The sequence below is a fragment of the Centroberyx gerrardi genome, chromosome 22 (assembly GCF_048128805.1).
Source record: "Centroberyx gerrardi isolate f3 chromosome 22, fCenGer3.hap1.cur.20231027, whole genome shotgun sequence".
Classification (NCBI taxonomy): Eukaryota; Metazoa; Chordata; class Actinopteri; order Beryciformes; family Berycidae; genus Centroberyx; species Centroberyx gerrardi.
The window spans coordinates 12,281,993-12,543,170 of NC_136018.1; the positions used below are offsets into that span (position 1 = coordinate 12,281,993).

The following is a 261,178-nucleotide window of genomic DNA, read 5'->3' on the forward strand; positions in this document are numbered from 1 at the left end:
AGGATTTACAGCCGCATCAAAGTTTGCTATGGCTTCAGTGCGTTGGGAATGCACATCAAAGCTTGTGTGTTTTACATCTGACAGGCGCCCAACCCTGGACCTCCTGCCCTTATTATGCACTTGTCAAAGACAATCAGCCTTCCCATAGTAATACACCCTCCTTAGAATTTTGTTTGGTGTGTGTGTGTGTGTGAGAGAGAGAGAGAGAGAGAGAGAGAGAGAGAGGGAGGAAGGGAGATTAAGCCTACAATGAAGAGATCACATCTCATAATGTGAAGACAGTGAACAGTAACTATGTATGTTTATGGTTTTCATACTCTGTCACTGACTGCCATGTCAGAGCCTGGGTTGCGCATGACATTTACACACACACACACACACACACACACACAAATACAAGGGCAGAAATAGAGAGGGGGAGAGAGATTGGTTGGACTGGGTTAAGAATGACAGCGTGCATGCCACCACCTCTTGCGCTGGGCGTCAAGGAGACAGCAGGGTGAATCCCAGCTCCATCTCGCCTACATGGGGAATCCAAACTGTAGCTATAGTCCCCATGGTAACGACTGACCTGGGTTGCTATAGATACAAATCCTTTGTTCACACATGCAAGAATTCACCTCTGGGGTCTCGACACGTGTTGTCAAGGTAAGGCGATGATGTCACCTCTGACCAGTATCAGACCCCCCTCTCTCTCTTTCTCTCTCTCTCTTTCTTTCTCTGTCTCTCTCAATCTTTGATTCTTCCAAAGTAATTTAAAATGTTGTGACTACATGGTATAGGTGGCTTGGTCTGCTTATCCACAGAACAACCTGTAATTTAAAGTGTTTTCAGATCCATTTCCACACAGCCAACAATTACATCCCTCTTTAGCCAGGAACTGAAGAAAAAACAACCTGTCACTTGTCTTCGCTTAGAGACTGATGTTCAAAAGCATAAATCCAAAAAGTAACATGAATCCAAAAATAACATGACCTTAACAAATATTTAACCTTAAAAAACTATTTAATCAAATAGTTAGACCTAATTAGACCAACCCTGTTCCCCCTCTGATGGGTACAGTGGTGTGTCTGTCCCATGAATGGAAGCCTTTGTCCGCTGCTATCTTCTGAATTTACTGCTCTGCTGTCGCCTACTTCCTCCCTCCATGTGTGCATCTGTACATTTAGTGTGTGTGTGTGTGTGTGTGTGTGTGTGTGTGTGTGTGTGAGAGGGGGGGGTGTACAGTATGTGTGTCTGTGTGTGATGGTCTACATCTGAGTTTATGTCCATATAGGCGTGGATTTGTCCATGCGCTGGCACTTGAGAATGTGAGTCTTTTATCTTATTCCTTGTAAACGTTGTGTGTCCGGAAATGACACACAGGTAGGTGCATGACTCAATGTGTGGAGATTTGAAGAGTGATGTCAACTGGATGTTTGCCTTGTCTTGTGTAAATGGCTATCAGACCACAAAATGGACCAAGTTATAGCAGCTGGTAAGTTTTTCAGGGAAATGCACTGTTTGGCTGAATCCAGGTGAAAGCTACGGCCCCTTACTGATTTCAGCTACTAAATCCACTTTTAAATCCTTCTCCACAGGTTAAAGAAGGATTTCGTAAAGGCATAGATGTGGTGCAACTCAGTATTAGGCAGGTGGTCTTAATTTAGATACAGTGTACTTCATCAGTAGTGGGAGTGAAAGCAGAGAGATTAAAGGGCCTGAAAGAGAGAGATAGCAAGGAGAGGGCAAAGAAGTGAAGGATGAAGGAAAATTAAGTAAAACACAAAATCAAATAAGAATCGGAGAGAGTGTTCAAAGATACATATAGGAGCACACTGCTCTTTTTTGTCAAACACCCCATCTAAGTAACATTAAGGAATACAGAGAAAAGTCTGAGTTTGAGAACATAGTGCATACTTATGTAGACATGTATGTAGACAGTGTCCACCCTCCACCTGACGATTATAACGTACACCATGACCCTCAGGAGAGATCGTGAGCCCCTCGCTCTTCACAGCCACGCTTTGAGCAACGCCCTGACAGCATGTATTATGATGACTCATCTAGTTGTACATCCCACTAATGATGCCCCATTCTTTACAGGACATTACTGTCTAGCGTATTATGGATGATAACACGCTCACCTGGACAAGGACGCTTCTCCATGAGCAAGGGGGGGAGAGAGAGCTGATGTTGGCAGCAGCTCTGCACGCTGGCTGCCTTGGCACTGCGTCAAGGTAATGATGACGGAGATAGGGATATTGACGGATGTTTTTCCTCTGCCCGAACTTGACATCATCTCTGGTCATTGTCACCTCATCAGTCAGCAATCTTGGCATATAGTTCAATATGTATGTAAATCAATGTGCACATTAGAAGTAATGGCAGGCGGATGAGGCAAGATGTGTGGGCGGGGAGAGGGACTGACCCCGGCCTCTCAGAAAGATGAAACTTCCCGGTGTAATGATAATTACTAGGAGATGGGCTACATCTATCACCGTATATTTCATAAATCATATTGCGAAATGGCAGAGAGCACTGGAAAAGGTTAAGCCCCTCAACTTGTGTGTGTGTGTGTGTGTGTGTGTGTGTGTGTGTTGCTCTGCCAAGGGTACAGGATAAAAATGTCACTGAGTCGTAAGTTGCAAAGGTACAGAAAATGCGAAAGCTACAGATGGCAGAGGAACACTGGCAATGAAAATCATCATTTTACAAAATGTCTCTGTCATGCTTTGACTTGTATATCGTTGGCACACATCATATCAAATCTCACTCATACCTGGCAATAACAGATAATTATGAGGTGAGCCAACTGTGATTTTTTTTCTCAGAAATTATGTTAGGAAAAACAAGAAACCTTCTCACATGACAGCTGTAAAAAGCTGTGTGCAAACATTTTTTAACGCTAAAAAAATTATCTTGATGGTTCATTGTCTTGAAGGTTTAGATAGAGAGCACAAGCAAAGAAACCAGTGAATATTTGTGGCACAATAAGCCCTGTTGCCATAGATTTGACACAGCTTTGGGCCCGGCTGTGTTTATATGATGGCGAGGACAAAGATTTGACCTCTGGGTGCCCTGCTTGAATACACAGACACACACACACTACTATTGGACCAGCAGTTCCTATTGACACATGTCGCTTATTTGCTCTATCATTTGTTTTGATCACTATGTAACTATCTCATTGGGCCGTTTAACAAGCTTCTTTAGAGGAGTGCAAGCTAGTTTCACAAGACAGAATGGATCAGTCGGGGGGTTATGGCCCTTATCGAGAAAGAATTTTTACTGGCTGGCAGGTGGTCTTTTTATGTTAATTCATCCCAGTGGCATCACAAAGAGTGGACATGATGCTGTGGGTTCATTGTGTACGATCATTCACCTAATGGACTTACACTGCAACAAGTATGACAGTCGTACACCATTTGATCAGTGAGTATCAAATGAATTAAGACATATTGTGACACTCCATCCTCCTGATACTCTCAACCCATTTCTTAAATTTCCCTTTTCTGCTTCACATGGCTATAAATGAATAGTGAATGATGAATGAACTAGTAGATCCATTGGGACTTAGAGCACTGGCACATTGGACACTATGTCCATTAGTTATGAAGGTAAAGGACATTGATCTTTGTCCCCAGACCCAAACTGGTTCTTTTCCCCTCAAACTGACCCAGAGATATTTATTCCCAGTAGGGCCTTTTTGATTTGGGGTGTTGGCAAAGTTATAATTTGGCAGACAGACTACATTCTTTGATCCCTGCTGATAGAGTCGACTGGCACAACATCAAGTCAGGTGAAACAGTAACACAGCTTGGCTATTCTTCACTGGCACTGGTTGGGCTGGGAACCTACACCCTGCTCTCCCCTGCTGCTTCTGATAGAAAATCCTACAGTAATAATACAAAGAGACTGATAAGCACTTTGTTGGGCCAACTATAAGCAATTGTTCATTCTACTAGCATTATACTCAGATGGCAAGCTATTCATTTGAAACAACGAAAAGAACAAAATAAAAAATAAGTTTACATTTCCTCACCATCTGCTCAACAATACTGTGTAGATAATTTGATCTGGCTGATATAAAATGCTTTGGAGAAGAAAATTTAGAGACTATACTATATTTTTCATCATTTAATTCATGAGGAAATGTCACATTGTGAATCCATAATGAGTCACAAAATTAAATGAGTTACTGTACTTTCTGTCTAGCACTGTCCCGGTTGTGAAGAGTTGCGTGGCACTGTGGCTGAAATGATAAACCACTTGTGGGCAGGCCCCAGTACAGCTCTTATTAAAGACCTCATTGTTGACTGTTTGTTCCAGGTCATTTTGTTTCACTACACTTGAAAGGGACGGTAAGCCCTGCAAGAAGAGGGAGACCCGGCCTCCGCTTCAGCGTGAATACAGCCCCTTCACTTAGCATGAATAAGGGGATGGCTCTCTGTTTCTAGGTCACTGTGTGTCCCTGAAATGCACACCTCACCATACAGGGGGAGGGAGGGACACAAACAGAGCGCAGCTTTCTGACCATATCAAATTTGAATTTTGCAGGTCTCACACCACCTTTTAATTCTTCATTATTTGTCTTTCCTAGGGGGCTTAAAGTACCAAAACAGGCATCATGGCTGATCCTGATCAAGACCAGAGAGACAGTTAAAACCCTTGATCTCCCCCTCTCTCTCCAATCTTTTCTGTCTCCACTCTATTCTGTCTAATCAAGTAGAAATGTCATAGAAATAATGAAACAAAAACCTTGATCTTTCCCTTGAAAGCCTTTCAGACAACCAGAAGCCTTGATCTGTCACTTTCAGGGCCGTCAGCCTCCGTACAAAATTATCTCAGTGACAGACCGCTGGACAGTATCATCCTTCGAATTACAGTAATGCGGCCGCCTTGGCTCTGCTTCACCATGCCATTCTGACAAGTACTGCGGGTGGCTTTAGTGGAGGCTTGATGCACATCGGAGATAACCGGAGCTGGAGAAACAGCATCATCCTTAAGATCTACTGTAATTCTTTGATACTTGTTGATGGCATGCCAAGTGAAATGTGAGTTTGTGAAAATATTGGATCCATTTTTTTGTCAGTAAGGGCCACCACATCACGCTTTCCTTTTCTTGGTGTCTTTGTATGCCAGTGTGTAGACTCTAATTCATCATCCACTGCCCCAGGCCATGTCTGTGGCTGCACTCACCGCAGCTGTGGCATCTGGCTTCATACCCTGTGCCAATTATCCCCTGCAATACACACTCACATGGCAGGAGGTGAACCTTGCTCTTTTGAGGTTTGTTTCATATTCTTAATCACTCCCATGAATGATGATTTAATTTGTATCATAACATAATCATGACTCTTCGCCTGTTTGCTCACATATTTGCACTGTGATGACAGGGATACAGCTGCCTACTGTGCACCATAGACTGCATTCTTTGAGCCTTGAGGAAACTTTATACCACATTATCAAGTTGTCTTGCGAAAGAAACAAAGTTAAGGTTAATCGCTACGCAAATTGAACCAATTAATACAAATGAAATGAGTATAGATTATAACTCAGACTGCTATAGCTTCAAATCATGAGGGTCAGATCTCATTTCCCTCAAAACAAAAAGACAATTGGCTATGAGTGCCTTCTTTGTCAAATACAATGAACAAGACTATTCAGTGACATGAACTGTCCTCTATATTGCAACAAAACAATGTACTATGTGGGAAAGTGGCACATTCTGAGATCTGGGGGCATAGTTTTGTATCTGTGTTGCAGATATGGAATGCAGATTACGTTTCATTGCAATCATTCGGGCACGCCGTCTGAAATATATACGTTCCAAACAGAGGCTGAAGCTTCCCTTGTCCGTCTCTGTCGCTCTAGAAGCTTCAAGGACAGAAATGTTCATAGAAGTAAAGAAAACAACGGTACACAGGCTAAGCCAAAAATATATTTATTTCATTTCAGGAAGACTTTAAACAAGGCACAATAATGGTTTTGCTAAATTATTTAATTTTAGTCAAACACTGTTATTTAGGTTCACTCAGCGAACAAAATCTTAATTAGTAGCAATATTCTCAACACTTTCCTGCTGTAACGAGATGGAAGCCACACAAGTGCTGCAGTGAGCCTATTGACAGCAGCTGCAACATGTTGATGATACAGCAAGAAACATGGTGGTATTACATAACGGCAATTACAAGCCATGAGAAAAATATAAAAATGACCTTTTCAGGCAGATGTTAAGTGGGACAATACTGACAGCTGAGAGATTAAGCATAAAAAATATTATTTAACAATGCTCATCATCAGCATTTATTACTTTTGTGACAAGGACGACACTTTGCCACAGTAAACACTTTGGTAATGTCAAATTGATAATACTCTACACATAACAGGTAATTTAAAGAATACATGGTGTGGGACAGGTCAGGATTCCCAAAATGTGAAGACCAGCCATGCTGAGCAGCAAACTAATATCACCGAGGACAAACAAGCGGTTAGAACAAGACACTGAAACGAACATGTTTTATTTTGTTCAGGTGACCTTGGCACTGTGTGTAAGGTTGTGATCCTTGACCCCTGTGATTCACAAAACTGTTGCTGTCAGGAAGGATGTTTTCTTGTTTTTCTCATCTTCTTGAGTTTCTCCTGTCTCACCGTTTCGCCCTCCAAAGAGGACAGCTCGGATATCCTGTGGATAAAAGAGCGAGAGGCTCCAACCATAGGATCTGGATAGGACTGGCCTGTATGGCAGCAGCAAGCGAGAGAGGGGAACGGAGAGAACAAGAGACACGGAAGAGGAGAGCGAGAGAGATATTAGGACGCGATCTGTAATACAATACCCTGAAATATACACTGATTGTACAAAATATTAGGGACATCTTCCTGATATTGAGTTGCAGCCTCTTTTTGCACAATCCACATCTCAAATGTCTCAAAGCTTAAAAATGCTTCTCTAACTTGCCTCTCTATCTCCATCTCCTCCTTTGTGATTGGTGTAGATTTAATACGGGAAATCAATACGAGATAATGGCTTTTACCTGGATTCACCTCATCAGTGCACTTCATGAAAAGAATAAGTGTATTTTGTACATTCAGTGTATAATAAAATTGTATAATAAAATACTCACAGTAAATCTGAGTAGAAATGCAGCACAACTGAGGTGATTCAAACAAACAAGAAGTAACTACTTGCAAATACTAAATGCGAGGTCTGCCGCACACTTCCCAGAAACAAACACTTAACACACCAAGTTTCAGCTGAGCTATGAAGCGAGGAAGCCTATAGCTTTGGAAGCATAGGCATTGACCGAGGCCATGGATCAGAATAAGTTCAAAACTGGAGAAAACAGTTTAAACAGAGATTATGACAAGGTGTGAGGAGAATCCCTCACTCCACTTGACAACTCTGAACACTCCTTTTGTCCGTAAGGCCCCTTGTCCCACTTTGTTATAGACCACAAAACATCAAGGGGCTGAGGAACTGACAATAATGAGGCGTGGGACCTATGATGCTTGTTTGAAGAAGGAGCATCCATAAAAATTAACATGTTTGCCAGCCATAAATCAATGTCATAAACACCTGGACAGGTTGAAGGTTGGATGCTCCTTGTCACTCGGTACAGAGACAGAGTGCTCCGACCTGACATGTTAAGACCACAGCAAATACCAGAGGATGGAGGGGCCGTGTACTTAAGTCTCATGAAAGCAGTGGGTTCAGAGTCATAACATTAAATCTACTTACTCTTCTGATGGTCTCTAATTGTGAATAGGTGGCAGGTTGGATAATTCACCTTAGGCCTGCAGAACAGAGAGACAACAGAAGAGGCATAGTTATTGAGCAGTAATTGAAGGAACCATTGATTGTTTTGGTTTGGTTTAGTTTGTATGGCCAAAAAATACCTGTTGAACTTGCAGTTATCAACTGAGAGGGTGTTTCTCCCATTGAGGACTAAAGCAGAAGGAAAGAGAATGGCTGGACTCGTATTCAGGTCAAATCTGTCAGGGGAGCTGGAAGGCAAAGTTGAGGAGATTATGAACATTGCAAAACATAACTTGGCCAGAATAGCAAAACACTAAATACAGACAAAGTACTTTGAACTCCCCTAATTATGTCAGATAATTGTGTGATGAAATATGAATTGTGTCTGGCTGCTGTTTTCTCTTTCTTGCTCTCTAATCGTCATCTATTAGACACTGAGACAATCTAATCTGCAACAGTGCTGCTGCCCCCAGAAATGTGCTGTGGACAGTGCAGCTAGAACCACTGGACTGAAAACAGTGGTATTATGAATTGGCTGCTTACCCCAGGGTGAAGGGCTGAACTGCATGGCTGTGGGAAAGCTCCTTGTGGAGGCTGAAGTGATGCAGGTTGCCAGGTCTGTGCACATGATAGTCTCTTGGCAGTGGAGGAATCACAGTTCTGGTCCTCTCCAACCTCTCACCTGGAACCAATGACAATTAACCATTAAAAAGATAATGAAACAGAACAGTGCATATCCAGTGCTTTCGTGGTCATATCAGTTTTATATTTGCGACTTTTGAATGTCATTTAGTCTAAAGTTAGTTTCTGGTCTTCTGCTCCAGTACTGCATTTGAATTTCCATTGCAAAATCATCGGGCCTGGAAGTTGTTCTCATGTTACACTGTAGCAAAATCATTAGACCTACAACTTTCACAGAAATAATGGGACCACAATGTTCATTATAAATGATGCTGACTCCACCTACTGGCTGTTATACTTGGTTGCAATCCCAGTACACATCCATTATATGTGTGCCTCCACTTTCAAAAATACAATCTAAGAAAACATTTTGGGTATATTTTTTGGGTGCATTATGTTCTTGAAGAGTTTGACCAGTTGATGAAAAATTAGCTTTTGAAAACCTTTCTAGCCCATTATAACTCAAAAATACATGTCTGTTTTATTCCAGCGTTTACTAAAAATATAAACATAACTTGCAGCTTTAAAATATTTGTGAAACCTACATTTAGCAGCCACACACTGCTGGCCCTTGTATCAAATGCAAACAATGAATTTCAGAGAGAAAACATATCCCATAAATCAGCCCAGCTGGTAGGGTGCCATTGATTCAACATGGGGGTGGGCCTACCTGTAGATTGGGCCGTTAAAGAGTAATGATGGAAAGGTAATGATAAATGCCTCTGACTTCAAATTCTGTCACTCTTACATTTTTTATCAAATAGAAAGTGCCTCCCGCAGATGTCTCTCCCCGGGTCGTTGTTCTCTGCCTCCAGTCTGTCATCTTTGGCTAAATTAGGGGACCTAAGCAAGCATGGATTGGAGAGAACAGCTTTTCAGACATCAGTTCAACAGCGGTTGGGTTTCATAAAAAGGTATACCACTCAGAATAACAATTTAGGTATGATTTGTACGGTGTAGTAGGCTACTGTCCATCTAGTTATGAACTGGGACTCAAACACGTGACGTCATGAACATGTAAAATTTGGATCAGAACCATAAGGCCAAAATCAAACAGATTTTCACTGACTTTTACACATATTTTCCGGGCCGACGGAATACTAAAGGGAAATAAGGTTTATTCTATGGGAGTGTTATCAGATTTGACCTAGAAAATTAAACCGTATGCCCAGAAAACCCACCTGTGTGCTTTCATCTTCCCCAGTGTTTTCCCTGATGCAGCTCCAGGCTACATATGTTGATGACGCCACAAGTTTATCTCTCTTTATTCTAGTTTCTGGGTAAAGAAGACCTGATCACCTTTAGTACTGGAATAACATTCATTAAATCACATCATTAATTATTAAAACGCGCGGTGTATTCCTTTAAGTGTATATTAAAATGTTGCCGTCTTACCCTAAAATGCTGTCCAGCAAGGATTTTCCATTCCTCGACTCTACAACAGACACAAATGCTGTTCAGAGTCGACTGTAGATTAGCTGTATCTGAATGAATATGACCAACACACGATTTAAATTATATCCGTCCACGTCTACTCACTGCTCAACGGGTGAATCGTCGGGAATTTCCTCCTCAGGTGGTGAATATTTTGTTTGACAGCTGCTTGTCTTCCTCCATCCGCTCTCATACTGTAGTCCCTGTGTATGGGACAACCGACCGCATCAGGGCCGCGCTGGACGCAACTTGAGCCTCCCTCGGATATTAAAGCCTTTGCTGTAGGCAGCGATACTTTAACCTGGAAGGTCATCATGTTGGGGCTGCCGTACGAATACATCACCATCCAATACTGACGATAACACCTTAGACATTACCTAGTTACCAATATATAACTGGCCATTATCCCCGAGCAGCAATGCTAGGCTTCCCGGCAGCTCAAGGTGGGAAATGGTAGTGAGCTACCGCGTTACCATGGCTACAGACGGCACACTATTTTCCAACAGCTAGTGTTGGGGTCGTTACTCAACATAATACACCCCTTAGCATTCATTTCAAAAGTAGTAGTACTTATTACTCTGGGAGCAGTAATTCGTTACTTTTCTGTTGACCATTGCATCCTCTACTTCAACTGTCAAAAATCTGCATAATTCAACTACCTCTCCTCCATTGATGTCCAATGTTCTTGTCATTCTTTTGCCTGGAAGCCGTACCAACTCAAGGTAAAAGAGATGGATTTTATAATTTGTTTAGCATCCTGTATATATATATTAGTACTTAGCCATTTAGCTTAGTTACTATTGCTACATAAGATGCATTTTGGAACTACATAAATTACACTTACACACTACACTATTATACTATGGTAGGAGTTTATGAGGAGTACTTGAAGGCAGCATGTGTGAAGAATACTGTAGAACAGGGCTGGGCAGTCACACGCCATGGAGGGTCTAGTCTGCAGTTTATTTCTTCGATTAGCACACCATCAAGCAGAGACAGATGCAACTAATTAGTGAAATCAGTTGGTGTAATGATTGGTTGGAAGGAAAATTAGCATATTCTTGCCACTCCATTACTGGACATCACTGTTGCATACCAAGTCAAAAGATATGATGCACACCGACATGACACTTTTCTCCGCTAGATGGCACAATCACACATTCAGTGACAACACAAACACCAACAAAGTTCTTTTTATGTTTTTATTGTACATTTTGGAGCCCGTGAAAACCTGAAACGGAAAAAAAAATATATTGTTAGATATGGAGAAACTAAACATGGTTTCATGTTGATATTACACCCAAGATGGGCATCACTGTGTCAAATCTGCCCTTCAAATTGTTGCTTTAGTGAAGTTAAATCTGGGTTATCCAACACTAATTAGTTGAGACTAAATGGCTAAGATGTGGTTTCAGACATAATTGGCTTATTTTTCAGTTTGTTTTCACCATAGTCGATAAGATGGGGAAAAAAGATTCAGCATCATTAACCACATCTAATCAGCCACCATTGGACCTAGTGTTGCTCGTCTGATCAAGGAAAACTGCTCACACAATTGCACATGCATGTCTGTAACTGCACATATAAATGTATTCTCATATTTTCAATTAATTTGTCTTAGCATGTTTTACTGCTGTCATTTTGCATACCCTTCTTATGGAGGTACATTGATATTTTCCATAGTTTTTAATTCATAGTTTCCTAATGTTAAAATTGGCTGTTATTTTTTCTTTGATTCATTTAAATTATCTGCTGCTGCTAAATTTTCCTGAAGCACTCATTAAAGTTTCATCTAAATAATCCTGAATTGAAGCTACTACTTCGATCGCTGAAAATGCATAACTTGAATCCTACAACTCACCAGTCTTTTTAGTTCATCCTCCTGATCAGTCTGTTGATCTGATCCTCCCTGTTGCCAGCGTCTCCTCCCTCCACAAAGTGCGTGGTCTTCTTGTTCATGCCACCGCGGGGGGACGACAGCTTGAAGGGCCACAGGAAGTTGTTGGCAGGCTTGAAGTTCTTTCCAACTGTGTAAATCTCATGGATGAGGTCCTCAACACAGATGATGCCATATTTGCCTGCGGGAGGAAAGGCAACATGAGTGTAATGAGTTAAATTGCAGAAAGGAACAGCTTGTACACCCAAATTAAAACTGAACAGACAGCAGAAGATATGAGAGCAAGAGCTTTGACAGACATTACATAAAATGCAATTACCAATTAATAAATATTGGATTTTTTTTTTGGACATCTTTGGCTTCACTGATTAGCAAACCAAGGTTCAACTATATTTGCAAATGATTCTTAGCATTTGTTTCAACCTACGTTAAACACCAGATGGGTTAAAGTTATCCCATCAGGACAATTCAGACCGACTGGCAAGTTCTCAATCACACAAGAGTACTGAATTGACTTGAAACTGCAATATGCAACTTTTTGTCTTGAGACACAAAGTGTATTGTAGTCCAGCCCTCCTCAGTTGGCCAAGCTCCCATCCCAACACTTGTCAGTCATCTTGATGAGCCATCTACCTCAAAATAGCATCTAGGCCATGGTAACGGGCATCCATAAGCCCACAACAGGTGTTGATGGAGACAATCACCAATTTAAAACAAGCCAAAAAACAAAAAACAAGGCTATGCCGATATTCACGTGTTTAACAGGCTTTGTCTGCCGCACCTTTAGCATTGCTGTTTGCTTTGTGACTGCTTTTTGCCATTGTTGTTGATGCTATGACTTCCTTGCACTTGATAGCCACAGCTAAGCTCATTGCTGGCCACGCCCACAGTAAACGGTATACACCCCAAAATGTCCCGAACGTTCATTCAAAAGCTAATTTCAGGTAAACGGAGGATTTTCGCATTTACATACAGGGTCATAGACAGACTGACAGGGTATGATATATCCCATTTATGTCAAAAAGTTGCATAATGTAGCTTTAAATACTTTCAATTGTCTAGACCAGGGATAGGCAACCATGTGCCATGGAGGGCCAACAATAGGCAGGTTCCCATTCCAAGGACTACACCAGGTGATGTCGCTAAAAAGCACACCTTCAAGCAGAGAGGAGGAACCCATCCGTGCAACAACCTGGTGTCATGTTTGGTTGGAATGAAAACAGGCATATTCTTGGCAATCCATGGCACAGAGTTGCCCATCCCTGGTCTAGACTTATTGGCACTCATTGCACAATTGTTCTGTCAAACCTGGTGACGTCTGGTGCTCCATGCAGGTTGAAAAAAATGCTTTGAAACATTTGCATCAGTGGGGCCACAAGTCTGCTTATTGGTAAATAAAGCACTCCTGATGTGAAAAAGTCTCAAATTGCTTGACTGGCATGTGGTTTCAGACACAATTGGCTTATTTTTCTGTTTTTTTTCACCAAAGTCGATAAGACGGGGAAAAAAGATGTGCATCATTAACCACATATAGCAGTCATTCCCTGAAGGTATTTCATATCCATGATTGTCTTTGTCTAACATTAGACTATCCAGTTTTGATTCTGCTGATACAGTCGATTTTGCTTTCCAGCAAAAATTGGAAGCTCAATTCTGCCTGAGACTTAAACTGGTCAAAATGTTGCGCCTCACTAATAGACCCCAATAGCCCCTTGGGGAATAATAGTTATAGCATATAAAAGTTAATGTTAACTCTTAATAAATTACAAGTGAGCAACCATTTTGAAACATTCTTTCACATGTTAAATGCGTTAACCTGATGCCAGGCACTTATGCACTAATGTTTTCAACTACATCCAAAGGGAGGCCACCAAAGTAAAATGTCTATTCTAAAAAATAATGTGAACATCTTTGTGCATTTTGTAATCCTGTAGAATTCATTTGTTTTGAAAAAGAAATGGTGTAATATGTCCATACCAAGGGCCTTCTCCACCAGAGCGTTGTCTGTGAGGGCAATGCGCTGCTTCCTCATCCTGCCGTGGCCACGTTTGTAGATAAGCTCACGCACAGACTTCAGGTTGGGGTATCTGAGGGAAACACCATGTTTAAAAAGGTTATAAAATCAGCTGTAATCAAAACAGCTCAGAGCAATGCAGTTAACATTAAGACAGGAAGCTCTGCTGATGGGGGTGCAATATTAATTCAAACTCAAAAAGCTTTTCACAAACTATCCTTGTGACATTAATGGACACATTATGGTGTATAAGCAGTTAGTTGTCTATATGAAATCACAACTCATTTCAATGTTGTTGCATCCAAATGCAGACTAACACCCTCTCCAGATCAAGTAACTTCATACAATGCTAAATATCAAGTACTGCACATTGCATAGTACTTCTTACCCAAGTGGAATGTGGTTTCAGACAAAATTGGCTTATTTTCAGACAGTATTCACCATGGTCGATAAGATGGGGAAAAAAGTTGAGCATCATTAACCACATTCCAGCATGAGGCATGACATGTTTGCCAGCAGTCCTACCAGGAGCCAATATGATTGATTCCCATAACCACAGTGCAACACCATGCACAACGTTCCTCCTCCTGATTGTCAACTCAAATCATCAGCGAGGATAACAATGGAAACGTACTTGGACTATCATCACACTTTTGATGAAATATCTCCAGTACACGGACACATTAATTTCTACTCAACTAAAAAGTTACATGTCGAGTGACAGCAGCCTTACCCCCAGGCGATGTAGGGCTCAGCAATCCTCAGCATGTTGATTGAAGCCTTGTTCAACTTGACGAACACACCATTGAAGATCTGGCGCAGACGGAGCAGCTGCAGAACTTTGCGGACCTTTGGGCTGACACCGTTGATACTGGGAGACAAACGGGATTATGATTAGCATATGATTTTGCATCATGATATACAGCTTTTTTAGTGTCAATTGTTGGTTGTGGTTTCAGAAAAAATTGGCTTATTTTTGCACATTTTTTCACCATAGTCGATAAGTCGGGGAAAGATTGTTCATCATTAAACCACACGTTCGGCAGACAAGCAACCCAATCTATTCAGAGTTAAAACACTGACAAGGTTGTTTCTGACAAAGTGTCAATTCCATTGTCAGACAAGTGGACACCACTCACCCTCTGATTCTGACGACAAAGGCCAGTTTTGGCTCGGCTGGCACATAGTAGTTTCCCACTTTGCGAGCAGTACGGGCCAGGCGGATCTCACGCCTGTACATCTGCCTGTACTCCTTGTGGTACTTCTCAGCTCTCTTGTAGATCAGTTTCCTGGTCACTTTGCGAGTCTGATAATGCAACAGAAATAAGTGCTTAGATGAGTACAAGAGTATGTGAATCTGGTGACATCTAGTAACCAAGAACTAACCGTAACACATACTTTCAGCCCTACACTACTACCAACAGCCACATATTTGAGTCAAAAGTCGGTGCCTGATCGTTACAACTGATACACACACATCAGTAGGAGCACGCTTGTCACTTGCCTTTTTCTCAGCCAGCATCTTCTTGACGCGCATGGCCTTCATGGTGGCGAAGGCCTTTCGCCTTTTCAAAAGGCTCTCAGGGACCGCCGGAACCTTTTTTCTGAGAGAGAAACATAATATACCATTGATTTGTTAGAAACACAAAGGTACTGCTATCAACATCTGCAGTGACTCCGGGCTCTCACAACTCGCCACGTTGAACACCGGCAACATAGTTGCTGGTAGCGGCTATCTCGCTAGCCCATCACTAGCAGACTCCGGTCAGGTAGCCTTCTGTAGCCAAAGTAACTAGGATGCGTTCGTAGCAAACTGAAAACACGGCGGGCTTTTAATTCTAAATTACGAATCTGAAGTTTATTCTCATCGTAGCTACCGAGGTGAGCTAGTTTTCGTGTGCATGGGGACTAGGAAGACAGACATGTTCTAGTCGGCTACTTGGTTACAAGTAGTCATCAGTAAGTGACCATATTAACAACGCTAAAAATCAAAATCCTCAACAATACTAATAGTTTTGAGGTGTATGTGAACTAAACAAACGATCCAGGATGAAAAATCAACATCGATGGTTGTTTTAATACGAGATGGACTTAGATTTTAGCAGGGCAGTAAACACTCACTCTGCGTCCGCCATTGTGTCCACCGAGAAAGAGGAAAATTTCTCTGCGCATGTGCGTGTTAAAACATTTAGGACCCCGCGGGCTGCCTTTCGAGCTGCCTGAATTGCCAGTTCTTCGCAAGCCAAAACAACCAAGAAAATCTCCACCGGACTGTGAATGTCATTCTGTTGGTGATAAAAGAAGGCATTTGAAGGTGATAGCTGAGTGCAAAGTGTGTGTTTGTGAGTGAGAAACTACTAATCTCTTTCTTGTTAGATTGGCGATTGAGTGGACATTGGATTCAGAGGGTGGTACTTTGGTCAAACTTGATTTTGGTCAAGCTAGTTAATTGCATTCAACTCGCATCAAAGGTGTAAATCAGTCCCTGATTAGATGGTTAGAATGAAAACCAGCAGGGCTTTGATCTCCTGAGGACCGGGATTGAGAACTACTGAATGAATCCGCTCACCATTGTCATGCAACAGGTAGTTATGCACGAGCTGACCGGCAGAGGGAGCACGCGCTTCATTTTACAGATCAGGATATCCCTTTCCACTCCATAGCATCAGTGGAAAAAGACAACCCACCTGGCCCACTTCAGGTTGTAAAACACGGCCATCCTGATTCAGATCAGGATTTTAAAAACAATAGAGCAATATCATAATGTGGAGTAAATTAAAGTAATTGAAAAGAGACCAAAAATAGATCTGTTCAATATGCGTCTTATCCTACCGAATATTAATTTTACATTTTACCATAATTATCATGATGAACGTAATGTGACTATGAATTGTAGGCCTGTATATCACTTTAAAACTGATTCAAAAATGAACACACTGGTCATGTTTATTCTGATAGGCCTAATTCAGTCCATGTTTCACTCATTTCGGGGCCCTTTAAGACCCCCTAACGAAAAATCACTCAAATATTCCTATAACATTCCTATAGGGATTTATATGTCTCCGGTACTCAATAGTATGTTTATATTGACCTTGTAGGCTACTTTATGGTGGTTTTATCTCATATGATATCAGTGAAGGCTAATGTTCGTCTAGGGTCTTAAAGTGTGGGTGTGGTAGTCTACTCTGAGTTTATACTGACTTTACTGTGTGTGGTAGACTATTATCTCCTATAGGCGGGATTATCTGTGGTGGGCCTATAGTGTTTTTTAAGGCTAGTAACTGCATGCCATTAAAAGTTTGTTGTGATATTAGTACAGTAGCCTATTTGTGTAGTGTGTGTACTCTAAAATGTATGATAGAATTACTGGCCCAGTGTTTTTTGTCTGTCTGGAAGAGACACACTTTCAGTTTCCACAAAACCACAATCAACACATCTCAACAGATCACCGCCCACAAACAGCTATGACATGTTTTACACTAGTTAGGATTTAAGTTCAATATTAGCCTGCATTTCTACTCAAAATAATTCAGATGGGTTAGGAGATAAAACATAATAAACCTTCACTCCCTTTGTGAAGAATGATGGATACGGTTTCATATGGCTCAGTCCTGTGTATGGACAGACGTTGACTTGGATCTTCATTGTGGCCGTTTGATATCTGCATTTCATGTAGAAAAACCCTCATCGGTAACCTATCAGTTAACTATACTCATCTAGCCTGTTTTCATTTAGATGTTTTAATACTTAAAACATAGGATTGGGTCATCAAAACTATTTTTTCCACAAATAGCCTATCTGACATTCTAGTGTGCTTCTAAATTGACGGCCATACTTATATAGGCTATATATATATATATATATAAAAAAATAAATAAAAGAAAGCTAATTAACTAAATGAGTAGCAACTTCGCAAATCTTTATCACAAATACAAGCCCAAACAGAAAAAAGAGAATATGCAATATGTGATCTGCCTTTTGCCCTTTCTTTTGGGATGTTGAATTCTGGTGTTAAGTAAAACATTCTTAGGTTACATCACCTCTGAGTGTAGTCTATGGACATGCCGCTTCATTCTGACAGGCGCTCAAGCCTCAGTCCTATTGGGTCCAGCGTTGATGGCTGGACTGAATAAATAGCGGGTGAAATGCGGTGGAGGCTGACATGAGTGGAGGAGCAGCAGAGGAAGTGGGAGGCACAGCTCGTAGTAGCAGGAGCTGCTCATAACTCACCGCAACTGTGCGCACTAGTGACAACTGGACTGTTGACTGAGCAGCATCTTCAACTATCTCGAATTGTTAACATTTTGACCTTGGTCCACTCAGGCTGTGATCTTGCTTGCGCTTTTTCGTTACTTTAGTGTATGAGCTGCTCCAGATTTATACCGTTTCATGGCAGCCATTGCGTTGTCAGCATTTAGATAGATTTACTGCATACTGTGCACTTAAGTTTTTCGGTGTAGCCCTCCACTGTAGCTGCAAACAGGTTGCAAGAGGGAAACACGCCGTGCGCTTTTTCCGCAGTTTATTTGAATTGACCCATTGCCCTGTTCTCGCTTTAAGATCTTGGTCAAGATGATGATAATCATTGCGGAGTTCTTCGTGGTCATTCTGAAGGTGCTCTGGGCTTTTGTAACTGCCGGGGCGAAATGGGTTGTGCGGCCGAAGGAGAAGAGCGTGGCGGGACAGGTGTGTGTGATCACCGGGGCTGGAAGTGGCCTCGGGCGGCTCTTCGCCAAGGAGTTCGCTCGGAGACGAGCGGTACTGGTGCTATGGGACATTAACAGCCAAAGCAATGAGGAAACCGCAGAGATGGTGCGGCAGATATACCGTGAACTGGACAGCCCCATGCCCAAAGACGGTAAGTCGGCTTTCTCTGAAGCAATTAGGCTATCAGAATTTTTTACGCACGCTCAGCAAAACAACGCGTCCAATGCCTGCATTCTGTGATCTATCTGCAGTGGCAAATTATGTCCCAAAGGCTATAACTTACCATATTATCATATGCAGAGTGTTATGTTTCACTTGACAAGATACCTTGGCCATGGTTACAAAGTCCAGCGACACAATCACATAAGGGTTTCCCTTCTCAAGTCCAGAACGACTCTGAGTCCTGACTACTTGTTCAGGACTTTTCCAGGAATTTCCAAGGGAGTGTAAATGGTTGACTGAAAGGTGCATGGGCTTCTTAATGCACAATTATAGTGCCAGTCTTTAATATTTTTTGTGTCATTGTTCTATATTCAATTCACTTTACATTTCTGTCTATAGACACTTTTTTTTTTCTGATTTAGGCATGACTAACAAACAATATTACCAGGATTTATTTAGTATCCCTCTAATCTGATTGTGTGATCCAGAATTACTGCAAATTATTTTTATAATGTAACCAGTCTGATGACCAAACTTGTCAATTGATCCCTTGTATCATTTTGCTTCCATCTCTCTACTAGGACCTGTTGGAGGGGTAGAGGAGGTCCCTCCTTTCCAGCCCCAGGTCTACACCTATGTGTGTGATGTGGGCAAACGCGAGAGTGTGTATTCCACAGCCGAGAAGGTGCGTCGTGAGGTGGGGGAGGTTGACATACTGATCAACAACGCCGGCGTTGTCTCCGGCCATCACCTTCTGGAGTGCCCCGATGAGCTGATTGAGCGCACCATGGTGGTCAACTGCCACGCACACTTCTGGGTGAGTTGCAGCCCGGGCCTTTAGGCATGCAATTTAGTGGAACAGAATAGAGCAGAGCCTTGATCTCTAATCTTGAGTTGTATGTGGATATTGTTGGGACTGCCAGTATGATGGTATCAGTCCCACTAGACATCTGCCTCAGTTTCCATGAGCACAATGTTATCAAATGTGTTTACTGTGATGCCAGGTTCACAGGAATGTTTCCACTCTGACTTGCATGCCTATTCATAATCCTATCCCTCTGTGTGCCAAACTCAAGAGTTAGGGGTGTGTTTGTGTGTGTGTGTGTGCCCGCCCGCCTGTCTGTCTTTGTGTCAGGAGCGGGAAAGTATGACCATAAATAGTTGCCTTGCATCTTCAGATTTCAGCTCCACTTAGTTTTGTTCTGCCAGAGGAGAGTCATGGGTTTGGTTTGATGTCTGACTTTGCTGCTATTTGGCAGTCTGTATTAGTGATGATCCCCATGGTATGTCAGCCCTCCTCCTCTCCTCTGCTGCACAAATCTGACTTGCGTGATGGAAGCGGGGGGTTCTGTACATGGGTTGGATCTGCCTAGGATCGGATCGCCACATTTCCGTTGGCAGGCAGCGTTATGTTTTCTATTAGATTTTTGCTCTGGCTCCGTCCTTCTGGCCTTCCAGTGTGAATATTTATCTGAGACAAGGTGTAGTTGATGGAGTGAATATGTAGCGCTTTAGATAAGCACAAGGTGTAGCGTTGAACAGGCCAGGTGCTATCAAAGCTTGCTGTGTGTGCGTGTGGGAAGATCGAGATGGTAGCCAGTGAGGGCAATTGGAAATCCATTGAGAAGTGAAGCCTGGTTGATGGGAGTGGGGGTGGATGTTTGTATTGGAGCCCTTTCTCCCACCTCTCCAATCATTAGTAAATCAGTATTGAGAGGTGATTGCACTGCTTGGCTAGGACCAACCCCCGCAGGACAAGTGTGGCGATTGTGCACAAATTGGTTTAGAGACATGCTGTGGAGTCGCTCACAAGGCTCGGGAATGTGTCCTTAGCCTGGAGGCATGGCTTTGAATTGACCATTTCATCTTTGATTGTATTTGTCATAATATATTAAGCAATGCATTTGGTGAAGCGGATGATGTTCATTTGGGTCTTTGGCCGCAGGGTCTTCTTTTTAAGTAGAACTTCATTCTCAGTGATACCATGAAACCACAGTGATTCGAAGCTCCTTAATTGAGCATGAAAATCTCTTGTGTTGTCAGTCAGACAGGTTGTGTACTTCCTCCTTAATGGATGCTCCATTCAACTATTCATGCGCTTCTCTGCTGGCTATCTCCCCATTCTTTTAGATCCAAGATTTGGAGTCAGGATCCAGTGGTTGGGTGGCAGAGTTGGGATTCTCATTAGGGGTCTGTGCTTGTGTTCTCCCTTATTCTGTGGAGAGCGTGGTTTCTTTAAGGGGGGGCCAGATGAAAGAAGGGCCTAATGAATGGCGACAGCCAGAATGGAGGATGTGGTTCATTAAAGACACAAGCTGGATGAATAGAGCTTAGACTAACAGGGACCTGTCCGCTTTCCTCTCTTACACAAACACATGCAACCATAGTACAGTTGCTCACTACATGCAGGTGGTACATTGCACAAAGCTTTGATATTTTTTTTTTTTTCCCTGTGTTTTTTGTTGTTGTCGAACAACAGGTTTTTAAATGGCCTGTTTGTGGCTTATGACTCAACAAATGCCCTCAGATTAGATGGCGCCTAGTCATACTAAGTTTGAAAGTGGATTTTAAACCCTGTTTATAGAGGAAGATGCTTTTAAAGCTTTGTTATAGCATGCTGACACTACAGGGATATTACAGAAGAGGAGTTATTTCCTGAGGACTGTTTGCCAAAATAGGGGATTAAATCGGAGAGCGGTACGGTTCTTGTGTCATTTTTAATTTACAGCGGCATGGAGGTTTGCTTGCTCCGTCATTCCTCTCTCTGCTTGTCATTTCTCTGTTCCTTTCATACTTCAACAGTGGATGTAAACAGCCTGGGGTGCATTCTCCTTGAGGTGTGTTCACCTTATTCAGCTTGTCTAACATCACCTATTTGGCAAAATATCCTGTGGTCCCACAATAACATGGGCCACTCAGGGACACATTTGCAGCTGATGATGAGATAAGCAATGTCGGCCCCCAAGTCTCTCGGCCTCCCCGCACTAATCCCAGCCTTGTATTGCAATTTCCCCTAAGACCCACCCCCCAACCCACTATGAGGCCAGCACACCCCAGTTTCTACAGAGCAACATGACAGCAGGTTCACTGCTCTCCCTCCATCTAAAATACACTGCTGAGAATGGAAACTGAGCAGGACAAGGGGAAGGCCACAGTCCAGATGGTGAAGGAAAAGATTTTTTTTTTTTTTCTCTTTTCTTCATGAGTAAGTTTTCATTTTGTTGGATAGTACGGTGGGAATGGGGCAGGACTGGAGACATGAGCAGGAAGCGGGTGGTTATCGTAGTGCGTGTGTGTGTGGGTGTCTGCCAGCCCAGCCCAGCTCAGACCCCACACTCTTCCTAGCCTCCTTCCACGGGCCCCTCTGACTCCCCCCAGCCTGATTTGGAGGCAGTGGGTGCAGCTGCATGGGAGTCACGGAGGCCAGCTCTGTTCATCCGGCTCTGCCACACACACACACACACACACACACACAGTACTGATTCAATCCCTCATTCCCTTTAGGTTTTTATGAGGCAGGGGGTCATCACATTTAATTTGCTTGATGATGCTTTGATAAGTCCAGCTGGAGAGTGGTGATGCTTGAGGAGCCTCTCAGCCTTTAGTCATGCCGGGACAGGGAGTTGTGCTGGGAATGTTTAGTCATTTCAGTCAGTGTCACCAGTGTCTGTGGTTTAAGGTTGGTTTGTATAGTGGAATGACATGAAAGGAAATAATCCTCAGCATCTTGAACCGGTTACTCAACAGGTGTTTATGAACAATGGGCAGTAATTCCCCTTCTCGCGGACTTCCTACCTTTCTTGTGCGTTGACATGAAGGCACACAGCACTCCAGAGAGTGACATGGCGGGAAAAGAGGAGAGGAAAGAAAAGAGGAAGGAAGGCAGTGCTGTCCCATCCACAGGCGAGGCGAGAGGGTAATGGCGAGCTGCTGCTGACCCACTTTATCTGACAATTGGTTTCTTGTCTGTGGATCAGCTTGACAAGATGCCAGGCGACAGGAGCCAAGTTCTGCGGGCCGCATTCCTGCTGTAGCCAGAGAAAGGAGGCAGCCAGGCAGAAGGGTCCTACTTGACTGGTTTTATATGGGCCCCTCCCCGGGCCCGGTGCACCTGTACCCCTCACTGGAGCCAGTCAGGGCTACTCCCATGTTAGGCTTCTCCCTGAGCATCTACCTGTTTCTGTCAGGGGTGGAGGTGGACTGGGCTCTGGGAAAAGCTCTGCAGAAAGCCATCTCCCTGCATGGGTGTCATGTGGGTTTGGCACTGTGGGTAAGGTATGAGCACTCGCCATACCTTTTGTCTAAATGAGCCCAAATTTGGTTCTCCTGTTCATCAGTATACTGGAGAGCTACAATCAAGCAAAAATCGATAGAAATCTATATGGAAGCCATGCATTTAATTTAAAAAAAAAATGGGACTAACGTTTTATCACACTGAACCACCACTTCTATTACTAATAGTTACTATTTATATAGCACTTTTCAAACTGCAGTTACAAAGGGGTAAAAAAAAACAAAAATATATAAAAAAAAAATAGCGAAAGCAAAGTACAATGTATAAAAGAAAGGCAAGACACCTCAGTGTAAACCATAAAAGGGAGGTAAACACAATCAATAAAAGGTCATTACATGAAAGCAAGTCTATAAAATTGAGTCTTAATAAGTGATGTAAAAGATGGTACAGATTTTAGCCAGCATAAGCTCCTCAGGTAAGTTGTTCCTAATGGCAGAGGCCCAATCGCCCGAGAACCTCAGGCTGCGTGACTTAAATGTGATCAGTAAAATCTTAAAATCACTTCTGAAAACGGGTAACCAGTGTAATTGATCTAAAACCGGCTTTGGAAGTTTTGGTGGCAAATGATACTGGATGCAGGGACTTTGCCATAGCTTAGGATTCACAGTGAATCGATGTCCCTGCCTCCCTGGCCTGTTGATGTGGTTGCTATCCAGGTAAATTGGACTCCAGCTGCACAACCAGCGGGGGGGTTGGGGGATCGAGTCGACTGTAGCAGAGGCTTCTTGTGAGCATGACCACGACAACATGACCAATCAACGATTTACACCCATCATCCCTGAGGGCCACTTCAGGGTTGATGTGCTGCTTGGCCTGTTTCCATGGCAACCACTAAACCCAGCCCACTCAAATTCCATGATCAATAGTGGGATCAGACAAATGCTGTTCATGGGGACTTAAGCACAGACGTTCTCCTCTCTCTCTCTCTCTCTCTCTCTCGTCCGGGGAGAGGTCAGCCCAATTAAATGGCCATCTGGTCCTACGCAAAGGCCAATATTTTGTTCATATTCCTGTTGGTCAGGCGCTAGCACTAATGCAGCCTGACACCCCAGCTGCAAGAAGCTTTGTGTGGCTCAAATGCTCCTGGGGGCACGCACCAATTAGGGGGCGCAGCGGGCAGGGCACCCCCACATGGGCCAAGGAGGCCCGGCTGTGTCGGCGGGTAATTTAGCGGAACAGAGCGTTGAGACCCAATTACGGCGGCTCTGATGTAAGACATGAGCCCCTGTTTGCTTTCACACATTTCGTGTCTGAGAGGTCAGCGGGGGTCACACCCACATGCCAGAGCTGCCATGAGAAGCAGGACATCATGGGAGGGTGGGAGAGAGACGGGACAGTCGGTCGTGTTTAGCCCTGTCCTCCAGCTGAGGGAACCAGCCTCTCTCCATCAGCTCCCGTTACTTTCAAACCAGTCAGCAAAACTGTCCAGTTGTCTCGGAGTGCTGTTCTTAGTCATAAGAGTGTTGTGCCAGGTCAAGTCATTGCTGTGGGAGTGGGTTGGGAAGCCTTGGCTCAAGTCAGGTACGGGCATATCTTAAGTTAATGCCTCATTTGCACGCAACGCCCTCCCTCACCCACTGCCGTTCTGGCTCACACAGGCCTTTCTCAGCTATTGCCCAGGCCTCATGTTCTCTCTCCCCCTCTCCTAGGGCCCCCATCACTCGATGAGTTGAATATTGCAGCAATTTGAGATTTAATGTCCTGGAAAAGTGCAGATGTTTGGAGCTGAGACAGATCAGTTGTACCTGGCTATAGAATAAACTCTAAACAGCGAAGCCCTTTCCACATGCCAGTTCCTTAAATCAGCTTTTCCTGGCCTGGAATTGATTTAGTGCTTCCAGTGGTATTTGCCTGGCATAACGAGGAGAAAGGGATGTTCAAACTGTGCTGGTTGTCAAATACAGATGTAAACCCACACATACAGATTACACTAGAAGGCAATGGGTCTGATGGAGTTGTGCTAATCTCTGGGTGCAGTTTCAATGAGGCTTTCCTCCTCTGCCAGTGGTTGCGTGGCTGTACCACCTGGTACCATGCTCTCTCTGGCTCTGTGCTCCCCTCCAGAAAATGTTTACAAAGGAGGTTAAATCATCATCGTTTTCGGCCTTCTCTGGCCATGCTTACATACCAACCAATAGAAACTGTTGCCGTTCATTTGTATCATCATAGACTGAATAGAAACTTTACATCATTGCGATATAAAAGAGCCCCTCAGAGTTTTCATTTGTTTGCTTAATGTAATCCGACACCCCCTAAAGACATTCAAAAAGAAACCGGGGGTAGGCTGGATGCAGTGTTCTTCACTAGCGCACATCTGACTTGAATAGCTCTCGCACCGCTACCAACAAAAGGCCTGCTGGTTGTTTGTAGACCTCCTAGGGGGAGAGTGATTGGTCAGTTCCTATCATTGCCGTCACATGTCACACCTGCTGATTGGCCCATGCTGTGTTCAGGGCAGCTCCGAAGTCAGCAGACGGGCAGAATGAGAAATGGATCCACAAGTTAATCAACTGTAACCACTCACCCTCTTCTCTCAATCTCCTCCCCGGTGTTGCTCTTCTCACCACCTCACTAACTCTCATTGGATCAGCCAGTGGAACCACTTACGCTCTCACGTGGCACTCGGCGAAAGCGCTTTCATCTCGCGGCTCTCCTCTGTGTGCGGATTGTTCTATTGACTGCCGCTCGGGCAGGGCACAAGGCTGTGTGGGTAGACGAGAGGCTGAATTGCATTGTGGGAAGTGTTGAGTGAACGGAGGCCCATGATTGGTGCTGTCAGCAACTCTTTAGACCCCGGGCCCAACGCCGGGTACCAGATCTGTGTGGGAAAAGAACAGAGTTGTACAGTAGAACGAACACACACACACACACACATACACACACACACACACACACACACACACACACACACACACACACACACACTTCAATGAATAACTGCCTGAAGAGGGGTTATCCTTAGTCTTTCTCATCCCTCAGCACCCAATTCACACCTGCCACAAAGAAAAACTTTCATCATTGCTTCCAGAAACGACAGCATTATTTTTTTCCACATTCACACACTGCACTTCCAGTGGTCAGTCTGATTTTTTTTGTGCCTGTTATGAATTCTCATTCAAAGGGCCTCTCTCTGCATCACCATGGAGAAGAGAGAGAAACGGATAGAGAGAGGGAAGGAGAGAGAGAGAGAGAGAGAGAGAGAGAGAGGATCAAAGGGCTTTGGCACAGACAAACTGCACAAGTGAACTAACCTTCCTCTTTTTTTTCCCCCCCCCTGCCCCTCTGTCTCTTCTGTCCTTCCTCCAGACCACCAAGGCGTTTCTCCCCAAGATGCTGGAGCTGAATCATGGTCACATTGTGACGGTTGCCAGCTCCCTGGGTTTATTCAGCACAGCTGGAGTGGAGGTTAGTATCATACACAACCACGCATACACATCCATCGTTCCCACCATCCCAACCAGTGCTTTTCTCAAAAGGCCTCAGTGTGCCAGCTAGCACACTGAGCCGGGGGAGGTTAGGCCCCCTCTCTCTCTAGTTGTCCCTCCACCCGTTAAATTAAGGGACACAGATGAGCGTTGGGGAGCCTCTTATAGATTCCTCTATCTGCAGCAGTGGGGGTGTGGGGCCCCTATTGGGCTCTGGTCCTGGGGCCAGAACGAGCTGACAGCTCCCCAAGGGACGGAGACATCTTCATCACCGCTTTGTGAGCAACTTGGGGCTCACTCAGTATTCAGGTCACAGCAGCTTCCAATGGACTAGGTTTTGGTTTCCCTCCCTATAGTTTTTTTTTTTTTTTTATTCTCCTCCTCCCCAGTGCAGATTCTTTTTGTGTTATTTTAATGCATGTTAAAACATTTAGTATGGTCATTTATCTCCATAACCATAGAGGGAGTAAATGGGTAGCCCGCCTAGAAGGCTTTATTTTGATATTTTAGAGTACACAGTTCTTCTCATTTATCCCCCTTGGCTGAGAATGGTGTCGTTTTCAGATGGTCTGTAGGGATTGCTAGTCCATTTGCCTTTGTTTTTATAGCTGCACGTTTGCTTTTGTTGTACAAGCATTCATCCATAACGAGTAAGTCTCCCTTCAAAGGGACTGGAGTGTAGTCAATTTTTGTTGACCTATTATGCTTCCTGGAAATGCCTTGAATGTGATTTCAGGGCTGCACATTAATTTCAGGGAACTGAAGCTGGCAGCAGGGCCTGGCCTGTCATGTGGGCACAGTCAGATCTCTTTATCCGCCCCGTGTTTATCGACGTGCATCTGTGTTTGCCCAAGCTTTTTTTTTTTTTTCAAGATTATTTCCACGGCGAACCACATCAAAACCTTCCCGCCAAGCCGAGCGCTCTCCTGATGCACGGGAGAAGAATGCTAATGAAACCGTAGAACGGAGGACGGGCTTGCTAGGGTTTTGTGGCTGTATCATTAACAGGAAGGAGAAACCTCTGTGCCCGTGGGGCGTGTTTGATAATGCTCACTCTGGTCGCTGGGTGTTTTTACAGGGCTAACCTGTTCTCTCATTATTCCTCCCAGGATTACTGCGCCAGCAAGTTCGGTGCCATCGGGTTCCACGAGTCGCTGAGCCACGAGCTGAAGGCCTCGGAGAAGGACGGCATCAACATGACTCTGGTGTGCCCCTACCTGGTCGACACGGGGATGTTCAAAGGCTGCAGGATAAGGTTAGCGACAATACACACTGCCCAGGATAATTGTGTTTTCAGTTCTTTTAAAGCCCTTCTTGCACCTGGGATGAGTTTGCTATCAGCTCTAATTTTCACCATATAAAATCGCCTCACAAACACCATTTGAACTTCAAAGCAGCAGTTCAGTTGATGATTGTGTTGTGTCACAGAGATATTACAAAGTCCCCTGTACGCCATGGTCAGTATTTTGCCTAAACAAAGAGGGCGACTTTCCCAGGGGAAAATCTCCAGACAGGTGCACCTGGGCTCCCACCCCCCACCCCCACCCCCCCACTCCTGCCACCCCCCCACTCCTGCCACTGTAATAGTCCTCACTCTGTTTGATGGTTACAGTCAGCAGCTGGCATGTCCTTTGCTTTTTCCAGCTCCAGTGACTTTGGAACAATCTCCCTGACTATGTCCAGGAGTCACAGTTCACAGCTTTACTGCCATCATTACACTTTTTCCTTCCTATAACCCCACTCCTCTTGATTTGTGTATCAACTGTACATTTTCTATTGTAATTCTTGCTCTGTAAAGTGTATTCGGAAATCTTAAAAGTTAAATGCCCGTTAAATAATGTCACAAAAACTGCCAAAAAGCCCTTTCCACTGTAGGTCAGAATTGTTTAGATCAAACTTTGGCCTCTCTAGCAAACAGGAAAATCGACCAGCTTCAATAAATACATGTCTATCTTTAGGTCCTCTGTAAATGACTGACCTGTGATAATTTCTCTCCGCTCAGGAAAGAGATCGAGCCCTTTCTGCCTCCTCTGAAGCCAGAGTTCTGCGTGAAACAGGCCATGAGGGCCATCCTCACCGACCAGCCCATGATCTGTACGCCACGCATCGTCTACATGGTCAACTTCATGAAAAGGTGAGCCGCCTCCTACATATTAATATCCCCATTTTTCTTTTCTGTGCTCCTCTAAATTTCTGACCCTCTTTCTCCCATTTCTCACACTTTCTTTTCCCTTCCCTTCCCTCCCATCCCATATTCGCTTGCTCTCTAGGCTTTTATCAGGCTGTACAGGAGTATCTTGTGTCACTAATCTCATCTCATCTCTGTCCTGTCTTCGCAGCATCCTGCCCTTCGAGGCCATTGTGTGCATGTACCGGTTCCTGGGCGCTGATAAGTGTATGTACCCCTTCCTGGCTCAGAGGAAGGAGGCCATGAACAACAATGAGGCCAAGAATGGGATCTAGGGGGCGCTGTTTGCAACACGAACGGGGGGCACATACACCTGGAAGCATGAGGATACGACCACTGAGGATGAATTGGGAAAGACGGAAGGAAGAAAAGACTGAATCTAGACTGGTGCACTTGCATTGAGCAAATGCAAAGGTTTACCATATTGTTCCTCTGGAACAAAGAAAGCTGTGTACTACACAAAGGATTTATTTGACTTTGTTTTGTCTTGGTTTTTTTTGTTTTTTTTCTAAGGTTTGTTTAAAGAAACCAACATCTATATACTGTGTCACTAGTTTTGAAATCATACGAAAAAGGTATTCAATAATTAACTATTTACGTAATGTAGTCACCAGCCTTATCTAGTGTCTTTGTGGAAATATACAGTATGTTACTGTACGAACAGTAAAATTCTTTGTCACTTTTTGTTTTTTTTATTTGTAGACATGCACTGTAATTACTGACTCTCTCTACACTGCCAGCCCTCTCTGTGTAGAAATGGTTCAACACAGCATTTCACACGACCCAGCGTCTCCCACCCAGAGGCTCTTTTTCAATCCGTCTGGACCTCGGTTTGCAAATTAAACTTAACTTCAACTGCTCTGATTGTAGCTTGTGCCGTTGATTGCAAAGGTCATAAAACGCTATAAACATTTCACAATTTTGAGTTTACCACATTCCGTTATTTTTAGTTATTTTCCTGTTCCAGACATGTAGCATAGATGTTGATAATGAAGTCAAGGCATTCCAATCGGGACATTTAATAGCCTATCTTGGGCTGACTGAATCTTCACTGGACTTTCCAGATGTAATGAGATGCAACAGTGTCCCTTAATGGTCCTCTTATTATTTTTGTGGTCTGTACTGGCTAACCTCTCAAAATGAAAGTGAAAGAGGGGGGTCAATGTCCTGAGCTCAACTATCATGTGTGAAGCATTTAGGATGTATTGATTCGAGAGAAATTGAGAGGAAATAAAATCTTTTTTCTCTCATTTGTCTTTCTTTTCAAGATCTGTGGTGTTTATATTGTAAATTCATCAGTTACCACCGACATTATTTGTTGAAAATAACCAGGTATAGGCTGTAACTCCAGGCAAACCGATGACCCAACACTGATGTATGGTTGAGGGAAATGTATTAAGACACTAGTTTACCATATTTTCTTCCAAAGTGACACTTTCACTTTGCTGTCCATTGTCCACCGTGTCCAGTTACAGTGAAATGTAAATGTTTAAATGTAACTGTTGTGAATATCCCAGTATCCCAAAATGACTGTCTCCACAATATTTGATGTATGAATATTTTATATACTTTCGGGAAGACAAGAGTTTTTGAATTTCAACTACATTCCAATAGGCGTCATTCCTTCAGTCACAGTGATGAGCCTAAATTCTCTACCTCTTAATTTTTGCCATTTGTTGACAGTATGACATAAGCCTCTTTTTGTAATTTTCTGAAGACTGCTCCATAGCGGAGCAAATGTGGTTCCAATGTTTAGTGTCTCTACCTAACTTAAATTAATAAAGTGATTTAGATTATTAAGTGGTGTGTCTTTACTGGCCTAAACCTGAAATCTCAAAGAAAAAATACCTTGAAAATGGCAGGAAAACGCTTTCTCTGCCTGGCTCATATTTTATACCTAGCACTTCTATTATATGTGAATATTATAGAGAGACAGACAATTGTTCTTCTACTGGAGAACTGTGGTTTTGACCCTTACACTCCTTACTACTGGTTCCTTGTAATGCTGGTGATCCAAGGGTTTAAGTTTCAGTTCTACTCTTGTACTCCTGTCACTCTGGATAAGAGCGTCGGCTAAATGCCTAAATGTGTAAGCAGACAAATTGAAACTAAACGCATCAGTTACACAACAGTAAGCATCTGTTTGTCAAATGACAACATCCTGAATGTTTATTTCTGTATCAGTTATTCTGAATTCTGTGATTCATTGTCGCCACTGACAGGAAAGAGGATCTTCTGCAATGTTGATGAACAGTGGACTTCTCACTCACTCAGTTTCCATTCAGAGTTCAGATGACACCCACCCAACCCTCTCTCCTCTTTAGGACTACTTGTGACTAGTATCAGTATTATCTTCCCATATTGTGCCACACTGTGAGTCAGGCAACCTTTAGTTATGGGTGTTGGCTAAAGAGGGCAGGAGCAATTTGCCTTTGTAAGTCAATATTATAGGCGCTGCACAACCCAAACATGTGACTTTGTAAAGGAAAGTCTTGCCCTAGAGTGAGCAAGATGTGAGGTCACAGAGTCATACAGCAGCCAGTGTCCCACTATAAACCACTAAGCAGTTAGATACAATCATGGGACAGATTATGAATGCTGCATAAAAGGAAGTGGATGGAAAAGTTAATGTTGTGAACTACACAGAAGCCGCCACTGGGTCAGATCAGCTGTAAATCACACAATATATTATATAATCTTTATTATTACTTTCTTTCAACAGTATACAGTATAGAAAACAGAATGAGGGGTTGTTAAGCAACATACATACTACCTGGGTTCAAACCCCCTGTCAGCAAGCATCCGCCCTGCTGAAGTGTCTTTGAGCAAGACACTGACACTGTTATGTAGCTGACCCTGACCTCGCACTTCCCCAAAGAGGGCGAGTAAAAAGAAAATGTCCTAATGGCGATCAACAAAGTATCACATTGATTGTCATGAGCTAGATCTGGACTCACATGGCCAAACTGCTGAGTTGTTTTGCACTGTGTGCTCCACATTAAGTAATTTGGAAATCTGGGTCAGAGGAAGAGCCGTGTCTTTCAGGCTTCAATCCCCGTTGCAGGCCTTTCCTCATCATTGACTTTCCTTCACAGTCGGTTGCCAACAGATCAATTCTAGATGGGCGGCTGAAAAATTGACCCAGTGAGCCTAAACACCGATGGCACGCAGAGCACACACCTTCAATGCTGTTCAAGCCGAGCCGCGTGTGAGATGCAGGCAGAGACTAAATACTCCCTGCTCAGGGTGTCTTGTTCCACCTGAACCAGGCTTACTGGAAGGGGCAGGTATGCTTTGGTAGAGCTGCTGAAGCTCAAGACCACAGAAAATCTTTGAGACAATCTTTGATCAAAGATGTCCAGAAGTTAACAGCATTATGCTTTAGATAACTGGTTATGACAAAAAATGAGGCTTCTTCATCTAACTTGAATGATCCTCAGTTCTTAACCTAACTACTGGGTAAGTGAGCAATGAGAATTACATAGACCATTCTGAAGTCAATAACGGACTAATCTCTGACAAAATATGACATGGAACAATCTCTCTCTGGGTTCCCAAATGACTAACAGACTAGTCCAGGAGGTAGAATGTCCTTCCACACATCTATCAGCTTGATAGCAGACACTCATCTCTTCACAGAACTAATTGATTTCTCGGCCGGAGATTGAGAATACACACCATCCATCTAGACACTCGGATCGCTCGCTGCTCGCTCGCTCCCGAGTCTCCTCAGCGCATTACAGAGGAGCGTGGAGATGTCAGTGCTCCAGCCTGCAGCACGCAGCGCTCCTCTGCCGTGACTAATCGGGGGTGGATAAAGTTGCTCAGTGGCAGATTAGTTCTAATATGAGGGAGAGTTGTACTGACAGTTTCGATCCCTCGGTGTACAGAAGCAATCAGCACCGCCGCAGCCACTTCCAGCTACTGTTATTGGCTCTGGCACTCAGCACGATCCAAAAAGGCCCCACTGTGTGCAGAGAAAGGCCTGTATCTGGTCTGGCCAAGTACACACTGACTACAAAAAACCTACACTTTTGATTCAGCTGAAAAAGAAAACTATTAGGATGTTGGCTTGAATCTTTGCTCGGCCGTTCATCAACGTCTATAGGATTCCCCTCACTCTCTTATCCTCCTGTTAATACAGCTCTAATTTAGAGGACTTTAAGGGGGTCGATAGCACATAATTCAGATGGAAAAATCAATGGCTCTTGCATTTGCTTTTGCACGGCACGGACAGGCTCCACTGCCCCATTGATTTTGTTCTATTTTGGGCAGTAAGGTTCACTTCCCATATTGGCTGGTAATTCATCTCGGGCTTAACGCGGCCTCAAGCTGGTCTGTCACTACCTGAACAAGCTCCTGGAATGGAGATCTGCCGCTAATGTGTGTGAACAGCCTTGGCGCTTCCCAATGGCTAGCAGATGTAGCTGCCAGCTGAGTCCATTAGTCAGTGAAGTTGAATTAGACAGCTCCTGTCCGACTCTCTCATTCGTCTTGCTAATGGGAGAGCAGAGCGGGTTTGATGATGCAGGGGCTGTCTGGCTGCAGGACGGCCCAGGTGGACGGACTGCAGGTAGGAGGCAAGTAAAGGTGATGTAATGATGTGACAGAAGAAGCTGATAGATAAGCTGCACACAATCCAGCCCTGTGATTCCAACCCTGCTTGGAGTAATAATTGACGTCCCGCCTGTCTGTAAGATTTGTCATTACTTTTATCCAAAAACTAGACTGAGTTAAACATTAAGTGGTTCCCATTTACAAAATAGACACATTAGTTTTCTTTCACTTGGCCATGACTAGCATAAGATTTGTCTCCAGTATCAATTAACAGAATGTAATAAGTCTGACATAGTTATTCATTGACATGAGGCTGTTCAGAGGCTGCTGGTGCAGATCTTCAAAGAGCAGGAGTGAAGCACATCGCTGAAACAGCTTTCCTGATCGGTCCGAGGACGTGATTTGTTATGGTGAGTTGCATAGCTACGCATTAAACAGGGAAACAGTGTTATCAAACCAGCAGGCTAATCCTGAAAATGCTGGAGATCAACTATGTCATCTGTGGAAAATCTGGAGAGATACTGTATATGAAAGCATTCAGTGTCAGCTGGTTTCCCACATGCATCTTGTGATTTGAGATATTCACCAGATGACGTTTCAGAAAACCACATCCTAGGGCCAGTTGTAAATTCAGTTGCCTTTTCTGTTGTTTTGCTTACCTATTCTCACATCACTCATAAAACTCTAGTCTCGGTCATTACAGACATACAAAAATAGACCATTACGCATTCATGTGCAAGAGAGTTAGTCACTCTACTTTAGGTGGGAAGTTTTAGGGAACCATGGATAAGGGCTGTGTCAGTCTCTACACTTTTCATCAGCCTGTGTCATCATGAAGGTGACACCCAACAGTTTTAACCTGAAGGTGTTAAAACACTGCATGGTATCACAGAAATATAAGTTTTAGTCATCATTAGTGATTAATGGTGATATATAATTCTGTTGATCAGTAGGTGTTATATACAATACTCAGACATCCTGATTAAATAACTCTGTACACAACCCATGCAAGCGTCATCAAAACGGTAAGACCCAAAAGTATATTTAAAAAGTAGCTAAATATTCAAAAACTAATCATGCACTGAGTTAGTAAGTCATTAAAACCTTGTGTAAAGCCCATGAACTAGTAAATGGTTGAAATGTGTCATGCATATCCAACAAAAATTCTTCCTACAAATTGTCGTCATCGAAGCAGTTTGCTATTATGATCATTAACTGAAGTACCATATACTACAGCATTAGTTGTAGATGTATGATACTGTATTATGGAGACAGATGGAACAATAACTTAAAACAACAATTGTTACTGTACTGTTTTAGCAATGCTACCTATTTTTGTTGTGAATGCTTATGCAACTCCCACTAATAACAATAAATGTTATTAGTCATAATAAATAATGAGCATGATGGCATCAGTCATTTGGAGTTTAACAGGTAATTCTGCCTATTACCTGCAACTGATGCCAACTTAAATTATTCAAAAGTAGTTTCCACACCAGAGGTCAAAAAGGACTAATCAAATTTTTTGAGGGCCATGTGAAAGTGGGTAAATTCATTTCAGTTTTGAGATGTATGAAATAATCATTTGTGATTGAAAATAATGAAGTATTTGAGAACTACTTCTAGCTCCTCCCATCTTTTTGCAGTTTCCTGCAAAAAGTAGTCTGACTTGAATAACATTTCTCTTAAGTGCTGATTATTGAGAATAATTAAAAGCTGAAGAAGGGCTTTGTGTCAGGTGCAGAAAACTTTTCCCAAACTCCCTTTGGAGTGTTTAGCAGATGGCGGAGGGAACACCCTGTCAGCATTCGACCTCTCCAGCATATGCTCCAGTTAATGTCATCTCGCCATTTCTTATTTTTTTCTCATTTTCACTTGCTTGAATGCAATTAACTGTTCAGCTGATGCCCTTACAAAATGTGTGTTAAAGTCACTTTAATACTGATGGTAGAGATACAACGGTGCTAATTGCAGTTGGTGCAATTTTGTGAGATGTTGTTGCTACACTTGTTCCAGCGCAGAAATAGAAGAAAAAAAGAGACAAAGAGAAACAGTGTTTTTCCACATGAACTGAGGTGATTTTAATGCATTTCAGAAACAGAAACTGCATCATTATTACACATTGCACTCACAGCGAAGAAGACACATCCTCCATGTCAGTGAACAAGTGATTCAAGTAGCCTTTGGGGGAAGGGGTCTGCTAATCGATGGCAGGCTCTCTCCGCTCAAAGATGCACTCCAGAATGCAGGCATTAAAAGCACCCAGTTGATGCCTTGGCGGGTCAATACAACACACACAATGGGTGTAGATGTGATCGACAAAACTGTGGGGGGGAAAGGGGGACAATCCACTGACATAGAATCACTGGACTGGTGAGAACTTTTTGTTCGCTGGACGACATGCAGTCGGTTTGGTGCCCATATTAAACCTCTGTCGGGTGTTACTCTAAACTGGCCTGGCATGAGAGATGTGCGCAAAAAACTAGCCACTGTCAAATGCAAGTGGCCTCTTTTTCGAGATAAAAAGTACTATTGTACTGGCCCTTGCCTCCGCTGCTGGGCTGTTGGTCAGGTGATGCTCCAGTGATGCTATGCCAGCGGCGGGGTCATGTTAAAACGGGACACGTAGACCCTCAGGACTAAAAGGTTGGCCCAACCTTCACTCCTGGCTGGTCACACTTCTACTGATTACTGCTAACACCAGTTTTGTCCTTTTTGTCCACATGAAAAAAACTTTTCTTCGTGTTATTTTTCGGAATATGATATTCTTGCAAGTCATACACATCCATATAGATAGATGAACTCTTTTTTTTTAATGTCAGCATACAAGGTAAGCTGGGTGACTATATATGAAGACAACAACTACAACTTTCACAGCACTGGCATCGGTTAATTTTAAATACAGTACTCAAGCATTGTTAGATTAATAAAACAAAAAAAGAAAAAAACAGAAACATAATACCCCCGAAAAAATAAGCTACTGTACGCAAGTTGGTTTCTCCCCTAAAATGTTTCTTTTGTATTTCAATGGCATGATGTACATATTTGTTTTTAACCATACCAACAGACATCTATCCAAAGGGAAAATTCTCTATGCAGTGTATTCACTTTGGGTTTCCCTTGATTTGATACAGTACCATGCATTTGTCTCATTAGCTGAACTGACTTGATATTTGTTGCTTGTATTTCATTGATTTTTTGTCCTCTAAATTTGACTGAAATCATCAATAAATGTAACGTGTTAGGATAGTGTTGTCTTCACATAGACTCAGGTAATGGTGTTTTAGTCGGTCATTTCTCGGTGCACATCCACCCTATTGCATGTTGACAGGTTTCGCAGGATACAGCGGCAATCGTGGGGTGGGGGTTGAGGGTTGGGGGGGGTGGGGGTGGGGGTGGGGGTGGGAGTGGGGGGACATGGGTAGTGGGGGTACTGTGGGTCGTAGGTCATGGAGGGTTTGGTCGGGTTGGTGTATGCTGAGGAGGGGTTCGGGGTTGTCAGCTCCTAGACGACAGCCTTTGAATCCTTGCAGACCTGAGTGGTGGTGCCTGAGTTAGTCTGTTTAGTGTCCGTCCTCCCTCCCACACGCTTCGCTGCTCTGCAAAGACAAATGAGACGGTGTTAGGGCCGAGTCTGTCCAGGGATTCGAGCAATGTTGCTAATATTCAGCCCTGTTCTAGTAGCCCTTCGTTAATGATTCATTCTCAGTTATTTCATTCAAGGTGGGATAGGTTTAACAAAAAAAATGCAATTTTTGAAACCGAATCTCCTGCAACCGTGACTCCTGACTCTGAACAAGTCCGCTAACCTCAAACTGTTTCACATTAACTGCGATCAGCTGTGGCTCCTGTTCCACGGTTTCTTTCAGACAGGATTTTGAGCACACCGACAGACAGAGGTTCATGTCCTGGGGGGCAGTGAAGGGCGGATGACAGGTTTATACACAAACACCACCTCTGGGTCACAGGCCAATGAAAAAGGAGTTGGTTGGGAGGCAAAGAAATATTTACATTCTGATAACGGCAAACATCAGACCCGCATGGGGAACAATTGGGCCAAAAACCCGCTGATGAGGAATGCTCATGCTCAACAGCTTGATGAGTTAATGTAAGTAAGAGTTAATGAGTTTTAGAGAGAGAGGCATCCAGAGAGGAGGAAAGACAGAGTGAGAGTGAGGGAAGGGAAGGAAAATGACTGTTGAGTGATTAACCGCTCAGGTCAAAGTATACGGGCCAAGTGCTGCCATATTTGCCCCTCATCTCTGACGGTGACGTAAATGAAGCCGTTACAACGCCGGGGTTGTTTTTCCTCTCTTTGTTCCTTTCCTCTTTAGCTCTGAAGGAGACAAGGGTCTGCAAGAAAACAGCCCTCCCTAACCTTTTCCCAGGGCACACCTACTATGAAAATACTCCAGAAATGCTTGACAGTGATTTCCTCCCTGCCTCCAAAACCCAACGGCGTTCCCACTTTCCTATTTCACTCTCCGCTGTTGTCCTTCCTCCCTCCCTCGTCATGGAGATAGGGAGAGGAGGAGGAGGAGGAGGAGGGGGCGGGGGGGTTCCAGCAGCTCTGCAGGACGCGTGGAGAAGGCCCTCTTTTCTGCAGCAGCTATGATCGAGCCCTTCTGTCTGATAGCCATCATGCAAAGTATCGGGGCACTGACAGGATTGAGTGCTGGACTACATGTAAATGTCTACGCCTACCGTTGCTTTCCATTGGAGGAAAAATGTCTGGCGGAAATGTTGGACGTGTGTGTGGGTGGGGAGGGAGCTGATGATGGGCCAGCCCGCAGCACGGAGGATTTTGCAATAAGCCAGACTCATGCGATGCACGTGCACACACACACACACACACCTAGCTCTTTATACGACAAGCATCTGTCCGCTCTGGCGTATTGATAAAACATCCTGCATTGAGCTGAGCGCTGAGGGCCTGTCTGTGAGTTTGCCGTGATCCGTGTCCTAACCTACCTTGATGGGGCCATCCACCGGGTCCAGTCCCTGCTCCGACAGCTGTTTCAAGGCACTTAGAGCAGCCTGAGAAGAGAGAGAACAACAGATGGTCGAGTGAGCGAGGGAGGCGGGAGGGAGGGAGGGGAGGGGAGGTGGGGGGAGAGAAGGAGATTGGGTGGGAGGGGAGTGAGTGTCACCCTTCAGCTGCTTTTCAAATAACACTTACTCTGGGAAACCTGATGCCAACAGGACACTTTCCCTTCTCTCTCTGTTGTCTTTGGCTCCTCTTCTCTGACTGTTTATCTAGCGTTATTGGGTTAACATTTCCACTTTATGTTTTGGCTGCTCTGCATTTTCCTAAGTCAATCAGAATGACATCTGTATTCCCGATGACTACGGCTAAGCAAATAGCTGCAGGTCTGAAATACCTATAAATCATAAAGGCTTAGAAACACACATAATAAAACTTTGTCTGGGGGGATGTTTGTGCCATAGTGTCAATGCCCTAAAGACACCCAAGACATGTATATAAATACACCGTATAATTTTAAATGACAACATAAAGACGTAAATCATGAAGCGTAAATTTCACACTGACAAAAACACAATGACCGCGCAACGATTCTACTGCTTATTATATAATGACTTAATTATGCTCAATTTTGTGGCTGAGAAAGTGAGCTTTCAGTGCTGTAACAGTGACATCTCTCAACCCCACACTGCCAAGAGAATACTTCGCTTTGAATCTACTGTCAAGGCACTGTCTACGCCACATTTAGTTCATAATCACAACCAGCCGCGCCGAGTATAATGCCTTGTCGTTAAAAAAGCAATATCCCGGCGGCATCTCCATGAATCCACAATATGCAGTTTAGGTGATTCAGCAATGCCATGATGTCACTTCCTTCCCGCGCATCCCCCTGCCCGTCTGTGCCAGCTAGACGGGCTGCTGGTGATGTGAGGAGGGTCCGGCCTGCACAAAGCCTCTGGCAAACCAGTGTCACCCTCGGTTTCATTTCACTATCAGACACTGGAGCCAGGCATTGACAAGCTGGTGTGATGTATGCAACGTGTGTGGGAGATGAGGGCTTTATGAAAAGGCGGTGTAGTGTAGATAAACACACATACGCCATCTGAAGTGGGACTAAAAGGTTAATGAAAAAAAACAAGAACACAAATGAGACATGAAACAAGTGTCCAAGGTGTTCCAGTTAAATTCTCTTGACTTTTGCATCGTGACACCAATGGATTATAACTTCAAAGCACTGATCCACTCCTGTAGTGACACTGGGCTGTTAGACAAACACTCAGCTAAGCCGAACACTGCCCATCGCAATGGATGTCAGAAACAGAAACCACTTGTGGGCCTGTGCATGTCTGACAGGTTTTAAGTGCCAAGCTGAACTGGGCTGGGCCGATCTGATCTTAACCAGGTTGCTGGTCCAATCCTGACACGGATCCTTCCTCCATCCTAAAGATTGGCTCCAGATGTGCACTCGCTCTCTTTCTCCCTCTCTCTCTCTCTCGCTCTCAGTGTGGGCTGAGTAGGAGAGGAGGGGGTAGCTGGGGTATATATCTCCCAGCTGAGCTGACACCGCTGGGTCTGGCTGTGCATATTGGAACACATCTAACATCGCCAGTTCTTCCCCTCCTCCATCCATACCAACCATCTCTGGGAGGGACGGAGAGGGGGAAAGAGAGAGAGTGCGATATATATACAGGAACATGTATAAAACAGAAAAAGGCCATCAGATCCTGTTACCACAATACAGGCTGTGGGTGTGTGTGTGTGTGCGCGTGTGTGTGAGTAATCAAGGACCACCAGCGAGGTGTGCCATAATTTGTGCCATCAATCTGTTTGTAAAAGTAGGAGAAACTTTTTTTCAAATTAATAATTTCAGTGAATAAGTAATTTTGGAATAAAACATTCGCAGGTAATCCATACTGCGGTTGGATAACTCAGCGTTTGAAACACATTGAATACAAATTGTAATTCAGAGCTTAACCCTGATAGCAAAGAGCATCGATTCTGTGTGCTTGAATCCGTGGACAGATTCCACCGTAACACCGCCTCATTTGTCTTTCCAGAGCAGTGAAGCATGTGGAAGGGTGGATGAACATCCAGCAAAGCGCTTCTTGAGTATTTATCTATGTGCATAAAAATTGTTTGTTCACACTCTACTGCATGCACGTTGTCCCATGTGCATAAAGAGTGTAGCAAACCTCAGGGAGACAGAACTCAGATCTTTTGAATTAGTCAGTGGTTAGTCTGTATAGTAGTTTTTCATTTGAAACTGCAATCCATCTTTATTACAGTCATTTCAGTTTTTCTAGGGACCCCATTTTTATATAATTTAAGCCCACATAGGTTCCTGATACTGAATGTTAAACCCTGCTATAATATTTACAGTATTTCTTAAATGTACAGACTGTATGTACTGCAACTAAAACAAATAATACTATAAATTACTATTGTTATTATTACTATTATTATTACTATTACTATTAAAAAAGCAAAGAAAGCTTTGCAGCTCCAGTTCATCATTTTACACACATCTTGTGCTGGAGCGATCACAACTAGCCTGCATCCTATATACTCCATCACTGGTTCATTAGAGTCAAGATAAGGCATTAGTGGGTCTGCTCAGTAGATGAGTGAGACGTGACGACTGGCTGAGCTCTCCTTGTTTTGAAGCCTTTCCGGCATCACTCTGTAATTCATAATATTCTTATTAGTCACATAAGCTACATGGCGCTGACAAATTAACCACTCTCCTCATCAGTACGTTCAACTGGGAGCCATCTAACAGTTAGTGGGAGATACAGTCAGCGACGTCTCTGCGTGAATAACGGTCTGCATTCAAGTTCATGTGCTCCGAGAGGAAACGCGTTTATCAGGCTTAAATCCTGGGAAAATATGAATCCCGCCGCATCACGTATCAGTGTGTCTCTATGGAATGCCTTACACAGGGGAGGATGTTACAAACTAATGTCAGTGCGCTTACGTCCAAAATTATTTTCAAAGAGAGTTTAACTTCAGATTATGAGAAATGTAAACCAGGAATCATAATTTATGACAGACAGGTGCAGAGGTCAAAATCTGGTTTGTATCCATCAAATGGGGGAAAAAAAAAACAATCTCTGATACAGCGTACAGGTACTGAAGATTCTGCAGTGATATAGTAGGACTGCTTTGTAAAATTTATACTGTTGGCCATTACTTACAGCATTTCTCCAGAGTCTCAGGAATCAGCTGAAGCCCTTGTAAGTCTGTAACAGACAATTTATGGTGCAATGTTTTTTCTTTGCAGATTTGACAGCCAGCGAGATTTAGAGCTTGAATATACTTGCAGGGAGGATTTAGAGATTTAAGGCGACATCCCTGCAGGACATGACAGCTGAAGGAAAGTTTCCGCAAGTACTCTGTTCATAAACATACATCACATTAAGGGACATTTAATGTAACAATTACACGCTTTAGATAGTATGTAGTACAATCATGTCATCTCACAATGACCAGGACCATCCACACATACTGAAGCGGAAAGAGTAATTAAGATAAGAAAAAACCTAAAACAGACCGATGATCCTAGGACACTTGATCAACGTGACACCTGATAAACGACAGCGACATATTAATCAATCTCCCTTTCTCTCTAGTGACCAATAAATTGTAATCACAACCAACTCCCCCATAATCACGGCTTGGCTGTTGTATTTATTCAATCGGTTGGGGATTTTTCTCTCCCTGAGTAAATAGCCAGAGCCCATCTGTTGGTGCGGGCTAACTGGGGATAAACAGCCATAAATCAGGGGCTTGACGGTGGTGGTGCTGCTGATATACGACAGGCAGACATAGGGCTCAGACAGCCAATCCTAGGGGCCTTCAGCTCCACGAAGGACACAGGCCCTAAGACAAATACTGGGCCTATCTGTGGGAACGGCAGCCAGTGAATTCATTATTTTTCTAATGAGATAAGGCGGCCATCGCTGGAGGCAGCCGCTGCACTGACGCATCAACACCAGAAGAGTATGTTTAGTCTGAGGCCGTGACACACAACGTGGAAGTGGTCCATCTCTGTCATAAAGGGGGAGAGAGAGAGAGAGAGAGAGAGAGAGAGAGAGAGGGAGAGAGAGAGAGAGAATGTGGAGAGCGGGGACATGGCGCATGGAGTCATGGGAAGTGGGAGAGGAATGGAGAGGCGTGAGTTGCAGAGTTGGAAACTGAAAGAGAAACTGGCCAATTAACCACAATACCCTTGACCATATCTGTGGGGACACTCTCTGAAGTCCACCTCATCACTCCCTCTTCACCTCTCCTCTTCCCTCACCCCCATCATCAGATAACAAACCAGCACTCACCACCAGTCGGAGAGTGGGAGCCAGCCTGGAGCGCCCCTCGGCCATACACCAGCCAAAGCTGCTTCTTCACACATCGGCTCATTCATCTATCTATCCAGCTCTCCCTAGTTCAAAGGCTTGGACAAACAGCGGTGGAATGTGACGGGGTCTGAGGAGGATCTGCGACCGTGGCCGAGCTCCTGACATGGAGTGACAAGGGCGGCTCATTTTTCTGGGCCTGCTGAGCTCTTAATGGCTTCCCTGACCGTCTTCGCTTCCTTCGGCGGCTTAGCCAAACAGAGGGCCGGTCCCTCGGGAGTCCCCGGCATCGGCCTGATGGATCGCTGGATCACATCGACCCTGACAAATCAGACCCCGGTGTCAGCCCCCACTGATGGACCACTGGGATCTAGTGAAACAATAAAGCCATTTCGGGAGGGGGCCTGGCGGAGGAGAAAGGTGAAAAAAAGAAGTAGGGGGAGAGAGAGGAGAGGCAAAGCTAGAAAAGGAGCAGAGAGGAGGGGTTTGGCGGGAAGGTGAACACAGAGGAGAGAGGAGAGGAGTCTTCAGTCGTTCCATCTCCATCACTCAGCCCTCTGGCCCTCAGTGGCCATCAAAGACACCAGGGAGGTCCTAATGAGGTGGAGACCACCAGCATGTCTCTCAGTCTCACATACTTGCATGCACTCACACACACACACAGCTTTAATCCTAGAAGATCCGGTGTAGAAAGAAGAAAGGGAGACGTTAGCCTAGGTTGCCTGCTCCCTGGGCTTTATCAGATCTCAGGTCCAGCCTCTGCTCTGCTGGGGGCCAGATGAAAGGACAGACAAGTTTTAACCCAGTGACCCAATCTCTGAGTACAGTGTGGCGTTTTCCCCTTTACCAGGCAGATCCGGATTCCCAGGCCTTCTCTGGCTCAGTGCAGTCCAGCTGGGCTAACCCAATCCTCTCCTAATCTTCAGGCCTGGCCAAGAGCATCAGCAGCAGGCTCCCATCTCTGCTTTGATCCCACGTCATTGTCTTCGTCATGTGTTTGGACATCCAGCTCATCCTGGGGAGCAAGAGGCAGGAGAGAGGGAATGCTTGGTTTCCTCCTCCATTACAACTAGAACATGGGGAGATTCCTCTTGTGGTCTTTGGCAGGACTAGAAACCAGTCCTGAACAGGGAGGGCTGTCCACCACTCTGCAGGTGCACTCAAATGCATGTACGTGCGCATGCGTCCACACACACACACACATTTATACACACACAAACCACCGCATTGTTTCACAACTACTCGCTGAATGGTTTCTTCTCAGAACCCGAGACGACACCGGGGCGGATGGACCGTAACCCAAACTGCTCGCCTTTGTTTGCTCAATTGTACAATCACCATTCATGTTCTTACTCTGCAATAACACGCTCACTGTCAGGGCTTAACAACACTAGAAAGAGTCCGATTATAGTCGGGTGGACGGCTCCGATGCCAAGGAACTGCCGTGGAGCGGGAGGAGAGGGAACATGAAGGGGATGCAGGATGGCCGCTGATGAGGATGATCTAAGGGACGTCTGCTAGACTAAACAATGAACTGAGTGGGTTTCAAACAGTGTGTTTTACAGGCAGCAGGCAGGACCTGGGAAGTTGGAGAAAAGAGGGCCCTGTTGTTAGAGAAGGTCTGAGGCTGGATGTATTGTTTTGCAGTGGGCTTGTTCTGTTTTCAAAAGGCCACATAAAACCCTGACGGTGCTCCCTCTCCTGCACTCACTCCCCACAGCACAAAGTAATATGAGATGCCAAGGGAGAGAAAATCCCAGTGACTGTGCTCTCTTCACCCTTCTTTCTGTAATGTCCTGTGTTAATTCCCTTGCCACTCCCGTGCCATCAGCTCCCATCTTTCTTTGATGTTCATTTAGTTCTTTTAGCCTTTATCTTTTGCTGATTTTACTCTTCTCTTCTCCATCCCTCCTCCTGTCATATAGTCTCTAGCTTCTTCTCATCCCTTGGCCTTCTTTTCCTCCACATTCTTCTCTTTTCCTCCTGCCCACATCAAAGCCCTGGAGAGGGATCACTGGCACATTCCCGGATAACTCATGGAGAAGACCTGTGTGTGCATGCGTGTTTGCAGTGTATGTGTCTATTTGCTAATGCGGTGTGATGTGTACATGGATTCTTGAGTAACTGCAGAGAAAATGTATTCAGATCCTCTCACCAAATCTCCTCCTCACTCTCACTCCATATTTCACATCCTCTTCCACATCAGAGGCATTGATAAAAGAGGCAGTGTGTGCCTGGCAGAGGCCTAGCTGTAGCCTAACATGACGTTAATTCCCCCGAAGTAACACCTCATATGTGCCACAACAGTTCTTGTGCAACAGTGTAGCAACCGTCGCTATTACACAGCTAAATAAACTTATGTATGTGGGTATGTCTATATGCACATTCAGTTTGTGTATGTCCTCCTCTATCATCTTTTTGATATCTCCATATATCTCAGTATAGTGTGCATGCAGCCCCAATGTGGTGATCAGAATTCCTGAGGCGGGAGGTGTGTGTGTTTCTGTGTGTGTGTGTGTGTGTGTTGTTCAGGGCTGAGATGAGCGCTGAAGACTGGCTGAGCTAAGCTAGCGGGTAACGGCCGCGGGGCTCCCCAGGGGAGCAAGCCTTCGCTGACATGGGAAGCCATAAATAAGGGCCCGGGGCGCAGCGCCATGTCATGCGTCATTTGGGCCGGAGAGGCCTGCTTTATCCCCTCCCATCACCGAGCCGCTGAGCATGGCACCTCCTAGGGCGTAATACAAAACATATGGGCAGAGGGCGAGGGGCAGGAGCACCTCAGCATACCATACTCCTGCCTTGTCAGCAAAGCATCTCAGAGCAAAAGCAGATATAGCCAAAGAGAGATTCTGTGCTAACTGAGCTATAGTGATAGTGGGCCAACCTATCAAAGTTTGTTAAGAAATAGTAATTTAATCACTGGGCTTTGTTATTCTTGATCTGATGACAACAAAACACACAAATAGGAGCACAGAAATGAAACCTGGAACAAGGTTGATGGTGTTTTTCTCAAAGATTGATGCCGGTTGTACTTTGTTTTCACTCAATAGAGCAATCTAGGCCAACAGCCACTGAGCATTGAAAAGATGACACTTTGTTTCACCCAGAAAAGAAAGTCTGCCACTTTCTCTTTCACCAAGAAAGGAAACAATGACACTTTCATTGTGAAAGAAACCCGCCACCCACAGGAAAATCTATGTTTGTCTGCGCTCTTTGCAAACTTATTCCAAGGTTTCCGATGACTCAGAGGCTGAATATTGCATATGAAATGAGATATAACGCATGAAGAATGCATTTGTGATGAGACTGCTGCCTGTGAAGATATTGGGTAAGAGGAGATAGCCAGGCTCAAGGCTAGTGACTCACTGACATCATCAGTGACTGAGCTGAAAAGCTCCCCAAGAAACAAGGCCCTTGACTTTTCATGCTGAATGGTATGCCACTGACACACATCATCTGACAACTGAGGTGATGAGACACAGTCTGTGGTGGACTATGCTTTTGTGACTCACACAACAAACCAGAATTATTTCATTTGCTATTTATGCTTGGCTTGTATGGATGACACAGAAAGAAAATATTCTTGCTTTACTAGAATTATCATAGCTATCATCATCCAATAGAGACCAGATGCTTCTCACTGAATTTGGGGAGATCGAGGGGGACCGTCAAATATCTCACAGGCATATCGATGATTCATTTCCTAGGCTGGTTAATAGTAAAGTCATGGTGGGAGATTGGGGAAACACCCCTCTGATTGGGCTCAACGATTACCTCAGTCTCCACCAGGTTTCCCCAGTGACTCCAATGCGGTGTTACATCACCTCGTCTCCACCTGCAGGGATCCACCTTTCCATACCAGAGGGAGAAGCTTCCATAATCTCAAACAATTCCACTCAGATTGCCTTGGGGGAGGCATGGAAAGCCGTGGGCGGACGAGCCAGCCTTCAGGCACTCGCTGTCTTATCAGCAATGAGATAGCGATCACTCCCAAGGGACGCCGCACTTCTCCCTTGCTCTTCTCTCTCTTCCTAATCCCTCTTTCCTTTCCATCTTTCTCTTTGTCTCAGTGGTCTACCATAGGTTTCCCCCCCCCAACTACTTTCCCATGCCTCTTTTCCTGCATTTTTTATGCCAATCTCACCATTCCTCTGACCTCCAAAGCAAACTAATCGCTAAATGGTGAAGTGTACGGCCTGGAAAGGTGGGCAGTGGCACAAGCAGCGGTTGGGTGGGGATGCAAATGCGATGGCTGCGGTTATCGCCTGGCTGTTGTCATGCTGCTGTGCAGTCAGAGGAAAAGACCTTTCTATCTTTAGCGTGGAAGTATGGGCAGCCCACACCAGAGCCAGGATCCAAGGTCTTAATCACTTCCTCCCATTTGCATCGATAATAAACTGAATGAAGAGATTGCAGTGGGCTATATCAATCACTAGCGAGGATATCAGTCTGGATGTCAATGGGCACTGCTGGCCGTTATCAGGCCCGGCTATTAAATTTAGAAACCAATTATCTCTTCGTTGTTGGGTGAGCCAAAATTCCATGCATTAAAATGGCCTGACCAAATGAAGAGATGGATCTAGCAGGTCATCAGAGTGGCGATTTCACTTTACAGAGAAGCTATTACAATCTCCTATTCCATCATGATGACAACAGCTGTTGGTTCTCCCAAGCTAAGGACTTCAGTGTGAGTTAGACCAAAGAAAACAGGGCGACCGGACACAGGAGATTAAAGGAGGAGAATAGTAGGCGTGGAAAGGCAAAAAGAAGAGGAGCTTGGGAATGAAGTATGCAGAGAGGTTAAGATAGGGGGCGGGGCGGGGGAGAGAGGGGGTAAGTGTCTTATTGTGACACCAGCCAGCTGCATACAATAATCCCCAACTCTCCATCACAGGCCCACTATATTTTCCTGTCAGAGACGGCAGTAAGTGTGTATGAGAGAGTGGATGTCTGGTGGACAAGGACATCCGGTAACAGGAGAGGACGCGCAGTCAGACGGCATTTTACACCTTCTTCCTCTCGTCTCTTCCTCCTTGTAGCCCCCTCGGCTCCCTTCTGCATTCACTTTTAACCACCTCGTACACACAAGGGACAGGCCTGTAAAACCCGCTGTGGTGTTCTATAATTTGCTATGGATCCCCACAAGGCCTGTGACTGTTTCTCATTACCCAGCATGCTCACTGAGCCCATTAGATGTGGTTGGATGTTCCATCTCGTACCTAGCTTTCTAGAAAAACTGAGTAGGCCTTCGACTTGCTGTGCGACAGGGGTCGATTGAGACCCATCACGCTTTAGGGAGCCCCCGAAGTGTTATGAAAACCCTACTGTGTTCCTATGGCAACTGGCAGTGTGTAATGCAGAGATGGATCATGTATGAGGCATGTTTACTGAAAACAATAAATTCCAGCATGCTTATATCAGGAGACAGGCCTTGCTGGGTAGAGCTCCTCCAGCCAGGCTGGTCCTCTGATGAACAGGTCCAGGGGCCACGCTAACTAGCCAAAGATGGGCTGCAATGCGGGAAAATGCAATGCAGTGCACACTGAAAACATATGTCTTTTTAGAATGTTAGCATAATGTTATTATCGTGTTAGTTTAAAGGCGGCGTGCCTGTCACAAAGTGTTCATAAACAATCTCAACAGGAACAAAGCCATGTTATGGATTCAGTCTACAAACACTGACGTGAGCCAGGGCCAGACTCGATGAGCAAACATAGATTGACTTGGGGGTGGTGGGCCTCACATGCTGCATGAGAGCAGCAGGACATGATCTTCAAAGCTGGCAATCAAAGGAATATGAATAAAGCGCTGTAATGCCACAAATTCGACTAGATGAGATAAGTTTTAATGTCAGATTTCTCTGAAATGTCATGCATTAGGTCAAAAAATAACATTTAATCGGATTCAAAGGAAATTTTTCAGGGAATAAATTAGCTTTCCTTGGAGTTCTTAAAAGGTTTAAGAGATATGCAGCAGTGTATGCCTTCCTTTCAACGCTCAAACAAAAAAAAAATAGTAAAACTGATTTATAGTTTGTCTGCAGTAGCTCTACAGAACAGGCAATAACCCATTATTTGTCAGTGATGCTGTGATTTTATCCACAAAAGGGGAGTGAGTGCTTAATCCTCTGTGGTCAAGTTTTTACGAGCCACCTCACACATTTTTTACAGCATGGCAAACAGACAGTAAACACCAGGCAGGCGCTGTGTTTTAACACATGATTAGGACACAGCTAATTAGATTGCGGACAGTAAAACTGTGAGGAGAATCGTAAAAGAGGGAGCAGGGGCAGGCCTGAGTGAGGGATCAGGTATAAGCAGCAGACATTTAAGACACCGCAGGCCACTGACAAATGACTGAGCTAGGGTTTCTCATTTCTGTTGCCTTCTCTGTGGTGAAAATGTAAATAGCAGACTTTCTGTGGTAAAAAAGAAAGAACCCCCCCCCCCCCACACGAACACACAATACCCCCTCCATGTCCACCATCCATCCATCCCTCCATTCTTCTCCTCCCTCTCCTCCTATGCAGTGGTTGGTCCCATGAAACAGGGGTCAGGGTACTAATGGAGGACCTTGTGGCCTTGTGTGCCTCTGGAAACATCCCCCCCTCTCGCTGCTCTCTTATAAATCAAGCAGGCTTCATTGAGAGTGGCCAGAGTCCTCTGTGATGTCCCAGCCATGTCTCATTTCAAAGTCCTCCTGAAGGCTCACACGGTTCCACGTTTACTCACTGGGCACAAGGGAGATGTGTGTGGGGGTGAGTGTGAGAGAGAGAGAGAGGGAGAGAGAAAGAAAGAAAGAAAGGAAGACAGAGGAACAGAGAGAGCGAAAGAGAGAGAATAAGAGAGTAAGAGAGAAGTAGAGAATGAAAAAGGTTGCAGAGGGAAATCAGGAATAGAGAACACGTCCCAGAGGGAAACAGGGCCTCTACAACAAATGTTTATTTAATAACTATGCTGCATAAGACCGCTCACGTGAAAGCATTTACAATAAATCACGCCATTTGGAGAAAACAATCTTCCTAAAAGTCATTACAGCATCACTCTAAAACAATGTGTGTATGTGTATTTGTGTGCACGCTTGCATATGTGCCTCTAGTAAGGATAAAAATGCTTCCCTCTCAAGCACATGTACATATTACTATGCATCTATGGAACTGCAATCAAAACATAATTTCCCTTCCTTCATGGTAAATTGAAGCGTGCGTTCTATAGAAGGATAAGTGATTGTTGAGATAATCACATTCTGTGGTTTCGTTTTGTCTGCGCATTCATAACAAAGCCAGATGAGTTACATATGGATTTAACATAAGGACTGTTTTCCTGACTACAGGTTTTGTTGTTACACATAAAGCCCTCCCACACCATCATCATCTGAATGACGCCGAGAACACCTAATCAAAACCAGTGGCGGATAGAGACCGTCTTGAGGCATACAAGGGGAAAGAAACAAGCACAGACTTTCTAAGTAATCAATACAATTTATATTAGTATAGTGAGAATATCAGGGAACCTTGAATGGAACCTTGAGAGACACCCAAATCATTTGCTATTATGTTGAGAGGATCTAATTAGTATGATTTATAATTCACATTAAAATACATCAACTAACACTGCACACCTGAGAGCGCAATGTGGCGTAGTGTTTTTGTATCACTGGATCCAATTCAGAGTTAGCTGTCATATAAAACAGGACTGAGTAGGACTGCCTGTTGCTCAGCCAGCCAAGACAAGCAAAAGGGAAGTTAATCTGCCTTTGAAAAAAACACTGCCATGTATCTCCCGTTTCACTCGCCACTCTGATTTCGTCCTCTCACATTTAGATAGTGACAGTGTGGTTTGCTTAATCTTTGCTTATCTCCTTGAAATGCAAAAGGTGGGACTGGATTTGCATGCAAAACAGAAAGCGAGGTGCCACTTGTGACTTTATTTACGGAGGAGATTTGGAAGATCATGAAGAGACTGCTTTGAGGCAGGCACGCATACACACACACACACACACACACACACACACACACACACAGTGTTTACTTAAACCACGGGAGTGTGTGACACCTAAGTCGTAACTGGTGTTAACCCCCGATGTGGCCGTTGTCGTGGGTGTTTCACGATGTCTGGTGTTTGAGGCCTGAGAATGCGTTAACATCCAGATGAGAGGAAGGTGAGGGGGGGCAGGCAGGGGGGCTCAGACAGACAGAAAAACATTCCCCAGTCGCTACGCTCATCTCCATAACTCAGTACTCAGCAATAGAGCACTGTTCCTAACGTGGGACATTAACGACCCCCTCCCCCCGGAAGCGTCTTTACCTGGCGCTAAACAGTGTAAGCCTAGAGCAGGCCATTTGGGGTTTGATTCATGACTGGGGGCAGAGAAGTTTCCTCATCTTGTTGCCCCAGTGATGTAGTTGATGGTAAACATTAGGTATAGTAATGCGTATCGAGGGGCAGAGTTTCGGGCAGGAGGAGCCTCGTCTTGTATGGTTGTGGACCTGTCAGAGAGATGTGAGTGATAGCCTGTAATTTCGGAAAGACATCCTCTAATCATATTGTGTATGAGGGAAATCAAAAACAACTTTTACAAATGAATAAATCTAAGCATTTGGGAGATCCGATTTCATTAACTCTGGAAAGCAACAAGAGAGGATAATTACAACAAACAATACCATTCATTGTGCAGAGTGTGTTGTTTGTCTATGTACGTGTGTGTGCGTGTGCCTGTATCTGCGAGGGAAAAGTGTATGTCTGCAATTACTGTCAGTGTGTGATTTGCTGTTGGAGCACTCCACGATGATTAATACTTAGAAGCTCTTAACCACGAGACGTGTGTCACATATCAAGTTAAAGGGCCATTTAAAATCCAGAGCTTTCCCTTGGAGAGTTGAATTGCAATGCGTGCACAATAGACATACAGTGCATTGTGCACCTCCCCCTGAGTGGGACAAGACTGACAATGTGAGTGTTGGTTTGTGGTTCTCTGCTTTATCTGTGCAGTGTCCTAAGATGGTGGCCTGGGGAGCAGTGGAATAGGAGACTGGGCAGCTTTACACACTCTGCCCCAACAACTGTGTGTAAAATCAAGTATTTCCTAAGGGCTCACAAAGTGGAATATTCATTACCGCTCACTCTCGTATCTTTGAAGCAAAGGCTTGAACACGTCACTATTTTCCCTTTGCATTCATGCACTGTAGAATGTATATTAGGACAATGAAATAGATGTAGGAGGTGGTAAAAATGTTTGCACAATGCCGATTACTAAACAAAGGAGAGATGTTGATATTTGCAGAGTAAAAACCTAATTATGTTGGTGTTATAAAAGATGTTGTCTCCACAGGTGACAAACCTCACACATTGTCAAAGGGGGGATGGCAAAGCACAAGGGAAGATAAAATACCTGGCCTTATCTCAGGGACCTTTTCAGCGAGGCGGACTATCACTCAGTATCAAATGACATTAAGTTAATGAGCCAAAGACGCTACAAAGAGCCCTAGGTAGCGAATTAGCTGCCTGGCCAGCTTATGCCTCCCATGGGGGTGATGAGTGAACAGAGGTGTGACTGGTTAAGAGATCTTAATCAGCGCCAAACTCGGCACCCAGGCTAACCTGTGGGAAATCACACACAGGGCCCAACAGCATCGAAGGCTGCATGGCCACTGCCAAAACATCTCGCTCCTCTTAGCATGGAGGTGATAATGAATCTAACACCTTCACTTGCCTTAAAGCAATCACAGTGGGCTAGCAGGTATCAAACCAAGAGGGAGAGAGAGAAAAAAGAATGAATTTGCATATACACGTAAATACATTTTGTCCTCACTCCTATGCCCTGTCTCTCTTCCCATATAACAAATCTTAATGGCACTGAGAAAATGCAGAATTTACTTACAGCAGGACTCTTTTTTTATTGAAAAACAGGCAATGCTGTAAAATCACTGCAATTTTACATTCTGGATATATTCTTTATGCAGATATGGAAAACAGAAACACATGCCAACACTAATTATTTACTATACATAGAATGCCAAATAATAACATTGACACGGCTTCCATGCTCAGCCCACTAAATGTCACATTTAAAAATTCAGACTGTGGAGTCAAATCAAACTGGCAAGTAAGGTAATGCTGTCCATGAGTGGGACTGCACTCATGTTCACCATATATCTGACTGTTGGACAATTTTACACATCTCTGACAACTAAAAGGTGTCAAGTTACCGTCTAGCACACACCGTTACAAACACATGCCAGCAGTTGGAGCATAGAAACCTGTGTTTTCATAACGGACCAGATGGATAGGAGTCAGTTATCATACGGACAGGCAGCAGTTGTGGGAAAATACTGTTTCTTGGAAGAGGATTTAATAAAAAAAAAAAAAAAAAACAGCTTTGAGGTAAATAAAATCAGGTTGGTGTTTGATTGGCTAGAACGGAGCAGAAAACAGGAGAGATGTTGACCTGCTCGCTCTAAAGAAATGATTCACATAAACCACAAATTTAATTTCGTGGTTGCACGATCATGCATTTGTGACCAAAATGGTCACACTTTAAAGCCCTGTAAAGGAATACTATTTGAGAGCCAACTCCTAAATATCCAGACCACAATGAAATGAAACAAAGAACTTAATATGGGCCTGCATTTTATCTTTGGTTTTAAGTGTCACTGGCGAGGCTACAAAGTGTGTGTAGACTGCACAGCGTGGCACTCACAGCAGTGGAAAGCAGTACAGTTGTTGCAGGCGTGAAGAGTAACACAGAGTGACACGTTCCCCTGTTCATTCAAGTCTGAGATACTGTACAAATCCTCTATCCCAAAACATGACATGAGCCACATGTAATACAGGACAAGTGAGATCACCTTGAAACGGTGGGTTGCTTCCAGGTTTTAGAGTACAGGAGGTCTACGTCAATGGTAATCCATACTACTCATGAAATATGACACGAAGCCAGGCGCTTTGTCACACCATGTTAAGGCAAGACTGACAGATGATGGGGCATTACGCAACAACACACCATAATGCTTGCAACACCGAAGGACATTATTATGGAGTTTTCACCATTTTCTATCTCGGATTACATACATTGTGAAACTTTGGTCTTGCAAGTTTAAACCCTCCGTCTAAAAATATGGCAGGATAGTCTGCTGCTTCTCTGTCCTAGTAAGTTTTAAGGTAGAATGGGCTCAGCTAGCTGAAGTGTGTGTGTGTGTGAGTGTGTGTGTGTTCAGTTCCACACCATGTCAGCCCTTAATAGACAGGCTAATGTTCCAAGAGGCCACTTGGGGCTATCAACAAGTCCCCTAATGGGCAAGTTCATGTTTATTCTCTCCCCACTGGTCATTGCTTACTCTGTGTGCAAAAAAAAGGACAGTCACTTCTATCTCTCTCTCTCTCTCTCATTCCCTGTCTTCATCAATCTCTCTCATATCCTCACTCAATCATTTTCCCTGCAGTGCCTCTTCTCTATGCCCCTAACAGTCTCTTACCCTTGTCAGTGCCCTCTTCCTCTCTCGCTCTCTCTCCTGCCATATCGTTTGCCTGCTCTCTCCCTCCTCCTCCATCATTCTTTCACTGCCCCTCTACTCTCCCGTCACACTCTAATCTCCTGGTCTGAAAGGTGTTTCCTGAGGAGGGCACGGGGGGAGACAGGCGGGAGTGATGGATCGCTCTGCGAATGCTTCACTTTGTCTTCTCTCCAGGGCGGGAACAGGGTGGGGTGGGGGGAGGCCTAACAGTGGGAGTGGTGGGGGAGGTGGTGGTGGGGAGAGGAGCAGGGTATTTGCTTCTATGGGGCGGGGGGGGCTTCCCTCTAATGGGAGCTAACTACAGTGAAGGCCAGTTGAAAAATGGGTGCCTGTGCAATCATGTGCCTCCCGCTGCAAACTGTAATCATACCGTCTTCTTATAAAAACACCAGGACCATATAAGAAGCAACAGATAAGTGGTTACATAAGGCGAAGGAAAACACCCCGTGAACAAGATAAATGCTGAGGCAACTCTTCCATTAATGTATTTTTAGATAATATGAAAAGGTCACTACACTGTAATCGCTGATCACCTTCAACAGATTATTCTCTGTTTTCACCAGAAGGACGAGGCCTGACATCAAGCTAAGTATTTTCATACATTAGTGTGCGTACACACACACACATATACATATAACTAGGCCATGACAACACAGATTAGTGCCTATCCCCCTGTTTTCTCCACATACAATGATTTAGGATGTCTCCAGGTGCTGTGTTTGGTTACACAACACTGGCACATAAAGGGGAGACAGACAGGACAGATAAGCAGGGAAAAGAGGCTGTCCGACAGCTGCCTGCCTGGTTGGGTAACACTCCAGCGGGACCCCCTGAGAGGAGCGCTGCCCGGGGAAACGTCTGTGCTCCAGTCGGGAAGGAGACTTCAAACACTAGCCCCTTTCCAGCTCCTTCTCCTCCTGCTCTCCGGCGCTCCACAGGGGATCTCTGAAGACCGTCCCAGCAGTCGCCACGCCATGAATCCGTCCCATCTATCCTCTCACTGCCACCGCACTCTCCCAACAGGTGTCTCTCTCTCCCTTTCCCCCACCTCCACCCATCTTCAATACATTTCTAACCCGCCAAGCCAGCCACTATGGAAGGGCCCTGAACCTGACAAGGAATGTGCACGACATGTAAATGGGTGCCCACCCGCCCCGGCCCTCCATCATCGCCACCCCCATAGCCCCGTCCCTTCATCCTCCATTCCCTCATCGCAACTCTGCTGGCAGCAAATGAGCGCACACCAGGGGCAAGGTCAGACGCCCAATTAATTTTAGCAGATCCAACCAATGTTTTGTTTCTGTAGGGAGGCTTGTGTAATTTGATGGCATGGCTTTGGGTGTGTGTTTGTCTGTGTGTGTGTGTGTGTGGATCAGTTTGGCAGTATCTGTGTGTGTGTTGTAGCGATCAGGAGAGTAAGCATGTGAACCAAATGGTGTTTGGTGGTGTAGGGATGCCTCTGTAAGGTAATCATGTGGGCCTTGTGAAAGGCTTTTTCACATGGGGGGCTTATCTCAGCAGATAGTCAGTTCATAAACAGACTATGGAAAAATGACGCTTTGCTTCACAGTTACAGACAGACAGTATAGGAGGAAAAACATTTTCAGGGAAATCGTGGGGCTTTTTGGGCTGGGGCGCATGCCACATGAAATAAATACCGAAAAAATCATCTAATAAGTAGGCCTCATTACCTGAATGTTGAAAACACATCTAAAACACATTTTAATCCTGATACACTATGTTCAACATGTCATATCAGATCAGCTAAAATGTGCTGTTGCTGCAGGAGACCCAAGCAGCCACAGCTGACAATCTGGGAGACAGGGCCCCTGGGACTGGCGTGGCTCAGCTGAGGACATCACTGCACGCAAAGTAGCCACACACACATGCTCACACACACACACACACACACACACACACACACACAAACCGTGTGCACGCGCACACGGTCACACAGTCTGGTGGCAGACAACAGTCGCCCTGTCATCTTCGATTGCGGGCCGTTCATGTTGGGCCAACGACACCTCACACACAGCTCAGTGGGCCCCGGCCCCCCTGGTGTCCCGCTGCCGCCACGAAGGGTCTGCCAAAGCAGTTACTTCAGCTCTGCAGAACAAACACAGAAATCAGCCCTGTCTAAAAAAGCATGTAGTCCCGTCATATATAAAAATGTCTAAATATATCCCTGTGCCGTGGCCTTTCATTTGGCCTTATAACCGGCCGTAACTGAGCAGAACTGATACGACCTCGAGAGCAATTCAGCAGGCGATATGGCCGGAAGTTCGCATCCATGGTCACACACAGTGCCTCACAGATGTAAGCTAGGCCATGTTTCCGATGAGAGGTCACCTAAAAATAAGCCTGAAGATGGGAACTGAGAACATGAAACAGGCTTATATGTGAAAAATACAGGTAGACTGTATTGTTTTCACAGTTCTTCTGTGCATTCAAAAAGCTTTTAGCTGTAGTTTTTCATTTTAAAATCAGATTTTCTTAGTCAATTTAGTATATATTAGGAATTTTATTAGGAATTTTTCTAGGGTCCCCATTTTCATACCAGGTAACTCCACATGGGAAAGCCTGTAGGAAGACTCAAGCATGCCTCTCACTAACAGCCCATACTCTACCAAGGTAACCCTAAATAGACAAGACTGAATAAAAACTTAATGAATAAAAACATAACCTAAGGCTGAAACCACCAAACCAAAATGGAGGACATGTTGACAAACTATAAACATCTTTGGCTCTAGGCGACGCTAAGCTGGGCTAGCTGCCTCAGGGCTCACATGTGTTGGGCAGATGGCACCAAGTAGATGGCACATGAGGTCAGAAAGAGCACCCAGCTGTATATCTCTCACACACACAGGCCCTCCAGGAATGTCTGCACAAGGCCAAGGATCATGGCAGGTAAGACCACTGGCACGCGTGCTTGTGTGTGTGTGTGTGTGTGTGTGTGTACACTTGTTGATGAAGAGCAGACCACTCTTAAGATTGTGCTGACAACACCTCTGCTCTCTACATGCAGGGTCCTTTCACCAATCGCCAGTGTTTACTGTCTAACAACCAACAATTTGCTTTTTATTGTCACAAAACCAACTATGTTCCTTTTACTTGTAATTAATTCCATGTCACTATTCACACCTCATCCAATACATTTGAAGCATTATTTGTAGTAAATGAATGTCCCATTGTTGGGATCATGAGGTAATACACCCCACTACTACTACTACTGTTGTAGTAAGTAGTAGTGGGACAGTTGGCCTTTTTTTGTTTGTGTTATTGTTTTATACTCATTTAACATAGAGGCCAATTAAGATAATTAAGATAATAGCTGACTGTTATTTTGGCTCATCTTTTGGTTAGACCTCTGTCTTACACTGTACATGTGTCAACACCAAAAAAGACTAATACTTATGATTCTGATTTGTATACCTCTGTAGCCCTTATCCCTTCTTCTCCAAAACCTATCCTCTTTCATTTTTGGTAAAGACTTGTTCATGTTCCCAAATCAAGACTGAACTGCCCAAAATCCCAGGAATACACAAACGTAACTGAATATTTTGAAACACATTTTGGAGACACTAGTCATCACTGGAGGCATACGTTACACTAATTTCTGTTCTTGTGATTGCAATGGAGTGCAAACCAGTGACAGTTACAAATTGCTAACAGAACACTGAGAATTCCTCCAAGTTTTGCTTACATTTCACCAAGTGCTGTGTCAAGTTTTGCTGCACATAGCAGAAGTGAATTCTGCTTTAGGGTGGATTTTCGCTTCAAGAACCCAACTCTAAATCCTCAGCCTTTCATCCATAACTCCAGGCCATATCCTACACATCTTTCCTTCATACATCACGGGCAGAAGTGTGGAGAGGACCTCCCTTTGGCTGCTGATCTTTATCAATTGTTCTGGTCTATCTGGCAGAAACCTCCATGAGAGCGCAGATAACACAGCAGGAAATTCCCAGACAGATGTATAATGAACTTGACTGGAGTCACCGCACAGCATTGTGTGTGCTGTGTGTGGCAGAGACAAGCTCCAGGAAACGGTTATCATTTCATAGGTAAGAGATCCCCTGTTCCATCTCATCAGATTTACAATGCTTAATTACACAGATAAGGTGTATGTGTGTGTGTATATGTGGGTGAGAGTGTGCTGAGGCTAACAGGTGGCATAGGAAACATGTGGGACTCCACTGGAAGTATCCATCCACAATTAAGAGATATGACGATTTGAATGTTGTGTATGTGGAACGTGATGTTTGGGATTCACCAACACTTGGGGGAACCTATTCTAATGACTTACAGGTAACTCTGATGTGTGTGTCAACAGTTACACGCCTTCTTTGAAAGCGCTCCAGCCCCATCCTGTTGTCACACCAGCCCGCATCACCGCCGGTGTGCACACACTGTCATGGCAAACCCATCCAAATTTGTGACGCCTGCGGGCCTACTTTGTTCGCCAAGTGTTGCCGGGGGGTGGGGGCTGATGAGGGTGACCCCTCATTGTTAGGTGCTCCCTTTGTGGTCGTGCTCCTCACTGTACTGAGGAGAGAAAAAGAAAGGCCTTCTCTAACAGTCGGTCATGCCCCAGTGCTCCTGGCAACAACAGGTCCCGAGGACGCAGACCTGCCTGGCCTATATTGGCTTGGCTCTCAGCTAGCGGTGGCGGCACTAGCCCCCCGTCAGCCGTCCCGTCCAGGGCCGGGCCAGCCCGTTATTAAAGCTTTGAAGACCACTGAACAAAGGGGCGTCCTATGTTTAGATGATAGAATGTAAGCAACCGGTTTTCTGCTTGGGCGACGCAAGACAAAGAGCCTCCTTCTGAATACTGGGAGTGAGTGAGAGAGGCTGAATGGGAAAACGAGAGGGAGAAAGAGAGAGAGATGCGAAAAAGTTGTGGTGATCCCCTCCAGATTTCAGGATAGTGATTACTTTGATGGAGGCTTGTCAGAGAGAAGTGCATGAGACTGATTGTTATCACGGGTTGAGACAGACTGGTTTTAATGTCCTAAGAGGATTTAAAATAGTGATTAATAATAACGCCATGGAGCCAACTCCACTCTGCTAATGAGAGGCTGAGACCTCAGCCAACTATCTCCACATAATATGCCTTATACTATATTCAGCAGAACCTCTAGTTACAGAGTAAGCAGAACCTACAGAGATACTCAAGGTTTGTTTTTCCCTACTTACTAAGGATCTCTACTTAACTACCTGAGGCAAGATTTTGGGCAAAGTAGATGGACAGAATTCCCATAAATAAAAACAAAAGCTGAGATACAGGGTAAAAATCTACTGAAACATCTCCTGGCAATAAGATATTTGTATATGACTCAATCTATACTACCAAGGTCAGTCTTTGGGTGCTGTTACCCCAAAAGTTGCTCTGTGTATCAGAGCCTTAAGACTCCAGTGATGGAGTAATAATGCATGTGATGTTGTGATGTATCGTTCTAGTGTAACTACAGCATATTTTGATGTACTGTCTTCTCTAAGCCAAAGGTGTGACACCCATCCACCCTTCACACACACACACACACACATACCTGGTCATGGCTGGCTTGGAGGGTGCTCCCGGTGCCATGGAAAGTCATTTGCACAGGGGAGAGGGTCAGATAGGTCACAAACTCCTTACCACTCTGCCCATCACTGTACTGCACCTGGAGGAGAGGGCAAAGGGAGACAAAGTGAGCTATCCCAAAATGACACATGATAGGAACAAAAGCCGCAAGGGTTGAACTCATGAGCATCTCACATTTTCAACGGGATACAGTCTGGCGTTTTTTTGGAAGTGGCAGGCTAGAGAGTAAATCTTGCGTGTCTAATTGCCACCAAAAAGCATTTGTGGCCAATTTCCCCGCACCTCCGAGAGATGGCAACGGAGGAGAATGAGCGTGTGTGTGTATATGTGTGGCTGGGTGTGTGGGTGGGTGGGGGGTCCGAGGGGGCAGTGGTGACATCATCGGCGACCCCTCATCATTGAGAGGTTAACTCTGCAGGCATTCCTAAATGCTGTGCAATCAGGACTGTTATGACATGATGCTCCTTAGGGACAATCTGCTCCTCAGATCCAAGGGCTTGGGTAATACTGCCTGCCTGTCTGCCCTACTTCTCACTCGCTCTCACTGTGCGAGTATGTGTTTGTGCGCGCGCGTGTGTGTGTGTGTGTATGTGTGCATGGTGTTTGCCTGGCCTACTTCTGCTCAGGACAGCTGCAGGCACCTTAATAAATGGCACAAATGACTATGTAGAATGCCTGAAAGAAAGGAAATAGCCAACTGATGCAGAGGGACAGAGGGAGAGCAGAGTGTAACTGACTCAAAGTGGCTAAGTACTTAAATGAGCAAATGAGTAAAATGATGAGCAAGCAAACCAGTACAAAAGACTGTACATCTTTGTATCTCAGAGTTCCTACCTACTAACGTACAAATGGACTCCACTACAATCTCCTCAAAAGTCAAGCAATAATAAAGCAAGCCATTTCCCAATTTCCTAGCCATGATGAGGGGCATTTGTCAAAGTTGCCAACACCTACCATCTGCTTTAGAAATCTATAATGAGAAAATGCAGAATTACTACATTCACTGTAATGCATAAATGCATTATTCATATTTTGTACAGCAATGTGTCACTCACAATAAATGGGATATGAGAACGAGCTACGGGAAATGCATGCTGATGTCAGTATATGTACAGTTTGCATACAGTGTGTGTGTGTGTAGGCTTGTCGTACATTGACATATGCTGGCTATGGGTTTTAAAGTGATGTACTTTGTTTGAATAAACGATAAATGTGTCCAAGTTGTGTGTGCATGTGCGTGTGTATTTTCCTCCGTGTACATTCAGTTTCCTTTCAGGATCAATAAAGTGTCATCTTATCTTGCCTAGTTTTTTGGCTATGTCATTTTTGGAACACAGAATGCTGAATGTGTGTGTGTGCGTGTGTGTGTGGGTGGGTGTGTTCGCGCATAAAGACGGCTGTATATGATCTGTGACTGAAAGCTTCCAGAGCGAGTGGTGTGTGTGTCTCTCTGGGTGAGTTATGATCATATGTGGAAAAGCGGGGGGGCTCCAGCCTGCCAGACACATGGATGCCTGCCCATAAAGACGCAGACGCATCAAAACATACACACACACGCACACGCACATGTGCACACACAGATATGCACATGTGAAAACATACAGATATATGCAGGCATGCGCACGCACACACACACACACACCTGTTGATGAGGAGATGGGCCCACAGTGATAAAGTGTGGAATGCTATCTGTTATGTGTATGAATGATGAACGCAGTAAAGTGAGCCGTGGAAAAAGCCTTCCCTGACAAGTTAATCTCTAATAAATTCTCCAGGCTTCAACCATAGAGAGAGAGAGAGAGAGAGAGAGAGAGAGAGAGAGAGAGAGAGAGAGAGAGAGAGAGAGAGAGAGAGAGAGAGAGAGAAAGAGAAAGAGGGGGCACTTTGCTTGACCAAATATAGCAGATGTTTTGCCTGGCATTTAGGGATAAGAATATAGCACAATTGTTTAGTATCCATAACAAAGTGGGAGCAAAGAAGCCTATCTCATAAAGTTGGGTTGAAAATACAGTTTCTCCCTTAAATCCTGAGACAGCACTGTGTGTGTGATGCTTGTGTGCTTGAGGGTGTGTGCGCAGAGATATGGATCTTTGTGTGTGTGTGTGTGTGTGTGTGTGTGTAATTGTCCAGTATGCTGGTTCATTTAGGCAGGATAAAGGGCTGTGGTTGGGGGCCTGTGATGTATGGTGTAATCATGCTGTCTGATCAGCGGGCCTCCGCTTGCTTCATCCATCGCAAGCTGTCAGGACCCCAACCGAGGGTGAGGCCCCTCGCCAGTGCTGGAGTAAACAGACGCTCACACACTCTCTCTCTCTCTCTCTCACACACACACACACACACACACACACGCACACACGCACGCACGCACGCACGCACACGCGCGTGTTCTATTGATGGAAACTAATAATTGTTGAGTATCTTTGGCCATCAGGGGCCAAAGGTCAGGAGGTCTCTTACACAAGGTAAACTGCTGGTGATGGGGTGCTTGTGTAACACAATGGAACCTACAATACAGGTTTTCCTTTGGTAGACATGAAGTCTTTATTGAGCCATTCATTGACCAACCATTACCAAATACAGATCTCTAAGCGCTTCAGATTATTAAATGTTGTTTTTTACTTGAAGCATTCAGTGTGGGAAATTAGCATCAGCCAAATGTGGGTAAAAACAGCCACTTTGGCAGGTTACCAACAATCACCTGGAGTTCTCACTTTCTAGCTGGCTGGCTGGTAAAACAGTGAAAGTGGCTGGTTCATTTGGGGATTCACTCTCACCTGCAGACAAAAAAAGATTGTTGCCTGACTTGGTAGCGTCAAAGAAAATTGCAGCATCACATCATTTTCTAAATAAGTGATCCGTCGGAAACTGAAATAACAGGTATCTTAGAAACAAACGGTCCATTCTGGCTCTCATGATTCTAGCATTTCCCATCCACCCCGTCTGTTTGAGTGCATGTTTGTATGCATCTGTGAGTGCCATGCATTCTAAATAGGCCTAACTAATCATCCCAGGTCTCAACTGAGAAAGCAGCCTCTAATCCACTTCCTCTGGAGACAAAGGAGAGGGAGAGTTACGCAAGGCCTGCGATTGATCGGCGGCACTAATGTGGAACGACCTCTGACTTCTGGCTTCTAAAGCTGGATGGCTCTTCTTCAAATGCCCCTCTTCATTCGAACAAACACAAACATGCACAAACTGAAAAGCAGTCACAGTCATAGCACTCAGACACGCTCGCATTTATGTACGTGCACAAACATGCACATGCACACCCACACGTAGAAATAGAGGTATACAGACATGAAGAGGGGCATGCACAAACATGTAGGCAAAATACATGCACCCATGCCCCAAAACAGAAAATACTTACTCAAAATTACTACACTTTACTACACTCAAAATGTCCATATCATTGGGACTGTATTGCACAGCTGATCTCTGCTATTAAAATAACTGCAAAGAAAATGGTAACTAGGTGTGTTCAAACTGATCTAGACATGTTACTGCAGTTGATACCACAGGATACCAGCAATGGGGACTAAGAGCTTGACTCCCAACTGAGCCAAGTATAGGGTGTGGAGAGTCAGATAGCACGGAAATAACTTCAACTTTACTATAAATAAACAAGTCCACTCAGCCGAAGAACGCTGTCATTGTTGGTGAGAAGCAATTAGAGGTCCATGCGGAGCCACTTCAGTGGGGACCCCAGGGGTCAAGAGTGTTTTAAGCACATTGTTAATATACCTTTCACTTGTCCTAATGGCAGGGGGTTGAAGGCAAACAGCCCCAAAAAGTTGTGCTCCTCTGAAAAGTTGAAGGAGTACACTGTGCCAGAATAACAGAGAAATGACTCTAGACAATGAGCCAAAGGAAGCGCCCAATTCAATGGAACCAAGACACAAAAGTACTCACAGTTAATTATCGAGAACCTGATTTCACAGAATAGATTTCTACACATTCCAATGTAAAACAAATCCTCCACAGACTGTCAACAGAGACAGCTATTGTCTCTAGAGACAGTTATGGGACCTAATTATCGTATTGGGTCCAATATGATAATTGGGGAGGCATTATAAACAATATCTGCCGATAATGACTTGTTTTCATGGCAGGGCTGTTACACAACACAATTCATCATCATAACCTCTCTCTTACCCAAATTTAGACTTCTAAGAAACATATGGTGAGATTTAGTTTAGAGCTATCATTGTTTTTCAATGATCTAGTGTACTTTAAATGTGAAAAGCATAAAAATAACTCCACATTATCATGCTGAAATCTCTTTTTTTGTGCTGATCTAATCATCGTATTAGTGATGTAACAAAAGCCTGTACTAATAAACCTCTGGAAGGCCAAGGCGGGCCGATAATATCTGCCCACAAATATATTGGCCAGGCCCTATACTGGACCTGCTTCATCATTCAGGACTTTTTCAGGTCTTTTTAGTGCAACAAATTCTACCTATAAGAAAATAAAGCATTTGAGGTGAGTTTGTATGTATCCCGACACTTTTTAGCCTAAACTCCATATCCAGAGAAAGTTGGCCATAGAAAATTGCACAAACAAGGTCTATTTTATTATGTTGTTATCCATCATTAAATTGTCATCGAATCACTTGGGACTGTGTGTGCATTTGCTGTTTGTGAAAGAGCTCACTCAGCCTGGAGAAGGAGTCCAAATTGGTTGTAGAACCCAAGCCAGCGTGTTTCTGAGAACATCCTCCGCTGTGCAGATAATGAAGAGAACTGTTTGGATTCCAAACAAAGTGCCAGGTTAACACACCCTCCATCTCCCCATGCTGGGACTGGGCTGGCACAACACGCTATCATTGCCTAGTGCTGAGCATTAGATGAAATATGATCAATACTATCAAAATACACAGAACAAAGGCAACAGTCAAAGTGGGTTGTGTTAAAAAAAGATTTTGCTGCATATTCATATTTGCAATATGCTGCGCTGGCACTTGATGGGTTTTGATTTAAAGGTTTGCGAATGGGCTTGATTGTGGTGTAAAAACATCATCACTCTGTTTTGCCAAACACACACGTACGCAGGCATACACACACACACACGCAGAGGGCCACCATGTAAGCAGGGAGACTGTGCGCCGAGCCAGCGCAGCATTAACGGTCTGATTTATACCACCGACAAAACTTGTTTTCAAAGATCGCTCTTCACACAAATATGCCGCACGGCGCAGCTGGAAGCCATCACCCTGCCGCAAAAATCAAACGTGGTGGGATTAGCCATCCCAAAATGTATTTTCTAACGCAAATCCCAGAGTAAACAGAGGGTAGAGGAATGGGACGATGGCAAGGAGGTTGGAAACAAACCGTTAGAGTCTTTGAACGTTTGGACCAGATCAGGCGTTTGATGTTGATACAGTGATGAGAGAGACAGCAGAGGGAGATCAGGAAGAGAGGGAAAAGCGAAAAGGGGAAAAAAAAAAAAAAAAGAGGGGGAAGAAATTGCCAGGCAGAGTACAAGGTGTAGCCGGCCCCATTTGAAGTGGTTTTCCTTCACAGCCAAAGAGGAGAGAAGGGGGGGGAGAGAAGAAGAACAAATGTCGCGAAAGCGCAAGAAATCCTGGGAACCGTTCTGAACGGATATCAACACCAGCCACTCGGCAAGGATAGTATTTTCATTAACATGGGATTTCCAACATAGAAGTGTAAGGTCTGATTCCAATACACCAGAGAGAGAACTGCCATCCCCTTTCTCCCCCAAGCTAAGCCTGTTGCGGCTAGATAACATAACTCCACTGATGACTATCTCTGTTGTGTTATTGCCTATGGATTTAGCAGGTGGACAGAACTGATGGACTGATACCATATAACCTTTTTGCACACAGAACCAGGCCTACGCTGATCTGAGTCTATCACATGTAAGAGGAAATTCACACTGAGCCTCAAACATGGGAATGTCCCGTGTCACTACCAGTCACATCAGACCCAGAACTGACACGCATATGCAAGTGTACTTGCTTAATTGTTACTTCTGCATGGGTTATCACCTTAAAACGTCATCAAAACCAGACTAGTTTATATTCTGTGTTCAACATATCAGATGATAAGACACTCCAGACTTTGTTCTGTGAACTTGCAAAGTTGATTTGATTTATGTTATGTATCGCTAAGGTTTCTGTTGTCGCCGCTGCAATGTCTCAACTTTGTTAATCGTGTCAGATAAACAAGACACGACATTTTTAAACACCGAACTTTCAAACCGAGTGGAGCGGAGTTTGAGCGGGTCTGTTTTGAGGGTTGACTCACCTGGGTCGACCCTTTCACACTCAAGGCAAGCTTCCACAGACAAAGAGAATGTTCTGGAAGGATTTGATCCTACGCCGGCGGAGGTAGCCATGGTTCGAGAGACAACACTGTCTCGGCACACTTTACATGTCTTCTTGATACCTGGCATAGTGTCTCTGACTATCTCTCCCTCTCACACACACACACACACACACACACACTAATCTATTGGGTTATGATGTGCACAGTTGTTTCCCCCATCAGAACTCTACACGCTGATTTTAATCTCCACATTACAAAAAAGTGGTTCTGTCATATTTTCCATTGCACTGCAAAACCAGAGCAAAACCCCAAGGGGCCATTTCCACTATTTAATAAGCAATTATATTATCGCAATTTTCATACTGAAAAGGTGCTACATTCACAGTGCCTGCCAGTTGTTTAGGAAGAAGGCTTACTGTATAATGCGCAATAAATGCAATGAGATGCTTACTGTATATAATTTTTAAGCAAAACAATAGGGTGATGGCACGCGACTTACAGTTCAAACCAGTATAGCGTATGCAGGACATTTCTTGAAATGTGTAACCATTAGGTTCTTCCTAGCAGACATGATTTAAAATTTGCGTTTCTATTTTGTGTTGTCTATTCCAAGTTGGACTTATTATAGCTATGTCGCTTTGGATGAGAGCATAAGGTAAATGCCTAAAATGTAGGATGTAAATAAATGAAGTTCAGTGATAGAAAGATAATGATGCACACAGGTTAGGCTGAAAATCTTTTTGGGATAAAAGATAAACCCAGATAAATCTCTTCATCGTTTAATAAAGCAGCTGAATTAATCTTCCCTGCCCACTGATGTAGCTACAGGCAGAATACACATACTTCCCCTCCATGTGGCTCTGATGCCTCTGATGCCTGATGGATCATTCTCAGTATCGGCCCACCAAACAATGCAGTTTCTGCTATGACTCACACACTCGCAAGCTGATTCCATGTGAAACTGGCCTTTCATCCACACTTCCTTCCTCTCTCTACCCCTCTCACTCCTCTCTTCGTCAGTAAACCCCTCAGCCACTGAATCACTCCTGCTCTATCAGTCCACGTTCAGACCAGGACAGACCAAGGTGCAAGACAGACAGCGAGAGTCGCTCTGTTAAACACTCCCTCTCCATCAATCTTGTTTATTTCCAATAACCAAGCAGGTGACCATCGTCAATCAATGCCTGGAAAACGGTTTGACTTGCATATATGTGTGTGTGGGGTGAAGGAATGAGAGTCAGAGAATAAATCAGCACTGAAAACACAGCAGTAGATTAGTCTTCGTACAGGTGTGGACCGCGGCTCTATACGCGTGTGATGACTTGGCCCAAGAAAAAAACAACAAAGAATTCTTCATTCATTTCATATCATTATATTTCCATCAATCATTGATCTTCTATATAAAAATCTCCTGCTCATTTTAGAATGAGGCAACAGTTATTAATCTAAAGTGGTGGCAGTCAATGCTGTGATGACTCTATTAAGGAATGTGATGGCAGAGTGGTGGGCATGGTAAATGGGCAGCTGGTGACTGCAATGCAGGGGTCGAAACCTTCAAGCTTCTCCAAATTACACAGATAGAAACTAGAGTGTTAGCAAATCTGTGGAAGTAAGGGAGAGCGAGCGGCAGGGGGGCGATAAGGACGGAGGAAGAGGCAGTGATGGAGGGGCAGCGAAAGACAGAACACCAGAATAACAAACCAGTGCAGAGAGGGCGCACATGTGTGTGTGTGTGTGAAAGAGAGAGACAGAGAGAGAGAGAAAGAGAGACAGGGGGACAGAGAGAGAGAGAGAGAGAGAGAGAGAATCTGCTCCGTGGCTCAGTCAGTACTTCATCCATGGTCCATGTGTTGTCTATTACCTCCTGCTCCTTTGTTTCTGCCCTACTTCCAGCTCACATACCCGCCGTGCCAACAACACGCCAGCCAAATTAATAGGAAATACACACACATACAAACACACTCGCGTAGGTGCCAGCATCCTTGCTCCAAGCTGGCGTGAGTACAGCACACTGTTGCTTATTCAGTCAGAGCTTCCACCACAGGCTATTTTCCAATCAAATCAAAAGAAGGGCTTAGCAGGTAGGCCCAGGCCTTTGTCTGCGGAGCTGGATGGATGAAACAGACACTATGAGAATGTCCTCAGTACTTGCTCTGTTGCTTTTATCCAGTGTTGGGCGGTCACTGTAATCCGTTCACTTGGATAACATAATTAGATTACAAAAACAAAGTAACTAATCAGACCAGGAGATTATTATCAAATTACCAAAAAAAGCTTACAGTGGATCTGAAAGCTTGTTGTTGTTCAGTGTGGTCTAGAGAAAGCCAAGCCGGCACAAAGCGGCACATTACGTGTCCTGGTCTAGTGGAAAAGCAGACAAGTGCATATTTTGGCGAAAACATTTGAAATCTGTGGCGGTTTAGCCCACAAAAACGCATAAGAATACATAAGCCTTAAAAATCTGCCTAACATGGCTGTGTAGGCAACCAGAGGTTCTCATTACAAACCCACATGATATGAAACATCCCCTCAATGGAACACATATTGTCTGCATGTCTCAATTACAGCCTGGATTCCTCCCTTAACACACACACACACACACACACACACACACGCATGCACACACGCACACACACATCAGTGCTTGTGTGCACATTCACTCACATATACATGAACGCGTGCGAGACAAAGACAGACACACACATACAAGCGCAGACACACTCACACACACACCGCAAACTAATGCAGTGGGTTACAGTGTGTACAACATGAGAACGACAAGGGCTTAAATGAGGCCCAATTCACACACACACATTTACAAGGCTGAGCCCAACTCTCCCATCCGCTCTAAACAGAACCTGCTGTGTGTGTGTGTGTGTGTGTGTGTGTGTGTGTGTGTGAGTGCGAAACTGTGTGCACGAGTGTGTTTGGGCTTGGCCAGGCTGCAGCGCTCTCTCAGGTTACACACACACAGGAAGGCTCAGAGCAATAACAAAGGCCTTTCAAAGGAACCCTCAGCAGGTTAAGATAAAATGTTTTCGCTCCAACTGATAAAAAGCATCTGCAGCTTAAATGAACAGGCGCTGGTATTAGCGGCGTGGTATGCGCCGCAGATTGGCCAGCGCTGATTAAAACAGACACTGGGTCTCTCTCTCTCACACACACACACACAGAGCACTGAGAACACTGCCTATGTGTGTGTCTGTTGGGTGTATGTATGTGTGTGTCCGGTCCGGTAATGACAGAAGCACCTGTGTGATTGAGTTCCAGCTCTACATCCACAGCTTGCCAATAGTGTCCGCGGTGAGAAACAGAAAACGGATAGTGTGTTACCAAGCTGTTCTATAGACTCTTCCCATAAGTGCACTTGTCCTATAGGAATACCTGTCTCATGGTTTATAGCCCCCTCCTCTCTTCTTTTCCTGGCAATGCTTCTCTAAGCAGTGTGTGAGCGTGCACAGCTTCCCTCTCAACCCACCTGTTAGTGTGTGTGTGTGTATGTTTGTGCATACGTGGGTTTGTGTGCATGTATGTAACGTACACATGCTTTTATAATGGAAGCCCTTCTGTCTCTTATCTGAAGACACTTTAAGCGGTATGTATGTATGTATGTATGTATGTATGTGTGTGTGTTTACACTTTATATAACCAGGCAGGTTGACTAACAACACATTGTTATTTACAGCAACGACCCAGAGGGGGTCGATTCAGGGGGGAGAGGGGAGGCGTGTTTATGCACCAGCATGCTCGCATCTGTGCTGTCACTTTAGCATGTGTGCATACTGTGTGATTGTACCACAGGGTGTCTGCAAGTTTCATCAAGTTAAATTTAAGACTGTTAAAGACCTTTTTAATGCCAGTTAAAATGAAATTTAAGACTGAATTCCACAACTGAAATTGACGTGAAATTGAAAACAAATGTAGGCATATAGGCCTGCGTGACTGGGCTGATTTCTCCCTGACACAAACACTGCACCAAGAAGCTGCAACATTTTTCAGACGTCCAAAACTGAATTAATTTAAGACCTAAAATACTATTTAACTATATTCAAGACCATTTAAAGGCCTTGAGTTTAGATGATACAATTGAACACAGTTTTAGACCTGCTCCAGGACCTGCAGACACCCTGGTCCCGGTGTGTCCACCTCCCCGCGCCTCACCTGGAAGCCCTGGATGCGAGCCAGGTAGTCCAGCTGCTGTGCGGGCTGCACCGAGACGCCGCAGGCCAGGGCCGGGCTCTTCCCCTTCAGGGCCAGGGAGGCGTCGGCCGTGGGCGACTGGCCGTTCAGCAGCAGCTCCCTGGCCATGGTGGCGGTCGGGCTGGGTGAGGAGGCCGAGCCCCCGTAATAAGGGGGGTGTCCCGGGGGCAGCGGGGCAGAGCAAGGCCCCATGTCTTTGGAGGTCAGGTAGCTGACGGGGCTGCTACCGCCGGGGCCCGGGGCACCGCCCCCCTGCTTCCTGCTGGCCTCCATCTCCTGGTAGACGTCCGGGCTGAGGTGGAGCAGACCCTTCTGGGCTGGAGGGGACAGAGAGAGGGGAGGGAGGGATAGATGGATGGATGGAGGAAGAGAGAGATTGAAGGAGTGGGATGGCGAGTGGGCAGAGGATGGTGAAAAAGGGAGAGAGATGGGAAGGGATGGAGGGACGGGGACAGAAGGTGGAAGAGTGAAACGGAGGAGGAGGAATGAGAAGGATGGATGAAAGTGAGGAGGGAGAGAGAAAGAGGGAAGAGAGAAGGAGGTATGGAGAGGTGGGTAGAAGGAGAGGGACAGGGAGGGGAGAAAGAGAAGAGGAGAAAAAAGAAAGGATGGAAGAGGGGGCAAATATGTAAAGAGGAAGGATAGAAAAGAAAGGGAGTGTAGCAATAGTGATGAAGTATTGACGAGGTCATGTGGTTGATAAAAAGGGGGCAGAGAGGGTAGGAGATGAGGAGGGGGGGAAAGAAGAGAGGAAGAAGGTCATTAAGGCTCACATCATTAGCTGTCAAAATGATTTGCACACACATTCCACTGTCAGTCAGTACCAGACAAAGCCAAGGTGTGTGCGTATATGTGCGTGCGAAATGTGTCCATTTGCATGTGTGTTTCAGTGTGTGTGTGTGTTTCTGCGTGTGTGTTTCTGTGCGTGTTGGCTCCCAAACTGGCATTCCATCACCGAACGTAGATGACAGTTTCATGTGGTTTGGCAGTTCCGAGCACTATCAAAGTGTCTGCTGGGAAAAAGAAAGAGAGAGAAAGAAAGAGACTGTGTGTGTACACAGTCTCTTTCTTTCTCACCCTGAAACACAAACACACACACGCAGACACGAACCGAGCATCTACCAATATCAACAAAACAGCTATGACCTCATCCTTCTTGGATGATGGGAAACAGCACTGTCAGCTAATTGGCATCGCCGCTACACCTATAATGTCTCTTTAAACGCAGCGACTCAGAACTCGGCAGCGGGCTCGGCCTCGAACTATGGTTCTCGTCAGAATATTTCAGTGGCTCTAGGAAACGTCCAGCAGGATTGGGATCTGAGAAGCCGAGAAATCTTTGTTGTCTGACCGGCTTTTCTTAAACAGGACACAGCTCTACTCAGACATGCGGAGGCTCTAGCCAGCTGGGCGGAACAGCGCTCCAAGACCGCGTTCCCATCCAGACCCGTTGGATAAATCTAATTCGTTTACGTTGGCTTGCCGCACTCTGAGACCGCCGTCCTGAAACGGTCGTGACAGGTGGAAGGAGGAAGCACTGTGGTTGAGGTTTGGTTCTTTCATCGCCCTGCGGATGGGGTGGAGGTGAGAGGAGAGGAAAGAAAAGGAGACACGAAACACACAATTTGAGGAGAGGAGAGGAGAAGAGGAGAGAGGAGGGAGGGGGAGTTGAGGAAAGAAGAGACGGAGGAGAAGAAAGAGAAGAAGTGAGCAGAGGATAAAAGAGGAGAGGAGAGGAGAAAGGAGAGGAGAGGAGAGGGGAGGGTTGGGAGCCAGTTCTGATAGAGGAGGAGGTGGGGATGAGTGGATGTGAAAACCATGCGGAACCTCCGAAGCCCAGCCAAGGTCACCAGAGACAGGAAGACCAGCTGTGTGTGTGTCTGGGTGTATGTCTGTGAGCATGTTTGTGTGTGTGTGCGTGCGCGCGCGTGTGTGTGGACCAACAGCTGGGAGAAAGCGCTGGAGTGAGCGCATGACTGACAGCCCACTTCCTGTTTGAGTTAACATGACCACCACACATACACACGCACGCACGCACACAAACACACAGAGGAAGAGAGAACAAACACAAGTTAAGCACACTCCAACTCCAAGCTTGTAGTAAACCGAAGTGGGAGGATGTTGCTTTACTCCTAGTCTAAGGTTTCTGGGAATCTGCAGACAGTGTTTCCCATTATGAACAATGAAGTTTACACTCCGATCCAGAGGAGGAGAAACGCTGAAGGAAACAGCAATCAAATCCAGGAGATTACTCATACTACAACAAACTACCCCAAGCCAGCAATGACACAACTGTTCGAATCCCCCCCCCACCCCACCCCCCCAATCACGATGACAACTTTAATTTGAATTTACACAAGTAAAGCTTGCAGGCCTGTGCATTCTGAATGTAGCATCGTAAAAAATGAAAGGTGTTAGCCAACATGACATCAGCCGTGGACGGAGAGCATTAGGGGGGCTGAAAAGGGGCAATGAATGTAATCCATGTGAGTGTGTGTGTGTGCCTGTATGCCTAAGTGTGTGTGGGTGTGTATGTGAGAATGTTTGCATGTTTGCATGTGATTGAGCACATGAGGTTGGAGTGAGTTGGATGGAGGGCAAGAGCGAGAGAGAAGATGTAGGAGAGAGTGAAAGAAAGAGGGAAAGAGTAAGAGACAGAGACAAACAGGGAGTGAATAAATAAAAGTGAGTGTGTGTGTGTGTGTGTGTGTGTGTGTGCATGTTTGCAAGTGATTGTGAGACTATGTGCATGAAGTTTGAGTGAGGTAGACAGGCAAGAGCGAGTGAGAGAGAGAGAGAGATAGAGGGAGAGAGAGCGCGAGAGGGAAAGAGAGTGAGACTGACAATTGGGGAGAGAGAGAGAAAGGAGAGAGCGAATGAAAAGAGTGAGAGTGAGGGAGAGAGTGTGTCCGTGGTGCTGGTTCCAGGCAGTTTGGAGGGGTCCCACCCAGACTCGGCGTCCGGTGGGCCAGGGGAGCGCTGGAGGGAAGCCAGAGCCAAGCATGAGACTGATCGAAAACAGATAGGGCCGGAGCCCGGCGCTATAAATCACCACGGTGGAGCAAGACCTTCACATAGTTCACACATGCACACAACACACACACTCGCATACAAACGCGTGCGCACACACACACACATCCACACACACAGAGACATGCACAGCAGGAAATGAAATGTGGCAACTCAAGTGAAAAGCCCTGCTGCAATACCCATGGGAATAGAGGGGAGAAAAATCACTCTCTTCTTATTTCTTTTTTCTTCTTCTTTCTCTCTACACTCTCTTCCTGTCTCTCGGCCACTCCATTTGTTGTAGCACTGCCTTTCTCCCACAGCTCAGACGAGGCAGAGGACATTACCACACACTCAAATGTGACACACACACACACTGATTATTCACACTAGTTGCACACACGCACATTACTTTGTGTGCCTGTGATGTGTGTGTGTGTGTGTGTGTGTGTGATGTGGGAGAGCAAGGACAGGAGAGAGGGATGAATGAATGGCCTGTGACACACTTGCCTACTTTCTCCCATGTTGCCTTACATAACGCAGCAATGTTCTTTATGTGGAGTATAGCTAGCCAGTGGCCGCTCTTCCGGCATGTTAGTTGATCTGTATGCTCAGTTTTGGCTGGTGATGGTACTATCAGCCACTACAGTACTACTAAACCATTTTCTAGACATCAACACTCAGCTCAGTAATTTTTAATCCTCGTAAAATGTAAGTTTATAGTAGAATGAACTTAACCGTGAAAGCAACTTCTGTAATTTAAACCCTTGTAAAGTATATCAAGAGCTTGTTGTGAGAAAGTGTAATTAACTCCAACCTTTGATCACACCTAATCACTCGAGACGTCATTCTCTGCTATTTATGCTTTGCTAGCCAAAGAGCTTTGTCTAAGTGACACCCGTTAGCACAGGCTACAATAGTCATTGTTTATCATAGGAAAAACAATGTTATGATCATGATGTCAGAGTTTATTTTTGTTGCGTGCAATGCAATATTTCAAACTGATTTCCAGTTATTCCCACTCCTATCCAACATGCTTCATAGTCAATCAAAACAATAGGCAAACCAAAAACATCTTCCATTCATCAATACTGAAGCACACACACATACCAAAACACACTAGTACACACACACACACGCACACACACACAGAACTGAGACCAGCTGTATCTGCTTGAATGAGTTGTAAATGGTGTTTATGCAATAAACATTATTTGGACATTAGCAGCATGTGAGTGTTGTGCGGTTTGGGGAGGTTTAAAGAGCTAATTAGCAGATAGTTAAGCCTCACGCTGAGTGTGAGATAAACTATGACTGGGAATGGCACTGGTCCAGAGGCGCGCTCCTAGCCAACAATGGGAATAATCACCAAATAAGGAAGACTTCGTTTCCCAGGGGGCTCTGCTCTGGAGGCATGGGGCAATGCCTGGAGCCTGAGCTACCATAGCAACCACAAGCGCTACAACAGTTTATCCAAATGAACAATAATATATCCATAAACATAATTTAGATGATATATCTCTCAGAAAACCGGACTAAATTACAGATGTGAGTGCTATACAAGTTGAGTGGCTGTGGCAGGAGCTCGGTTTTCATCTGGATACATCAGAGTCAAGAACCAGCAGTGAGCGAACAAAACAATTCCCAGTGATTAGTCTCACCAATCTGCTTTGTACTTTTCAACATGGGAAAGTAGAAACATCACATTCACTCCCCTTTCCAGACTGTAGTTGGATACCCTGTGTCGGAGCTACGCAGCGCTGCCAAGAGCCTCCATTAGATCGGAGTGACGACAGCACATTCGAATCTAATAAGGCTATCTGTTTGTTTTCCACTCTGCTGCTCCACATTTCACAGACTATTCATTTGTCCCCCAAACTGCTCTTTCTCAAGCTGCTGGCATTTACTTTGTCGGCGTTAAGAGCGAAAGAGAGAGAGAGCGGGAGAGAGCGAGAGAAATCACTTGCAGTGTGTTCTTTTATCAAGCTGGGACATTACCACAAATTGGGCTCCGATATTGCAATGAACATAACTCTGCTTAAGGATCACCCTCATTTTGGATTTTGGATTTCTACATAATTCATTACACCTGTAATAAACATATAATTAACTCCCCGACCATGAGGACTAAATGGAAAAAGTTGGTGTTGCCAGATTCCCAAGACATGGGAAACGACTGAAAATAGAATGTCTTGAAATAGTGTTTTGAGTTCAGTGAGGCTATTTCATTGTTTTTATATTGATTAGGGACAAGACTTGCTAACTGCTAACAGTTGCAGTTGACAGAGACCAGCTGTTTCCTACCCCCCAACTCCCCCCCCCCCCCCCCCCCCTCTCTCTCACACACACACACACTTTTACTTTAGGCGACGACTGATGAGGCCATTTTTTCTTCTTCTATCTCTTAATCTCCTTCTCCCTTTATCTGACTTTATCTGATCAGCACAACACATTACATAATGAATGCTCGCCTACTCCAATTGCCGTATACTCTCTAACTAGGGCTGCAGGATTTTGGCTAAAATTATTATCCCCATTATTTTTCTAGACATTGTGAACATGATTTTGAATCGCAATTATTAGTTTTGGTATGAAGATATGAAGAACAAAATCATTTTACTGCACTTTTCGCATCTTATATCAACAGCTTTACTATTTTCAACTGCAGCAGCGGACATTCTAAATGAACTGAAATGCATCAATATTGCCAATATGCCAATATTGTACAAATAGTAATTGTGGAAACCAAAACTTTAATACACGATTATGCACGATCGGTTATGCAGCCCCAGCCTTGACTCATCTCCCACAACAAGGAGATTCTTTCACACCCGCGAAGGAGGTGATATATATCATCCAGAAACATCTATTGTAAACATCACTTATCATCATACTCTATTTCATTCCCCCTTTATAAGGTGATTTTTTACACATATACACACTCCATATATATAAAAATCTGTTGATATATTCTGCCTCATTAACACATCAACACTGTTAACAATCACACAATCAAAAACCCTCACGCAATCATCTCACATATCCAGACTCACCATCATGTGTGTGTAGGATTGTGTGTGTGTGTGTGTGTGTGCTTGTGTGTTAATCCTGAGTGAAAGGCTACGTCTTTGCAGTGGGGGGACTCCCTGGAGGGCCTCAGTGTGCAGGCCCTGTAAGCCGCTGTGAATGAGCCTGAATTCGCAGGCTCCCCACGAGGACGCGCGGCCGATTGAGCTGACAGTCAGCCGCCCATTGACCAGTCACTGAGATTAAACGCCGGGCCATCTCCGCCGCTTAAACCACCTGCGGGACGGAGGGGAGCGATGGAGAGAGGGAGAGAGGGAGCGAGGGAGAGAGATAGGGAGACGTGCGGATACTCACTGTTACTTGTCGCTTCGGTAAAAGCCGCCTTTTGTCCGTTCCAGCCTTTGTTGTCCATCTGCAGTGATGTGGAGAGGAGGGAAGAAGGGGGAGGTAAGAGAGACGTAGAGACTTGAACAGACAGCTTCTTCACGCATGTCAGACAAGTTCCTTCCTACTGTTTGGAGCACAAAGAGACGAGCGCTCACAGGAGGGGATGCTTAAGGAGCCTAGTGTCTGTCTAGGCCAGCTACTTAATTAGGGGGGTTGTCAATGTTTAGTACTTAAAAAAGCCCCCTATTCACTCTGTCACTTTCACTGTGGTATGTGGCCTGCCTGCCTATACACACACACACACACACACACACACACACACACACATACACACACACACAAACACACGTGAGCATGTGTGAGATAGGAAAACAAATCATCTCTGATGTGTGTGACAGCTGAGGAGATGACATGGCTGTAAACAAATGCACCCCCCCCCCCCCCCCCCCAACTCTGTTCACATCTCTGGCCTAGATCTCCCACAATCCCATGGTGGGAATGCAATGAGACGGAGCTCCCAAAGTGCCAGAACAGACAGGAGGGGAGGGAGGGAGAGAGAGAGAGGGAGAAAGAGAGAGAGGGAAAGAGAGAGACAGAGAGAGAGAGAGAGAGGGAAAGATCTAACGAGAGACAACCTATCTTAAGAAACAGGAGCTTGGCTAATGCCATTTGATCATTCCATAGAGCCTGGGGTTGTCTGAGGATCTTGGCTAGAGAGAAGTGGGCTGTCCGACTAGCTCTTATAGAGACGTCCCCATAGCTGTCAAGCCAATGCCCGACCATACATCAGCCACTGACACCATTCTGTCCAATTGTTCTGCCTTGAGGCATTCTGAATGAAGAGAGGTGTCACCTATTGGCAGTAACGTGTGGGTATCAGCGTTTACAGCGATACCGACTAGTGTTGCTTATTGCTAGTACAGCAGAACCTCATGTATCTGAAACCTCAGACTTAAAAAAAAAAAAAAAACACTTTACGGGTCAGGTATAACAAATAAATCAAGCAATGATGCACACTGAAATTGAATGCAACTGTTGGATTTTCCTTTTTGACACACACAGCTCGAGGCTTTCTCTGCTGCAATTTAGACTGTGCAGGGGCTTCCAGAATATATAGTTTCTTGCACAGACTGCTCTGAAGCATAAGAAAACTGTCAGAGATAAGACATCTCCATAAGAGAAAATGCAGCTAATGTCAGAGCTTGACTGTTCAGAAATGAAGGAGGGAGGCGTGCTAAAGAGTAAAAATATTCTACTAATGTGAAATATTGCTTTCATGGCATGGAGTGCAAAATGGGGTGCGGTTTCTTTGGAGTATAGCCCCATATGAGTCTATCTTCACACAGTCATTCTGATTAGAGCAATGCATCATCTTTTAGCTATATAGTATGGCTGTCTGAATACGATATATGTAGCAGTGCATATCTAACTAATGAGCTGTCTGGGGAGAGATGAATATTCTACAGAGAGCCCGGTTATGTAACATCATCTCTATCTGAATCTGCTCCCTTGAGCTTAAAGACCAACGAGGTGAATAAAGATGATGGTGATCAATGGTTGCTTGCAGAACACATTCAGTTCAAATGAGCTGAATAGGTTACATAATAGGCCGACCATGTCAGCAGCACTGGGGCTCATGATAATTCTGAGAATCGCTATCTTTTGAATTCGTTTCTGTATAGCGCTGTATAGAGGAGACATTGTATGGACAAAATAAAGGCAGCTAACAGCTGGGTTTCTTTATGATTGCACTCCAGCAGCAATCAGTGACAAGAGGCTGTATAGGTGAGACTAAAATGATAGTCACAGTCATTATAATATATATTATTATGATAAAAATGTTCAGGACGGCATCTTGAACCTACATGTTTCAGAGCAAGCTCCTTTGTTGTCTTCAGCAATCCTTTATTTTTTTTTTTTTTTTTTTTGTAAGTGCCAGTATCTATACTACAAGCAATATTAATCATGATTACTGATCACAATGATTTGGGGAACTAAATTATTTTAATGACAACATTTGACTATTTCTTATCAGTGGGCATTCTACAGGGAATTAAATTAAATGTTTTCTCACTGCCAAATTCTGCCATTATTAATTGTGAAAACTAAAATTGTGATATACTATTGTGCAGCACTAATTGGAGGGAAGGACAACGAACAGTGGCGAGTTAAATTCCCCTCCTCTGCTCTGTAACAAAACAGATTTTGCAGAACCAAATGTACAATTATATTTTAGGAATTTCATAAATTTCAACGAGTAAAATAAAGTATTCCTTTTTCTTTTACATACAAACTGTTTAAAACATGCGTACACGTGCTCGGGCACTAAAACAAATTGGCTCAATAGTTCCAGACCCTAATAGAGTGGGAGACATGTATATAAACTGGCTGTAAAATATACAGCTTGGTTTACACTACAGCGGTGAAACGGCTCCGTACCTCGACGGGGCTCTGAGGGACGGTGGAGGCCTTGTATCCCAGCTGCAGCAGCATGGCCTCGGCCGCGTTCCGCTTGGCCACCTTCTTATTGGGCCCTGTTCCCGTGGCAACCTCGCCATTCACCTTCACCTGCACACACACACACACACACAGAGGAAACAAACAGATGCGTAATGACTGACAACAATATTTTCAGACACGTTTGAAGATATCCGGCACCTTTTACAGCGTGACGTTGGATCACTTGATGTCTTACTGAAACCAACGTCAAATGTACTTTTCTCATGACGCTTCTCTGCCTTTAAAACGTTCAGCTGAGAACACTTTGCTTCTGGGCCGAGCGAGCCGCGCGATTTACATCACACGAAAAGGATCCAACTGAAGTGTTTGTTTTGCAGTGATCCCAAAACATTAAATCTGTCTACACAGAATGTAAGCAGATATTTGCAAGTGAATATCAGACGTCGTTATGTTATGCAAACAGACAATTACACTGTACAAATAACATTCTGGGAGCCAAGGCCTGTGAATAGCGGGGCCTCAGTGCATTTACTCAAGTGGTCTGACATGGTCACTAAGTGCTCCTCTGAAAGCCTCAAGAAGGCCACAAGATCGATTGTGGAGGAAAGTAAATTACTAAAATAAACACAATCAGCCTTTTATTAAATAAAAAAGTCATCAGCCCCTTTTAGCCATTCGACACAAGGTAGAGAGCTTGATGTAACTACTGCTGGCGGTATAACACAAAAGACGCGAAAACAGAGACTCATTTGAGCCCCGCTGCCTACCAAAGGAAACAATGTGGAAATTTTAGAAGTGAGTGGACCGCACAAAAGGAACACACACACAAGCAGGGCCTAATGCCTGCATGAAAGAGGCATGGAGAATAGGTTTGAGGCTGAATTACTGCCTGATGCTAAGAGAAGCTCTGTTCCTCCTCTGAAAGAGGGGGGGATTACGGAGAGAGAGACAAAGAGAAAGAGCTTGACTGAGAGAGACAGAGAGATAGAGAGACGGACAGGAAGAAAAGGACAAAGACAAACAGAAGAATTCTAATGAGACTGTTATGTACAAATGAAACTGGACTGAGTATGTGTACAGTTGGATATCCAGGCTCATATAGGCAATGCGGCTAGGGAACATAGGCTGTTACACACTGACCGGCGCTGCTAATAAAAACAACAACAACAAAAAAAGCAAAAAACACACTAACAGGGTATTTTGTCCTCCACTCATTGATTCACATCCAAATGAAATCATTTAGAGGCCAGTGAACCAAATCGAAACATCTATTTTGCATTTTTGCTCATCTGTCATGATTGCAGCCGTGCCAGCTTTTCATTATTTGGCTGTCTCTGCAACAGACTGTAAAATAGTAAGAATTATTAACTTTGTAATCCGAACACACAGAAAGACTGGGAGCATTGGTAACAAGGTAGCTGTACCCTGCAAGTGTGTATCTATGATTAAAGCAGATAATCTAGAGGTAAATAATGCCAGCTCCTTCAAATAGTTCACAGCAAAAACTAGGCAGGTCTACTGTAAGGCTGAGCAAAGTTTTAAGACTACTGTAACAGTGCAAGTCTAAATCATAATGAACTAATTGACAGGATATAATAACTTGGGATTGCAGAGATAGCAGCTACAGCAGTCTATTTCCATGTTACCTTGCAATGGTGTGGCTTGTTTTGTTTTTATGCATGACCCAAGTGTGCCTGAAATAGGTCAAGAAACACTGAATAAGATTATTGTGGTGAGTGTCCTTCTCCATCCATTGATTGGATTAGTGATAAAAAGGTAATCACCCATAACTGAGTTAAGGGTGAAAGGTCGCTACTACAGCAAGATCATGAAATTGAATTATCTTAATGAAACCGCAGCCTCCTTACTACAGCCCAGGTTCTACTGTCTTCCTGTAGTACAGAAGGCAGGCAGTGCTTTCTTTACTAGCAATAAAAGCTTGAAATGGCAATTTAATTAATGGCATAAAACAGTTGGCTGCTCCACTGGGGAAAACAGGGCTGTAAATATGGATGGCCATCTATTCTGAGCTTTAACTGCATGCTATAAACATAATGAATATTAAACAGAACTTTTCGAATACTTAAAAGGAGGGGAGGGGGTGGGAGTAGGGAGAGATCAGAGGGTGAGAGAGGAGGCAGGAAGTGAGGAGAGAGAGAGGGAGTACAGGGAGGGCTCCCAACAAGATCCCAACTGTGCACAGAAGAAAATTTCCAGTTAAACTATCAATCATCTGCTGCAATGTATTGCAAAAGTCAAGCTTTCGTAAGTAGTAAAAAGCAAGACACAAGCTTTTTACTACTTATGAATACACTTATACCCGAGTAACCTTACTGGAACATATCAGTATAGGTGACTCAGTGTTCTTAAGGACATATTGTGTATGATGAATCAGATGTTACTCACAGTCTCTCACATCACCTCTTTTCCCATCAATATTGTCACTGTCCACTACAGTATATAATACAGCAGAAATGACAAAAATAATATCCACAAAAAAGGGATTGCATACGGATTGCATATTGAACTAGAGTAACTCGTTAGTCACCTCTGATTGAGAAATTATGTTCTGATCATCATCACATATCGCCAATCCCTGATGTATGTGTCCACTCGCCCAAACCAAATTAAGTCATATGTTGAAAAACAGTGTGTACCTGCATGATGAACTCTCGGCGCCGGGGCATGCCCCTCTCAGACAGCAGCAGGTACTCAGGCTCCTTCTCCTTCTTGGCCTGCTGGATCTGGGCCAGACGGCTGATGGGGTTCATGCCCTGGCCGTAGTCTGGTCCCGTCTGGGAGGGGAAGAGGAGAGAGACACGATCAATTCCAATTATCACACCCATTTATCATATTATCACAATCGCACACTGTCTACGGAGCCTAACTGTGATCAGAGTGATGTGTGCGTTCCTTGGTATTAAACAGCAGTGCATGCGTGAACATCGCTGAGATTAAATTCATCTGCAACAGATACACACAGAGAACCAGAGGAAAAAACACAGGAAATTAATAGGAAATACTCTCATAGTATTTCATCCAAAATATGTGTTTTTAGACTGCCGGTGAAACAAATCCAAACATATATTTTGTATTGTCGCTATCCTGCCGTGATGCTACCCGTGTTGACTTTTACATATTTGTTTAGCTTAGTTTATTTGCACATATTAAAAAAGACAAACAAAAAAACGAATTTAAAGAATTACCAAAGAAAGAAAGGGAAAGAAATGTGCATGTGCAGGTGAGGTAAAAAGCCCAAGATGAGCTTATATCAAAACTTCACCGAGGTTATACTAATTAAGTTACAATCATTGAAAATTCTTTTTAAGTAGTTACAATAATGAAAATACAATCACTGAAATGTAGTTACATAATAGTAATTAGTAAACTGGTACCACAAATATGAATAAATCATATAAATCTCCAGGATAATAGGTAAGCGATCAAAGGTATAACTGAGAGCATTAGCAGCTGTCAGAAATCAAAACTGTCTCCACTGTCAAATGACTAAAATGGTGAGAATTAATAATCTTATCATGCTAAAAAGCAGCATCACTACTGAGCTGGCTGTACCTTGCAGGAACCAAGATGGCTGCAGTGCATCTATACAATGTTCTGCATTATGTGAGCATTCCATTGTAGGGAAGTAAACCACGGCACGTTTGAAGGCCCAGAGCCCGGCCTGGCCCTGCCCTGCCCTGCCCTGGCCCTGCCCTGCCCTGCCCCGCCCAGCCTGGCCCAGCTCTGTCGGACAGTATACCTTGAGGATGGTCTTGGGGCGTTTCTTGTAGTGCGTCTTGGGTTTCTCCACAGCGGGGATGAAGGGCAGCTTCTTCAGGTCCTGCAGGATGGAGAGAGCGGCACGCTTCTTGGACAGCTTCTTACTGTTGCCCTCGCCCTCGGCAGAAAACTCGCCCACGGAGACGCGGGTCAGGAAGCTCTTCATGTGGGGGGGGCCGCTCTCCTTCAACACCTGGGGGGGGGGGGGGGGGGAGTGGGCAAGTTGGAAATGAGGGATTAAAAAAAAAAAGATAACTGCAGTGGGTGAAAGGTGTGTGATAGGGTATGGATTGGTGTGTGAACATGTGTGTGCGTGTGTTTAAGGATCGGTTTATAACAGGTTTGTCACAAGGTGTTTTACAGAAAACAGACACAAAAACAGATAAAAACAAGGATTATGAAAACAAGAGAGAACAAACTCCAAGAAACAGGGCCAGAGCATGTGTGTGTGTGTGTGTGTGTGTGTGTGTACTGAGTGCCTCTGCGCACCCACATGCATATGTGCGAGTGGACTGTTTGTGTCTTGTTGCGCAAAATGTGTGTGAGGGAGTGTGTGCGGCAAGCAGCAGCACCAGGTGGTCCACAACATCTGCTCTCGATGGTCGCAGTGCTACCCACCCACATGCGTGTGTGTAATTCATATACAAACACACACACGCACGCACAGCCGTACACACACACACATGAAGAGGAACATGTTCCTAGATGACAGTCTCTGGTGATGAGGGCTCAGTTTCCTTTCTGTAGCCTCTGGTCACCTGGGAGACCTAAAACAAACACCGGCTGGCGTTAGGTCATGCTTCTGCAATCACATCCACTTCCTGTGAAGTACGAGAACACTGTGTGTGTGTGTGTTTGTGTAGCAGGTGGGGTCCTCCCCAACCTTATTCGGGGAGACACACTAGAGGAAGAATTAGGTTTCACACACTTACCGAGTCCAGCGCTGCATGTTCAGCTGATGCGTAGGCCTATTCACTTCACATCTCTCTGTCTCTCTCCCTCGCTCTCCCTCTAGCTGTGGCTGCTGTGTATGTGAGCGAGTGTGTCAGACATTCTCAGAATCTCACTCTCTCTCTCCTTTATTTCAACTCAATTTGCAGTGCAGACAGCACAAATTGTAGCAATCAGTTACAATCTAGAAACAGCCCATCTGAACCCAGTGACCGATAAAACAGATTAAACTGATAAGCGTAACCTTGAGCATTCCTCAAATACTTCACACAACATCGCAGCCTAATACGAGACCTCGGGCAGAACAAAGGAGAATGTGCGCGTACATCCACACACACACAGAAAAATGTATGCACGCAATTACACACATCCTTCGTTTTTTCCTTTTTTCGCACAAGCATGAGCCCACGCTGCTGTGAACACAATCTGACACACAAAATGTTACTTAAAAATGAACTTAGTGCAAATTCTTTTCACCAAACACCACTGCTCTTCAATTAACAAGCTAAAATGAAAATGCATTCACTAATCTGGTGCATAGAAACTAAACAAAGGAAACTAAACATGACCATAAATAGATAAAACTGCAATAAACCTTGATTTGCGCTTTCTCTTTATCCTGTCACTGTTAGTTAAAGAACTATGAATGTAACTCCTGGCACAGGGTGGAAATTCTGCAATAGTGTGTAATGTAGGTTGAGTAGATGAAATAAGGTATTTATAGTAAAATTGAATTTCAACTGAATTTCAACAAAATTTGGGGTTATGATTAGGTTTCACACCCTTTCTGAGTGTGTTCATCTGTATCAAACTGCTATGTAACTGCATGACAGTCTTGCTGACATGGCTGACACTGGGACCCTGCTTGTTATCAATGTACCTGTTAGCTAGTCAGCAGTTCTGTGCCATGAATTCAAGAACCTGTGAGGATTTGTCAGAAGAGACTTGGAGCACTAGCCATGCAAGCCAACAGCCAAGCTCCCTGCCCTCCCAGGGGATCCCCTCTGGTCTCGCTCATCACTAGCAGGAGGAAATGCAACATGGCAGCTCCTTGTACATTACAACATTCCATGGGACTGGATGCATCCCCCTTCTGAACCGTTTCACTCTGTGGCTTCGTGATGATATTGTACATCACTGGCCACTGGTCAGCTGAGATTATGTTGCTTGGAGAAAGAGTAAATAGGAGCTATTAACAGATCACTAGGCTGCATGTAGTGGTCGGCGTTTGGTTATGACCAGCAGCCTGTGGTCTCTGACGGTGTTGCAGGGAATAATGGGAGGTGCAGGAGAGGGCGAGGCCTCTTCAGCTCTACAGCTGTCCTCAATTCTGCAGCTGCTTCTCTTTCTCCTTCTCAGTCAGTCACTTAATCACACACTCACTCACACACACTCTTTCTCTCTCTCCTTGTCCATCACATGCTGTCTTAACATGTGTGACTGAGATGGCTTAGCTAAAGTGCTGGAGGTAGATCATAACGTAACCAAGCAATAAACACTATTTCACCAGAGAATGGATTTGCATAAGGGCTCATTTCCACACACAAATACTAGGCTTGGGCCGACATTCAATAATATCGATTAATGCAATATTTTGTGAATATCGCGATGGTATCGAATATCGCTATTATTATTATTATTAGTTTATGCAATTTAGAGGAAATAAAGTAAAATACCAATATACCAACAAAAAAAAAACATTAAACCTGTTAGTGTCTGTGCTCTTTGGCTATCAGGATTAGTGTTGAATTTCCAGCACTTGCAACAACTTGCTGGTGAAACAGCAAACAATCTACTTGCAAATGCAAGTACAAAGCAAAACAGTCTACCCCATGGCTAAACACTATTCACAAAGAAATCATTATAACCCAGTCACTTAATAATTGGGATTGAAGAATTAATTTGAGGGGGAGACAAGTGAACAAATCTCCTGCAGAGAGACGCATATTGACTAGACACATTGCAACTAGATTTGCGGTTACCCTTGCTTATTTATAAAAGACACAATGGAGATTTGCAAATCAGTTTTTTTGCATGTATTTATTATTGAAACAACAGTGGCCTCACACCTCAGCCTGCTGCAGGTGACGGGACATGTGGCCTAGTGACGCAAACATCCCTGGCCCTTGTGAGGTGACAGATTGGGAACTTGTAAGGACACCATGCCTTTAAAAGTCTTGTCCGTACTCGGTCTCCCCTCCCCTGTCCTTCTGAAAGTACTTAGAGCATTGCAGTCTGTGGAGTTGAGTGATGAGGTGAGCTGTGGACAGCCTGTGCAGGCTCATACAGAGCTGTCTGAATTGATAGTGAGTCCGCCATAAAAGATACCACAGTAACTGATGATAGACAAGTGTTGCACACGCACTGATAGGATTCACTTGTGCTGTGCAATCTAAAGTGAACACATGCAGTTACAGATACAAGAAATCAAATGCACAGGTATGGCACATCTCATATTTTACAACAGAGATTGTGAGAGAAAGTGTGTGCTTGTGCACACATGTCACACACTCTTGGCCCAGGATGGCGGCAGACGAGCTGCAGTCAGTCTCCTGGCAGACGACACGAGATCTGCACCACACCGATGGGATTTCAGCACCTCCTTTCATTTACACGCACACGTACGCACGCACATACACACACACACAAACAAACACACAAACACGCCCGTCTCCCGCCTGACGACAAGGATCAGGTTGTACACAGGAAACACTTGGTAATTCAATGTTGATTTTTTCAATCCCCTTCTCTTCTTGTCTCTTCATCTCTTCTTCTTTTTTCTAATCCCCCTCTCGCCTGTGAGGCCTTCTCTTCGGCTTCTCAGGGAGACATTAATACCCTGAACGGTCCGAGGATCCGTGCATGCGAGACCTCAGGTACTCTGGAAGCGGAGGCTATGGGAGCAGGGTGGGACAATGGCGGGGACTGGTAGAGGGAAGAAAGGCTCTTTTGTGATGAGTGGTGGATGGACAAGCCCTGAGGGAAGCTGCTTCTTGTAAAAGATGGGTGGTTCTTGGCCCGGACCCTCTTCTCTTGTGTCCTCTGTGGAAAGGGAGCCTCCGATCCAACACACAAGCTGTGATTTATAGATTGGTTCCTCTTTGATGCTGACATCTGTTTGATATTGCCTGACGGGGGGATTAAATCAGCCAACTGGCTCTCGGGGTGGCGGCGACCCTCCTCGTTGCAGAGGGAAGGGAAAGCGGACACTCGCTACAGTGACTCATGGGTAATTTCATGCCCCGGTGAGGGCAGGGCTGAGATGATGTGAAAAAACGCCTGCTGTGAAAGGCGTTCGCATGAGAGATGGCCGTTTATGTTTTGCGTAGTATGCGTGTTCGTAAGTGTGAGTTTAAGAATGTGGTTTGAGTTTGACGTTTATTGGGGAGGAAAGTGTGTTATTTCCTCTCAGCGCATCAGAGGAGGACACAATAGAAGGGATGTGACACGGCATGGCAGGGGATAAGGCCAAACTTTTGCTGATGAGTTGTAATGGCCCAGATGGGCAAGGGTAGACCCAGAGAGACATGTTGTGTAATTCACACTTTGGCTCTGGCCACAGCGTAGTGGCAGTGAGAGCATATTGCATGCAACGCAGTGATTGAGGATTTAAGTGAGTCTGCAAGGGGGCCATCAGTGGTAAGAGGGGGAGAGAGAAGTGTGCTATGCCAGGAGAAGGAGAGGAGATGACTGGATGACTGCCTCGGTGCAGCCTGGCCTTTAGACTGTTTTGTTGGACATGGCATGGGAAAATAAATGTGGTGTGACAGACATGTGGAGGTGGAGGACAACGCTGAAGCATCAATATCCTCACGCACGTCTTCTGAGTATAAAGTAAGTGGAAAGAGAGGAGTCAGGAAAATAAAATCTGACCTGCTTCCACAGTCCATCTCTACTTCGAATCATGGAATCTACATACAGCACAGGAAAGGGCCATACAAACCAAGTTAAACACTGCTATCATCAAAGGTACACAATGCATATAGTGTTAAATATACAAAGAATATTAGGTGTGGAAAGAGATAGATATAGATAGACAGATAAATGACAAGAAAGAGAGTGAGTGAGAGAGAGAAAGCGCATGAAGAGAGAGAGAAGTTACTGGTTTACTTTACTCATCAGCCAGCAATAATGAACAGTGTCCAGATTGACAGGAGACAGAAGAGAGTTACAGGAATGCAGCTGCGGTCTGCTTTTAAAACCACCGCTCTCAGCTTCCAATTTGGATGGAGTGAAAAATGAAAGCCACATAATTGCTGAGAGTGACAAAGACATGACAGATAATGAATCACATCAATACAGATTTAGCTGGCTGAAATCATTAGTTGTGGTTCCAGGAAGGATAGCCATGTCATGCTCTGATGAGCAAATCTGTATTAAACAGAGAAAGGGGGGGAATGTAAAAGGGAGGGTTGGACAGCTTTCCAGATAATTTTTCCAATGTTGTGTAAACTCTTATTAGCAAGCAAAGTCAACAGAGTGGGAATAGTCTCCCTCCCTTCCTTCCCGTCTTCCCTCTATTTCCTTTCACCCCCACCCCCCACCCCCCCATCTCCCTGGCCCAAACACGCCACCACCCTCTCTGTGATTTTTGGGAGTGATGGAAGGAGAGATGGAAGGGAGGGATTGTATGGAGGAAGGGAGGGGGCACACAGAGTAAACTGAGCCTCCCCTTGTTTTTGGCACCTTGCAGAGTGGAGGAGAAGAAGAAGAAGGGGGCGATCAGGGAGAGAACGCTGGATGAGTCAGCTGAGATATGGTGAAAGCCAAGGAGAGCGGAACCAGCGGGTCATGTAAGGATACGCTGCACTGCTTCATCCATTTAGAAAAGATGGAGGCAGCAGCAGCCTAACGGTTAGAGAAGCGGTGGGGCGACTCCCTGGACTGTTTGGGAAAACTAAAGACGAGGTTCCCTTGAGCAATGCAGTTAACCTCTCACTAATCCAGTGGAGCTTATCAGTGGCCAACAGTGGAAGACTGCGGTCGCTCCCGGTTACCAACCCTCCACTGCCCAACAACTTCTCACTAAGACAGTTGTTGTAAATAAGAATATGTTCTTACTCAACTTGCCTATAAATAAGGGTTAATATTGTTGTTTACATTCTATTTTATTGCTTTATCGTTTTATAGTCTTTTACTGTTTCCTACTGCTTATTTGTTTTATTGCTTAATTATATAATGCTTATACTCGTCTTTTTCTCTATTGATTTATTACTTTTGCTGCTGCAATGATTTATTACTTTTGCTGCTGCAATGACCCAATGTCCCAAAAATGATTAATAAAGTGTCATCATTTCTTAAAAACAGAGGAGGCCAATTGATGAACATAATTCAGAGGAATTCTGCTTCACAGTGCTGCCTATTAGGGTTGACTACTAAGGTTTCTTCCAATGACGTTGCTTTGTGGTCCAGTTTCAACCGTACTGTATTGGGCGAGCCAAATGGACGAATGCCTTATTAACTGAGTCACCTGCATCAGTTCTCCTGCATAAGTCCAGAAACACTCCAAAATGTCCAAAAGGTAGTGATGATGACCGGACCGAAACTTCCCAACCGCAAATTTTTTTATTTCTCATTGACGCAAGTGATGTCACAGATGGGAAAATGAAGTAAAACTGGGTAAAAGCATGTGACCTTATGCAGTTCACAAGCGTATCATTGGGGGATTGAGTAGTATCAGTGTGACTAGTCCGTGTACTCATTACCTTTAAACCAGGCTTTCAGACACTTACCACATCGAGACATTTCACAATCCCTGAAAAAAAAACCATCATGACTACTCTATTTTTCCCGATACACGACCTTATCTTTGGTTTTAAGTGATGTCGCAAATAGACTGCACCGATCCACACTGGCCCACACCGGACCGCACTGCACTGGCCCAAAGCCCTCACGTTGGCTCTGGGTATTTGTGCACTGAGTTTTGTGCTGTGTGTGTGCTGCGACATACATTATCTGCCTGTCACGCTGTATACGTATGTACGTACGTATGTATGTACACTACCAATCAAAAGTTTGGACACACCTGATTGAATGTACTATGTTTTTCATTATCTCAAAGCCATTTTGATATAAAGGCTTATGCTTAAATGCTGGAAATTTGTTTTTTAGTCAAATGAAGTTGATGCCTATGTATGAATTTCTTTCCAAAGCCTTTGCCTTTCCATCAAGACAAAGGGTGGCTACTATAAAGAGTCTAAAATATACGATAGTTTTGATTTTGATTTGCGGCTATAATAAATTGTTTGCATTGGGGCTACGAGTGTGCGACCTCTCCATCCACTCCTGTACTGTCTGCTACACGACCTTATCTTTGCTTAGGTGATGTCACAAATAGAACAAGGCCAAATGAAACATCATGACACTTGATATTTCCCAAAAGCGAAAGCAGGATGGTTCATAGTAAAAACAATAATCATGGCATCAGCATCATATTTTCATAGGTGGCTTCGGGCAAAATGTCACAACTCTGTCACGTCTTCCTCACCTCAAAGTTGACAGACAAGTTCCTCTTGAGGGCGATCTCGTAGACCAGGCTGATCTCTGATTTGCTGGCATCAATGCCTTCCTCTTGCTCCTCCTTCTCCTCTGGGTTCTGGAAGAGAAGAAGGGGAAGACATCAGGAGCGACACAATGTCAATGCCTCCGATTACCCAAACCAACATCAAGAGCATGAAATGAGGGAAGACAAGAGGAGGTATTGATTGACCCCACTCAAAGTAGTGCTACTTTTAGGTTATACAGTATGTTTCCAAATAGTCTATTGTTCGATGTTATGCTAGCTAAAATCATGACAATAGTGAGATTCAAAAACATCACCATTTTCCAAGCTTCAACAGGATTTATAAGGCCTGTGTGAAAGTGTCAGGATATGAGGAGCCAACAGTAGGAGCAGTGAATTACTATAACAGCAGTGCTGCTTGTTACCACTCCACATCATCCAACAACTGGTAGAGTATTTTTCATGGCCACACTTCCCCTCAAAACGCAATTTCAAACTTTCCGTCTTTCTCTCACTCCGACCTGCATGCAAACATGCAGGCGCACACACACACACACACGCACACACACACACACACAGGGAGGGTGGAACTCGGCCAAGCTGCTGCAACGAGGAGCCTGTCTGTTTTCTGGCATCGGTCCTTATCTGATATGGGATTGAGAACTCAGTATTCCAGGACATGACTGGTGGTCCTCTGTGTATACAGAGAGCTCACACACACACACACGCACGCACACACACACACACACACGGACACACGCACACTTAAGGGGAACACCATTAAATTTAAGAATTCCTATATGCCAAAGCACTTTGTAACCTTGTTTTGAAAAGCGCTATTCAAATAAATAAAAGTTTATTATTTCTCTGATCTGGGATAGTCCAATCATGATTTGTGAAAGATCAACAACTCTCTCTCCAGAAACTAGAGAACTAGGACTCAAATGTGTGTTGTCATCAGGCATTAAGTGTGGAGCTGTTCCACGGAGAATGAATTGGGAAAAGATGGTAAAGGTCAGTGGAAGAGGACAGGCGGATTTTACGGGGATAACCAGATCTGACAACACTACTATAAAACAACGCTTGAAAAAACCTCAAACATTCTCTGGGTCCACAAAATCAACCTGCCATTAATTGTCTATGGAGCAGCTCTGGACTTAATACCTGATCACCCAAGTCTTCAGTCATGTGGTTTCTGATTTGCACAGGACAGTCTTCATAAATATGGAGTGGACTGTCTGAGACCATAGGAATAACTTTTAGGATTTCTTAAACTGGGTGTTCCTAGTTCCTAGTTCCCAAGACAGTCCTGTAGTATCAACAGCCGTACAACTTATGGCTTTTTGATACCATTAGTCTATGGGAATGCAGAATGTTGTCTTGATCTTTATCTTCCCATGTCCAGCTCTTTGTCTGACTGAGTATGGATGGCTGCGGTCTTCCCCTCTAGGCTCCTTCCCTTCTACCTCCTCATTGTGTGATCCGATACGACGCGTGATTCATGCTGTGAGATCTCTTGTGTTTCACAGGAGACAGTCACGTGGTCGGACTCTGCCCCGCCGCACCGGCCCAAAGCCCTCACGTTGGCTTGGTGTGTTTGTGTGCTGGGTTTTGTGCTGTGTGTGCGCTGCGGCATACATTATCTGCCTGTCACGTTGTATGTGTGTGTGTGTGTATGTATGTATGTATGCATGTACACTACCAGTCAAAAGTTTGGACACACCTGATTGAATGTACTATGTTTTTCATTATCTTAAAGCCATTTTGATCTAAATGCTTGAAATGCTTGAAATTTGTTTTTTTAGACAAATATAAATAGTAAAGTTGACGCCTATGTATGAATTTCTTTCCAAAGCCTTTTCCTTCCCATCAAGGCAAAGGGCGGCTACTTTAAAGAATCTAAAATATAAGATAGTTTTGATTTGTTTAACAGTTTTTTGGTCACTGCATAATTCCATTTGTGTTATTTCATAGTTTTGATGTCTTTACTATTATTGTAAAATGTGGAAAAATAGTAAAAATAAAGAAAAATGCGTGTCCAAACTTGACTGGTAGTGTGTGTGTGTGTGTGTGTGTGTGTGTGTGTGTGTGTGTGTATGAGAGAGGCATGAGTGCGAGAGAGAGAGAGCCAGGAAGGGCAAGGTCTTTTCTTCATCATGGATTATTTTCATAACATTTTTAATATGTTTTCATGGTTATGTCTTCTTCTGCCATTGTTTTATGTGTTGTTGATGTGTGAGTAATAGTGCAAATCCCCTCTCTGGGTTACATTAATAAGCCGCAGTGTGTGTGTGCTTGTGTGTGTGTGTGTGCGTGTTTATGCACAAACTGTGTGCATAAGCAGAGTGACAAAGCAGATATGTGACCTTCCTGTGACAATGACATATATAGGGCTAAATTTGGCTTCAGTGCTGCTTCTACTCCTGAACAGATCTATTGAACTGGGAGTCCTGGGGGAAATACCGACCAGTGTTAATAACAATAGCATTACAGAATAGATTTGGGCTTGTGGGTGTGTTTGTGTGTGTGCGTTTGCCTGTATGTGTGTGCATATGCAGACTTGTTCTTATGTTAACCACAGACAGTTATTTGTACCAATGTGATACCATCATAAACTTAAAAATGTTGCCATCCACATTTCAGCCTTTTCAATGGCAACCTTAATGTTATTTCTCCAGTCCACTCGTATACCAAATGCATTGTTTCATGCAGATTCATACAGCTTTGATGGCCTACATCTTGAATACTGAAGTCTCAAAACACCTGTACTCTACTTTTAATCTTTTAATTAAATGCCAAGACAAGACTCCCTATAACGCTCTGAGACACTAATTCCCTCTCTAAAGGAGCCGTATGGATGACTAACTTCACATGCAACTCTATGCTCATGGGCCATTGACTCAGTAATGTGAAAAAAATATATGGGATGAAGGGAATTTCTACTGGATGGGACAACATAATTATTAAAACAAGACTAGCATTCCTTATGACAAAAGAGGCTAAGATAAAAGTCTTTTCTCACTGCCCCTGCATTGCATTCCTCATAATTTCCCCCACCTACATATGTTATCTTCCTTCTTACAGGACACCAACGATGCCATGAGCGCTGGACCAATTGCTCCTAGAATCTGGTGATTCAGATTTCCCCCCCTTGTCAACATAAAGTCCATCCATTGTGCGTGAGGGGAACAACATGCTCCGAACAAGATAGGAAGTGCACTTGTTGCACATCATATTGTCAAATTATTAGGGGTATCACCAGTTTCTAAACCCTTTGGCAGGGCTTTATGAATTAGTCAGCGGTTTCATCATTCAATCTTTAGTGCCTGAAGCGGTGTAAAGGAGGAGGTGCTTCTTCTTTGCTTCTCCTGGGGTTACATATTGTTGCTCTGCTTGTGTGTACACATTCTCATTAGAGAGACAGTGATATTTACCTGTAGCCTGCCACAAAACAAAGGGGTGACATGCAAGCCCATGGTGAAAGGAACACTTTTAGCCCGAGGGCGCTCACACATATACACGTGCACGCGCACACACACTGACACAGAGACAGAAAGACAGACAGACATATACTGTAGACACAATGTGCCTCAATTTGTAAAGCAAGACTCGGAAGCAGCAGCTAACAAAGAGCTCATTTGTGGAGGCCGACGCCACAAGACAGAGAGTGAGGCGAGCGAGAGGAGCCAAAGCGTTTTGAATAACCGATGGTGATGCCAGGCTCTGAGGATATGGGGTAATTTGATTTCCGGTGGGAGATGATAACAACAGTTAACAGCAATGCCTGGGGGGAAACTCTGGAAGGGTACAGTGACATTGGGAGTAGACAAAAAAAATAGAAAGGGGGGGGAAGAGAAAATAAACCCCTGCCAGGTGCAGGTTAAAACTAAGGAGATTGTGGGGGAGAGATACTGGCTTGAATTATACATTAGAGTAATTGGGGCTGAGGTGGATTTGGATTCAATCTGATGAAAGCTGGTAAAGCAGTCAGACAACTTAGTGACCGCAAAAAAAAAAAAAATGAAAAACAGTATAACACTATTTAATAGAGCCTTTCCAGGAAGAGCACCAGCGGATCAGCACTTCAAATCCCTTGACTTTTCATCAAGTGGGAAAGTGTTTTGAAGGAGGCGGTGACAGGGGAAGGGGGCGAGCGGGGAGACAGTCATCTGAGGTGAAAACAGTCGGAGGGTGGGAACAGCGCTGGATGGATGAGGTGTAAATGATTGGAGGATGATTGGAGTAGAGGGTGACCTTCTAAAAGCTGAATGAATGAGCGACCAACAGGTTGGGATGGAAACAGGTCTATGGAGTGGGGTTAGAGGTTTCATAAGGCTGAAACATGTCATGTGTCTGTGTGTATGAGGGTGGCACAAATAATCATGTATGGTTGTATATTGCGATTTTAGTTTCCTCATTAACAATTGCAGAATATCAGCAATATTAAAACATTTCATTAGCATGTTCTCTCTAGCTGAAAATAGACAAGATGTTGATATAAGCTGCAAAAAGTGGAGTCAATTAAAGACCTAGTGTGTGCATTTCTGTGTGTGTGTTTACGTGTGTGTGTGTGTGTGTGTGTTTACCTGTGGTGGTCGTTCGGGGATGGGTTCATTGCGGAGGGCCTGCAGGGCCTTCATGGCAGCATTGTGTCTGGCTGCTTGGCGGGTGCGTCCCTCGCCAATAAACTCATTACTCCCCACAGACAGCTGCACATAGAAGATCTTAGGAACAGGGTAATGGTACCTGGGTTGGACAAGAGCCGAAACGGAGGGGGGGAGGAGGGAGGGGGGAAGAAGTGGGAGTGAGAGAGAGAGAAGGAGAAAGACATAATGGGAGACAAGGGACAGGAGAAGTGAGAGAAAGAAAATTAAGGCTTTAGTTTGTGGGAGGATTATCAAAGCAAACCCAAGACAGTTTGATAGCTGTTCTCGAATTCCAGAGTTAAAGCCGCAGGTCAGCACTCCTCTGATGGAATATGTGAGAACGCTGTCAAAATAGCTGCATGTTCCTAAAAAAAACAAAACCTCAACATTATTCTGACATTACCTGCTAACCCACAACACCTGCACAGGAGTCAAAAAAACATATCAGTAGTTGATTAAGTAGTTGTTTCTGCTCTTGGTTCATTCCGAGCTGCTTCAGCCCTGTAAGCAAAGATTTATCCCTGCCTTATAAAGAGACAAAAAGAAAGGGAAGGGAGAGGCTTGAACATTATGAGCCCAGTTATTAATGTTCACACGGGTCCCAAATTAAAGGCCCACCACTTCATCAGGGTCAATTACATCACAATAGCCTGTTGGCCAGCCACTTGACTGATGTCTTGCTATTGGATCTCGTCGCGGGGACGCCAAACAAAGCGCGGGGACATATATATCCTCTCTTCTTTCTTCTGGCCCTGGACATAGATTTTCCTCTCTTTCTCTGGGCCCTGACAGAGCGGGACTGAGCTGTCACCGGGCAGATTTAGGGGTCTGCGAGTCCGTGTGTGCGATACCCCCTCCTGGGTCAGGGGCAGAATGGCTGAGAATGTCTGCACAGTCGAGGAGGAGGAAAGAGAAATAGTGGGAAAGCCAACGAGAGAAGAATCCAAACTTTTTTAATATCTGCCTCCCTTTCCTCTTTCTTCACTGCCAATATACACGCACATTCACAAGCACATACAGCGACCATATGTGGCAGACGGAAATGCATAACGTGGAATGGTGACTTGACCAGAGTCTGATGCCAGAATGTATTCTGAGACAGCTGATGTTTTCGTGTTTGGTCAAGGCATTTGCCTTTTATGAGAGAATGAAAATCAATAGTCAGTGCATGTGGTGGAGGTTTATTTCACTACATGCCGGAGAAAATTAAAGCAAGCTTCACAGAACCGCAGCTATCTCTTCCCTCACTGTATACACATCTATTCATTTGCAGCTATTCCAGAACATCCTATCTGGCATTGCAGCAGCAGCAGTGGAGACATGGGATTTAATACCAGATTGAGTGCATGTGGGGATTTGGGGTACAAGGACAAGCTCAAAAATGTGAGGCAGAAAAAAAGATAACTTACTCCTCAATACGATTACATCACAAAAATTCCTCCGTGACTGCAGAAAAAGTGTGGTGGAGAATGGAAGATAAATCATATCCACAGAAATGCTAAATATGTACCAGTGTGTGCTCCAAAACAGTGGCATGTTTACTGAAGCTCTCAACTGCATTAGTTGATCAAGGTGTCTTTTCATAACGCAACCTTCAGCTGACCCAAATATCTCAATATCTCATAGACAGATGGGAATGAGTTCAGTATTCTATCATGAAGTCCCAATCAACTTTTGCTTCCCAGACCAACAGATACTGACTGAGCTGAGAAACCTAGATACATAGTAGATAAGTAATACAGAGAAGTTCTATATAAAGAGTGCAGATGGAGCTGCAGCTAGCATTGTTCCAACCATGTTAGGATGGATGCACACTATATTACTGTTTAACTAGGCTCAATTAGGGTGGCTCACACCTATACAGTAATCAAATTCAAGGACTTTTAATGACTTGTAAGGTCTTGTCTAATCCAAGGACTCAAAACTGGCTAGATACTAACAGATATCAGTGGCAACAGGAAACTTTGATTTTTGACTTGACTTGTTGAGTCAACATAATATTGTCAAACTATCCATTCTAGACATACACCTCCCTTACACCTGGCATTAACATGCCTCCTGGGTGATCAGATTGTATTAGGACAGAGCGAAACCCCATAAAATCCAAGTGTAAATGCACTCAAGACGCATTTAAAATCCTATCACCCAAACCACCTCCGGAAATGGGGCGAGAAAAGGGACAAGAGTTGAAAATTAGCAATAGCTATAAACTGTCTGTGCAGCACATCAGTTTCATGCTCTGTATTAGAACTATGTTAAATTGCATCGTCCCTATCAAATAAAATTCAAATAAAAAACAAATAAAAAAAATGGCCTCAGACACAATGCACATTAACAACAAAGTGTAAATGCAATGCGTCTCCAAACCACATATAGCAACTATGTAAATGGAAATAAACCTTTGCGTGCAGATCCAACCAGGAAGCGCATGCAAATCAAACAGATGGCCAGCAGTTCGCATAGTAGGATGTAAATATAATGTATGATATAAAAAGGGGAAGTGACATGCGTGTCAATCTGCGATTTGCGAGGGAAAGATAAATGCGATTGATATGCCAGAGATGCATTTCAATGTCAAGTGTAAATGTAATCCAGGTAAATCATATCTGGACAACATAGTTAAGGGTTTTAATCTGCTGTATAAATACATTACAAATGACAAATTGCTACAGAGGGCCTGCTCTGGGAGCTGAAACATTTTTATATCAGAAAAACCTCTACAAGCCTTAATGCAGTGGTGTCCAATCATGTGCCATGGAGGGCCAAGAGTATTGCAGTTTTCACTCCAACATCTAATTTCACTGATTAGCACACCTTCAACCAGAGAAGTGGTGAAGTGTTTGGTTGGAAGGAAAACCTGCATAGTCTTGGCCCTCCATGGCACATGATTGGAGACCATGGCCTTAATGATTGAGTGCCATGTACCTTGTTATAAGTATATCCATGATCTACCTTCAAAGACTATATTTTTCTCAAATTTTCAAGGGTTTTCATGGCCTGTAGGAGGCCTGTTAAAAGACTGTCTAGAAGCTATCTTGAAAATATGGTTGGGACTAAACTAATTAATTCAATAAATCTTGTATGTCTGCTTCAATGTGGCTAGGAGATAAGATTTGGAGTTTTTTTTTTTTTCCCAAAATAGTCTGCTGGCTACAGTGGACAGACAAAGCTACACTGTGAGTACTGCCGCCTCTCTACTTTGAGTCCCAAATGGCCCGGCTTAAGGTGAACTTATAAACGAGAGAACTCTTTTCAACACATCTGTAACTGCCATTTCTCTTCACAAGCCCACTCCCTTCCTTCACTCTCCTCATGTCTTCCCCCAGTCTCCTGCCCGGCTGGCCTAAGAATGAGTCAGCATTTCACTCCCAGAATTCCAGCAGGTCCTCCGCCGGCCCACAGCCCTCCTCTCATCCGTCTCCTCTCAGCTCCTCCTGGCCACGGGGGCCTTCCCAGGGCGGGGCCTGCCTGGCCCTCGCACGTCAAGTGTGGCCCCAGGGTCTCAGAGGACATGCCAAGTGCAACATGGGCTCCGGCCAACAGGGCTGAGCCGGGCTGGGAGCAGCTGGGGCTGGAGCGCTGGGTACAGGTGCAGAGAGGGAGAGAGAGGGAGAGGGAAGAAAGAGAGAGAGACGGAGAGAAAGAGAGAGAGGGAGCGACAGAGATTAAGAGAGAGAGACAGAGAGAGGGAGAGAAAGAGAGCGGGAGATGGAAGGAGGCCTGTGGGAGACCCTACTCTACAACGTGGGAAAGTAGTGGCTTACACACAAGCAAGTGAGCCAAGAACACAAGCAAGCACACACACTCGCTCACACACGTCAAAATCATGCAGACAAAAAAGGCAGGAAAAGCACGTCGGTGCACCGTGGCCAATACAAAATCATCACACGCTGGCTGGCTCTGCCTGTTCTGTGTTATCAATTATTATTATTATTACAAAGAGGGTTCTAGACCAGGACACCTGGTGGGAGGGTGTGGAGACTGGCGAAAGGGAAAGAAAGAACCACCACAGTGTGTGTGTGCATGTGTGTGTGTGTGTGTGTGTGGTGTGACTAAGGGATGAGTGACTGAGCGAGAGAGAGAAAAACTGACTGATGCCGTAACTCAATCAAATGATAACTCATCAGCATTCAGCAGTGAGTAATGAATTTGACTTTGAAGGCAGCAGCTTCCCTGCAGCTCTCTTTAATGTGGGCCACATTGGTTAAGGCTACCATTTCATCTTAATCATTCAAAGACACACATGCGCGAACACACACAGACACAGACAGACGCACACATTCAAAGATTCTGGAGTCATCCAGCCCACACACAGTCAAACTAGGAAATGGGAGATACAGCGTTGCAATTAACGCTATGACACAACAGGCTGACATTTCGGCTAGCAACCATTTTCTCCTGTGGCATGGAAAACTATTTCCTTTCCATTTTTTAAGTGCTTGTGCTTGCATGGGGAAAAAAGAGCTAATCCCCTCCCATTAGATATGGTACATTTGTTCTTATACTGAACAGCCTACCTCTCATCCTCTACCTTGAAGTTTTAATTATTTAGTGGCTCATTTGACTTTCAATGAAGACCATTCACAAGAAAATACTGCACCAGATATAGCTACTAATTTCCCCATGGCCGATAAGCCCAGAGCAGCAGGAAAGTGTCTGCAAAAGACATTCCAGGCAGCAAATGTCATGTAGATCATATCGATATACAGTTCATATGAGAGAATATTATAGAAAAAATATCACACTTAAATAGCCTAGTATCATATGATATAAAGTACATCTTATTAAAATGTATCATGCCTTTTAATGTTCTCATGGGTGGACTCCCCTCAGCTGCTTCTTTAAGGCTAGGTTTGAAGTCCTGCTCTGTTTCTGTAGTTATAGTGTTACACAGTTGAGACACTCTGAATCATTTGGTGAGCTGTCCCCTCTTCTTGGACCTCCTGTTGTCCTGGTATTGTCTTGGAAAAATGCGTGCACAACCGGTCCAGATTCTTGTGAACTCCACATACGCATTTGTGGATGCCTTTTTCCAAAGCATCTTAAAATTTAATGAGAGGATACATTTTTAGGATGAGTGACCCCAGGGGGAATTCCTCCCCTAACCCTCCCTGTTCCTCCGTTTGTGCCATGCTCTATTGAGCTGTGCAGGACCACTGACTCTATTCTGTATATTCAATATTATTCAGTGTTTATCAACTGCTGTCAGTCTGCCATGTATTACAGTGTCATTATAAGTATTTATATTGAATTCAGTGGATGTAGTTTTGTTTGTAGGCCATTCAGCTTGCATTCACAATTGTGAAACACAGGAATTGCTTTCATTTCTTTCTAAAGTCCAACTAAAAGTTTGAAGAGAGAATGTTTAAATGAAGACAAATCAACTTCCAGATTTGACAGCTGATTATGATCTCTCCATCAAATAATCAACTTTTCAGACATATCCCTGGTGTTGTCCTGGCAAGATGAAGCGAACTTCTTGGGCAGCGGTGGAGAAAGGCCGTAAGCGATCCTAAACATTAGTCTGGAATCAACAGTTATTGATATTGTATATTTACAGTAATACTGTAATCTTACACCACAGTCTACCAGTTTAACCACATTTTTATTTTGTCCATTGCAGTAGTGAGGTTACAGCAGCCTGGTTCTTTGTCTGAGCACAGACATAGATGAATGTGTCATTTGCATACGTATGCTTTATGATTTCTAGATGTAGAGAAAGTAAGCACTTTATATCAGACAATGAATAAAAAGCAGGCGCAGGCTTCACTGTTGGAACAGTCATTAAATGTTGAGAGTTCATCATTAGATGTGGCGCATTGCTTATGTTTGGCCAAATCTGAATCCATCCTTTTGATGGCGTTCACTGATGGACAGTGGGTTGGCAGTTATGATAACTATACATTACAGCTCTTTCTTTATATAAAAAAATAAAAACAGCTCCCGCAACTTAGCCATTGTCAAGACTTGATGTATTTTCCTCAACAAAAGGGCATGCTCAGATGACCCAGATGAGGAGCCAGAGGCCCAGAGAGCAGAGAGCAGAGATGGATGCTGCTGTGGGAGACTGAGACCTGCAGGGCCGATCCCTCACTGGGACAGTCCCCTTTCAGACTGGGGCCAAGTAGGGCGCTACTCAACCGCAGGACTACAACAACATTATACACAACCTCAGTCTCACTCACTCGGTCTCACACACACGAGGCACACATGCACGCATACACAGTCAACAAAGCGCAAAGACCAAAACACAAAAAAAGTGGATCACTCAGACACAAATACCAAGCAAATTTGGTTGATATGGCAATTCATTATCAAATCGTCAACAGGATTCTTTCAAGTAAGCTCATTTGCGTGCTTCTCATATATACAGGATGTACACAGATGCATTCTACTGCAGCAGAGAGCAGCAGGCAGGAGAAAAAAAAACAGGCCGACCACACAGACAAATAACAGGACAGGATTGGAGGGAGTGTACTGCCTCACTTTGTCTTCCAGCAGCACTGAGCTTGACCACCTACTGTAGACATCTACTGGCCACACACACGCACAACGCAAACACAAACACTTGCATGTACTAAACCACAAACACACATACACAAACACACACTGCTGGCTCGGTGCCTTGTGAAGGGGACGGGGCTGCGCTGGGAGCAAAGGGTGACAGAGCTCTGGGGGAAAAAAAAAAAGAAAGAAGCGGCGAAACTTGGACAGGCTCACTCTTCCACCAGCTGCACTTACTTCCTATCTCCTGCCAGACCTTTACATGTTTTCTCGCCCTCCTTCCCTCCCTCCCTCCATCCTTCGTTCCCTGCCTCCATCATTCGTTGTTTTCCTTCCCTTCTGCCTCTTGCAAATGCTAATGCAGAGAATACATACTGGTGTGAGAAAGGAGCCCATGCAATCTAGTAAACATACAGCTCAAAACACCAGTTGTCATAAGGGCAGCGGGGCAGATGGAGAAGAGACACAGAAGGAACAGGGGGAGGGGGGGGGGGGGGGGGGGGGGCACCCCTGGGAGATGGCTGGGGTGAGGGAGTGTGTAGTGGCTTCTTATCCTGTAAGTACCTTTGCCACAGTGGGAAATGGCTGGCAATGTTCCTAACATATGATAATAAGTCAGTGTCCAAGGTTGTTTCAGTGCAAAAATGAGTCCACTTCTCATCCTTGTACAGTCTTGATTTAAATTATCCAACATAGGGTGTTTTGAATAAATGAAAAATAAGGCAAGTAAATGGGAATCAAACAGAACAAAACAACATGTTTGGCATGATGGTCATGATCAAAACACTGTGTGTCTGCCAGCCACCTCTTGCTGGCCTTGGACACACTTGCCTGCAGGTGGTGCAAGAGAACTGACAGCCATTAGTGCACACACAAACATAAAGTGTTTTCTCAACAGTCTCTGATTGTATGGATATGCATCAATACAATTATTCAACACAAAAAAAATGAGCCAACATGTGACTTATTAGTGTGAAATAATCCATAAACTAACCAAGGCTATCAAGTTAAAGGCTTCTAGAAGTGGGTGTAGCTTGGTAAGTAGGCCTTTCAAGAGTGTGGGTCTTAAATCATCAATGGTTTCCAACAAACACCTATATCATTAAATAAGAGAAAATGTTGACTATATTTAGATTTATCTTTACAGTGAGAAAGTGTGTGTGTGTGTGCGTCTGTGTGTGTGCGTGTAGTGGTCCCAGAGAGAGGCCACCAGCAGCGTTATTCAGTCAAACCTCCACTAAAGCGGCTATGGATTGAATGTTTCCTCGCAAGAACAGCACTCTAAAACAAACTGTCAGAATCAGGATGAGATACTACATGCATTTACAGTAATGGTGAAGAATTCCACCTTTCTTATTATAAATGGTGCATAGTCATATGTCAAACCATCGGTGGTGGACCACACAAAATACGAATCTGAGAATCTTATGGTGGAGTTGTGGTAAGAAAGCTTTGAGTATTCAAATGGATATCACCACACATCAGATAGGTCAAGGTGCCAACTGGCTCACATGTATCCTAAGCCTTCAATCAGTCACCATGCCCCAGTCATTCCCTTGTCCTCCTATCACATCTCATTTCGCACTTAAAGACTAACATTCTGTTGGTTTTCAAAAAAGTCTTTAATGGGATCCATCTACTTACTACCTCATATTCCTCTACTGCCCAGTCTCCATGTGCTCCACACAGCTGGTGCGGTGTCTCATCTGGACAACTCATATCATTGCCTTTACCGACAATAGCTATTTATCAGGCACGGCTAGCTGAGACAGTGCACAAAACCCCCCCAAAGGTTTCATAACGTATTTTAATTAAATTTCCCAAATTGACAGTGTTCATTCCTTTTACCATTTGTTATGGTTTCAATTTTGAACATGAGATTAAAGCTGTCTTTGTCCAAGCACTGTAATCAGTGCGCTGTCTCTGAGCCCGCCTTCCCTGCCTGGCTCACGAGAAGGCATGGGCTACGTGTGAGCCTTCCCCAAACCCTCCCTTCGCACTTTATTGCTGAGTCATAATGGCACATGAAGCTGCACAAAGCACTGTTTCCAAAATCTGGAGCCGTTAACTGGATTTACAGCACTGTAACTGACAGGCAGCACGCCACAGGACAAAAAAATAAACCCTCTTAAGAACAAGCTACATGTATCGCTAAATGTGCCAACTAGGTGGTTTGACCTTGGTTAGTAGTAAAAACAGCCATTGGTGTTTGGTTTATCCTTTGATCTTTTGACTGAAAATGTGCATTGCACGAAGGATGAGACTGACACCTTAAGCATGGAATAATATCAGCGGGTAATACAAGCTGGTCCAAGTGTGCATACCAATTACACCATGTGTGCATCGATGTGACATTCATAGCACAAAAACCCTTCTTAACCCTTGTGCCCTTCTAGTGCCAACTGTTAGACTTGGCACCGGCTGAGGGGAAGGGCTGGCTGGGGATCAGCCTAAATCAGACCCTGCTGTCCTCATTAAGAATATTACATTACGACCTGCTGTTTTACCGAACATCGTCATTAAGAAGGGAGCAAATAACTGCTTTGTTTTAAAAAAAAACCCACTCCAACCACTCCCGTGGCATTTGTTGAAAATAAATATTATAAATTCGTTTGGGCTAAATAGGTTTGACTTGGTTTGAGTTTTATGCTAACAGATTGTTAAAGAGCTCTCTCTCTGCCTTACTGATGACACAGCCTTTCTGACCGCAAATGATTTTCCTTTGTCTTTATATATAGACATCTCTAGGGCTATCGGTAACTTAGTCAACAATTAGTCACATGATTTTGTTGACTGATGAAATAGTCTGAATTAATTGACTCCTTAATTAAATCAGTTGCTTGTAATTTGTCCCCCTGAAACTTAAAGGGTAACTTCGGTATTTTTCAACCTGGACCCTATTTTCCCATCTTTTTGTGTCTAAGTGACTAAAGGGGACACGAAACGGGCTGCAATGTAATCCGATGGGGCAAATCGCACCGTCAATGTACGTGACAAGTCTCGCGAGAGTTGAGTTGTTGCAGGAAGTTACACACAGACCGGACTTCCTGCAACAACTCAACTCTCGCGAGACTTGAGCGAGACTTGGTTGCACACAGACCGGATCAAGCGAAAGGTAAAGAAAAACGTTTCATTTCTCTGTAGGGTCCTTTCCATAATGTTGTCAGACACTTATAATAACAATCTGAGCCTGTCAGTGGCAAAAACAAGCACTTTTAGTGGACGTACATTGACGGTGCGATTTGCCCCGTCGGATTACATTGCAGTCCGTTTCGTGTCCCCTTTAGTCACTTAGACACAAAAAGATGGGAAAATAGGGTCCAGGTTGAAAAATACCGAAGTTACCCTTTAAGGCAGCTACGTAATTTCATATTGGGTGTGCATCAAAGATCAATTCACATTTGAATACCTTTGAGGTGCCAGAGATGCACATAAATTTTCCAAGCATTTTCCAAATAACTAGCAAAAAAATAAAAATAATCGACTTAAAGATTCTTAGTCTACATATTAGTTAATTCATTGGTTAATTAATAAACTAAGAGAGAGCATCCCTAGAAAACTCAGGGCAGACAGAAACATCAGTCCCTTTCTCTTGTCAGGCATTTACTGCTCAGCCTGCGAAGCTGCCCAGGGGGTGAGGAAGATCCCTCTGAGTAAGACGGCAAGAAAATAAGGGCTGATTTCCTGGAAAAAAACTCATGCTAAGCCATCAAAAAAAGTCATTTCTCAGTAACTTCCAGTGACAACAATATTCACTCTGACTAACTGGAAACAGATAAAGGAAAAGGGAGTCTTGTGGGCTACATAGCAGAATCCTAGTTTTAATAAAAGGATGGTGGTGGAGAGCGAGAAGCCGGGTAGTGTGTATCAAAGACTGGAAGCTGTCCACAACAGCTGTCCCCTCTCCATTCTAACTTCAGACACAACTGAGTGGTGTGTGTGTGTGTGTGTGTGTGTGTGTGTGTGTGTGTGTGTGTGTGTGTGTGTGTGTGTGTGTGTGTTCTATTCACCGGAGACGCCCACTCATCTCTGACTGACACTGACATACATAAGGCAGAATAAAGGAAGGTGCTTTTACCAATGTAACCTCTGTGTCATCAGGTCCACCTTGCAGTCAACACATCACGCAAATACAAGAAACACACACACACACACACACACACACAGAGAGAAGAGGAGATGAGAGGAGAGGCCAGACTGCGGTGTCATCGAGGACCTCTCGCTCTCTGTCAAGCACAAACCGTCCAAAACATTTGTTTATGCTGGACTTGTGCTCCATTCCTCCACCCCCCCTCAATAAAACACTGCTTTATGAGTTTACACCCATTTGTGCTATTTGGAAAGATTCGCCTATGTTCTGGCATGCCGCCCATGGTAATTTATGCACTATCTGACTGCATGCATCTGATTCACTGATCTAACCAGATGGTTTATTACTATGATGATGGTATGAAAAAAAAAAAAGGCAATGCAATAAAACGTTCTTCCTCTGAAGTTTCTATTAAATTGTGGGCTTTGGCAGCCCCCTTTTGTTTTGGGCAGCGGTGAAGATGGAATGGATGTAGATATCATATCCGTGGAATGCTTAAGTGGACAGAAGAGCACACAGTGTCCCGATTAGGCTATATGAGATTCTCAAGCCCTACAGGCCAGTGGGCTATAAAAAAAATAAACTTGAGAGTGGGAGAAAGACAGCGAGAAAGAAGGAGATGGGGAGAGGGGGAGAGCGAGAGAGTGAGAGCGAGAGAGAGAGAGAGAGAGAGAGAGAGAGAGAGAGTGACTGTGAGTGTGAAGAGGACCTCAGAGGGTATCGGATACCTCTACATAGGTAGAGATGAGAGGAAATGTTGAATATAGAAATGCGCTCATGGGCAGATTTGTCTTTTCAGCAAGCTAGGTTGGCCTAATTGGAGATGTAGATGACAAAGTGCACCTGTGTGTGTGTGTGTGTGTGTGTGTGTCTGTTGGTGTGTGCGCTCTTTGTATCTGCACTGCAATTTCACTGTCTGCTGTTATTCTGATGTCCTCCGGGCGTAAGGAGGGTATGCTTTTTCCAAGGATTAGTATCTTTCCATCTCTACTGTCTCTTTATCTTTCTTTCTTACATGCACACACACACACACACACACCTTCACTACGGCACATGTAAGGTTTGTCATTGATTCCCCAAGGATGCTTCCACACAGCTATTGGTCAAGCATAGAACACAGCCCAAATGCATTTTAACCCTTTACACACCACAACCAATAGTCAAGGTGGCTCAGGCTCAGCAAACACACAGGTATTTGACATTGCTGATATTAACACGCATAAGTTATCAACCATTTAGCCCATCCCCAGTGTGCATTAAAGACACAGGGAAATTTACACTGTGACAATAACAGACAAAAATGCTAAGCAAATGGTAAGCTTACGAAAGACATGATGCAGAAGAGATTGTTGTTCTAGCAATTTGATTCTTTTCAGATCGCATGCTTGTAAAACTGATGAAAGAGAAATGGGATGAGACAAGAGCCATCTTCAGATTCTGAGCTTAAAATAAGCATTCTTCCCCAAAAAAAGTGTCGAAATGCCCCAGACTTCAGTGTCATGAGACAAAACATGAAGCTACTTTTCGTTTTCCTTTGAAGAAGGAAAACATGTTTTCGTGATAAATGAGATAAGCAGGAGAATGCACTGTGCTGAAATACAGTCATCTGAGCATAAAGTAAATATGGCCACAACACTCAATCATACATCCAATAGCATAAGAGTTTATTTGATTTGCCTGTGTATCTGTAATTTGTCTAAAAGCAACACTGGAATATTAAATTAACATTCAACGACAAACGATAAAACAGAAATATTCGGAAAGGGGAACCAAATGACTAGCCAACATCTGCATCCACCTTCCCTCTGCTCTTTGTTAAAAAGTAAATAGAGATACACTAGCAGCATAGTGGTGATGCAAGTTTCCAGACCGGCCAATCTGGCACACTTTAGGGATTGATGCCGTGCCGCAGGGGCGACCCAGCATTCCTCTATGTTTTATAGCGGGACAGGAGGACTACCAATGGCCCGCTCAGTATCGGACCATCATCACAGGAGGAAATGTCACACAGCAAAGTACCCCCAGTCATTCAGCCTGCTGTTCCTCCAGCTGACATAATGTTACTGTCATAACCAAATGAGGGCTGGGAGGAGGTGGGTGGCCGCAGACTGCTCTGCTCCGCTCTAACAGGGAAAGGCCTATCCAAATTCCAACTCTGACAGAATGCAGGATGCGGGCGCGCCCCCCCCGGGACAAGAGCAGCAGGGGGAAACTGGGAGCGCCATGGACGGGATGGAGGAGCCCAGAATGAGTCATCGGAATCAGGTGTTCCAATGATAACACAGGAGTCGGGGACTGACCGCGCAGTGGGGGTTGATGTAACCAGATTTCTACATCTTGATAATATGAGTGTTTTCCTTACTCGGTGATCATTCTGTGAAGCATGTGGACTAAATCTCCATATAATGTTTCATAGCAGCTCAGTAACTTTCCCAGCAACAATTGAGTCAGTTTAAAAACACTTGTAACATTTTGAGAATCAAAGCCAATTCAGTATCTGAGGAAGAACAATGATGTGATTAAGTAATAATAATAAGATGAATCGCTGATTTAAAGGTGGACTTGGATGGTAAGAAATTAAGCGCAGACCCTTCACCATAAATAAGATTCATTAAGACGCTGATAAATGCACATTTCATATTATCACCATATTTTCTCATCAGGGCGCTTTCTGAATGAATCAATACTGGTCTAGGTGGTGATTAGAGCGCTGATGAATCAGAGCCAGGCTGCCCTTTTAATGGTAACATTTTCCATCAACATGACTCCGGATCACTCTTATTCATCATAATAGATAAGGACATGGGCATATGGAAACCTTCGTTTCCCTCCAGCATCATTAAGGTGACGGATTGTGGATATGGCCCGTCACTCTGCCACATAGTCAGTCATCAGAGGAAGAGAATACAGATTCAGCAGGTCTCCCTTTCATTTATCCAGGGCTCGTTGACAGTGAAGGAGAGAGACCTCATGAAAACGCAAGTGACCTTGGGATGATATAAGCTACTATTCTATGCCTCTTCTGTGTTTCTGGCAGATCTCTCTCTCCCTCTCTCCCTCTCTCTCTCTCTCTCTCTCTCTCCCTGTAGTCCCAAGGTGATAAGCCTCTGCATCAAAGTGACGTAAGAAAACAAAACAGACCATGAGGGATACTACTGCATCTCTGCTGTCTTAGACACTCATCACTGTGACAGATGACATTGACAGACAGATGCTGGAAAACAGATTTTCTTTGTCCTCAAAGACATTTGTCTTTCACCCCCTGTTTGTTCTTGCATGGATCAAATACTAGAAGATGTAAGCCAGATGCCAGACTGTCTGCAGGCTAGGCTGAGTTACCCAACTGTGGAGCAAAGACACAATCGTATCACAAACTTATTCTGGCCATACATGCATATTTTAATAAATAAAATAAATTTGGTATCAGAATATATCGTTATCAGTTAATGAGCCACACTTTATGTACACAGTAACAGTAAAATGCAGGCTTTTCTGATTATGCTTTTTTCATGTGTTTAGTATTGTCTAATTATTAAAAGCCTTACAACTGTGCAAATCCTACAGACTACTTTGCAGAGAGATCCATAAGCATGAGCACCTGTATATAAAATCACCACTTTCATAACTTGCTTGTTACAAAATGGGTGCTCAAACACCTTATAAGAGCACTGCTGTGGGCTATTATAAATGAGGAAACAGTGCCATCTGGAGGGGATTAAAGTCTCTCCTGAAAATGATTCGGTGGATATACTATATAAAACTAACCTGGACGAATAATTTAATACATTTTGTCCTGTGCCCAAGAAATGCTGTGGCCCCTGGAGCCACATAGCTCAACTTCTGTCAGGTTAAACTCAACCCATTTCAACACCTTGTCTCCCTCCCTACATGCTATCATAATATTTATAATAGCAATAAAACCATAAAATACTATGCTATAATAATATTTATATTAAGGTGACATCTCAGTAAAATTGTTAACAGGAAAAGTCTACTTTAGATCCAGGACAGAAAAAACAACATTTAAGCCTAGCCTATTAAGCAAATGGTACTGTTATCTCCTTTGAATAGCACTTTCATACCTCTTTTTCTATCCATCATTGCATCTACTGATGAATCTCTACTCGCCTCTCAAAATGGCACCGTTCCCTTTCTTAACTGAGAGGGCCACAGTGTACCTGGATTTTGTGGGGGGCAAGGCAGCATATCGACAGGCTTAAATAACGTGAAGGCACCGTCCTCCCGCCGCATTCCTTCACCGGGGGAGAGGGGATCATTAATCGAACCTCTGTGGCGTTTTTATGGAGTTTTGGAAATGGCTGGATGGCTCCGGTGAAGCAAAAAAAAAAAAAAAAAAAGAAAGCTGACAGAGACTGAGAGCGATGAGACCCCATGAGGGCACCACATTCATCTGTTTAGAAAACATATGGAGCGGAGGGGCATCTGACACACATCTGGGTCAGTGGGATCAAAGAAACAATGCTGTTTGAGGCCATCAAAAGACATCAAGACTGGAAAGATAAATGCGAGTACAGAAAAGGGACTAAGGGAGTCAGCTCCATGAAAAATATCACAAACACACAGGAGTGACTTCAGAAGTAACATCAAAGTCTCAAAGCGCAGAGGATGTACAGTTATCCAGAGTTATCTAGAGTTGTTTTGTGTTAATGAAAGAGATAATTCAAAGCACAGTACTTTGGGGCGTCCTGGTGGCTCAGTGGTCTAAGGCCCATAATATGTAAATGTGACGTTGAATCTGGCCCAGGACCTTTGTCACATGTCATACCCCTCTCTCAACTTTGATAATCTAATAAAGGCAAAAATGCCAAATAAAACAATCATTTAAAAAAAAACAACACAATACTTTGAGCATTTCAGATACATTTAGGGCTCAAAGACAAGTTGAAACTATTTTATTGGCAACTGTAACCACCCCAAGAAAAGGAGAGGCTGGCCATTTGTGGTAGAGAGTTTTTCCTTGTTTTCACTGTGGGTCTAAGGTTGGGGGTTTTGGTTTTCATTTATTGTTTCATAATAAGCGTTGTGTAGCCCTTTGAGACTTTAACTGTTACGGGCATTACGGGCTATGCAAATAAACCTGACTGGAGTTAATTTCACCTCAGGCTAGCCATTCATATTCACAATGATCATCATACATAACTCTTTCCAACTGTGGAAGCAATAAGCCACTGTCGGAGTACCGCTTTGGGGTTCAGATGGTTAACAGTAGAGCTCACCTTTGGTTGAACATCCCTCTGAAGTTGTAGTTGGCTCTGTAGTTGGGCATGGGCTTGGGGTCCAAGGGCCGGTAGATAGCTGGCTCTCCTCTCTTCATGGCCAGACCATTCAGCTCCACCGTGGGGGTTATACTGCCTGTGTGTGTGTGTGTGTGTGTGTGTGTGTGTGTGTGTGTGTGTGTGTGTGTGTGTGTGTGTAGGAGGGAGGTGATATGTGGAAAGAAGGAATATGAAAGATTAAAACCAAGATAATGAAAGCGTTGCAATGAAGATCAAGTGCCGAGAGTCGTAACCATTAATATTGAAAATCTTGCTATTCCATGTTTCATCAAAACTGTCTTTTGAAGGACCACCACCTAAACAGAACTACATCTGTTAAGTATCTGCTACAACAGAATGAAATGGAGAACCTAATGTGTAGGCACAACCAATAAAGGGGTTTTAGGTCAGATGAGAATGTCTTTAAATGGGATGGAAAATTAATTATATCTGACATCAGCTAATAAAGATTTTCTTCCCTCCCTCCAATTTTGCTTTTTCAGAAATGTATTATTACTAACTCGTCAGCCTATCGTTCTTTAGAACACAGCAATTTTTCGAGTGTTAAAAGCATTGATTGGACTCACATAAATGCTGGCAATTTTGATTGTAACACTTTCAGAGATAAATTAACACTGATAATTGTACTGTGAACAAAAAAAACATAAATGGTGAATCTGCTTGGCATAGATGTGTGTGACTGTTAAAAAACACAAATACTGAGAATCTATCTTGGAAACCAATGGGAATATAAATCATCTATCATCTAACTCTTGACAGAATTGACAGAAAAGCCATTTGCACCAGGAAGATGACAACATATGAAGAACAAATTTTGGCAACACCCATACTATTAATGGAATTTTTACAATATCAGTGCACCAGTTGATTTCTCCAGCTGTACTGTACACCATACCAACAGTTGACATGTTACATAAGAGGATGTCTATATTCTACTTGAAAACTGCTCAAGTTTCCTAGCTGTTTGATTGTGTCTGATGGCCTGCACTGCTTACCCCACAGCTCCCTTTGATGTTGCATAACCTATCACAGGGCTTTCTTAATCCCATTAAAAGCTGGCTACTAGGCCCTTCACTACTACAATGCCACAGAGGGCAGGGGAGGTGAGGCAAGGCTGGTGGTATTAACTTGGTCAGAGATAAAACACAAGCCTGCACTTCTGCTTTAATGAGAGAGTCCGCATTGGCTTTGTTCTGAACTTGGGATATTAAAACTGATGCAGCGGCTACAGAGCTATGCCTGGAAGCCAAACTCCTGCAGCAGGAGATCCGAGCAAATGTTGAAACTTTCCATTAACAGTGGAGAGAGCAAGGCACCGCAGGTACCATCATGACACTTAGTGTTAATGGTGACTGCTGTGCTGAAATGCGGAAAATCTTGAAATAAATTAAGACACTGACAAACATCTAAATGTAACTTCAAGTTGTGAATTTAGATACACATACAGATACAGATGTACTTTATCAAGCTGATCAAAGTAATCCTCCAGACAAAATAATAAAAAAATGTAATTGATACTGAATACTTATACTCTATACTTTTTAAATATTCACTTTGGAATAGGATTTGAGAAAACAACACTTCAAATCTCTGGCATCTAGAGGGTTAAAAGGAAAAACGAACAAATGAATGAAGAGATGAGCGAACAGACTAAGGTCAAAACAACCTTCAAAATGGGAACAGGTTCTGACGCAGAAGATGAACATATCGAGAGAAAAATTAGCTTGGTCCGAGAGCATTTCACTCATTAGAAATATGCGTCTCACTGCAAATACTGCGAACAGTATAAATACAGTACAGCTACTAGCAGCTGCAATCAGCAGTCTTGCTCTGGCAAATTAAACACAGTCGACAGCCTCGCAGAGAAGCTAAACGGGTCCACGTTTTTTATTCTGACAGGTCATTATCCCACCTCACTTTGTCTGGCTCCTGCAGCCAGAGCAGCAAACAGCATACATCTGCTGCAGCAGCTAAGACACAGCCTAAGAACCAAGCTCAAATCTTTTTTTCCCTCAACCACTGGGATAAATTAATTATAAATTAGACATAAGTTAGGCTATTCAGTAGAGGTCCTCTCTCGATTTACTTGAAATTATTTGAGCAAGTCTCACCTGAAAAAAACAAAACAAAAAACCTTCCTACATGGAGAGTGATGCTGATGCCAAACAAGTTTTAACTTGCTTTGTGTCTTTCTCCAATTCCATCAGCCTCAGGTGAAACAGCCTTTTTGTAACTGTACAAAATCAGCTGCTATACCAAGCCTACCACATTAGTAACAAGCGAGATGAAAGGAACTAATTAGTAACAAGCGAGATGAAAGGAACTAATTAGTAACAAGCGAGATGAAAGGAAATCCTTAAAAAAAAAAAGAATACACATTCCTAGTAACTAGTACAATGAGGTGTTGTTATGGTTGCAGTACCTGGGTTGCTGTTGATGTCCACTTTGGGGGAGCGGGGCGCTGGCCGGGGAAGGATACTTTCGGCCAGCGCTTTGGAGGCCGTGGAGTGCTGGGCCTTTTTAATGCTGGTGCCCTCCGCCTCCCACACCTGCTCCCCAAGAGACAGCTGCACTGTGAAGATCTAGAACAGTGACACCCAGAGGGAGAGACATTACCCCACAGCTACTACATTTTTACCAACATCCCTCTGGGTCCTACATGTTAAGAGTCACATGTATTCTGCATATATCATGACCAACATTCATTTATACATTTATGAAAAGCTCAGAAATATGAAACATATACTTTTAAGTCAACTACACAGATAAATAACAGGGAGAATGGTGCTCTCCACTTGTGTATTTAGCCAGAATTAGCATGTATTACCTACAGCATTCAATAGAGCAGCTAAGATTGAAGGGTTTCATTCAAAAATGTTATTCAATTATGTAAAAAAAAAATGTTCACCTATGTTTAATTATTATTATTTCAAAAATACAACTGAACATACTCTCTAAGACCTTTTTAGATACGTTCTTAGTAGCTTAAATTTTAGTCAATAGGGAAATCTATGAAGCTGCAAATGTTTTGTAAGAGTACGTGTCACATATTTCAAATGGTGGACATCTTATTTTGGAATGAATCTCTTCAAATGTATCCAAGCCTATGTTCCTCCATTCCTCCATTTCCTCTTTTTGTGTTTCATTGGTTGCGTTTGCCTCAACATTTATTTACGGCATGGGCCTATTGGTCAAGTGCGCTGTCAGCAAAAAGTTTGGCACTAAAAACCAAACACTAACCCCTGTCACTGCTGGAGGGTAATAACAAACAAAACCCAATGTATGCATCCCAAAGGTTAATTAACCCTTATTTTCCATGCACCATGTTTCTGTGCAATTTTAGACTGCAGTGCCGTGTCCCGACTCCACACCTTAGCATGTGCAGGGCCTCTCTCGTTGAGGAGCTTGTACTGTGGTTGGATCCTATTGAAACGGGCTAACTCATTCACCAAACACATGGGAGTTTTCTCTTTAGGGTTTGCCATGTTCTCCTGGGGCGGGCCTGAAAACAGAACACAGCAGAACACATGGTCAGCTCTATGGCTATGGTATGAGAAACAGAGAACCAGATGAATGGATCAGTATCATGTACTGGGGAATGATGTTGTTTCATTGATTGGCTGATTGCCTGACTGATTACAACTGGCACGGGATATCCTATGAATGCTATCATAACTACATCTCAGTCCATTGACCACAAGAACAATTTAGATTGATTGATGATCCTAGATTGATGGCTGTTTTGTTAGTCATAACTGTCTAGTCATAATGCACCTTTTTGTGGATTGGATGTATATCAGTCTTATCTTGTCATACTGAATACTACTTGATATATGATTAGTTAGTAACAGTATCATACTGGCATATCTACAATACAAAAAACATCATTTCACTTACAATTCCCGCTGTACTTGAAAATAGTCAAGATGCTGATAAGATGCAAAACATGCAATAAAATAATGGTGACAAAGATTGCCCCTACACTTCAATGAGCACCTCTCTACTCCACAACTGACTGAAGCCACACAGCATTCCTGCCCTCTGTCTATATTTAAGGAGTGCAATAAAATAATTTTGTTCCTACAATCACACAATAACTTGCAAAAATAATCAGGAATATCATTTTAGCTAGGATCGCGCCTAGGATCGCGCCTAATGACAACTTAAATTCCCCCCAGGGAAAAAATAAACTATTCTATCTATGATGTTGGCGGTCTACCTGGCGATGTGGCAGACACAGGGGCGTCCCCATATCCGACTGAAGGAGCAGGGCAGCCGGGTGTGGGGGCCGGGCCTGTGCCGTTGACGGAGGGCTGCAGACCCAGGGATCCTGGGCTGGCCATGGCCGTGGGGGGAACTCCAGGGGAGAGGCCAGGACCAGCCAGGGGTGCTGAGGTCTGCACTTTCACTTGAGCCATGCTCTATTCCTGCAAATAGACACAACAATCAACAACTTGTAAGAAACACATTGGTCCGATGGGCCATGGGCTGAATCTAATATCACTCTTAAGACTGGTAATGAATAGAAACTGAGTGGTTTCTTGGAAGAGGACAAAATGCAAAAAAAAAAAGTCAGGTGGGTAATGAAACATACAGTACACATGATTAGCCCTTAATAATGCATGTGTCCGCACACACGCACGGAAGAATGCACAAACCCACACTCAGTGCTTTAAGACAAAATGGCCACTTTCGCCAGGAAACTTTCAACAGCTCGCAACATGGTTTTTGCGAAATTAAAACTGTTCAGTCTCGTTTGGCAGGTTGTCCTGCGGGCAAAGTCAGGACAACAGAATTCAAACTGAGTAGCCCTCGCCCTATCTCACATTCTGATCCACTGGCAGTTAATTCACCCAGACAATGAACCTTTATTTGAAGGAGCTTTGCTCATGTTACTGCTGCAAAGCTGCCCGGAAAAAGGAGGGAATCCTGTGTGAGCAGCGAGCGACACAATGGACATTCGATGAGGTGACCAAAGAGAGGTAGGCCTGCATGAGGTACACAGCAGAGAGGGCCCAAGACTCCAGCATAACAAGAGTTAACCAGATCGAGGGAAACACGCAACATTACATGAACTTCTTTTCACGCATGCATGTGATATTTTGGTTAATGCAATTACATATGCACACAGCTCATGGCCTATGGCTGTGCGATATGAGTAAGGCCATTTGTTAAACACATTAAGGCAAATAGAATGGTGTGTATATGTGTGTACGTGTTGCAAAGCAATGCAATACATAACTCATTATTCAATCAAGACTGAAAATGTGACTTTGGTCGGCAGACATGGGATCAGTGGCACCCGGGTTACTTTAGCCAAAGCAATCCACAATAGGCTACCACCTGGTTATTTGTTATCACCGGAACATTGAGTGGAGAGTAAAAAAATAAATGTGCAAACTCAGAGGTCCAATCTGGATGGAATTGCAGCATCATATCGTCTCACCAAGACAGCTCCACTATGGCTTTTATTTATTCCATTGGTTTGCAGACACTTTTACAAATGACTGACAGCTAAACATTTTGTAGGTATAGGCTGTTTAAATTGTAATTTTTTGTACAAATGTGTTATTTATAAACACTGAAATACATCTGACTTGGCATTTTAGTCTTGCAAATGGTTTAATAATAATACTAATAATGTATTAATGCTTCTTCATTGATTCCCATATGGAAATTTTCTTTGCCCTTTCCCCTCCCCAGAGAGCAGAGGGCAGGGTCAGCTACAGAACAAAACCCTGGAGCTGACAGCAGCTCAGTGTCTTGCCCAGTGTCACTTCAGCAGGGTGGGAGCTGGCTGACACACAGGCTCTGATCCCGGGTCCTACAGATCAAGATAACTCCTCCAGTCTCTCTAACCACTATGCCAGCATGCAATAATCTGTAAAATCAATAAATTGTGTAAGCTACTCCAAAAAATTGAGATATTTTATTCCTTATCGAATAGGACAAATGGAAAGAGGATTCAGTTTTTCAGAGGTTAAGTGAACAAGTGTTGTCAGAGGCTTCTCCCTGAATCGTGGGTCCAGGTGTGACCCATGTCCGCTGTTTACAGTTGAGGGCCCTTGAGGTTCCCATGGCTCTCGGACTGGAGTAAACAACAGAGCAGTGGCTTGTCCAGAAAACAACTGATATCGACTATAGACAGAATGCTAATTTTATTCCAATGCATAATCGTTATGTCTTGTATCTCATCGGTACCTTGCACTTTGATGTTTCTATAGATCTAGCAATTTTTTCGGTGCATTCTTCGGTGCATCTTCCGTGCACCTGAGGTTCTCGGGGTCATAACGGTAGTTGCAAATCTTCTACACTAACGGCATCATTCATGTATAGTGTTAGACAGCAGGCTAGATGCATGCGTGCCTGACTACTGAGCTTGCACAGCAACTTAAATATGGAGGTGATATATAAGGCTGCTTCGTAGGGCTCCAGTAGTCTCCAACCCCTGAACCCACATTACAGCTTCGGGTGTTCAGCTTAGCAGGCAGCTAACGTTACCATCTAGCAAACGGTATTTTCTGCAAATGTCAGCTCCTAAAAACAAACCAACCAAAGGCTCAAGCATGCGTGCTGTCATAAATGTGCATTTTTATTTTCTCCTATTAATGAATACACCCTGGCTAGCCACATATAGCTAAGCTAGTTTAGCCGGTTGGAACTCATCATGGCTGATCGGCCGTGCAGCACCCCTCTGGCTAGCATCTCCATACCGCCCTCATCCACCACGAAAGTCTGGGGGATTTCAATCCACCGCAACATCATACAAGGACAGACGACAGTGTGAAGAATAACCTAGAGACTACCCGACAATAAAGGGACATATATTTTAAGGTATATTTTTACCTTTGTCCAGGGCCAGACCCCAGTTACACCTCCAACATTGGCAAACACTAAAGAGAACTGGATGGAAGTAGGAACGGACCACGTTATATTTCTGGGTAAAAAGAAAAATGCAAATGCGACCCATTAAATGCAAATGACTGATATTTTTCACCACCCCGTTGATAAAAGCGTGTGTTTTGTTTCTCTGTGCAATGCAAAACATTGTATATCCCTTATTTGCATCATAATCAGTGTGGGGAAAATCTTGAATGACACCCCCCCCGCGGTGACAAGAATGGTTCAGTCCCTCTTTGCTTCCTGAGAATCGCAACAGTGTAACTTTGACACAGAACCTAAGCTGAACCCTCACAAACTTACTTTCTGCTCATTGTAGCAATATTGCGGATACCTAACCAGCAGTCGCAGTTTGGTTGAATAATCTAATTTATATGGATACATATATGGATACATATTTTCACATGTAAATTGAAATGGCGCTTGGTTTATATAACTTGAGAAAATCCACTCACTAGGCCTGTTTCTTCAGGGAAGCTTCTTGATTGAGTGAGTTAAAGTTTTACAAAGAATACATCTGTTGTCTGAGAGAGGAGGCGAAGGGGGTCAGCTCAAGAACAGCAGGATTTCATGTTTTGCTCAAGGACACTTCAGCAGGGCGAGGGTTTCAATCTGAGTCCTGCGGTTGAGGGACAGTCTCTGTGACCACTAGACCACTCGGGCTGTGAAGTGGATTCAAACCCCTGTATCCGTCCTGCTTAAGTGTTCTGCAACAGACCATATCCAAACCTACCAGCTCCAGGGAGGCCGTTCAGCTGACCCTGACCTCTGACCTCCCCGTTGGAGGGGGGCAATTAATATAGCATCATTATCGTTATTATGAAACGAATTGCAGTAAGTAAAAAAAAATAAAAATAAATAAGAAATAAGGTTACTGTCTGTCCTCAGAAATTGATTTTGCAAAGATTAGTCTACCTAGTGTGACCAATAGATGGTGCCATTAAACCAACTTCTGTCATGTTATCAAGGAGGCTTAAAGTCACAGGAGGACAATCTTTACACAGCTTTGTCAAGAAATGCATGCTCTCCTCTAAGGCCAATAAGGTACCGATATATAGCACATGGTATGTTAAATTAAGCAAAACAAATCATATTTGATTTGGTATACATGTACCCTGAACCCCTGCACTGAATAAAATCTTAATACCAAAGAAGCATTCAAGGATCCATCAATGGTCTTTCGTATATTAAACACACTGTGTACCCCACTAGCACATATGAGACTAAATACTTGTGAAATAAATGTTTCCTTGTTTGGCTTACTGAAATGTAACCAAATTAGTGGCATTAAATACTTTTCTTGTTTATACTACTGGTGTGATGGATGCAATTTCATGCAGCTGCTGATGTGCATCACATAATTGAGATGAGAATAGTCTTTATATTTTGCCATGCAAAGATTGTTTGATAGCTTTGGCTGACCATTACACAGTGTCACGAAACATTTAGCCTTGTTAACAGTAATTTAATTCAGCTCTCCCTGTGGCACTGTAAAAGCTGATTTCTTGACATACTACCCCTTACATGGGTTCCAACATATTTTTGGATACTTTTGGCAAACACAGATTCAAGAGCAACTATTAGTGCAGGGACAACATGAGTGGAACATAATGTTTCCAGCCTTATCTAAATGTCCTGAGACAATTCAAAGTCCTTCACTATGAAGACAATGACCACTATACAGGATCTGATGTATCACTTAAAGTGGAAAAACTCAGCTGAGATGTTAGAGGGATGGGTGAGAACGCCTCTGTTTGAGGTTTCTAAGTGGCCACCTCCAATCACAGATATTTCATTGAATTAGGCACTGATTATCCCTATACCCACCTACAATCCCCTTACATTGCACTCACACTTTGGGTTGGCCACAAGCAACAATAGGCTAATGGGAAACAGCCAATCAACAGCTCAGAAAACCAATTGTATCAGCAAACACCAGACTTAGCATTATGTGCTTTGTAATGTATACAGGGTAATGACAGCACACAATCCATAAAAACTAAGGGATTAGATCCACTTTACACGCTGCAGAAAATAAAATCACAGCATAGAAACATAATACAAATACTGTGCAAGACAAAGTTGAATTAAAAGTGAATCTTTGCTTTTATTATTGATTATGAAAATGAACAGGCACCTATTACATGGAGCTTGCACATCCCAGAAACAAATTTTCAAATATAAATAATAACACACCCTCATTAGTGTTGATCACTCACAACAACCTGCAAGCTAAGAGTTCAAACCACATTGAAAAGGAAAAAAAAAAAAAAAACTAAAATCAGGAAAAAAAAAAAAAACCAAGACACATCCAGACCCTTGTCACATATTCACTCAAGTTTTTCAAATCTCCACTGATCTACTGCCCATTGGGTGAAGGCTTTTTGTCCCCACACTAATGCCGTTGTGACTGCATTTACACAATCGTTTCAGTCCTGTCATTTCTCACAGCACGGCGACAGCAGAGAGACCACTACAATGAAGCTAATACAAAAAAAAACAAAAGTCATTGGTTAAATAGATGTCTTTATCTTATCAATATAATTTTGAGATAGCAGTGTGCTGTGGTAATCTCTAAAGTATATCATCACATTCACTCAACATCATTCAAGAAACTCAGCTAGACCCTGGGAAATAAAAGCAAATGCAATACAAACAACCCAAGATGGAAAATTCAAGTATCTCCGAATGGATGGCGATAAACATTTCTTTAGGAATGGAGTGATTACAGTCTGAAATGAGCTGCACAGCCTCTGCAGGTGAAGATTGCAAAATCCATCCCATAAACCATTACCGAAGTTATGGATAGACTCATGGTTGTCACAATGTCTGGTGCCAATAAGAAAAAGCAGGGTTTAAATTGCATGCACCCCTACTGTAAAACTACTAAACTTTTACCAACAGTAGTGTTGTTGACTGTACACATCCTAATTAGCAAAAGATGCAGACTAACTTTCAAAGTAATAAAGCACTCCTATAGTCATTCTGCTATAAAGTAAATGCACCCATTGCTAATTTCTGTCACATCATCCAACAATTTAAAGACTTATATACAATAGTTTCAGACATGTTATAATTTTACAACGTAACAGTCTCTTTTGGTGAAAATATAGTTGAATTCAAAATATCTGATAGGAATCTTTTTAGAGGTGATCTCTTTATTGAAAAAAGTACCTGAGCCAAAACTCTGACCAGGGGGAATCACAAAAGCCTTGCCTTTAAGATTTCTATACAGACTCCTCTTTTCATCATTCACTACCATTCTGGAGATCGAACTACAGATTTAAATTAAATAACATAAATAAAAAATCCAAAACTTACTGACCCATCAGAAACACCCCCCTTTTCAAAGCATCAGCTAGTTGAAAAAAAAAAAAAAAAAAAAGTACAAAAAGAACTCAAGATGACATTTAAAATCAGAGACATTTTAGAAGATTAAAGCATTAATTAAAAAAAAAAAGTATCATACAAATAAAAATGGATCATGCGACGATGTTCTCTTACAGACATTCTTTAAATGGAAGAGAGGCCGCTGCACATCTTCTAGGCTGGACCAGTGAACAACATTACGCGAGTTCAGCCCGTCTATGGTTCAGCCCATCTTCCCGGAGAGAACTGGGAGGTCTACCATTATATCGTTTTAATCCTATCGGTACCGACATTCCAGCAGCAGGAAGAACTGCAATCAGGTCTCAAGTTGGAAGATGAAGAAGAAAATGGTTTTTACTCTTGATAGAACTCTTGATTACGAACTAAAACCCTTTAACCTGATAAATAACAAGTGGAGGGCTGCTTACAGTACAACTGCAAGTTGGGAAAAAAACATACTAGTTGTGCCTTTTTAGCTAGATACTTTCACAGTGCATATAATTAAAGAAAAAAAACAGATGAAGCATTTTCTTGGGGTTACGATGGTCAGATCCCTTCCAGAAAACGATTAGATTTGGATTTCTCTTTGTAGGCCCAAGCATGCATCCATCATTGTTATTATTGCACAACACAAGGACCTTAAAATGCACCCATACACAAACAAAAAAGTAACAAGAATAATCTTAAAACAGGAATTATAATAATCTCACTACAAATCCACCTTGCTTGCTTGCTGCATTACTACCAAAACGATCCATCTTGGGTGCATCTAAACGTTCCTTTATTTTCTTTTTCTATATTACAACCGGCTAAAACATGCATCCAACTGCCCACAGGGAAATGCAGTCAAGAGTCTCCTGCGCATGGTGTCCATTTTTCCAGTCAAAGGTCAGAGTTCAAAGACTGAATGATTAAAAAGTGCTTTATGTAGGTCAGTAGGACTTCTTTCTTCTAGGATTATTACAAAGTTTGTACATTAGCACGTATCATCTGTGAAGGCAATAATATGCAAATGTAATTAAAAAATGTAATATTATATATTCCCTGACATTTAGCTTTAGAGTGGTAATTCTATTTACTTGTTTCTCATTTATTTTTACGGTCAGAGGCTGAAAATACTCACCATGATACCACCATTTTGTCTTCTTTGGATTTTTGTTACACGTTCTTACGTAAAAGGAGTTATCAGGCGGTCGTCTCTGCAGAGGAAGAGAACAAGACTCCGTAAACACTTCAATTTGAACATGTACACAAGCATACAGTTTACATGAGCCACTACAGGTGTCCAAACAAGGCATCATTGCAGATCCCCTACCTTTTCTTTGCAGCTGGACAACATGCTGATAATGCTAAGACAAACTGATTGCACTGAGAGGGCTGGCGACCAATCTTCTGTTAGAATAGATAGACAGATGTGACCGTTGCTATACACATGAGGGTGGACAGGTATATTCTCTCCCGTGAACATTACCTGCAACAACAAGACAAAGAGAACAAATTAAAGCATGATAAGATTAATTCATTGAACATGTCATAGCTCCACTCATTCCTTCCTTTCAGTGCACCACCAACTATTATATATAGGCTGTCCATATCATCCAGCAACACTATGAAAAGTTTTGATCCCAATTGGGTTAATAACCTTCTCTAGCTTTTACATTGAAGTGAGGGGGTGGGGCGGTCAGAGAGCCAAATTGGGAGAGTAGTCGTCTGGAATGAGTTCAGATTTTCGCATTAATAGCAGAAAATAATGAGACTTGCTGTATAAGCTCAGGCTTAGCCCTCTACAGCGACATGAGGCTCTGGGATTAGGACAGAGGGGCCGGGATAGGGTGAGAGAGGAGGAGAGAATGGGGGACGGGAGACCAGGAGAGGATAGCAAAGAGGAGAAATGGAAACTAGGTCTAAAAAAAAAAAAAAAAGGGTAGGGGGATATTAGCCATTAAAAGGGAGCAAGGGTCAGAGCAAGCCAGGAATATCCAGGAGGTGTGATGAGAAGAGAGGAACTCAGAGTGTGGTGTTAAAGTGGAGAGGAGGGGGAGTCGGGGTGGGTAAAGAGGGTAATGAAGGGTAACAATGGGTGGAGGCAGTCCGGCACCAGACAGGGCCTCACATGAGAGCGAGGGCTCCACACCACGGGCAGGAGGAGGACCAGAATGAGCGTGAAAGATAGGAAGGGAGGGAAGAGGGTGAGAGGGAAGAAGACATGTAGTGCAGAACACCTCGGGAGGAAGAATACAACAGGAACGTCACAAGTTGTCGCTGACGAGAGGCTGGCATGACAGGGCTCTACAGAAGCGGAAGCTACATGTAGTTAAGGCAGAGGGTATTGGCTGAGTTTGAGTGGGCTGATGGTCAACCTTTATTTCTGACAATGATGGCGTTCAGCACTGGGGTGTTCCAAAAAAGCAGCACACACACTCCACCATATAAGCCTAACTGGAGCCCCGCACACAACCAATAATGCACTGCAGCGGTTATCAGTGACATTGCCTCCGGGGCCCAGAAGGAGTGCAAAAGAGGACCACTATGACAGCCTGTCGTCCTTATTGAGAGGTGGGTGGGTAGTAGCTTGCTAAGTTGATCTAATTTTCTCTACACCGACCCGACCTCTATTTTTAGGCCGGCAGGCTGCTGATATGTGAAATAAGATTGGTGAGTTAAGCTAATCCCCTCAAACGTGGCTTCAGTGGGAGGTCTGCACTGGTATCTCCGTGAGTGAATCCTGGCTCCAATGTTTCCAAGCCAAGAATCATTCCATTAGCAACCACAGGGCCAATGTGTTTCATGTGATTATTATAAGCAACCACACAGTGGATACAGAATATTGTTCATACTGGTCTTCAGTTTTTTATCTCGGATATACAATACCAAGCATATATAGAACATTTTGCTCACCCTGTACCTCCCAAACTGCTGCATATGGCTCTACTTTGGTTACCACTTTCATAGGCTATGAATTTCACACCTTGAACATCAGTATCAGACTATCATTGAGAGCGAATATTCCATACGCTTTGAATAGTGAAAAGAAGTCCATCCTGCTCTCACCTTGATATTAATGTCAGACAAATGGACTGTTACTAAGCAACATGCACTGAGAGCAGTTGGATGTTCAGTCAGTACGAGTGCCCTTTGGTTGATTCAACATTCAACTCAGAGTTGATGACAAATAAGCCACTGCTGCTTACCTGAGGTGAATCAAACGGATATCGACTACTAAATTTGAAAAGCAGCTGAAATTTCTCTCCTTCATAGAGTGTGCCAGGGGCTCCCTCCATGTCTACAATCCACCTTGAAAAAAAGACACAATGTTAATTAGACATAGCATTAAAAATCACATTGGCATACTGTCAAACAAAAAATAGCTACACATTATATTGATCATCCAAAGATTAACGCTAATTGGCCAAAATGTGATGACTTTCGGTCACTGCCAGGGCATGGCAAGAAAGAGATGACGATGGTTCAGAAAGACTTTATAGCCTGGATTAACTAGCTTTGCAATGGTTGTGTGGCATGGATGGCCAGTTTCTCCTTCCAGAAGAGTGTCCAAAATCCTGAAAACATTATTTCACCTTGACTACAGATCCCCAGAGCAGCCAATGTCAGAGGTTTAGGCTACTGTTCATGACCTCATATGGAGTTATGCTTAGTAAAACGCGAAAATGTTCTACTGTAAAGAAATATCACTTAAGGTTAGACCACTGGTCTATGGTGTCACATCTAATCAAGAGGCCCAGAATTCCAAGCAGCAACCCTGCGTATTTTTATTTAGGCTAATCAATGGTTAAAATCCTTTGGAGCAAAATTAAACTAATGAGATAAACATCTGCAGTGACTAAATTCATTTTTGTGCTTGGATACGCATTTGGCCAGATTAGTCTTGGCCAGATTATTCTGAATGCTTAAGCCATCAAAGTATCCAGCAATCTGAGGAGACCAAATGACAGAGGGGTCATTCCTCCATTTTTCTACACACTGACACCATTCAAATTATACTGTTGCAAAATGTTTTCCAACATGATGCACCAAATGACACCAGAATTATTGAGTTCCTCCTAAAGCCATGATATTAGGTTGAGCATGGTTCATCCATTTCATCACAATCTTTTAATTGTGCTTATTCTCTCTAATTTTGGGGGAAACTAGTTGGGATTATGCTATAGATAATTTTCTGATTCCTAAAAATGTGTTGTACGATTTATTATATAAATGCATATGATATAATTTCTGAACATATGTAGCTACCAAGGGGGCCTAATCTCTGTAATTCTGAAGTAGATTATTTAGGAGTAGGGTTAGGCCAACGTCTGCTCCCTGCATCAGACAATATGCACCTCCAAAAATCCAATAGGCAATAGCATCGTCAAGCGCGCTCCTATTTTCATACTAGCATTCTCGGGCCAGCAACCTGCTCAGCCGTCTAGGGTCCTCATTCCCTGTCGCGTTTGGCAGTTGATCACACATTAGCTTCCAGCTAGTCTATCACAACTTTTTTAACTTGTTTTTTCATGGAAATAGGGAAAATGCACGCTTCATACCAACTTGTACAATGTTTTGGATCATACATAACAAGACTATGACATCAGAACTGGATTTTGAAAAGGCGTAACTTGCCACAACAGTATTTCCTGGTACTTTTGCAGCTATTTAACATTGACTGAAACCTGTAAAAACAATGGCGTAGGCTTCTTAGAAGGGGACTGTGTTGCCTGTCTGTGAAACTTGCTTGCTACAAGGAGAACCAAAAGATAAAATTTTGGATTTTTCAGCGGCATGTAAGCTATTCTCTCCTAAAAGGACAGGGAGAAAGAGGAGAGTTTGCTCATGGTAATTCTCATCTGCAGTTGTATAGCAAGTGGCAACTCAGAATGTGTGAATAAGTTAATTTGTTTTCATATGCCTGTTATATCAAGCCTTTTTTAGCCTATAAAGTTAAAGTTGTGCACAGCTAATTCTGCTATGGTATACAACAGCTATTACTTGCACAAATTATCATCTTTCACATCACAATGTCTCAACCATCTTAGATGGATATCAGTTTTTGACAATAGACAGTGCCATCATCCATCAGCCCCAACCCTATTTAGGAACGTGTGCAGACTGACTTGCATGGAGCCTGTCTCACTCTCACTCTCATTCAAGCACAAACACATTAAATGTGATGTGTCAATGTTGCAGTTTGTGTTGTGTGCACATAGTGAAGTGTGGTTGTTTATTCAAAATAATGGCCCTTAAAAGCCTTCTTGCACTACACACAAGCGGTGCACTGCAGAAACATTAATTTATTTCACATTGTGGGCTTTCTTAATCACCATGGTAAGGCTATAACAATACTGCAACAGGAACAAAACAAAGTGTTTTGAATCACAAGCTTTTAGTCTGACCTGTTCAACTGACATTCAATATTCAGCTAGGTTATGACAAGGAGTTAATCATAATGTGATACTTTAATGATCCCAGTAGAAAAATTCTATTTTCGCTAATGCACCCTTGGAGCTGGTAGGGATTCAATGTCTTGCTCAACAGGGCGGATGCCTGCCAACACACGGGTTTGATCCTGGGTCTCTGGGTTGAAGGACGGTCTCCCTACTCAATATGCCCCCTGCTACTCAAAACCCACAGCATAAATACAGCTTCCTTGGCGGTGTCAGAAAAGCCTAATATTAAAGTCCAGTGCATAACGTGCCCAGGGATTGCCTGTTGAGGGCAGGGACCTCAGAGGAGAAGAAAAAGGAACACTGATGGCGGCACCACAATCTCTGACCTAATTTCTTCCAGGCAAGCAGTGCAGATACGACACCAAAGAGACTTGTGGCTGTTGTTTGTGAAGCCTTGTGTCTCTTTTACCTCTAGCCTTGGCAATTTAGCATTTAGGCCTGCATAAGAGATCAATCCTGTTCAAATCCTCAAACTTCAACCTCACAGAGGCCAGTGGTCAGACTGTCTGAAAGGAGCTTTCCTTTCCTTCAGGAAGGAAAGCTTAGAGGCAGATAGTGTCGCCGCGCATGACGCCTAGGCTACACCTGATCCAATCCACTCTGAAAACAAGAGAGGACTCTGAGGACATTCTGCTCAACTTGCTCAAATTCCCCAAAGACTGGTGATTACATGATCAGGTAAACAAAAATAACACTGAGCTATTTAGTGAAAGTATGCAGAGAGTACAAACTAAGCACACATATGACAGGCTCTGCAGTGCTTACATACAGGAGTGGGACTATCCTTGTTTGCAGTGGCTCACTCTTGTTACGCCAGCAAGCTCTGCCGTCTGCACTATCACACAGTCAAGTAGAAGACATTGTAATCTAGTGAGCAACACCAGAGACAGAGTGTACTATATAAACAAAAGCTATAAAACTGAAAACACATGATCACCTTATCACTGTCACATGCATAACATTGTCTCCAATGAGCTTTGGTCCATGTTTGTACTAAAAGAAAAGGATAAGGTTAGCTTGAATGTCAAGCAGAAAGAGAATGTTTGTATCTCGCTCCAGTAGGACTCACTTAATAAAAGGAACAAATCTCCACTACTAAAGCACTGTCAGTGACAATTGTGGAAACCAACCCATCAGGTACAACAGACGTTTCCACAAGTTCAGGTGATAAAGACACACCCATACATACCATCTCAAACCTAGGATGCACACTGAATATGGAAGCCAGCTGAACTGGTCTGGAGAGTTGTCATTCAAGCACAGCACATTCATTCTGTCTGGCCAGATGATTATGTAATGATAAAGAGATGCAGACATAATGGCTCTTTCATTGCTAAAAGACTTGGCTACTCTGAAAAACCACAACCACTATCCAATGTATCACCTCTTTAAGACAGCAAAACTCTACCTAGCAAGGCTGGTAGAGGACATTCTGAACAGCATGACAAGGTGGCAACTGCCAAAGACAATGCTGTAAGCCTGCAGCTGAAAGACAATTGAATGACAGCCAAAAATTTGTCCCGAATCATTTTACAAGACCACAACTCAATTTATCTTTACTGCTTATCAGACAAAATTTGACTCACGCAGCAACAGAAACCATGAAGGTTTAGGGGGACACCAGGACACCCAGACAGAAAGGTCAGCTAAGCAGCCTCCGTTCCTTGCTACCCTAGCCTCGTGCTTGCATGCCAACCGTTAAATATTTTATAAGGATGAATAGTGACACTGTACATTAGAGCCGCTCTACTGAGGGCCCAGAGCTGCCAGTCACTGGAATGACCCCAATTCCTCTTCATCAGTCATTGCTGAGGCTACAACAGCACAGTTGTCTGAGTATCTAAAAAACTACTACCACTGCTACTGCTACATGTGCAGGACCAGGCATGCCCACAACGCTCTCTCATAATAACAGTGCAGGACATTTTGCATGGCCACATGGGATTTGTGTGTGTGTAGTTTCCATTAGACTAAATATATACAGACCACCTTCAGTGAATACTTTAAGTGTTGGTATGAGGGTGTCCTAATGTTTACTTTGTTTTGAGTGTGTGTATATATACGTACATCTCTGCATTTGAAAATACATCTTATTATGTTGCCATGTTGATGCAAATGACTGAAATATACTTACTGCGTAATGGTGTTCTGTACACTTTTTTCATTGAGTGTCATTCCTGGGGGTGGATCATTTTGCAGAGCTAATAGTTCCTTTTGTAGCCTTTTCTGTTGGGTAGAACATGTTAAGATTTTTTTCACATTCAAATTATTAATTATTATTTTTTTTTTAAATATAACATCATAACATGATGTCATTTCATTCGGGATTTCCATTTTAACCGCCGTTTAAAATGTAAACAAACCTCCTTGAAATGTAAAGCACATAACGTTATACGAGAAAATGATATATCACTGAATGACGGTGCGACTACAGCTTATGTCATTACTGTAAATGTAACACAAAACATGAACAGTTAGTACTCTCTGGGTCAGAAAAATGGAACTAACGTTACCTGGTACGACATGACACTATTTCTAACCAATGAAATGATCCGTAATTGACATAAGCTTCAAATCCAGTCCGTGTGTAGGCTAGTTTATGAATTCATCTAAAGTTAACGTTACATGTTTTTGGGTTGTTTTTTTTAGATAAGGCAGATCTCATTCGATTCGACAAATAGCTAACGTATAAATTCAACTGAGGCACCTGTTCAGCTCCAGGATAGACTGGAATTGGTCAATCTGCGCACTGTTTCGCTACCACTCAAGCTAGCTTGCTAACGTCAGCCAGCTAACAACCAGCAGTCAATTAAGTCAGATGTCAAGACAAATAGATAAAGAATAATTACTAGGAGCACCATATTCCTACAATTATAAGCATTATGTTGCTGCGTATAACTTTAAATTGTATCGTCAGTGAAGTCAACAACATATCAAGCTAGTTCCTACTAGCAACGCTAGCTAGCCTTGGCTTGGAGCTGTTGATGATGATGATGAGCTAGCTATGTTGCTAGCCAACACCAAGCGCTAAAACTGAACAGTTTACGATAAATGCCATCACTATCATTTTAATGTAATTACTACTTCGAACAAGTACATATACGCAGATGAAGAGGTTAATCAATTGTCCGGAAAGACTAAAGTGAAGGTCAGGTATATTAATAAATATGCGATCGCTGTCAGTTGTATTCTTACCTGCATCGACGCCATGATGGAAACCCCCCTGCATCAGGGCAGAGCAACGCAGAACTGTACGTCAGCGAGTCACATGGGCGGCGAAGTGTTGTTTTGACAGAACAAAACAAACCACTGAAGTGCACCGTTTGCGCGACGTTGACAGAGAAGACCCTGATAAGCCCAGAAGCGCTCATTCATTGCAAGTCTTCAGTGAACTATGTAGCACGTCCACAGCTGAATACAGTTAAAAAATAGACCTATTGACGAATATCTGGTCCTGAAAACCGATGGGGCAACATGGGGGCGTGGGGAGGGAGGGTCAATGACCTCTGCTCAAGGAGGGATGACCTGTCAATCATCTCTGGTCCAGAGTCAGCCCATACATTCTTTTATCATTTTTCTCCTTCAGTTATGTTTACCGTGACGTTATTAAGAAAGTCTATTAATGGACGAGAAGAGCGAACATTAAATTACATTAGAAACACAATTTATACACGAGTAAGCACATTAAGTGAGCCATATAATCATATTAGAAATTGATCTCTTGTAATACATTATGAATAGAGTATGCATGTGTTATGACTTTTATCATAATCTAAACAGCTGCGCAATGTATTTGAAATTTTGTTGGTTTCGTTTCTTCTTTGTCATCTAAAACTGTTTTATCTTTTATCTGTTCAAGAAATCCAGATTCTATCCCCAAGATTCATGTAAAGGTATAAAAAGTAAAAAATAAATAAATAAATTAAATTAAATTAAATTAAATCGATCCTCTTTGTACATTAAGGCCAAATTACCTCAAGAGCAGGAAACACCTGATTTATCTATATGTCTCAGATAACTATAGGGCATAGTAGTCAGCAAACTTTAGAATACTTGGCTCAAATATGAATGTAATTTGAGTAAGGCTCCTAAGGTTTCCTTGAAAAAATAAGCCATTACCCTCCAGCCTATGTGCTCAACTTGACGGGGCACTTTCAGTGTTTCTCTTGCTCCACTTCTTTGAGCTCCCATTTGATGTAGGTACCATGAACCTAGTAGAGTGGTTAATAGCTCAAAATAGGCTCTTAACAGTCATACTATAATCATTATGTATTATATTAAGTCATGTTTTAATATAACACATTCATAATGTGCTCATAATGTATTTATGATGCCTTATGGGTTACAAGCAATGGCATTTATTTTGAATTACAAGACCATGTCCATCAGCTCATACCTCTGACATCTTGCCAACTTTGTGCTTGATTGATCATAAGTCAAATTTGCACTTAATGTAGCATCAATCTGAAAAGACAAAGCTGAAATGACAATCAGTAGCATATAGCAATGTCTTTCTCTGGAGCATGGTACCGTATACTCACCAATCAGCCTAATTACTTGCTGGATGTTGGGTCACAGTATACCCACATCCTGAACTACCACTTCACCATCGTCAACACTCCGAATCGTCTTCGACTTAAGGAGACATCAGCAGTTCACTGGGGCAGCAGAGGCACAAAGCCAGTCCTTCCTGGCAGATTTTCTGTTTGTCACCTTAAAAGGTCATTTGGAGTCAGATTTTCTCTGTTAAGGAGGTGCACTCATGTATTTTTAATTTAGACCTTATATCTCAAGCCACAGAGGAAACATTTAAGATGCGAGATACTCTCATAATGCCTTTGCAATGTTGCATAATGCTCTTCAAACAAAGTGTTATTGAATCCCACATTGAAAACAACTCTATTCAGCATTATTCTAGAAGAATTGAGCATCGTCTGCCACTCAGTTGACAAATGCAAAGTTTGGAATCCAATATGGTTTTGCTATTGCAAGGGACACATGCTACAATGGATCCCATGTTTCATGCTGCAATGTTTGATTCCAAAAACAAGTGAATTTTGATTACATAAGTTTTCCATTGCATTACATTGTTGTCCTGATACAGAAATCAACAAATGATCTAGGAATCTATCTTTTCTTCCAAATTATGTTTCTGGTATCCCAGTACACCAGCATGGGGAGTATAAAGAGCAACAAGTGCCTTTGTTTAAAGATGTGTAGCAAATGATGTACAAAATTGAATACTGTATATCGGTGTGTACAATATCTCTAGCAGCTGTTTTGCAACTCTTTTCAAATCCATAACTTAAAATTGTACAATCTTTCAAACATTTTGTAATATTTACATTTGCAAGAACAAATGGACAAAAAGTATGATGCAGGGTCTTTGTGAAAGTGGCATTTAAAGTCCAATGAAGTCAGCATATGAAACAAGGTAGCAATTAGCACCAAAGCGCTCACCAAACAGGTCTTTATTAAGATGAAGAGGTGAGGAAAAACGTCTAGGTGGTAACCACATTTGTCACATTCTGAGGCAACTGGTGCAGCCTGCCATATCCATTTATTATATTAAAATGAAATCGTTTACTACCAATAAAATGAGGACAGAAAGCCAGGTGCAAAAAGAAAAATTTAACATACATCTCATTGTGGACATATTCATTCATGTTTTCATATGATGTACATGGCAAAACAAGTTAAATAGTCAAAAAAATTCTAAAAATGTTTTAAGCCGCTACATTATCTCTTTATCATTTTAGCAATCCAAAAAGTTTGCAGCCATCAGCAGTTCCAGTGCGATCTCCGGAGCAATGGGGAATTCAGGTATTTCTGTGGAGCTGTTGGTGTAACGGACCTTGTAGGTGAAGTACATGCAGACCTTGGACAGGACATGAGATGGGATCTCCCTGAAGTTCACTTCATTGGTTTCATTCTCAGCAAATTGGCCTGCATATGGAGGGGTACAAAAGGTGTCATGAGTAGTTCCAGGTAAAGCAGGCTTTGCAAATCTTCAGTCAAATCTGGAAAACTGTCAAATGTCAAAGGTTTATTCTGGTAATTTTCCACCTGGGCCTTATTTCAGTAGTTTTTGCCATCATGACGATTAATTGCTTTCAAAATGTAATCGCTGACACTGTAGAGCTTGATGTAGCTTCAGCTAGCCAGGAGCGATGCTGTCCAACACATATCCATGGGGCAAACACACAGTTGAACCCATAAAGCCATTAAAACAAGTCCTTTCAACACAATAACACTTACACTTAAAATGGGACCTGCCTACATCCAATTTCCAATTATCCATTGCCTGAACCTTGTATATATTGCGGTATTAGATATGTTATTTTAACTAGCATGAGTTAGACTGCTCAAGTACTTTGATGCTGCCTTCTATGCATATCGGATGTTCTGTAAATGCGTTTGCCGACTGGGGAAAAAATGTTCACGTCAACCTGCTAGTGGTAATTACAAATAGAAGTAGAATATGTGGACATTTTTTTGCAGGCTCCGTTATCTCCCACCTGGCATCACAAATTTAGGAAGTGTGTCAACACAAGCAGTAACATAGCAGGGAATCCACCAAAGTCGGCCGTCCAAGATATTAAATATAAAAATTGTCAGTTATATTCACACCAGTGCAATCTACAGTAGCTAACAAAAGCTTGTTAGTTCATTTATGGTTGATTTAAAATTCATAAATACAAATGATTGTGGTTGTGGATGTTTCAACGATTGAAACATGTCAAGAATGTCACAAGCAACAAAAAGCCTGTTTTCCCTGCTTCTTCTGACATGACTTGAATGCAGCAGAAAACAGACAGCAAGTAAAGTAAATAAGGAACTGTGTGAGCAACCTAAAAAAGTATCAAATGGACTATTATAACTGAACTGTCCCGATAAGTGTTCAATTGCAGCTATTTAAAGACGTGTAACTGCAGTGTGAGTGTTATTGTGTTGAAAGGACGTTTTAATAGATTTTTGGGTTCAACAGTTGGAGAGTGTGCTTGCCCCGTGGATGTGTGTTTGACAGCAGCACTCCCGGCTAACTGCAGCTACGACAAGCTCTACAGTGAAGCAGGTGGTGAAATTTTGAACACTATCAAATCGTCACAATGTCAAAAACTAGGAACATAAGGCCCAGGTTGAAAATAACTGGAATTATCCTGTTAAGTGTCAGAACTGGATCTTTTCAGAAGCTACAGTTAGGAGGCAAAATTTTGAATGGGTCAACACCAATTCCTGAAATTTGAGAATTACAGCATTGAATATCCTATTCTGCAAAGCAGTTATCAAATAATGAATTAACTTCTGCAAGATGCTGTGTTTCAGCATAAAACAAAAGATACAAGATCAGGGCATGTATTCATAAAACATTTTAGAATAAGATTAGGTTCTACAGGCAGGTCACAAAACCTTTATAGAAGGTGCATAGTGCCACCAACTGGACAGGCAAAGTGAACTGGACTACATAAGCCCTGACAACTTAATTATAACATAAACAAACTCAGGCTGACTCAATCCACTACCCATCTTAAATCTCATGCAAATCATCACCAGAACACTATACACATTTTTCTATAGAAACTTACACACGTCCTGAAAGGGCACAGGCCAGTAGCTGAGTATACTGTGATCCCATCATCTTATATCATATATTTCAATGGCAACTAGGCTGATAGATGAGTAAACTCTATGACTTTCCCCAGTAAAATAGGTGGCTATACTCTGCAACTGCATATATTTGACTACACCACTGGCATAGTCCATACTGTCTGTGCATCCTTAAGATAGTACTGCCTGAATAATCCTCAAGATATGGAAAATGCTCCAAGAAATCAGAGGCAATTGTCCCCTAAAGTGTACATTTTCATGTGACCCAAGTCACATGAAGACCCTAGATCATAAGTTTTTAATTATAAAGCCCTTTCAAACTGGATTAGTTTTACTGGGGAGGTCCTATAATGTACATGCTGTGTGTAATTCCAGTTAACCATTCATAAAGGATAAAGGATATCTGCAATTTCCCCTCAAATTGCTGCTTGCAGTCCGGATGAAAAACATCATTACTCACACTTCCCCTTATTTCTGATGGCTGCCAAAAATGTAACATACTATTACATTACAGTCGTCAACTAGAACTGGACTGCTGCTATCAGATGAACTCTGAATTTGCTGAAAAACACTAGATAATTTGCTGAGTATCATTTACTTTCTGGACTTGACAGATTCTCACCGATTAAAATTGGACCTCCCACAGTAAAACAATTAGGTGGGCTGATGATATTATTAGGATATTTTTTGGCATTTCTCTGGATCCTCACCTGGCCCACTCAACATGGCTTTGATAGTTCCGGACGTCAAGGCATGTTCTCTTTTCACAATGAATTCGTGGCCATCTGAAGAGATCAACTTCACATACATGGCATCTGGCCCTTCACAGCCACCATAGGTTCTCTCTTCACCGTCTGAGTGGGAACACAAACTGATCATCTCAAACAGGTGTCAGCCACATGCTTAAGTACTAGACACAGATTTGCTCAACTGTAATGGTTGTACTGGTAGTAGTTGGAAACTTAATAACAATAGCTACAGATTGACTGTTGGTGGATGGGCAACTTTATGGTTTACATTGTTGTGTGCCAATTCACACATCCCTGCTGAATCTGAACAAACATTTTGGTAAACAAACTAACATTATACAATGTGGAAAGAAAAAGCCTACACGACAATCTAGGCCAGTGAATCACTCACCCATTATGTCCTGGAATTTCTGTTAATCCTGAAAAGGAACAGACATAGAGACGTTGAAATATCACTCGTATAAACCACAAGTCTTTCTACAGCCAACAAGACACTGGTAGAGACTGGACACTGGCTGTGATGCCGTTATAACGGCGTTATGTTAAACCTTCAGATTTACGTTAACGTTAGCTAGGCCTACAAATGTTTAAAGCCCAGTTAGCTAGAGGTATTGTGGAGTCCAGATTTATGGGCAGGACTATGTAGCTAACGTTAAACTTACAATAGGATTAAAGAAACCTGGACGTTTTGACATATCACTCTCCCCCTCCGGTCCACTTTAAGATAAAATCACGGTTGTGGTAACTGCTTTCACTGACAAAAATTTGTTTCAGTGACTTCACACCCGGCTAAAACACTAACGTTACATTAGCTAGCTATGTTGTGCTGGCTAGCGAGCTAACGCCAAAACGTTAGCTAACGCCTAGCTAACCAAGCAAACAGTTTAATTTCTCTTATCGGCCGTCTAGTGTTTAACAAATAAACCGGCTAAATAGTGCGAAGGGATCCGCACAGTTGAGTGATGCTAAACTCAACAGCCTGTACTCTAAAAGTAATACTGTTTCTTACCACACTACAGGAGAATGTGGAGTAGAGATTTCGTTTCAGCTAACGTTAGCCACCAAGCTGCTGACACCCGGAACCACTTTGACATAAACAGCCGTGCGCATCAGATTTCTTCCGCAGTATGCACAGACACAGAGAAACTATCCACTTTATACACTGCTCAATACAAAAGTAGCTATTTCAAAATTCAAAATTCAGTCAAATTATTTGGCCGACAGCCCTCTCTAAATCCTCACGGGGATGACATGTCTTCATTATAAATGGCATCTATTCTTTCGTGCTGTGAAAAAAAAAAAGTGCAAGTGGAAAAGCACCAAACTAACGTGCAATGAACCCGCACATATATTTGACACAGGAGAAGGAAAACAATAAGGATAGTAATCTTTTGCTTGTTTTTGTTTTTAATATTTTACAGAGAGATGAGATAACTTGTCAAATTTACACTTGGGTTACAGGCCGTCTTTGAGCAGAGCTGAGATTGCCCTCCTGACCCTACAGGGGGCGCCTGTGTTTCAGATTAGCCTTTCTGACTGTCCCTCCTGGCAGTGATGAGGGAGAGCAGGTGCTGATTGAACATGACAGAGACATTCTGCAGGCCCATAAATCTGGATTCAAAAGAGAAAGACAGAGGGAAAGAGAGAAGACATGTTTGCTGCACTGTCACACTTTATCCAAACACTCACGCCAGTCACTAGAAATTGGATCTGCGTACTGTACACCTTTTAGATGCACAGAACTATGACAGGCCTACAATATGACTATTTACCTTTGTGAATAGTGTTATAACCTCGTAGAGTCCCTCTGTGTGCACACTTAGTTTAATAACACCATGCAAGAGACCCACATTTGAGCTTCTAAATAAACTGATGAGTGGTCCGAGCGTTGAACCACCGGAGATGAAAGGTGGCACTCCAAATGTGAGTCAAGTTTGTGACAAGCTTTTTGTATGCAGCAACAACAACCTATTAGAGGTCATAAAGTCTCTTCTAACTGTTACAGGAAAGGCGGAGCCCGTCAAAGATCAGACAGTTGAGATCGTCAGAGTCATGTTCAGAATGTGACTTTGCCCTGATCCCGACTGGCGTTCTTTTATACAGGAAAAGTGATGACTGCTGAAATCCGAGGCCCCTGAACAGATACGGGGCCATCTGAGCTGTGACACTCCGAGTACTGAGCGTGCCTGTAACCTGCACCGTTTGACCCGGAGGTGCTGTCTGTCTCCTCACGGAAGACCGCAAAGGTATTTTCATTTTTTTTTTTTTTTCCCCCTTGCCTTTTTGGTTGATGTTTCATTTGCAGGGGGCTGTTATGAAACCGCAAGTAACTCATCAGATCAGAGGTGGGACAGAGGCTTGAAAGAAAACGTGACCATGTTTTACAGACGGTGCTCGGGACAGTATATCACTTTGTAATTGGCTGTGCACACTCCGGGTCACTACTACAGATGTCTATGGTGATTTCAGCAGAAGTGACCGACCCCCCCGCCCGGTATTTGTCTTACAGTAATACCAGGTTTAGCTATGCTGTCACTGTGTGTTCCAGAATGTTCTCGTGCCTTCCTGCCTTTTGACTGTGACCAGGAAGAGAGACGGCTCAGGCTCTTTCTCTCTCTCTCTCTCTCTCTCTCTCTTTCACACACACACACACACACACACACACACACACACAACTGAAAACAATCACTGACCTTCTAGTCCCCCATTACACCATTAGCGCTTATGATCAGAGAGGGCGGGTGGCAGCGGCTGCTTTGATGTCTCTCTGATACGACCCACCCCACTGCAGCTGCTCTCAGCTCTATTTTGGGGAGGCTGCTGTGGGCCCTTATAACAGGGCTCCCTTAACACACACACACACTCACATACACATACACACACAAAAATACATACAAACACTCTTATCATGCCAAGTGATATCATCCATCCCTTTTACACGTCATCTAGTACAAGCTGTATACGTCTCCCAGATAACACTTTGTAGCACCGTGGATACACATCCGGGCCGTCCCGGTACTTGCAGGGTGCAGCTAACTTGCTAGCAAAGGTACAAGTCTGTCTTTATGCCTGTTAGTGTTATCAATTGTTAGTTTGTCTGTTGACAATGGAGACAGACAAATGTTGCACAATGCTTACTTGGTTCATCAATGATCTAAAAATCCGTGGTTTGAATAGGAATTTGCATGTAGCCAGCCCCCCCCCCCCCCCCCCCCATGTGCTTAACCCCCCTCTCTGTGTATCTGTAGTCACTAAGATGTAATTATTTATAGAATCAGAAAATGGAATAAAGAAAATTAATACATTAGTCTGAGAAAGCACAGCATGTTTTAAGCTGTCGTTTAACTCAGCTTCACATTTTCTGTCTTCCTCCAGGAAACCATAAATATTAATCTGGGCAGTTTTCCTGCAAGTCTATATCATCACTAATGAAATAATAATCCGACAGCTCTCTGGCACGGCACCGAAATGACACTCACAACATATTTCAGTATCAGCGCGGCTGAATTACATATCTGCCTCGTAATTCTCATGCTCAGGCTATATCAGGCAAAAATGAATATGATTTTTTTCCCTTTTTCGCTCAATGTCAAAGATAAAAACTTGCGTGAGTGCCTGTATAGTATGGTAGGTAGATAGAGTACGCCTCAGAACAACATAGCCTACTTTGCGCTTGTTAATACCAGCAGTGTCAATACCACTGGGGTCAATATGTCAATACATGGGCTCGTCTATGAACGGTACAATGGCTTTAGACGGAGGAGCCCTTAATGAAACCAGGTCAGAGTTTTAGTCATGATATGGAAAGATGGGGGAGGAGTGTCTTTGGGCATTTCCCCTGTGCAAAGGGGGTAAGGCTTGTCACAATGAATTTAAGGGTACTGTCCCTTTTGCCTGCAGCAAGATACACTGCCCTGCAATTCTCTCTTCCTTGGTCCTATTCCCATGAGCCTTTGGTGGAGAGGAGCATCAACGACCCAGATCGTTGTCCTCAACGTTGCAGAACCACTATATCAATTGAAAGGTCTCATTAAGATCTTTTCAGTGCCAAAAGGACACAACTGAAATCATGACCCATACGTTTTATTTAAACAAAAACTGAAAGCCGTAACAGTAAAAGTAGGGTTTTGTTTGCTGCCAAAAGGGTGTAACTGCACCTAGCAAAACCCCACTTTGACACTGAACAAGCATTGTGGGTAGAGGATTCTAACAGCACTTAGGTCAACTGAAAATGCATGCTGACCTAAGTAATGCTAGCATGGCAGCATGATCACATCATTTTTAGTATCCTATTCATATCCTAATTAATATTCTAGGTCAATATTAGATGAATGTAAATATGTTAATATTCCCATGAAATACTTAGGCCTATAGATTCAAAATGTTATTTTATAATGTTAGAAGTGTGAACTGGTCAAGATGAGCTCTGATAGTAAGACTGCTGGTAGCTGAAGTTATCCCTCAAAGTTTTTAACAGAAAAAATGTATCAATCAATTTGATATGTTCCATGTAGCCTACAATTTTAAAGGCCTTGGTGAAAGTTGCTGAGCATTACTTCAAGATAAAGATATTCATTCTGATCTTGTTTTATATTTCAGTGTTGATTGAAGTGTAATTGCTAGATTTGTATTAAAATGAATGTGTTTTACAGTTGTTTACTTACATACGCCCATATTCTGCATGGCTGTATTGGGACAATGTTTGTGCCAAAAAGGCGTATTTCACTCTTTTGCCATTTTTAAAAAAGTTAACAAATATAATTCAACTTAAACTGTAGCAGTATTGTTTTTATAGTAATGCTCAATCTGATAACACAAAAAGTTAAAATATTGTGCTTAGTATGTGGTAACGGCAGCTGATCCAAGTTTGATCAAAATTTATTTTGGCTCTCCTGTAAAATCTACTATAACGCACTTACGCCCCTTTGGCTCCAAGCCCTCGTTTTGTCCTGTTGAATGAAAGGTGACATTTTATTTTTGAAAATAATGGGAAAATACACTAATAAATACAATAGCTTACTATATTTTTTTCAGAATGTTACATGGTTCATGTAGCCTACTGACCAAGGAAATCTGTGACTGCAAGGTTGTAATGTGTATGAAAGACAAATAGTGATCAGTGTCTAACTGAACAAACTGTGGTTTTGATCAAGGTAAATTGCTTGAGATCAAACCCAGACATGTTGAAGCCTATCAGCACTCATTGGTTTTCACCACAACAACATAACACCACACAAGACAGCAGCCCGTGTCATTTGGTGATAGTGTGAACACTGACTCACACAGCACACACATCTGTCAGGTGGGATTCTGTGCTTGTTACAATGTTTGGCGAATCATTCCCATTAGTCTGCGGCCTGATTGGAGTCTTATTACAAGCTATGGGTTGAGACCGTGCCAAATCCATGCTAAATGGTAAGAAACATCTCTGTGGAATCTGATTAAAAACTGGAAAGAGAAACTCATTACGGTTACAAATGCACTCGCCCCAATGCTAACACGCTAACCCTCATGACATGAAAAATGAATTTGGTTATCATGATTGTCACTCTGAAACGAAGAACTTTCGTGCCTGACTTTTGAGGAAATTATTTGTATATATAATAGTGGAATCTATCTCATAATCACGTAACTGTTAGATAATTAGAGAGGCTGCGCAGATAACAGGACTGAGCTTATCAAAGATTAAAAAAAAAAATACACAATTTCCTTACAGAGGTTTTTTTTTAACATGCTGTGTTTATGTGTATGTTTTTCAAGATGTTTTTGTAAATTGCAGTGGTGAAAAAAGCATAAAGCAGTCCCCCAAGAAACATCATTACCCTCAAATCATTGCCAATGATGTAAGTAGGTCTACAGCACAAAGGTGATTCAAAACCATTACAACAAAGTGGCTTTCTCACAAACTGATCACAAACAGAGAATGAGGCGCAAGTAAAATGCCATGGCAGAGTAAATAAGAAGTCTGACATTTTCCACAAACATAAAACGGGCATTTCTGAAAAGTAATGAAAAAAGACATGGTTGCTCTGCATGCTTGCATCTACAAAATGATGTGTTAGCTTATTGCCTCCTGCTCCATAGATGATGAAAGGTTCACATGACATAACAGACAGATAAGTGGATGCGACAGCCATTTACTTTCAGTAGCTTGGGGCTAATGCGCTGTGCCGAGGCCTTGCCTGTTTGAACTATGATGACTCACCCGACAGACCCCTTTGATAAAACCTTCACCATAACTCACACAGCATAAGATGAACAGGACGTGAAAAGTCTCGTGCTCAGATCACATACATGTGGTTTATGTTCTTTACAATAGTCATCCATGTGCCTTCCCTCATACAATGTCATATGGGAGCTTTGACAAATGAAAATATGACATGGCGTGGGTGTTTGTATGATCAGGGATAGATAATAGTTTATTTTAGATGCCACAGTGATAGGCACATGATTTAATAACTGAGATGTGTAAGTGTAAATACTGTATGGCAGACGAAGCGATGCTAAGCTAAGCTAGCTATGCGAGGCATGGAAAGCGGATCTCCTTAATACTGATGTCTTAGCAACAGTTTTGAAAAATGCTGGGCACTGATATCCCCTCACTGCTTACAAGCCTTAATCCAATTTTAGAAGCACAACCAAGCTGCATTTTAGTTGGGAGGTGGAGGCTTGGTCTCAGAGAGGGAAGTTAAATATACACACGAGAAACTCTTGCTTTCATCTTGGTGGATATACGCCAGACTGAAGATGCCTGTGTCCAAGCCAATCCTCGCAAGACGCACAGGCTATAAAATAATTATCCTCAGGCAATTTATTCATCTCGTTTAATCAAATTCATCAACATCAAACATGATGATACATACATATGTTCCCTACTGATCTACTGATAAGGTTAACTGAACAGGATCAGTATATTTCAGGCCCTAGTGTGATTGTGGCTTCAATCGCAGTTGATGTAAACCCTTTTTTTCAATGCATTCATAGGCACCTTATGTAACGATTTCACTTATTGCAAAATATAAGCAGCTATTTCTGTGTCCACACATCTGGACACGCATCTCTGAGGTTGATTTCCGCTCCTGCAGGCTAATTCACCTTTAGGTGGTTGTGAAATCCAGACAAACAATAAGGAGTGTCTGGTATGACAGCAGGGAGCTGCTAAATTCATCAGATGGCAAGTAAATGCTTTTAGTAGGCCAAAGCCATGCCTGACCAAGGTTAAATATGGGAGGAAATGATTGTACATGCCAGCATCAGGTTGGCAGTGTCATTGCTGTTGTGTTGTAGAGCAAATTCACAGTGCATCTGTCTATGTGAATGTGTGTATGTGTGTGTGTGTGCGTGTGTGTGTGAGTGAGAGAGAGAGAGGTATGAAGAGGTAGTGTGTCAGTTTTCACCCCGGGTGGTGACGGTACACCCACCTCTGCTGAATATCAACAAGTTGGTAGTAGATTCTCCGCCCTTATCAGACGCCCCCCCCCTCAGGATCATGGCTGTCATTATATCTGGTGGAAACTGTTAAATGACCTCTATAAAGGTAACATATGCTTATAAGGTTTTGGTTTATATTTGTCCTGGACCGCTTGTGCAATTGAATCTTGTCCAGCATTCTGTGCTATATCAGAATAGTAACAGAGATATTCTATACTATTACTGACAAGTTGCACTTCACATGGGGTTTTTTAAAGAGCCAGGATTATACACTCTCAAGAATATTCCTGTTTTGGAGGCAAACGTGCTGATTGGTCATTTAGAAAGTCTGCTGGGCCATCATCACCAGTGCCAATCTTGACACATGATATTATTACACCTCTGATCTGAAAGAAAGTAAACAAACAAATAAGCATAGGTGTTTGCCTTATGTTTTTATAATTTTGGAAAAACAAATAAAATTATATGTACATGCAGTATATCCTGAAACTTGAGTGAGTTGAATTTACCCTCCAAATATAACGCCAGGATAATCAGCTCCACGGAGAATGCAGACTTCCAACTAAAATCTAGACTATGAAAGGTGATCAGGGGAGGAGCGAACTCACTGCAGTGTTTGCAGGATCCGCCAGCCTCGGGGCAGAGGGCACAGCAAGTGTATGACATGGTGTGGCTGATCCCAGGCAGGTGCCGCTGCCGGTGTAACAGGACACTAATCCGAGCCTGATCAGCAATGGAAACAGTACAAACTGACCCGAGACGAGCCGGGGCACCTGCCTGTGCTCACACCACTAATGTGAGACCCTGACAAAGATGCTTTGATTTCATGCCTAGCCTTTTCCCCCCGGATCTCATTATGGAAAGGTCACCATGAGGCCATCATTGCTAGGAGGCTAAACACAGATGAGATGATTTACCATAGAGATACATGGAACAGAACATGAAGCTGGAATTTAAAACACTATGAGGATATGAGACAAAAACAAATCTATTCTGTGATTGCAGTAGCTTTACAGTACTCATGTATGCCCACTGCAGTTAGATTGTTTAATTTGCACCTGAAACAATGATGTTGCATTTTATGCCTGTATAAGAACTGTGTATGTTGCTTTAATGTGAGACTTTGTATTGCACTATATGAAGCCATTGACTCCATGTCTGGTATCATTAACTGATGTTTGTCCGTATGGATATACGTTTCAGTGATTTGCTATGTGATTTTATTGTTTATGTTGTGTTTTATTATATGTTGATATTGTAAACCATGTTTGCAAACCAAATTTCTCTTACCGGGCAATAAAGTTTGAAGTGATTGAATTGAATTGAAACAACATAACTCACCAAGAATTTATCCGCAGTAGAAATCAAGATATATCAAATCATGACCAACCAGAGGGTTGACAGTTGTGACATTAGTGGTGATTTGTGTTGGTATATCAGGTTCAGTGTAGGAGAATCAAGAAATATCAGAAGTAAGCAAGATCTCGTTTAACAAGGCATAACATCTTTATTGTTATACACATAAATTCATCTCCAAAGACTTTGCACAAATCAGTGGGGTAACATGAACCTTGAGATATCAAAAGTCTCCCGCAGTTCCTCGTTATTTTGTAATATACTCAAACAAGTACATCTGCCTTTCACATCCCCAAATGGTACATACATTACAACCAATTAGAAATAAAGTATTTTTTCACTGTCAAACATTACCGTATGTGCATTACATTACCAATTACAAACAAGTTATATTCATTGTCAAAATACAGGTGTGCAAATTGTTAGAAAAATACCAACTCATACCAGATTCTGGATTGTGCTCTGTAAAAATCCTTACAAATAGTATATAATAATCTATATATAAATGTTTCCAACATGCAATGTTGCATTTCAAAAAAATATTCCATAAACAGGCTGTCTGTTCGACCCCTCCAAAATTCCAGTCTTCACCATGCTCATGTGAAGACAGATAAAACAAATAAGAGGGTGTGGCAATGAAAAAAGGGTCAAGAACCATATTTTATGTTGTTCAATCCTATGGCGGCTGACTGCATCACATTTATAATATAACATTGTTTTTGAATCATTTAGTCTAGGAAGGCTCATGGTCTGCTCTGCTCTATTTTCCTGATTATGAGTAGATTTCATTGAAGTGAGTAATCCAATAAGAACTATTATGCGGATAGTCTGCAAACATCTAACAGGCCAATGAAGCAGTCTACAAATGTAATGTGCTGCTCATTTTGCACTACAGACGATCTAGTCGAGGCAAAACTGAATTGCAGCAAAGAAAACCTAGCCATATTAAAGCCCTTTTCATGATGACCAATGCTCAAAAACACATATACTGTATCTATCAGTATCTATCAGTTGTACAATGAATAAATAATTAATCTTTGTAGTGATGATAGTAAATGTTAATCATATAAATAACCACTTTCAAATAAAAGAAACTCATGCCGTACCTGCAACAAAGACTACAAACAGCTACAATGAAGTGGCAAGTTAAAAGCATGATCAGATGATGACAACAGTCAGAGTATCCCCCACACAACAAAATTAAGACAAGGATGTCATCTCTCACGAGGTGTCTTTCCCTCCCCTCTTCCTCATCTTTTTTCTGAGGTAAACAGTAGTACTGTTAAAGACTTTTAAAGGCATCTCTCCTACCCCCCTTGTGCCACATTCCCCATGGCCTCAACCTGAATAAATTCAATACCAAGTTCCACTATCCAAGACTCTCCTGCTCCAGTCTCACAAGCATGCAAGCGGAGTCGGGACCTACGGAAGCAGCTGTTTGAACCGCTTCACTGCTCTTCACAGCTTAGTGGTATACTGAAACATTGGAAGTAGAGAAGAGGATGAAAGAACTCAAGCAAAATGGTCTAGGCATGTGTTGCAATACAATGAAATCATTTTCCTTCTGGTTTAATAAATAACATATTCGATAAGACATTTGTTACTTCACTCTCACAGAGCTAGCTGGCTTTTACAGTGTGAACTTCCCACCAATCACAATGCCAGCTGTCAATCAACGCTCTCTATCCAATCCAGTCTATCCAAATTATGCTAGCTTCTGTGGTATGACAAAATAAATGAAACATAGGATTTTTTTTTACAATGGTGCAATGAACCCCTTTTTTTTTGGCAAAATATACTATAACTTTTCTTTAAAAAAATAAAACATATTGCACTTTCAATACAATGGGTATGTAATTCTTGAATTACAACCACATTTTTTAGAAATTAGTTAAATTCTATAATTTCAAAATAAAAGGGAAAACCAATTTATTGATCAAGTTTATCGAGTTTATTATTAGGAAACGTTTTCCTTTTCAACTACAAGTCCATGACTGCAGGTAACCAACATTCAGAGAGCAACAATGAACAGAAAAACCCCTACGATAAAACAAAAAAAACAAACAAAAACAAAATGTTAAAACTGTACCATGCACGGGGAGTGTTTCAAAGCAGTGTATCCTGGGTTACAGTAGGGAAAGCTGCGGTGATGACTGGGTTAACAGAGTAAGACTGGCTAGTGACCGTGCTAGCACTGACTGCTGGCGACGATCGTGTCCAGTTTCCTGTAGCAAGAGTGGTGCGAACCCCAGAAAAGGCTCCGAACACCCGAGCACGCTCCCGCTGCGACTGTCCCCTGGCCGCTGTGCTCACATCTCCCCATCAAAACGTCAGATGGCAAAATAGAAAGGCAGCTGTTTGCTCCCGTCATCTAAAAGTGCATCTCCACACTCTTCCAGCAAAGTCCGTCAGCCCGCCGCTATCTCTGCCAAGGCAGAGGGAGTGGCGGCGAGCTACAGAGACCAGTGCTTGGATCAGCACACGTGTGGGTTTCAATTACTTCGTTTTTTTTCTGACTGTGTATGTTTGGTTGCATTTTTAAACTTTTTTTTTTTTCTCACTAGACACGACATTTCACTTCAGCTTTCATAGGAGCCAAAGGAGTGCTAAATCATGGGGCTGGGCTGAAGAAGGCCCATGACAGGATGGTGGTAGTGATGCCTTTCTCCTGATTCTCTTCGGTGTCACGCTGATTCCTAAACACCTACGGCTGCCCCCGAGTCTCACTGGCGCCATTTTGATTTTTCAAAGGCCGGCGATGCAACTCTACCAGTTGCCATGGTTTCACTGGAAGATAAAACAGTTTGTTTGGATTTAATTGGCTGGCAGTCACATTTCAGACTCAGTGTGTGTGGCACCGCACAGAACATGAGTAACAAGGGCAGATTATCTTTATGAAATATATGAAACATTAATTCATGTGCTCCTTATTTTATTTTTTATTTTTATTCATGATAAGGCTGCACAAGGAACATGAACTGAACTTACCTGAGAAACTGCATCATCATGTCAGGAAATGGACAAATATGATCGCAAGGCCAATATTCAACAGCATTACCATAGCAACAAGGATTGAGTTAGGACCCTGCAAAACAAAACATCATGATAAGAGATAATCACATGATAACCACATGAACATCAAATTGCCTGTACTGCTTAATATGTCCTTGTTTAGTCACTGGGATGAACAGGTTCAGCACTCTCCATTAATGCCACAAGTGAGCTTGTGCTTTTAGGTGCTTGGGAAAGGTATGAGTGACTGGAGTGAGTCAACTTACATTGACTTTAAAAACTCCACCTGTTGACACAGAAGTGCTGTGGCAGCACAGTGTTACAACTAGAGAATGGCTAAACAAAACATTTAATTAATGTGTTGACTTAGTCACTATAGTAGGAAAGTCACTGAGCTACTTCCTGGTATATGACTGTCCGCAGGCTGCAGCCAGGAGCCTGTCCATGCTTCTACTGTGCTGCCTGGTGTATGTGCGCACATTGTATTTCCCTTATGCAGGGATCTGTGCGACCTAAACAGTGCATACTGTAATTCCCCTAAGCACTCACATGGCAAAAAGCATTACACATGAATGAACCTGCACACAGAGCCTGGCTCTTATAGAGCTGCTCCTCCCCACCACCTAATAATAAGGAACAGGTTTTAATGGAGAGAGTTTTGCATTTGTTCATCCCTATGTAGTTACAACCAACTTAAGGCAGCACATTGATTGCTACTGGTTGAGCAAACACTTTTTCCTTCATGTTTTTCATATCCTTATACTAATACTTACTGTTTCTTCTGCCAAAGCATCTGCAATCTCCATACTGGCTTTCTTTGTGTCTGCGAGGCTCTTTGGCTTTAGGGAATCCTGCTTCCTGAGTTTGTGGTCGCCCTTGCTGTCCCGTAGGGACGCTGGCTTGGGGGTGGGGGCACTGTAGGACTTGGGGGGTGGTGGGGGCATACGTGCCAGGGTCAAAGCACTAGGCTCTTCCTCTAGATCCTCCTCAGGCTCCGGGGGTGGGGGGCCCCTTACAGGGGCCTTGACATAGTAACTGTGGTACTCAGAGTGGAGCTGGCCGTTGACTGGAATCGCAGGAGCCTGGGGAGGGGGAGCAGGTGCTGGGGTAGGCTCATGAACTTTGGGGGGTTTAGGTGGAGCCTCCTCCTGTGGAGGGGGGGCCCTGGGGCCATCGGTGACGGCCGGCCTCTCCTCTTTACTCGACTTTTTGCTAGACCGCTCATCCTTGCTGATCTTACGACTTGGCTTCTCTTCTTTGCTTATCTTGCGGGAGGGTTTTTCCTCTTTGCTGATTTTGCGGCTGGTGCTGTTGGCAAGCTGGCCTTTCTTCTTGCTGGAGTGGGGTGAGGGGGGAGGCGTGGCTCCAGAGCTGGTCACAGGGGAGTGGGGAGGAGTGGTGCCTTTGCGGTAAAAATGGGGAGAATCCTTGGGGGAACTGTCCTTCTTCTCAACAGGGACCTCCTTAATCTCCACAGGCTCCATGAATTGTTGTTTGATGTAGTCAGGCCCTGCAGAGGTGAGAGAGAGAGAGATGACACACATTAACATAATACATTATCCACAGATACGCACTTGGATGTCTATATGAGAGATGGAGAGAGAGAGAGAGAGAGAGAGAGAGAGAACAAACGCCTACACACTACACATATACTAAGAATACAACATACAAGCCCACCAACATTGAAATGCCCCATTATCTGAGGCTCAGATGTACAGTCCAATGATGACACAGGAGATTACCAAACCCTGAACCAATGCCAATTCTACTCTGTAATCTCTGCCCCAGCCACTGTCCAAGAACCCAGATTAGGAGAACAGAGCACTCTATCTGCTATCAACTGCTGCTGCCTGACTGGACAGTTCTGCGGGGAAGTAGCAAGGCTAGTCTTTCAAATGAAATATCCATGAATACACATAATATATGCGAGGGAGAGAGAGAGAGAGAGAGAGAGAGTGAGAGAGAGAGAGAGAGAGAGAGAGAGAGAGAGAGAGAGAGAGAGAGAGAGAGAGAGAGAGAGAAATAGACTGATTAATGCAGGGTCACAAACACCATCTCACAATGGAAGCCTCCTCTGCAAGCACATCTTTATCATCAGTCATTCTCTTTTATCAGTCTGTCGTTTTCCTGGAAAGGCCCTTGTCACATTCATTCTCGGCATCCAAGCAATCAACATGGCTCTATAGATAAGGGGGCTTGACCTTAAGGTGCCACGATGCTTATTTTATTTCATTCTGCGCTTTGATCCCCACAGCAGTCTTGCTGCTCAGACTGAGGAAGCTCATACTGCTGCCTACTTCCTTGCTCTCCACCCGAAGTTTATGGACTAGTGGACAAAGACAGACATAGACGGTGTAACAACTGACTACTGCCTCTGGACTAAACTGGCACTGCTCTTTTAACTATTATCTGTGTTGTGAGGTGTCTGTACGGGCATTATGCGCACACAAGTGTGGATAATAAAGCTTGCCTGAATCTGAATCTAAATCTCATTTTGCATGTGGGAAAAATAACACTTTATCTGTCCCTTTGTTCTGTATTCAATTAATATTTATTAGATACAACAGGCTGAGTGTTTCTTTGTTTGCCTGTTTTTTTGCCACTTGGGCTAAATTAGACTGTGTCAGAGTGACTCAGACAGGAACAATGCAGCTTTGTTTGCAGAACATCAGATGGTGTGATCAGAAAAGGTTAGATCCTCCGCATCCCATACAGCCAAGTTGCAGTAAAGAGAAAGGAACAGGGAAATTCTAGAGATGTTAGGTTATGGATGAGTAGAATCCAAAACTTTGAAGATGAAAGTACTGTATACTTAATCAAAAGAGATTCATCTTCTGTAATGCTATTTGGTGTGTGTATGCATGCCACCTTTGAACTTTGCAAGCTGTCATTCCATGGAGAAGAATCAATGCTGATTGAATTATGACACTTATCCTCTCTAGGAACAATTATGCTAACATCAGGTGGAGAAGGGAACAAGTATATCCAATCCCATATCTGCATAAATGGTGTTATCAAGTAATCTTTTGGCCCCCAGTACTTATAAGCCCAAACTATTTTCCGGCTGCAGGGCATTTCTAATTCGTTTCATAACCGCCACAGCCAATAAGACCCACTACAAAGAGATGGGAGACGTTTGAACATCTGCGGGGCTTAAAATATCTGGTGAGCCTAATTTCACACCATAACTCGATAAGAGTTAGGGCTTCGTGGGAGGGTCTGACCAGTTTCACTCTGTTTGGGGACAGATTCCTCCGAGGGGTTCCAGGCATTTTCTGAATGGTTGTCAGCACTAAAGTGCCCCCAGCCTCACACACACACACACACACACACGCACACACACAGAACTGCAGCACTGGCAGTCAGTCAAAACTACTGACGCTACACTACTGCAGCCATTTTAAATCCCACAAAACCACAGAATTAATGCAGTCCCATAAGTGTTTGATTGAACGTGATTTTGTCGTATTTCGTCATACTGGGATGCTGTAAAATCCATTTTCATCAGTTAATCTCATATACCGTTACATATTATGGTTTGATCTCTGCTCATGCAAGGTTGTCTTGTCAGACAACTTAGCATGTGTTCTTGTTGTAATGAGTCAGTGTAGTTTAATTAGAAGTGCTAAGGAATGCTGCCCAGTCAGCTGGAATATGTTCTGGGACTCAATTACCCAGATGGCCGTGGTGTTTCTTTCATCTTAACATTGATCAACTGGGCTGAGTCTGCAGCCTTCCAAAGAGGGTCATTAAAATAGGCCATGGTATTAGTCATAACCAAGAAAAACTACTCAACCCAAATAAACACAGATAAACATCTGAACGTCAGCATTCAGAAGACGATGTGTCAAATATAAGATATGTGCATATATCAAGATATGATATACTTAGATGACATGAGCCCTGGGAGGAAATTGATATTCCCTGTGGGGAAATAAGATATTGGGATATTTTCAGTCCTACCCTTCTCAAGAAAAGCTTAACAGTAATATAATGTACTGTGTAATGTGTTATAATATTGCAATTCTTTCATCTTTGTGTCCTCTCTCGCTCTGGTTCAGCCCTGTCTTTTTCTATTACCTCATCATTATCTCTGTGGCATTATTAGAGTACAAGCTTTTGTTTAAGCTACAGTTGCCAGCTCGTTTCATGTTAATACACAGCACGTTTTCCGCTCCAGTGCACTCTTAGCAAAACACACACACGCCAACACACACACACATACACACACACTCACACAAAACATGATGGGTTGGTCGTTTAAGACCCAGCCTAACCCCTCGTGACCTTAATTTGAGATGAACAGCAGTAATGAGAGGGAGCCTCAGTGAGGCCTGAGTATGTGTGTGCATGCATCGATGTATGTGTGTGTGTCTGTGTGTGTGTGTGTGTGTGTAGTGGGAAGTCAGAGGGAGGAGTACAGTATGTGCGGTTATCACATCTGTTGCTATTGTGCATCAGGCTGGTATGAGCTGTAGATTCATAGAAGACAGCAGCTTTCACACAGCATCTCTGGCCTGAAAGGAAACCATTTGCACCATCACAATATTGTGTTACATACAGCCATGACAATCAAACACTGACTCAAGGCTGTTGCTGCGATATTGATCATAAGAGGCCTTGGTCACTGCCTTGTCTTTACATCCATGTCAGATGCACCGTGTGGTCAGCAGAGACAGAAATACACACGTATAAGTTATATATACACATATAAGTTTGGACACACACATTTTTCTTTATTTTTACTATTTTTCACATTTTAGAACACATTAGAAGACATCAAAAGTATGAAAAAAGTGTTAAACAAATCAAAACTATCTTATATTTTAGATTCTTTAAAGCAGCCACCATTTGCCTTGATGGAAAGGCAAAGGTTTTGGAAAGAAATTCATACATAGGCATCAACTTCACTATTTATATTTGTCTAAAAAACAAATTTCAAGCATTTAAGCATAAGCCTTTAGATCAAAATGGCTTTAAGATAAGATGAAAAACATAGTACATTCAATCAGCTGTGTCCAAACTTTTGACTGGTAGTGTACATTACCTAAGGCAAGCTGTTGGCTTAAGTGTTTCAGAACTATAACAATATTGTTTGGATATGTCAAATATAATTACGTCTTACAAGTGGCAGTGCTGAACATGATGTAGGGCATCTTCATTTTTCTGTTTTGTGTTTTTCTTATTTATGATGCATTTGCTGATATTTCTATTTTGATACTGAAATGTTATTTTAATATTCTGATATTGATATATATTGATATATATTTGTTGTCTGTTCTGTGGGTTGTGGTCACAGTATGTTCTCTCCCTTCTCTACCTGGTTATATTTAAGATTCATGACTCAATTTGTAGCTTTTTAGATTTTCTCTTTCTTCCTCCTACTCACACTGGCAGATGGGCAGGGGGAGCTGTCATTGTTTGGCCAGATTACATCCACTACTGTTACACACACACACACACACGCACACACACACACACACACACACACACACACACACACACACACACACACACACACACACACACACACACACACACACACAAGCACAAACACAAGCACATGCTAAGAAACAATGCCCCACGCTTCACATGCAGATCACTGCAACCTCTGTGGCCATACTGGTTGAGTCTGATGATTGTCTTCCTGTTCCTCACTGTTTTGAGTGGGAACATGCAGTGAGGAACCTGAAGGGCTCGCTCTCACATGCACTGACATGTGACTGATGGAGAAATGGCAGGCTGGAAGACTTTGAGAGCCAGTGGCCTTGATTTTTAATTCTATCATCAGTGCATGCCGCAAGAGTGATAAAATAAATTGGGGATGTGATGTGCCATCTGCCTCGCATTACCTTTGAGAGTAAAACTATTTTGATAAGTAGGACTGATGAGATGAAACAAGTATAGTCGATAAAGTTTGGGACAAATATCACTTTTGATATTTCTCTTAAGACTGTTGAATACGGCCATGATCAGTATAATCTTAATGCAATTTTTACTCTTGAAAGTCGTAAGACTTTGCTGCATAACCTCGGTTGATCTACTGTCTACTAAACAGCAAACACCTGCCTCTATGAATATAAAGCAGCACCTGCTCATGTCTGGTTTTGGGCTCTGACAGGTCCAGGCATTTACGGTGCCACCTGGTCCAAGTGTACCTTGACTGGGTCAAACAGGGCGGGGTGGGAGCCCCACTGCGCCCCCGCCCCCCTTGCCCCCCCCCGATGACCGGCTGAAGGAAGGGACAGCTGCTCTGTGTCAGCCCCGGAGAGAGGCGAGCGAGGGGCTGAGCGAGGGGCCGCGCCACCTCTCAGTGCACAGGGATTTCAGCTATGTCTCCATTAGACCCCGGTGAGCACACATCGGCACCAAATATAGCCCAATTAACGTCACGCCATAAACCACGCCCAGCCAACCCCTGCTGCCCCCCTCCAGGGTGCTGTGTGTGAACCAATCATAAAGGTCAGGGTCCTTTTCCCTGTGACCCTCTCTTCCCTTTTGAAGTACACACTCCCAATCTGGGTGATAATCTGCTATGAGTCTGAAATGTCAATTATAAACAACAAGGGGTTTAGACCCGTGGTTGTTTCCCTAGAGGAGTTATTGGAAGCGGGGGGAGGGTGGGATACGTGAGAAAATTTCCACTGTCGAGGTAGACATTGAGGAAGCACAGGAGATTAGTTTGGGAAAGTCACACAAGTTCATTTGGATGGCAGGTACTTCCTCTCCCTGTAACAGAGGGACAATGTAGAGTCTATTCATTCACTTTGTCACTGACTTAAAAGGTCATGGAGGTCAAAGGAACAGAATGTGGTGAGTTGTATGTAAGTCCACAGGACAGTTGGATGTTTTTTTCTTGCCTGGAAGCTACAAATAGGGGACCTCGTTTACACTCAAACACGATACAGCCTGCCAAAGTACAAGCCATGAACCAACAACAAGCCTAAAAGTAGGCTACTCTTGATTCCCCCAGCTATTCTTAAATTTCTCAACTTTTTGCAGAATATAAGACTATTAGCACTGGACTGTTAGCACCAACTGCACTATCGTAAACTGGACCGAGAATTCATGCGTGGAAAATGGGGTTTGGCTATTTACAGGTGCCTGTCCTGCTGTCAGCCAGGCTTACCAGACATGCTTACGTAACTGAACGTTTAAACGGCACGGCTCAGATGTCGCCCTACGCTGCACATTATTATGACATGGGCCTCTCTCTCATTCATGATCTGACTTATAAGGCAAGGACACTCTCCTCGCAGACTTGTGAACCCGGAGCTCACCAGGCCTGCCAAGCATGACCGCCTTTTTCCACAACACAAACAAGCCGCAGGACGACCCTGTCCCCAGCCGGCCATTTCTGTGCCTCAGTAAAGGGACACGCTTGAATGGGTCCCATTGTCAATCTATTAGTCACCCACTATTTTGTGGTGTCTTTTGGCAAGGGCCCAAGGCCGGCTAGCTCATAGGCCTAAATATACTATGCTCAGTGGAAGATGCTAGGCTCGGCAGGATGGATCTCACACTCTAAATAAAAAGGTGCTGCATAGCGGTTTTGAGTAATCTTTGGCTTGTCGCTGGAGGAGAACCCAAATCAACCTATTTAGAATTAATTCAGTGGATTTCTTGACTGATCACTTGTTTAAATTCTTAATATAAATACACACAATCAATAGTGTATTATCTGAGACTGCTATGAGACGACTGTTTGAGTGAGGTCTAAAACATAGATAAGATAAAACTGAATGTGTGTCTGTTCATCCCATCCAACTCAACTTAAAAAAAACAACATGGGAATGCTTGATCAAAGGTTTTTCAAATTTTGTGAGTTTTAACTGACCCTTGTCCAACCTTTCTGCCCTCTCCCTGTCCTTTTGCTTTACCCCTGACCCCACCTGCAGCCCGAGCTCTGCGAGCAAATAGGATCTCGAAGCCTCACTATTTATGTAGTATTACATGTCAGGTATTTCCTTGTAAAACTCAGCTTACCTTGTAAATGAACTAAACAGAGTTGAGTCGACATCCTACACTCTGAGCTACTGTATAGTTTGGCACTCTGCCTGTAAAACCTCCGGGAGGGAGAAAGATGATAAGGGCTTGGTATTAGGAGCAGGACTTCTGCGTAGGTTTCCTTGACCATCCCACATATTAGAACCTGTAAGCCATTTCTACAGTGACACTAAAGCACAGGTTTGACATGATGTGGAAGAATAGCATTAATAGAACACAAAAACATGTTTCTGTCATGTTTCTTTTCACATTAACATGATATTTTTGGGCACCATTTACAGAAAATTTTAGCGAGTATTTCAGAGCTGCTACAACAGGCCTTTGAGAGCAAACACAAGGCCTCTATCCAGAATACAGTATACTGCTCCAAACAGGCGCCGCTTTTTCAAAGCACAAACACAGTCCTTCATTGTGGTCTTAGAAATCTTCCTCAATAGCTCCGGTCTTCGATTACACTACTAGAGCACCAAACCCCGCGCTCTCCGGCACACAGAACAAGCTCATTACTGAGACTCAGACGCAGACTCGGACCATGAAAACAACTCTCAAACTGTCAATGCTGTACAAACACCATTACTTATATAAACTACGGTCTCACCAGTTACCCAATTCCTCAGCTAAATGTGGTTAGAATGGACAAATTGGTTGCTTGAGGAAGCAGTAGATAAAAGAGGGAGAGAGGGGGTTGTTAGAGGGGAGGATGTTAGAATAGCAAAATAATCTGGTTCTCCTCTTTAGCTGGGTAAGTGGACCTCTGTTGGAGGTAAACATGCTTGTGTTACAGACCCCCCCCCCCAAACCCCACCCCACCCCAACAGACCTACCAAGGACTGCCACTTCATTTTTGGGTTAGCCTTTTCTTGCTTTCAGAGCCATGAGACCTGCACTTGCCGACATGGCCAGGCTAGCATTCATGCAAATTTAAAAGCTAGCCCTTGAAATAGTCAAAGTATTCAGTTTCAACGTGTGGAGTGAGTTCAGCTGACCTCCTCAACCCATCCTCCACTCCATTACACCTGCAGTCTGGGTGCGGGACTGGTCTGTCAGTGACTTTACAGCAATGCGTGTGTGTGTGTGTGTGTGTGTGTGTATGATACAGGTAGATCTGTATTTGTGTGTGTTTGGAGAAAGAGAGAGGGTGTAGGAATGTATAAGGCGGTGTTGTACAGGTCAGTCGGTAAATGAGAGCCTGGGAGTCTAGAGGTTAACTGTCAGACAAACCTAAGGCACTTTACAAGGGACATGTAAAAGTTGCAGTGGTGTTAAAGATTTTGCTCTTATTTGCATAGTTGACCATGACCATTCAGTGACTGGTCAGTAACTTTACGACGGCTTTACGACGGTGATTTTAAAAAAAAAATTTAGACAGAGGTTAAGTATCTAGGGAGACTCTAGGAAGCTCTCACTTCACTCCTAGGCCACTGGGAGCAGTTCCAGAAGCAGGGAACTTAAAACCACTTGACTATCTTTGGGCACTTTAAAGATTATTTTTAAGGTATTTCTGCTTTATCAGATAATCGACAGCACAGAGCGACGGGAAATGCAGGGCAGAGAGAAGACGACACGGGTCTGAATTCCAACTCATGACATTACTACATGGTATGCGCCTAACTCAGCGCCAGAACTTTACCGCTATTAACATGCTTTAGAATATACAGACATGTGTTGAGCATGAAGCCATGTTCTTGAAGTTTACCTGGTTGGTGGAAGTTGGGGGAGAGCTCCCTAGCAACCGCCCTGGCGATTTCAGAGTCCTGGACGGCGGAGATGGCAGCCTGGTCTGCAGCCTCGCTTTTTGTCCTGGCATGGGCCGTTCTGGAGAAACACAAATACAAAGAATGGTAGAGTTGCATGCTAACGCAGAGATAAAGAAATGAAGAGCAACCATGCTCCACATGGAGGGACACGCACACATAGATACATGTAGACACATGTACATATACATATATACGTAAGTGCACATACACACATACATATACAAACGCACATTTTACATTTTTCTAGAAATTATGTAACTCAATCCAAAAAGATATGTCAAGGATGAGCTTCCCTCCACTGTGTTTTTCTCTCTCTCTGTTTCTTGCTCCCTCTCTCTCGCCCTCCATCCCTCCCTCTCTCCCCTCATCTTTGAGCTGCATCGCTCGGCCCTGTCCCTCTGAGGGATAACATAACACTCTCCCCCCCTCGTGCTTCTATCTCAAATCCAAATCCTGATTTTCCAAATGGAGCCCAGCCGCACAGCCACATCCAAGCAAGACCTTAATCCAGTCTGGAGCACCGCACTGCTGCTGGACCACACTGGAGCGCTGCCCATAAAGCACATAAACACACACACGCACACACACACACACACACACACACACACACACACACACACACACACACACAAACTCAGATACACACACACATACTTGACCATTAGAGGAAAGCTGATATATTGATATATCGATACATCGTAACATATCACATCATGTCATATAATATCTGCATTTCCTAATAAGCAGCAGGGTAGCGTAGTGAGTAGTGAGACCACCTTTCAAGCAAAACAAAAATCTCCTTCGGGGATCAATACAGTATCAAAAAAACACAAAAACACTTTCAGGTTATATTCTAAATACCAACAGGAAAGGAGGTCAACTGCACCTCAGTTGGTACCTCTAGATTAGTGGGTCTATTAGTGGGTCCTTGCTTTAGAAGGTGTTTGCATTCCTATAAATATAAATCCCCATCTGTAATGAGCACCAAAGAAATTTTTGTTTTGACACGGCAACATGAGAACCCACCACAAGGGCTACAATACAGAGCAATGCGTAAAACCAATACAGTCAACAGTTGTGAAAAACTGCCATCGACCCTACCAGGCATGAGACAAGCAGTTAAAAACACATCCAAACCTACTGTACCACTGTGATGCCCAAAAACCAAAAGGCAGAAGAGTAATACGTTTTGGGATCATGGTGAGCTTAGCATTAGCACTCAGAGGTATTATGGGAGCACACCATGGTGAGACAGTCATGTACAGACAGAGGCCGGGGGGTGACCTGCTTAACAAATCCCTTGAAAACTCCACCGAGAGATACTGTACACGTACACGTGCTTGCACGCTCACACACACACACACGCAAACACACACAAACGCCGCGAGCCGCGAGTAGAGGAGGACACTTGTGCATTGGGGAGTGAGAGGATTTTTCCCTCTACTACCACCAGTCCATTCTGAAAGACCTAATTATGCAACGACATGAAATGCAGCAGATAAATGCTGTGAAAGCCAGTGGATTAGTCTCACCCGGGGCTCTTACTGTACAAACAGATCACAGCCCCACAGCGAGTGGAGCCCACACACAAAATCCTCAACTTAAACAATACATGACAACGCAAAATGGAATGCGAGGGATGCAGATGGACCGGCCAAGTATCAGCGTAAGTATTGACAGCTGCGCCTGGTGCCCTGGTCAACCCTGTTCATCCATCTTCTTCTTCCTCTTTCTTTCGCCATCCCTTCTCTTTTTCAATCAATGCTCCTCTTTCTGTCGATCCTTCTCCGTCCCTCTATCGACGCCGCTTGCCCTCGTTCCCCTCGCCCTCCCCTCCCTCCCTCTGTCTGTCAGAGTGACCCCAACGGACAGATGTCTCTATTTCAGACTACTTCTCTGTCCTTGGACTCTGGGCCGTCCTGTTTTTTTGACGCGCCGGGACAGTGAGATATTAAAATGCATGAGGAGCCATATGCTGGGGGGGGGGGGGGGGGGGGGGGGGGGGGGGGGGAGAGAGACGGGCCGCTTCCTCTCCAGAAATAAGTCCCTGTATCACCCTGAGACAAAGGACACCCTCATGCTGCGTTTACAGACAGCACAGCCACTGGAGACTTGCCACCGACCAGCCGCAGAGGAATTCACTTTTAAGAATTTTAGAGCAACAAGGATGGACACATTGGCTGTTACAAGAATTGAAATTAAGGCCACACACACACCACTATATGTGTAACATGCATGTATGTACTGTACTTATGAAGACACACACATGGACTTCCATCCCATGCAAGCACGCACTCAAATGCCATAGACTGGCTTGGATACACTCATAGTCCCGCACGAACATACATGCTTCTATTTCTGAAATGTGTGAAATGCGTAGCCAACTGAAGTGAGGTATGCGACTATGCGTTATGGATGTATATAGCATGCCCATGACATATCCTAAGGATCTTAACAGTTCTGTTTAGGTAGAGTGGGCATAAAGTCACGGGCCGACAGAGGAAGCGATGCAGACTGTTCCCAGACAGGATGTCTGGTGGTGGGAGGTGACAGGCAGAGAATGATGGGAGGAGAGGTGTGATAGAGCAGTAGGACAAGAGGAGAGTGAGGAAAGAGTGAAATGAGAGGCGAGAAAACATGGGCATGTGGCGCAGGAGAGGAGAGAGGGTTGGTTTCCCTGCTGACGCGACGTCAATAAGAACTGTTTCTGCCACACACACATGTAGTGGTGATGACATAACAAATGTCATTTTACCGACTCTTTTATCCCAAACAGCATCCAACACCGGCACCTTCCACAGTGCATGCACCTATGAGCGTATCCGGCAAGGATTGAAACACTAATCCTGCCAGTTAGTGACATGCTCTGCCCATTGAGATACAAAGAACCACCTACGCATTAAGACAGACGCCCACACACATTTATGCACACACCAGCAAGGGGTGGGATGGAGGAGAATAGCTTGTGAGGACAAATTATAAAACACATTGTCTTGATCATAGATTTGAGGCAAAGTGTGTGGGTAAACAACATTATGCATGCTCACTATTGACTTTTGAAAAAGTCTTTGTTCTTAAACTTTTAATTTGCCAGACAGTCTACAGTCTTCCGACTTGCTCCAGTGAATAGCCAAGATCGGCCTCTGAATATAAAGCAACACCTGTTCCTGTCTAGTTTTGGGCACTGCAGGCCCCGCTGTGTCCTGTACTGGGGAAGGGTCCAAACAAATCGAGGTATTTGAGCACCCTGCGCGCTACACACAAGCACACATACCATACTGCACACCTGGCACAAACGCAAATACCACACACAACGACGTTTCGAAATTTGGTCAAAGTCTAGAGGGGAGCATAAAAAAACTTTTAGGCAATTTTTTGTGAACTCTTTATGCTGATGCACCAGATGAGAGATGATATTGATGAAGGTCCTGTGAGATCCATCGGTGTTTCATCGCTGTGACAAATGAATTGCGTGAAAAGTGTTGAGTCAGTTTGGCAGTCTGTGTGGAGGATGTTCACTCTCTCGATCTGTGCTGTGTGTGTGTGTGTGTGTGTGTGAGAGAGAGAGTGTGAGAGAGACAGAGAGAATGAGAGAGAGAAAGGGATAGGAAGGGAAAGAGAGACAGACAGAAACAGAGGGGAAGATAGAGGAATAGAGAAAAGAAAAAGAGAGACAGAGAAAGAGAGAGAGAGAGGGAGAGAGAGACAGAGAGAGAGAGAGAGAGAGAGAGAGAGAGAGAGAGAGAGAGAGAGAGAGAGAGAGAGAGAGAGAGCACCTCTCTAAAGACTCCTGGGCATTTAGAACTGCTGAGGTATGCATCTCAACCTCTCTAATTTTACTGTAGGGTTAAATTTCAGCCCCCTGCTCGCATGCGGCATGGTGCGCCCTCCTTTCAGGCTAGTCATACCTTGGTCTCCTGCAGAATAATGTGTGTATATGTATGGATGTTTGTGCCTGTTTGTGTGTGATTGTGCCTGTGTGTGTGTGTGTGTGTGTGTGAGTGTGCCTGTGTGTGTGCATTTATTCCCTAGACTGAAGCTTCAGTCCATCACTCCCCAGGCTATGGCCTATTTGAGGAATCTCTCTCACATATGCTGACACAGTTCTGCACCCTCTCGCCTCTTTCTCCCCCTCCGCCCCCTTTTTGCCTCTTCCCATACTCCCCCCCACCCCACCCCCTCTTTTCTCTCCTCCTCATCGCCCTTCTCTCCATCATATGTACCCCCTCCTCCTCCCCCCTCGGCCCAGGCATGGTAACTGGAATGCTGACTGGTACAGTATATAATAGGATAAAAGATGGGTCCTGAGTCTTGACCTTGTCCATTGGTTAACATCAGCACTCAGCAATCTACCCTCAACTTCCATCAAGCCCTCCCATCACCCACGACCTCGAAAATCCATCAGCGGGTTGCTTCTGTGCTTCATCTCCTTGTGTTTTTGTTTTTACAAAGAAAGAAAACTACTGGTGTGCTGCATAGGTGATACTTCGAGAACATTCTCCATTTGCCAGCGCAGCTCTGATGCTCCTGCTCTGAATGCACAGATTGACTTATGACAAGATGTTATAACGTCATAACAAAAACGCCTGTCTATATCTTCTCCAAGCAGTCCCCAGGTCCAAAGTAGCAGCACAGAACATCACAGAATGTCTGCACAAATTAGCACTTAGCCTGCACATATCTCCTATATCCGCGCGGGCCTGCTATTGAATTCCCGGCCGGTGCTAATTCAGGATTACTCAAGCATGACTAACACTATTAGTGGTTAGCTAAACCCGACTCCCAAATTATTCAGGAATTATTCCTGGGCTGCAGTCTGGGCTCACATTACCAGGGGCTGTGGCGGTGGGGACGATGGCTGGAGCAAATGAGCCTTTAAATGGGAGACCGGAGTGGCTGTTATTATGAGATAAGCTAACTTTATCCTGAAGAGAGGGCGGCGGTGCTGCATAATGAGGATATTAGGACATGGTCATGTTCGAAAGATGGAGAAAACATCTGGGCCGGTATACATGAAGTATCTTGGATCCTGGAACATCCTGGGGCGGCGCGCTCATCCCCTTTCTCTCTCCTTTCTGCCCTGTCACTCTCAGCTGTGTGCTATTCAGTAAGAGCAGACATACCTTAAAATATTTATATTCAAAACATAATAGCAGCATCAGTCCATGTGACCTGCCCAACAATCCCCAGTGTTTTGTGAATGAGGGATCTGGATTTTCTTTTATTTGATTCAGGATACAACATCTATCACACCTTTAATCATATAATCACCAATGCGTACAATGAGACAAACCTGTTTCTAAGCATAGTTTAAGTTTTTAATAGTATACTGTTTACAAACACGCATCGGCACTGTGTGTGAGCAGCACTATAAAAACATAAGGATCATGATAGGTACAGGCATTTGGAAACACGCAACCTGGTGCAACAATGTGAAAAATACTCGCAAGGGTGAAAGCAGAAGGCTGTGTGCAGTGCGACGGGACAAGGAAAGGAGAAACAACATGGTGTCTAGTTATGAATAGGCCTGTCAGATGGTGGAAGAAAGGGATACAAGTGAAAGGACAGAGACAGTGACACAATGATCATTATATCCACAGGATCCCTGGAGCGAAGCAATCAGCACGAATGGCCCTGAAATGACATAGCTTAGAATGGGCACAGCGCTGTATTAAACACATGCACTTCTATTGTTGAAAATGAGTTGTTCTATTGAGTTGAAAATGAGTGACAGATGAACTACAATTTCATTTCATGCCTTGGAGTAGTTCCCAAATTTTTTTTGTTTTACATTACTGGCTTCAATTCAATTATGTTGATGCCTGATTAACTATTCATTGATCAGACATTACAACTTGAACCAATTCAGCTGTTGTAACAAAGATGTATGCGTTTGCATGCGGCGCACTGTAGGCTTGCATGCTCTGCTGCACTGTGCACCCATGTGTGTGCCAGTCTGTACCTTCATGACTGAAGGATTCTGCATTTTTATCAATGAGGGAGTGTTAATTATAGACCTAATTCAGTGCTTGTGAGCACAGGACAAGCAAACCGTGTCTCATTTACCCCACGAGTAATACGTTTATCATGTTAACTCATGACACAATGGACGAACCGGAAACTCTCTCTGAGCCAGGTAGAGACAGATTGAAAAGCAGCCTCCGAACACAGGCACTCCCCTTCATTTCTGGGAATGAGAATGAGGAGAATCAGTTTTGATTAAACAGGAAATATCCCCAAGCTCTGCTGACATTTTTTGCCGTGGATTACAGACCTAATCTCCCACTGGTGTTCTCTACTCCGGAGCTATGGATTGAACCCTCCACTGAGACCTCACCTGGCTCGCCGCCAAACACACAGGTACAGGTGTGTGTGTGTGTGTGTGTATGTCTTTGCATCAGGGTGTTTGTGCGTGCTTGTGTATATGCACTCCTCTTACTTTATTATAATATATATCATACAGTCGATTGCACAAGGCGGGATCATTATCATTGCTCAAGGGAAGGTTGAGGGAGTTACTTAGAAAGATCAGTGTGTGTGTGTGAGTGTGTGTGTGTGGATTGATGCCTGTAGTTGGGGCAGCAGTTTGGGATAGAGGTAGAGGAGATAGAGAGACTGACTAAGGTGTGTGTATCCAGGTAGGGTATGCGGAAAGACAGATTTCAATTATGCACACTGACGAAGTAATTTTGTTTTCGATACCTGTAAGTGTGCATGTATGTGTGTGCATGTGCATATGTGTGTGTCTGTGTGTGTGTGTGTGTGTGTGGTACATGTTCAGTATCAGTACCGTGGAGGCTAATGTTGAAGGACTGTCCTGTGAGTGCTGATATGAGACCTTATGGGCGCGTTGAGAGAGTGACACAGAAGATGATCCCTCTGGTTTTGGTGAAGGGCAGTGGCAGGGATTCAGGCCTCTGCTCTGTTGCTCTTTGTGTCAACACTGCTGGTGAAACATGGCCACAGCTGACCCAGCTCATAACAGACCTGTGGGGGTGGGGGGGTGGGGCAGCTGAGGGTAAACCCACCTAAACTCAGCTTAGTTTTATGTGAGAGTTTACGTACAGAACGTTCCTAAAACTTGCTGCTGTAAGCAACATGCAACTCTTTCACAGAAAATTAATGTTATATTGATCACCGACTGGAGTTCATAATTCGCCTATAATTTTTATTTAGCACATCTCTGAAGATGACATGATCTGGGGACGGGGCACATCTGCTCCAAATCTGACACTATGTTAAATAGTGAGGAGGAATGGAAGTGTGGACAATCCAAAGTGATGTAGTGAAATTACATTAAGGAAAACACAAACTTAATTTAAGTCAATATTCTGAATAAAATTCAATAGGAATCTAAGGATGGGAATACAGTCTGTCTGTTTTCACATTCACAATGCTGCTGTGACCCAGAGAGCCACAGAGCAGGCCGAATTTAACCTGGGGTTGTAGTACATCACACACACACACACGCACACACACACACACACACACACACACACACAGAGCTGTACAGATGCAAATCAAAGAGACAAACAGTCACACAAGTATGCACACATTACACACACACAGCAACACAACCACATGCAAACGCAAATGCATGCAAAAACCTTTGACCTATATGCAGGAAATAATTTGATAGAAACATGAGATGCCACTCATGCAAATAATTACATTAACCCTTGATTCTCTGTTGCACACACGCAGACACACACACACACACACACACACACACACTCATCAATTCTGCATGTGAAGCTGAAGTGACCATTACTAAGACGTCACATAATGAGGCCTACTGGGGATCAGGGAATCAATGTGTAGAAAGGAGAATACCTGTTAACTGTGACTGTGTACGACATTACTGCAACTTTATAGTTTTGTCTAACCAATAACAACAGAAGTCCATAAAACTATTGTTCCTTTCATTTTCTCCTACACATGGAACCGGAAACATCTTGCACAAGCCAATCTAGGGTGAATAAACATGATATTAAACAGTGCCTCTCCACTGTGCTACTTTATATGGAAAATCAACAAATGGCTGACAAGATGACGACGGCGATGAGGCTGTAACCATGGTAACCATCAGAGACACTCGAGCAAGCTGTCCAACGAGGCATCTGGCCTGTATTAATGAATCCTGCAAATGAACGAACCCACACTACAGCCTACTGTATGGGTATAACCTTACACGCCTGCAAACACACACACACACACACACACACACACACACTTAAATACACACACAGATACACATGCATACATACACACTGAAACACAGATATGGTAAACAATTTAGACATATTCAAATGCAACAAATGTCAGTGCTTTACTTTGACAAAAAGGGAAATTAAAGGTTTACAACTTGGCTGAAAACATGGCAACAAACATACAGAGAAGGCTTGGGGTTTAAGAAAACACACACACACACACACACACGTGCGCACACACACGCGCGCAAACAGCCACTCCATGGTGAGTCTCATTTAACTACAAGGCTCAACATCCGACGCTGAACCTGTGTGAGTAAAGGTCACATTGCCTGGCAACCGCTTGAGCTCAAGGAATAGTTTTAATTATGGTCTGTGCTCTCTCCTCCAATCTCCTTTCCCTGCCACCCTTCACCCCACTACACACACACACACACACAGCACACACACACGCACACACAAACACACACACCCTAACAAGTGAATGGTCACACAACCATCCATTTCCTCTTCACTGTAAAGCCAGAAGTCAAGTTATTAGACTGCATCTTCCCATGGCTGAAGCACTGTGACACAATTGTGTATTTGATGGCTATATGAAGCACTGGATTAAAAACATCACTTATAAAAAACCCACTATCATGAAAATATGTTTATACGCTTATGTTTTATCACCAAACTTGATCCACATATCTGGGAGTTACAGTTATAAAAATCAACTTATTTTTATAACTGTAACTCCCAGATATGTGGATCAAGTTCTGCAGCATCGCAATAATATAATCCAGTGGATTACTGTGAAAGGTGAAGGTGATATATGGAATATCCTCAGCGCTGGGTACAAGCATGTTTACAGCTAGATAGGCTCACTTCTTCCAAATCCTAATGAAAATGCATCACATATTCTCCATGAATGTGGCTACATGAGTGGCTGCATGCCTCCTGAATATGATTCCACGTGGGACAGCGACGCCGTGAATCAACGAGAAAAGTGATAATTCCATAATCCAATCGGTGAACATCTGGGGTGAAACCGGCCTAGCTAGCCAATCAGAGTCGCTGAACAGATTTAGTAGGGCACATCGGCGTCCAGAGGTTACAGACACACAGATTGTGGTGGCAGGTACAATACAGACAGGCATGATGAGATCGCTTCAGGCACGACAAAGTGGAATTACAGACATGATGTCCTTCGTCCTGTAGATAAGCACAGGCCCACCGGCACAGATAACTCTCTAGTGATGCTGCCAGGCTTTATTTTTCTATTTTTGTTGGCATCATAAACATATTAATTCTTACCATTTTATATCCCTTGACAGTGGAGACTACAAATATATAAAACTCTGCACGACTAACTTCATGACAGGCTACCAAAATACAGAACAGATGCTGAAATGGTTCACTGTCTAAAAATACATGTTGTGGGTGAGAATCTAAAGTGGGGGACAGTTCTGTACCCTCCTAGCATTCACTTTTACCTTTTTTCATTTAGCTCTGCCTCTCCAATGCATATCTATTAATAGTCATTGTCAAAGCCACAGCCTACATGCTATGGACACTAACAGTTTCGCCAGTGACAGCACTTCTGGAGCCGGTCAAGTACGGTATTTTGGGCCAAGTGTGGCAACTCAGTGTGTGGAGTGCATTAATAATAATAATACTGAACATGCACTGAATGTACAAAATATTAGAGGGACATTGTTGATATTGAGTTGCAGCCCCTTCTGCTCGTCTGCTTACATCTCCTCCCTTTGTGTGGTGTAGATTTAATAAGGGAAATCAATAAGGGAAAATGGCTCTTACCTGGATTCAGTTTGCTTCATGAAAAGAGCAAGTGTCTAATATTTTGTACATTCAGTGTATTTAAACATACTAATGGAAAATGTAGTTAGTTAAACCCATTGAACAGATGCACACAGATAGACACCATTGCACAATGACATTGGAGATTTTTTACATAATAAATTCTCAGGAGGATAGGATACACACACACACACACACACACACAATTACTCAAGGACAAAAATCCCTGGAGGTCTAGTTTATTGAACAGGAACACTCCTTTTTGCTTGCACTTATTTCTTCTGTACATCTGATATCAGAGTGTGTCTAATACGATATTTAACACACTCCACTGGCTCCGACTCTCATTAACCCCAGACAGCGGAGCATACACACCGGGACACACACACACACACAGACACACACACAATACAAGGACAGATACACAGATATTAAAACACCCAGACAAGATGGAGTGACAGATAGACACACACACACACACACACACAGCCTGTACTAGAGGAAGAAAAAAGCAGTGCATCACATTAGCTGTTTAATAATGGAGGAAGCACAGTCTTGTTGCGAAATCCTGCCTCGAAGACGAAGTCAAGATAAGATTGTAGAGGAAATGGAGAGTGGGTAAAGCCATTTGTCCAAGGAGTGCTGTTTAATTCTTAATCACTGCAGGTGAGCCAATACATCTGTTAGCCTCTTTATAACAGCCTTGGACTCGCTGTGACTCCCTCCCTCTGCCTGCCTGCCTGCCCGCCTGGCTGGTTGACTCATCCCACTATTTCTTGAGGAGCTGCAAAAAATATGTGCCATTCTCCGGGAGATAGCGAGCCACAGCCACGCACTGTAATGGCATGTCGGTGAAACCCAATCCTATCCCCGCTGCCGCCAACACAGCCCAGCGGTCCGCTCACATTTACAGACAGCCATTTCCCACAGGCTACGTCTCTACCCAGGGGAGGCTCCGGGCACAAAGATAATTACACTTTCATACAGTGTACCTGCCTGTCAGTTAGTCTCAGAGTCCCCCTGTGTTTCTCTCTCTATCCCTGACTTCATCTATACATGCATATATACTATATATTCTATGTGTATCACCTCCTATTAAAATTCCTCTTTCTGGTGCCAAGAGATGGTGCAGACTCCTGTCTCTGGACCTGCATAAACCCCTGCTGGTCGAGGATTAATTCCTCCCCTACTCCGTCTCTCACCGACGAAAATAAATAAGAGGGGAATGGACTGCCCACTGTCCTTTTGGAGGAAAAAAACCCACCTTTTTCCTCTCTTCTTTGTAAATGTTTTTCTTTTTCTTTCTCTGACTTTACACCCCTTCCCCCTCCCCCCCCCCCCCCCCCTCCTCTTTCACCCTCTTTTCCTCTGATGTACTATTGCATTACAACTTAGTCTCGTATCAGATGGGGCTTTGGTACTTAAACAACAGCAGCAGCAGAAGCCAGCAGTCTGATCGTTTATCTCGTTTGTTCCCAATGATGTAGCATCTTACGCCTGTACAAGAGCTTTGTATTTTGCAATAATGAGCTATTGACTCCATGCTGGCTCCCTGTCTGTATAGTATATGCTCTGATGATTGTTTTTATTATGTGTTTTAATTGTATATTTTCACTGTAAACCCTTACAGTTTATTCAAACAATAAAGTTTGAATTGGATTGCGGATCAGCCCCCTCTCACATCACTTGATCTGTCAAATGGCTTCCATGGGATCTCCCATTGATGTCCCGCAACAACAAGGAGGCTGATAACTATGACTCTATGTAATGTGAATGTGCCACAGCACAGAGTGATATTACATTACACGCTGTAATTTGATTTTACTGCGGGTCATTTGAAAACAGACTGAGCTAGACTACTTATGATGCATGTGCCATTGCATCAGCTACATTATTTATAGTTCTTTGACTCCAACCCTTAATGTTACTGATATGGATAATGAGGGGCACATGTGGCTGGGGAAGTGGCTATTTTGTGTGTGCGCATTTGATTCTGTCAGCAATAAATGTTGTGTTACCTCACACCATCACATCGCCATAAATATGAGCGAGGGAGAGCGGCGGCGCTGCAGAAGGAGACGCAGGGGGATAAATATATGATGCGGCTTGCTATACTCTGACTCGTGATTCAGACGCCTGGCGATCCGATCCATGCTGGAGTTACAGTTACTGTATGCTTCATGCGTCACTGCTACTGTAAATTTTGTCCCATGAGAAAGTGACAAACTTTACATGCATCGGCAGAATGTGTGGTTCTGGCGCGGGCCTCCCCATGAAAACTCCATACGAGATGGCACCAGCACCAAGATCACCGGTCCCCCGCTACCCCCCCAACACACACACACATACACACACGCTAGACACACACCAACATCAACCCATCCACACACCTCCCTATTTGGAGCAGAAGTCATCATCGCCCTCGATGGACAGCTGAGGCGGAATCTTACATGATGTATTGAGGGATGAGATTATTTTGTTCACATGTTGAAACACAGGCTGATCTATAACTCTCTCCAAAAAGGGCAGGTGCTGAGTGGCTGAGGTCAGCCCGCAGCAGGTGATAAACAAACACTCATGGACACAGACACACACACACTCACGCACACACGCACACACACTTTCTCTGTTCTCCTGCCAAGTGATAGCATTCCTGTCTCATCTCTAACACACATCCAAACAGCCAGTTTCTCCCGCTCCCATTAAATCTTTCTCTCTCCTTTACGCACACACACCTACACGCACACACACACACATGTACACACACACTCGTGAGAGATGATAGTGCGAGCGAGATGGCGGGCTGCTATATCAGTGGTGGGACGGGTATATATTCCTGGCTGGTGCTGATAAGCCAACTGCTGCCTTGCCTTATTTAGTCAGTACTCACTGCTGACACACAACCAGAGTAGCGCACACCACATGCACTCTGTGTGTGTTTGTCTGACAGTGTGTGTGTGTAGAGTGTGTGTAGAGTGAGAGAGTGTGTAGAGTGTGTGTAGAGTGAGAGAAATGGAATGTATACGGTACAGGTGGGTTCTGAATAAGTGCATGCAAACAGAGGTGTGTGTGTGTGTGTGTGTGTGTGTAAGAGTGTGTGTGTGTGTGTATGAGACAGAGTACATGCAGATACATGTGTATGTGTGTGCACTTAATGTGTGTACATGTTGCTAGCATCCCCTGCCCAGTACAACCAGAGAACCAATACGACATTCCAGTCTAGTTAGTAGCATCTAGGTATTGGAAAATAGTTTAATATGTTAAGAAGTTAGCACAACACTTTCTGTTATTCAGAAGACTCTGTACTTATCTGTTAAGCCTAATTGCTAAGCTTCCATGAGCTAATTTTAAACTCAACAACAACACTGTGCAAATAAAGCAAACAAGACAAAATTACATGCACACAGTGAGCTATAACACAACTAGGAGGCACTTGGAGAGCACAAAGCTCCACCAACGCTGAACAATTCTCCAACTAACTTAAATTCTAAGTTAAATTGATTTTGTGATTTGTGGGTAGTCGTTACTTGGCAAAGTGCCCGTAGTATAATAGACCTACCTGCAAATATACCCTTAGGATTTGGAATCGAGTCTCTATCTCTGTTGGTTTCATAGTTATGGCTAAAAAAAGATAATCGTCTAATGGCAGAAATCCCAGATCCGGATCGCCACCAAAATCTAATCAATTGTTCCTTGGCCCAAGGCTATCTGTCCACCAAATTTAAAAATCCGTTTTTAAGTTTATCCTTCCGGGCGGAGGTACCAATGTGACTTTTAACATTGCTTGACATCATTAGTCTAAACTTTACATTGATGTCTGGAAAGATGAAATAAGCATCAGTCTCCTTTTCAGAAGGAACTGCATATTGGGTGTTGGTTAACCTTTCACCAGAGCCTACACAGCAAATACTGCTGTCAAATGGAAACACAGCACTAGGTCTCCATGAATAGAATGGTTTACAACATGTTTGTTTGGGCATTTTTAACATTCTCACTGTGCTCAGCCAACTTCACCTGAGCAAAAGAAGGACAAAATAATAAACAATAAAAAAATAGGAAAAATGAAAATGATATGCATGTTTTACTGTATTACTGTAACATTTGTAATTTTTTAAAGATTATTTTAAGACATTTCTGCTTTTATTAGATAGCATAGAGAGTGACGGGAGAGAGAGAGAGCGAGAGCGAGAGAGAGAGAGAGAGAGAGAGAGAGAGAGAGAGAGAGAGAGAGAGAGAGAGAGAGAGAGAGGTTGACATGTGACAAAGGTCATTAGCCTATATATGGTATGTAATGAACCACCATTGAACAACCAGGACACCTAAACTGCTGAACTTTAACAGAATGGCTCTATGGGCATATCATCATGAGGAGGGCTATACTTTTCAATGGAACAAATGCCAGCATTACTCACTTATCTCGGTTTGCAGGCCTCTGACACACACACACACACACACACACACACACACACACGCCCATTCACACCCAGACATTAGTGTACTATGTCTGTGGTGCATGGAGAAGTCCATTTTACTTAGATAAGGGTGACAAAATAACTGTGAATGAGGGTCACACACACACATGCACACACACACACACACACACACACACACACACACACACACACACACACACAGCTTGAAACCAGAGAGAACTCCACTCCGGTGCATCACGCTAGCTCTCTATTGACTGGCTGATCGGCGGTGTGAGGTCATCAGCTCCACCCTAGAGGCTGATGGGATGACTCCTCTGTGGGTGTATCCCCTCTCCACCTCCTTTATTCTGCCCAGCCTTTCATTTCTGTCCATCCAGACCACTCAGGACTCCTCAGAAACCTCCTGCTCAGCAAATTGGCCGCATCCCCCATCTCACTCAATCAACATTTACTCCCCACTCTCTCACTCCAATCCACTCTCTCTCTCTCTCTCTTCCTCTCTCTCTCTTCTCCTGGCATAGTTCTACTTCCCTCCCTCCCCTCATTCCCTGCGGAACCACTGGGTACATTCCACATTCAAAGACAGCGAGTCATGTGACCAGAACTGGATCGATAGGAGCGCATCTCTTGCCATGCACTGTATAATGATGCTTACGTAACCCGCTTACACACAACCATCGCAGTCTGCCAACATGGCTGTTTATAACACAACCTCACTCTTGACCGAGTTCTTAAAAAAAAAATCTTGATTCCAGTCAGGAGAACGGAAGAGCTTGTTTTGAGAGTGCAGAGGCACATGATGGAGAGGCAGTAATTTGATCAGTTACTACAGTACCAGGGACCTTGTTTGCGGCCATAAACACTTTGTATTGGCTTGAATGCTTTTACTGTTGCCGCTTTAGCGCTATGCATTAGGTCATGTGTTTCCCTCCGCTGTAAACCACATTGTTGGTCTAACGCACAGCTGGAGAGGAGATTAGATTGCTCTTTCTCTTCAATACACCATATCCATTACTCTCTTTCCTAATGAGCTTCCACAGTCTCATCCACATTGGCCATCACTTACAAAGACACACACAGACACACACCACGCGCACACAGACACACACTATCACGGTCACTTCCGCGGGAACAAACAGCATGCAGTAGTTTTAATGGTAAGTATGTTAAATCCCCATTATATAATCTTCATCTTATATCCTTGAAATCTGCAGAATAAAGCATTTCCTCTCCCCTCTGGTCAGAGAGGAGTTTTCCGAATTATTGTATTATAAGAGAATGTCTGGTTATTATGATAAGGGCCGCTATTCATGAAGCCTGCTATTACTATATTAAATGGCTGGGCTGAGTTCTGAGTGAACATAATCTTATTCATTGTCTTTGTAATGGCAAAGGCTATCCAATCCTCTTTAATGGTATGTGTGCATTTGTGTGTGTGTGTGTGTGTGTGTGCATAAATGTGTGTGTTTTCTTTGTGTTGGGTGTGTGTGAGACAAAAAGAAACAAGAGAGAAAAAAAGTAAGTATCTGTGCATGCACGCATTCCTGTGTGCTTTTGCGTATGTGTGTGTGTGTGTGTGTGTGTGTGTGTGCTCACACATATGTGAAAGAGAAAGGGATGAAAACACACGTGAGTGCATGGAGACCTTTTCACAGCTTGTACACAACCTCTCAGTCTTCAGTCAAATAATTCCCTGCTGCAATGAAACCAGAGGATGTCAAAGCGATGCTGCATACCCTGAACTGTGTCCCAGTAGGGGGGGAGGCTTTAAATGAAAAGGTCACATCTCACCCACCTGTTAAAGAGCAGATGCCACATCAGAGCAGCACTTGGCAGGAGGAACAGGTATCGTTATTGGGCACACGAGACGCACTTGGCATAGGCGCAGGTATGGCTATATCGCACACACACACATAAACACACAGACACATAAACCTCTCTCACACACACACACACACATACACACACACAAGGTGCATGACCCCGCTCCCTGGGAATGAAAGATATGGGCAGAGAATAGAAGCAGAACCTTTTCCAGGGATGATGGCACCGGCCACACAAAAGCCTTGACTGTTGATGATGTTTAAACGCCGGCGCTGCTGTCATGGGACTCCACTTACAGAAGACTGTGCCTTCAATCAGACCTGAAGATAACTATCAAAGAGACCACTGTCTGACTCTTCCGCAGGCTCAGTTTTTATTACAAGTGACAATGACAAAAGCCTGACGATGTTGACCTGTGATGAATGGCACTGAACCGGAGAAAAGAAACTGGCGGAACACAAATCCTAGCTTGTGTTTATATGCACCCGCATGCACATACGGATTCAGGAATGCATGCATATACCCATACACATATACTGACACACACACACACACACACACACACTACCTGGAAGCTGCTATTTCCACTTTACTCCTGGCGATGGCTGCAGCTCTCTGTGCCCCCTCCACGGCACGGTCCACCTTCTCTTTGGTTTTGGGGTTCTTAAGAGGAATCAACTGCTTCCTTATTCCACGCACCAGCACGTTATTTTTGTACTTCCCTTCTTCCTTGGTGCCATCTGGGAAAACCGTGCACCCGTAACCATGGCGTTTGTTGTTTAGCCATTCCCCCTCGTACTTCATCCCGTTGGATCTCTCCGAAACACCAAATCCATTGCGCTTGTCATTCTTCCACTCGCCCATGTAGGTCTCGGTGGTGGTGGCATCCACATGGTCCTCCAGAGGTAGATCCTCATCCGGCAGCTCGCCATCGCCGAGGGATATGGTGGAGTTGGCGTCGCTGGAGCTGATGCGGCTCATGGCGGCATCGCTGCGCGCAGAGCTGCGCTTGCTGGAGATCGAAGTCCGTGAGTCGGACTTGCGCAACTGCCGGAGGCTGCCGAAGAGCGAGCCCCGGCGGAACAGGCCTTTCTTCTTGCCGGTGACGACCTCGCTGTCTGAGTGGAAGTTAAGGACGAAGCCGCCGCGGCCGCCGGTGGGCATGTCTGCAGGGGAGGAGAGGTCCTGGAGCACGGTGCCGTTGCTCTGCTCGGAGCGCAGCGAGGCCAGAGAAGTACGCAGTGGAGAGCGGATAACCGTAGCCATGCCATAAGGCACACTCTGACGCACGCCGTAGCCATGCCGCATCCCACCCATCCACTGGCCTTGATAGGTACCTGAGGAAGAGGCAGACACGGGTCAATGACTCATATACAATAATCACAACCTAGCATATCCTATCCTATCTAGGATGAAATGCTGCTACACGATATTGGAAAAAGCAACCCCTTGCACTTTTAAAATAATGTTATGTGGCTTTGAACAAAGTTTAGCCACCTAACATGCGTTTGTAATGATGGACCCTCTGGCGGGATCGGCAGGGTGGAAGAGGATTTATTCGTATTGGAACTGCAATGCAAAGTTTTTGTTAACCCTCCTTTTACAGTCTCCCTAAGTACTAGATATCTACCAGGTATGTACATGGACAGAATTGTAAATTATCAAGATATTAAAGCTGTAACTAGGTAAACACTTAGAAACAGCCAAATTACTCAAAAAAATCTCTGGTATTACTTATTAAAAGTAACATTGTAGTTTTACATGTTCAGCATGGGAAGAGCCCAAATTTAACAGCACAATTTGGGTGTAATGAGAGAAGTAGTCTTCACTTCCCTAGAAACACTTTCTATATTACCCATCAGTTCCAGGAAGTATGTTTCAGGTACTGAGAGTATCTATTAGCAATAGCCCCATTTTAATTGTCGAGGGCTTGGAGCCAAAGGGGCGTAAGTGCGTTATAGTAGATTTTACAGGAGAGCCAAAACAAATTTTGATCAAACTTGGATCAGCTGCCGTTACCACATACTAAGCACAATATTTTAACTTTCTGTGTTATCCGATTGAGCATTACTATAAAAACAATACTGCTACAGTTTAAGTTGAATTATATTTGTTAACTTTTTTAAAAATGGCAAAAGAGTGAAATACGCCTTTTTGGCACAAACAATACAGCCATGCAGAATATGGGTGTATGTAAGTAAACAATTGTAAAACACATTCATTTTAATACAAATCTAGCAATTACACTTCAATCAACACTGAAATATAAAACAAGATCAGAATGAATATCTTTATCTTGAAGTAATGCTCAGCAACTTTCATCAAGGCCTTTAAAATTGTAGGCTACATGGAACATATCAAATTGATTGATAAATTTTTTCTGTTAAAAACTTTTAATAAACCTTTTTAAGAAACCTCTATAGACATAAGAAACTACTTTTGATTCTAAACTACTACTTTTTTTTTCTTTTGCTAGTATAATACAATTTTGTATGTGTCCCAGGACACATCACTTATTGATGTGTCCTGGGTAGTGATGCGCGGGTCAGGTTTTTTTCAACCCGCGACCGCCCGTCACGGATCCGAACCTGCCCGACCCATTTTCATACACATAAAACGACCCGAACCCGATCCGCAACCCGAAAAAAAAAAATAGATGATCAGGAAGCCAGGTAATTTTCCAAAGACTCGTGTCACTAAGGTAATACAGTGCTGCACTGTGCAGTGTGTGCACTGCGCAGAATATAATGTATGGATGGTGGGATAAACCAGCTGGGGATTGGAGAAGTTTACTCCATTAATTAAATTTAAAACCCATTGAAATTTAGTCTAGAATTACATTGTGTGTGTGTACTGTGTGTAGCCCATTTGACCCACACCCGCCCGACCCAATCTCAATATCATCATCATTCGACCCTAACCCGCCCCACCCGCGGGACCCGTGGGTTTCGGATTGACCCACGCATCACTAGTCCTGGGACACATTCAAAGACCTGTAAAACTCCTCATAACACTGAGGGATAACTTCAGCTACCAGCAGTCTTACTATCAGAGCTCATCTTGACCAGTTCACACTCCTAACATTATAAAATAACATATTGAATCTATAGGCCTAAGTATTTCATGGGAATATTAACATATTTACATTCATCTAATATTGACCTAGAATATTAATTAGGATATGAATAGGATACTAAAAATGATGTGATCATGCTGCCATGCTAGCATTACTTAGGTCAGCATGCATTTTCAGTTGACCTAAGTGCTGTTAGAATCCTCTACCCACAATGCTTGTTCAGTGTCAAAGTGGGGTTTTGCTAGGTGCAGTTACACCCTTTTGGCAGCAAACAAAACCCTACTTTTACTGTTACGGCTTTCAGTTTTTGTTTAAATAAAACTTATGGGTCATGATTTCAGTTGTGTCCTTTTGGCACTGAAAAGTTCTCACTGAGACCTTTCAATTGATATATAATACTCATATTCGCCCAAAATCGCACTTACGCCCCTTTGGCTCCAAGCCCTCGTTGTCTTCTTTATAGGAATTCAGGTAATGCTTTCCTATAAATGACCTTTTCTGACACAGTAACTGATCATGGCTCTACCCACTTGGAAAGGATTTATTAAACTTACCTGGCCCGTTAAATAAAGTGTTGTTTGTTAACATGGAATTGCCAGGTTCTTACCATATCCTTTATGGTTGATTATTTATGTATGCCCTACAAAGCTACTATGTGAAAAATGCAAATTAACTCTAAACTAAATAATGTAAGCTGAAACTGGAAAGAGGAAGCATTGTTTGTTCCCATTGTACCACTAGTTTCTTGCAATGTCCATATCCAACTACAATGTATTTACTTGAGCTGATGAGTAATACCAGAGTAATATGTACCTACTTAGTTACAGTTAGTTATCACTTAATAATTATCAATTATCAGTATTTATTAATTCTTACATAATCATTTTCTATTTTTATCATGTATTTACCTGGCAAATACATGGTACTTAGGGTGACTGTAAAAAGAAGGGTTACTGATTTTCTCTGATGTGCAACTTGATTTTTGCAGGCCAAGGATTCTGCACAGCACTAATGCACTAATGGAGACCATCTGAAACAGTATTTCTTCTGAATAAAGAAAAATGCAATCTTGTGCATTTTGGACACTGCAGTAATATTGCAGTTTTTTTTATTTAATTGTGCTGCCCTGCAAAATATTGGTCAATAATGTATAATAGGAACTTTATGCATATATAGACCATCCTGATCCTGACTGAAGTCAATGATTTCATGATATACTCTTTTGACATTCATACCAAAAAAGGACAAGATCGATCTGCTCTCCTGATTTGAAATATTAAATAATAAAAACCTCTTTTAGCACTGGCTAAATTTAATATCATTCTTTTTTTGGGTAGCCTGGGGTACATCTGGTTACTGACTTGCCTGTAAAAATATCACCTCCCAGGGGAATAATTCTGAGACATATAGCTAAAAACTTATGCAGTATGACAACTAGTGTGGATGGATATGGGAATGTGTGGGGAGCCCCGCTGTGGGGGTGCTGAGTATGTCAAGCTAATGAAATGTTATCTCTCCTTCCCCTCAGAACTGGGACTGTGAGCATAACTAACTCAATCACAGAGATTTGATTAGGGCAGTGATACTGAGGATCACTTGGGATGAATGTGAATCACAGCTAGGAGCCTATTTTCAGGCGGCCACCAACTCCCCCGCCGACAGTAGGCACATTCACCACCGGCCGTTTGTCTCTGACGACGGAGAACTGCTATGAGTCACATAATGAGAGGAATATTTCATTAATCCCATTTGGTGCTGCTGAGCCCAATGAGCATGTGCTGGCCTACTGTAGCTTCTTCGGAGCATCATATTACAGTACAGTTAATGGGGCTGGTCCTAATAATAACAAAGGCTTGATAATCCAGCGTTCGAAACGCATCGACCAATACAATGAAATAAGCCGTAATGGTCAGATTCTGAGGCAAAAAACCATATAGCTTGGTCAGGCATTTAGATAGATATACAGTGTGAGATTATCAGGCTCGCTCTGTGCTGCAGTTCAATTCTGTGACCCTGCAGATCAGGTTATCAGGATGTTACAGGGTCAGACAGCCAGATGTTCTGTAGATCCTCTGCAATCAGCTGGTTTCCTAAGCCCAGCCCTCGCTGAGCATCATATGTGAAGCATTTATACTGTACCATAAGGCCTCCGTTAAGCAGAGATATAGCATGTATGATGCTCACAAATCCCATTCTATAGCCAGAAAAGATTATAAATTATAAACAGGGTGACATGCAGCAGGCCTACAGTATAGCTTGCTACAGTTGTAGGCCTGTGATAGTCAGTACTACAGGATGTTATCTGCCTGATCACACCTCTAGACAGACTACATCTGTGAACACTCCACTGATTACTGAGATCAAGGTTCAGAGCGAGGCCTCGCCCTGACCGGCTCTCACTTTCAGCACTGTCCCACAGTGTCTCAACAGCTGGGTGTGACCTGACTTGGCTCCAAGTCCAACATAACAGCTTTTTTATTGATATGATGATTGGTTAGTGAATATATCCAACACTGCAAAAAATGTCCATCTTAACTAGTGGCTTAGTCTTATGTTCACTCTTAAAATCTTAAATGTCTTAAACAGTTGAAACATTCATCCATTGGGGTGAGATAGTTTCACCTGTTTCCAATGCAGCTGCACTTGTTCCAGGATTTTTCTAGAAACAAGTGTCAATTCCTTGAAACGTGACAGAATAAGGCAGATCACTTAACTGGTGCCAAGAATATGAGGCTTATTCAAGAAGATTCTTGAAACAAGCTAATTTGCATCGGAAACATGAATCACATCCCATTGGCAGATTTGTTTCGCTTGTAAGAAAAACTAAACAACAAGCCCCAATAGGTCTACACTTAACAATTACTTGTTAAGATGGGTAGTATTTGCAGTGAAGGTTCAAATGTGAAAATGCTAGAGGAGTAGGTGATAGTCCGGCTATAATTGGCTCCAAACAGGCTGATTTGATCTGATTTCCAAACTCCTTCTAGACGGGGCATGGTGCCACAGGAGGCGACAGGAGTCACTCCCCTCCCACTGTCACATGAGCAACAATCAATGGTTGCCAAATGAGACGTGCCGCGGAATAAGAGAGATAACTTTGTTTTAAACGCCATCCAAAAAGTTAACATTACCAGGGCAATAACTCACAGACACTGAGTTTTTTTTTCGGAGGAAAGATAATGCGCTTGACCGTGGTGCGCAGTGCGCAATCTCAACTTCAGCCCAGATCATATCGGATGGAGATTCATGCACTGATGCATCTCCATTACCTCAGTTTCAGTCTGAGCATCCTCACACACACACACAACAGATCATCAGACACAGCCATTAAAGAGACACACACGTTAGAAACAAACACTGTGCCATATTTTTAAGACGGGGTTTCTTACCACCATCGCCGTAGGTTTCGATCCCATAACCATCCTGCAGCCCGTTGCTCCAGGTACCGTCGTATCTGGCAGGTGTGTTGTGGCTCTGCCGGACGCCGTACCGACCCTTAAAACCGTGACTCCACTCTCCGCGGTAGGTCCACTTTCCTTTATTCTCCACACCGAGCCCATGCCGCTTCCCCTGGGACCAATAGCCCTGGTAGGTATTCCCGCTGGGCCAGGTGTAGACCCCCACTATCTCGAAGCCGTGGGACCAGGACCCGGCGTACTCGCCCTGGCCCTTGGGTCCGGTGCAGATGCCGTGTCCGTGGGCTTTGCCATCCTCCCACCCCCCGCAGTAAGTGCCACCGTCGTCGAAGTCAAACCTTCCGCCCGTCATTCAGATATAGGCTGGAAATAAAGCAGATCGTGCGCTGCTGCAGACTCAAACGTCTCCAGGACCGAGGACGGGGGATCCAGGGATCCAGGACCGATGGTGTGAAGAAAGGATGAGCCAACAAGATGATGACTGTTTGGCAGAAGTAAAGGAACAAAACACACAAGGAGGGTGAAGATGAGCGGCAGGCTGACAGTTCCAGACACTGATATGTAATACAAAAGGCATGCGTAATGGTAAGTGTAAAGGTATGAATGGAGGGCGTCATTTACCGGAGGCGCACGCCGTATTCTCCGTGGTGTGTTGCCCGTCTCCCCCCTCTCACCCACTGATCACAGAGGGAGAGAGAGAAGCGTCGAGTCCCTGCTGAAGAAAGACACTGGGCCAATTGCAACGTCATGCCAGTGGGACCTCCCACTCTCCTTTCTCCCCCCCCCCCAATTAAGAGCCTGAACGCGCTCAAACCCTCCAAATAATGTACCGCTGCCCGCTAATAAATCCTATACTGCAAATGCCACTGGACTTTTGAAAGACGCGCCTCGCCTTACACAGGTGCAATTTCCCTTATCATAAAATACTGTAATACACCTATAGGGGCGTATAGTGGGTCTGTGGTACTTATAGTGAGTTTATAAGGACCTTACTGTATTTATAGCATTTCGTCTTATCTCCTATAGTGTCACCTTAGTATTCCTATACTATCCATAGAGCGATTTATAATACGTTTATAGTGATCTTATTGTATTTTATGGTATTTATATCAGAATCAGAATCAGAATTATTCTTTATTATGCCAAGTATGTTTATCTCTTATGGTATCACTATAATGTTCCTATGATAGTCCTTTTAGGACTTTTATCGTGTATATAGTGAGTTTAGTGACCTTATCGTAAATTATGGTATTTTTTAAAATCTCATATTGGCTACTGTCACTAATATTCCAGTAATACTCCTGTAGGGACTTGTTTGCTGTGATATTTGTATAGTAGGCCGTCCTTAAAATGTATTGTAGGATTAATGTTGTTCGTTTTCGTAAGGGCTGAAGCACCGTTTTTGTAAGGCGAGTGAGCGTGGCAAATATTTTGTGTTTATCAGTTATCATCACATATGTGACTTCAAAATGATTTCAAACTAAGTCTGTTGTAAGAAATGTTACATTATATCATTATGCCTACATTTTGCCAGTGATATCTGCATATTCCTGCAATAGCCCATTTCCCAAATTCAAAAACATGAATTAGCATCACCCTTCATAACAATGATGGTCCTGAGATTACCACTTTCTGGTTGAAACACAACATTAGACATAAAAGGAATGGATCACAGCGACCTCTGCTGGTCGTTATAGTCAAGCGCAATAATTGCATGGCAGGGGTGGTTTGTCTGCACAGCCACAAAAAACAACCAACCAACCAAACAAACACACAAAAGATTAAAAAAAACATAAATCTCTATATTTAAAGCAAATATATAAAAATGTTTTGCATGAGTTTTTCTTTTCGCAAGTAACACAGCCACTGGTATACTATCAACATGAAGAAGGGGGTTAACGTTACGCTCCACGCCTCTAGGGGGGGGTCTGACTCTGATGTGATGTGCTGCACTCATTCGTCCCTAATACACTGACAGGTAAAATGGCGGCCGAAAACAGCTCAGAATCTCAAGATGAGAAGGAAATTCTTATAAAGACGGGTGCAGTACAAGAGGTACATGACGAAAGTGGGCCAGTTGCAGAAAGCGCAAAACAAGCATCTAAATTAACGCTTTACCACTGGACGCAGTCCTTCAATTCTCAGAAGGTGAGTGTCACATCGTTTCAGCACCCCAGCAGAGTGGACAGCTCCTCTTTCTGAAGACCCGAGGGTTTGTTTAGAAGTGGATCAGGTGAAATGGGTCAATTATCCTGGATGTCACTGTGGTTGGGATGCAGCCTAATCTAGCCATCTAATCTAATTAATAAAACAAACGTCTATGCCATCATACAAAACATGATTTTTACAGTATTAGTCAAGGGAATTGTTTGTTTACCCTTGTGCACGAATCCGTAGCATAGGCCAGTGGTTGTCAAAGTGGGGTCCGGGGACCTCAAGAAGTCCCCAGCAAGGAATGAGGAATATAGGAATAGTTAAATTTCACTACCTACAAGTTGGACTAATGAGAGAATGTACAAGGTTGACTTCTTTGATTTAACATAAGATAAGATAAGGTAGCACTTTATTGATCCCCTTGGGGAAAGGGTTTCATGTTCCTTACCCCCCTTAATGCCCCACCTTATGCAATTTTATACTAAATCATAGCAAGCAACCAACATCTTCTCATATGGGACTCTTTGGGACAAATCTTTTGGGTGTCCGTGGTCTAATGCGTATCTCCTTTGAAGGTCCTTGACATTAAAATGTTGGGGAACCTCTGGCTTAGGCTGCTCAATGTTGCAGTGGCTTTCAGTGTATTGGGCTTCTATCAGGAGACTAGTAGGCTCAACTTTGTAACAAAAGCATTCAGTGTAAACCATAAGTAATCAGATCCATAAGCATTCACTGGATTGTACACTGTATTTTAAAACTTGGCTTTGATTCAAACTGTACCAGTCACCTATAAAAAAAGCCATATATAAAATATTGATCCTATAAAGTTGGTACTATGTCTATTGTGGCCCTGATTTTATGGGTAGGTCTAAGAACAGACAAGCCTACAACATTAGACAAATTGTGTGTAGATCAGTTTTAGAATCATTTAGTTGCAAGAAAACCTTAAGGTGCAGCAAAGGTGACCAAAGATGAAGCTAATTATCTGTAAGCCAATTGGTATAACACCAGAAGGCACTGGAGTGCAGCAATGGCAATCAAGAGATAATACTAATTATTTATAGGCCCACTGGAGTAACAATATAATGAATGAGAGCACTAAGATCTCTACACTCAAATCCACAGTCAGAATTGCTGTGTTGCAGGTGCGTCTGGCCATAGCAGAGAAAGGTTTGCGCTGTGAGGAGTACGATGTGAGCCTGCCGCTGAGCGAACACAACGAGCCGTGGTTCATGCGTCTGAATCCTGCAGGCGAAGTCCCAGTCCTGGTCCACGATGACAACGTCATCTGTGACCCAACGCAGATCATGGACTACCTGGAGCAGAACTTCAGAGATGGTGAGGCCTAATGAAGTGAATGGAGTTCCTGTAAAAGACCATCACTGGTCTGTCTGTACAGTCTAGCAGCCCCAGACTCTCTCCCTCTCACTGTAAATGGTACTGAAGCAGGACTGGATAGGCATAAGGTGGGGTTCACAGGTTTGAGTATTATTTAGTCATTTATTTTTCCTTACTTAAGTTTTTTCAGTTTTTGCTGTGAATTTTGTATTTGTATTGCATATGTGTTCATTTCTCATTCATTAATTTCTTGTGTTTTTAATTTTCCAATTTTTATCTTGGTTTGCATTCATCCATGATAGCTATGTTCTAAGAGGCTGCATCAAAATTGGATAAAAAGGAGAGAAAATCTGGTAAGCATGAAACTGTTTAAGCTGATGAGAAGGAGCATGTGTTTCAATACCCACTCTAATATTATACTGCATAAAAGTCATAAATTCAAACTGTTCTCCCCAAACTGAACACGTATTTCATTGCCTGGACTCTCTAATGCCTGTAGCACAAGCTCATCTTGAGTCTCCTCTGTTGGAGAAACAAGAACTTTATGAAGCTGTAGGGAAACTAAACTGACACCTGACCCGTTCTTCCCTCCTCTCCATGTCTTCTCTGCCTCCAGAGGGCACTCCTGAGCTGATCCCCGAGGAGGGCAGCATGTACTACCACAGAGTGCAGCACTACAGAGAGCTGCTGGACTCGCTGCAGATGGACGCCTACACCCACGGCTGCATCCTCCACCCGGAGATCACAGTGGACTCCCACATACCAGCCTACGCTACCACACGCATACGGAGTAAGACGCACGGAGATGCACTCCTGTAGTAATGCTTTGTGTTCATGCATACATGTACACACATAAGCAGTATTCTCTCAGTATCCACTTTATTAGGTACCTATCAGGTAAAACCCTCTTTTGCCTCCAGAGCAACCTGAGTTCTTCCAGACATGGATTCAACAAAGTGTTCCAAACTTTCCACAGGGATCCTGGTTCATGCCAAGATAGTGTCACACAGGTCCTGCAGATTTTTCGGTGGCACATTCATGCTCCAAACATCTTGTTCCATCTTATCCTAATGGTGCTCTATTTGATTAAAATCAGGGGACTGTGCAGGTCATTAGAGTAAACTAAATTCATTGTCATGGTCCTGGAACTATCTTGAGATGATGGTGCATTATCTACCGATGCGTCTGGCAACATCAATCATACCATGTTCAAAGTCCCTTAAATCATGCAACTTGCCCATTCTAACATTTAGTCAAACAGTAACTGAACCTCTCGTCCCTGTCTGCACGCACTATACTTATTCTTTACTTATTCATAGTATTGTGTTACATCACCACACAACCATCTTGGTAGGAAAAAATAACAGGTGATTCTAATAAATTAACAGATGATTACAATCAAACACAGCCACGGCCAATGAGCTGTGTGTATTGTAAAGCACCATTTTGGTAGGAAATGCATGTGTCATCATGGCAATACTATGAATACGAGACTCACTGTATGGAGGAGTGAGCTGTTTGCATAAACAGGGAGGTGTACCTAATAAAGTGGATACAAACTATTTGCACACACACACAAAAAAATTCAATTTTTTCCATATTAAACTATGAATTTCCAGAGTAAAACTTTGCAGTACTGAGAAGCACAGTGTACTTCATCGTCTCTAACCTGCTGCTGTGTTTGCGTGTGACAGCACAGATAGGAAACACAGAGTCAGAGCTGAAGAAACTGGCAGAGCAGAACCCCGAGCTTAAAGATGCTTACATAGCAAAACAGAGGCGCTTGAAAGTAAGTCATCATTTAATTCAGTGGGGTGTGAAGTGTGCTGTTTACCTGATATTATTCATGAAAATTGCTGCCCAGGCAAAACTGTTGTTTTCCATGAATTGCACAGTGACTTGTGCCCTCTAAGACCCCTTCTTCTTGAAGTAAGGTGTGTAATGGACAAAGGCAAAGTGAATGTGAATGAGCACATTATTAGCTACAGTATATTTTCACAATAAGCGAAGTTGATAAATCCAATCCAATTTATTTAAAGTGCATTTTACACAGAAGTGTCACAATACTCTTTACACAGATGGGGAGAACAAAACAAAGTAGGTAGAGAGGTTTAATGCAACAATGATCATAAAACCGCAATAGAGCAAATAAAATAACCAAAAACACTGACAATACACATTTTGATATGTCGAAAATCCAGTCCAAGCTGTTTGACCATGACAACATGAAGTACCTGAAGAAGCTTCTGGACGAACTGGAGAGTGTGATGGACCAGGTGGAGACAGAGCTGCAGAGGAGGGTGGAGGAAACACCAGGTAGCCACAGCAACTCGTCACTTAGCAACCCCTGAAACATCACTCCTAATCTTTATTATAACACATATTTCATTACTGTTACTTTAAAGTTTATAGTGTATTGGACAATTAGTACACGTCACCACTATAAATGTTTATGCCAGTGCTGATTCATGTTACTCAGAGGAATTATGATGGAAGTGCCATTTTGAATTTCATCTTATCTGTTATCCTTACATCCTCCATGCTCCTCCCCCTGCAGAGGAGGGCAGTCCGTCCTGGCTGTGTGGCGAGTTCTTCAGCATGGCCGACGTCTCTCTGGCGGTCACCTTACACCGCCTCAAGTTCCTCGGCCTCTCCCGCCGTTACTGGGGCAACGGCAACCGCGTCAACCTGGAAACCTACTACGAGCGCGTGGTGGACCGCCCGGCCTTCCGGAGGGTCCTGGGCCACGTCAACAACATCCTGATCTCGGCCGTCCTGCCTGTGGCGTTCCGCGTGGCCAGGAAGAACGCGCCAGCTATTGTCGGTACCACTCTGTTGATAGGCATTCTGGGAGGAGCTACGTACCTGGCTTTTCTCTACATGAAGAAGAGGCTGACTGTCACCAGCTGAGGTAGCCTACAAGTGGTCGAGGTATTTTGGGAGTTCAGGACCAAGAGAGAGAGAGAAAGAGAGAGAGAGAGAGAGAAAGAGAGAGAGAGAGAGAGAGAGAGAGAGACCTACGTCATAAGACGTTTCCACTGTCTGAAGTTAAACAGTGCATAGAGACATTTGATAATCCATTAAACATGAGTAATATGTAATTAAAACATAACTTAATTGTCCAAGCACAGTGGCAACTGTCTTTGCTGTGTCGCTGGTTGCACAAAATGCACTTTTAATCATCCTCATATGTGACTGCTGCATTATAACACCAAATAGATTACGTAAGTGTATATATATATGTATTCAAATCATATAAGATGTTATTAAGAGACCAATTTTGCTTTATATGTGCTTCGTTATATATTATTTCAATGTGCTCAATATTTGCATGTTAGGAATAAAAAAAAAGTAAACTTTGCAGCTTGTAACAAATAAAAAGTGCTTACAGTCTGCTTTCTGTGACCAAAGTCTGCCAACACTGAGCATAAAGTCCTGCCCAGCAATTAAGCAATGTCAAGTCTTTTGTCACAATCTGACAAAAAGTCCATATTTTTCTGTAGTTATCCTCTGTCCCTGCATCTGGACACGTGTTGTATGATTGATGATGTATTGTCTGATAGATAGATTCTCTGTGTCACATAGTTGGTCTGAATGAATGCTGTTTGAGTCTGTCATCTACATCTTGTCCAGACCGTGGTAATATACAGTTGTCTGAAATTAAACAGCTCTCAAACCTTTTCCCATGTTTTCTGTCAATCAAAACGTCACAGAAAATGGCATTCAAAATCCACAGCACAACGTCATTTATCATGGAGTAAAAAACAAATTAAGATGCTTTATCAAAACATCTAAAGACTGCTAATCACATTTCCCAGGATCTGGATCTAAGTCAACATCCACAGCAATTCGTCTGCCCAGTCAGGATCCACAGGCCAAAGCTGACATTTAACATGACCAGGCTTTGAATCAAACCCCTCCTCTCGTGTGCTCAAGCTCACACAAAACAGACACAGGTTAGACCTTTCAACAAAGTCTGGCCTTTGTTTTCAGTGTCCAGAGGGCTGGTTAGTGTAGCTGTCAAAGAAATGCCTCACACGTGTTAAAGCCACATGTGAGGCGATCTGTCAAAGGTGCGTAAGCTCATAACAGTGTGTGGAAAATCATGCTCCTGCAATATGGCGACCAAAATGACATCATCTTTCAACAGGATTATCTCAGATAGGTGAGATTCTAAGGGGTAAGGGGTAAAGTTATCATGACTCATAAGGGATAACCTTTATTCATTTTGCTTTATTCCAGAGCTAAAGTTGCCGATTTATTTTGTTCAGTAGATACATTAAAATAAAAGTTTGGCAATTTACACACATAAAAATATGACTAATCCAGGCCTTTTGACTATGTGCAACCTTGATTAATCCTCAGTTTATGACTCCACAGATCATTCAAAGAGCACTGTTAGAGGCATCCATGGTATCATTCAAGTATTCCTCGAAGTTATTGTCAGGACTTAGCTCTGTGTTAGAAGATTTCTAAGAGCAGTATTTATCTATTCTAAAGGATCTCAATACAAAGAGGAAATTCAAATTCTCCTTTTTCCATCAAATGAATACCACTGTCCTTGGCTAAAAGCTTGAATATCTTTCTGAATTTTGATATAAAGTGAAGCAGAGTGAACTGGGAGGTCAGTGATCTATTCTCTGTCTCCACCGGGTGGCAGTGTTTCCTCAAACAACACACATCTTTGTCAATTCCTCAAGGGATGAATTCCATTCAATCAGTAGGGACCCGTGAAGGCCACTATGCAGGGATTATGAGTAATTTTCATGAAGCAATTGTAATTTTGAAATGGCAGTTAAGTGTGCTTTCTAAACTTCTGTATGATTCAAACCACTTTGTGTTCTCAGGGAGCTGCTCCACCTTGCAGCACATAGGATGATGTGCATACCATTACAGTGGCGCAATCCTTTGGATAAATGAATTTTTGTGTGGACTGCTATATATTAGAGCTGCAATGGTGGCCAAAACCGATTCAGCCAGCTGACAAAATAAACCTCTTGTTGGAGCTGTGCATGGTCACGTATTGTTCAATTGATTGGACCTGACGTCTCGCTATTCAGTTGTTTAGAATCCAACAGGTGGTTCACAATAATTGGACAAAGCTCTCCTCATCCAGACTGCAAAGGCAACATGGTGAATTTCCCCCTGTTGCAGAGTCAATATCACGCAGCATCAGAATAAGTGGTCAGTGTATTACAATATCCTCACTGGGATAGTTTCTTTAACAGCTGCAAGGCCTACACACCTTCACCAGACACACAAACAACACAATGTTAGTCACTCTTAACATTGGGCCAAGTGTCAGCCAGAAAATAGAGTCATTTTTCCTGTCTTATTCCCAAAGTCGCCCAACTGTACCTATACACTGCAAAAAATCTCCATCTCAACAAGTCATTTAGTCAATTATTGAGTCCCACAAATCATAAATTCTTAAAACAAGTGAAGAAATCTGCCAGTGGGGTTAGATAATTTTACTTGTTTCCAATGCAAATCCAACTTGTTTCAATCATTTTGTAGAATCAAGTGTCATTTTCTTGATAGTAGTGCAGTGATCTGCCTTATTCTGAATTGCTTCAAGATATTGAAACACGTGAAACTGCATCGGAAACAAGTGGAGTTATCTCACCCCATTTGCATAAATTTTCTCTTGTTTTAAGAAAAATCAGATTTGAAGATTGAATATGGGACTAAATGAGTTGTTAAGATGGACGTTTTTTACAGTGCATAAGGCCGAACCCGCCATGTCTGCATCTAAGCAGTATCTTAGGCTCTGCAATGAATGCTATACTGCTTCAACTATGAGCCACCATAGGGTTTGTCCTCATGTCCTTGATGATGTGGCATTAGAGTTGAGTCACCTCAGTGCCAAAGCGCCTGTTTTGCCAGCTAGTAGATTATTTGTATTCCCATTTAGAGCGTCTTTAAACCCCCCCTAGTGTATGTTAGAGATGGTGACTGGCGTCTGGTCAGACCGCTAACACTGAGCTGTACGCAGCCACATCGCTGCCATTCAAATAAACAAAACCAACTGTGTCTCAAGGCATTCCCCCTTCTCTCCCTCTCTCTCTCTCTCCCTCTCTCTCTCGCCCTCTCTCTCTTTCTCTCGAACACAGTCCTTCTTTCTCTTTGCTCTCTTTCCAGTGGAGTCTCCACAGAGGGAGTGTCTGTGTCAGAGGCACTGGGTGGGGTAGTGCAGGTGTTTCTAAGTGTCTGCGTTGTGTATGTGCTCTGTGTGTGTGTGTGTGTGTGTGTGTGGAGGGGAGCTCGAAATGGAAACCCCCAGCAGACAAATAGACAGACGTGCATGCCAACAGACAGACAAACAGAAACAGGAGAGAGAGAGTGCGGCTTGCGGCAGAGTGGTGTGGACAGCTGGGGTGAAGGATGGAAATCTGATGCTGGAAGACGCGAGCCAGAAGGGAGGGGGCACAGACAAGGCTGACCTGAAAAATACTGAATTGAGAAGAATCGAGGAAATGAGAGAGTGCAGGTGAGGCGAGGTGTGTAGAATGACCCACTGCAGTGTGTTAGTAGAGTAAGTAGAGTAGAGTAGTAGAGTAAGTGGGATTGTTACAATGCTGATGACAAGTGAAATGTCTAAACACTAAAAAGAAATGCTGTGCCTTTGCAAATGGTGCAGAGGAATAGGGCCACATGTGTAACATTTATTTGAGTTCTGAGATTAATGTCAGAATTCTGAGAAAAAAGTCAGAATTCAAAGTTCAAAGTCAGAATTCCGACTTTAAACTCAGAACTAATAAAATATATTTTTCACTAATCCTCTTCTCCACATTTTACTGTAGATGGTAACATATTAAAAGAAAAATTATTGGGTGTATTGCCTGATCTTCATTCCTCAACATTAAAAAAACACATATTGCACCCTCTAAAAATGCAGTTCTCACAGCACAGTAGCAATCATTTTGTCAGTAGGTGTCTCATGTTGGAGCAAAACTCTTGAAATGCAGAGAGGCAGGCAGGTGGACGGCGGGGTGATGATGTGTGAGCTGAGGGCGTGTTGGATGTCCACAGACAGGGAGGCTGGGTAAACACAAACCCACGCAGCAGTAGCTGACAGCAGAGTCCGCTTGAGGTGGCTCTTGTCCCGCCGACTGAGTGGGTGGGAGCATGGAAACTTCCACAGACGCTTCTCTCACACAGCGGCCGCCTGCAATCAGAGAGGGAGAGAGGGAAGAGAGAGAGTGAAAGAGAGAGAGAGAGAGGCTGTGAGCTGGAGTAGTGGTAGACTTGGGGATATGTGTGGTGGAAAGATGGGAGGATACTGTAGGTGATGTGGTGGGTGGAAGAGAAACTGTGATATAAACCAGAGGAATAATGAAGCGTCAGGAGAGAGGAGTGATGTTTCAGTGATGCATCATCTCATATTATCCATCACATCTGCAGAACCGACGAAGAACCAATTCTTCCTCCCCCCTCTCACTTGTCAAGAGGGACGGAAAAGATGTCTGCCTGCTCTTCCATGACTTTAGTGTCTACAGTGTCATTACGTAATGACACTGTAGACACAGGAATGACATGACATGACATTAGATTCAATTAACTACCTCACTGAGCGAAGCAGCAGCTGTCTTGCCTTGACTTTATAACAGCAGCTCTGTCACTACTGCCCAGTAAGCATTGTTATTGCATAAGATTTTCAGCCACAGTAGCCAGTGACGTCAATCCTATTCTCTCCCTCTCTCTGTCATATCTCACTGTTTGTTATTTTTCCCCTTATGGTTACACTGGACACTCCACTCCGAATCAATGAGGGAAGATATCCAAGGCCTGCTGGCTCCATCAAAGGTGTTCTGAGAAAACCACCGGGCCTTTCCAGAAAGCAGCCGTCACCGCCTTTCAGAGTGTCTGCGATATAGTGTTTGCTGAGTCGACAGCGGTAGGACCCCACGCTGTTGACACTACTGTTAAAATGACCCCCTGCCGGCTCGCCCTTCACAGCTTTATGATGAAATCCTGTGCCACCATTCATCCCCACATGTGCTCCTCAAATATTTAAACTCGGCCTACATAAACATCGCCGCGCAGGAGAGATGATACCCAACGCCGTTTGGAGCGAACCTGCCTCATTGTAAATCTCTGCTCAATTGACCAGATGTGGCCAAGTCAAGCACACCATCTCATTTTTATTCTGTTAATGAATTTTATGTGGATGATAGGCGTGCCGTTGCCATGCAAATTAACCACAATGATCTCTGCAGGGATCTGAGGTGATGGAAGCCTTATTTTTCCACTTTCCTCAGCTCTACTGTGTTCGTATTTGACTCTGCATGGAAAAAGTACCGTGTTTCACCCAGTGCCATCTCCTTTTTGTCAACTGTCAGCTCCGATTGTAGAATTACAGTCTTGACAGGTTGAATCAGAGGTGTGATCAAGTCAACTTTGCTCGAGTCCCAAGTCAGTCTCAAGTCTTGAGGCACAAGTCTCAAGTCTAAATGTAGATTACCAAGTCAAGTCAGAACAAATCAAGAGTCCAGTATCAACTTAATATCTTAAAGAAAACAAAAATATCTAGGACTTTTCAATGCAATATGGTTTTAATAGGATAAAAACTTGGTAAGAGCATCATGAGTTTGATTTCTATAATCAGTTCCGACTTCAATAACTTCAATCATTCCATACAAATACAGAAAACAGAATTTGCAGTTGTCTGGTGGAACAAATCTCATCACTTTCAATCTAAGTCAAGACTTTAGAAACCTTTTCAAGTCATCAAAGTACAAGTCAAGACAAGTCCCAAGTCTTCTCTTCATGCATCAAATCAAGTCTTAAGCAATTAAAACTGACTGACAAATGTCCTGCACCAATAAATCTGAGTCAAAATTAAACACAACCCAGAGGTGGGGACTCGAGTCACATGACTTGGACTTGAGTCATGCTTGAGTCGCTTCCACTGGGTTGTGTTTAATTTTGACTCAAATTTATTGGTGAAGGACATTTCACTTGTGATCAAAGTAATAGCAGTTTAAGGTGTTCAAACAGTATGAAATATGGAGAAAGAGAAACATAGAGAGGAGAGGGACTGTAAGTATGGTGGTTGAGGTGTATGTGTGTGTGTGTATATGTCTGTTCATTCATGCATCAGTGTGACACAGATTAATGTCAGTGTTATTCATGTTCTGTCTCGTCCCGGAGGTCAGCGAGGGTTGCTCCACCTGGTGTGTGTGTCACGTTCAACAGACCCGTGGGGGGGCCGGAGGCCGCCGAGGCGCTGTCGACGGATATCCTAATGTAAATACTGAGCACACCTCTTGCTTTGAGAACACTTCCTCTCCCATGACCCTCACAGCCAATCAGACCTGAACGTCTGCACAGGGAATCAAAAGTGTTATATAACACCTGTCCATCTGCTAAAATGAGGGGAAGGTCTGAATATTATCAAAAGACATAGGTAAAAGAATGGTGAATCGATTTTAAATGTAGTTGAATGGACAATATTTCTCCACAGAAATTACTTGACTTCATAGGCTTCAAAATACATACTTGAGGACATTGAGAGCAGCATTTGCATAGTTGCACAGAAATAGTACTGTATGACATAGTTCCATACATTTATGGTAGTAAGTCGTACCAGCCTTTGTGCGTAATACTGGATGTTTTGGAGTGTATGGGCTCAACTGTGTGCAGACCTGGAGCCGAAAAGGTGGGGGGTCAGAGAAAGATTTATTTCAAATCGGAAGTCTTCCCTTCCATACCCCCACTGTGGGCAAGCGCTCAAATAAAAAGTTTCAAAGTGAATTCAAGCTATTAAAATTGAAACTGCCCATCTTAAAAGTGCATCACAAGAAAGGCACTGTGCAACCGTGCAGCTGGAATGGCCATGTTAAATATGTGAACCTAGCTCATCTGTGTCTAGCTCCATGTCTTGTTAATGGCCCACGGTCAAGCTTAGGCAGCTGAGAGAAGGGGTGCAGCATACACATCACCCCGGTACTGACCAGCCCTCCCTCTCCAGCACAACGTACAGGTCGTGCAGGAGAGAAAACGAACCTGTGGAATTTGCCACGCTGAATCGACGCCACGCTTTTTCCCCTGACTTTAAGAATGCGGTGTTAGCGCGGTGGAACTTGCCAGAAACTGGTAAAAATGTCAACAAAAACGGAAACGTGACTACACAGCAGCCTCCCTGGATGGCTTAGTTGTGGAAAAGTTTCCACAACCCTTAACATGTGTTCCCACAAGCAGCAAAGGAGCATGTGGGGCCCATATCTTCAACACAGTGACATCACCTACAACAGCTTCAGTGAAACTGTTGACATCAAAACTTAAAAGTAAGTATCTACTATAAAATTACTAGAAATCTGAAGCAACTTTCACTCTTAGATATTAGGCTTTTTTGCAAGTTTTCCACATAGTCAAGTCACGTTTATAGGTCCACGGTGTCCTACCGAATCCAGTCACTGTGGCGATTATATGGTGGACCTGCACCTAGGAACATTCTGAAATAGCAGTAACAAGCATATCGAACATGGAGTTCAGAAGGAAGAGAAACTGTTGGCTCTGCAGGACTGTTGGAGGGATACTGAGTGCAGTTCTGTGTAGCTTGCTCCTCTGCTTGTTGCTAACGCAGGGACATAAAGCAAAGCGGAAATGATTATCCCAGGTATTTTCTTTGATTGTGGGCGGACAGAGGAAACATCAGCAATATATGGCCCAACTTCCTATGAGTTATCCAGGACTCTGAACTCTCCAGTGGATGGGCATTCAAAAGGATGGATGGTTTATAGTTTTGCCTTGTCACGAAGAACTTGCAGACCAGCAGCATGCTATGAAATGCAGTGAGTAGCGCCTACCTTAGTAGAGTTTAATAGAGATTATCTACATGTGAGCATGGTTAGTTTCTGTGTATTTTCAAAATTAAATTCTTAAATACTACCATCAAAATAAGTTATTATGATGCCCTAGGCCAGTTCAGTTTCTGGGCTTATGATCACATTTGCACTACAATAGCCCTTATTTTGGTTGCAAAAACTCATTCTGAGTCTCCAAAGTCAGCCAGTAATCAATGCCAGTGGAGTAGTTGCTGACACTACATCTTGTTGAAAACACATGGCGTTCTGACTTTTACTTTTCAGAAAGAGTTGTAGACTAGACTGCCCTTCACTGGAGGAATAACATGAATTCTAGATTAGTATTGTAATTATAAGTGGTATACCTCTTTAATTCCACTGTGGCCAATCTGATATGTCATTGCTGAATATACAAGACGGACACAAACATAGTAAAAATGATTGATTCGTTTATTGCTGATTTTGGTTCTGCACAAGGAGCCATTCTCTTTGAATACTTGAATACAAACACCGATCAATGTGCTGAAGCCAATCATAACATTGGCAGATATGGTTTCATGCACACATGCACACGCACACACACACACACACACACACACACACACACACACACACACACACACACACACACACACATACACACAATTTGGTTGGCCTTTGGCCTTGGCTTGATCTTTCTGGCAAATAACAGAGGGAAATACATTGCCTTATCAACACAATCTCAATTGGCCAGCAAGGACATTAATGACTATACAAAACCTAAAACAAAATCATAAATGAAAGAATGAAATGTCAGTGATTGAGTTGATCAAAATCGCATCACAAGCAGAGTTACATTATTAGTGCTATGCCACATGAAAGGCCTTGTCCTCTATGACCTTTTAAGGGCAAAGACTGAACAGAACAGCACAATGTGGCTTCTGTTAGTTGTAAAAAATATCTTCTTCCTGAAGGGTATTTTACATTAGAAACACAATGCGGAGATCTCAAAACAAGTGGTTGAAAATAAATATCTCTTTGAGGAGGGTACTGCATGGTGTGTGTCTGTGTGTGTATGTGTGTGTGTGTGTGTGTGTGTGTGTGTGCGTGCGTGTGCGTTAAATTGTTCCTAAAACACCTCACATGGACTGATGGGTCTGTAAGGTCATGCCTAATTGATTCTGGCAGTGATTGTCTCCCTGGGTGGTGAGCGTGAGTAGATACCTTTGAGGTTTTGGATCATTTGTCAGTCTGCAGCTTGCAGTTGACAGTCTCAGGAGTTCTTTAAATGTCCACATATCTTCAAAGAGACATTCCAGTTACAGAGATGGGTCAAAGCCGGAATCCTCTCTTCAGCATGTCACAAATTCCACGTCTCTGTTTCAAACCAACATGCTATTTTCAAGATGGCTGCCAGTAAAGAAACGTTGTGGAGACCAAAGTATTGAGCTCTCTAGCCGTATACATTTAACTTTGGGACAGATTCATTTCCCACAGAAATCCCTCAAGCTCACAGTGTGATTTTGTTAACAATAAATGCATACTCTATTGCACTCATTGTAAGTTGCTGTGGATCAGAGCATGAACTAAATATCTAAAATGTAAATGTATGTAGGTAGATGTACACATTCCTGTTGATTTTGTTGATGTATGATGTGAAGTAACAAGAGCTTTTCTGGCTAAAAGCACAATAGCCATTTTAATATAAAAAATGTGATCAGCAGATTGATATTTTATGGCAATCAATCTAATATTGATGTTGTTATTGATGTCAAATGTGGAAGCATAAGCACCAGGGCTTTTCTAGCATGTGTGCCTGATTTTTGACGCAGTGGCCCTTCTTGCTCCAAAGTGCAAAGTGAGGTCAAAGTGGATGACGGCCCACAGGACCTCCGACTAATCGCCGAGGTCGCTGAGGACAAAACAAGAAGCGAGCATTTGACTGGCTCAAACCAGGTCACAATCTAGATCTGAACTTTAACAATCAAAAGAACAACACTGTGAAATCAGCTGTGAACTTCAGTTGACTACAGATCTGCACTTTATTTCAGAGGGTATCAGTTGTAACGTAAGACACCTCTAAAAACTTAAGTAAGACATGAAAACATGCTGCCTTTGTGGATTATCTTTGAGAAATGAGCAGGATAACAGGTGAAACTATATATGGTATTCAAAGCAGGCATTGGAAAGCAGATTTTGCATTGGCAGGATTTTCACGGTTTCATTGCCAAGCACAATACTCGACATAATGAGAAACACTTGTTTCAGAATGAACAATTCACCAAGCCACACAGCATACAAAAGCAACCGAGGGCGATCATATTTTACTGTATATCATAAGTACATTGATTTTGTTAGGTGGCCTTGATTCGGAGTCATAGAAATATTCACATACAGTGTCTCTTATAACAATTTGAGGTCTGGCTGTTTTATGGACGCCTCGGAGGTGCAGATCATGACTGCAGAACAGGAAGTGTATGGTATGTTGAGGAGAAAACAAAGCATTGCAAAGGAAATGAAAAGAGAGAACATTGCAATACAAGTCACATTCAAAGCTGCTTCCCAGGAAACCTGCCTTTCTCTTCACTGCTGCCTTATTGTGAACACTGGGTTCAGTTTTTTTTCTTTTTTTGCGGACCTTTCTGCGGTCCAACAGCCATGTCCAAAATGACATACTATGGTGGAAAGAACAAATGAATAAACAATACAACTCTAAGTTACCGAATATCATCCAAGAACAAATTAAACATAAATCAGTAGGAATAATGAAATTATGACTGCATTGCCTGAGCATAATGGCCTCAGCATGTTTTAATCTGGTGGTGAAATGATAAATGGAAGAAATGGCATAAACATGACCAATCTGTCAGTGTGTTTTTCTGACGCAAAAGGTCAATGTTATACGCACCATCCCTAAAAGAGTATTGTAATTAGAACACAGGGAGCATTAGTACATCTGTGGGAAAGAGACTGGGGGAAAATTGCATGGCAATATCCCTTCGCCTAGAAACAAAGGGATCCATACACAGTCCATCTGTGTTTGTTTATTTGATGCCAATTCCAATTCTGTTGACTTATAAAGAAAGTTAGAAATGCTGCCTCAGCTGAAAATAAAATGCCCTCTTTAAGTTCCTCATTGGGCTGTGTATCTCAACAGTTATCCATTGTTACAAAGAGAGGTATAAAATGGCAGAGAGTTTTATTGACACGCCTGTATCCGTGGAGAATTAGTGGTCTGTTTTCTCTGACTAGCCTGAACCCATTAACACCAGCCAAGTGGAGAGCAGCTTTTTTCCACTGCTTGAACCACTCCTGCTTGTTCACAATCCCGATGGTAAGACTACAGCCAAGGAAATGAAGTGCTAACTACAACCCTGCGAGGGCAAGGGAAGTGCTAGTAATGATTTTGCAATGCAATTCTTCCTGTAAGTTGCTTGCATGTTTGACAAAGCATGACTCAGCTAGCCGCCTAGCCTCCTTGAGTTATAGACGTGTGATGGACGCTGTGAATCTTCTCGTCGACTTAGTGACAAGACACAAGTGTTAGCAGCAACTCATGTCACCAACACCAGGTTGATCTTACTGTTTGGGTTTCGGGACGCATTGAGCAGGAAGCTGTAGTAGCTACTGGCCAAACTGTGGGGGAGCCCGTGTAGGAGCCAAAGTACATGGTGGTTTGGGCTGCGCTGCAGTCTGCTGATTCTGATTTCAACCACAGAAGCTGACATGTATTTATTCATGGTTACAAATGCACCTTTTTAGATTAGAGCCTCTCCCATGGTCTCAAGAGAGCGAGAATGACCGGCGGTCAAGGTAACATCATCGCAAGACACAGAGAGTTTAGTGCTGACAGACATCACATTTTTGCGGCTCCAAATGGCAGCGAGAGGTAACTGAAAAATTTGAACTTCAACAGCCAGAAATCATGTAACATGACGTCAGTAAACTGCAAACAGCATGCTCATGTTTACCAAAAATTGCTTCACACCAAAGGATAAAGGGACGAGCGAGGCCAAATAGCTAACGTTGGTGTTTTCCAGCTTTCCCTGGATGAAGCGCTCACTTGCTGCAAGTTTTGATTTTGATTTGTCACTACTTGTGGGCGGAGAAGTGTCCATACCCGACACTAGAATGTAATTTAACTTCTCTATTGCAGCCCCACTTTGTGATTTAAGCTGATAAGTTAGGTGTATTTTTACATAAACATCTTGCCTAGTGCAGTATGCTTTCATGCGTTTTTTGCCTTCATACCGTGCCATTCATCATCTCTTTGAGAGTGTGGAACAACGTGCTTCATAGACGCTCACAACATTATTTATACGCGAAAATCACTCCTCACCCCTCTTTATAGATATCCTCTTTATTCCTCAGAGGGACATAATTTCCAGGGAAGAAGAGCTGAGCTGTGTCTCCTCTCCTCCTCTGTCAGCTGGCAAAGGGAAGTATGGGACCTTGAGCTATTTCACAGTTGCAGACGGCCCTGGTGAGCCTGAGAGGGGATGATAGGGCGACGGGGTGGTTATAAGGGCGTGGAAGGGGCAGAGATCTGTCACATAGGTTTAAGAATAGAATATGAATGGTGCCCTTCAGGGAGTCCTAGATATCCCATCAGCCAATCAAAGAGGATACGAGCCATGGGTTTCACTGCAGCCCTGAAAAGAGAGATAGAGCCTTAGAGCGAGGGTTTTCCAGTCATACCTTTCTCATGTCAAGCCTCACTGTTGAGCTCAAACTTTAGCACTAGCTGGCTGAGAGGATTTCCCTCCAGGCATTAAGAAGTTTGCAAAAACAAATCGATACGCCCTTCAATATGGAATCATAACACGGCTGGACATTTTTGGCAAAGCTCTCATCTTAGAAAAATCCAAAAGAACCCAAACAGAGAAAGAGAGAGGGAGAGAGAGAGAGAGAGAGAGAGAGAGAGAGAGAGAGAGAGAGAGAGAGAGAGAGAGCACTCCTTGGAAATGACAGTTTATTGTCTCATAGAAGTCAATGGGGCATGGGGCGTCCCGTTCAGCCCAGCGAGGTGAGCAGCAATGTTTTCCTCTGTTTTATCACCATGGCATTCAAGGTGAGGAGTGGAAAGGCACATAGGGGGCTTCGCTTTTTGAGGTTTGGTGTGAGCACTCCATTTCTGGATGGGAGTCCTGAACTAACAAACGCTTGCACTGATACGGAATTGGACTCAAACCACCGTAAATGTGTTGTTTCTGTCCTTGTTTCATCACCCCACCCCCACCCAACCCCTCCCCACCCCTCAGACTCAGGTCCAGTAAATGATACAGCACCACCATCTGAGTCATTTCTCCATACTGTTGAGTGTGGGAAGTTGGGAGTTGGGAATGTGTAGGAAACTGTGAAGGAAATTGTCACTCACTCTGTCTTTTTGTTTATGGAGCAATGCACATTTCAGCATTCATTCAAAATCTGTACTAGGGAGAGGATAATCTTAGAATTGAATAGATACTTCACTGTATTTTTTTTTTTTTTCCTCAGTTGATATATAGTAAACTGAATGCACTGGAATATATGTGGTTAATAACCAGAACACAGTGATTAAACTAGAGTAAATTGGAGAACAGTAATGTATATTGTCCTTCAACAATTCTACTGTGTGTGTGTGTGTGTGTGTGTGTCTACATACCACATGTATACTTGTGTGTGTGTGTGTGTGTGTGTGTGTGTGTGTGTGTGTTTAAGAAAGCACGTGTGTACCCCGAGCAAAGGTGTGTGTCATGTGTGGTTCTCCAGCTTTCAAAAGTAATAGGATTAAGGTCAGATGGGACCAAACACAAACACTCTGCCATTCTCCCCATCCATCATTCCTCTCTCCACACACACAACTTGGGACAGAGGAAAAGAAAGGGACAGAGGCAGAGAAAATGAAAATGACCAAGCAAGGTGAAGAGGGAGATAAAGGGATTAAAGAAACATGATGGACATATTTTGAGTCACCAAAACAACTGGAAGGGGTTTGTGACTACAAGGTTGCTAGTTCGGCTGGGCTGTGTAAATCTGGGCAGGGAAAGGTAATGACTGCCGCTCTCCTCTCCCTCACCAGCTACAGTGAAACTGTCTCTGAGCAAGAGATTTAACCCCATCAAGCCTGGTCTCCCGAAATTTTGTGAAATGAGCACAATGTCTTAAAATACAAATATGTGCTCCGTGCACGAAAAGTGAGAAAGAAATGTTTTCCCACCACAAAAGGGTTACGTGGAGGAAACACAACTTTAAACAGACAGTAGTTTGACATTGAAATAGCCCGGTGGAAAGTAAAGGTATTGTGGTCAGAGTGGTGGATGGGTGTAGACATTTGCTTTCAACTCCAAAGACCAGTTTTCTACTGTGAGTGAAGTTTTCATTTTTAGCAAACCTTTTTCTTATTTAACCATTACCAAAACCTTACCCTAACCTTAACTGAATTGTTTTAGTTGTCTAACCTGAACCAAAGTTTTAGGTGCCTAATCCTAACCCTAACCAGATAAACCTAAGTCAGATAAACTTTTCATGTGATGAAAAGGTGAAAATTGCATGTTCTATTCATGCTTATCACATAATCAAATTCGTAATATTGTCACATAATCCAGTTTGTGGTGGAGGAACGCAATCTTCACATAATTCATGTTGTGGACACGAATTGAGCGTGCAGTGAGCACATTTCAAAGTTCGTGCTCGCTATACAAAATCTTGTATTGTGTTGGCTCCGTTGGAGCTGCTGAGTGGCCAAGAGGAGAAGACTGGTGGTTGTATTGGATTACAGCAAAGAATGAATGTGTGCAACTGTTTGAATGTGAAACAGGACACTGCTGAAAAATAGCATGTGTGTTCAGAAAACAAAAGAATATTGTGAAATAATTGTGAAAAGATATTTCAATGGATCAAAATAGGGGCAGACAGACAGGGGAGGATCCTCCACATGATGCCACATCTCACCCACGCCTCCGTCTCTAGCTTTTAAGTTCAGTCATGCAGACAGATCCAGTGTTTGACCGCTGCTCGTCCCGGCCCCGCCCTGCTCTGCCCGGCCCAGGCCGGTCCGGTCTAGCCTGAGCCCATCCTAGGCCGTGACCGCGGCCCCCTGGCCAGAGACCACAGGTCCCGTGTCCTTTAGCTCACCTAAACTGCGGTGAATGATGATAAACCCCATTCTCAACCGAATGACGTGAAAATACAACGCTCCATATAAACAAAGGGAAACACCTACACAACTGGACTGCGCTTTTATAACCGTGTTTCTGTCTGAGAGGGGTAACCCGTATATTATTGAGGAAGCTAAAACTGATGAACATGAAGAGGTGAAAAGAGGTAAGGGAGGGACGATATATCAGGCAATTAAATCTGTATTTATCTTTATTTAGGCTATAAAAAGTGACTAACTACTTATTTACTTTATTGTTGGATGATTTTGTTTCCATTACACTCAAGTATAGACTATATTGTTTTACTGAATGTATTATTACTGTACAAATATAACCATGATTCTCTTGTCTTATCTTGTCTTCTCTTCTCTAGACACAGAACAAAACCCAAAAGAGATGGCATGCTTTGATCACTCATTCAAAGCCCTGGTGACACTGTGGTGCACACTGAGGACAAATTATCCCAAGAGCCATTAGTAGTCACAAACATTTATCAGCCCATCCAAAAGATGAGAGGGTGACATGGTTTCCAGGTACATTAATCAAGATGAAATTCAATAGATGTAAAAATAGAGGCTTTTTGTTAAAAATGACCTCTGGATCACACTTTGATCCATCCTATTTCCCCTATTTCATAAACATTATCTTAGATTAAAAATTGTCAAACATTAAACGAGTATAAAAAAGCAAAATTATGGCCAATTCAGACAAGTGATGCATCATCTTTAAGCCCTCAGTTTGGGCAGAATGTGAGAGAGGTTTCATCCCACAGTATTTGCTAAACTGCCAGCAGCACATTGCTTCTCCACCCTGCCAAAAGTTAAATTCTGTGGGAAACACTGCTGTACATCATATTAAATTACTTTCAAAATGTAATCCATTACAAATTACTAACTTCCTAGTGTAAACTGTAATTGGAAATATAATCTCCTGGTATACTAACACTCAATAACAATGTAATTACTTTTAGTTACTTTTGGATTACTTTGCTTTCAACATCCATAAATATGTTGTGTACTGACTTTCTCAGAAATCCCTAAGTAATCTAAGTAATCCCCTTTTTTCCAAAAGTACCCATAACAGGATTACTTACCAAACCAGCATAGTATATACACACATGGACACACAAATATAGGCATGTGTGCACACACAAGCACACACACAATGATTGTCTAGTTGACTTGTCTTTTTAATCTCCTTCTTTCTATTGTTCTCTATGGAGGGAATTCTGCCAATAATCCCTGCAGGCCTAAATAACAACCTCTCTATACTTGTATGTGTGTGTGTGTGTGTGTGTGTGTGTGTGTGTGAACTCCTCTGTGAACTGCGTGTATTTTACTATACCAGCCTTTGTGCCAGGCTGCGTCATCTCTCTAATGGCTCTTTGCAATAACACTGGTCGAGTTACGTCAATTACATCCACTGGGAATCGCAGGTTGGGAAGGGAGCCAGTCGTCTTCACACTTGGGTTCAATAAAAGCGCAAAACTGAGAAATTTTGAAGTAGTTGTCAGATTGCAAATTAACATGCATGCATAAGTGCAACCTTTTTTCTGAATCCTTTTTCAAAATATAATTCTTTTGGGAAAATGCCAAAAACTAAATGATGGTCAGCGTTGTGTGGAGTGTTTGTCTTGTTGACCAGTAAAACTATGTGATGCGGTATACTGGAGAAACGTGACAGTCAGGTGAGGTAAGCGCAGTTTCACATCAATGACGCCCGTCCTGTTTAGATTCTCAGAAACTTTTCCCTGAGGCATTAGCAGGAACCTAAGAGCAGCGAACACATCCAGCATGGAGCCAACTGAACACTAAGGATACAAATCATGAGTACTATAACTACCACACATCTCTGCTAACCCCTAAGCTTGTGTAACCTTTTATAAGGTACCAGCAGACATTTTTTTATACTTCAAATCCCTACAGATATGTCCAACCTGTGTGGAGGGATAGGAGGGAAAGACGGGAAGAAGGGAATGTTGTTTTGGGGTCTTAATAGTATGTTCTTTGAGCGTGTTTTACGTCACTACCACCCACCGCTTTTCCTCCACATATGGTTGAGTCCCAGGAATGTGTTTCCTCAGCCTGCTCTTGATGACACGGGTCACCTCACCGACGCTGCACATGGTGGGGAGAGACGGACCGACAACACACGGCTCAGAGCGGTCGAGGGAAGATATCACCGCTGTTGGATGATAACCTTGAATTTCCAAAAAGTCAGTTGCTCCTGAATTAAGAAATTTAGTTTCACACCTAATCTAAAGTTGAAACTGCACATCATGTACAAACATACAAGAGGGCTTTTAAAGCCAATTGCAAACTTTACCTCTTACTAAATGTCTAATACTTTATAAATGTGATGTAAATGTGTTTATAAATTGTTTCCCACTCATTCATCAAATTGTTTGCAGTCCATAATCTAAACAATTATCAGCCTGTTAACTTTCATAAAGGTTAGTAAGCCATTTGTTGCCATTGGGATGAAGAAAAGTTTGAAGTAACAATGCAGCAATTAGCCATATTCACGTGGCAGCCATATTTGATTTACGTCATACCCAGAGTGAGAAACCTTACCAGGGAGACAGTGTAGGAAATGGAAACAGACCGGGTTTTGGGACAAGAAAAATTAAATATACTAAAATTAGCCATCATTATCATTGACAGAATAATGATAATGTTCTGCTAAAGCTGGAGGACAAACTGCACATGAAGCTCCACAGGCTGCAGCAACAGGACCGAAGGGTTAATGATGTTGCATGCGACAGGACGCGTGGCTTTTGTGAAGATCGAACTGGAGACCTTTCTTTCATAGGAAGGACCACATGTCCCAGGACCACATGAACTTCCACTTCAAGTTGAAAAAATGAAAGACATCAAAACTGGAATTCCGTTCAAGTTTTCATATCACAGCAGCACTAAGAGGCTCCTGGATTGAAAGAGATTTACCATTTCAGTATTTTCCATGACAGTTCAATAAATGGGGATGATGGAAGAGGACCTACATACAGTAAAGAGTGCTAATGGCACTGACAGACCCAGTGCTGATGAAGAGCCAGGTCCCTGCTGCCGGCAGGGTGGCTGACTTTACTTTTGTTGGCTAAAGACCTCTCATTTTTTCTTCTCTGCATATGATGAATATGGTATACTCTTTGTAAAAACATTCGAAGCCCCAGAATGTGGGACACTCGATCTGAATTCACTTAACAATAAAACAGAATTGAAGACTGGAAATCCCCAATTTAGCGGACATTTAAACCAAACCCAAACACTTTTTAAGAAAGCATTTGTCTCTTCCCTCTACTACCACATTATCAGCGAGCCTGAAAAATTCTTGGATAGAGAACATACAGTACGCAAAGAAAAGAAATCTTTATTAAATAATGCTTTTCACGCCCTGTGGTGCTCGGTGTTAAGGCTGCTGCTGTGGCCAGCTGGAGGGGATCTGAGGCAAACCTGGAGCTCAAAGTCTCTGGCCTGCCAGTCAAAACACAGTGTGGCAGCCTGTGCAGCCCTACTTAGATGCCACTCGGGTAATGGCAGCTGAATGCTAAATTGAAATATTTATGTTCAGCTGGCCTGTGTATATATATTGTGGTGTCTCTTCTCTCCAGATTTTGCACCACATTTATAGGATCAACTAATATGAGGAGTAAGAGAATGTGTTCAACAAAAGACTTCCATCTGGTAGCAAATTGATAATTTGGAAAATGCTGTTTTACACTGATATAAAACTGTATTTTCTAACTTTAATGGTTGACATTAGAGTCAGTGTGAGCAATAAAAGAATCAACCCGTGATTTGGGGTGCTTTTATTGAATGTAATTCAAAACTAAGGTCAATATATCAAAGTTTTCCAACTCGTGGGCCAGTGTTTCTCAGTTCATTGTTTTCCATTTTCAGCAGGATAAATCTCTCAAAAAGTTATTACGACACCACCAAGTATTTGACACTTTCCACATGATTCAACTTCTGGTGATGTATCTTGATGGAATACATCTTGGCAAAGGCAGTGCAAATTACAGCTGTTGTTTCACACTACAGTGCTCTCACTGCATCACCTCCCCCTCCACTAGAGTTTTAAAAACAATTCGTCTGCAGTGGCTGTGGCACAATTTGTTTATAAGGAATCAATTTTAACACAGAGATTAGCATACCAAGCTGCCTGATTTTTCTCACCAAAGTTAAAGCACTCTGAATCACCTTGGGATGGGATATTTATCTCCAAAAAAGAACAAGCCTTCACTCACCTATCATCACTGAACAACTATCTTGTCTTTATTGTGGAAGTTTAGTTGAATGGTTTTCTCCATTGACAATGTATAGACAAGTATAAGAATGAAGATTTCATGATGTGAAATCCTTAGATCTTCGCCTCTATTTAAAATCGGATACTTTGAGCATTACAAACCTTTCTGAAAGCGGCATATTGCAGGTATATGGCTATAATATTAGCAGTAGAGGAGTTCATCTCCAACCTCTCCAACCTTCACCTCAAATTTATACCCAATCTAGCCTGCTGATCATCAGCCCTCCAAGAAGGGAAAGGTAATATGACTAGAGTCTGATTCATGGAATAAGTGGTGACTCAGAGTCTTACCATGCATTAAGAGAAGCCATGAAAGAAAAAAAAAGACATTTAAATTGCCATTTGTTCTCTTTTATTGTAGAATTTTTAGAGTAGGTAATATTACATAATGTGTTGCGCATATGTGTCCTCACAGCAGTTGACACCGTCTGGATCTCTGCGCATAAAAGACCACCTTCTCCCAGCGGTGTCCCCAGCCAAACATGCATGCACGCACACACACACGCACGCACACACACACACACATACACACACACACACACACACACAAAATGAGAGAGATAGAATGAGCGAGAGCGGCTGCTCCAGATTGAATGATCATTGTCGAGACTGTTTCTTTTTTTTTTTATGATGACTAAAGCTCTTTTGGAAACGTCTCTTCTCCTGGGGGTCAATGGGGTTGGGACCACCTCTCTCTCCACCAACCGCAATCATGGTAACTGAAGTGTATCGTGACATGTGAATGGAGCGCGTTTAAGAAAAACACCTGTTTTTATTATTAATGGGGTTGTTTATATCATTACTTTATCCACACTTGCTGGACTGGATTTTGAGGAAAGTTCACCGACTGTGTTATTGGCACAGGGGAAATGTTACTGGGTGAGAAGTCATTTGATAGTGTGGGTAGGCTCATATACTCTTCCTTGAACACCCTCTGCATTGGACATTGATAGGAATGACTTTCGCAGAAGCTCAACAGCTATAAAGCTTCTAGAGAGGAAAAGAAGAATCAGTGTTTCTACATAAAACACCTGGTACTGTTTTGGGTAATGGACTTGATTGTCTGTATCAGTCAAACAAGTCACAATGAAATATGGAATCCCGTGTTTTTATGGAACAGTTTATGGATAGTGTAAAAGGCAAGTCGGGGGATAACGTTGAATATCCTTCAATCTCCCCATATAATGATAGAAAGCTTCAAAAACAAGGCCTTGAGAATGAAGATTTGCACTGGCAAAAAATTGAAATCCACACCCTCTACTTCCACATTTACCTATTTGAATGTGATTAAGAGATGCTGCAATGCGATTGAAAGCCGGATGTGTGGTGATGATGCTCCAGCAGCTACAGAATCCTTACATCTGGAATCACTCTGCCACTGTGTGTCTGGGGACTGCGCTCGGTGGGTCAGAGGGCAGCTAAAGGTTTGTCATTACAACAGTGCTGAGAAATACCTCCGAAGGGCAGCTCTCCTCTGGTGAACGATGGGCCATCCAACAATAACAATAGACACAGAGGAAGAGGAGTAACGCAAATGGATGAGAATGGCAATCGTTTAATAGTAGGACGCTTGATCTATATGGTGTCGCAGAATGATAATAATGCAAGAGAAAGACAAGCACAATGGAAGTTAGCGGAAAAGTGTGTGTGTGTGTGTGTGTGTGTGTTGGGGTGGGGCGGGGTGTGTGTGTGTGGGGGGGGGGGGCATGGCAACAATGCCGTTGATGAGCTGTGAGGACAGTTGTGAATGTTTTGGCTTGAAGGAGAGGAAATCACTGTTTCACATCTGTCAATGAAATCACCATTCTGGACAAATATCAGCTTATAAAATGACAGACGCAGCTTGATTCAGTGCAGTGAAAAATGAGCATGGCTCAGAAGTCTCTGCTTTTCATTTGTCATTGAGCCCAAGGACTGTGAAATTGCTCTCAACGAACTGACAGCTGTAGGTTTTTCAATACGTTCACACCGGGGTTCCAAGGACTTCAAATGTTTCTCGGCTTCCCCCGGCCAGCAGTCGCAGAAAACAAAATATCTGCAGTTTAGGTTTGCTCTATTTTGTTTCCTCCTGAGGGCCTCAACTTTAGCCTCATTCCTCATTCATATTCTGAGAAGTTGCTCATCTGCTTGAAGGCAATAAAAACAGACAATAAGAAGAGGAGAAGCCTTGTACTAATTGTAACCATCTGCCGCTCCTGAGAACACTGACCAGTGATGCAGCGGCAGAGTCTCTCCACGAGTCTCTATGGCACTTTGATATTCTACAGGAAACAGGAACAGGAAATGTGCGTTGGCTTAGGGATGCTGGGATACATCGTACACACTCACCACTGAACAAACCAGAGAGGAGGGCAGCAGCTGGCTGGATTTGCTTTGGCCCAAGGCTGACCAATCCAGGTCCTAACTAGACCCAGACAAATTTCCTGGTTGATAACAGCACTCGCTGTCACATTTAGTAGTAGAGCTTTAGGCATATTGACCATGAGTTCTATTTAAACCTTTGGATTGGCTACGAGAAGGGTGCTGACAGGAAACATCCACCCTAAAACATGTCAACACTGTTAGAAAGCAGCTATTGGCAATGCACCTTACATTTCTGGGTCCATTTTCCTGTTCGGTGGTGTATTTTTTTCTTTCTTGCTGTGGATAACTGGCAAAACATAGCTACACAATGTTTTGCTAGACGGTTTGCCAGTCTTGTTTTGCCAGTTTTGACACAGTTGGTGTCAAGATATTTCTGGTGCAGCTACAGTGGCTTTTATAAGCAGTTTTTGTGAACCCCTCAGAATCTCCCTAGACCATTTTTCACATACGTTCAACAATCATACAGGGAGAAATCCATCATAGAAGAGGCAGAGATACCAAGTTCTCCACTGACAGTAGCCTCAGTAGTCCACAATGGAATGCAGCCGCAAGAAGTGTTGTGTTGTGTTGAGACTCTCGCTTTTTTTCAGCTGGCAAGATAGCTAGCACTAGCACTATATTGCTCTCCCCACCTACACATAAAAACCAGAGTGCAGTTATGGCATTGTTTTTCCACTTTCAATAACTTGTAAAGCAAACAAGTAAAAGCACATTGATGAATTTGTGATTACTGGGAGAGGAACAACAATTTACAACCACTGGGTACTAATAAAATAATTACGGGTACAGTGCTGTAGTTACAGGGTAACAAAACAAGAAGTCCGGGAATTAAGGCGTAACAATTTTGTAATTATGAGAGATTTGTAAGGTTGTTATGGTGTAACTATTTTCGTAATTACCGCATACTTAAAAAATAATTACATGATACAGTAACATAATTACGGGGGGACAAAGCAAATGTTATTGGTATAACACACAAAATACATTTCAAAATAAATCCCGGAATGTACTGAACATCACAGATTGACGACATATAACAGTGTAAGAGGATCAGAGGGTGGAATTTCCCTTTAACAGTGATAGCACCTTAAAAGGCAAAAAGCACATCAAAAGGCTAATACTGTAATGTAGTCAACCAAACTGAACAAGCTCCTCAGGTCATGTACAGGACTGAATTGTAGGAGTGGTTTGTTGTTATACACGTTAGCGTGAAAAATATTAATGACCTCTGGATGGTCCTCAGAGTGGCCTGGCTTAGTTTCAATCTGGCTTCCTTGATGTGACGAGCTTTGGATGCAGTGAAACATGAAAATATTTGCCACCAGTCTCATAAATACTGTAGGTCAAAAACAAGGAAGGCTTGATAAGATGTGAAGTAATAATTTACTTTTTTCCAGAAGCAGAGTGATCACTCCTTCGCACACAGCATTGACAGTCACGTCAATGGTAATCTATACATGTGCATGCATAGGATGGCCAGAAATTGGCCTAATATTTCCAGTTGATTAGTGTAAGCAAATAAAGTGATGTCTGTGGTGTGTGAAACTGTTTGGCAGATTGGAACAGTGTGAGAACGACAGCCAAGAGAAAGAAAAGAGTGGGAAAGCAACCAAACTGTAGAGAACAGTCAAAACACTTGCTGATGCAAAGCAGGTTAAAACCGCCACAACAATCCAAAACAGCCAGACACACACCCACTTATTTACACCGCATGGGTCAAAGGTTTATGGAAACAAATGAGAGCGTTTACTATGTGGAAATATTCAAAAGCATAGTATTACAAAATAGTGTGACGTAATGTTTTCAACTACAGCTTGACAGAGTTCATTAATATTACTAACGATAACACGGGTTCAGGAAGAGGAAAATGTCGGTCTCATGACTGATTGCGACTATATTCAAACTTCTCGAACGCGTATTCATGTAAACAGCAGAAATGGAAACAGGGACAGAAATCATCAACACTACCAAGACAATCGCAGAGGGTGACAGATTTTCCATAGGTGAGGAAAAATAACTCTATATGAACTGTCATCAGCCCCCTATAGCCTCACAAGCCCCCGAAACAACATTCTCATGGTCATCTCTCGTCCTCCTCCAGCCCGATTTAAGTGGCCATGCCAAGTCTTGGAGGACTCATTAAACAAGCTAATGTTATGACTTATGAATCTATGAGGCAGGGGTCAAGGTTTCACTATGACTTCTCTTTGACGTAGCTTGGGGATTTATCAAATTGAGTGAAAAAGATCACATAGTGTAAATATGTTTTGCCAGGATATATTTGAGACATTTGAAAAAGGGTTCAAAGGTTCAACCATCAAATACTATTGCTGACATTTACATTGACGCACATTTGCCTTGAAATTAGGGGACAATCACTGATTTTTCATGATATGACATGTGGTAGACAGAGCAACAGTTTCCAAATATACATTATTTCATGCTCTTGAATGGATAAGATAATTCTATGTACATCAAATCAATACTGCCCAGAAAACTGCAGTTTATAAGTTCTAAGAAACACCCAATTGTTACCCCAGAACAAATGAAGCCATGTTTCTCTGTCATGGTGCAATCAAACTGCGGGGACCATGACCTCTCAGTATTTGCCCCATAAAACTTGGTTTGTTTGCATTGAACCAGATGAACCAAGCCATAAATCTTTACGAGGGATGCCACCTGCCGCAGCGGGTTCAAGCCTCACAAATGGGGGGTATTGCACAACATTGTTTGTAACTTGAACAAAAACAGCCAATGAGAAGACGATCAAGAGCGACGACTGAATGAGCAGGTGTGTGTGGGGGGCAAATGGGTGTGAAAGGATGGATTCCATGACTTCATGAATTGAATATGCTGCAGTACACGTGTTACATGGTTCAACTAGGGTGAATAGCAGCTTCTCTATGTCTATATGTTGAACACATGTCCTGGTTAGGAGGCACAGTCTTTATCGGTTTGAGGACTATCCAGTCTCAATCCAGCACTACATCCCCAAACTTCATTTATATTCAAGACAACCAGACAATTTGACAGGTTTAACCAATTAAATAAACACAACATCTAGTAACAACCATGTCTCCAGCCTTGACCAAAACAAATCAGCTATGAACAACCTGTGGGTTCTGGCTCAGTATTTGAGAAATACTCAACAAAGCGCTCTGACCAGTTCCATCAGCGTCACTTGGGAGAACTGGCTTTGGTCATTGACAGACATAAACCTAGAAATGGCGCAATGCCTGCTCCTTAGTGACGGCTTGGATGACGATGACAGGAAGCCGAAGGGGGACTCCCAGCAATCCCACAGAGGCTTTGCCTCCATTAAACTTCAAATCCATCTCTTCTGTGGAACATGGAGCACCAAAAAGCCCCCTCTTTACTGATAAGAAGAATCCAACGCAAACACTGATGTCATCACAAATGGTGGCCTGGACAAGGGCATGCTAATGACAGATTGATTGTTCATTCAACGTCATTACGATGAGAGGAAACTCAAATGAGTTAAAGACGCAAGGAGCTGGCCTAGTACTAAACATCTTAAGTTTCTTTTATGATATCATATTACTCACAAATCAAATGTGAGAAGCTGGGAGACTGTATGAATTCCAGTGTTATAGCTCTTTTAGTACACAGACTCCTGAACTCTACTTGGACGTTTAGGCTCGATTTGAGGCCAAAGACAGAGAGCAAAACAAGTATGAAAGAACAACACGAAGCGAGAAAAGAATGCTCTGGGTAAAACTCCGAGTTTTTAGACTACTACAATTGTAATTCTATGTGGCCTTATCTCTTTATAAGGTAATACAAGCCAACCCTTCATCATGGCCCGTTATGCAGCCTCACACCCAGAGATATACTGTATGTTGGGAGAAAGTTAAAGCTGGAACATCTCACAGCTAGGTGTGGCATGTTATTTCAACTTTCTTTTTTTCTAATTCACACTTTAGAACATAAGGTTTTAGGATCTTGCTGAATCTACAATATACTATACACAGTACAGAAATCTAGTCGTTAACTTCTCCAAGGTAAACGTTTCTGTGACAATGGTGTCTACCGCTTACATCACGAAAGGACCAACCAAGAGTGTAACAAAGGGATCACTTGTATTAGTGTACTTAGTTGCTTGGTTTTCTGGCAGGTAGTTGCTTGAATAGGCTCTAATAGGATCAGGGAGGGAAAGCTGACATAAAAATAATCCAACATAACAATTTGCATATTCTTTAACGATGAATGGTACAGTTCACCAGATGTCACCGCTGCACTCTGGACGCAAAGTCTACTGCTGCAACCCTCGCCTGTGCTTCCCAGCCACACAAAAGCTCTTACCAGGTGCCAAGTAAGCAAGGAGCAAGTCTCCAGCCACCCACATAGGGATCTGGACTCAAGCTTTCCCTCCACTTTGTCATAATGACCACTTCTTCCTTCTTCAGGACTAGTGATGAAAAGCCCAGTCCTATCATAAATCCCGCGCAACGTTTTTGATTATAGGAGAAAGAGATTTACGTGTATGCAACTGATGAGGTATATAGACTGTCAAGGAATGCCTGTAGAAATCTGTGCCGTCAATCCTCACATCATGTAAGTGTAAGCAGCTGGGTTATAGAAATAGTCTGACCTTGCATACTGCAGAAAGACATACAGTATCGGTGCTGCAATAAAATGGACAGTAAATCTGAGCATGCAGGCTATCCACAGTGGATTACTTTGGCAGTGTGACCTGTTCTCATGCTTGACAGAGACAATGCATGCTGTGCAATGTCTTAGCATTAAAGTGATGCTGAACTTTGGTAGTACCTTGGGTTGTGTAACTTCCTGGACATGATATGACACCAAAATCGACAATTCTCTGTTAGCTGTTGCTCCGGGGCTCCATGAGTTTTATGTTATTACACGTTTCAGTTTGAACAAGTGCAACACTAAAAGTCTTCCGACTGGATTTCGGTGTTACAACATAAAGAAAGCGATTCACTTAAAGAAAATCTGCAGAATGACTATTTTTTGTATATATTGTCAGAATCTGCTTTGTTCGTGTTCGTTTATGTGCTAAAAGTGTGATTTTCAGACCTGTTTCACCATGTAATGGTCGTGAATAGAGAGAGAAAAAAACACAATTCTCCAAATGTCTCTATCAGATAACAGATAACAGAGAATAGCGGATTTTGGGGTTATATCATGTCCAGGAAGCTACACAACTCAATGTACTACCAAAGTTCAACATCACCATGAGCCCCGCTGTCCTTTATCATTACACAAAATAATTTGAATCACAAAGGGTTAGAGGGCCTGGGCCTCTGCAGCCAGTGTATGCATTATTTCTGTCAGTGTGCAGTCAGGGACAGGAGTCAGAGGCTCTGCCCAAGACGGTCCCAGCCACAGGACCTGTCTGCCAGGCCCCAGCTCATTGCTCATCTGCTGTCTAGACTGCCTCCAGGCCTACCCAGCCACAGCCTGATCCAGCCGGCTGGCCAGCCAGCCAGTCAGCCAGCCAGCCAGTCAGCCAGCCAGCCAGCCAGTCCGCCAGCCAGCCAGTCAGCCAGCCAGCCAGTCCGCCAGCCAGCCAGTCCGCCAGCCAGTCCGCCAGCCAGTCCGCCAGCCAGTCAGTCAGTCAGCCAGCCAGCCAGTCCGCCAGCCAGCCATTCAGCCAGTCAGCCAGCCACTGCCAGCCAGTATGCATCTAACCATCCTTCTCGCTCTCAACTGGCTCCGGCAGTTCAGAAGAAATGCCACTTTTATCACATAGCGTGGACGGCTATAACCCTTATTTCAGCCACAGAATATACAGACATCACAGTCAAGAACCAGAACCAGGCTGAGATTTAATTAGTTTATTTGAGTGCTAAATTTGCACCTGTACTCTATTGGAGTATACTTTTCAGATGAAAACGTTAGTCACACATAGAGTGGGTTGTGAATGAGATAAAAGCTGGAACAATGCTGAATCTGGGCAATTTGGCTTAAAAATTCTGTATCTTCCTACGATTTTTTTTCATAAAGCCAGATAATGATATGTTTGAGAATATTCTGGCATAAAAGTAAAAGATTATAGCATTTTACAAAGATCCCTATAGGTTGTTTTTGTTTTGGCAGCTCACTCCTCAGTCCCAGGTGATAGTTTTTGTTACCTGCTGTCATGAAGATACATCATAAAACGTCTCAGCTCTAACTTTAGGCCCTGCTGGATTTTTCATGTTTGCCTGTCTCTCTCTCAGCTGACATCTGAACCTCTTGCGAAATGTCTGTGTGTGACCGCAGTCCTGTCTCTGTCCAGCCTTACAAGGCCTAAGCATCAAAGATGGCTGTAAATGTCTTATAGATGGGTGAGAATATCTTGGGGCAAAGGAATGTAACATGTCAAAAATAGATACACAAGCTGAGGGACTTATTCCTGAAGTCTAGTAATCCTTCAGGTTTTTCCCACACTCTAAAACAGTGTTACGGGAAAAGCAGTGTTTAATTGTGTATGTTCTGCAGACATAATGTTTGTTAAGATTGTTTGAAGCACTTTACGGGCCTTTGCATAAAGTTGATGGTGTAGTAACTCCCTAGTATCTCTGTTGCCACTCATGCTGTAACCATGAATGCTTACCTTTTGTCATCTACTTCTAGGAATAATCCGCCTCAACTGCAGGAAAATTGTTCTGCGAATTCTGCTAGATCTGAAATTACCCCTCAACCATAATGGCCCTCATTGTCATGTGCTGTTTGCTCTTAATGTTGCTTTCATGGCCTTTACAGTGTGTTTCCTTCCTGTGACCGAGGTTAAGGACAAAGTCACCTTAGATTCCACTGTATGCTTTGACCAGCAAAACAACGACCAGACTTGTATCTAGACAACAACGGGAGAAAAACATCCAGTCTGGAATAGATTCTCTGCGGTGCTGTTTGTGGAGGTAGCTATTCAGTCAATATGGGGATATGTGGCTCTAGTTTATATTGGGCAAAGGAAAAACTGTACAGTATTATTTACCAACTGGCATTGTAGCCAGTCTCTGTGGGATACTCTGAAACAAAATGTTGTTTTATCAGTGGTATTATACCAGCACCTACAGTCTATGTACAGTATAAACATAGCAGGAATTTAATTTTAAATTAAACCGAAGCTCAGCAAGGGCACACTTTGATCAGAAGACTCTGATATTTATTGACTTAATTATTGTGCTTGTTACTCTTTCGACAAGGGAGGAGCAGTAATCCACTCCTGAACCTCTGATAGGAACGCAGGGCAAAACTTTCTCACCCGTAGATTTTTTCACTGTCAACAAGCCTTTGCCCTGTTGTAAGTTAGCTGACTGTGAGAAATATACAATATTTGCTATGTAACTGTATATTTCACTGATACAATGTTTAACAGCTGCATGTGGAAGAAAGCGGCCTGGACAGCTTGAAGTCAGAGACTGGGCTTCTTACCAATGTAAACCACTCTTGAAATGTCACAATTTCTTTTTGCCCCCTGGCCAACAAAAACCAACTCGTGACATCACAACCTCCCACCCCCTAAGCTGCCCCAATACCATAGCCTTTCCAGCAGCCAATATTTAAAATGTCTCTCTGTGTTTTCAGTTACGGCTACTTCTGAACCAATAAATAGTATTTCCCAGAATCATTTTTAAAAAACAGAAAAATCCTTACATTTGTGTGAATGCCACTTGGTATGACTGATTAAATGAAAGGCATAATATCATGGAAATAAATGTTCATCCAAACACAAACGTTAACAATAGGATGTTCCTTGTGAAACAACTTGATACACAGCTTCCTATCTCAGCTTTCACACTGGTCATAGAGGGTTTTTTTTTATGTCTTTCAAGTCATATTAGACCTCTGTTTCATCCATCCATTCACATACTGCTGAGCTCTTAGTGATTTTCCCAGACATGGTGGACCTTGCCAGTGCAGTAACAATAGCCTTGGGTGGAGTGCACAGCTGAGCTGGAGGCTACAGCATGTGCTGTGATTGCTGGAATGATGGACAGAGTGAGCAGCCATCCTTAGGAGATTCTCTTACTTGTTGATTTGTCCAGGTCAGTGCAGTTGTGCACCCGACCTGGGTCAAATTAGTACTTTCCAATAATTCTTAGAAGCAGATGGGTGGGGTTTACTGCATCAGCACAATTCAGATAGTGTCATGTAAATTATCAGTCACAGAAAAGTATATACTTTCATATACTTTCCTGTGGTTGTCTAAACTTCTGGGCATTCATTTCACGGTCATATATGGCAAATCACAGTCATTTGATACTCCATACAAGTTAAAACAAACACTTGAAAATTATTTGCAAATTCTATTTTTTTGTGCACTTGACTTTTCGACTCCTCTGCCTCGACTGGATGCATGAAACACCAAAATATATGTAGAAATATAACCAGTCCTGCACTTGTTATGTCTCATACTCTGTCTATAGTCTGCATTTCTCTTTCTTGCTTTCCCTCTTGCTCACTGTTGCACCTCACTCTCTCTGTACTGGCATCAACACTGGGCTTCGAGAGGCCTCCGGAGAGGGGGAAGCATGGGGAAACTTGGAACAATATATTGTAGGTAAATAAATGCTCTGTCTGAAAAAGAATGCTTTTCCAAAACAGACCCAAGGCCCTCCAAGCAGCATGTGCCCCAAATAATGCCCTAATTACTCCTCTGATAATATGATAATAATGGTTCAACCTCTGTGAAGTCACTGGGTTCACTGTGCAAACAAGGACCAGAACTTTGAGACTGAGGGAATATCGTTCGGGGAGACTGCACGTGAACAAAGTGTGTGTGTGTGTGTGAGAGTGTGTGTGTGTGTGAGAGAGAGAGAGACACAGAGGGAGAGAGGTTGCAACATTCTGATATTCTGCATCTAGCTTGGATCCATTTCCACAATGAGACTAAACTTTTGCCTCCATGTTAATGTCTAGTCTAAGATCAAACATCTACAGCCGAATACATATTAAAACAGAGTGAAATGCTGTGAAACAGGTAAATGGTAACTAATCTAATGATATGGATTATAATATGGCTATGAACCTGGAGATAGTGTCTCAGCACCGTGTCGATCACAGTCTTTGGCTGGGGGCTGTGCTGGCTGGAGAGTGGCCTGGCTATTGATACCATATGGGAGGATGAGTCAAAATACTGAGCAGATGTGATGGTGCACAGTCATAACAAAAAAAAAAGAGAGAGAGAGAGAGAGGGAGAGAGAGAGGAAGAGAGAGAGATCTAAAAACATATTCAGATATAATTCAGTGGAAATCAATATTTTGAATTATTTGTGCCAAAAACCAACATGCACCCTGTTTTGTTTTCTAGAATATATGCTGAATATTAGCTTTGAATGAGGGTGAATAGAAGCCACTCAGAGGTAACTGATGGTCTACTTGAGTTTAAAATAAAGTTTCAAGTTCTACTGTATTCTCGCTGTTCAGGGCTCTCTGGCCCCAGCTAATGAAGCTGTTGGCTGTGGTGTTGAGGTATAAATTAATGAAATCAACACCACATCTCCAAACACTCAACACCTCCTGCGGACCATTAACTCCAGAATATTTAAGGTTTATCCTGTTTAAAATCAAGAAGCAGCAGGAAAGAGACGTGTCTGCTTAGCGTCCTGGCTTTGTGTACAATGTTGAATCAGGGCAAAGAAGTGGAAATATTCAACTAATCTGTCATGATTTATCCTCTCTGACAACTTTTGTTCCCAATGAACCTTTCAGTATATTGAGTAAGAATGCAGTAGCTGAATAGGAGCTGAAATGTATGGATGGGCTGTAGCGGAGGAGAAAGTCTTGAGTGATATATCCCCTTAGCCTGCCATTCCAGCACCTGAAAAGTCCATCACTTCCAAGAATTTTTTTTTGGGAAAGAACCATTTGTCGGCAACAGGAGAGAGGGGGAGAGAGAAAGAAAAAAGGGGGGAAAGAAAATTGTTCCTGCGTCACGTTGCTTTAATTTGTTCACCAGCTGCCAAAGAAAATGATGACCTGCAGAAGGGTTTTTTACTTGGCTCCGTGTCCGGCCTGGCAAACCGCACAGCTGGACCCAAACACTGAACAAGTGTAATCTTTATAGTATAATGAATACGACAAAGAAGACTGATAGGATACCGGCACTCACGCTGATTTGACATGAAACTGCTGGCTTCTCCCCCTCTGAGTTTATGTGCATGTTCTGACCAGTGCCCAGTGAAGTGTAAATTTTATCACCAGCCCGAAGAATAAATAAATGGGACTGTGTGATTGTTATGACATATTCAATCCTAGTTGAAGCTAATGAGTTGTATCATAATTGCTTACAGCTTTTGAGAAATTATTTGATTCAGTAAAGTCATTAATGGTCATTTATCCCACACTGATACAACAAACGATAACATTTTCTTAACTCCATCAGCTGCTGCCCTGTGGCCTCCCACTCCCTCTGATTTCATTTACCGGATTATTCGTTTTCTTATCAAATGTTTGCTTTTTCACGTTCTACAGCTGCGTAAACCCAAAACAGATGTCTTGATGAACTTAGGCGAGATTTGCCAGGAATGGGATAGGAGAGACCAAACATTACGTCTCCAAATGATGCTGTGTTTCAGGTGACAAGGAGGGGCTGCGCGCACCTCCGAGGCAGGCGCACTTCCTGCGTCGTCCACTGCAATATATAAACCCGCAAAGTCGGACTTCTCCTGAAGTCCTCCTATAGTTTGCAAAGAGCAAAAACTCCTCTCTGGAAGCCCTCCCTCTCTCCAATATACTGCAGAGGCTTTGGAAGTGACAGCCTGGCAACGCAGGCACAAGGTACCGCTGCGCAAGTAAAAGGTAAGACCAAGATCCTGTGAAGGATTTTTATCACCGCTGTGACTGCTATTTCTCCCGCATCCTGCATTTTATAAACACTGGAAGGCAGACGCGTGGTTTGAAGTGGGCTATGTATGTGATATTATAACGGGCTACACATAAAAAATATACCTTATTTGTGCACATTAGGGGATAATTTCACCATGACAATATAGTTTTCTTAAGTTTGTCTCTTTTGGTTTCTTTTCAGATCAGTCCAAGACGCGGAATATTCTGTCAGAAGTTCCCTAAATCAAACATGAAACCTCAGTTATTTGCCATAGACTTTATACTTCTGTGCATATCTTGCGGAGCAAGTGCATTGGCAACGAGTATTCCTACTGTGTCCACGTCGTTGCCAGCCGCCAATTTCACCAATCTTGGCGCAGCGCACAGCTATGGAACAGACACCACGACTATTTCTAAAACCAGGAGGAAGCGTTACATTACTCAAAACGACATGCTTGCCATTCTTGATTACCATAACAAAGTAAGAGGAAAAGTGTTTCCACCGGCTTCCAATATGGAATACATGGTAAGTGACAAGTCTCCGTTCAAACTTGATTAATTTTAACAAGCTGCAAGCATTTTGAATCAATGCATGGTTATACTGAAGCTGTAGGCTATATGCCTCTCCTTTGCATTATTTTATGAGGGAAATTTCTACCAGCAAACTGCATGAAACGAGCAAGAAGCCAAAAGAAAGTGTGTTGTAAGAAGGGATGGTGAATAGTCCTGCTTGATTTTAATAGATGTGTAGTTCTTTAGGAAACTGCAGTGACAAATGTCTTTGAGTCTCTTGGCACCTCCAGCTGTTTAGCAGATTGCATTGGAGTAGACCACCAAAGTAGACACTTGCTGAGGGACACAGGGGTCAACTAGTTGCCTGCTGGCAGTGTAGTATGGAGAGAACAGTAGTGGTCAGTTATAGACCTGTTCATAGAGTTCAACTGATGACATATAGTTGCAAGATCCAAAGGTGCCAAAAACATAGTCTACATGTTTAATTTCATACAAATATATACTGTATATAAGATAAAACATTTTTTCTGAAAGGTACTTTGAAGAGTTGTCCCAAAAACAGCCATAGGATTACAGTAATGCACTGCACTTTAGCTGCTACCACAGCAACTGGGGACAGTGTCTCCATTCTCTTAATATGTAGTTCTAGTAATGCTGGGAGGCAATGGGGATCCTCTTCCACTGATGAAGTCACTGTAGAGTGAAGTCATCAGTGGAAGAGGATCCCCAGTTGCGTAGCTCTCCACTCACAATGCGAACCACGTGTACACGAGGGAAGCCGTTGATAAGTTGGACTATCTATCATCATACAGCTCTCCACCCCTCTGCCACCACAGAAAGATCTAATCAATGACATGGGACCTTTCTCTACTTATGTAACTGATCTGATGAGTGAGTTTCTTGCTATGGTTACACTCGTAACCGAGTTATGAACTCAGAGAGCACCGAGTCTTATCTCACATCTCACCGCTGTATTAGACATAGATGGAGAAGGGCTGCTGTGTATATTTTCCATCGGTTATGTAATGGAGTTCCATGTTTTCACTGTTTCTCTGTGTGCTTAAGGTGTGGGACGACACTCTGGCTAAGACAGCCGAGGAGTGGGCGCATGCCTGCCTGTGGGAGCATGGGCCACACAACCTCCTCAGGTTCCTGGGTCAAAACCTCTCCGTCAGGACAGGACGGTGAGTGACCTTTGACCCCTCCCCCTCACATCTGCTGCTCCTCTCAGGGACGGCTCGGAGCAGTCATGGTCGTTGCCTCGCTGCCCCCTTCTTCTTTCTCCTAAAGGTTTTTGCACTGTGACCCAGTGACTGCTTGAGGAATGCTCCTGTGACCCTTCAAATAAACAAAAGCAGTGTTTCCAGCCATGACCCAAGAGGACAGAGGCGCATCCCTTTAGTGGGTCTTGACTTTCCATTATGGAAACATTGGGCACATCTCCGTTGGCGAGAAAATGTCACCTTTTTCCTATACTTTTAGATTTCATTGACCTCCCACACAGACGGTGACGTGAGAGATCAAGGGAATTCATAAAACAGCTTATTCCGACTGTTGCTTGTGATCGGCAAGGAGACAATTCTATAGTGAGGTTATTTTATGATAACCCACCACTCCTAATATCAATGTGCTGTTACACAATGTTAAACAGAAATGATGCTCAAATGTTACTTCATACAAGGACATTATTCCTACCTGTTACTATTCAGCGTGCAACAACAGCTGTTGTACAGGTAGTTTGTCTCGGGTATAATGTCTTCATGAAAGTGAACTAGTTGGTTAATGTGGTTGTACTTCAACGAGTAGGATTAGCAAGGTATTCAACAAAAATGCACAAAGAAGTTCAGGTTTTTAGCTTAACTTTTCAGCAAATTAAATTTTGTTTTTAAGATGTTTGCAAATACTGTTTTTAGGTATTTTTGTCACTTAAAATCACAGAGCTGAGTCAGTGTTCTGTATTGCCTCATCTCTAACAACACCTGTGACCATACCGCCCAATGAGCTAATGACTCTCAGCCATTATTCCTTAAATATCAAAGTATGGACTGTAGACAAATTGGACACAGTCATGGTTTCAGTCTCAGTTTGGCACCAAGGTCAACCAGCATTATTTAAAATGATATGGAGTGCCAATCATCATCAATTGTGGTACTTAAACAGTACATATCTCTTTTGTCTGTTTTTATTCACAGCTACCGATCCATTCTTCAGCTTGTGAAGCCATGGTACGATGAGGTTAAAGACTACTCTTTTCCATACCCAAGGGACTGTAACCCTAGATGCCCGCTCCGGTGCTATGGACCCATGTGTACACATTATACACAGGTAGACAGACAACACGTAGTATTAAGTGTAATAACATCATATTACTGTAATAATGACATTATATGGCAGCTGATTGATTGATTTATGGTTACAAATCTTTCTCCTTTGTAGATGGTGTGGGCAACATCAAACAAAGTTGGCTGTGCTGTTCACACATGCCACAATATGAATGTATGGGGTTCAGTGTGGAAACGGGCAACATACTTAGTTTGCAACTACTCACCCAAGTAAGTATACTGTGCATATTGATTGACTGACCGTACTGTATTGGTTTTCATTTTAGGCCATCACATACAGCGCTAGTGTCATGCTGTTAAGAAGGCATGTTAATTCTGGCGAACCTGTTAACCTGATGACGATAACACAGGCTTAATCCCGACACAGACTGTTCTGTTGTGTGCTGCGTTGTGAAATGCCACCCAGGTTGCTGGGAGATTCAGATAACCCCAATACAAGCCTGTGAACGGGTACTGCGTTACAAAAGCTCCGGAGACCCACAGAATTCCAAAAGAATTCTTTCCTTAATTCCAGAATCAAAGCCCGTTGGGACTTGTGACTGACTTGTGACCCAGGTTGTTTTAATCTCATTGGGTGGAGGCATATGTAAGAGTAACAGGCTCAGGACGTTGATGACCTATTTTATGTCGCTAATTGAAAATATGGCCTCTACTCTGTGAATTTGGACATGGTGCTGCTTGTTACTCTGCTGGTCGCTATTGTCACTATATGGGAAGGTAGTTCTGTGAATAGCTCAAGGCCCCCTTTACACCTGGCATTAACATGCATCTTGTATCCAGATTGTGTCAAGATGCAATTTACCTGGTTTCCATATAGATTTCTCTTTTGCTCACAAAATGCATGTTGATGTCAGTTGTAAAGGGGGTGCACAATGCTCAAGTTCAAGTTCAAATTTTCATACTTTTAAAACTGGCAGTTCTCTGGTCACCAAGCCCGCAGATCCATTCACACTGTGCATGTTTCTGTCTTTCAGGGGGAACTGGATTGGAGAGGCTCCCTACAAAGTAGGTGTACCTTGCTCAGCCTGCCCTCCTAGCTATGGGGGCTCATGCAGCAATAACATGTGCTTCCCTGCTCTCAACACAAACTACCTGCACTGGTTCAAATAAACACAGGTTTCCACCCTACACAAGCTGACAACCTACCACAAAGACTTTTTTTTTATGCCGTAAGGATTTGCACAACAGTCCTGGACCATGCTATTTTGTATATATGGGCTTATTTAAAGACAAACATACGTTTGAAGGCAGCGGACGTTGATGACATGTAAATAAACTGTAAATGATTTTGTTACATTTTTACTAGAACTTTTTAATTGCTATGATGATTTTAATTGATGAAAGATAATTTATCTTTAAAGGGGGTCTTTATCTCATACACGGTATGTATGTGGTGCTGCATACACTTTTTCACTATAACTGTATCCGTTTACCACTGACAATGTGGTAATTAAGCATTTCTTGGATTGTGGATAACAAGATCGTAGCTGCTCATACCTACTCACTATGGTGCTAAAGGCATCACACTTTCAGTTTGTGTGCTCTGCCTTCCCAGGAATGTCATGATCGAAAGATCAAGGCTTTTGACCTCAGAGAGGAAAGCTGAAGCTCTCTGCCACAGTAGTACATACAGTAGCCTACAAACCTCAGACTCCAAGCATTGTGACTTCTAATTGTATCCTGCAACAAATTGGCAAAAGTTCTGTTGACAAAAGTGCACTTAATGTAAACAGAAAATCAATTTAATTTGAAGGCCCAAAGTCAGCATGACCTAAGACATAGATGACACACAGGTTGTCAAAAGCCCTGTTTCTTTCACACTTACGTTAACATGGTGCTTTCTCAGTTTTTATATGCACTGGTTATGCTGAATTTCACTACATTCATATCATCCTCATGGGCATTTCACAGGTTTCAATCATGTTTCATATCATAATATGTCTGCTTGCGAGGGCACATAGCATGAATTTGACCCAGATATCTGTTCTAGCATCATATTTGTTGGTATATTGGAAAATTCTGTTGTTTCTTATGATTGTTTGTTATGATCTTTCACTGATGTTGTAGCTAGTTTCTTGAGAGTTAGGCACTCAAGTGCACCTTAATTGTTTGTACATTTCCAAAATATCAGAAAATTATCATTTTTGTATGTATAGATAATCATTATACCTTGAATATGACTATTCTTATACTTCAAGTATACTATAAGTTATTCATTTTTATATGGGAAAATATTTAATTGATATGAATTTTTAATTGTTGTGAGAAAAGAATTGTACATAGAAAAGATTAAGAAGTATAAGGTTAATTTGCATATCGACTTTTATAATGTTGAAGGAGAAATGTATTACAGTGTATAAGAACTAGTATTCCTATCCTCCATTTAAAGTAGCCTTTTATGAACTAAGCACTAGCACAATACTGGCGAGCGAATGCCTCAACAGTTTTGACTTGGCAAATGTATTAGAATTCCTTTTCAAACCAGGCCAGTTTCTGAATAGTATCCCACTTCTACTAAGAAGGACTTCAGTACATATCAGCAGTGTAATGGAAACATAGGCCTATATCATACAAAAACAAAATGCTGCCAGTGATACAAATTTCAACGAGAAATGATGCATTGCAGAATAGGAAATCAACATTTTTTCCGCACTGACTGTATTTAAAACAACAACAACAACAAAAACTATTTATGCGATGAATTACGCTTTTGCTCTTGTGTTTTGTATTTTGTAATAAAATGCTCTATTTTGATAGTGTGTTTTTTGTTTGTACGACTCCACCCATGCCTTGCCCCTGGCCTAAACAATATCCATTGTCTGTGCTGTGTTGTCTGAGTTGTCTGAGCTCTTCCTCATGTCTGATATTGATTAGAGGTTCTACCCAGGATAGTTCAGTATCAACCCGGCTCTTTGATTTTCTGTTTTCACTTTCAATTAAACAGTGCCATTGCAAAGCCCACATCCTGCGTATCAAAGGCTGAGAGGGAGAAGGGAAAACATGCCGGGGCTACAATTGAATCCTAATAAGAAAAGGTTGACTTTGGCTGTGTCGTCCATGTCTACACAAACGACCAGACAACTGATACAGTTTCAGGGGGCCCGCTTGTTCAAGTTTGTCCTATGAAACCATTGACCTCTCTGAGAGGGAGCGGGAGGGAGAGGGAGGGAAGACCAGAGCCAGAAAGAGGGAGAGAAAGCGTGTGTCACTCCCATGCATAGAGTAAATCAAAGGAAACAAAGGAGAGTGAGCAAGGAGAGAGAGAGAGAGAGAGGGAGACAATCGGAGAAATATGTCATTCTCTGTAGCGTCGGGCAATTTTCACAGCTTTAAAATTGTGTGTAGATGAGGGCGAAAGTATGAGAAAGTCGGAAAGAGACAGAGGCAGACAGAGAGGGAGAAGTTGGGATATGATGCCATAAATGTTCTGATGTGTTGGGCAGACGCAGCAGTTCCTGCTCTGTTCTCCAGCTGGGAGAGCAGGATATGGTCCTGGGCCAGCTAGATGCATGAAATCAGCCGACTATCAAAAAACTGGCTATAAAATATTTATCTTTGTGAGATAAAGATCCGTTTTTAGTCCAAGCGCAAACCAGGGTGCGGAAAACATTTCGGAAAAGGGAGCATCACTTGTGAATTCTCTCCAGACCGAGACGTTTGCTGCACTGCACTTTGCACTTTTTGGCATGTTGGAATAAAACTGATCAATATCTCACGTAAAACGGTTTCATACCTCTTCCTGTACTTTCATCAATTAAGACCTGTGCCTGCTGAGTTTCATTCCAGCCCCCCAACAGACCACCATACTCGCTGCAACCAACCGCCGGAGAGTATCAGAGGAACGCATTAGTATGCATGGGTAAAAATCTGCCAGTCTGAGCAAATAGTGGACCTGGAGCCAAGCAGATGATTGGTGGGTGTTTAAAAGTCAAATGGGTGGGATCAGGAGCGGCAGTTAGGCAACCTGCTGTCAAGATACGCCTGACTTATCCATCAGTGGCAGAGACAAAGGTTAATGGAATGGATTTGGGTTAGCATGAAGGCAACCAGGACTCTGATGGTAAACTGAGTTCAAGGGATAGGGACAGAAAGAGCTTGGTGATACTACATAGACGTAACACCGTCTTGTATAGCTTGAATTCCTCACCCACCTCAGGCTAGTATAACAAAGATACGGCATAAAAGTTGTACATGAGCTCACTTGAAGACAAATCCCAAGAAGAGCGTGGGAGAGAGAAAGAAAGGCAGAAAGACAGAGAGAAAGAAATAGACAGAAAGAGAGAGATTTACAGTCTCCCGTTCCTACAGCAATAAATCCTATTCAACTAGCTTATGCTATCCACTGCCTGTGCCAACACCTACTCAGGCCGCAGTGACGCATCTGTATGCTCATCTGAAAGCGTACTACTTGTCCCAATAATCCACATTTAAAATGAATTACCGACCTGTCAGATAAACCGCGATTGTTAAAACGGTTAGGTTTCTCAAGTGTGAAGGTGGCGAAGTGTTTATTTGGGGAGAAGATGGAGACTTCATAGGGACCGAGGCAGAGTGATAGATTATTAGGGGAGTGGGTGAGGTTGATGGAGTCAGTTTCCAAATGTGCAAGCAGCCATCCAATAAAATGTGAGGTGAGGAGTGTGAGAAAGAGTTCATGCAACAATTTGAGAGAGTTCAATACTGGTAAATAGTGATAGATCTTTTTGTGGATGGTGCTTGGTAATGGTTTAAAGGTTTATTGTTGTGTGTTGTGTAGCTAAAGAAAAAACATGTGATTGTTGCTCTCCTCTCCTCTCCTCTTCTCTTCTCTTCTCTTCTCTTCTCTTCTCTTCTCTTCTCCTTTCCTCTCCTCTCCTCTCCTCTCCTCTGTACTCTACAACCTCTCTGCCCTCCCTGAGTTCAAGCATTGAGTGGATGAAAACTTGGCAGGAAAGCTCCTCTCTGCCTCGAGGGGGACACTGGGAGAGGCCTCTCTCTAATTCATTGTATTTTTCTTTTTCTTCTGTCCCTGTTGGAAGCACAACAAGTCTGTTTATTTTGCTCCCCTTGCAGCGCGGCCATCGGAAATGCAGCCTGTGCCCGGTCCAAGCCTTGCTCTGTCCTCAAAACCTCCCCAGAATCCACCTCTGCCGCAGCAGCACTGCAGCTCCAGGACGGTTAGAAAGGAGCTGCTGTTAGGGCAGAAAAAAACTAGGCTTAAGGCTCGATGTAACTCAGTCAAAATAAGCTCAAGAAAACAAGACTATAAATTTGGTTATGGACAATGTCAATATTCACAGTTTGGCTGAAATCGAGTGTGGATGGGCCTTGGAGGGCAGGGTGTGTCCCAGCATCTGGACAGCTATTTCACTAGATGTGTTCTTCTAGGGGGGAGAAAATGAATGAGACAGTCAACAGACTTTGCTCGCTGCCAAATGAACCTCTCTCTTCCTCAGGTGTAGGGAAGGTAGGCTGCTGCAGGTTGGGATAGACAGATTGTTGTCACTATGCACCGCTCAAAATAACAAATGATCTCCATTGCCTCATTATAGCAATATTTTCTAAAACAGGTGAAACAGGAGATGCTGATTTATATTTGCGAGCCTAATAGAGGAGAATTTGAGGAAAGGGTAATGGACTCATGTGGTACCTACTGGTCCAGACATACAATTAATCATTGTTATGGAAACTCTGACACTTTTTTTTACATGTTGCACAGAGAGCTTCCAAAGATATTTGTAAAAATAGAAGTCTTAAACTAAAGCATATCTCTGAAATGAATCTCTGTATTCATGTCTCTGAAATGTGCACAGGTCAGGTGGGAGTATATTGACATGTGTTTCACAGAGGCTGATGTCAGCCGCTTGAAGCATGTTTTGGGATCTTCTCAAATGTTGGCACGTACATGTTAAAACCCTTTTGCCACCATAAATCTTTTGAGGCAGTTGGTGAACCTCTGAGTTAACTGCAGGGCGCGTTGGTGCAGTCCTTCTGCTTTTGAGTTGGATGCACTTACCTCAAACAAGGAGGGAAAATAAAGCTCCTGAGGTATACAGATCATTTGCGGTGTCACAGTTGCCTATTTTAGTCTATAATGCTATTTATTTAGGACAATGTCTCCATAACATTCGGGCAAATGTTTCACTTTTAATGGTGGAATTTACATATACTCCCTTGTTCAAGCAACATGCCAGCAGGCAGTTGCGACCAATTTTTCATTTGATCAGCCGCAATGAAATAAGATACCAATTCAGTTTGGGCTGTATAACCTTAATGCCTTACATTATGGTCATTTTCCTCGTCTAGTGACTTTTCCTTGGCCAAATGTGTGCCTCAGATGGTCTTATGAAATATAAATACTGCATAGCTGGCATACCTCAATATAGATATTGCATTTTACGATGAAGGAAAAGGGCTGGCACTGAGTCATGAAGCAGTATAGTCTATCTTCACCGCAGATATGACATTAAATGTAATCACATGTTCTCAACCCAACGTTGCATCCTGGCACTGTACTGTAACGTTTAACCTCCAGCACAGTGGCTCAGAGAAAATCCCTTTACTGTACAGTGTGTTGAAGCGGGAGCCAGACTAGACCCGGCCCTCTCGGTTCTGGGGCTGATGGTGACCCGTGTTCTGTGTTTACCCTCCGTGTCCTACTGTAGTCTTTGTCTTGGACGGGGCCATGTTAACTTCCTAGCGGGGCCTAGCGGGGCCTTCAGACGAGCGACATCCTGCAGCTCGAAGACGCGGGCCAAAATCAATGTCCGCGCAGAAACACAGCGCTGGGAAAGAGCCGCGCAATCAGATGGGCTTCCCTCCTCCACTCTCAGCTCTCTTACCCACAGTCAACAAGCTCACTGAGGCTTTGATGCTTGTACTGGCTTATAACACACTGACCTCCTCGCTCTCATGATGTATTGTAGCATTAAATGCACGCAGTCATGCATAAGCACGCACAAACACACACACACACTGTGAGCTTTCAGTGTTTTTATGATTCTGGCTGTGTGTCTGCTGTATGACCCCAAATAAATTCAGAAATTTGTCTCCCTTTTTCTGAACTCATAAACTCAACTCAACAATATTCATCTTTCACGCTTTATGAATAGGTCAAAGAGAATGTTTTGACATCCTACGTGAGAAACCAACCCTCATATCTCTCTTAAGAATCAGTTCAGATTCAGCGTGCCAAGAAACTGCATGGTCAATGGATTCTCTTCAACAATGTAAAGTATGAGATCATTTTAGATGCATGAGATCAGATTAGGCTTTATGTTAAATTCTAGTCAAAGTCAAATTTCTATCTTTTGATTTGTTTGCATCATGAAAGAAATCCATTTAACATACAGTACAGGGAAGTAGGCTAAAAACACGTTGAAATGTTATAATACATAATAGGACCTATGGTTACAGTGTCCTTAATCAGTAGCTCCATAATTAATTAATGGTTACTTTGTACTTCCCAAACACACAGTACATAATCAGTTTACCAAATTGCACTTAATTCCGTTGCTTTAGCCCATGGCCTTGAACCCATTTGTTTGTTTAGGATCTCACTATAATAGACTGGGGGAGAGATAAGTTCAACCTCAGCCCGGCCAAGTTTTAACCCTGAGTTCCCTTTGTGGTGGAAAAGTGGAAGAGCTCAGAGATTTGGGTTTCTCATCAAGGGCTCATTTTAAGATTTTTGCTGAAAGGTTAGCTGAACCCAAGTCTGCTCAGAGACAGACTTGGTTTGAAAGTCAAAGAATGCTTGACTGTATGTTGATGGACACTGACACCTGCTGGTTGTAGCAACATCATGCTATTTGCCATGCATGATATTTCCTAACACTGTAAGTTCCAAATAAGAAATTTCCTTGGAAAAAAATAATTAAATCACAGCATAATGTTAATGTAATGTGGAATCTATTGAGGAAGAAGTCACCCTTAGAACAGACAAATTGGAAAGCCTTATAGTATTGTAATTCAATAAACAGCTGTTGCACTCTGTATCTGTTATTAGGTAAACTATTAGCCAAATACTTAAACTTTTAAGACTCAAACCTATACAGTATATCTACTGTTACAATAACAAAGGCATGTCATTTTATAGATCACAGTTTCATCCAAGAATATTATTGTCTGTATGTTGTGATGGACAGAAAGTCAACATGCCTCATGTTTCTGTATCCTCTGCCAAGTGCAGCTTCAACGGCTTCTGGAACACATCACACATATGGAGATTTTCTTTGAGCTGCAACAGACACCACTGTGGAAAACACACACATATACACACTAACACACATGTCCACTTACAAATGTATAAATGTGGACATTCCACAATTTGGAAAAAAGTGACACCTACTCTGAGAAAGGGAAGCAAATGCATGCACACACACACACACACACACACACACACACACACACACACACACACATCCAGTCTCAACTGCAAGACTCTGGCTTCATGGGGTAGTGGAGGAGTAGAAAGTGAAAGTAAAAGTAGAGAAAGAAATGGAAAGTAGAAGTACAAGCACCAGCAAAAACGATACAGAATGTTAAACGGCCTGGCTTATAGGTGACAGAGGACATAATGGATGACGCAGCCACCTTGTGGATACTGTACTAAAAACTGCTTGAACTGCATGCAAACCTTGTTGGGATCTCAGTAAAAGCAACACACCAGCCGTATTCATCATAGTTCTGGTGATGTTAGTATAGCTGCATTTCTGTTGGTTGTGCTTGTCAACAGTAGGAACTAAAAAGCAAATAAAACTGTTTGATGCTTTAAAGAATAAAGAATTTTCCCTCTTCCATGCATAAAATCCCTGTTCTATTATTGATAACAAGCCGGTGTGGTTTGAATATTAACACAATGTGCTGTGCATGAAGATGGAGAGGGAAAAACAGACACTGAAAAAGAGAGAGTGTGGAAAAAAGAGAGTTGACATACTAAATGATGCACTGTGCAGTTAGAGGATGTGGATGAGGCAAAAAAAATGGAGGACAGACCAGTAATTCAAGAGCAAACAAACATAAAACAGTTTATTTTTATGGAAACCAGCAGCATTACAGTGTATTAATAGCTAATCTGTCCTGTCTGGCATCCGGAGCATCCATTAAACAAGCACCTGTAATAGCACCTGTGATGGAAACACAGGGACTTGTGTTGACTATACAGTCAGTGCATTGGCATCTAGTCACCACAAGGGGGTAGAGGCAGACAAACAAAGCCAAACACAACTGAACTGAATATCTGAAACAGCCTGCTGCTGAGAAGTGCTGATAATGTCACAGGAGGAACAATGTGGGACGGCCGCCAAATGACCTTGATGCTCTTTACTCCCGCTCTCACCCCGGTGCCGTTCCAACGCACTAACCTCAATTCAGCTCAACCAGAACCATTAGCGAGCAATGTGCCAGATAACGCGGGCCAACAAACTGTTCTTCGAGAGTGTTTGTGCGGTTGCTGTTGTGTCCAGAGGCTACTGTTGTGTGGATGCGGGGTCTGGCACGGCTGATACATTCTGCTGGGTTCACAGGGTCTCTGGCAAGACCGCGTGCTGAATGATGGGGGAGGAACCGAACAGAGCATCTGGACCAGCGGCTTAACAATGACTGTGTGGGTGAGATAGAAGGAGCGAGGGGAGAGGGAAGCAAGGAGGAGGAGGAGAAACAGAGAGACAAGTGGAGATATGGGAAGTGTGCGTGAATGTTTGTGTGTAAGAGAGGCAACGAGGGAGAGGGAGTGTGTGTGTGTGTGTGTGTGTGTTGTGTGTGTAGGTGCAACACAGACAGATACGGAGAGAGTAGCAGAGAAAGAGAGAGAAGGAGGGAGAAGGAGAGAGAGAGAGTGTGTGTGTGTGCATGTGTGTCTGTGTGTGTGCATCTGTGTGCGTGCGTGTGCGTGTGCAACAGACAGAGGGATACAGAGAAAGACAGAGTAGCAGATAAAGAAAGAGAGGCAGATAAAGAGAAAGAGAGAGCGAGAGAGTGAGTGCCTGAGAAAGACAGACGCACAGAGATAGAGATGGACAGAGAGAGAGTGACGTCCTGCATCAGAGATAAAGGGAGAGAGAGAGAGAGGGAGAGAGAGAGAGAGAGAGAGAGAGAGAGAGAGAAGGCAATAAAGAGGAGGAGAGAATGGGAAAAAATTTAGAGAGAGAGCACAACAAGCAATAAAAAAAGAAGGGATGACAGAGAAAACACATGAAAGTGTGCTAACATGACACTTACATGAGAAAGAACTGAACCAGCAGCATGAAATCATTTCTATTGCTCTACTGCTGGCCCTAATACTGTATATCCACTGGCATGTAATAAACATTAATCAGAGAATGTCTAGGCTTGTATAAATGGCCTGACCTAAACTACCACACTGTAAATCATAGAAATCTCTGAGCAGTTGGTAAATATTTCCTTTATCCAAACAATTTCATTTTCATAGTCGGGGTCAGAGACGCGGCCGTGCAAGACACTCACAGTCAGTCTTTGTGTATTTCAGCTATAACTTTAATTTAATACAAGTCACTTCATGTCCCAGGTCCATAAAACATATTTTGAGGTTTTTTTTAAGTAAGAGCATGTTTTATGTCTTGACTCATATATTTATGTTATGAAGATGTGTATGTGCGTGCATACTCACACACACAAGTACACACACACACATACATTACTCACTCTCATGCTCTCATTCCCTAACTGTGAAACTCTCTACCTGTTAAACAAACACACACACACACACACACACACACACACACAAACACTTGCACACTCACTCACTCACACCCACTCACTCCCTTGCTCTCTCTTACTGTCAAACATAGACACACACACAGTCACTCTCTTCCTCTCTCTCTCCCTGTCAAACACACACACACACACACACACACACACACACCATCTAAATGTAGAGCAGCATTAATTCTATAGCAGATGAATGAGTGTTTTCGGCGGTGCTTCCCTCTGGGGAGTTGGGAGCAAAGCGAGAGCATTGCTATTTCAGCTGCGGTGGAAGGGGGGAGGCAGCCGGGTTTGACCGCAGAGAGAGGGCCGCTGGTGGGGCTGCGGCCGAGGCCCCTACTGCTGACCCAGAGAGCGGACAGTAAACCCTGGGTTTATGGGAGTTCAAAATGCGGTGGGTCCCCAATGTGAGAGCTCTTGTAACGCGCTCACAGAAGTAGATTAGACAGCAGAGGTGCACCGGAAAAGAGGATTTTTATTTAGATGTATGGTTTACAGTACATACCATAACACCTATCTGCATAACTAGGGGAGGTTGAGCCACAGGATAGGGAGGATAATCCTTCCAATTTTTTTTTTTTACCTTTTTTCTTAAAAAGCAGATTGTATAGTCTTGAGTACAGTACACTTAATAGTCATATATTTTTTGGGCCATACCCTTTGTTGAATCTGAAATGTGATACATGTACTGTAATCTGATCCTACATCTGACACCCTTACCATAATTTGGTAGCCAAACATATCCACCCATAATTCACCCAGTGCCTCTCAAACAGTCTATTTAGCCCCTGACTCACCTGATGACTAAGGCAAAACAACAGCAGGGAGCCATGGAAACATGAGGATCCAATACACCTTACTGAAAAAGATATATAGGGCAAATTCATTGTTGGTATATGGGTGGTTTGGCTAGTGTTTGGCTTATTATGTGTGTCAGGTTAAATACAAGAAGATTGTGTCTCCCTGTGGAAAGTCTGTACAGGGGGGCAAACACACTGAGGCTGGTGATTAGCTACTGTTTCCACACGTGCCACGACTACCAGTGAAAATGACCAGATGACAAAAGACACAAACTGCCTGTTTCCTTTATGGAATTTGTACTGTATTGCAGTAGCTGGGGAAACGGTGACGACAAGCTCAGGTTTTAAATGAACAGAGAGTTGTTTTGTGTTTTAGTCCCCCCAAGGAGTCACCTGCGAACTGTTAGACTCAAGAGAATGAGGCCACTTTGCTGCCGGGCCCCAGAGAGGGAAGCAGATTTGGTTCACTGTTATACTCAATTAATCTAAAAGAAAATGTAAGTCTGCTCAACCCAGGTCAATATTCCACAAGGCAAACAACAGGCACACAGCACAACAGCCTATTGGAAGATGTTAATTGTTCTCAGGATGAATTGCAGAATTCAGAATTGCAGTAATAGAAGGAAACTATACAAGAATAACAGAAAAACCATAAGTCCTTCTAGGAATATTATATAGGACATAAAAAAATAGTACAATAAGGTCACAATTACTCACTATTGTGTACTGCAGTCACACTACAAGTCCCTATAGGAATATTATAGGAATATGGCACCAATGGAGATAGAAAATACCATAAAGTGCAATAATGTCACTATATACTCATTATTGAGTACTGCAGACACGGGAATATCATAGGAATTTCACAGTGTGTTTTCGCCAGGGAATAGACACGCGCAGTCCTTTTCAGTGACATAAGGTCTCAAGTTTAAGTTTCTGAGCACAATGTTTGGGAAAAAAGGGGGGTTTTGCTTATATTATATACACGCACGTTCCCGGTACGCGCACAGAGACCTTGGCATGAACGGGTGGGTTGTTTCCAAACTTTTGGAGAGGCGTGGTTAGGGGCGTCACTCCAGAGCGCAGCCAAGTTGAGGATAAAATGTGGATAAGTGATGCTTTAGCGGCTTTGGTGCAAGAATCCCGAGAGAAGAAAGAACCCATCTCCATCTGATGAGAACGGAGTGAAGCGAGCGCATTGTATCTTTGACTTTTGTAATTTATATGGCAGCCAACGAGCGTCAGCGGCAGTTCACCTGAGCTCTCCAAATTCCTCTGAAGGTGGAGTTTTTTAATGTTGCAGGAGTTTTGACTCAGCCAGTTCTCTGTCAGGATCTCCACAAGCGTTTGGGCTCCATTCCAACTGACTAAAGGTAAATTATTTCCAGAGTCTACATTAAATCACACTACTCCGCTTCTACTTCAACATGCATTACTCTGTACACATTTTCAATTAGGTATTGGCTCATTGCACCAGCCTCTGTCAATATTGCAGCATGCACAGCTAATTACAAAAGTTCAACCGGTCCTGAAAGTGCATGTGTACTGACTTGTGCTACATATTGTGAAACCAGTACATTATGCATCATCTTTCTGTGCACATAAGTAGATGCTGTCCACAATGATATTACAACTGAATTACTTGATCTGCTGTGCAATTGAATAACTTTTTCAACAACTCCCTAATCTTCTCTCTCTTTTTCTGGCATTTTAGAAAAAATTGTGGTAAAAAGTTAAAGGAATTTATCAACACAGTAGTGGTTTCTTTCATTCAGACTACAACTAGTTATCCCTAGCCTGCCAGCTTACCCTTAGTGAACCCCATGAGGTTACCCATGGCACTGCACCAAACCAGCAGTGTCTGCAAGCCAACAGCTCTGCGGTCCAACACACTGTCCTCACCAAGTTCAATATTGACCCAAGTTATTCAGCAAATTTGATACAGAACACCAATTCCAAGCCCTCGCCAACGATCCTGTTTTGCTCTCTTTACTCGCTTCCTTTGCCAGCTCACGTTGTAGAAGAGAAGAGGAGTGTCTTTCTGAGCTGGCACGCACCCCATCCCGCCCCTTCCCACTCCATCTCATCCCGTCCCGTCCCAGCCGAGCTGAGAGGATCACCACCGCCACTTATCAGGATGAGGCGCGTATCCCGGGACTGGCTGAGGGGCGTGTCGCTGCTCCTGCTGCTCCAGAATGCCGTTTCCATGGTGATGCCTCCAAACTCCACAGGCTGGGAGCAGCTTCTGGACAAGTACCTGGACGAGGAGGGGGACTGGTGGGAGGCCAAGCAGAGGGGGAAGAGGGCCATCACCGACAGTGACGCTCAGCTCATCCTGGACCTTCACAACAAACTCAGAGGCCAGGTGTATCCTCCGGCTTCCAACATGGAGTACATGGTAAGGGGAAGTGTGTTGTCTGTGCATGTGTCAGCAGTGTTTCATCATTGCTGTGATCAGGTGATTGATGAGATTGACACCTATTAAGTAGTGCATTTAAGTAGACAGCACTGTACAATGCACCTTCATCCAGTTCATTTGTCTTGGAACACTTGTTAGTAAAGCTTTGACCCCATTCTGAACTCCCTAAGAGTCTTGCAGGACTGCGGGGCATATAGCTTAATGCGCTGACCCAGTCACCAGACTGGTTGGCTCTTGTCCCACTTGGCTCGCTCACAAGCATGCCTGCATCCCAGCACCTTCGCTTATGAACCCCCATACAAAACCTATACCCACGTGACTGTGGTTGTTTTGCCAGAAGAGAATTCCGCTAAGTTGCCAATGATCACATTACCGTCGCGCTTTTACACATGCAAAGAGATTTGTTTGACTTTATACTTCGCCCGTCACGTGTGTGTACAGCGCCAGATCACTTTTCACAGCGCAATTAGAATCAGAGCACGGCACCTTGGCTTGTTTTACCAGCTGCCCCCCGCACACACACACACACACACACACACACACACCAGTACTCAGTAGCCTTCTGCTAGTCAATGCTCCATAGACAGCCATCTGGAACTCTTCCAGATGTACTGCATGTGTAGGTACTGTATTCCACTGCCTGACCGCCACAGTGCATTGCCACCAACAGTACTTCGGAGGTTAAAAATCAATACAGTGTTCAGAAGGTAATGAGGTTTTATCATCCTTTCATCTCCACTTAAAGAGCTACAGAACAAAAGCCAGTATTATTCTATGGTAAAGGCAAATAAACAGTTCCTGCTGGGGGTAATTGCTGGGCTGTGTAATTGTATAATTGAGAGGTTGGACTTGAGGACCCCTTGTGGGTGTGTGTGCGTGTGTGTATGGTTTTGTATGTGTGTGTGCATGTGTGAGGTGCGGGGGTGGGGGGTGGGGGCTGCATATACGTGTGCGTGCATTTGTGTGTGTGTGTGAAAGCACTGCTCTGCCTGGCAGGCTCCTGGTTGAGGCACGCTCTAGTGGAGAAATGCTGAGCCAGCAGCGCACAGCTCCTTTCTACTGTCTCCTGTTACAGTTGGCTGGCTTTTTTAGCTTCAGGGGCACCCAGGGGTGAAATATGGAGAGGCATGCAACAAGAGGACCCGAGGTGAGAGACAGAGAGAGAAAGAGCGAGACTTAGTGAGAAAGAGATAAATAAAAATAGAGTTCTGGAAACGATAAAGCAGATTTGCAAATGGAAAGGAGAGGGACAGAGATAGATGGAGGGAGGGAGAGACAGAATAGCAAAACAGGTGTCAGAATCATTGAAAAGTAGATGAGGAGGTTGAATAAGGGCGAGGTGAGATGAAAACTGAAGGAGAGAATGAGAAGAGAAAGATGGAGACAATAGGGAGGGATGGAACCAAGAAGAGAAAATTACTTGTGAGGATAAATGCTGAAATCTGATTTATGATTCAGCGGATGTCAATATCTCTCAAGTTAGGGGGAGGGAAGTTACTGTTCAAGGGATTTGGTGCACATCATTTTGAAGAGCGCTCTCTCTCTCTCTCTCTCTCACTCTCTCTCTCTGTTCCTCTGCTTTTCCTTCTCCATGAATTGTGCTGCTGTCACCTTTCAGAAACCTCACAGCTTCACTGTACTGGAAGACTTCATAGGTGTGCTCTCCTGCTCTGCCTACACATTCATGCATGCAGTCACACACTCACACACACACACACACACACACACACGCACACACATCCTCCATACACACATACATACCCATAAGTCCATCAGTTCTGTTATTGTCCGCCGCCGCCGTATTAAACCACAACCCGACTGACCCTCTGTGGTAATCATAACAGCAACTCTCGCAGATAACATCAAGCCAAATCCCTCCCTCTCCCTCTCCCTCTTCCGTTATCTCCCCCTTTCTCTGTCTCGCCCTCTCTCTCTCTCCCCCCCCCCCCCCCCCCCTCTCTCTCTCAACCTCCCGCTCCCTTATCCCTGTGGCTCCGTTCCCATTCTGTCATTATCCAACACAGCGGCCCAAGAATTCCCCGGATAAGCATTCGCACTCCGTAGTGATCCACAAAAAGCTCCCTTCCCACCCGGCAGCCTCAGTAGGGGACAGAGGTGTTGCCTCGGACTCAACTGTTGACCCACAGATATAAACAGACAAGTGTCAGCGTTTGAAGCACTGTAAGACAAACAGATGGCATCATGGGAGAAAGGGCCGTCCCCTGCCTTGATGTTTAACTAGGCTCGGCTGGGCTCCACTTGGGTCTGAGGCGCTGGTGGTGTTTGTGGTTGTAAAGATAAAGCTGTATTGACATCTTTCTGCTCAGGATGACTCAGTTGTGCACACATGGGTTTGCAGCAGACGTTAGTCAGACATTATTTGCAAATAATTCTTTGTGTTTGTTTTTGACTCCCTGGAACACCAGATGGGTGGCGTTGCTGCATCAGAACAGTCTATCTGTCAATCTATTAGGGTTCAACCGATATGGGATTTTGAAGCTCAATACCGATTCTGATATCGAAGCTGTCGATAGCTGATATTTTGTGCCAATATTCAAAATGTGTAATTTTGACAGTTTTTATGACCGCTGTAACTGTGATTAAGTCTATACAACTAAACTTGACTTGACTTTACCCCAGACTTTATTCATGGCAGGACAATCCTCTGAAACTTAATTTAGATCATCATGGGACCCCAAAACTCTCTGTTTAAACCCATATTCATGAAATTCTTTTAGAGTTACAAACTCCTTATAGCAGGGTGACCCACACAACTGATGGTACCAATGGTATGAAAAACCTTATGGCATTGATTACTACCATTAAATTAATTTACAGTTGTTTACATTGTTGAACAATAAGATATGCAAATGAAATGAAATTTAATTGCAGGGTTTACAGACTGTTTTTATATAGCTGTGATCAGGAAGAAGCCTCCATATCGGTGGTGGACAACTTTAACTATGTTCAGCATTTAATAAAAGCCCAATATCAGCCCGATATATCGCAAAACAATATATCGATCAAACCCTACTATCTATCTACTATTTTGGATCTACACCATGACTTCATATGTTGTGTTGGTCAAACCATGTTCCTGTTATAACATGATGATGGGAAGATAATGGGATTCTCTGGTTGACAGAATCTAAACAATGGTCAGCTGCAGGGCCTCTGATATGAGTTGATGTGGGCTGGAATGCCGAGCATGAAAATGGAATAACAGCTACTGTTGCCGTGGGAACAATGCTGGTGGTTTGGATAGTGAGTTCAACAGCAACACGCACGCACGCAAACACATGTAGACACATACGGACACACTTTTCCCTCACGTCCTGTACAATATTGTTCTCTATCGATCTCTTTTTTTTCCCATTGCAAACTTTTTATACAGTGACCCATTTGCTTTCTCCTGCTTGTCTCCTCTTCTCTTCCATCCTCACTCAGGTTTCTTCTTTCATTTATCTCTGCCTTTTTTTTTTCTCAACCTCACTTTCTCCAACTCCCATATCTTTCTCCCACTTTTCACTATTTCTCTGCATGCACAATTGACTATGAACAGGAAAACTCAAACCTGCAGAGGAAGTTTACCCTGCTGTACCCTCTGGAATGCAACCAGATGACCAGGGAAGAAAAAAAAAACCCAAAAAACTCTGGCCGCAAATGAGGTGTTAAGCGAAATAAACAATGCAGTGTGCGCAGCGCTGAAAGACTTTAGCAGGGGAGGTGTTTTTCTTTACGGGCCCCAGCAGAAGTGCGGTTGGGGGGGTCTGGGTTGTGAGGCCTCCCCTGCTGCGCTCACTGTGCAAACAACAGCAGCTTGACAAGCAGGCTGCGCTATGTACCAGATTCAACAGCTCAGAAATATGTGTCTCGGTCAACACTTTCTGAGCCGCTTTCACTGCGAGTTTCGATATTTGAGGAAGATGGGATGATTTCCTAGGCTGGAAGGTTGCCGCTTGTATTTATGAAAGACGTGCTTTAAGAACAGCACAAATCATCCCTTTTTGATACAAACCATATTCAGCAACTTTCCTCTCCAAGACACTCTAACCAGAGTTTTGGTCATCGTTGGCCTGAATCCCAGCTGTGGCCACGCTCAAACTTTTTCGGAGCCATAATCATTTATTAATGGCCAACAGCAGTATGTTGACCTTGTTCCAAGCACAAAATTTCCACAGTGCTGTGGTTCACAGATCGTATGGCAATTACCACAACTCATCTGTAATGTCTTTCAGTCTGCTTATCAGTGTAAACACATTGATTATTTTTTGGTGTGGGGCTACTTGTCAAGAAAATCGAAGGGAAAAATTACGCAGTTGGAGATGAAGGTTATAATTGACTGGTTTTCTTCAGCGGTCCCGCTCTGCGGATGATGACCAGGCTTAAATATCTCCAGTGTCTCTGGTTCGGTGTCATTAGCCTGATAGCCGCTATTGGGGCAAACTGGGATAGCCGGGGCTTATTCATTTTTTACACCACTGACATGCCAAAATGAACAAATAACAAATAACCAATATTGTCATTGTTTTTGCATCTCGCTGCCAACAGAGATCATTTCTGAGCTGGGCTAGAGTTTCGTATGAACAAATAGTAGATTCTAGCAATTTTACAAACATTTTAAGTTCGCCCTGGTTTTTTCAGTCATCGCTTGGCCTTATTGTGCAAGACAGATTATAGGCTACAGTAGGCGAGGTTGCCTTAACACTGGTACACTCCATCTACACAGGTGCAGAGCCCAATGAAAAATAGACTCCACACCACCATAATACACCCCCAATGGTTTATTTGTATGACAATTATGTAACATTTCTACAAGCCTTTGTCCGGGAATCTGATATACCTCACTATGTAATCACGTCAGAGTCGGCCATTACCTCAGTGTCGTTGATTTTAACAAACAGGCCCACTCAACAGCCAGCAGGATTCCCAGAAAGAGCTGAGGAACCTGCTCGAAGAGTTAATTTGCAGCGCTGCCAGACATCCTGTCGCTAGGCAGGTGTGTGTTTCAGGAATAATGCGGAGAGCAGCAGTTGTTTCTGGGGGGACTGAAGTGGGTGACGGACGATGGAGGAGGAGGAGGTGGTGGAAGCGGGGGGGTTATTTTAGGGCCTGTTATTGGATGAGATTTCAGTGAGGGTAAGCTATGACTTCCAGGGCCCAATGTGTGAAATGTGAAAACTTCTGACACCTCCACTGGCATACTAATGCATGTGCACATACACACACACATACACACAAACACACACACACATGCACGCACACACACTAAGACACTCATACAAATCCCCTATATTAGATATCCCACACTCAAGGTGAGAGTGAAGGTGTGCAATTAAAGGAACATACAGAATCCTTCAAAAAGAATTACAGCTGGTGTTATTCTAACTTTTTTATGGAAGGACCAGAATGTAGGTCAGCAGAGAGGAAGGACACTCTTTGCATTCCCAGAAAACCCCAGAATGGGAATATGATCCCTTAGTATCCAACCAGAGCCAAACTCGTCTGAGAGGGCAATTCAGAGAGAGGTAAAACGAAACAAAGGCTTGCACCCAGACGCCTCGCCAGAGACATATGGAAGGTATTACTTAAGGAAAAACAGCCCATGCTTTTGCATTTTTTGAATAGCCCCCAATCTTTAGGGAAAACCCATCCAGGGCAGCTCAGCTGAGCAGCACTCAGAAACGCTCTCTTCACGACAACAGCAACACATCAGCATAGTTCTGCACTTAGTTTAGAGGTCAGTGTATTTTCTATTTTACCACAGTTCTATTATGACACATGCACCTCTGCAGAATAGTAACACTGGTATGTGCTTGAATAATACCCAGTCACTATTGTCAGACAGCACCATTCACAGCTGAATGATTCCTCTACAGCAGTGAATATCTCCATTTACTTAGCTACTAGGCATTCTATAACACAACTCTCTTAAGCCTCCTGACCCATTAGCAGGTATCAGCAGCTTTGCATTGCTGATTTCCAGCAATTTATCTCTTCATCCCCACTATTGGACACACACACAATCCAGAAGACAACCCCTCCAATGGTCAGTTAAGTTTAGGGCCCTGTCTAAAGCACTGTGTTTCTCCCTCTCTCCTCCTGCGCAGGTGTGGGACACAGAGTTGGAGCGTACGGCGGAGGAGTGGGCTGAGACCTGTCTGTGGGAGCATGGTCCCGCCGGCTTACTGCCCCAGATAGGACAGAACCTGGGAGCCCACTGGGGAAGGTAGATGACATGTATATAAGAAAAGTTATTACATGGCTTTGTTGAATACTCAATTCTGATCGGCCACTGAACGTATTCTGAGGTCTGTTAGTTCTAACAGGCCGCTGTTTCACATGTAATCATATCACTGCAGTTGATTACTGCAAACAAACCCTCAGCTACCCTAGGTTATAAACATGCAAGATTTTTCCAGTATTACTTATAATTTATTCAGAGAAAACTTTTGATTGCTGGTTAGAGGCTCAACGGCAATCTTACCGGATTTGTTTACTTTGCTATGGTTGCCCATGGGTGGTAGCTACAGACGTCTTTGCAGCCCTGCTGAACTTTGTTTTTTGGCTGAAGCTTGGAAATTACTTTAGCTTGTAATAAAATCATTTTAAATCAAGCCGGGGTCTGGTGTGATCCTGTCGGGGCTTATTTTGCAATAAGGACCAGCTTGCTGTACATTATCCCATATCCCTTGCATATCCTTTACCGCATATCTCTAAACACATTTTGAAGAACATTATTATAAATCCTGTGGTTTGGGGCAAAGGTAGTGTGCATATGTATATTGATTTACAGTTTACATTTATTGCAGTTGATCTTTAATAGCAGGCAGCACCTTTGCATTAAGAAGCAGACATTCTTTCATCTATTGTAAGACTTAAAGGTGCAATCTGGGGCATATATTCTTTTTGTATTATAATTATACATGCACATAGATTCTATAATGGTGGGAGTTGATAGAGGCAGATAGAAAAATAATCTCTTTGCACCCAGCAGTGGTAAGTAAGCAGGTCAGCAGCTTTAATGCATAATGCAAACTCCTACTGCAATAGAGACAGACTGCTATGTTATGTTTGGAAAATTGCAGTCATATGTACGCTTACTCATCTCTCTAGGTATCGTCCACCCACATTCCATGTGCAGGCCTGGTATGATGAGGTGAAAGATTACTCCTTCCCTTACCCTCAGGAGTGTGACCCCTACTGCCCATTCAGATGCTCTGGCCCAGTCTGCACTCATTACACACAGGTAGCTTGGATCGTACCATTTCATCAGTATGGGGATTATGAAGACTTTGTCCTTCTATGATATAAGGCTTTGTGATGAATACTACTATTTTGTGTTTGATGTTCTGTCCTGTCTCTCTGTCATCCCACATGCAGCTGGTATGGGCCACCAGCAGTCGTATTGGCTGTGCCATCAACTTGTGTTACAACATGAATGTGTGGGGGCAGATTTGGGCCAAGGCTGTCTATCTTGTCTGCAACTACTCACCAAAGTAAGCACATTTGTTGTGATGTACTTAAGTCAGTAACGAATCTGTCAGTATAATTTGCCACTGAAATGGATTGTTTTCACTTACCTGTGACTGTTACTAGTTTTATTCATTGTTTACAAGCTGTATGTGTTCTGCTCAATAAGTCCATTCTCATTTGTATGACCTGAACAGGGGAAACTGGTGGGGTCACAGCCCTTACAAACATGGAACCCCATGCTCTGCCTGTCCCCCCAGCTATGGAGGAGGCTGCAAGGACAACGTCTGCTACAAAGGTGTGTGTGCGTGTGTGTGTGTGTGTGTGTGTGAGAGAGAGAGAGAGAGCAAAATAGAGAAAAATAGAGAGAGCATGTTTTATAGATGAACATTCAGAAATCTTGAGGAAACATGTTCTTATTTGACACTGTTTTTTGTGACTCTACTTAAAGATGATGGCTCCAACATTCCTCAAGAGGAAACGGAAGAAAACAACTTCATAGAACCAGAGGCCCCCCGTACTCCGCAGAAGCCCCGGCCCCGGGCCCCCAAGCCTGAAAAACCTGAGCCTCCCAGTCTCCCCGCCCCAGCCCCCACCAAGCCCCCCACAGAGGACCTGGAAAAGAATGAAGTGGTCAACACACAGCAGATGTGTAAGCTGCCATTTAACTGTTTATTCTGGATCTAGTTTCATCTCAAAATGGGGGGTGTAGGATCTGGTTTTAGGGGTGGGAGGTGCGGAGAATAGTAGGAAGTATAGCATGGGATCCAGAGGAACAAAGTAGTTTTTCAAAATCTAGTCAAAACTTAGGAATTTGTGAATAGCTCCCCCCTTATTGTTGATCAAGCAAAAATGGATAACGAGTGTAAAAAAAAAAAAAGGCCTTGAACGGAAACGTTTTTCTTGCAATTTATCTCAAATTGCCTTGATGTTCTGCAGCTTTTATCTGTCAACTCGCTGATTAGCCCTGACAGTTTTTGAAGTGTACTTAATATTGCAAGTCACTCTTTGGAGCAGGGAGGGGAGTTCTATTTTAGCGTGATCTCCTGAGTGTGTGTTTGCTTTTGGCCGGCTGAGAAGGGTTGAGGGGTGAGAGGGGCTGGCTGTGGTTTTTAAATGGCTTCCTCTCTCCAGCGAAGGGGCCTGGGCCTGTAAGCTGAGACAGTTCCTGTAGTACTGCTGACCACCCTGAACCCTGCTGCAGGAATTCCTCTCTTTGGTTCTTAAAGCATCACAAGAATAGTCTTCACTGGGCTTCACTCAACGTTCAGAAACAAGGTGTCTGCTTCAGGACAGCCCATTGCTGCATGATGGTTCCTGTATGAGTACTCAAACGCCTAGTGTTTGTGTTTATGTGTTTCAGGTCAGCTTGTGACCTGTGACACTAAGCTACGAGATCAGTGTAAAGGAACACCATGTAATAGGTACAGTAAGGATGAAATGAGATAAGATTACCACAACAACACATAGAAGGAAAGACTTTTTCACTTCATCAGAGTTATTGGTGAAGAATGCTAATATTCTCTGATGCCTTCTGTATGCATGTACAGGTATGAGTGTCCAGCTGGATGCCTAGATGCTACAGGAAAAGTTGTTGGGACAGTGTACTATGAAATGGTGAGTACACTTTTTAGTTGATGCATAAATCCATGGGCTGAGTAATCCAAATGATGTGGGGTGACAGGGTGGACAAGTGGTTTGTGAGACTGTCCTGTAACTGGATGGGTGCAGGTTCAGTCCCTACAATGTCCTCGAGCAAGACACTGAACCCCTACCTGCTCACTTATTGTGTCAGTTAAATGCCTGCAATGTAAATGATGTTGTCAATAAAGTGGAGTTTGTTTTATCTGATTTTGCAGCAATCCAGTGTGTGCAGAGCTGGTCTACATGCTGGCGTCATAGACAATGATGGAGGATGGATGGATGTAACTAGACAAGGAAGAAAGGACTTCTTCATTAAATCCAACAAGAATGGAGTCCAGTCTCTAGGGTAAGGGCATAATATTTAGGACATTGCCACAAAATTATACCAATGAAAGAGCCATATTGGTAAAATATACTGAAAATGAACATTAACTGAAAATAATGTTGTGTCATGTGTGTGTTCTCTCTTGACAGAAAATATCAGAGTGCTAATGCCTTCGTAGTTTCCAGAGTTACAGGTTAGTCTGACAATTACATGACACTGTAATTATATAGAAAAACACAAATTGATGAGCTGTGTTGAAATTGTGTTGGTTGACATAGAGCGTTTTTCTTTCTCATAGTCAAAGCCATCACATGTGAGACCACAGTTGCACAGCTGTGTCCATACCAAAAGCCTGTAAAACATTGTCCAAGGTAGGAACCTGACTCCTTGTCTGTCTACCTGCCTGCCTGATGGTCTCTTTCATAACATAAGGCCTCATCCTCATGTCTTTTCAACTCATTACACATTTATAACTGTTCTCTTTTCAGATTATACTGCCCAAGAAACTGTATGGAAGAGAATCCTCATATATCCAGAGTAATTGGCACCAGAATATACTCTGATGTAAGTCCCTCGTTATGAACTTGAATGGGTAAAACCTATTTACCCATTAGAGTTATCTCATTTGTCCCATTGACGCAGAGACAGTGGAGTGGTCACACAACTGAATCAACATCTCTCAAGCTTTCCCTTTTCTATTGCATGCCTCTGCAGAAGTCCAGTGTATGCCGGGCAGCGGTCCACGCTGGAGTGATCAGGAGTGATGTGGGTGGTTACATCGACGTGATGCCGGTGGACAAGCGGAAACAGTACATTGCCTCGTACCAAAACGGCATTTTCTCCGAGAGGTACGGGATGGCGCGTGGCTAATCCACTAGTAGCTAAGCTGACCCGAGTGGCTAGCGTGCGTCAGCAGCACGTTTAACTAAACCCTCAGGGAAAAATAGAGAGAAAGAACCCCCCCAGAAAGAAAATAGTTAGAGTAAAATGCTATTGTAGCCTGAAATGAAATGCACAGTGAGTTGGGACTTTGCAATGTGCATTTTAGGGGATTTTCATTCATATTGGATGAACAGTTAATGAACTATAGCCATTTTTTCAGTTTTATTTTTATTGTTTTCAGAGTAAATTAGAAAACAATAACAACAGTGTGATGCAGAAAATTCACATTCAAAATTCATTCATTCCCCACCCACCACCCCGATAGTAACAGCAAAGGAGACACTTTAAGCCTTATAATAACAGTTATAGCAATAATAATAATATAGAATCCTCAATGGCAATGAAAGAGACAAAATAAATGCAAATGAAAATAGAAATAAAAAAAATAAAATAAAACAGGACATCTCTGGTATACTGTCATGGAAACTGGGAGAGTAATGGGTATGTCAGAAGTCTAATTTAAAACTTGGGAGGAAAGTAAAGGGCTGATCTCACTAGAGTTTAGTGAAGAGGCGCGAGAAATAAATGGCTCACAGGTAGAGAGAAATTTATCCACTCTGCCCTCCCTTGTGTACCTAATCTTTTCAAGATGCAGGCAGTTCATTAGATCTCTCATCCAATGTATACGGGAGGGTAGATTAGCACGCTTCCAGTTTATAAGAATTAATTGCTTAGCAATTAGAGTAGAGAAGATGAGCATGCCCTTATGTAGATGAAAAAGGTCTGCCAGAAAGAATGCAGAGCAGAGAAAAGCCAAAACATATGCATTAAGGACGCAGGGGCCTATCACTAAGGGGATCAATATCAGGTTTAATTTTAGACAGCTTAAGCTTGGTCCAATAGATACGGGGTGGATGAACTTAAGTTGGATAAGGTTGTGGCGGGCACAGATGGAGGATGAATGGATTCTGTCTAAGACCTCTTCCTATTTTTCTTCTTGAAACACATAGTTCAAGTCAGTCTCCCACTGCTGTCTCACCAAGCACACTGGGGAAGGCACGAAATGTAAAATCAGGTCATGCAGAATAGAGACGACTCCTTGCATGGACACCTCTAGAACACTGGCATTTTAGGTGGAAGTTGTGAGAATTGTACGAATGTTTTTCTCATGAAATAACGCATTTGAAAATATCTGAAAAGGTGAGTGTTAGGCAGACTAAATTTAAGTGATAATTGGGAGGAGGCAAATATGTTATCTATATATAGGTCTTCAAATTACTTGATTCCCCCTCTAGACCATATCTCTAATACATTATCATGTAAGAAATGAGGGAAAGCCAGATTGTTATTGCAAGGAGAGTGTATAGGAATTCATTGCAACCCAAAATTGTCCTGCGAACTGTCTCCGGATACAGAGTGGGTTCTTACTTACATAGGAGGGAGACAATGACAGTGGGGATCATAACAGGGCAGATAGAGATAAGGGTTTACAAGAGGCTTCCGCCATCTGCACCCATGCAGGGACCCAATCACTGCAGCCATAGTGACCATGGGGCCAATATAAGATGCTGTAAAAAATATTTGCAGCCCAGTAATACACCTGGAAATCAGGGAGGGATAAGCTTCCTGAAGGTTTTGACCTTTGTAGGAGTTTTTTGGATTCTAATTGGACCTTTGTTCCATATAAAGGAAGACATAGCTTGATCTATTGCTTTAAAAAAGGAGGATGGAAACTGGGGCGGTTTGAAAAAAGATAAAGAAACTTAGGTAACACATTCATCTTCACAGAGTTAATACGACTAGTCAGAGACAATGGGAGACAAGTTCAGTGTGCAAAGTTGTGTTTAGTGCACTCTAGTGCTGGGATGAAGTCCTTTTAATATAAATCAGCAAACCTCCATCTGATGGTGATCCCAAGGTACTTAAATTCACTTAATGCCCTTCGGCTGACCGCTGATTACGCTTATACCCAGCACCAAACTGGTTTATAAGATGACCTGGGGCAGGGAAGTAGCAGGGTTCGTAAATAAAAAGTACTACATCGTCGGCATAAAGAGATATTTTTTGTTCCAAACCCCCCTGATACAATGTCACCGGCATCTATTGCCTATTGGCGAGGTGCTCTATAGCTAAAACAAAGAGGAGGGGCAAGAGAGGACACCCCTGTCTAGTCCCACATTCAAACACAAAGTAGTTAGAAGAGGCATCATTGGTCCGTATATAGGCTAGTGGAAAAGTGTATAGATGCCTAACCCAGGTAAAAAAAAGCTTTCACCAAATCCAAATCTATGCAGAGTGTAAAAGTGGTTGTCCCATTCTACATGGTCAGAGATGAATGAATAATGTTTAACACCAGTTTAATATTGGGCTGCTCTATTTTTAATGAAGCCTGTTTGGTCCGTGTGAGTTATTTCTGGCAGGCACCAAACTATGAGCCAAGATTTTAGCAGGGACTTTGGCATCTGTGGGGTAAAGACTTATGGGCCTAAAGCTACCACAGTCAAGTGGGTCTTTGTCACTGTAGCCATTTTTTTTCATGGTCCTCCATTTCAAGGTGCCAAAAGCATTTTGACAGATGAAGAATATATTGAAAGTTTTGATTCAAGATTATGTCCAAGTAATCATTTTTAGTGTGTAGTTCAAAATTCTTCCTACGCAATGAATTCTCAAAGTTTGAAGGAGAATGAAATGGGATATGATTCCTGTTCACAGAGAAGGGAGTTTGTGGTCACTTAGAAAAAGACTTTGCCTGTGAGGCTGACCCTAATAAAGTGAGAGCATGTGTCGAATCCGGCTGTACCAGTTTCTAACAGCATTAAAGGTATAGGTTTGTACCAGCCTCTGTTTAAAGGCTAAAAGTGACCCACATATTGTGTAGTCTGTTCCAGTTTTTTATGTACAGTAAATTTCACTGACTTTGGACTGTCCTGCAGAAAGACTGTTGTTAACATGACCTGTGTAGAGGACAGAGGGACTACCCATGCACGTGCCCCCCCCCCTGTCCTCTTTCTTTCTCTCTCCTCTCTCTGTCTCTTCCCTTGTCTCTCTCCACTACATTTATCTTTGTCACACTGCTGAGATGCCTGACGTCTGTTAGTATCTGCCTGTCATTTATCCGTCTCCTTTAACTTCACATCGCGTCTGTCTTTGTTGGAAGTCCCTTGTGTTTGTGTTAAACACAATCCAGCCCCTATCTGTTTGTGTCCTATCTGTCATCAGAGTGTTTGGCTACATACTGATGTGGACATTTCGCTGTAAAACCTGCAGAAGTCTATCTGTTTGTGTGTGTCTGTCATCTGCGTGTCTCTGTAAAAGGCTGGGACATGTTCTGTATCTGACACATGCCGCACACAGACTGACTCTCTCTTGTTTTGTTCCCTGCAGTCTCCAGAACCCTCCTGGTGGGAAGGCTTTCCGGGTGTTCGCTGTGATTTGAGTGCCCCAGAGGGCGGCTTCACCAAACAAAACGCGCACTTGGGCTGTTGAATAGGCGGCAATCAAGCCCTGTTGTCAAACTCAATGACTGAAATGTTTCTGGCTTTGCTACACTCCGGGGGTCAGAGGTCGTCTCCATGACGGCGTAAACCGAGCAACGAAAACTTGACACAAAAACACACACGATGAGAAAATGTCAGCACTCGCTCACATGGAGTTATGTTTTCATTTTGTCATCCTAGTGGGAAATGGTTCTTTTTATATACTGTAAATAGTTCAGAATGGTTTGCTAATATTTTGTTGTACATATTTGTCAATAGTATCTCTCTTGTTTTGTTTTTGTGCCATTGTCTTGCCTAACAAATAGTTGTCTACAAGTATTGATTATAGAAAGCCTATGATATAGCAATATAACGGCACTTAAGGATGAATCTATTATTTTTTATTGTCAATGTTTGTGAGAATGTCTCATTTGACAGTCTCAAGTCCGGCACATTGTTACTGGTGCTCTGGGAAAGTGTCTTATCATATTTCTAAATAACATAGGGGAACAGATTGTTATGCATTTATTTTTATATGATTGTGTTTTATATCAGTATGATTTGTAAAGGAATGCTGCTATGTGTTTTTTTTATATATATATATATTGTTATTGTTATTCCCAGTTTGATGTGTTTGGGTTTTTTTTTTTCCAGATAATGTGGTTTGGTTAAAACTCCCTGCAGGTCAGGAAGTACACACATCCCTCAGAGTTGTCATTACAAAACCCTATGTGCCAGACTTCATCATGCATCTGATTTTACTGGATGTCTGTATCCCAATGCTGTTTTTAGGTTATATAGATCCATCTCCATTTGATACTGCTAAAGAAAAACAATACTGCACAACAGTTTATTACAGCTGGATGACATAATATATGCTTTGTTTTACACTCATGTATTGGCTTCTACACTATAAGCACCCTTCTCTCAGCTACTGAGCATATGCTTATATTGGAAAAACAATGTCATATTTCCTATCAGTGTGCTCACATTGAATATATAGCATTATGTGGAGTGTTATATGGGAATGGTGATACAGTAAAGCAACAAATGTGCCTATTCATAGTTTGTATCAGCTCTCAGCTTTCTATCAAGGTGCTCTCCTCATGGACAATGAATTGTATTGTTGTCTCTGTTGCAGTACATATATTTTCCCTACCTCAGTTTGTTAGGAAAAGTTCATTTTGCAATAAAATATTACAACCACAGTTCTCTCTCAGGTGTTTCTACCCACAGAACAGAAAGAGTTAACATTTCCTGTATGTTGAAATCTGTCCTGCATTGCTAAATATGTTACTCAAGGTAATGTGCAGTGCCATTTTTGAAATTTACAGCTATACTGTAATGACTGTGGCACTAATGCATACTGGTGGGGGGGGAGTCCATTTGATATTTCCCAGATGCATCGTCAAAAGGGTTTTCACACTGGTTTTATTATTAGACGTCATAGTCAAGACCTGATGTTTTGTCACTCTACATGCCTGGTGACAGGGTTAGGGCTAGTCATTGTGAAACATTACTATGAATACTTCTGTTGAAAAGCACTGGTGTTGCATTGCAGATCTGTTTGCCCCTATCTTATCCAGCCGTTCCCTCTCTCCATCTTTCACCCATGCTACAAATATCAAGCCATCGCTAACATTAAAAAAAAAGTTAAACACAAAGAGTCCCAAAATTGCCAGTAATTCCATAAAATGCAGAATTAATTTTAGAATTTCACAAATGTCTGCTTCAGACTAAGTTTACTATTGGATTTCCTACTGAATATTTGTGGTGGTGGTGGTAGTGGGGCAGTGCATGCCTTTCTTGAAGCTTTCTTATAATTAGCATGATAACTCAGACACGTGTTTACTTTCACCTCAAGCATAGTCAGGGAATCTGGGTTGAAACGTAAACTCTTGAAAAAGAACCTGACAATAAGTTCTTGAGAATCTGGTGAAGTTTATGAGTTGCAGACTTTTTGAAGAAGTTTCCTCTTAATAATAATTGTCTGCATATGAAAAATAACTACTTTATTGAATGGAATGTACGGTGAACTGAATCTATCTTAAGCTGGCCAAATACTTTTGGCACTCTGAAATAGGGGAACCATCTACACAAAAGGCTGTGGTTCTTGAACAGTTCATCTGATATGGCTCATAATACTCTCATATTGAAGCTGGCAATCTGCATTAAAACCTCATAGTCAACGAGTCATTTCACATTGCACTAACCCAGAGTGATAAGACCGCGGAGCCAAAATATCAAACAACAGTGTTGCTGTCATAATACTTCAGGGGGTCACTGAAGCGGTAGGTTCTGTGGGCTAGATGAGGGAACAGTTTCACAACTGAACCCGATCCCCCACACTTCCAGGTCCAGCGCTCCAGTTGTGGGAGAGCACCACACTACTAATGTGGAAATCTCTCAGGATGTGCTACCACCCCCCAACATCCCTACCCCGTTGTTCATTCATACCTTGGAGAGCGGAAGCGTTTGATTTTATACCCCAGCTTCCCCCTTAGAGCCGGTCACAAGGGAGTGGAGTCGTCACTCCTCATTTGCCTCTGAGCAGCAATGGAGCGAAATGACCAATCCATAATGGGTTCCACCATATCCATGTCCGACAGTGTTACGATGTCTGGAGGGCTGCAATGAGTTGTGACTCAAGCTGCCAGTCTTAGTTATGGTCCAGAAGAGTGCAACCAAATCCTACATGATGGGTTGAATTTACAATGTGTTGAATACACAGCTACTGGCCCAGTAACACCAAGGTGACACAATATAAATGGAATCTTTTCAAATGGCTTTTTCGTAAATGTTTTACAGGTGGCAATGGGTGGAAATAGTAATTAGAGAGTGACGGATGTTATTGCACACGTGGGAGAGTACATGCTTCATGCTTCATACTGAGCAAAGCACGGCGACACATTGACCCTCACAATATATGTAAAACCACTTAGTTAAGTCCCTGTTGGCTGTGAACCAAGTGAAAAGGGAGACAAACAAAGACTGGCATTGTGTGTGTGTGTGTGTGTGTGTGTGTGTGTGCATATCTGTGTCTGATGGAGGTCAATGGTGTGATGGAGGTCAAAAGATCTTTCTATATTGGCAGCTTCTATTACTTCAATATTACTGTGCAATTGTCCAACAACTGTTAAAGGGCACTGTGCATGAAAAACAAAAACACCTTGTTCAAATACTCACACACACGTGCACGTGCATGTGCATGTGTATGTGCACACACACACACATGCACATATTCCTTCATGCACTCACACTGTTTCTGTGATGTTTGCATTAAAGCCTCTCACTTGTGATAGGCTGAACTCTGCAGGAGAAGGAGCTGTGGAGTGATTGATAAGGCATCCGTGTACACTCAGGTCTTGTGAGAGAAAAGAGAGGCATACATCAGACAGATGTCAAAATTCACAGCAGGGTGCGGTGATAGGTGGCTTTTTGAGGCCCTGAAGAGTGAAAGGGCAGAGGATGAGAGGGATAGTGAAAGGGAGGGGGGGGGGGGGGGGGGGGGGGGGGGGGGAACAAGAGAGAACCTGAAGGCCAAAGACAAGAGCAGAAGGTATTGATTCTCTGACACCTTCATAACAATGACACATTGGGACACGTCCTCAGCTCCCACTTTTTTCACCTTCTCTTAACCTAAGTTTTTAGAAACAATAAAACAATTCAGGTTTCATAAAATAAAGCTTTGTAAGATATCTTGCATCCGTTTTGTGGTTGAGCAGTTTTAAAACCATGTCAAATATCGTAAGTAAAGATGCTGCATGGCTTCAAATACAATTAAGTACGAAGTGGTGCAACGCATCAGTTGATAGAGAAAGATTGTTGTCTGCCCTGACATGTGAACCACCAGACAGACAAGGGTGCATTAGGAGCAAACTGACAGACAGACAGACAGCCACGGGCCCATTAGGACCGAGGAGACGGAGCGCCGCGAAGACAGATGGGATGAAAGACAAGCTCGCAGCTAGCAGGGTCTGCATGGTGCCACCAGTGTTTTCAGACTGTCGTTTAAAATAAGGAAGGCCATTAATAACCTCCTCACTCTGCTCTGCTCAGCTGCAGTCTGGCGCTTCGCGCAGGGCTAAATGTGGCGCTGCATGGCAGCAGACTGGCAGACTGTGTCAAAGAGACCATATATACCTGAGAAGAGAGGGGTAGAGAGAGAGAGAAAGAAAGAGAAAGAGAGAGACAGACAGAGACAGAAAGTTTGTGTGAGCTTCTGCGTTTGTCTGCACTGCATATGTGTGTAAGCGCTGTATATTTGGGTTTAATTGTATTACTCATGTTGGATAGCGTTCTTTTCACTTACTCACCTGTTTGTTTATGTGCTATGTCTATGCCGCCTGTCCTACTATGGTTGGATGTGAATCAGATAGCAGTGATGCAGTCAGAGGAGCCGTCAGCACCGAGGTGAAAAGTTATGGTTGCCAGTGGTAATGACTGTGTTCCTTCTTGTCAAACCTTTACTTTGGCAGATGAACAAAACATAAAATCTGACAGGGAGTGGGTTTTTTCCCCTCATGATCCAAAAATATTACATGTACATAGCCACACTGTGAATGTGTTTTTGCAAAGATGGAGTGGGTACTTTGGTGGAGAAAAAATAAGCTTTTCCTGAGTGGCAAGGTGACTCATATAATTATTGAGTTATTTTAGGCCTTTATGCTTTTTAAACAAACCTCTGACAAATCTTAGACATTTGATTTATAATAACCATTCATTACCAACTGGCTCTCCTTTGACCAACCCGCCCAACTATTTGACTGAAATTATCCTTAAAAGCTATAGCGTGCATTCAGATTGCTCCTCCAGTCCAGTCAGTGAATTCTATTGAAATACTAGATATTTAAATTGATACGTGGAATGTGCCAATCAGGGAACAATGAATGGATCCATGGATGTGTCTATCTCTGCTTGAAGATTTGATGTATATGTTGTGCATGTGTTTTCTTGCATGTGGTCACGTGGGCCGCTGTTTTTCCTGGAAAAGCAAATTATTCCACCTTGAAACAATCAAACCCCATTCAAAAAGGGTTGCCTGTAAAACGGTCTACAGTAGGTACCATCACACCATAAACCACAAGCATTGTATGTTGAGAATATCTGGAAAACTGTTCAAGACGTCACAACATGCAGAGCAACACGTGCCACAGTTACATGGTTCCCATATTGGACTATTATGTTGAGGTGTGAGCAATGTGACCTAATACTGTCAGACCAAAGGTTACTTTCACGTGAATGGCTATGGACCTTGCTGGTATAATCTGTAATGTGAGCCTTAGTGGTGCATATCGAATCCTGGAACAAAATAGTGCCATCTGAGAGTGCTGAAGTTACAGCAGCCTACATGTTGTCAACAAGTCAGACTTGGCCAATGTGCTCTACCAGGTTAATTGCAGGAGGCTTTAACAGATCAAATACTCTCTCTGCTTTCCAGTCCAAGACAAATAAATTAGGCTTTTGCTGTGCTACCAGGAGAAAAGGTTCCTTTGTTTGACAGAAAATAAAGAAAATAGGAGCTGTTGCTCCCGCAAGCTTATTTCCTTTATGTATACCCAGGTGAGTAGAGCACAGGATAAGGAACATCTGGCGAAGTTACGCTTTAAAGATTAAACTATACTCAATACTGTATATCTATGCTTTTACATATTACTCATTGCACAAGTCCATGATCACACATGCATGCTGCTTCTTTTATAAAACCTAACCTTTGCGCACGCAAGACACTAACACCAACATTTGCTCCTCCAGCCTGTATAAATGAGTGTCAGTGAAGCCGTTTTATGCTCTGGATGCAGATGTGGGCCACATGTAAAAGCCTTCCTAAAACAAGCACTGTGGAATAGGGAAAGCCATGCTTACAGTACCTCTCCAGGAGAGGCTGGCTGCCTACCAGGCTGCACTGGTGTTAGATCTGCCCCGCAGAATGAATAATGACAACTCCTCATCATATCTAGACTCATCAAAAAAGCCAATTCAGATCTCTGCAATGGAGGAATGGAAGGCTTGTAGCGTGGACCAATTTTTTAAAAAGCCTTCTAGTACTACTTAGGTCTAACATCATCTTATGGACTCTTATGGAGATGTTTGTGCCACAGTACTTTTTGACCTTTTGGTCTTAATCGGGACTTTATCCATATCTTTCATTCAATATATTCTTACAAGTGAGTTTTGTTGTTCTTGTACTTGAGGTGATTCTCTTACTGAGAACGACCCAAGTCATTCAAAAAATTACAGTATCCCCTGAGATCACTAGATACACCAGAAGATAGATGTTTTAAAGTAGCATGACTTTTAGGGTGCAGCCTCTGAATGGGCAGGCAAAAGAGATAAAGAAGAAAGAGTCCAGCAAGCTGGGAGTGGAACAGAACCTTTCCTGTCTCTCCTGCTTTCAGATGTGGGTCAGCTGAGATTGTGATGATAATAACGATAATAACAATACTACATCTTGGGAACTTGGCGTCAGTTCTCACACACAGAGCCATGGATAATAAAGGAAATGGCTTGGGTTTCAAAGAAACCCTGGCTATCCAAAGGCACAATCAGGAGGGCCTGCATGTAGAACAAACACTTGTTTGCAGGGGAAAGAAAAATAAATGTTGAGTAAGACTTGGGACAGAATATAAGATGCCTGGCAAGACAACAAGGAACAGTCTGCGGAGCTAGATGCAGTTGCGTATCGTGCCCAAACAATAAGGCCATGCATGGCAGATGGGCACACACACTCCTTTGCAGTCAGTCATAATAGAAGGAAGAAGGAAGTGAGAGTCTTGGGCCAAGACCTAGAGGGCTCAAGGATAGTGCAAGAAGAAAAAAAGATAAATCATAAAACTAGAGTCCATAGTAAACTACATCAAAAGGAATCTCAAAATAAGTTTGTTTTCAAGTTTTTGTGTGAGTCAGCAAAAATTATTCTTTTTGTAGCTGCCTCCAACACATGGAACAGGAGACAAACTTTTGACCAATGGGCGAGATACCAAACACGATTCTGTGACAGAAGTGTGCTACTGTATTTATATTGGGATCATGGTCAGGGAGCACAGAGTGCAAAATATAAAGAGCTGCGACGAATCAGGCGCCGGCGATGGGCCGCAAACTCATGAAGGAGGCTGTCCCTGGACTCTGACGTCATCACTGACCTTTCAGTATTTACAGAAGAGGTTTGATTTCCACTCTTTTTCCATGCTCACACATGAGTCGTTGTGGAGCGGGCCCTGGAGGTAAAAGAGTAGCTTTGTCCCGGCCTGGACGGTGAGCACTGGAGCCATGTGCTTCTGCCAAGCCAAAAGAAGGGCCCACAAGCCATGGCCATTGAGAAAAGCACAGGCATCACCTGTTTTATATTAAATCTGTCAGATTAAATAAGGAAGCCAATAACCTGCAGTACTCAAGGTGCAGTTTTAGCCAAATGTGACCCTCTGCTCCACTGATCTCGCTTGTTAAAACTGTTTTCAAACCCAAGAGAGGGACAGAAATTCACCAAGAATCTGCACCTGACCAACTGATGGACTGTTGTGCTAAATGAGGTGCATGATTGATCAAGAGAAGAAGACGTCCTCCTGGGGGTTTCAGGACCAAGCCTGCATCAACAGTCAACACCACCGAGCAATTTGGCTTCTATTTTGGGTAGTGTGGTTTGTGTAGATTTTAGACTGAATAAATATCGCAAAAGACCTAACCTGTACCTGACTACATTTTGTTTCATGCATCAATATCAACTTGAAGTTTCTTACACAGATTGTATGCTGCTCATTCCTCACCTTATGCAGTCATATAACATGGACGACAACCTGCTTATCATACAGAAGAAACACAAAGCCATTTAAACTGCCCTTTCATAGTACTCCTTGTGCACCTCCACAGTGAGACGCAGTAGGCAATATTGCCCTCTACAGGGCATACATATTAGTCACACTTGTCTGTCCCCAGTCATTTTCTGCAGGAGGAGAGGCAGTGATGAGTTGAAGAGGCACAGCACACACCATCTTCACATTCAAAGACCATTAACCACATGTATTGATCTTATGAATAATCCCACGGTGTTTGGCAAGCTTGAAGATCGGGGGCAGCAGGGTGGCGCAGTGAGTAGGGTGATCGTCCGTCTGTCAACCTCTTGACAGCAAGCAACCGCCCTGCTGGAGTGTCCTTTGGCAAGACACTGAATCCCTACCAGCTTCTGGGCTGCTGTTCTGTAGCTGAACCTGACCTCTGACCTCTCTGTGGAGGGGGGGCAAGAGAAAAGATAAATTTCTCCTTCAGGGAGCAAAAAAAAAAAGAAGCTGTTTCTATTATTTATTTCTAAGAGTTTTCCAAGCAAAGATAGCAAGTAAATAAACAAATTAAAAACAGTATTTAAAAGAGGTGACATATACAGTAACAGCTACAACAAAAACAATATTAGCATATAACATTATAATGCATTGACCACAATAATAATTATGATATTAATAGGAGTTGATGAAGAAGACTAATCAGAATAATAGCTGTTGAAGAGCTGTTATGCATTAATCCTAAGAACATGGGCTATAATTTATCAATTGTGTCTGGGTTTGGGAGACGATTAAAATGAATGAGATGGTCGCATGAAGGACCTGGTCAGTGATCCAAGACCAGCCACTCCTTCTCTTAGAAGGTTGATGAATACAGCTTCTGGTCTCCAAATTAGCTGTGTGCTAAAAAACAGGCGTTTCATCACTCTTGTGGGATTGGAGGGAAGCACCTATTTTACTCCTCTATCTTCTATTAGAAGCTGAGTGTGATGAACTGTGGACTCAGCCTCCCCCCCGTTTCTATGAGAAATGCCACAGCAGCAGAACAGTTAAGTCTCCAGAGATCCAGCCCAGGGTTCAGCCTCACAGTGACAAAAAATGGACCCCAATTTAGAACACAAAGACTGGGTCAAACCAGCAGGAGGTATAGCCTTTCACCAGGACTGATCCATTCCTTTCCTTTCATTGTGTCCTTGCTCTTTCCTTTCTTCTTCCTTCTTCCTCCTATTCCTCTTCTCCCCCCTCCGCTTTGCCCTCATCCATCTACATCTCTCTCCCTTTCCCCTCATCATCTCATCTCCTTCCTCTGCCTCTTTCCTTACCTCCTTTCTATCTTCCTTTCATTCTTCCTCTCCCAGGACCATAAGGATTATCATTGTAGTTTGCTTATAAAGTTCATCTTCTGATTCATATGCACATTTACAATTACAGTTACCTAACTTCCCTAAACGCAGATGTACACTTTATCCCGTTCTCATGTGGTACTTTTTCCCAGCGCCATGTCTTAGATGGCTATGATTTAAAATGGAGAGCCATGAAAGCTGTATCTGGTCAATTACCTTGACAATAAACCTCCACATGCAGAAATGCTGCTGCAAATTGAATCTTACTCTCAGTTTATTCTGGTAAATATTCTGGTTAATTCGGTGCTGTAAGGTGCCCCTGTAATGGCCAAACACACTCTACTTATCGTCGTCTGTGATTGAAGTAAAGGACCCTTTCAAATCCCCCACTCTCACGATTCACCTTCTAGTGAAGGACAGATAAGCCCTCCAACCACTTCTACTTCTAACTGTTATGGAGTAAATCACAAACATGTCATGGCTGGATCCTCTGGGACTTTCTGCAGCATGCCTGTCCTGCGCCGCGTGAACAGCCAATGTCCTCCTTGCAGGACCAAGGACCCAACCAGTGCAGAACGAACGGCTCAAACCACTTGCTCTGAGAAATGGACATTTTTTTTCCCTTTCCACTATTGCTTTACTCCTCCAGGCATTGACATTTAATCAAACCCAAATCCCATTGTGCCTATTAACATATCAGGCTGATATGGGATGCTGTAAAAATCTTGAGTAGAGGAACCTGGAGCAGAACATTACCATAACTCTGCCTGTGTGATCTCTCTTTCTCTCTCTTCTCTCTCCCCCACCCACATGTATAAGTGCTTACCTGACAAATGGCTAAGCGTGGGGAGGCATCTCTCTCTCTCTCTCTCGCTCTCTCTCTCTCGCTCTCTCTCTCTCTCTCTCTCTCTCTCTGTTTCAGTTCCGCTTATCTTTTTGGAATGTGTTAATTATTTAGCTGTTTGTGTGATTGTGAATGTGAATGACTGCGAAAAAAACCTAAGCATCCTATGCAAAGGCATTTTCAATATTTCACCAGTCCATCAAAACTACCTAAAGTTTGTTTTCACCACGGCCGCGACTGAATAAACAATTCAGTGTCTTTTGTAGGAATGCTTAATGCGCTAATGGATGTTGAGGTTTCTCTGCAAGCAGCTCAGTCTTCCCAATATTAATCATCATAGACGTGAAGGGACTTGGATACCTGATGCGGAACAGCTATGAAAAATGGTGAAGATTATGAGGTCAATACCTGATAAATTGCCATATTGGAGGAGAGTTCTCTTTTCTCCAGCTCAGCAAATATTGGTTGGTTTGCTCCTGACCTTGGCGAAGGTCTTGCTGCTCTTGAGTGAGTCTCCGCACATCTGACCCTTTTGGCAACCATTCATGTATGTCAGGGCCATATGTTGGCTTCTGTGAGGACCTACATACTGTGCAGCCTCTCTACCTGAGACCAACTGAGGCCAAATTGCTTGTTGATCTTGCATTGCGGCAGGCAATTACTTCCAGTCTCTCTAAAAGTAGGACAGTTCTTGGTAATGACAGTCACAAGAACGCAATATTTAGTCCAATGAAAAGGCATTGTTGCTGTCAGCATTGTTTTCTTAGAGAGAGGATGACAAGTCAGTGGGAATGGAACGGGGCCATGTTGTACAAAGAGGATTATGAAGACAAAACAACTTTGACAAGTCTGAAATTCGAGGACACTTCCAGAGAGATATGAAGACTATCAAAGTCAAGCTGTTTGTTGGTGAGAGGCAGCTTGCTTTTTTGTGTGCCCCTGTGAACGTGACGAACACAATGAAAAATACAGACACTGTGTTTTACCTCTGGACTCAAAAGCTGACACTTGACAGAATAGCAGTTCTCAAAGTGTCAATCATCTATGCTGCACTGAACAAAGCCCCCCTCTTTGTCAGCCATTGAGAGCTGAAGATATTTTCTTTCAGGGAAAAGCGAGAAATAAATAAATTAACATGAGCAATAGGATCATCGTGCAGAACTACAAAAGACAGGCCGGGTTGGGACACTGTTGTCCTCATTTATGAGAGGAAATCTGTTTTCTGATATTGCCAGCATTCATTTATGGCTCTTTCTTTATTGTTAGATAGAATAGTGGACAATAAAAGAGCAGTGAGTGGGTATTTTTCCATAAATAGTTGTTTGATCTTCACTTGATCATACAGTCGTTTTTATGTAATTCTCTTACATAAGCCCTGCCTCTTCTCTACATTTTAATCAACATAAGTAATGGCAACCCCTCATATCAATATACCTGGGCCATCTGCTGTCTAATACCAAGGCTTTCACTCTCTGCAATTGCACAAACACAGCTACGCCTCTCACTACATCCCAATCAGGATTATAGGGTTTACAATCATTGGGCTTTGGCGGAGATGAAAAATTGTTTCTGTGTTTTTATTTTCAGTGCTTTTTGGTGGCTGATCTGCAGAGTTGTATCTACCAGAAGGCTGCAGGCAGTGGTTGTGTGTTTTGTGCAGTCTAGTTTGCTTACAATTCATTTGATTCTATAATAGTGCATTGGGCTCTCTGGTTTTATTATATAACAAATCAAACAACATCAATTCAAGGCGGTCTAATAATGACAAAACAGAGTGCTTACACAGGCAATCTAAAATTGTATTTCCTTATTAATGGGCTGCCTGGTGAAAAATATGGAAATGATATTCATACTGAGACAGGTAATAACCAAAAGGCAAGGTACAAAGTGTGATGCAAATTAATCTGAACACTAAACTATGTTATGCATTTGCATATTTGCATTATTTTCTTGGAACCTGTTGGTAGGGAAAAATAAGGGTATTCAGAATTTGAATAATCAGTTCAGTTTTCTGAAGTTATATCAAACTGTAGGCTAATTGAATGATCAGGTAATCAGCTTTGTCATATTGAGTGTTACAGTGTGTGGACAGTGCACCACATAACACTTTCTCTGTGTGCTTATGTATTATAATGTTAATGATCAGAAACATGAATGAAAACAGATGTGCCCACTCTAAATATAGTCCTGGTGGCCTCTGTCGTTTGAATTGAAACATGAAGCATTTCCCTACAAATAACTATAGTAACCCTATAATACATTTTAGAGGATATTATATAGAACACAGCAAAACTTAAAAATAATCTGCTACTATAGATCAACAATTATACCACAGAAAATTCTATAGGCCTAGTAATACCATGGGAGATGGAAAAAAAATACCATTTAGGAAAAGGTCACTATAAACTCACTATTGAGGACCACAGTCGTAATATAAGTGCCTATAAGAATATTATAGGCATATTATAGTGACAGCATATGAGATCTAAATAAATACAGTACGATAAGGTCACTTTAAACTCTCTACTCGACAACACAAAAACACTATAGTCCCTATAGGAATATTATAGGACTATTATAGTGATTTTTCATTTGGGTATAGTGCAGATTACCGCTATCACTTCTTATGAGGTAAACAAACATTTAATGAATAAAGGATTTGTAAGTGTCGTTAAGGTTTTTCAATC

At 43.1% G+C, this 261,178-nt stretch overlaps 9 protein-coding genes and 4 non-coding genes across 13 annotated transcripts; 4 read left to right on the forward strand and 9 right to left on the reverse strand.

Annotated features, from left to right (window-relative positions):
* Positions 1–11,041: 11,041 nt before the first annotated feature.
* On the reverse strand, positions 11,042–15,923 carry rpl7 (ribosomal protein L7). The gene is made up of 7 exons (XM_071912936.2): positions 15,886–15,923; positions 15,269–15,368; positions 14,904–15,070; positions 14,498–14,635; positions 13,728–13,837; positions 11,715–11,931; positions 11,042–11,084 (listed from the first exon to the last, which is right to left on the reverse strand). Exons 1-6 carry the CDS (start codon positions 15,897–15,899, stop codon positions 11,723–11,725), a joined length of 738 nt encoding a protein of 245 aa, XP_071769037.1. The 5' UTR covers positions 15,900–15,923; the 3' UTR covers positions 11,042–11,084; positions 11,715–11,722.
* LOC139922433 (small nucleolar SNORD12/SNORD106) lies at positions 11,256–11,349 on the reverse strand. Its single transcript, XR_011785139.1, has one exon. It is a non-coding gene; the product is annotated as a small nucleolar SNORD12/SNORD106 (small nucleolar RNA).
* LOC139922434 (small nucleolar SNORD12/SNORD106) lies at positions 13,189–13,281 on the reverse strand. Its single transcript, XR_011785140.2, has one exon. It is a non-coding gene; the product is annotated as a small nucleolar SNORD12/SNORD106 (small nucleolar RNA).
* Positions 14,161–14,252, reverse strand: LOC139922432 (small nucleolar SNORD12/SNORD106). Its single transcript, XR_011785138.1, has one exon. It is a non-coding gene; the product is annotated as a small nucleolar SNORD12/SNORD106 (small nucleolar RNA).
* Positions 14,712–14,801, reverse strand: LOC139922435 (small nucleolar SNORD12/SNORD106). The gene has a single exon (XR_011785141.2). It is a non-coding gene; the product is annotated as a small nucleolar SNORD12/SNORD106 (small nucleolar RNA).
* A 91-nt stretch (positions 15,924–16,014) lies between the features above and the next one.
* On the forward strand, positions 16,015–30,340 carry rdh10a (retinol dehydrogenase 10a). The gene is made up of 7 exons (XM_071912944.2): positions 16,015–16,078; positions 18,325–18,622; positions 19,215–19,450; positions 26,234–26,332; positions 27,462–27,607; positions 28,355–28,486; positions 28,692–30,340. The coding sequence occupies exons 2-7, from the start codon at positions 18,337–18,339 to the stop codon at positions 28,813–28,815; spliced, it is 1,023 nt and encodes a 340-aa protein (XP_071769045.1). The 5' UTR covers positions 16,015–16,078; positions 18,325–18,336; the 3' UTR covers positions 28,816–30,340.
* A 4,813-nt stretch (positions 30,341–35,153) lies between these two features.
* Positions 35,154–117,563, reverse strand: stau2 (staufen double-stranded RNA binding protein 2). Its single transcript, XM_071912934.2, has 15 exons — positions 117,516–117,563; positions 114,889–115,096; positions 114,041–114,171; positions 113,092–113,251; positions 110,610–110,745; positions 94,719–94,878; positions 90,118–90,225; positions 82,660–82,872; positions 81,557–81,694; positions 78,879–79,007; positions 76,407–76,464; positions 69,978–70,333; positions 59,492–59,605; positions 38,069–38,134; positions 35,154–36,696 (listed from the first exon to the last, which is right to left on the reverse strand). The coding sequence occupies exons 2-15, from the start codon at positions 115,085–115,087 to the stop codon at positions 36,661–36,663; spliced, it is 2,004 nt and encodes a 667-aa protein (XP_071769035.1). The 5' UTR covers positions 115,088–115,096; positions 117,516–117,563; the 3' UTR covers positions 35,154–36,660.
* Positions 117,564–119,656: 2,093 nt separating this feature from the next.
* ube2wb (ubiquitin conjugating enzyme E2 Wb) lies at positions 119,657–129,668 on the reverse strand. Its single transcript, XM_071912943.2, has 6 exons — positions 129,578–129,668; positions 128,517–128,608; positions 124,130–124,232; positions 122,254–122,409; positions 122,062–122,137; positions 119,657–121,928 (listed from the first exon to the last, which is right to left on the reverse strand). The coding sequence occupies exons 1-6, from the start codon at positions 129,590–129,592 to the stop codon at positions 121,915–121,917; spliced, it is 456 nt and encodes a 151-aa protein (XP_071769044.1). The 5' UTR covers positions 129,593–129,668; the 3' UTR covers positions 119,657–121,914.
* A 2,149-nt stretch (positions 129,669–131,817) lies between these two features.
* Positions 131,818–135,878, reverse strand: eloca (elongin C paralog a). Its single transcript, XM_071912948.2, has 4 exons — positions 135,749–135,878; positions 135,131–135,158; positions 134,701–134,844; positions 131,818–132,328 (listed from the first exon to the last, which is right to left on the reverse strand). The coding sequence occupies exons 2-4, from the start codon at positions 135,132–135,134 to the stop codon at positions 132,138–132,140; spliced, it is 339 nt and encodes a 112-aa protein (XP_071769049.1). The 5' UTR covers positions 135,135–135,158; positions 135,749–135,878; the 3' UTR covers positions 131,818–132,137.
* Positions 135,879–143,654: 7,776 nt separating this feature from the next.
* jph1a (junctophilin 1a) lies at positions 143,655–179,416 on the reverse strand. Its single transcript, XM_071912931.2, has 6 exons — positions 179,038–179,416; positions 173,141–173,909; positions 156,242–156,360; positions 147,312–148,048; positions 146,515–146,611; positions 143,655–146,313 (listed from the first exon to the last, which is right to left on the reverse strand). Exons 1-5 carry the CDS (start codon positions 179,414–179,416, stop codon positions 146,531–146,533), a joined length of 2,085 nt encoding a protein of 694 aa, XP_071769032.2. The 3' UTR covers positions 143,655–146,313; positions 146,515–146,530.
* Positions 179,417–181,047: 1,631 nt separating this feature from the next.
* On the forward strand, positions 181,048–185,466 carry gdap1 (ganglioside induced differentiation associated protein 1). The gene is made up of 6 exons (XM_071912932.2): positions 181,048–181,212; positions 182,364–182,556; positions 183,173–183,346; positions 184,251–184,345; positions 184,758–184,872; positions 185,114–185,466. The coding sequence occupies exons 1-6, from the start codon at positions 181,048–181,050 to the stop codon at positions 185,464–185,466; spliced, it is 1,095 nt and encodes a 364-aa protein (XP_071769033.1).
* A 32,341-nt stretch (positions 185,467–217,807) lies between these two features.
* Positions 217,808–223,539, forward strand: pi15a (peptidase inhibitor 15a). Its single transcript, XM_071912949.2, has 6 exons — positions 217,808–217,924; positions 218,154–218,477; positions 219,530–219,648; positions 220,657–220,789; positions 220,901–221,016; positions 221,781–223,539. The coding sequence occupies exons 2-6, from the start codon at positions 218,202–218,204 to the stop codon at positions 221,914–221,916; spliced, it is 780 nt and encodes a 259-aa protein (XP_071769050.1). The 5' UTR covers positions 217,808–217,924; positions 218,154–218,201; the 3' UTR covers positions 221,917–223,539.
* A 10,911-nt stretch (positions 223,540–234,450) lies between these two features.
* LOC139922418 (cysteine-rich secretory protein LCCL domain-containing 1-like) lies at positions 234,451–249,734 on the forward strand. The gene is made up of 14 exons (XM_071912937.2): positions 234,451–234,711; positions 240,843–240,961; positions 241,849–241,981; positions 242,116–242,231; positions 242,403–242,503; positions 242,657–242,857; positions 243,569–243,629; positions 243,756–243,822; positions 244,065–244,195; positions 244,324–244,367; positions 244,473–244,545; positions 244,663–244,738; positions 244,889–245,022; positions 248,441–249,734. Exons 1-14 carry the CDS (start codon positions 234,451–234,453, stop codon positions 248,490–248,492), a joined length of 1,569 nt encoding a protein of 522 aa, XP_071769038.1. The 3' UTR covers positions 248,493–249,734.
* Positions 249,735–261,178: the final 11,444 nt, after the last annotated feature.

Excerpts from the sequence above, each read along its gene's own strand:
- rpl7 (XM_071912936.2), bottom strand. Across the intron at positions 15,071-15,268 it reads AGATGCTGGCTGAGAAAAAG|ACTCGCAAAGTGACCAGGAA; the intron begins GCAAGTGACAAG and ends TTGCATTATCAG. Across the intron at positions 13,838-14,497 it reads GAGCCCTACATCGCCTGGGG|ATACCCCAACCTGAAGTCTG; the intron begins GTAAGGCTGCTG and ends TGTTTCCCTCAG.
- rdh10a (XM_071912944.2), top strand. The coding sequence starts at position 18,337 with ATGATGATAATCATTGCGGAGTTCTTCGTGGTCATTCTGAAGGTGCTC. Across the intron at positions 19,451-26,233 it reads ACTGCCACGCACACTTCTGG|ACCACCAAGGCGTTTCTCCC; the intron begins GTGAGTTGCAGC and ends TCCTTCCTCCAG. Across the intron at positions 28,487-28,691 it reads ATGGTCAACTTCATGAAAAG|CATCCTGCCCTTCGAGGCCA; the intron begins GTGAGCCGCCTC and ends CTGTCTTCGCAG.
- stau2 (XM_071912934.2), bottom strand. The coding sequence starts at position 115,087 with ATGGCTCAAGTGAAAGTGCAGACCTCAGCACCCCTGGCTGGTCCTGGC. Across the intron at positions 90,226-94,718 it reads TCCCCGAACGACCACCACAG|AACCCAGAGGAGAAGGAGGA; the intron begins GTAAACACACAC and ends CTTCTCTTCCAG. Across the intron at positions 36,697-38,068 it reads CGGTGGATGGCCCCATCAAG|AGCAGCGAAGCGTGTGGGAG; the intron begins GTAGGTTAGGAC and ends TTGTCTTTGCAG.
- ube2wb (XM_071912943.2), bottom strand. Across the intron at positions 124,233-128,516 it reads GTACAGAACACCATTACGCA|GTGGATTGTAGACATGGAGG; the intron begins GTAAGTATATTT and ends CTTTTTTTCAAG. Across the intron at positions 122,410-124,129 it reads ATCCGTTTGATTCACCTCAG|GTAATGTTCACGGGAGAGAA; the intron begins GTAAGCAGCAGT and ends TTGTTGTTGCAG.
- eloca (XM_071912948.2), bottom strand. Across the intron at positions 132,329-134,700 it reads AGCCATGTTGAGTGGGCCAG|GCCAATTTGCTGAGAATGAA; the intron begins GTGAGGATCCAG and ends CTCCATATGCAG.
- jph1a (XM_071912931.2), bottom strand. The coding sequence starts at position 179,416 with ATGACGGGCGGAAGGTTTGACTTCGACGACGGTGGCACTTACTGCGGG. Across the intron at positions 156,361-173,140 it reads GTGGAAATAGCAGCTTCCAG|AACGGCCCATGCCAGGACAA; the intron begins GTAGTGTGTGTG and ends GTGTTTCTCCAG. Across the intron at positions 148,049-156,241 it reads CCCCAACTTCCACCAACCAG|GGCCTGACTACATCAAACAA; the intron begins GTAAACTTCAAG and ends TCACCTCTGCAG.
- gdap1 (XM_071912932.2), top strand. The coding sequence starts at position 181,048 with ATGGCGGCCGAAAACAGCTCAGAATCTCAAGATGAGAAGGAAATTCTT. Across the intron at positions 181,213-182,363 it reads AGTCCTTCAATTCTCAGAAG|GTGCGTCTGGCCATAGCAGA; the intron begins GTGAGTGTCACA and ends GCTGTGTTGCAG. Across the intron at positions 183,347-184,250 it reads CGCTACCACACGCATACGGA|CACAGATAGGAAACACAGAG; the intron begins GTAAGACGCACG and ends TGCGTGTGACAG.
- pi15a (XM_071912949.2), top strand. The coding sequence starts at position 218,202 with ATGAAACCTCAGTTATTTGCCATAGACTTTATACTTCTGTGCATATCT. Across the intron at positions 219,649-220,656 it reads CTCTCCGTCAGGACAGGACG|CTACCGATCCATTCTTCAGC; the intron begins GTGAGTGACCTT and ends TTTTATTCACAG. Across the intron at positions 220,790-220,900 it reads TGTGTACACATTATACACAG|ATGGTGTGGGCAACATCAAA; the intron begins GTAGACAGACAA and ends TCTCCTTTGTAG.
- LOC139922418 (XM_071912937.2), top strand. The coding sequence starts at position 234,451 with ATGAGGCGCGTATCCCGGGACTGGCTGAGGGGCGTGTCGCTGCTCCTG. Across the intron at positions 241,982-242,115 it reads TCTGCACTCATTACACACAG|CTGGTATGGGCCACCAGCAG; the intron begins GTAGCTTGGATC and ends TCCCACATGCAG. Across the intron at positions 244,368-244,472 it reads CGTAGTTTCCAGAGTTACAG|TCAAAGCCATCACATGTGAG; the intron begins GTTAGTCTGACA and ends TCTTTCTCATAG.